We start from the raw sequence: 243,020 nt of genomic DNA on the forward strand, positions 1-243,020 counted from the left end.
ATGCTCTTTCAAACATCATCTTAGAGTTTGAAGTTCTGAAACTGTAGGTTAGCATGACTGAATATATTAAAGTTGTCATGCTTCTAATATTTGTAGTTTATGTGCGTTGTTGGTTATGATTGTAAATATATGTTTAAATATATTCTAAATGTGTTTTTTTTTTTTGTTTTTTTTTGTTTTGTTTTTTTTGTGCGTAGGAGGCCCAGCACGTCAGTGACTCCATTGAGGCTGATGACTGTTCAGATGAGGGCAGTTGGGAGAAAAGTAGTAAGAATGTGAAGCTCACAATTGACTGGACAAACTCAGTGAAGGACTGGGCTGGGGTCATGATCTGTGCCCAGAACTTGACTGGACGCATGATGGTGAGTCCCACATCTCCTGACTTACATCAACATTTTATCTCATGACTCCTAGATGACCCCTGCATTCTCTCTCTCGCTCTCTGTTTTGGCCTTTTTCTTTTGCTTTGACAATGTGTATACTTTCTGTGGATTTGCTGGAAAACAACAATAAAAACAATACTTTTTAAATGGACAGTGTGATACAATGAAATCTGAATCCAGTAGCTGAATCCTTTTTATGGTATTGTTTAAATGTTTTACATACATGAAATTGTTAAGAATTAGAAAGTGTACAATTAGTTTTCCTTGTGGTCCTTGTAATATTCTAAGTATGGGCTGTGTGAAGATCTACGCTTACCTGATGCCAGGCATTTGAACTGTCCTTTAATGAGCATTTTGAGACGGAATCAATTAGCTAAAATATGATGATGCTACACTTTGAATTTTTGGATACCAGCCCCATAATTTTATCACTAAGTCTAGAGTAATCCTTGGCAAAACTCAGAAACAGATACATGGATAATTATCTCTCTCTCTCTCTCTGTGAGTCTGTGTGTGTGTGTGTGTGTGTGTGTGTGTGTGTGTGTGTGTTGGGAGGGTGTGACAGAAAGGTCAGGTTAGGGCATCAGGAGCTCTGAGGATGCTGTGGGCGGTATATCAGGCTTGCTTACCTCTACTGAACACGTTGAGTAATGTCTGTAGTTCTGCTTAGCACAGATTATAGTGCCTGTAGCTCTACTAAGTTAATGTGGTAGCTGTACTGAGTTAATGTGTTATGTCGATAAAGTTAATGTGGTAGCTCTACTGAGTGCATGCATCATATCATTTGATCACACCCCCTTTTTTTGGTACAGGTATTAATCCTTGCATGCTGATGAATACGCCTGTCTGGCTCAGGCTGCGCATGTACTGCAGTATGCAGCCTCCTCTTCAGTTGTAATGAATGATCTCTCATTGGCTTTCCTTCTGCTCTAGCCTCCTCTTCTCTCACCTTAATTTTTAATTTTATTAAATAAGACCGCTGGTATTTATTACACGACAACACGGTAGTCTGTGGATAAGAGTGTGAGATGAGTCTCAAGTCCCCCTTAGAATTTGTAATTTTTTTTTACATTTTTTATTTTTGGTGGCTGTGTCATTATTTATCTGTACTATAGTCTCATTTATTTATGCGATTGCTAATGTCCATTCTTTATTGCAAAGTCAGGGAACAGTGCCTGAAACCTAATGTTAAATATACCCTGGTCTGCAAACTGATATTAACAAGAAAATGGCAATAGGACAATGGAGCATGTACAAAAGCTAGAAACTCGTTACTGCTTAAAATGATATGGAGTTTACTAGTAAAAATAGCTATCGATTTAGTTGGTTAGAACACTGTTTATCCCAACTTCAGACAAACAACTTGCTGTCAATACCAACCTTTCGATGTGTTTTTATAAAATTCGAGATCAACATGCTGCATGTAGCCCTTCCACTACGTCCATGTGACTCAAAGGAGAGGGGTACACTCAGCGGAAGAGCGAGTCAAAACTCACTTAAAGCGGGGGATACGCGACTTTGACTTCCATTCTCGGTCTGGCCGACTTTGTGTCGGCTCTAGTCTGCAGATTTTGGGTCATACTGCGTCAACTGTTAAACAGAGAATTGAGTAGTTCGTGAGGCACAGACTCAGACTTTTGACCCTCGTTTGCGTTTCAGTGCATTCGAAGCATAGGAAAGTTTTTTTTTTTTAGTTTTTTTTTAAAAATTATTATTATTTTTTTAACCGACTCTGAGCGTAATCTAATATATTGGTCATACTGTATAGTGGTCAGCGATTCAAACTGAACGGGTCAACAGCCAATGAAAATTGAGCAAGAGAAATAAACACAGGAGTTAGATAAAGAATATAAAAGCGTGTTTACGCATGACATGAAGTTAACTGAGTTGTGGAAGAAGCATAGGTGTCTGTACAATATCTGTACAGCCCATGCTGACTCTTCCCACCCACGAACTCAATTCAGAGGCGTCTTTCAAGTTTCTTTCATTTTGCGTTAGCACAAATGGTGGCGCAAAAAATGACAGCAGCAAGCTGTTGTACTGCCACGTTTCGTCTACGTCTACTGGGTAACGCGAGGCAGGCGGGTTTTGGTGCATGTTCAGTTCGCTTCAGCAACAGGTATATCGCTAGTCCATCAGCGTGCGATAGAGATTTTTTAAAGATCAGTCTAGAAGTGTGCGACACCCAGTCTTTTTATAATCTGTTATGATTTTAAAAGTCGTGCAGTGTATCCAACGCTTAAGCAAAAGTCGGAATCCATTGGTGAACCTGATAAGTAAAAGTCTGAGTCTAGAGTCTTTCAGAACATGTCAGAAGTGCGATTCGAGTTCCAGTCACTGACTCCAGTCGCCATCTCTGGTATATAGCCGATGATGAAAATGTAGGCGGGAAGAGTGCAGGTGTAATGGATTTACGCCTCGTTTATTATAATTTAACAGTGATGACGCTAACACATCATCTTAAATTGGAGGGAACTTTTTTTTTTTTTCCACATAAAGGGCACGCAAGGCAAATACACAGGCTTCATTGGGCTTTTTTGCTCTCTCTCAACTGCGCCTTCTCTCACAATGACTTTTTTTCAAAGAGTATCTAATTCATCAATTATCCATAAGAAAACAAAACGATGATTAAAATACATATCAATGTTTAAGCTCCCTATTTACTGAACAGTATGAAATATGCATTCACTGCATAATTTAACATACTTGCATAAAGAGCACACATGGCAAATACACAGGCTTCATCCGGCTTTTTATTGCTCTCAGATGCGCCTATTAGACACCCGGAACTCTAATTACACAAACCAATTATACTACAAAAGCGAATAACTAAACTATCATTCTGTCATCAGTGGTTTGCGCCAACAAAACGGCTCTAGTTCATTTCAAAATAAAAGCCCGGAATCACAAATCACACTGCTACAGAGATAGAGAGAGACCAACTGATCCAGTGAAGAAACAAAGTACTACTTTAAACCACAATAGCTAACGCAGAAGCCATGCTAGAGGAGCATCTAAACAGCCTAATGATCATATACTCACAGAAATGCAACCACAAGTGATTTTAACTCATGCATGCTGGGGAAAAAAAAACCCTGCATCACATAATTTCTTTCTGTGTGCTTGTGAGCATCTCTTCCATGTATAATTCATCACAATGATCCAACAAGCAACTTAATTCAGACTTTTATATATATATATATATAATATGTTAGAATAATTATACCGTATACCACCGTTGCACTGATATTGTCTATAGTCCCATTAGTCCTGCATGTTGTATACCTGCTGCTATTTCACATTGTCACCTTCATCATGCTCCCTAACACTAGAGAGTGTATATCACTAGGGGATGGGGTAGCACTTTGGCAATTGTGTATAATATAATAATTGTCCCCATAGTTTTAATTTAAAAAAGAAATTCTACCTATAACTCTATTTATTCTGTGCTGGAGCTGATGTATCACCCGAATTTAATAAAAGGCAAACTTATCCATAATATTACCATGTCGTATCAAGGGCACATCACTGTGTCTTTGTTGTATTGCAAAGCATGCTACAGATGCACATATCTTCCTATAGCATTTTCTCACATTTCTTATGTTACATTAACATGCATTAACATGATAATCTGATAATAACCTGACTGAATATCTTAATTGGAATAGACTCAGTTGAAAAACACCATATTGCTAAAAGTATTCGCTCGTCCGCCTTCGCACACATATGAAACTGAGTGACATCCCAATCTTAATCCATATGGTTTAATATGATGTTAGCCCACCCTTTGCAGCTATAACAACTTCAACTCTTCTGGGAAGGCTTTCTACAAGGTTTAGGGGTGTGTTTAAGGGAGGTTTTGACCATTCTTCCCAAAGTGCATTTGTGAGGTCAGATATTGAAGTTGAATGAGAAGGCCTGGCACCCAGTCTCTGCTCTAATTCATCCAAAATGTGTTCTATCTCTCATAATTTATAATTTATCTCACAATGTTTGACCGTGTGTGCGTGATTGGCTTCTATGTCTGGAGCTTGTTCCAGTGTGACCTCTGTGTGAAAACTGCCCATGCCCCTGCACCCCTGGCCTGTTACCCATTGTTGCAAGTCGCGTGGGCTAACATGCAACCAAACACTCCTACCTAGATACATCACATGCATGCCTGAACATGTGTGTACACACATATACACACATACACACTCTCTCTTGCTGTGTGCCTCTAACTCACTCTTAGGCACATGCAGCTGTTTTTAAGGACTGCTTTGGCTGTGTGTGTACAAACGTGTGTGAGTTTGAACTGCATATGCCTGCTTATCTAAAACAGACAGGGTTTGCTTCAATCATTATGCATACAGTGAGCTGTCTGGGGGAAGAGGCAGGGAGGCAGCCCTTTGTGTAATATAGAAACAGGTCCAGATAAGCCAGGCCTGCCCTGCTCCTTACACGTAAAAGACCAGTTTGCAGTGCCTGTGGTATAAACATTGTCTGATCTCTCTTGTCCTCTCTGGTCTGATGTGCTTTGCCCTCCTACACTGCTTTATCCAATCTTTTCTACACTTTTCTTCTTTTTTCTTTTTTTTTAAACTTTGTTTATTGGATTTTGATGAGATGTACAATTGTGCCCTGAAGGGACTCACACAACTGGAACTGAATATTGGACAGACACAGATTAAAAGTGAATAAATAAGTAATAATAGATATATATTAAAACCAAAAACAAAACAACAACAAAAAATATCAGTCAACTAACCATAAGTAGCATAAATAATCATTTATAATCAGAATGGTTGCTTGCCACTTATGCCAGAACTATCAGTCCTATAACATCTTTTTTTGAATGTGGAAAGGGAATGCAATGAGAGAATAACCCCAAACAATGCATTATAAGGATTTGACTGTATCTGTTCTCCAATTACCTCTGACCAGGCTTTACAAATTTCTGTGCAATAATCACAGAACTCAGTCAGTCAGTCAGGCTTTAGCAGAGTAAACATGGTTGTAATTGTTAATTAATGCTTTGTCAGTTTCATTCTGAAAAGTTCAAAATGTATGCAGTGATGTGAAGCTTCTGGTTTAAGTATACTTTCCACAATGACTGGTTCAGTGACTAAATGGGAAGTTTATTTATTCAAGAAAATGTATATATTGTAAGGCAGAGTAAATGTGACAAACAGATGTGGCTTAGATACATGTGTAAGGTGAGAGGTAAGGAGGCGAATGCATGTGCAGAGAAAAGCGAGATTTATTATGGGCAAATCCAAAATCTGAGTCAGTGTAGCAGTCCAGGGTCATAGAGCCAACACGAAGAGTACGGGGATACATTACAAACAAACACACAAGAAGGCAAACAGGAAGCAGGCTATAACAAAGACTAGGGAATACTTGGGGCTAAGAAACACGAAGGATAGGATACACTGAGTACAAACAAACATTCAATACAACCAAACACAATGAACCTAACACACGCATTCAAATAAACACATAAATGCAATGACGTAAACACAATGAACAGCCAAGACCAAGGGAACAAGGCAGGGTTTAAATACATGAACTAAATGAGGGACAGGTGTGGAAAATCAAACGAGGGGTGGAAAAAACTAAACTAAGGCATGTAACTAAAATACACAGACAGGGAAAACATGGAACATGGAAGCTGGGAGGGACTAATCATGACAACATGGAACTAACTAACCAATTTAAAAAACTTTAAGGAAAATTAAGGAAAATGCCTTGAGATGGGATGCCTAAACTGGTAATTCCTAATGGGAAAATGTGGACCTAGACTTAATGGCTTTATCCATAATACTTGAGCTTAAAGGGGTGATAGATCTAATTCTGTTTTGAGAACAATTATGGGGATAACAGAAAACTATATCTAATGACCAAATTAAACTGATTGATTGATTCTATACTAGGAATAATTATAGGAATAGCATTTGGCTTCAAATGTAGAACAGGTGAATGAAAGAAAGGCCTTACTTTGTGCTAGTAGTTGTTAGCTCAGTTAGCTGTCCACCCATGCCAAGAAGGAAGGGATGCTGACTGACTCCAGGTTTCAATGAACCATTCTTAATCTTAAAGCTCTCGCTGGCACCACGAAGACCCGGCTGTACACTGAACTGTTCGGAGATACTCACAGATTAAGTATTAAGCAGGTCTGGACTGCTCTGGACTACAAGGCCTCCGACACCATCCAAAAGGTTTGCAGGTGCTCAACTGCTAACGTACGCTAACCTGATGCTGATTTTACTGCTGAATAGTTGATATTAATTGCTGCCTAAAATTTAAAGTGATGGCGTGGTGACAAACAAATTAAACGATTTTAGACAAACTAATATTAAACTGGCGAGATGACGGACAGACAAATTAAATGCAATTCTAAGTACTTATTTTCTCTAAGTAGTTAGTTTCTCTAAGTTTCTACTTGTCAACACTGCACACATAGACTAACACAATGCCGGTGTGGTTACGACCAAAGATCCTCCCACTTCACGTGGTGGGCCAAATTACAGGACTTGCTGGAGACGAGCATTCCGTGACAGAACCCCCTCCCAAGGGCATGGCTCCCAATGTGTCCGTCCAATAAATGCAAACCTCCAGGCGCCATGTATACATAAACACAAACGCAGCACGGCCATGGCCGGTGCCCACCTAGTACCAGGCGGGCCAGCTGCCACCAGCAAGGGACACCTCACGGCAAGAGGGAGAAAGGCACAGTGATGTGGCGCCCACTGTCCGCGCAGGCGCCTTGACGTGAACGTGACCCCAACGGACATGCGGGTGTGCACGTCCACCCCGGTTCCAGATGTGCCACCCTCCCCAACAGTCCTCCTTTTGCCTGCCGCTCTAGGAGTGTACCAGAGGCGGCTTGCCTCCGGGGCTTTGGGCAGACCCCTCCAGTCTCGCTGGCAAGTCCACTGGAGGAAACGCCCTCTTTCTGGTTGGTGTGGTGCCCCTCGGTCCTCCTCGGCCCAGGCTCAACAGCCCTAGGCCCCTCCCAAAAAATGCCTGGGCGTGTTCCCCTCCGCTTCTGGAGAGGACACGGACACCAGTCGTGGTTCTCTCCCCAATGTCCTGGGATCTAGGCAGCAGTGCGGGGGGTGCCTATGCAGTTTTTTTTCCGAGGGAGCTGGCGTCCTGTGGTGGTTGGTCATTGTGTAAAGTGGTACTTATTCATGATTAATCACAATTCTAAGTTGTAATGCAACAATAAAGTGTTTATAATGAGGTAACGCACAGTTTACTTATTCAGGTTGAGAATCTCATTGCAGTCACTCAATGGCACAGTAGGTCCACAGTTGAAATTGGTCAGATGTGTAATTATTGGTCTCTCGATGGTAAATAGGCAACTGTGGTCTCATTCAAATCCTTCAGGGAGGATTATAATCTGAAAGATATCCAAGAAAATAGCGTTTTATAAAGCACTGTATAGTGAAGATAGACTACAAATTATTCCCATGATGAAACTTTGACCTGGTCAGGGTAGGCTTTTTCTCACCCCTGAGCCACAGAGAGGACCCAGGACCCCACTGGTGCCTTGATGCTGAACTACAAGGCCATATATGACCTATCTTATCACACTTGCCTGGCTTTCTGACCTTTCCTCCTCTACTTATGTGTCATAAAACCCACAGATTGGAAGCTCTTACTAGCCTGAATATACTTTAAGGAACTGTGACCATAAATTCCACCAGACTCAATCCCTTACCAGGACAACTTTTTTCATTCCACAGAATTATGTTCACAGATATATATGTGTCATGCCACTCATTTCCCCAGTACACTACAAGTCCCAACATTCTGTTCATCATCCAGAGGAAAACCCAACCAATCAAATACCTTCCATGTCCACATTATCTTTGTGAAGTATTGCCACTAATGTTTTCAGTGCATACCGAGCATTATTTTTCCTGATTGTCCATTTGTTATTCTGACCTTTTTCCTATTGCTCTCTCCTGTTTTTGCCTGCCCCTTTGTCTGCCTGGATTTTTTCCTTTCTGGATTTTGACCTGGACTGTTTTTTTTGGATCTGTTTGTAATATAGCTCTGCTGATTCTGTCTTACTGGTGTTGACCCTTGCCTATGCTTTGACTAACATTTTGGATTATCCTGTTCTGATTAAATTTGTACTTCATTTTATCAGCGAGCATCTGATGTGGCTCTGCAGCGCCACAGTATATTTCTCATTCCCAAAGATTCACAAATGAACAACTTGCCATTTAACCTAGTATGATGTCAAATGATAATCAGCCAGTAATGTGTGGCTATTTTTATTTTAATAACTACACATTATTACATTATTAAACGTCACTCCAAGTAGTGACGTTTGCTCCTATTATTTGATAAGTGGCTAGTGATTAATTATTCTGTTCCTTATCTGTGCCTTAATAATTTGCATTATTCACCCAAATCACTTCATGGGTATATTGCTTACCTCATGCTTACTGTAAACAAATTGTTAATCACTCCTAGTTGTGTATACTAGAAATCTTATATGAACATTTAGGCAATATATTAAATTAGTAATTTGTAACTTCCAGAAATTACGGAAGTAATTAAGTTGATTAATGTTAATTAAGACTGGAATCCCATTATGCTACAAGCAGAGAATCCAAGCTCCTGCTTCAGAAAGGCTTGCCCGCAAAGGCCCATGACTCTGTCCAAGCCAGCTCTGAAGAGCCAATCCCTCGGACTGGAAATCCAGTCTTTTCACCGTCATTGGCCTTCATCGCTCGTACACTTTTGAACCAGCAATGCTGGGAAAGGGCGTCCTTTTTTCAGTGCCAACCCTGTGGTTTGTTGAAAGACTAACCATCTCTCTTAGTATGACAACCTGACAGCCCAAAGTTAGATGGATGCTCTCTCTTACTCTCAGCACTATCCAGATAACTCCAATGGAACACATTCTTCCCCTGTACCCCCCCACCCAGTTTTACAGAGTCAAACACCAGGGAGTCTTAAGAAATTGAATATCCCTTTTGAAATTACCAGTTGGTATCAGTAGTAACTTTATTGTTTATAAATCAATTAGATCAGTCAATCTTTCCTCTAATCTGTGATGCAGCCTCCTCAGTTCTATAATTAACTTCCCCTCTGACTGTTTTGCCATGGATTTCCCTCTTACTCCTGATTCTTCTATTATACTTTGGGCATACTTTCATCAAGAATTTTGCTTGATTAATAAGTTTCCTTTGTTGATCTTGCAGAGTCAAAACTGGTGACAGGAAAACGTCCACAGCTGAATTGACAGGTACATTGGGAAATGTGGAAAATGTATTATGGACAAAACTGAGAACCTGTAAATATCTGAGAAAAAAAAAATGTTGCTTGGGAAGTGAAAACCTGAAAGTTGCTGAAAGAATGCAAAAACATTACAAAAATACACATCCTTAAAAGTATTAATACAAAGATTTACCCATCTTAGAAAAATACCATCTACTAGGGAAAGAGAAAAAGAATGATTAGTGGCCAGAGGAGCATGGATAGAGAATGACTGCAATCTTAAATTCTAGATCATAAGAGAGGTTTTAATATTCATGTTCTTTGTATAATGCAAACTAGAAGTATGAATAGGAAAGTGTACCCAGAGGTATAGGCTTGGGAGAATTTGCTTGACCAGCAGTAGTTCTGGGTGGGGGAAGATTTGGGGCAAAGATTACATAATAAAGCCAGTATTTACAGATCCTAATATTAGCAACCCAATAATCAAACCTGAAATCTAGTAATCCCATTCCTCAAAAAGGCCTAGGCCTTTGCAAATGCTGCTTATGCAACCTGGTTTTCTTATTCCAAATAAACTCAGACCAAGCTATCTGCTTTATGAAAAAAAGATCTGAGCGTGAAGGTATAGTATTTATTGAAATAAGCAGGAGAACAGAATTAATTCAGGCAACCAATGATAGATTGAGTGCAGACCAGTATTCACAGTCCTCCAAAATTTTGGTCAAGAGGCGCAAAATTAACTTTCTAAAAGTCCTTAAATTTACGTTTGACATGTACACCAAGATAGGTAAAACTATTTTTGGCAATTGTGAAGGGTACGATGTCTAAAGTGTCATTTTAGCAGCTATATTAATAGGACAATGATTCACTAAAGTTAAATTTATACTCTGAAATTAGACCAAAACATTGCAGTGGCCAGTGCAGCAGGGGCTGATACAGACAGCTTTGATACATACAAAAGAAGATTGTTCACATAGAGGGGAACCTTCAACACTATACTATTCCTGAATATGCCTGTGATACTAGAATTAGAACTAAGCACAATGGAAAGGTGTTCAATACTAGTTGCAAAGAACATAGGACTCAAAAGGTATCCTTGCTTCGTAGATCAACAGAGGTGAAAGTACACAGACTGAATGATTTCTCCTGATGGAGGCTTGCAGAGAAGAATAGAATAACTTAATCCAAGAAATGAAACCTTCCCAAAACTCAATTTCACCAATGTATAGAAAACGTAATTCCATTTTATTCTATCAAATGCTTTTTTAGCATCCAAAGACATCAAGGTCTCATAAGTAATTAGAAGAAAAGACATTTTTGGCTATCCTAAATAAATTGTCCTGTTTCCTGTGTGTGTGAATGATTGTGTGTCTGCATGCCTAGTGATAGATGGTGCTCTGTCCTGGGTGTTGTCCTTTCTCCCCTCCCATTTCACAAAGTTTTCTGCTTCGGTTTTTTTATATCCTTTTTTTCAGACGTTTACATGGTATAGTGAAGTACAATTATAAGCATTTCATACATTTTTAAAACTTTTTATTGAGAAATACATCCAGTTTAAGCAAAGACATAATATTTACAGTGCTGACCCTTCTTTTTTAAGACTTCTGCAATTCCCCTTGGCATGCTGTATATCATCTTCGAGTCAAAATCTTGACTGATGGCAACCCACTCTTGTCTAATCAGTGCTTGGAGTTGATCACAGTTTCTGTGTTTTAGTCCATCCTCTTTTTGAGGATTGACCACAGGTTTGCAATGGGATTGAGATCTGAGGAGTTTCTTGGCCATCGACCCAAAATTTCAATGTTTTGTTCACCAAGTCACTTGGTCATCAATTTTTCCTTGTGACATGGTGCCCCGTCATGCTGGAAAAAACATTGTTCATCACCAAAATTCCCCTAGATGGCTGGGAGAAGTGGCTCTTGGAGGATGTTTTGATACCATTCCTTATTCATGGCAGTGTTCTTAGGCAAAGCTTTGAGCAAACCCACTCCTGTGGATGCGAAACAACACACATGAATGGTCTCAGGATGCATCATTGTTGGCATGACACAGGACTCATGGTAGCGCTCACCTTTTCTTCTCCAGACAATCATTTGTCCATATGTCACAAATAGTCTGAAGGGTACTTCATCAGAGAAACTTTACCCCATTCCTATGCAGTTCAATCTGCAGAATGTCAATCTGTCCTTGATGTTTTTTCTGGGAGAGAAGTGGCTTATCTGCTGCTCTTCTTGACACCTAGCCCTCGTCCAAAAGCCTTCGCCTCACTGTGCGTGCAGATTCACTCACATCTGCCTTCTGCCATTCCCGAGCAAACTCTGCACTAGTGGTGACATGATTCCGTAGCTGCATCCTCTTTAGGTGACAGTTCTGGGCACTTTCTTGACTTTCTTGGGCACCCTGAAGCCTTCTTCACTGCAATTGAACCTCTCTACTTGAAGTTCTTGATGATTTGATAAATAGTTGATTTAGGTGCTATCTTACAAGCAGCAATGTCCTTGCCTGTGAATCCCTTTTGATGCACTGGAATGATTGCACTTGTTTTCTTGGAGGCAACCATGGTTAACAGAAGAAAACTTCAAGTACCACCATCCTTTTAAAGCAACCAGTCTGCTCTTCTAATCAGCATAATCAGGGTGATATCAGCTGCCTTGTCCTTGTTAACACTTTCCTGAGCTAATGAGAAGATAACTGAAATGATGTTAGCAGGCCATTTTATGGCAAGGCTGAAATGCAGTCGCTGGAATGCAGTAATTTTTGTGATTGTTAATTTTCATGGCAAGGAATGAGTTTGCAACTCATTGCAATTCATTTGATCACTCTTCACAATCTAGAGAATACAAATTGCCACCATAAAAACTGAAGCAGCAAACTTGTGCTAGTCTCAAAACTTTTGGCCATGACTTTAGAGAGTTCCAAGATTGAGATTGGTCTCTAAAATTCCACTGCAACAGATTGTTCAATAGTGGGACTATCAAGAATATCAAATAAATCATGAATATCAAATAAATCATGGTCAAGAGGAATAGAAATTTGATCAGAGGACTAAAGAGACAATAAAAATCTCACCGACCACCCCCCCCCCCCCCCCGGGAGTCCGCGACAACCAACGACAGGTGCAGAGGAAGCTGATCCAGACTGAGAAACCCCTGGAAGAGGGCGGCGAGGACGACCCCGAGGACGAGTAGCCAGCTTGTCAGGAAACCGAACGTGGAACTCTGAAAGGAGGCTGGGATCTAGAACATCATGACTAGGCACCCAGCTCTGTTCCTCAGGGCCAAACCCCTCCCAGTAGACCAGATATTGGATGGTGCCCCACGTCTCCTGGAATCCAGAATCCGGCACACTGCATATACCAGGGTACCGTAATAGTCAATGGGCTGAGGCGGGACGTTGTCCAGAGACACTTCATCCAGGGGACATGAAATGACAGGCTAGAGAAGAGACACATGGAAAGAACTGGAAATGCAGTAATGTGTAGGCAAATTGAGTTGGTAAGTAACATTGTTTACATGCTTGATGACGTCAAAGGGACCGATGTACTTGGGACCCAATTTGCAACAAGAGCTGGGTTTATGGAAATCTTGTGTAGATAGCCATACCCGGTCTCCAGGATGGTATACTGGTGTTTCTCCTCTATGTCTGTCCACCATTTCCTTATACTGTGCCAAAGCATATTCAATGCTCTGAAGAGTCTCTTCCCATACCTTCTCGCTACGTCGCATCCATTCATCCACGGCAGGGATGTCAGTAGTGACCGAAGTCCATGGGGCCATGGGGGGTTGGTAACCCAGGCAACACTCAAATGGCATAATGCCCGTGGAGGAACTCGTGAGAGAGTTCTGGGCCATCTCTGCCCAAGGAAGGAACTTGGACCAGTCAGTGAGGTTGTTCATACAAAAACAATGTAGAAACTTACTTAGTTCTTAGCACTTTCGCGTTGTCCGTTGGACTGAGGGTGATAACCTGATGTCAGACTGACAGCCACCTCTATATTTTCAAAAAAGGCTGTCCAAACACATGATGTGAACTGAGGTCCAAGGTCCAACAGAACGTCCTCAGGTACACTGAATACACGGAAAACTTGGTTGAATAAGACCTCAGCGGTTTGGAAGGTGGTGGGTCAGTCAGGAAAGACTATGAATCTTATACCATGGGAGAATCGGTCTACTACTGTCAGGATAGTGGTATTGCCATCAGAGCAAGCTAGGTCAGTGAGTCTATGTGGGACCTGGGTATTCAAGTTCAAGTTCAGGTTCAAGTTTGGTTTATTTGTCACATACATAGTCATACATGGTATAACTCACAGTGAAATGGTTTGAGAGTGCTCTGTCCAAACTGAGAAAAAAAAACAGGGGTGCATAAGGAAATATACATCTCTCTCTCTCTCTCTCTCTCTCTCTCTCTCTCTCTCTCTCTGTTTTATATATATATATATATATATATATATATATATATATATATATATATATATATATATATATATATATTTAGAATGTATGTACAATATATGTTTAATATGTATATATACACAATGTACAATGTATATATGGGGATATATGTGTATGTTCACAATGTATAATTCCATCTTACAGATTTACAGTCACATGGTGGTGGTGATGGTCCCCACAGTTTATCAGTTGCTCTGATTCAGGGCCCGAATGGCCTGTGGGAAGAAGCTCCTCTTCAGTCTCTCTGTCTTGGTCTTCAGGGAGCGAAAGCGCTTCCCTGACCTCAACGGACAGAAGAGCCTATTGTTGGGATGGGTGGAGTCCTTCACAATTCTCCTGGCCTTTGGTCTGGCACCGCTTGTAATAGATGGTCTGCAGATCAGGAAGTTCCGTATGAGTGATGCGCTCTGTTGAACACACCACCCTCTGGAGTGCTTTTCTGTCCTGCTTGGTGCTGTTCCCAAACCAGACTGTGATGTTCCCCATGAGGATGCTCTCGATAGTGCAGGTGTAGAATTTCTGCAGTACCTTGGAGGGCAGTCTGAAGTCTCTTAGGCGTCTGAAGTGGTAAAGAGGCTGACGAGCCTTCTTTGTCAGGGATTTGGTGTGGCGGGACCAGGACAGGTCCTGCGAGATGTGAACTCCAAGGTACCTGAAACTGTCTACTCTCTCCACTGTGGCTCCATTTATCCTCACAGGTTGGTAGTGCTGCTCCTGCTTCTTGCTGTAGTGCACAATCAGCTCCTTTGTCTTGCTGACGTTTAGGAGGAGATTATTTCCCTGGCACCAGTTTTCCAGGTGTTTAATCTCCTCCAGGTAGGCCCTCTCATTGTTGTCTGAGATCAGGCCCATGATAACGGTATCATCAGCAAACTTGACAATGATGGTGGAGCTGGAAGTGGCTGCGCAGTCGTAGGTGTACAGTGAGTAGAGCAGGGGGCTTAGGACACAACCCTGAGGAGCTCCAGTGCTGAGGGTGAGGGTGGATGAGACACAGTTGCCCACCCATACTGATTGTGGTCTGTCTGTTAGGAAGTTTGAGATCCAGTCGCACAGGGATGTATGCAGTCTTAGATCCTCCAACTTAGTAGTGAGTAGGGAGGGGATGATGGTGTTAAATGCTGAACTGTAGTCGACAAACAGCATTTTAACATAATTACCCCTCCCTTTGTCCAGGTGGGTCAGTGTGGTGTGGAGCAGATGTGCAATTGCATCATCAGTGGAGCAGTTGTGGCGGTATGCAAACTGCAGTGGGTCCGTGGAGGCTGGCAGTGAAGAGGCGATGAACTCTCTGACTAGCTTTTCAAAGCACTTCATCACGACTGATGTGAGGGCAACAGGGCAGTAGTCATTGAGGCTGGAGGGTCGAGGTTTCTTTGGGACAGGGACGATGGTGGATCGCTTGAAGCTGGATGGGATGGTATTGAGCGTCAGGGAGAGATTGAAGATGTCGGTGAATACCGGGGCTAGCTGGTCTGTGCAGGCTTTGAGGTCTGTCCCGCAGATACTGTCTGGTCCCGCCGCCTTCCTGGTAGTCACCCTTTTAAACACTCTCCTCACGTCACTCTCCATGATGACGAGAGGGTGCTGTTCTATGGTGGGCTCTGCGCATGCGCCGTTGGCTGCGCCGATAGCACCATTAGCGTTGTTAGCGCTAGTGTTGTTAGCGTTCGCCAGAGACTCTCGCACTCATCAGTCCGGAGGGTGATCATCTGTAGTCCGTGATCATCTGTAGTCCCTGCCACAGGGATCTGGAGCCACTCTGCTGGAACTGTGTCTCTAGTTTCCTCCCGTATCACCGCTTCGCCTCCCTCATCACCCTGCGCACTCCGTATGCCGCAGACTTGTACTTGTCCATGTTTCTGCTGATGATCCCCGCGTTGTAGGCAGCAGTGTGAGAGTTCAGAGCCTCGCGGATGGTATTGTCCACCCAGGGCTTCTTGGGAAGGTTGGGAAACTTCTTGATGGTGACTCTTGGAATTGTCGTCCACCAGTTTCCCAATAAATCCCACTACTGCCTCCGTAAACTCACTGACATCATCAGTGCTGTGCCAGAACATGTCCCAGTCTGCGTCATCCAGAGCGTCCTGCAGAGCAGCCACCGATCCAGCGCGCGACCTCCCTCTGAACTGGAGCTTCCCATTTCAGCCTTTGTTTATATTTTATTAGGAGGAAGATGGTGGCATGGTCCGACTTACCAAACGGTGGATGAGCTAGTGTCTTATAGCTGTCCTTGTATGGGGTGTAGCAGTGGTCGAGTGTCCTATTTCCCCTGGTGGGGAAGGTTACGTGCTGGAAAAGGTTGGGCACTGCACACTTGAGGTTAGCGCTGTTGAAATCCCCAACCCCGATAAGTGCAGCGTCCCGGTATTGTGCCTGAAAATGTGTGAAAGACTCATGAAGTTCACACAGTGCAGTGTCCGTGTTGGCCTGAGGTGGAATGTACACGGTGTTGACGATGACTGAAGTGAACTCCCGAGGAAGGTAGAAAGGACGAAACTTGAGGGCTAGCAGCTCCAGGTTGGGTGAGCAGGAGCGGGTGAGAGTAACAACATTAGCATTGTTGCACCAGCTGTTTTTTTACCATCACACACACTCCACTGCCTCTTGACTTTCCCGAATCTGCCATCCTGTCCATGCAATGAACCGAGAAGAACTCGGCCGGCTGGATAGCGTGGCTCGGTACTGCTGGGTTCAGCCACGACTTGGCGAAGCAGAGGAGGTTGCAGTCCCCAATGTCCCTCTGGAAACTTATCCTGGCCTAGAGGTTGTCAAGCTTGTTGTCCAGAGACTGGACATTGGCTAGCGGGATGCTAGGTAAGGGAGCTTGGTGTGCCCGAGCCCTCAGCCTGTTCCTGATGCCAGCTCGCTTCCTTCGAGGCCTTTTCCTCGCATCACGTCCTTTGTTCTCCCTCAGGATCTCCGTTGGCCATCTTGGGTCCTGGGTTAGAGATGGCTTGAGGTGAGTGCTGTGTAGATTAAGAGAAAAAAGAGCATCTCTGCTGTATGAGATGCGCGTCATGGTGTAGAGAGAAGGGCTGTGGAGATATTAGGGATAGCGGGAAGAGCGAAAAGAGCGAAGAAGATGGCGAAAAGAGCAAATAAAGTGCCAGGTGTGGATGGAGCAGTTGTGATGGCAGCCGACCTCGCTGGCGCCATCTTGAAATACTTGTGTATTTCGGGTATGGGGAGAGGCATGAGTTTACCAGCAGGCAATATTTTAGGGGTTTTACTTTGGCTGCACAAACAAGATGCAATATATGTATGTACGTCTTTAGCAAGGGTCTCCCACCAATAATGACTAGCGATAAGTTGTCAGGTACAGGTCTCACCGGGATCACCAGTCGTAAAGGACAAGTGAACCCAAGTTAACAATCGGAATGCTTTAGTAAAGGGGCAGTGGTAAAAGCCTCCTTTAACTGATTGAACGCTTGTTCAGCTTCTTGGCTCCAGCATAGCTTAGTTGAGGCTCCCTTGAGGGTTGTGAGAGAAGCTATATCACTGAAATGTCTAATAAAACGTCTGTAAAAGTTTGCGAAGCCAAGGAATCTCTGAAGTTTCCTAATAGTGGTGGGAATGGGCCAGTTGAGGATTGCCTCTATTTTCTAGTAGTCCATGGCGATCCCACCATGGCTGATGACTTAACCTACGAATGTTGTAGTAGAGAGATGAAACATACATTTTTCTCCTTTAACATATAAACCATTGTCTTGCATTTTCCGTAAAACAGAACGGATGTGTTGTACGTGGGTCTGGAGATTAGGTGAATAGATGAGGATGTCATCGATGTATGCTATAACATATTGTCCTATGTAATCCTGAAGAACATCCTTGATAAAATCTTGAAAAACAGAGGGTGCTATTTTGAGGCCATAAGGCATGACTCGATACTCATAATGACCCCTGGACCCCAGTTTTCCATTCATCCCTTTTTTTTTTTTTTAATACGTACCAAATTGTAAGCACTACGGAGGTCTAACTTGTTGAAAAATCTGGCGGTTCTGAGTTGTTCAAGGCCGACCAGGATAAGAGGTAATGGGTAGGCATATTTCTTGGTGATTTGGTTGAAGTTTCTATAGTCTATGCATGGGTGGAGACCTCCGTCCTTCTTCTTTACAAAGACGAATCCAGATGCAAGTGGGGAAGAGGATGGTTGGATGAAACCCTGATTCAGTGGTTCTTGCTAAGAGAGGAGATTTTGACAATGTGGCTCCTTCTAAGTGTTCTGTGGAGCAATCATATGTATGATGAGGTGGTAAAAAGTTGGCTTTTTGTTTGCTGAAAACCTCAGTGAGATCCTGATATTCAAAGGGAATGGAACAGGTGTGGGAATCAACAGGGCTTTCTATGGTAGTGGAACACAGGGTAACTGTGGGAAGGGTCAGGGTTCTTTTGGCATGCAGATGACCACCGAATGATCTCTTTCTGTGACCACGAGATACTAGGGTTATGTTGATCTAACCATGGGACTCCTAGTTTAATGGGGAAGGATGAGGCTTCTATAACCAAAAAGGATATGAACTCTGTGTTAAGTGCACTGGTGGACAGTTTGATGGGTGTGGTGCAGAAAGCGATGGAACCAACCCCTAACTGGGACCCGTCTAAAGCAGCCAGGCAAAGGGTTTTTGGTAGAGGCTCCACTGGAATGTTCAAGTCCTGAACTAGACTGTTATGAATGAAATTGCCCTCTGCTCCTGAATCTATTAAGGCTGTAAATAAAGAAGCTGGGGAGTGTGAGCCAACATAAACAGGTAAATGAAGGATTTAGCAACCAATCCTTAAACGGGAAAGACTACTACCTGGGCTAGTGGCTTGGTCTCCAGACTTCTCCTATGGGCTGAGGAAGCGAACTGGTTAGGTCTGAGACAGCACTCCCTCAGAACATGTCCTGCAGCACCACAGTAAAGGCACAGACCCTCCTGGAAGTGGCATCTTCTCTCTTCTATGGTCAAACTCCTGGAATGGGGTAATTGACGTGAATATTACTGGTTCTGCGCAGTCTCCATTCTTGAGTAAAATGATCCAGCTGAATGGCTAGTGCGATGCGTTGATCAAGATCCAGCTTGTCATCATGACAAGCCAGTTCGTGAAGTACTTCAGTGTTAAGACTGTTATGAAACGTGACAAGCAGAGCTGCTTAGTTCCATCCACTACCAGTGGCTATGGTGCGAAACTCGCGAGTATAGTCTGAAACTGGCAGATTGCCCTGGCAGAGTTTGGTGAGCCTTTCTCCGCATTCTCTCCCCTCATGCAGATGATCAAAAATGGCTTTAAACTGGGTGATGAAGTCATTATATGACATTGTCTGAGCAGTCTCCCAGATAGCTGTGGCCCAATCCAGCGCCTTTTCCGTTAGCCGTGCGGTAAGGGTGCACTGTAACAAGAAACCCCTACATTTGTCCAGAGAGCTGTCATATTTATCGTGTTTACTCACTGGAGTAACAGAATGAGTAACGTTGGGAGCAGTAGCGGTAGCAACAGCAGGAGGAGGGTAGATGTGCTGGGGAGACGTAGTCATGGACTGTAGTTGAGTAATAAGGTCTCTTAGACACAGTCCGAGTTCAGCCATTTGGGCCTGTTCGTCTGTTGGTTGTTTGGCAAGAGCATCCAGAGACAGTTTGACTCCTTTGAGGACATGTTGGTGTTGATTGACAAGCTGTCCTTGGTTGTTAACAGCCTCTGTCAGAGCCTCCGTCAAAGCCTCCGAATCCACTATCTGCATAATGGCGAAGTATTCTGTAACGCTGTAAGCAAAGTCAGATGCTTGCGGATAAAAGGCAGGAGTTTTATTGTAATCCATATCTGTAGGGGTTAAACCAGCCAGGGACAGAACCAGAGAGATGCAAGGTGATATATATTTCATATATATCAGGGGCTATGTAGACTGTCTTGTTTGATAGTTTGTGTACTGTTGTGTTTGATTTATCCTGCACTGATTTATCTTTGTCATTCCTTATCTGGTGTGGCTAATCTAATCTCTTCTGTTCTGCAATATGTAGGTTCCTTTGCCCTACACTGATCTCCATGTCTATTCTTTTCTGCCTTACAGTTTTCAAGTGCTCTCTTGTCAATCATTCCTGCCTTTCAATTTCCATTGTCCAGTATGAGTCATTGTCTCTTTTGTTTTGCATTGCCTGTTCTCTCCTTCCCTGTCTTGGCTGATTTCACCACCTGACTGTAGCCCTATCTCTGGATATATTTATTCAACTCCTTTTCTGAATCCTTTGGAGTATAATGAAGGGGTGTGAAAATATAGATAACCTGATTTTCAGTTTTCCATCAATTGGACTGCGACATTTATTAGTCACTGGGACTTTCTACCCACCCTGTACCACAGAGAGATAGAAAGAGAGAGAGAAGCATATAGAGAAAGAGTGAGTGAAATAAAGAGACAAACAGAATTACCATAAAGTAGGGGATTATTAAATTGGGGAGGGTAAAGAGAGTGATAGAGGGGAAGTCAGAGAGTTGGATTAGACATAAAGGTTTAGAGAGTGATAAAAGGAGGAGACAGGGAGATATGGGGTGGATATAGAGTGATAAAGGTGAGGAGATGGGGAGAGTTGGGGTGGGTATAGAGTGATAAAGGTGAGGAGACAGGGAGATTGGGTACATATAGAAAGTGATAAAAGGGATAAATGGAGGAGACGGGGAGATGAGGTGGATATGGAAAGTGATAAAGGGGAGAAGACAAGGATATGGTTAGGACAGTGATAAAGAGGAGGGAAGGGAGAGATGGGGTGGATAAAGCTATTTTTCATGTTTATATATATATATATATATATATATATATATATATATATATATATATATATGCAATTCTGAATGTCTTGTAAGACACTAGTATTAATAAAGTACTGACTATACTGCACATAGTTACTCTAATTGCATTTTTGACAGATTTTGATTTTTGGTTTATTATAATCAGCTTAACTGATTTGTAACACCAGTTACACAATGTTTATTACATTTAGGGAGCTTTCTGTTCTGCTGTCTAGAGTGGCAGACCCAATAAGTCTCTTCCTTGTAAGTCACAATAAAAAATTATTTCATTAAACCTTCTTGACGTGCCCATTGATCTCTGGGTCGTTTACCTTTCCCTTTGAACCACAGACCTTTTTTATAAATCTCAGCATAAATTTAGCAATTAAATGTACTGACTTTAATTGCAGGTCTTTCTCACCATGTTTATTAACCCCATCCTTGAACAACTGTAGAAAAACTGATTTACTTGATCACCATAACCCCATATCCCAAATGTGTCTTGTCTAGACATTACCAGATTTCTCATCTTTCCTTTATTAGTGTCAGATATGCTTTGGAGTGTCCAATACAATTTACATGTTGATGAAAGTGTCCTCAGCTCAATAGAAGTCCAGCTTAGCAGATGCAGCCCACACTGAAATATATTATATGAGAATTTCTGCCTGATATTTATCAGTATATTACCAATGCACTAATACCTGCAGCATCTGAAGCAGTGTATCTCAGGCCTGATGAATACTGTAGTGCTTTCCAAAAAGGCACTTGTTAATTATCTTATGAGATGAGCCTGGCGCTGTAGGCAACAGAGGCCACATTGAAATGTCCTGTGCAGAGGGACCTTCTGTGCCAGGCCTGGGAAACACTGCTTTGCAATGTGTGGTGTGTATGTTAGCCAGGTAGTGTTTGAACTGCTATCTGTTTGTTATCCTGCAGGTGGTGCTAGTGTTCATCCTCAGTTTCGTGGGACTGATCATTTACTTCATTGACTCCTCAGAGTGAGTACATCGGTTATTATGTTTTGGGTGAAAGGAGGGGTGGAAAGATGCGTGGAGAGGTGGCATAGTCCTATAAGTGCCCTTTCAAATACGTCTTTTTTCTATTTTTTTTCATACTCAGCAGTACCCTAAAATTTTGTGATCAACATAAATAAACATTACAATGCATTCTTTTTAAGTGTGTGTGTGTGAGAGAGAAGTGTGAGAGAGGAAGAGAGAGAGATAAATAGTTGTCTTTGCATCATATTTGTTTGCCTCTCCCCATTTCATTAGACACCTCAGTGACCTTTACTGGCTGTTACGTAAACATGCAACTAAAGACATTTAGCATCTCCCTATTCTTGTTAAATGCCCTTTACTGGGATCAGTAGGAGCACAGTTTTCTCGAGTTGCACATGACAGCATTCTCTCTGCACTGACTCATCTTACAGCAGCTAATTTACGGGCTCATAATGAGTTTAAATTGGAGCAAAATGCATGCTGCAGTGCTATTCCTGGAGCTGATCCTGCAACACTGGACTCTCAAGATTACACTGTAATTTGATATGGATGTTTTTGTATGATGCAACACCTTAATTAAAGAGAGCACTTAGTTTCAGCTCATCCTCCATCAAAACACCATGACATGCCTCTGCTCAGGCCTTGTGTAGTATAGTGAAGTGCTTGTCTTCAGCTGTACTGAAGCTCACCTGCTGGGGCTGTACCTACAACTACTGCACTATAGAGCTTTTCCAGCAGAGATCATCCAGTGGAGCTTGTGTATTCTGTACTCACTATTCACTGTTTGCTACAGTAGATTCACTGTAGTTTAATGCAAGTTCATTGTACCTATGGCTATATGTATAGTGATAATGTTACCCAAAGATAACTTCACTTGTCTTAATCTGTAAAGAAGGCTGAAAATTCATCATAACATACCAACATAATGTGACAATAAACAGAAGACAAAAACTATATATGGACATATAAATGTTAAACACAGGATAATTACCAAACAAAAATAAATACAAATGCTGTTATATTCAGCCCAAAACCTGTGTTCATATATATACAAGTTCAAGTTCGGTTTATTCGTCACATACATAGTCATACACAGTATAATTCGCAGTGAAATGGTGGAGAGTGCTCTGTCCAAACTGAGGAAAAGAAAACAGGGGTGCATAGAGGAATTTGCCAACCGCTGGCTAAAAAGCAAAAATTGACAAATACATGATTTGATATAAATTGGTCTAAATAGTGTTATGTTCTGACACTGAATTAATTCTTAATGGGCTTTCAGCTCTGAGACTAAACAAAAAAAACAAAAAACATTCCACTGCACAGCTGACAACATATAGTGGATAACACTGAAAGCTTCCATTTTTCTCTTTATTATTCTGTTTATTATTTACAAGCTATTACCAAGTTACAGAGACAAACCACAACATGGACCACACTTCAGGACCACACTTCAGATTTAGTCCTCTTTGAAAACTAAAAAATCTCTGGAGTGTTGTCACTGCAATGTGCCACACAAAACAAACCCTTGTTGCATGCTGTGCCTGAGTTCTTGTGTCTGGGAGACAGGTGCTGACTTTGGATGATGCTGCCTGGTATTTACCATGAGTTTTTTAAACCACAGTACTCAACAATGGTTTTAATGATAATAAAAAAAATTAAATGGTAATGTGAAGAATTTTACTATGAGCCTGGTAAATGTTTCATCTCTAGTCTTTCAACATCTTATTGCCCCACCCCTGGCCATCCACTTCATTTTAGTCAGAGGAATTACAAAACCACCTGCCTTTAATTCCTCTTCTTTAAAATTAGAAATCTAATGGAGTCAGAAAATCATTTAATTAAACCTCCCCGATTGAAATGCGTGGCAACAGAGCAGGCAGCCAGGCTGTATAGCTGGATCTTTCATGGCACTGAGTGTTTTGCCTCTTGCTTTCTATAATGACTGACCTTAGCATGCCTTTGCTGCCCAGAGGAGAACAACTGGCTTTGTTTAGAATACACAGATCCACAGAGCCTGATCTCAATACACATCAACTACCACTTAAGTGCAGACAATGTGTTTTTTATAATCTAAAGTGCTGGCGAGATTGAGCTGCTGTCTGAAACGACTTTGGCCATACTCCTTACCCCATGTTCATTTTTTATGAAGGTTGCCTTCTATGGTTGGAGCTCACTCACTTAGTTTCTGTTGGCATCATCAGTGTGTGCAGTAAGACAGGGTGTGCTCTACATTCACAGGAGACCTATCGGTCACCAGTCCAAAACCAAACACTGCACCAAATGTCCTGCTTTGGACACAAGTTATTCAAGTTTCAAGTTTGGTTTATTCGTCACATACATAGTCATACACAGTATAACTCGCAGTGAAATGGTGGAGAGTGCTCTCTCCAAACTGAGGAATAGAAAACAGGGGTGCATAGAGAAATATAGATATTCTCTATACGTGAAATATATATATGCAAGATAAATATATATATTCTATGTATGTACAATATATGTATATTATGATTATATACACAATGTACAATGTATATGGTTGTGTATATATGTACACAATCTACAGAATGTACAGATCCATTTCGTATAATAACATATCTACAGTTGTTGTGTAACAAGGTAATTGAATATAAATATATATATACAGATATACAGTTATGTTACAGATATACAGTTATGTTACAGATATACAGTTATGTTACATTGTGGTGGTGGTCCCCACAGTATTATTCTTTGACTGCAATGGAACTCAGTCACTTAACAAATCATTAGCTTTCTTTTTTAATGATATTTAAACATTTCAGGATATAATGATTATTGTTACTTACTGTACTTAAATATATATTCATTTGACAAATCCTATCCATTTTTTATGGTGATTTGGGATGTTCTTAAAAATGACTCATTAAGTTCTGTCTTTTGCTGTCTTCATCAGTATGAAGATTTAAATGTGATTTATAGTGTTTAATGATGATTTTTCTATTTTGTACATTTATGTACAGGTCATATGGCGTTTCCAGCTCTGTTGTTGATCTAATTTGGGAATTAAAAAAGTGAAGTTTGCCAATGCACCATTTTACAGTGTTTGTTTTTCTTGTTTTGTCATTTAAGGAACCTTTCTCAGAAACGCATAGAGCAAGCTTGCATCAAATGGCAGAAAGGGGGTGTGCTAATTTGGAATTCAGGTGTTTTAATATTTTGATCAGCAGAACATCAGTCTCCTTTTTTATCCTGCAAAAAGATTAGACCTAAAAGAGGGGCTCTATCATCTCTCTCCTGGTCCTTTCTTCACTAAGCACAACATGGACAGTTAACAGCAAACAGCTGAAAATTGCATTTCTTAATTTCATTAATCCAAATAAAAGTGGAATCTAAACTAATGTCTGATCAATGTGACCATGGTAATAGATTTGGTAATAGATTTGCTACAGTACTTTCAAGCAAGCTTGTGGAAGTGGTCATGAGGCTGAACAAGTCCCTCTTGTTAAACTACAGATGAAACTCAAATTCCTGGACTTTAGAGACAGGAGGCAGATTCCCAGTGCACCTGAATGATGTCATATTTTATCAACAAAGAACCAGCGTTACAAATTCCCTACTATTTCAAGAGTAATTCAGCGAGGACAACAAGCTGGGATAATCACCTAAATATCAACAACATGTGAGACTTTAACTTTTGGGAATAGTTTCATTAAAGGACTTATCTGAAACACTAGTATTTTCATGTATGTGTATTCTAAACAAAGCTATCTTTGTTTAAATCTTCTTAAAATCGGTACACACTGGAAGTTCTTTCACCTCTTTGCACACAATCTCGAGCTCTCTCTCTCTCTCTCATTACTAACATTACTAATTTTGCCCTAGGCTCAGGCACAATGACTTTATTGTTAGTTAATGCAACTATGGCCATTATAATTTGTTCTATGTTCACGTTAGAACAAGCAAGCTGAGCTCATTAACATACAACCATGTTGCTCTGTTGTTTAAATTCTATGCCATTTTATTTGATTTGTTCTCCATAGGAAAACCAAGAAAGAAAGTCCCGACTCTTTCTCATACATGCAAGCTTGCGTGAACGTGTGCACACTTCCACGCACGCATTTGTTCTCCTCCCCGTTTACTTACACACACACTCACGCATGTTTTAGCTTGTTTCACTGTAAATATACTGATTGTTGATGCTGTTGTTTGTGATTTTATAGTAATTGTGTTAATAAATGTATCATTTATTCTCACCAAGTTGTCTTGATATCATTCAGATTGTTGTTGTTGCCAGTATCATCAAAGAAATCAAGTTCAAGTTTGGTTTATCATGGTTATTCAAATCCTTCAGGGATCAAATCAATAATGTTACTTTCTTTAGTTAGAAATTAAAGATTGTGATTCTGATTTGAGTTGAATATATAAGACTGATAAATTGACATTTAATGAGAATCAGTTCATAATTGATGCATAGTAAATCTTATGTATTGTAAAGAATTAGTAGATGAAACCGCTACAATAGCTACACCATATTGTTGGCTAGTGATTGTACTGAAAAGTGAATATCTTCAGGTTCAATAATGTGTTCCTGTTTTCACAGTCCTATAGAATCCTGCCCGAACTTCCGCACTGACTTCACCTTGCAGGTCGACATGGTGCTCAACGTCTTCTTCCTGCTGTACTTCGGGCTGCGTGTAAGGAGCCATGACATAAACATATGCAAAAGCTCAGTAAAAGATCCTATGAGATTCATATGAATTTATGGTTATATGCTGGACACAGTAGATTTTATTTTTACATGATTATAGCCTGTTTTCATTATCTTTCATAGTATCATGTTATGTTAAGGAGCTGTTATAATTTTAATCTGAAATGTAATTGCCAGTTCTATACCATGTTTATTTTAACATAGCCTTTTTTATAGCCTTTCCTAGCAGAATATTACACATAGATATTTATATAGGGTGTATTACAGACTTTTGGAATGCAGGTGAATATTTAATATTTAACAGTGTTTTTATTTATATATATATATATATATATATATATATATATATATATATATATATATATATATATATATATATATATATATATATATATAAACAACACACAAATATGCTCTGTCTCTCTGTTCAGTTCATTGCAGCTAATGATAAGCTAAAGTTCTGGCTGGAGGTGAATTCAATTGTGGACTTCTTCACTGTGCCACCAGTATTTGTGTCTATGTACCTTAACAGGAGTTGGCTGGGTAAGTGCTGACCATGAGACTTTGAGTTCAGACCATCTTAACACTGGCCCAGGATCAGACTTGTTTGCCCCATAAATTTATTACAAAAGGCTAAACTGTTTATCATACATAACTGTTCCTGCCTCCTGTTTGAATATATGTGAATACATAAGTGGTATTCAGAGGAGCTCAGTATCCAGGAAGTGCTAGCCTCAATCACCACCTAGTGGCTGTGCCAGTTATGGCACATGAAATAAAGATTTTTGAACTTGTTCCTCCTCCTTTGGATGGTTTAGCACATAGAATTATGGTCTTATTTCCAATTGCAGGTTTTTAAAAAAGTTTTTTATATTTTATTTTCATATAGTCTATTGAGATTAATATGGTTAGGTATTATGGATAAGACTTCTTCTGTGACGCCTTCATGCTGTTATTGATGTATTTATATAAGTTGTTGTCATTTCCTTTAATAAGATGGTTTATCAGTTTATGTTGAACTTGGAGGAACCATCTCAGCCCTAGCTCACTTGAGTGTGTGTGGGTGTGGGTGTGGGTGTATGTGTGTATGTGGGTGAGAAAATCTGTTTATGTCTCTGTCAGTTGCTTATACATTTATTAAGTCACCATTACTGTAAATGGGCTTACTCTATAATGGGGGGATCTGCACTACTGCAGATGTTTCTGGAAGGGAATTTCAGAGAGACTCACTGGAAATGTTCCTTTCATTCCCTTAGTGCATGTCAGTCACCTCAAGTGTCTTTGCATGCTGTAGATCTCAAGATTTTCCTATATGTGTTATTCCTTAACATACAATTACCACCCTGATGGATGCGTGTGTGTGCGTGCGTGTGTGTGTGTGTGTGTGCGCGCATGTGGGCAATAATGGCAGGATGTTTTTGTCTATCTGGTGGTGTTGGTTTGTGTGTGTGTATGTACGTGTTTTATATCAGTCAGTTTTCATTGCATTGAGTGCTTCAGAATCCCTTCTGAGCGTCCAATGGGTCTAGTTAACTGTTTAAATGAAAGATAGACCATTTTCATGATGACTGATTAAACAGTGATTAATGTTTGTGTAGGCATTTCATGATTCTCTCAAATGAGTTTTTGTTTACATCTCATTGAGGTGAGCTTCTGTGTAAAGTAGAGGAGATTTGTAGTATATTCCCTGCCCTAGCTGATCAGTCAGACCTGATTATAGTCACAGAATGTGCCTGCCTTGCCCCTCCATGGGCATCATCGACTGCTGGTCATCACAGTGACATCTGTTATTTTTGTGCCCAGGCTTATTGGACCAGGGTTCTGTCAGGACAGCTGAATACAGGACATGACATAAAACTTTTAATATGGACCCTTCTTGAGAAATTTCATAGCCCATCAAAAGTTTAGTGGCAACTAGTTTTTCAAAGTGCTTTGTATAATTCAGCATGTCTGTCAGTTTGCAATATATTAATACACTGCCTGGCCAAAAAAAAGGTCACCACCTGAATTTAGCTAAGCAAATAGGTAAGAGCCGCCCATTGGATAATTACTGTATGGGTGATTGTTTTAACTGGAAACAAGTTATTTAACCCTAATTGCTGCAGTGAGTAGCTTCCCATTTATTAAACAACCATGTTGAAAGACACATCCTGTGGTTGTGGAAAAGATGTTAATCTGTTTCAGAAGGGTCAAATTATTGGCATGCATCAAGCAGAGAAAACATCTAAGGAGATTTCTGAAATTACTCAAATTGAACTGTCCAACGCATTATTAAAAAGTGGAAGGACAGTGGGGAAACATTGTCTTCGAGGAAGGAATGTGGTCAGAAAAAAATCTTGAATGATTGTGATCGGCGATCACTTAAACGTGTGGTGAAATCAGATTGTAGAAAAACAACAGTAGAACTGAGGGATATGTTTAATAGTGAAAGTAAGTGCATTTCCACATTCACAATGTGAAGGGAACTCAAGGGATTGGGACTAAACAGCCTTAAGAAAACCACTTGTCATGAGGCTAACCAGCAAAAATGGCTTCAATTTGCTAGGGAGCATAAAAATTGGACTCTGGAGCAATGGAAGAAGGTCATGTGGTCTGATGAGTCCAGATTTACCCTGTTCCAGAGTGATGGGCGCATCAGGGTAAGAAGAGAGGTGGCTGAAGTGATGCACCCATCATGCCTAGTGCCTACCATACAAGTCTGTGGGGGCAGTGCTATGAACTGGGGTTGCTGCAGTTGGTCAGGTCTAGGATCAGCGACATTATGTGCCCAAAGAATGAGGTCAGCTGACTACCTGAATATACTAAACGACCAGGTTATTCCATCAATGGATTTTTTCTTCCCTGATGGCACAGGCATATTCCAAGATGACAATGCCAGGATTCATCGGGCTCAAATTGTGAAAGAGTGTTTCAGGGAACATGAGACATCATTTTCACACATGGATTGGCCACCACAGAGTCCAGACCTGAACCCCATTGAGAATCTTTGGGATGTGCTGGAGAAGACTTTGCGCAGTTGTCCAAATTTCCCATCATCAATACAAGATCTTGGGGAAAAATTAATGCAACTCTGGACAGAAATAAATGTTGTGACATTGCAGAAGCTTGTGGAAATTATGCCGTGCTGTAATCAAAACTAAAGGCGGTTCAACAAAATATTAGAGTATGTGACCTTTTTTTTTGGCCAGGCACTGTATATTAAAGACTATATGGACCCTGACTATAAGCATACAAGTGTTTTTCGCTTGTACGTAGCCTTGTAGCTGGGGGCGATTTCTGAGTGTGTGCTTTCTCTGAGGGAGGAGCCTCACAGTTGTGGGTGAACTCTGATCTGGCACTTTCTCTGAGGGCAGAGCTTTGTAAAAGGGGAATGAGTTCTGAGTTATTGCTTTCTCTGATGGTGGAGCCTCATAGCTGTGGATGAGCTCTGAATCTGTACTTTCTCTGTGGGGAGAGCCTCAAAGCTGTGGCTGAGCTCTGACTCATCACTTACTTTGAGAGCAGACCCTCATAGCTGTTAGTGAGCTCCTTCATTTGGAATGCCCTGCAACATCACGCAGAAGGCATTATGTCTCTTGTGTTTTGATTTCTCTTGACAGCTGGGTAATTGGTTGATCCCTTTCTTTGTTAATGTGGTTAGAGTGAACTGTATTTATGTAACATTGACCCCATGTTTTGTAATGAAAATGAATATCTGGTAGATTGTTGGAGGAACATCTTGCTAAAGCCAATATTTACCTCAGGGTAACTAAAATTACTTAACTAAAGGTAAAGTTTAACAAGCTAAATTCATTTTCCTGTTGATTTGGTAACTTTTTTCAACAGGTTACTTTCACATCTTTGTTAGTTTTCATCACAAAACATTTATGAAGTATTAAAAGCTCTCACATGCCACTCTGTCAAAGAGCAGCAAATAAATGGCAATATGTCAATCAGGCAGCCAGCAGGCATAACTCACCAGAAGGTCTTGACAAGACACACAATGACTGATGGGTAAACATCTGTTTCAAATTCCTACATAGTTATTCACTACTCCACACACAGTTTGAAGTTCCCTTCAAACTGAATTTTTTCAAACCATACGGTTTGGAATGTCCTTTAAAAGGGCCTAATTCTTGGTGTAGTCCACTTCACAGGGAACTACCAGAACAAATAGAATGCACTGAGTTGAGCCTCATAGGTGTAAGTGAGCTCTGAGACTGCTCTTTCTCTGAGGGTGGAGCTGCTGAAGTTGATCTTTATTGTCATTGTTGTTGATGGCCTACTGCTGACACAGGCAAAAAATGCTTTACTTTGGAGTCCAGGGAAGCCAGCAAGAGCCACAGGCTCCTCCTCAAACAAGGTCGCCTCTCTGTGTGCCACACAGGATGGCTTGCTTGTTCCTGAGTGGCACCCCCTGGGCAGATCCTTGGGCAGTATTTTAGGTGCCAGAGGCTCGCCGCTCCTGGAGACTGCAGATTCCATGTCCTGGAGACTGCAGATTACATGTCACTGTCAGTGAGAGGCTCCCCATAGAGGACCTCCTCCATCTCCATTGGTGGATCCTCCACACAATCGAACCCCAAGTCCGACTGCAGACCAACGTCGTTGCATTTCCCTCTCCCTCCATAATCTGTATAACCCTCGTAGTAGTCCATGTAGGGGGTCGTAGGACCCAGTGGAGTCCACTTCCAAATACTAATCCCCATAGTCCAGCTGGGGTTCGTAGGACTCTGCAGAGTCCGACCCTGGATCATACCCAGGACCCCCACAAAATCCACTAGGGGCCTTCTCCTCCATTGTGGGAGTATGGAGTGAGGCCAGGATGACAGAGGGTCTCTGCGAGGCTTGTGGAAGGGCGTTTGCTTCCTTTTTTTCCTTTCCTTCTTTTGCTCCCCGTCCCAGGTATCCTTTGTCAGTCGGTGTTTCTGTAACGAGGAGGCTAAGCAGAATGCGGGAACGAGTGCGTAAAACAAAGACATAAGTTTATTAACACATAACACGGAAACATAGCATGCAGGCTATGAGGGTTAAACGGCGACAACTGCAATATGTAAATGATAGACTTTTATACATGCATACTAATGACCCACAATGAGAAGCAGGTGTGGAACACAGGGAGGCGGGCATGGCCACACAAACGAACATATTCACATAAACACACACGGGGAGACGTTTGGGAGGAGGGGCCATACCGTGACAAACCAAATCGAAATGGGAGTGTTTCTTCAGGGAGGTGGGGGCTTTACACCAATACAACAAACAAAAATGTATGAAAGCCAACTCAACCACTAACTTTCCTATTTAAGAAGCATTACAACTAACCACTTGAGGCCCTGTGCATAAAGCCTCTAAAGATCAAGTACACTCATAAGGCTCTATATAAAAACCTAGCTAGACAGCAAAGTACTCCTAAGGCCCTATTCAAAGAACCTGGGACAGAAAAAGGGGTACATTCAAACTCAACACCCTATCTCAAAGAGAGTCTACAACTGACAGTGATTTTACAAACTCAGAACCCTACAGATCTGCGTCTACCATGGCACTCATGGTTACTACTGACCAAGACACCACGGGGCACCAACACATTAGAGACACAGGTACTTAAAGAGTGGTTAATTGTCCCATTGGCCAATCAGGTCATCTGTGTTGTAACGATAAGTCATCTCTGCAGCTCACTGGTTTTGCTATGTGCATCACTGTTGTTGCAAATAACCTGTTGTTGTAAGGCTCTTTGTGCTGTCAGGTTCTAGTTAGTTTATTGTTGTTATCTTTGTGTTTCGCTTTGGGTGTTTTGTTTCATTTTTGTTCCTGTTTTCAGTATGTTTGCTTCATTGTGTCCTGGCTTGACCTTGGACTCTGTAATGGCTAAACAAAACACAGGGTTTAAATACGTGATCTAATGGACACTAAACAAAACACAGGTGCAAATCATGATGGGAGGAGAAAACAATACTAAGGAATGGAATCACAACAGGGAAGTAAAGGACATGAGAGAGAAACCATGGAAACATGGATGCCAGGAGGATGGCCAGTCAGGACAGTATCACACTAATATGTGTGTTTGTGTGTGAAGTCCTATTTAGGGCTGTAGTTTTCAATTGTGTAGTGGATTTAGTAGTTTAGGAAGTGGCACTCAGGGCATTTTACATAATCGTGTATGAACCCATTTGTCAGGCCACCTCCTGTTTTGGTTTACTCCAGATTTCATCCCTCTCCATTCTGCTCTCTCAATCTACAAATAAGAATTAATCTCTATATGGTCAATGCTGTGAGATGTATGTCCTATCTTCTCTTGTAGATGTTTTCTTTTTGTTGGGTAAGTGGTTTTGTTGTAGTTTTTATTATCCATGCGAGCAAAAAAAATCATCATTGCTCACTGTGACTTTTAAACTTGTGCACTGCATTTATGAGATACATCTGGTAGAAGCATCTAACTCCAGTTTGGAAGCTGATAGTGCTTTGTTACATGATGGCTGAGTTTGTTCTTCTTGTGTTTTTTCTTTCCATGCAGGGTTGCGTTTTTTAAGGGCCTTACGATTAATACAGATGGCAGAAATTTTACAGTTTTTAAATATTCTACAAACTAGGTAAGTGCATATTTTGCTTATCTGTGCATGTGCTAGATAAATGCATCTGGAATTAAGTGCCTATTCTGCATAGCATCTAAGCATGACAGTAGCAAAAATTATTTATAGCAAGCAGTTGCAGAGCATTTTGTTGTAAATTTATTGATGTGTTAAGTATTATAGGCTTTTACTATATAAGTAAATGTTTATTATATAATACCCATCTCTCTGCATAAAACAATCCACCATTAATCTCACTGAGGACCTTACAGATCTCTCAACCTTCTCTTTGTGTGTAACAGATTAATTTTAGGGTGCATTCACTGATCTAGCAGCATTTTGTTTTCTGCAGCAAATCCATAAAGTTGGTGAACTTGTGCTCAATCTTCCTAAGCACATGGCTAACTGCTGCAGGCTTTATACACTTGGTAAGTTCATGATCCCAAAATGTTAGTCAAAAGAAAATACTGTTGGCAGATATTCAAAATTTCCCCACAGCCCACTGATAAACTCATATATACATTCAAATGTGGTGGTGTGGAATTGACAAAGTATTTTTTCTTTCACTATAAAATAAACATGTAAATGTAGGTGAAATGAAAATAATTGTTTCAAATAACATTCATAGTGTTATTTTATGTTCCAGGTGGAAAATTCAGGGGATCCTTGGGAAAACTTTGAAAATTCCCAGGAAGTTTCCTACTGGGAATGTGTGTATATGCTCATGGTAACCATGTCCACAGTGGGATATGGCGATATCTTTGCTCAAACAGACCTTGGACGCATTTTCATGGTGTTCTTCATCCTTGGTGGTTTGGTAAAAGAACAAATCCCATAATTCTTTTTCTTTCTTGCTTTTAAGTCTCATGGTCACTGTAATCACATCCTCAGACATTGTGTGTTTGAATACCGGAGCTGGGTGCAGATTCTACTTCATGTGAATCCAGCACAAATCCAAACTCACCCTGCCTAGTGCATACCTCCTAAAACGTGCTTCCTGTGTTTTATACATTGTGTGTTATGGTGCTTAGTAACAGCTCCTCCAAAACAACATTTAATGTTTTATGTACCATCAGATTACTGTGCTTTTTTCCTTTTTGTGTATGTTAATTGGAACCATCAATATATAGATTGCCTTTTACTTCTAAATCAAGTATGCAGTTGTACATGTCCCATCCCTAGTTTTACTTTCCTAAACTCCAACAAAGTGTATCAAGCCTTGCTGCATCATAGCACAGTCCTGATTGTCATAGAAGGTAAAATAGAAAAACCACAACAGATCATAGGTTTACTTGTTAAATTGTTTATTTTTTGCATGCTTTGCTAAGACTTTAGAACTCTAATTTACTATCACCACTTATAATTGAGTTTTGGCCCAAACACATTTCTTATTTTTACCCCTACCCTTTATTTTCAAGTGTCATATTGCGACTTGGATCTGAGCTATGTTACAAGCTGCAGTGGTTGAAATCTTCCCTTTTGAAATGGGACAACCTTTCAATACATGTCAGTAGTCATAGTCAGTGGTTTTTATGTAAACAGACTGCACGGGTCTTTGCCAGATATATTCAATATGCTGTTCTCAGCTGTGTTGATTCCTATGGCCTCCTTTTGAGATTGTCTGAACATGTCATTCACAACTCCATTTTCACGCATCAGTTGGTCACCAAGTGCTCTGTAGGTATCCTTGTCAGTCTGCAATAGATAGAGGAGCAGTAAAGTTCAGCAACCTTGCTGATGGACTTCAGTTATATTTTGTATAAGCTTCAAAGGGGGGGAATGTGATATGAAAATGTCAAATTGTGAAAATATTTCAATATGTCAAAATGGAGGGGTAAGGTTAAGTGGTAGGGGCGAGGGAATTTGATGAACACATATGAATGCTTTTTTTCTTCTTGCTTTATCAAAATATTTCCTTCTACACAAAACCCACAATGTTAATGTAAATATGTTTTATCTCTTATATCCAAATTCTGCAATTAGAAAAATAACATTTTATTCTATTTTATACTTCTCTTTCTCCTGTTTTATAAATATCCTATGTGACCAAATATTTCTCAAACTTCTCTAATCTGTTTTTAGTTTCTTCCTCTCTTTTGTCCTTGTCTCAGGCCGTGTTTGCCATAAAGTTATGTTCCTGAAATAATTCAGGAGAAACTGAGAAATATGGTGGTTCTTATAGTGCAGTAAATGGGAGAAAGTAAGTATTGTGTGTGGCTGTTCTGCCCTTACTGCTACAAAACCTCACCTGCATGCCTCTGTGTCTCTCTGTGTCTTGTGCATGTAGGCCATGTTTGCTCGCTATGTGCCAGAAATCGCCTCTCTCATCTTTAATCGGCAGAAATATGGAGGGAATTATAACTTCAACCCAAGAAGAAAGTAAGTCATGCTAACTGGATAAAGTTTTTCTAGTACACTGATGCAAACAAAGCAAAGCAAAGTTTATTTAAATAGTGCTTTTTACAATAGCTGTTGTCACAAAGCAGCTTTACATATGTTCGGGTTCAAGCCCCAGTAGAGCTAGCCAAAGGGGACAGTGATGAGGAAAAGCTCCCGGACAGAAAGAAAGAAACCTCAAGAGAAACCAAGACTCAAAATGGGGAACCCCTCCTCCTCTGGATGACACTGGATAGCATGAGTACATAGATGAAATATGACGTGGAACAAAAACATGAACTAGGAATAATGATCACTGCAAGTGGGGATATTATATTTCTAATTCTGAATTGTGACATGGCAATAGTGTGTCAAGGGTCAGGTCTGGTGGAAGGCCATCTTGGGAAAGTCAAGGGTTTACTCCAGCATGCGTGCAGTAGCACCTCGTGGTAGAGGCTGGTTCAGAATTTGAGTAATATCCTCAAATTTTCTGTATTGAGTGAGAACTCTGACTGCTGCATTCTGAAACAATTGGAGCGTATTTAGTGATTTACTGGAACAGCCTTCTAGAAGAGCATTACAGTAGTCTAGCCTATAGTTTATAAAGGCATGGATGAGCATCTCAGCATCTATAAGATATAATATCTTTAAGGGAAAATATCTTTCGCAGTATGGCATTATTATGTAGGTGAAATACCTGTTCTGAGTACATTACATGTGTGTGCATCAAATGAGAGATTGAAATCAAAGATGACACGTAGTTTTTTTTTTTACATTTGTGGATGGATTAACTAAACAGCCATCCAGATTGAGTGTGGATGGAGATCTTGTATTTCCCAGATTTAGATCCAAGTAACTAGATCTCAGTCTTGTTTGGATTAAGTAGAAGTAAGTTGTTTGGTAATTTCAGAAAAAGAGTTCCCTCTGAATTCATAGATTCAGCTTCAGCTTTTGGGAGCACCATCACTCTGTGTCTGACGGTCTTGTTGAAATGACATGAGTCATTCCATTGCTTATTTTGTATTGTGTAAGCCACCATTGCTTGCAAAGGTGTATTTGACATAAAACTTGAGCTTTTGTGTGTATCTGTGGTTATTAGCAATATAAATGTGTACTTTAAAATGTTTTTTATTTGCTTTTGTAGTGTTCTATTAATGAAATTATGCACACTATTGGAATTATGCTTTATATTAAAATACAGCCATGTATAGAATTAGTGGCATCTTTGATAAGGATGAACAAGGTTATGGAGCCAAAAATGCAGCACAGAATATAAACTTTTATACAGAATACAGACTTTTATTTTATTAGCGTTATTGCAAATAAAAAAGGTAGTGATGGTGACATTTAACCTTAAGGTTATGCAACACATGAGTTTACACCAGTTTATTGCAAGCAAGAAGCTTAAGGTCATGCAACACATTAATTTACACGAGTTTATTGCAAGCAAGAAGCCTTGTGGTGGTGTGGTGTAGGATCATGATTGAAATTCAATCTTCTGAACCAGTTGCTGGTACATGTAACAGAATATGGTGGCACATAGAGACAAAATCAGTGTGCCATATTTGAATATTACATCCACCACAAGATATAGTGGTTGGCTTTTTTGTAGTTTAATGTGCTTGTTTTAGCCAATCAACGATTCTAGAAATTTGTGGTCTTGACTATACATTCCTCCCTGAAATCTTTTTCTTAGTTATATGACAATATTTGTTATCTGTTTGTGCTTGACATTTTGAGTATTATTTTTAAAATAAAACAAAGCAAACTTAAGTACTTATTGGCTACAGCAGTTAGTAATGATATATAGTAATTAGTTTTGATATGTTTTATTCATTAATTTTTATGATCTATGTGTGCATAATTATTGGGCAACTGTTAGTGTGCAGAATTATTATGCAACTAAATGAAAAATGAAAATTTTCCAATCGCACTTGTTTATTTTCATCTGATAAAGTGAGAATAATAAACAAACGAAATTTAAAAGTAAACATTTCTGACATGACATAAAAAATCAGTGACAAATATAACCTCCCTTCTTCTCAATAACAGTCATAATCCTTCAATTCATGGAGTCTGTCACTTTCTTAATCTGTTGACGATCAATTTTTGTGCAGCAGCAACCATAGCCTCCCAGACACTGTTCAGAGAGGTGTACTGTTTTACCTCACCGTAAACTTCCGATTTAAGAAGAGCCCACAAGTTCTCAATAGGGTTTAGGTCAGGTGAGGAAGGGGGCCATGTCATTATTCTTTCATCTTTAAGGCCTTTACTGGCTAGCCACACAGTGGAGTACTTCAGTGCATGCGATGGACCATTGTCCTACATAAAAATTATGGTGGTCTTGAAAGATGCAGACTTTTTCCTGTACCACTGCTTGAAGAAATTCTGTTCTTAAAACTGGCAGTAGGTTTGGGAGTTGATTTGGAGTCCATCTTCAACCCAAAAAAGGTCGAACTAACTCATCTTTAATAATACCAGCCCATAACAGCACCCCACCTCCACCCGTTACTGATCCAGCCATGGGCCTATCCATCTGCTCCTTCAAGAGTCACTCTCATTTCATCAGTTCATAAAACCTTTGAAAAATCTGTCTTCAGATGTTTCATGGCCCAATCTTGACCTTATGGGTCTTGTTCAGTGGTGGTCAGGTTTCAGTCTTCCTTACCCTGGCCATGTCTCTGAGTACTGAACACCTTGTACTTCTGGGCACTCCAGGTAGGTTGCAGTTCTGGAATATCACAGCACTGCAGGATAATGGGTTCCTGGTAACTTCATATTTGATTCTTCTCAAATTTTTGGTAGTTAATTTGCATCTTTTTTTCTCTCATTATGTTTATTGCAACCCTGTTGATGATTTGCAACAAAATGTTTAATGCTTCTGTGATCACGCCCCAATATCTTAGCAATTTTAAGAGTGCTCCCACTGAAAGATTTTTTTACAGTTTTTTCACTTTTCAGAGTCAGTTAAATCTCATTGGCCCATTTTACCTGAGGAAAAGAAGCTGCCTAATAATTATGCACACCTTGATATAGGATGTTGATCTGATATGCTTAAATCCAATAATCATTTAAGTTTATATAGCTTGGAGTTGGAAAATATGCATAAAATTATGATATAGTCAAAATACTAATACTAATAATGTACACACAGTGTAGGCCATGCATCCTTCAGAATCCTAACTTTACAATCATGTGATATTACAATCATGTGATATTTATTGTTCAAAATGGTATATAGATTAAATTTAAATGGATTGAAAATCTACAGAAACCAAGATTACCCAAATCCAAAAATGTTTAGGGCTGCATTCCACAGTTCTCCCCCTTTGCCAAACTGTGATGAGGATCTGATGTAATGTCCCACTTGTAACAATTTTGAAGTTTAAAATTAAAATGAATTCAAATTTAGGTTCAAAATGAATCCAGATTGAAATTTTATCTAAAATGCTTTCATATTATGCTAAATGAAACCTTTAATGGATGTTCATCTTTGCACATTGCATAATTTTGCAAAAGATTTGTGAGTGACTCAAAGTCAACCTAACCTATAACATACATGTGACATGTATGTTACAACATATATGCACCTTTTCCTTAATGTGACTACCTGTGAGAGTGAAAGAAAGAAATCCCTAGGCAGCTTATTCACACCATGTCATACTGTATATAGTGTAGTGGATAATGTCTCAGCTGATTTTACAGCCCCGTAAATGTTCAGAAACAATTGGTCATGTAGGCAGTTTTAAGGTTTAGAGTTTAATAACAGTCTGTTTGTTTAAAGGCAGATGGTGTTTCATTTATTTATGAATTAAAGGTGTTTTACGTATTGGAGTAATTGAACTTTAATGACTAATGTTGCTGTTTATTTTAATATATTTTTTGAAAGCAGTTTGGTGCTGTTTACAATGGTTTGTTACATGATTGTTCATTAATTTTGTCTTCCAGGCATATTGTGGTATGTGGTCATATTACTCTGGAAAGTGTTTCCAACTTCTTGAAAGACTTCCTACATGAGGACAGAGATCCTGCTAATGTAGAAATTGTTTTTCTCCATCAGTGAGTACGGTGCAGAAGTGTAAAATTACTGGAACTTCAAAACACAAAAAACTTAGCTACAGTTTTTCATGTTAGCTACAGCTAAAGTTACATTTGTTATATCCTGTAAATTGTAAAAGTTGTAAATACGAATCCTTTTCAACATAAAACCACAGCACACACAATATATACACACAATACTTTTTGTCATTCCTGTGACCACTGTGTTTAGACCTCGACTACATTACTGTAATCAGACACATATATATTCGTATCCCTATTTGCAATACTCTGTTGTTTGTGTGTTTATAGTATTGAACCCGATCTTGAGCTGGAAGCTTTATTCAAACGCCACTTCACTCAGGTGGTGTTCTTACAGGGTTCCATCCTAAATCCCTGGGATCTCACTCGAGTCAAGGTATGAAAGTTTGCTTCTTAAAGGATAGATTTTACTGTATTGTTAGTAATTATAAATGCTATATGATTCCACAGAAAATGTTATTTATTGCAAGCAAAATCCTATAACCCTAAGCTTCTAAAACAACGAAACCTGAATATAATTTTCTTCCAATTCACTCTCTCTGTTCCCAGTGCATCAGTAAGTCTCTGTCAATTTGCATGTCACTACAGCCAGAGTGTACCTACTCCCTTGTTTACAAAGCCAATGAATGTTCAGCTATACTCATCACTTACTGTAGATTTAATCAAGGCTTTCATATGATTAGGGCAGACCACTAAGCAGTCTGATTTTGACACTCATTTAGACACATGACAGGCTAAGGGAAATAGCAGCTCATTCAGCTCTTCCAGTAAGAACACCCACAGTTATGGGTATTTGGCCATAGGCATCATCTTGCACAGCTGGAAACAAACATCAAAAGCTACTTGACAAAAACTTAATCTCTCTTTGTTGTGTACTGTTGTAGATTGAACTATCAGATGCCTGTTTCATTATAGCTAATAAATACGCTTCAGACCCTGATACAGAGGATGCCTCCAATATCATGAGGTATGCGTCCAATATCGAGATGTTTACCAATTTTAAATAATGTAGATTTGAGTTGGTATTTTGGTGTCTCATATGTCTATTAGCAGAACAAAATCAACAAAAAGATGCTGGCCCACCTCTTGTGTGACTTTTACTACTGACTTATTCTCTAGAGTGATATCCATCAAGAACTACAATTCAAGGATACGTATCATCACCCAGATGCTACAGTCTCACAATAAGGTAAGGATGTCACATACCGTGGACTCACTCAGAACACTGTGAGTCTAATGGACTGTCCCAATATTCTATTATCTTAAAACATCATTTCAAACAACAGTAAACACTGACATTGATACATGTACCGGTGTGGAAGGGTTACTACTGTGGGTTTAAATCTAATTTCACTTAATAAAGGTTTATAAAGGTAAAATTGTCTTTATACTATCCAATAAAAGGCTTGATTTGTGTCTAGAAAGTTACATTTTGAGCCTATAACTCATCTGTTTGCCAGACAGAGTTTGCTTTAGCTTTCAATTATCTTCTGACTATAGTTTGCTTGGCATATTTAGGTGGTAGGCCATTCTTAACCCATCAGTGACTTGTGGTCAAAAACAGACTAGTGATGCGTGGGATATAGGATGGCTGACAATCTGTGCATTTCAACATCTGTAACTGTACACCACCAAAACACACCTGTAAGATAATGAAGTAATAGAGTGATAATAGGTAGGTGCTCACAATTAATGTTTAACTTAGCCAGGGTTTATAAATAAGTTTCAGTTTCACAAAACACAACCATAATTAACATATTTTATGATGTTTTTTTTGTCTTTTTTGTCATCAAAGTTTTAGATACTCAGACTATAATTAAACCCACTGCATATGCATGAAAAAGCGTAACTTCTAGGCGAGGAGCCAGTAAACCTGTAAATGGCTCCTGTTAAACCTTTCAGGTCAGGTCAGGCAGCTTATGTTTCAGTGTGTGTATGTGTGTGCGAAAATCATTCTCCTTTTTTGTGTGTATATGTGTGCACACATGGTGGGGAGCTGAAGTTTGAGTGTGAGCATGAGTGTGTCTAGGAACTGAGGGCTCCTCTGTGTGGACATGGAAATACATATTTGTGCGAATGTGTACACGTTTGAGTGTGTATGTGTGCCTGCATGTGTGTAGCCAGAGCTAAGTGCATCTCTGGTTCACCAGGCTCACCTGCTGAACATCGCCAGCTGGAACTGGCAGGAGGGTGATGATGCGATCTGCCTGGCTGAGCTGAAGCTGGGCTTTATTGCCCAGAGCTGCCTGGCTCAGGGCCTTTCTAGTATGCTGGCCAACCTCTTCTCCATGAGGTCCTCCATTCAGGTATCTCCTCCTAAATGGCAAAGTGTTGCCCATTTAGAGTGTTTTTATGCTCACAGGGTGTGCTGTGTGCTGAATTGGGTGTATGGCCATTTGCATAGTCTAGGTCAGAACCAGTTACAGTAAGTGATGTGTACAATGGCTCCATTCATAGGTTCATTACATAGCTAGCTTTGGATTTGGATCTTTCAAAACTTTTTTTCAAAGCTAATCTCATCGAAGGCATGATTGGCAAACATGTAAAACAGACCCATGTGGAGTTTTGTTGTGGTCATGTTGGTATGATAGATCTTATAGGTGTACTACTGATGAGGCTTAAATGTTTACAGTGTGGACTGTTTTACTTCCTGTTACGCAAGGTGGCCCAAGTGCCACAGGGCGAGGGGCAGGACGCACAAACTCCAACGTCTAGGACGTACATTTATTAACATTTAAACATACAACACTAACGGCACTCACAAGAATTAGACACGCTTAATTCAAACAAGAAACGGTTGACATTAAACACGGACAAGAAACACCAATACGTTTAACTTTGACAAAAAGAACAGTACATCAAACATTTACCACGTTACATCCACACGTTACGTCAGCAATGACCAACGATACTGCATACCCTGACGTGGGTTTAAATAAACATAGATGAAACGAGGCGCAGGTGTGTGCAGGCGTGGTCACAAATGAAAGTCCTCCCACTGCACGTAGCTGGCCAAACCACGTGCCTCGCGGGTGGCGAGCGTTCTGTGACAATTTAGGGAAATATAAATCAATTTGGACTGTGTATTATCACAAGCTCAATATTAAATGATGTGATATTGAAACTCAGTATCAAATGACTTGAATATAAAATTTTTGTCAGATTGAAGACGATATATGGCAGAAGTATTATCTGGAAGGAGTGTCCCAAGAAATGTACACAGATTACTTGTCTAATGACTTTGTGGGTTTATCATTCCCTGAGGTTTGTGAGTAAGTATTCTATTCTGTTCTGCTGTATTCTATTCTATTCTTTACAATGTCAATCCCAGACATCACCTTCTCTTTGGTCACTGTTGTTTTGTTGCAGGCTGTGCTTTGTGAAACTAAATCTGTTGCTGATAGCCATTCAGTTCAAGCAAATAGATCACAGAAACGTCAAGTGAGTGAATTTGATATTTTTTAATGTGTGTGTGTATATTCAGTGATTATTAGCCTAGTTGTTACGTGATCTATAGTGCATATTGGCTTTGAGCTTAACATGCTGTGAATATCAGATGCATTGTGTGTAACCTGCAAAATACTCTTGAAATGAAGTATGAAATCAAGAGGTCTAGAAAAGATCTCCCTACCCACTACGCTAATCCTATAAGATGATCCTCTAAGATGATCCTGGGGATGTTGTTGCTAATATTGGCAGTAGATCATAATGCAAAGTACTAACATGTTCATATGTCAGTCAAATTTACACACATGCCAGACAAAAAGTATTCCAAATTGTTATGCAGCCCTCCAGAACCACACTACAGTTCCCAGAATGCAACAGGGAGATCATCATCATCCCTGGAGTACTAATCTCGCACACCTGTGCTTCGCTTCATCGCCTATTCATATGCTCCTCTCACGCTTCCTCATTGCGAAATATTGCCTCTGTTTACTTGAACATACAGAGTGTTATATGTTAGCCTACTGTTTATCTGTGTATTGACCTGTTTACATTTCCAGTCTTTTTACAAGTATTGCCTTGCCATTGTTATACCTGTTTACCCCTGTCCTATTGCCTTGCTATCTTCTCGACTCTGATTTTGTATTTGCCCTTTGGACGCGTTTGTCTCTTGGACTGATTCTCTGGATTTCTATCTGGACTATTTGTGAAGTATATAAACTGCTCCCTTTTTGTTATCTGCAAGCATCTGACCTGTCTTGCTACATGACATGAATCTTGCAGACATGGATGGTTTCTCTAAACTAGTATTTGTGTGTATGTCTATGTGCGTGTTGCAGTATGATGATTAATCCAGGAAAACACGTGAAGTTGCAAGAGAAAACACTGGGAATCTTCATTGCCAGTGATTCCAAAGAAGTGAAGAGGTAAAGAGAGAAAGATGGTGAATTTACATTTACATTTTTGGCATTTAGCTGACACTTTTATCCAGAGCGACTTACAATTATGACTGAGAGCAACTTGAGCAACTGAGGGTTAAGGGCCTTTCTCAGGGGCCCAACAGTGGCAACCTGGCAGTGGTGGGGCTTGAACCAGCAACCCCATGTGAATAGTACCAATGGCATTTTAAAGGGGACATTCACCTTTTGATGCACATCTAAACATAAAGGCTATATCAATTGCTCGAATAATTTGGAATTAAAATAAAGACCCCCCTCCCCATTGGTCTCCATTCTTTTGCAACATCCATATTACACATATTTTATACACACGGCTGATACAGAAAGCTGATACAGACAAGTTCCTCATAATGACTTTGTTGACATTCTAACCTTTTGGATGATTTAGTTTTATTACTTTCACGTCAAAGGCAAGATTAGACATTGGCAACCTGTGAGACCACAGCCTCTTTGGCTAATTAAACTAATTAAAATGTTGGCAATGTACAGATTCACTGAACAGTTTGGCCATCAAAATTGGCTATCATAGGTAGTCCGGGTGCCCAGAGAGGACAAGCAGTGCTCCTACTGCCACCTGGAATTGGTGGAGACAGAGCTGCCTTTCCTAACCAAGTGTCCCAAATAAGAATTAGAAACCCATAAGAATATTTCTAGCATCTCGTCTGCATGTACAGATTGCAGTAATAAAGGAAAACTATCCTGTCATGGAGAGATGTGTGCGCTGATTATGTAAGCAGCAAGAGTAATTATTTTAAGTTGGTCAATATTTTTGATTAACAATTGTAAGTAATTATTTTGCAAGTAATTTACTTTCTTTTTTTCTATTCCTATTTATTTTCCCTTTTTGTTTATGATAATTTGATTTGTTGATAATGTAACTTTTAAGATCCTTGTAAATAAAGCAGCTGAACTGAGAAAGAAACAGAGATGAAGAGAGAAAAAATAGAGAGACTTGGAGAGAGAGATGCAGAGATACAGAATGAGGTTGCTCCTGAATCATACCTCCTAAAACACTACAACTCACCAAATATTCAGCATTCCAAAAGGCTCAGTATCTCTACCCATTACTATGCATCACTTAGACACATCACAATTTTAAAACACACCATGCACTTCAACATCCTAAAACCCACACTATAGAATGCTAAATGTGTGTGTGAATGTGTGAAAATGAAAAATTAATGTATGCTAGAGTGAGGGAGGGTTCATGGAACACTGCACTGCTTAGTGTGTAGTACCTTAAACAGATGGTTGGAAAATGAATTGCAGTGAGACAATTCAGAAAATGCTGATGTTATTTTTCTTTGTTCAGGGCCACAGTGTACTGTAAAGCTTGTCATGACAACATTTCCGACCCAAAACTGATCAAGAGCTGTGGATGCAAGGAAAGTAAGTTTTCAAAAGCAGCGTGTGTTATAACAAGAACACATATTTCCCCATAATTCATTGTAAAAACTGTGTATACTTTTAAATCCTCCTGCCCTGTGGAAGACAGGATGTACAGACTCAGAGATCTTGACATACTGCTGTTTGGTACTTATTTGGCCCTGTGTTGCCCTCCTAATGGCTTTCCACTGCACCCCTGGAACTTTTCCAAATGGAGATGAATCATTTAGAAAATGATTTCCTTACGCAGCTTGAAACCATGTAGGCTGTCTGTTCTATATTTACTGACATACTAGATGGAAAATATAATGACAGAGGTGATACAGTTCTCATTTTCCTTTAAGAAGTTTCTATAAGAGCTGTGCTTTTTTCATGGTAATGCATACTCGTGTAATTAATCTTGTCTTCTTTTTTTTGTTTTGTTTTTTTTGTGGGGATTTCCTTCTGTAAGGAGTAATTGGATTTAGTGAAATCTAATGATACCCAATGTGACATCTTTTTCTCTGTTTGAGACACACAAATACGCAATAAAAATGAATCCCATGTTTTTAAGTCAATAGCATTACTGCAATAGCATTACTACAATTTTTAATAAAGCCCTTGAAGTTCACTCTTACTCCAAGGGTTTCTCTAAACCAACCACTAGAGGGTGACCACATCCCATTTTTGGTGGTGGCCATACTCCTTGAACCTCACAAACCACCAGCAGATAAATCTTTTGGCACTGCTGTCATGCATGTTCTCTATTTTACATGTGCATGATGCATTAAGGCTTGCAAACCTGAGTAGGTTATCCCCACAAGAGAGAAAATGAGCTGAGAACACTTGATATTTGTTCTTGATTAAACACATTTATATGTATGGTATTTCTCTCATGCTTTTATCCAAAGTGCCTTACAATTATGACTGAACACAACTTGAGCAATTGAGGGTTAAGGGCCTTGCTCAGAGGCCCAAAAGTGTTAACTTGGCAGTGGTGGGGATTTTACTTGCAACCTTCCGATTACTAGTTAAATACCTTAACCACTCAGCTACCACTGCACACCAGACACATCCTTACATTTTTCTTCCTGTGTTCCACCACATGTTTCATGTTGCCCTACACCAAGATAAAGAATAAAACATTAATTTCCTCTCATTAATTTGTCATTAACTGTAAGCCAACTTCCATATTGTCAATCTAGGAAAATCTTCAGTCATTATGAAGGTGTGCCTCAGGGCCTAATACTAGAACCTTTTATAGATTGTCCTACTGTCCTGTTAACCTGCTATTCTCCTTTTCTCAACTCCAGCTAGCATTCTAGCATGCTAGCATTCGCCAGGTGCACCTGATGGGCTGTTTTAGATTGCAGCAAGGGGGAGCATGGCTGTTCATATGTCTCCCATAGTGTCTGTAGAACCTGCCACACCTGTGCACAGTGTACATGATGTTGTGACTGTTGCATCTGCCGTTCTGACACATTTGTACTTTTTGGTGTCCTGTAGCTGCCATGGGCTTTGGGTCACTTGCATGTTATAACTGTTCTCTGGCTCAGACAGTCATTATAGCAAATGAATGTCACTGACTAAGCCCATCCTTATTTGCATTTTAGGGGATTAACGCAAATAGTGTCATTCAAACGTTCTTTGAAATGAAATATGTTTTCGCTGTTACAAAGAAAAAAACTTTCTTATATTCTTATTATATATAGAACTTTGAATGAATGTCTTGGCCCAAGTGTCTACTGCAATTTGAGTCATGAATGATCATTGTGCTATAAGTACAATTTCAGACAACTAGTGCTAAAATTTAAAAGTACAAATTGTTTAAAATTGATCTTAAAATTTGGAGGTGTGCATAGAGGTTAAATGTTTCTTTGTTCTGGGGAGATGCAGCCCGTACAGTGTTTTAAAAACTTTGAGGGAATTTGCTTTATTGACTTCTGCAGGTTTAATTTTTATTCCACTGTGGTGACAGTGATTGTATGCATGAACTACATCCTGCACTGTCAGTATTTTGGACATGAATTATGGCCATGTTTTAATTTTCAAAGTTACACTGTTCACATACCAGTGCTTTTTGACCTGTATTTGTAGGCAATTGAACAATATTAGCTGATATATTTTTATTAATGACATAGAAGCTTTGTTAAAAAACTTGGTCTGTCTGTAGTTTTTTTCAGAACTCTGTCTTAATTTAAAATTTATTCATAAGCTTTGGTAACCTCTACTCTGGTCTTGTTTTTTAACACACAAAGCCAAGTATACTTTGATATTATATCTCTAGAGGTCCTAAATGAATCCACCCCTTCCGGCTTTAGCTATACTAATAACTCCTGACTCAATGGTTGTGAAGGTGATATTGCCACAATATATAAAAAAGAAATAGGTGTTTCTCAAAAAAAGGTTAGACCAAAGCTTATTTTTTGGTATTGTCATAAATAATTTAGCAGTCCTCCCTCAAAGTGAGGCGATATCTGACCACTTTCTTAAAATTTCTTATAATAGTGTTTGAACTACAATATTCATCTGCCACCCTGTTATCAAATTAAGGAAATTTACATCTGTAGTGGTGACTGAAAGTTTGTGAACCCTTACAAGTTACTATATTTCTGCATCCAACAAGATCATCAGTTGCCAATAATGAATCTTGATATAATCTAAATTTTTCTTTATTTTACATTCCTTTTAGGAGTGTTTGGACATTCAGCTTTTGTTACATGGAGGCTGAATGTCATTGAGATATATTTTATACATTTTGAGGGAGGAGCTTGATTGTTGACTATTGCCAGGTATTAGACATTTGTTGAGGGAGCCTGGTGCCCCCCATGTGATATGTAGTACCCACATCTTGGACCCATCAAGGACCTAAATGGATTCCCTGTAGTAATAGAGATGGGGGAAACATGCTTTCCTGTGTTTGTGGGTGCAAACATAAATACCCACATCAGTCTTAGCTTAGAAAAAAAGAACAACAAATATAATAGATTTTACATACCTACAACCTCCCAAAACTGGCATCTTTTATGTTTGTTAGTTGGCCAAGATCATTCATGTAAATGACCTTTCAGTCAGGACTTGTGAGCATCATGTAGCTGATTATTACCATTTGCGCAATCTGCAGCTGGACAGGAAGCATGGATATAATTATAATGTGACAAATTTCTGCAATGTGTCAAACACACAGGAATTGCTTTAATAAATAATAGGTCAGGTCATGAAAGGTCATAAAAGGCAGGTTACAAAAGCATAACTGTATATTATCTCTCTCTTTCCTAAGCAAATAGCAGAATGTTAGGTAGTGTTCTAATGTTCTGTCCTTGTCGTCTCCTTTTCATGGTTTTCTCACCATTTCATTTTGATTAACAGCTGCTGCCTGTCTTCTCATGAGTTCATCCATAACCATTAGGCACTTTTAAAGACAAGCCTTCTGTTGGAGTTTTTGAGGGGTCTCATCTTTCCTGTAGTCTGATTTCAGTCATGTCTGTGACTTGCCTTATTTGTTCCACTGTTCATCGATTCATTAGCAACACATTACACCTGATAACTTTTTTGTTTGTCTTTTTTTTGCAGCTAACTCTAATGGATATGCCAAATCCAGTAAGTTCGTTTCCCTCCATTTGTTTCTTATTATTTGTATGTCATTTCCCTTCAACCCAATAGCTTCCTCCTAGAGGAAGCTTGCCCCAATTTTCCAAATTTTCCATTGGCCTTTGACACTGTCTGAAGAAGCTATATTTTTCATAAACAAAAATATGCTTCATTGTATAAGTCCATTTCTCTTAATGTAATTCAACTGTGTATATATCCAAGAGTTAATCTTCAGTTTACTGGAAGTGAATCTAATTCATTTGAATAGTAATATATAGCATATTCCTAGTAATATAGTAATAGTAATATATAATTTATTTTTTTGCCTATTATGTTTCTTCTTTCTTTCTTTCTTTATTTATGTTTATTGTTAGTTTGTTTAGATTTATGTTGTGGTGTAGTAAAAAGTAAAAACAGTGAAAAAGAACAGCATTACAGATGGAGTATGTGGGGCAAAATGTGAATGCTCTGTTGGTGTCCAAAGAGTTTAATGCCTTATCGCATTGATTAAAAAAATGACATGAATTATATTGCCAAGTTTGACCCCAGCTTCCTCCTGCATGGATTTCTTCGTCTCTGAATTACTGAAAGACACAAAGACAGATAATACAATGACTGGCAATATCTTCCAGTGTGCTGAGTGGCAAGTTTCATTTTAAAAGCTTGCAGATGGAAGATTTGATAAAACTAAAGTTGTGTCCACATATTTCATTGATCTATCTGTGATCTATCTTTGAACTATCTATCTTTCCACCAAAGCATCAGTCATCTCTCAACTCAGGTTTAGTATATAGATATGTTTAAAGCAGAGCCCAGTGCCAGCATAGAGGCATGTCCACTACAATGGTGGTCAACATACAAAGGTGCCCATAGTAAGATGGTCCATATTGCACAAAGGTACATGGCTATACCTGCATCAACAGTACCATATTTGTTTTATCTCCCCTCAAAAATACTAGTATTTTAATATTGTATGAAAAATTTGAAACTTTGCAATTAATCATTTTTAATTACAGTCTATTATTGCGATTAACTCAATTAATTTAAATTTTTTTTCTACTCGATTGACACCACCACTCAGGACATATTTCCCCACTAATCAGGATGCTAATTTCCAATCTGGTGTCAATCTAAGCTTTGATTTTCAAAAGGTCTTAAATGAATGTCTGTGTTGGGTTTTACCTTTTCGAACAAGGCTATGTAATAACTGTAGGATTGAAACACAAGAATCAGAAAAGACAGAAGCTGATATGTCCTCACTCGTTCCTTTCCCCAACCCACAAGATTCACCCTAATGGTGTATAATGGAAATGAAGGGGCATGCGACAGGTAGATGCTCTCTCTAGGGCACTTCACACAGTCCTTTGTGAAAGATTTGGAGGCAAGCTCAGTTGACTTTGACATTGTATCTAGAATCTCTGTACATCCGATCTCAGCTTAGCATTAGTTTTTGTATTCTCTATTTTTATCTCCACCACAGTGTTCTTGATGGAGACTACCTTGGATGGTTACTTGTTCTAGCTGTTCTATTGAAGCATTTGTTGTTACGATGATGGTAGCATTTGTTGCCATCTTACTGACATATGCAATTGTCAGTAATCCTCCTTGGCCTCCTTACTGTATTGGGATGAGTGGTTCTGAGAGTTATTGGCAAAAAGGTGGTTAGCAGTAGGGATCTCAGGGCCTTCCAGCTCAAAGGGTGCATTTTCAGTAAGAAATGCAAGTACTTAAAGACTTTTATCCTTGTTATGAAAAAAAGTATAAAAATGTAATTGTATGATTAACACAGTTGATTATTGTGATTATTACATCACTGAATAGCAGCAGCTTTCTAAGGCATTCCACAAGTAATGCTGGAAAGGGATATAGAGTGTACATTCAATATGATCAAAAAACTTTAATCAACAATAGTCTACGGTGGAATGTAACACTCATTATAGATTAATTTAGAATAATAATGATTGCTTTGTTGTATTGTTATTTGCTTATTTTGTTTTTAAAATGTCAGTTGTTTACTGCCTATGAATTATTGTAGCTTTAACAACACACCATCAACAGGTTAACGCTTGCACTTGCTCTACCCATGTAGACACTGTTTTGGTACTTTATCGGTGGTGATATGAGAATTATTTTTAAGCCTTAAAACTGTAGTGTTGGTATGCCACAGATATAAAAGGAGCCAAGTAACTCTTCTTCCAACCTCTTTGGTTTGTGGACATGTTTGCACACTTGTGGCATTTTCATGAAGTAGCCACCTTTTCCAACAGTCTGGAACAGGTTCCCCCTTATGCTCAGTACTTACTAGCTGAGTGGCATATATATAAATAAAAGATACTTTTGATTTTTTTAAATGACATTTTATACATTTTTACATTTTATAGTTTTTAAAAAAAATATTTTAAACAGATTAACTTAGAAACTATGTATTTAGTTTAAAAAAGATTTTGAAAAACAAACCTGCACTTTGGTATGTCCAAACTTTTAATTGGTACTATCTGTCATTCATATATGATTGAATAAAGCTGCACTGTTATAAACACTATTTCATGTATAATGTAATTTCTCAGACACTCAGAATTTATGAAAAAATATAATTTTTAAAAATGTTCATGAAAGTGGATTCAAAACTGGACACTGGACAGTGGATGTCATGTGACCATATGGATTGTCGTGATTAGTTTGCTTAATGTGTAGCATACTGATCAGAACACATCAATTATAATTCAGTGCTACACATTTTAATTCATTAACAATTACTTAATACATTTACTTCAATTGCTTTTGAAGTTCTAGAATGTGAAAACAGTTTATATTAGAAAAAGCAGATATTTAAATAAAAACATTCATCCCATGGGGTTTTAAAGTTCCTTGTGTACTTCAATAAAGCAGTAAATTATGAGAGGCCATGCCTGTGTTGTTTTTATCATAGGTAAAAGCGTGAAAGTGGAGTGCCTCACTCATTCTTACTAATGCCTTAATGCAGAAATTGCCTACTATATTACTTACAAGAGATGCAATCATCTTTAAATTGAAAAACCCAGAGAAGGCTTCCTGATCAGTTTGGTGAACATCTTTGGACCATGGGAATTAAGGATTTGTCAGTTCCAGTGCCAAGGCATAGTAATGCTAATGGACATTGCATTAATGACATCTGTTTGTATTGCCAGTTGTTGCTATGGCAGAAATGAAATTGGGAACCTCAAAGAAAAAGAACTGAACTAAACTCTTTGAACTTTAGAACCACATAACATTAATATTATAATTTAAAAATCTACTTTTCAAATTTAAACTGGTTCTGCCTCTTTTCAAGTCTTATAGAGTCTGGCAATAAACAGCTTGAAAAATGTATCATTTGCCAGATATGCTGGTGTGTTCATACTATTTCTAACTCTAGTGAGTGATATTAGAATCAAAATTTTTCATCAGACTTGTTAGCTTCTGAAAATCAGTACTGTAATGGTGACAGCATTTTCATGTTGGTTGGGCTGTGCAGGTCAAATAAGCAGGTTAGTTTGGTAACTGATGCCTGTGTTGTTGCAGTTGATGAGTGGGAATCCCCTCTGTCATCTAAGAACAAACAACAGAATAAAGAAAATAAAGAAATGAGGATGTCAGTCAACTCTTCTCCACAAAATAGAAGGTAACACTGTGTGTGTGTGTATGTGGTAACACAGCTGTAGAAAATAGAACCTTCTCTGACAAAATCATTTTTGCTCTGCCTCATCACCTATTACTTGTGGGGTACTTCAGGGTTCTATTTTGGGTCCTGTATTGTTGTGTTATACATGCTTCCTCTTGGGTTGATTTTTTTAGAAGTGCAAAATTCCATATCACTGTTATGCAGGTGATGACACACAGCTCTTCCTTCTACTTAAGCCCTATGTGCACCTCCAGTTTTTGAATGATTTGTACTTGTTCACTTTAACACTAGTTATCTGAAATTGTACACCTAGCACAATAATCATTCAGGATTCAAACTGAGGTAGATATGTGGGGCAAGACATCCATTCACATCCAAGCTTATTTTTCCATCATTTAGGCTCCATTTGAGCTCAGCTAATACAGAGGAATTTGCCAAAAAACAAAGTGCTTTTTATTTGGAGGGTGTATAATGTGTACTTGGATGCTGGATATTCATTTTCAGTCAGGCTCTACATTTCCTGATCCATCAGGGTCTTGAACAATTTTGAGCATATACAAGAAATTACTCAGGAGCTACACAGTATTTTCCACTAGACATCTCTAAAGTGTACCAAAACCTCTCCAAATGCATACAGTCATCAGTCACTTATACATCAAGTGTGCAAGATTTTTTGCTAAAACATCACAATGTTCAATGTTCAAGAACCTACTAAAAGACAATATTAGCTTCATTATAGCTTCATTGCTAAAGGCTAAACAATATTATCTTAATTGCTATTAGCTTCATTGCTATTAGGCTAAAATATTATCCTGGGGAAAATACTGTAAATGCTGTAATACTGTAAAGAAATAGTATGCTTTCTCAATTATGCTTACAGTTTGTGGTAGGATTATGAATTTTTTCGTCAGAGAATGGAAACATCCACTTATTTGCGATGCAAGCAGCATAGCTATTCTATCATAGCTAGACACTGAACCGTCTCTCAGCTTCCAGCTTATAACTACACCCAAACAACTCCACATATACTGCAGCTAAAATAAGCCTCTTCATTTTCATAATGTCCAAAGGTATTGGCGATTAAATAATTGTTGTCTTTTAGTAACTTGTTTAACAGTGTTGTGATGTTTTACCAAAATAAAATCTTGCACACTCAACATATAATGACTGATGACTGTGTGCATTTGTGTGTACTTTGGAGATGTCTAGGACTGTGTAGCTTCCAAATAATTTCATGTCTCTTAGCTTCTAGCTCATAATTGCACCCAAACAACTGCAGATAAACTTCAACTAAAATAAGCCTCTTCCTTTATATGATGTCCAAAAGTATTGGCGATCAAACTATTCAATAAAAAAACAATATCCATGACTGCATCAGTTTCCCCAAACAGGATCACACTCATGCACTACACTTTATGTGATTAGAAAGCATAAGCAACGTTTTGCTGTGCGCAAGGATCTATCGCATGTAGTGGGTAACCATATAAGGCAAGTGAGATTTCTACATTTTTGTCTAAGCCTCCTCTATTTGTGGCAACAGCTGCCAATCATGGCAATTGGACCTGGAACACTTGTGAAGTAATTTGATACCCCCCCTCCCCTTCCCCCTTAAGAAGCATTACCCCCTAACTTACTCGAGTCCATGTGAGTAAAGCCTCTAAAGATCAAGTACACTCATAAGGCTCTATCTAAGAATCTAGCTAGACAAAAAGTACTAACTCCTAAGGCCCTATTCAAAGAACCTGGGACAGGATACATTCAAACTCAACACCCAATCTCAAAGAGAGCCTACAACTGTCAATGACTGTACAAACTCAGAGCCCTTCAGAGCTGTGTCTACCATGTCGCATGTGGTGACTACTGACCAGGACACCAGACGGCACAACACATAAATGACAGAGGTATTTAAAAAGAGGTTGATTGTCCCATTGGCCAATCGGGTCATCTGTGTTAAAATAATATCGCACATTATCACTACCTAACATGATTTCGCAAATAAGCTTATTCAACTCATTTGAAGCTAGTCCTCAAACAGGTAACAAGTATAATAATAAAGTTCATAAATGCATTTCTAAACATCGGGATCCAACATCCAGTCAGGAAGAGGGTTTAAGTCTGGTTCCTCGTCCGGGTCGAAGTCATCCTGCAGCTCTAGGGCATCTATCTTCCCGTTATTTTAGGGAAATGACAACAGTTCTGGAGCGACTAGTCAGGCTACAAGCCTGGAACAACAGGACAACACACACGGAGCAAAACACAAAAGCAATAACATCACACAGATGAAAATTTGAAGTAACATCTGGCCCAATGGGCCCCACTGCTGCTGAAGTTGTGATAACCAAGATTCTACTTCTAGAGAGGGAGGTAGACCATCTCTCATGGCCGTAATTAAATCAGTTAATTAATGATGACCATCTGGAATGTGTTGGGCAACAGTCATTGCCCAACACTTTGCACACTCCCCCTTCCTTTGCTAAAATTGTGTTGAGAACAAGCCTGTGTTGAAGCACAGCGGTGCGAATGGCAGACAATTCCCTGTCTATTGTTCCTAAACCCATTTCAGTTTCATTTGCTAAAAGTTGTGTCTGCCATGCCAGCCTTTTTAATTATTGCAAGGTAGCAGCAGTGCTGCCACCAGGTAGTAGGGCCCAACCCATTGTTGCTCCCGGGGTTGTCCAGGGGTCCCACAGATGATACCCATGCCACCAGTGAGTGGTCACTTCTCATTTTGTCCTGCTTGAGCTTTTGTCCTGAATTTTCTCCGATGGAATAAGGACTCTAACGGGGGGGGGGAGCAACACCCGTCCCAATCTGGTGGGATGATATGATGGGCATGCCATCTGCATGCCCAAGCAGCCCCGGGCAGAGTTCGAAAAGTAATGTTGCATGTCCATGAAATGTTATCTGAGGTGCATTGTGTGTCATTGTTTATTATCCTGGTGAGGCAGTTGCTAACCCCCACCCTCATCCAACCTACTCTACAGATGCAGGTTTCACCCCTTTTCTGTGGTATTTCAACCCTGATTGTGGGGGGGTTTGTACAGCCCTGTTCTTGCCCTGTCTTGATAGGTGTAGCTGCTTGGGGTGGTGCCATTTTGTACTAATGCTCCGGCATGAAGGAGTCGTCTCATGCCTTGTGGAAGGGAATTCTTTCCCAGAGCGCCATTTACCACGGGAACCCATTTAAATGGTTTGCTGGCCCATTTGTATGCCATTTGCTGACATATCCAGCAGGGACCACTGGTATTCAGCTGACTATGATGCAGGAGTGCCAATGCACAGGCTATGTTTCCGTTGCATCTGGCTAGCGCGTGCTGGGCTAGTCCTGGAGTGTGGGGATGTTCGCCATCGAGGTCAGACCCCTCTGCCCCTAGGTCATCCCCGTACTCTGGTTCTATTTCCTCAGTCATAGACAGTTGCAGACTCTCCTGTGGTGGAGGAAAACTGATCAGTATGGTGAACCTTTTAACCTATCTGTCTGCCCCTGCCGTTTCTACACCACACAAGTACACGTCTGCATCCGAGAGGAGGACCGGATCGAAGGTGTAGGTCATGGGTCCATATCTCCCCCGGTCTCTGCAGTGCCTTGGTTACCTTGCACCGAGGTTCCTGACAGTTGGCAGTTACTGCCTCTTTAGCATAACCGTTACCCAGCGCTACCATCACAACATCTTTCCAGTCACATGGGTCTCTACACAAATAATTTGGCTCCCCGTTTCCTAAGGGAGTGGCACAAGTGATGAGCCCTTTGGTGCCATTAATGAGGATATATTGGGAGGTGGATGTTCCCAATATCTCTGTGCCCAAACTTGTCAGTTTCAATAGCAAGAGGAGCAGCATCCTGTTGAGGGGTGAGGGTTAACAAATCTTGATTCCCTCAGGATGAGAGGGCAGCATGTGGCCTTTTCCTTCCTTTTCCTCCCTTTTCCTTCCTTACCTTATCACCCCTCAGGATCAGGAGCTCTTTTACAATGCAATGCGTGCATCCAAGTTTTCCTTCCTTGTGTCTTAACTGCGGTGTGAGTAGTTAGGAGAACCTGCGCTGGTCCCAGCCACCGTGGTTTGTTCCACCGGCTTCTTCTAAGGTCCTTAATCACCACCCAGTCCCCAGACTTCAGGTCATGGATTGGTCCGTCTGCTTCACCTGGAGCCGGACCTGAGAAAGAGATGCATGCAGTCTAATACAATAAGAAAGCATGATGTCAGATATGGCTCCTTCCAGCTGGTTATTTGCTCCCATTCCTGTGAATCCTGCATTTGGTGGGCGTCTGAACAGAATCTCATGCAGACTAAGACCATGCTTTGCCTTTGGTTCCATCCTCATGCTCATGAGCACCAGTGGGAGTTGCCTTAGTCCATGCCAGGCCTGTCTCCTGACATGTTTTTGCTAATTTGGATTTGAGTGTGCCATTTTCCCTTTCCACTGCTCCGCCACTAGCGGGGTGGTAGGCACAATGCTGGTGCATGTCTATGCCTTAGTATTTGCTTAGCATGTCTAATGCCTGATTCACGAATGGGGTACCGTTATCGCTGGAGATTCTGTTGGGAATTCCCCACCTGGGAATAATTTCGGTCAACAAAGCTTTTGCCACCACCTACATGTCTTGCTTCCCTATAGGAAACACTTCCACCAATTTAGAAAACATACATACGATAACAAGGCAGTATTTTTTCATGGTGTTAATTCTATGAAGTCCATTTGCAGGTGTTGGAATAGTTCTCGCGGAGGAGGGTGTGCCACCTGAGGCACTGATTGTCCTCGTCCTACATTGTTCTGTGCATATATAATGCAGTGGCTACAAACATTTTTAGAGTAAGTTGTAAACCCCTTTGTATACCAATGTTTCATTATTTGTTGTGTCATCCCCCCTTTGGTAGCCATAAGGAAACATGTAGCATGGTAGGCAAGGTTTGCCATCGGGTCCACACCATATGTTATCACTGAGAGTGCATCCAGCCCTTTTCCAGGTGGCCTTTTCTTCTGCTGCATTCGGGATATTTTGAGAGTGGGAGTAATGTGAACGGACATGGCTTGCAGTGTCACTGGAAGCCTGGTGGTTCTTTTTGCTGTCAAGTCAGCACAGTGATTCCCTTTTGACACTTTGTGCCTTTAAACACAGCTATAGCAGTTGGTAAAGTGATCGCATCTAGCAGGGCCGCAACAAGGTGATGGTGCTGAATATGTTGCCCTGAACTAGTGAGGAATTTTTGCTGTTTCCAAATCATGCCAAAATCATGCACTACACCAAAGGTGTAGCGACTGCCTGTATAAATGGTGACGGTTTTATCTTTAGCAATTTTACAGGCCCCTGTTAGTATGATCAGTTTATCTTCCTTGGCTGAATAATGTGAGGGCAGTGGTTCTCCCTTAACAGTACTATGTGCAGTGACTACTGCATACCCGACCTGCAGCTTCCCTGTCTCTGGGTCTGATGACCGAATCAGGATTCTCAAGGGGCTCGTCCTGGAGGTCAACCCTAGGGGAACAGAGATGATTTGTTAGTGTCACACAATCATGTGGCTCCCCGTCCTCCGGCGTAGGGAGGAGTGATGCTGGGTTCAGCGTTGTACATCGCTGAACCATTGCATTAGGCAATTCCAGCAACGCGGTTTGATATTTTAGCCATTGCTGTGCAGTGAGGTGTGATGTCTTGTGGTTGTTAACAAGTGCATGTACAGCATGTGGCACCAGCAGGGTTAGTGGGGTGTACCCCTCGATGACTCGTGACACGGCCAAGGCCTTTTTAGCTGCCGCTACTGCCCTTAGGCATGCTGGCAGGCTTGCAGCCACAGGGTCTAGTTTACAGGAATAGTAAGCAACTGGCCTATTTCTGTCTCCATGCTTCTGCAGGAGGACTAACGTCATACACCCATTTTGTTTGTCAACTGTCTGGGTAAACGGCTTGTCCGGATTTGGTATACCTAAGGTGGGTGTGGTTTGGAGGGACTGTTTTAACCCCACAAATGCTTCCTCTGCCTCTGGGGTCTATTCCACTTTGGTTTGAGATCCCCCTGTTGGGACTATAGCTCTCAATGGGGCTTCCAATTGTGCATAATTAGGAATGAAGGTGTGGCAGTATGAGCACGTTCCTAGGAATGAAAGCAGCTGGCATTTGGTGGTGGGCCTTGGAATGCGAGTGATCACTGATGAATGGTCAGTGGCTAATGCCTTCCCTTCTCAAGAAATCATTTGACCCAAGAATTTTACTACTGGCTGTACAAATTGTAACTTCGACCTACTGGCTCAGTGGCTAGTCTCGGCCAAATGCATGAGTAAGCACAAGGAATCTCTTTCACTCTGTTCCTGCGTGGGAGCAGCCAGAAGTAAATCATCAACATACTGCAATAGCACACTGCCCTCTGATAACAGGAGTGGCGCTAGGCTGTCTCTGAGGGCATCATTATAAATAGTGGGAGATTCACAATACCCCTGACACAAGCATGTGTACATATAAGGTTTTCCCTCACATTGAAAGGCAAACCAATACTGGCTATCTTTATGCACTGGAATACTGAAAAAGGCGTTAGCTAGGTCCATGATGGGTTTGGGACATTTGGGGTCTTTGTCTAACTGCTGCATTGACTGCTTGGAGGTCCTGTACAAACCTCCATTCGTTACGACCTGGTTTTTTAACAGGGAAAATTGGTGTTCATACAGGCGAATCCGGGCATGGCACTATCACTTCCTGCTTCTCTGAATACTGGTTTAATGGCTTCTGGTTTCAGGGCAAACTGACATTGCTTGGGCCTGTAATCTGATTTAGGTGTGATTTTTTTTTTACTGGTGCTACCCCTTTAATCAACCCTACATCATTCTTCCCTCATGCCCACAACACATTGGGAACCTTTTTTAGGAGGGGGGACTCAGGAAGAGGATTGGAAGCCTGTTCCTGCCATCCCCTGTGTTCTTCTTTCACCTCTACATGTTTTGTAACCTTGAGGGTAAATTGCACCTTGTGTCTTCTTGTTCCCATGCAGCTATTTACCTCCTCTCCCTGCTCATTAATTTCCCATGTACCTTCCTGTTCTGCTCTTACCCAAGGCCCCAAATTTTCCCGTTCGAAGCCTCTCGGTTTTGTGATTGACACATGAAAATGTGAGAGTGCCACGGCAAAACACTCCTTTTTGTAAGTAGGCGGGCCTTCAGCTAGTATCACTGAGGCTGCGCACTTCCCCTTTCCCCAGTACACGTAATCGAGGCAAATTACCTCTCCTGGGAGCTCCTTGCCGAACCACTCCCTTTCATACTCATGATCAGGCCCTGCGGACACATATGTGGTACAGTGCAGGTTTTCTAGTTTTATTACTTCTACCCCTTTTTGTTCGCTTTGTTTGAGGATATCTGACGTCTGCACATAGTCAGTTCTGGTGGGTTCCTGTGCAATCAGCCACCAGTATGAGTACAGTGGTTCAATTTGATCAGAGTACATCTGTTGCGCTGTTGGCTCAATTACCTTTATGCCCTCTGGTTTGGACTCGATTACGATGCATAGCTTGTGCATCAAATCTTACCTCAACAGATTTACTGGACACACTGTGGACATTAAGAATGCATGGGTGAAATTTTGACCCCCTTCACTTTGGCAAGGGAGAGGGTGTAAATAATGTTCTAGGGTAGTGTGTCCAGGGGCCCCTACCGTAGTCAATGTTTTCCCAGATAATGGGACATTTAATTCCCTAGCCTGAATTACAGATTTAGCAGCACCTGAATCCACCAGGAATGACATACGTATACCCTGCACTGTTAGGGATAGTTGCGGCAAGCAAGAGTAAGGAGGTGTGGTATACTTAAGATAGGAGGGAGAGAGAATGCAGTGTGTGTGCTGGGAGGGTGCGGTGTGCATGATGTGTGTGTGCTCTTATCTGTAGCTGTGGTTGACCCGTCCCCGACTCTGCCCCATCAGTCTGCTTCCTCGCCACAGCCCCGCTCCTTCCGTGTTTTACAGTCTCTTGTGAAGTGCCCTTTCTTTCAACACGTGTAGCACCGTCGTCCTTTCACCGTCGTCCTGCTCTGAGCCCCCTCTTCCTCTTCCTCTTCCTCTTCCACAGCCTCGTCCTCGACCACCGCCTCTGCCTCTCTGTCCTGCGACAGCTTGATACATTGTGAGGGCTGCTTGATGTGCCTCATTCTCTTTCCTCATTTGTTTTTTATCTGATACGGTTCTCAGCTGTTTTTCAGAGTGGATGGCATATTGCTCGTTAGTGCTCATGGGGGCCGTTTCCCACCTGACGCATAGCTTGCATACCTCTTTTCTGATTTGGTCTCGCAGATTGTTCATGAAGCTATTGCGGAGGTGGGCTTCCCGTGCTGAGACCTCAGCTGGTCCCACTGCCATCTTGTCCCGTCTTTCTATTCCACAGTGGGTAGTGTGGATTTCTATGAGTCTGCCACAGTATTCTGCCACATTCTCCTCTGGCCCTTGTCTGCAGCCAGCCAGCTATGATGGCAGTGTTAACTCGTATTGAGAATGCCATGGTTGCGCGTCCGTGGCTGACTATCGAGAGCAGCCGCGTGCATAGCTGCAATGGCGCTCATATAATACAGAAGAAAATGTCAAAAAACAAAAAAACACCTTTGAATTTTGGGGTTTATACATGTGTCTATTTATGCTGGAGATTCATTTTCAGTCATGCTCCACATTTCCTAATTCACTAGGATATTGTAAAACAACATGCATAATTTGAAGCAAATATTTTCCACTAATCTATTCAGGCGTCTCCAAAGTGCCCAAAACCTCTGCAAAGTGCCCAAATAAAAAAAAAAAAGTCCCTGGTCACTATGTGAGTGTGCATTTTTATTTTTATGATAAAAACAAGTAAATTTCTTCAAAGGAATCAGAAAAAATATAAAACATAGCAAGTATTAGCAAAAACTATTTACATAAATTTATCTCTATTGGGTCTCTATTAGGTCTTTGGGTCATACCACTCAGTAGATAGCTCACACACCGGAACAGGGAAGCACCCCTGGTCTCTGCTCTGGGACATGAGGGGGAGATGAAGAGGCACTTGGTGCTTCTGCCCGTGGGGATTCCTGTGATCGCCCAACACCAGCCAGCTGTGAACACAACACCTCCCTGAAAGCACTTTTGGTTGAGGGGCTTCTGCCAGTGCCATCTCTTTCTGAATGATGCTGTTCACCACCGCAATATCTATGAAATGTAAAAACAACTTCATATACCAGCGCCTGGTCTTCTATGTCACGAAGAAGTATTTTATGAGGACATCCGACAAGTCAACTCCTCCCATAAACTTGTTGTATGCCTTCACAGTGTCTGGTACAGGGATCTGTTGGGTGGACGAGGTGCAACTTTTAGTTTTGACCTGTCGCTGCAGTTTTCCCACTGTATGCTTTGTGGACAGTGGGGCACATTGTGACATCTTGTGTGTCCCTCCACTTCACAAACAGCAGCGGGCCATCCCTGATCCATCTCATATTGCCACGGGCAGCTTGTTTTGGCAGGGCATTGGCAGATGTTTTGGGAAAACCTCTTCTATTCTCCAGGATGGTTTCACAAGCCCCAAAACCAATTCCGCACAAGTGACAGAATAGCAGCGAACTAGTGTTAAAATTGTCCACATATACTGTGCAGGTATGCACTGATGGCCTCATACTGCTTCCCAGTCATCACAGAAGGAGGAATTGGGTGACAATGCAAATTATCCTTCCTCTACAAGTCCTGAATAGCCAAAGGCTTCATTAGTCCAAAATAAATTACAGTGCTGATAAAGTGAAGCAGTTCATCAGCATTAATGTCAGTTCACTGCCTCTTCATGCCCTACTTTGTTCTCCGTGCTGTGCTATATACTTTTTGGTGTTGTTGCATAGCGTCAGGAGCATTTCTTCTCTGAAGAACAGATGGAATATGTCACAAGGGCTGTCCCTCTGAAAATCCAGCTGAAGTCCTGGGGTCCTCCTGAGACAAAACTGCAATGGAGGAGGCTGCTCGTCTTCCTCCGAGGTGTCACCCAATCAAGATCCCAATGAACTAGAATGATGTTGAAATACAGGGATCAATGCTAATGCCTAGTGCAAAATAGTGCAAAATATACATAAGCTCTATCTCCGACAACGTATATTGTGATACGCATGGCCCTCCCCCACTCTGTAGTGTATCATTCAAAGCAAATGAGGTATCAATGTTTTCGTCTGACAGAATACTATTTGCTGAAAGTGGTTTCAATCATTTTGGTTTCGATGGCCCATTACTGCAAGCTCTTTCGATAGGCCAACCATGAACAGCAACGTAATACAGAATCTTGCCATAGGTAGAAAGACAAAGCAATCAAAGAAAATAGTTATTTGATGGACCAATAACAAACACAGAATCTAAGAAAGAATGGTCTAATACTCTACTCAGGAACAATTTTAGGTTAGTAACATGCATTTTGTGGTAACTAAAGGCTTGCATATTTTGTGTTAGGGTACGAAGGAAATGAACATGTTTTCATGCATGTGAAGTGAAGAAACTAATAAAGGGTTTTACTAGCATTCTATATACTTTCTAAACATGTCACACAGTTTATTTGATAGTAATTGGTAATTGAATTTTCTGTGACAAAATCTGAAGTTGTCATATCCTGGAAGCATGTTTTAAAAGGCCATTTAAAAGGACAGGCACAATTGTTGTGGAAATTTACTAGAAAACCGCAGTGTATTCAGCGTGAGATTTCTGGTGAATGGATGCATGTAGATGGCTGAAAATCCGTAAGCAGGTACTTGCATTAGTCCTAAGAAATGTTATGTTAATAAATGTACTGTACATTAAGAATATTCAATGGTATCAAGTGATTATTTTGAGTATGCCAGTTTGGGCCCGCTGGCGGACCCACTAGGGGGCGTTACTGCATTATAAATTTAACTCCCTTTCACAAAACAGAAATACAACAAAGGCAAAAAGAACACAGCACCCACCCCTACAACTCCAAACAAAAAAATGGAAAAGAATGATACTCGCAATATGTCTGACAAACTCATCACAAGGGAGTAACACCCCAGCATAATCTTTTAGCCTAATTGCAATGAAGCTAATAGCAATGAAGCTAATATTGTTTAGCTTTTAACAATGAAGCTATAATGAAGCTAATATTGTCTTTTACTAAGTTGAACATTGTTGTGATGTTTTAGCAAAAGCAAATCTTGCACAGTCAATGTATACTGACTGATGACTTTGCATGCATTTGGAAAGATTTTTGGACACTTTAGAGATATCTAGCACACTTAGTGGAAAATATTGTGTAGTTCCTGAATAATCTCATGTTTCTCAGTTTCTAGTTCATAACTGCACCCAAAGAATTCCACATAAATTTCAGCTAAAATAAGCCTCTTCCTTTCTATGATATCTGAAATTATAGGCAATCAAATTTTTCAATAAAAACAATATTTATGACTGCATCCGTTTCGCCAAACAGTGTCACACACATACGCTACACTTTATCTGATTACAATGCATAAGTGATGTTTTGCTGTGCACATGGCTCCCTTGATGTATACTATGTAGCTACTTAGTAATTTCATGTATATGCTCAAAATTGTTCACTTCATATTGACAAGACCCTGGCGAATGAGGAAATGTTAAGCATGACTGAAAATTAATCTACAGCATCCAAATACACATTATAAACCCCCAAAATAAAAGGCACTTTTTTTTTTTCTTTTTTTTTTGACATTTTCTTATGTATTGATGAAAATGATCTTAAATTGAACCTAAATGATGGAAAAATAAGCCTGGACGTGAATGGATTTCTTTGACCAAATGAAAATACAAATGAAGTAATCTGGATGAATAATGCAAATTAATAAAGAGCAAGTAATGAAAGAATAATGCAACAACAGATAACGGGAGCAAATGTCACAGAGATTATTAAAATAATCATATGTTACTGGTTGATTATCATTTGACATCATAGTAGATTAAATGGCAAGTTGTTACTTTGTTACTTTATGAATCTGTGGGGTCTATGGGAATCACTCAGCAAAGTGAAAATAAATGAAACAACAAAGGAGACACTGAAGGTGATATGGAGAGAGAGCTCAAAACAGGGAGAAAAATAGAGAAACTATGTGTATGCGCATGCTCACACATGTGTCTTTCCTAGCAGGATCCCTACAACTTAAACAAACTGGAAAGGAGGGAATACATTTGCACCTATTCCACTGGTGGTAGTGGAGTGGTGCTCCCACCATCACCACCATCACAATGGTTTAGACTGCCTTTTTCTCCCTTTCTTCCTGACATGAACCTCTAATGGTCCCCAGACACATGACGGAGGTAATGGATGGCCATGTGAAGAGGTTTGATTCCACAGGAATGTTCCACTGGTGCCCTAGCAAAGACATAGAGGAGGCCATACTGGTGAGTAATTCTGTTGTCGGATGCACAGTGCAGGAGTCATAGTGGTCAGTACTGGTGTCCAGTATTGCTCATAACCTATGACTTACTATGACTGGACTCACATGCTGCTTGTTGTCATTGTAACATGTAAACATAGTAATGAGTGATGCTCTACTCAAGCATGTAATTTTGGATTTCTTGTAATGTGCTTGTAAACAGATTTTCTTTGGATTGTTGAGCAGAGTGTTCATATAAACAGCTCAGACTTACTCAATAATAGAAATGAATTCAATTAGAAAATCTTTGTATGCAAATACATAGTCATCTCATATGAACCATTGCAGTATGTGGTGTCTGGATTCAAATCATGATATACATAGATGAATACTCATCGCCTTTCAGTGAAATTCACCATTTTAAATATTAGATATGCCACATGAATCAGCAGATTCTAAGATTTCTTTTATGCATTATGTGTGTTAGCTCATTACTGTGCAACAGCGGATGTGCAATGGTGAGCGGTAAGAAGGCAGACGCATGTGCGGAGAAGAGTGAGATTTATTAGGGGCCATTCCAAATTCGGAGTTGTCTGAGCAGTCCAGGATCATTGAGCCAATACGTAGAGTACAGGGATACATGATAAACAAGGGAAGCAGGTTATTAGGGAGGCTAGGAAACATGATGGCTAGGATAAACGTCAAAGCACGGAGTACAAACCTACAGATATGGGCTTTCAAATACATAAATACAGTTATGCAAACATACAAACAAACATTCAAACAGTGAATAGCCAAAACAAAGGGAAGAAGACAGGGTCTAAATTCATGATCTAATGAACACTAAACAAGGCACAGGTGCAAATCATAAACAGTGGAAAACGATACCACGGAATGGAATCAAAACAAAACAAGACAGGGAAACCATGGAACATGGACGATAGGAGGGACCAACTGTGACAAGATGGCATCGCATAAACAATCTGAACATCATAAGACAATCTATTGTAGCTAGCTAACAAGTTTAACATTCCAGATAAGGGATTGTAAATGCATTTTGACAAAGTTAAGTAAATTCTCTGAAGTCCGTTTGAAGCCTCGGGGCATTTTCTCTGTTTTTGCATATTTTTTAATCAATAAAAATGAATAATAAATGAACAAATAATTCTTTTTTGCTGTTATTCTGAATACTGCTTATCTGCACAAGCTTTTCTTTTGCCATCAGTGTTGACTTCACATGAAATGTAAATACATTTACTTCAGCTAGGTCCAGTGACCACTCAAAAACAAATTTAAAATGTATGTAATGTTTATATACATTTTTATTCAAATACTATTACTAAGAATAATTTAGAGGAAGACAACTATTCGCAGATGAGTTATTGAACTCTTAAGACATAAGCCATCATCTTGTAAATTATATCTAGCAGTTGATAATTAGCCTACTAGCTATTCAGAAGTTTATTGAATTTCACTGTCAAATGTGTTTGACCGTAATTGGAATAATGGCTCAGAAATCTATTAAATATAATTCACATTTAATTTAATTGAACAATAATAAAATATGGACAATATATTAGAATATAAAAAAGTAATCAAAAAGCATTATACATTCACTGAACGTCATGAACCCCTCTGGAACCCCTGCAAACTACATGCCCCAGAACCCTCCAGGAGATTTTCCTCGATTAACTTATTAATAAACCCTAAAATGTGCAGGGCAAGTGGTACTTCAGAAACAGTGTTGGGAACTTGTGAAGTATATACAGCTACATTTACACCCATTGCTTATTTTATCTGGCCCTCTTACCATATAGGTGCATTTTGAACATCTGCGCTTTAAGGTATCGTTTATATTCATGTACTTTATTCATTCTCTTAAAATGCTATTTAGTACTTTATTTCTTTAAAATATTACATACAGAAATGTATAAGTATTAGAATATGTCCCATACTTGTTGTTTTCTGTTAATTTTAGTCTTATGTGCACTGTCTAGCACGAGGAAAACAATGTAAAAGAGACTAAATACTAGCTATGCAACAAATTTTATCCAAAGTTTTATCCAGATTTGTCCAAAGAAACTGTTTGAGATGACTACTGTTTTGTTTCTTGAAGAGAGAATCTGCTGCCTGTTATGGACTGAGAAAGAGAGAATCTTGCCAATACAACAGCGACACCAGCAGATGCACCACAGTTTTGCGTTCCCTGGTTTCCTTTATACCATCAAACATAACTCAGAGCCTCACTAGAGATCCACTGAAAGAGAAAGGGTTACAATGATTCAAGTGGATCAGATATTAGTATACACTATGTACACTTACTGTCCTATTTAGTTAGAAACCACATCTTGTCTGTTGCACAGTTTGTCTTAATCACCATCTAGTCCCTCATCTGACCACAGGACCACTCACTGTTGGCTGGGTATTTTTGGTAGGTAGGCTATTCTCAGCCCAGCAGTGCTACTGTTGCTAAAAGCAGAAACTGTAGAAAATGCACATATATGCTAAGTGGACCTGATAAAATGGATGATAAGTGTATATACAAGGTATGTGTATCTAATAAAATAGCCGCTGTGTGTTTAGATTATTTACTGACTTTATTAATTGTGATACATTTAAAATTATAGATTTTGAACTTTATAAAATGTTTAGATTGAGCCCTTAAACCATTACTGCTGTATCACCAAAGATGTCCACACCTTCTCCTTGTACTGAGATGGAGTTAGTGACCTAAGACCAGACTACAGGCTTTCCAGTCAGACAATGACAGCTTTTCTACATCCTCTCATCAAGATCATGGATGTGGTCTTGAGCTGGACTTTCTTGTTTTTCTATTTTTGTTGGCAAGCAAACTTTGTAACAGGTAGTATCCAGAGCCTTTGACATAGCCTGCTCTTCAGTGCATAACATTGTTCACAGAGTTGTAAAAAAATGTATAAATATTAGAGCACAGGTTATCTATTTCCCATCAGTAGAGGAGCTGCATGACAGCTTGGTTACATCTTGTAGGCTCCACAACCTTTAATGAAGCCATGGGCATCACTGATGGCTGCCAAGTAAGAATAAAACCTTCGAGTACAGATGCTCAGCGCTACTTGAATCACAAACTCTTTTATTATTTTAGAAGTGGCAAATAGAGCTGTTTTACATGTGGCTAACACAACTATGTTAGTTATAGCTAATATTGCTGTTTGAGTTATAGCTAACAGTTTTTTAATGTTATAACTAAAATATATTTCAGTTATAGCTGCAACTGTTGTTTTTGTTATAGATAATAGAGCAGTTTTAGTTATGGCTAACAGGGCTGTTTTAGTTATAGCCAACAGAGCTCTGTTGTTTATAACTGTTTATTTCATGACTAACCCAGCTGTTTTAGTTATAGCTGACAGAGCTGCTTTATTCAATGATAACAGCGCTATTTGAGATGTGGGTAGCAGAGCAGTTTGACTCATAACCAACACAGTTGTTTTAGTTATAGCAAACACAGCAGTTTTACTTGTGGCTAACAGAGCTGCCTTTTCTTTCCCCCCAGTCCCGCAGCGAAGCGTCTATGACACTTCTGGGCGGCCATGTGGTGGTCTGCATCTTTGGTGATAAAAAGTCAGCTCTAGTGGGCCTGAGGAACCTGGTGTTGCCTCTCAGGGCCAGTAACCTCCACTATCATGAACTGAAGACTATCGTCTTCGTGGGCTCACTGGACTACCTAAAGAGGGAGTGGGATTCACTCAGCAACTTCCCCAAAGTCTCCATCTTACCCGTGAGTCTGCTCCAACGGAGAGCATTAGATTTTATCTGAAGTGCCTTATCTTTATTAATATTTAGGAGATACAAGCAGGCTAATATATCTGAATAAAGTCCTTTCTATGCCACATCAATCTATTACTTCAGTTAAAGAAATAGCTGTATTTAGACTGAACCTCACTGATATTATTACAAAGATCAGTACTATAATTTAATTATAAATGTTAACTGAACTGACTTGTGAGAAAATTATTTCAAAGGTCAGTAAAAGAAATGAATGTGTTTACCTTGCATCAATGTTTGACTATTTTTGTACTGTTGTATATGTGGTATTTATGTGTTTGTGAAGGGCTCTTCTCTAAGCAGAGCGAATCTCAGGGCTGTGAACATCAACCTATGTGAAATGTGTGTCATCATATCAGCCAATCAGAATATTGTAGAGGATGCATCAATGCAGGATAAGGAATGCATCCTGGCCTCACTTAACATCAAATCCATGCAGTTTGATGACACCATAGGCCTTCTGCAGGCGAACTCCCATGGTACTGACACCCACCCAATAACATACACATAACCCCGCCCCCCAACAAGCTCAGGCACAGACACACATATGCACAGTCACACATGCACACTTAAAAACAAATACATGCACTATATTTACAAACAAACATGTGTGCACAACCCCCCCCCCCCCCCACCCCCTTTTAATTTCACTCTCTGCAGGCTTCACTCCTCGAGGTATGGACCACTCTTCTGCTGAGAACAGCCCTGTGAACAGCCTGAAGAGACAAACAGTTATTATGGAAGGTAACATCATCATCACAGAGCTTGTTACAATGCACACACACAAACACACACACCACAACTCGCATACAAAAGGACGATATAGAATCTAAAAAGAAAGGAATAGAAAATGCATGAAGTACATAGCCAATACTACAGTACTTATAAATGTACCCTTAATTATTTTATCACACATCAGATCTCAATGAACAAAGGATCTGACCAGCTAAGAGCCAATGGGGTGAAACTGTGATCAGGACAGAATTCTAGCAAGCCAGTCAGACATTGGATAACATCAAACATAGTGAGAAGGTTCCCCTTCTGCAAAATGTTTTGGGTATTTAAGATTATTATAAACAATTAAATGTTAGCTTTTCCTATCAATAATGAACAGCTCCTTGTTGCAGAGAATGAATCCATGACACACTAGTCAATGGAAACCAATATCATCAACCCACTGAGGTCTGAATTCAAAATCACACTGAAAATCAAAGTAAAAAAAATTAAGCCTGATCTAATTTGAGTGGATTTCATCACTACCAACTCATCTGACTCAGTAGTGTGATTGGGGGATCTCTTCCCAGACCTGGATCAGGGAATCAGTAAGCTCCTGGACAGTCTATGACACTACTTGGCAGTGTTCGGTGCACTGATCTCAGAGGTTCTCTGTTAGATTCAGGTTTGGAGAAAATGAGGGCCAGTCAATGGCACCAAAGCCTTCATTATCCAGGAACTGCATACACACTCTGGTCACATGAGGCCAGGCATTGTTCTGCACAAGGAGAAACCCAGGCCCACTGCAACAATGTAAGGTCTGACAATGGCTGTGAGGATTTCATCCTGGTATCTAACATCAGTCAGAGTACTGTTGGCTATCACGTGGTGATTTATGTGACCCGCCAAGGATTTGCCTCTAAAGACCATCACTGACCCACTGCCAAACCTGTCATGCTAAATGATGCCCAGTATGAACTTGCTCAAACACAACAAACCTTCTTGTAATAGCACATATGGATGTGCCATCCTGGATGAGCTGGACTACCTGTGCAACCTGAATGGGCTACAGGTACTTCCTTATGCTACCAGTAGTGACCAGGACACTAGCAAAACACAAAACTATAGAGTACTGTAGAGTCAGGAAGGATAAGGAGAGAGTAATTGTCTTTAGCGCACACCTAGTATTTGGTTAAATGGCCTTTCTCAATTGAACCTGATGCACTTGTGCACTAAATTCTTGTTTTTATCTATGAAAGATGTATGTTGTACATTCATTCTGCCCCAGAAAAACACATAAAAACTGACATATACACACACATTGTAACATAATGACGAGCCGATATGTATAATGCAGGAGGGTATTAATGAAAATATGCATACAAACAAAACCAAAGAGTACAATTGAAAGGTGGGATGACACAAAACACGGGAGAGGTAAACTAGAAAACGTAAATGTATACCACTGCAAAATGAGTGAAAAACAAATTAAACCATGAATCGCAAATGGGAAGGTGTTGCCATGGGAACCGCAATGCTAGAGAGGGGGCAGTTGTGACATATATATTGTTCAAACACACATACAAACATATAAACATGCATATATTGTACATAAACACACAAAACATAAAATCACTCATATATATTGATATAATAGACACACTTATTTTATACAAATAAAACTGACAAATACACATAAATTGCACACAAACACACAGAAATTGACAAACACATTGTACACAAACACATACAAACTGACAAACACAGATATTGTATATGATTAACTGACAGAATACAGAAATATTGCACAGTCATACAAACCAGTGTATAAACTCACATATTGTACAAAGCACACCTACAGACTGACATATAAACATGCATATTGTATATTGTACACTCACAAAGAAACATATAAACACACATATTGTACACAAACATATTAAAAACTGACATATACACATTGTACACAAATACACAGAAACTGACTTAAAAACACGTGTGTATAAACATATTGTTTTTGCCTGCCAATTTCTGTTGAGCCCTTTTTTCCACTAGCTAAATTTAATAAATCGAGTTGCTGAACACTGAATTTGTGTATCTGTGTTTGTGTGTATATATTTTGTCACTAGCTAAAGCAGACAGTGTGAACTCATTGTGTATGATCAAGGGTAAGAGCAGTGGACTCTCAATTCCTATGATCACCGAGCTTGGTAAGACATACCTGTGTGTTTTTGGTGATATTGGTGTTTGAGTATATGCATATGGTGGTTTGTGGTATATGTGTGTATATGTAAGTGCACATGTGCACACGTTGTATGTGTTTGGGTAATATTGGTGTTGCTTTAAGTGGATGTATGTTTTGTAGTTGTTTTTGTGTTTGATTTGTTTTTATAGTATTATGTATAAATTAATGTATGTTTGTATGTGTTTGTCAGTAGTCCCTAGGTCTTTCTCCCTCCTTTCTGTTCTGGTGCCATATAGCCTGACTGATGTATCATTTGGCAGATAAAACTGTCTGATATTAAGGTTACACAGATTTATCAGCATCACTGTAAATCTCACAAAGAACTGAAAATTACTATAAATGTTAACTAATAGAACCATTTTCAAGAATGTAATGCTATTTTGAACAAGCAAATTTTGTGTGTTTGTGTGTGTTCTGTGTGTGTTTGTATTGTGTGTAATTCAATGTGTTTGTATGTGTTTGTGTTCATAGTGAATGATAGTAATGTGCAGTACCTGGACCAGGATGATGAAGATGACCCAGACACTGAGCTATACCTAACACAGCCTTTTGCCTGTGGGGCAGCATTCGCTGTCAGTGTGCTCGACTCTTTAATGAGTGCTGTGAGTGTTCACATACACACAAACACACACACACACACACAAACACACACACGTTATACACAAACACACACACACACACACACACACACACACACGTTATACACAGACACACACACATACACACACACACACACACACACACACACAAAAGCACACACATGCATGTATGTACACAAACAAGCACACACATACATTTGTGATGAAAGATCTTATTTTATCAAATGCTGTAAAAAGCTCATGTTCTGTTTGTTTCCCTTTCTGTTTCTCTCTCTAACAGACTTACTTCAATGATAACATTCTGACATTGATCCGGACGCTGGTCACAGGTGGATCCACCCCGGAGCTGGAGGGTTTGTTGGCAGAGGAGAACACCATGCGTGGGGGCTACAGCACCCCTGAATCACTAGCCAAGAGGGACCGGTGCCGTGTGACCCAGGTGGCCCTGTGTGAAGGGCCCTTTGCTGAACTCGGGGTGAGACAGAGAAATAGAGATGAGAAGTAAGGAGAGAGATAGAAAGTGAGAGTGTAAGAAAGAGAGAAACAGCTGGAACCAACTTACATAATAAACACCAATGAGGTTCAGTACAACTAAATACTCATCCAATCAGACCAAATAAAACTATAACCAAAGAAAAACAGAAATACATTACTTATTGCAATTAATCCCCAAAAGAAATACATTTCAGTGCTATTTGGCTATAAATTGAGACTATATATTAGCAAATTTTCTGACCACAATAAAAAACAAACAAAAAAAGAAAAGCAGTAACAATGTACAGACACAGCGAACACAGCCTGGTTATTGAACCTGGCCATCATTGGCAATGCTGGCTGTCCAGAGAGAACAGGCTGTGCTTCCACTGACACCTTGCTGTGATAGACACAGAGGTGCACTTCCTAACTTGAGTGTCTTAAATATGAATCAGTAAGAAACATTCTATAAAAACAGCATCTGCCCTGAGATTCTAGATTGCAGTAATAGAGAAAGACTGCCATGTATCTTGGGAGAGAAGAGTGGGCTTATTTTGCAACCAGCAAGGTTCACAGTATCTTGTCACAGCTTAAGAAACAACCAATAAATTGTTTTTATTCTACAGTTCATCAGTATTGTTGATTAATGATTTGTTCTATCACACTTTAATTTGCTTTGACAATAATGTAACTGTCATGGTTGGTCAGCCAGCTAGCAGGAAGGACACGCCCATTCCTGCTAGGGATCACACCCCTTACCTGCCCCGCTCACAATCTCCTGAGTACTGATTACGTTCACGTGTTCCTTAATTGCTTTCTACCCTTATTTAAACCCACAGATCCCAGGAGAGTAAAGAGCACAGTGCAGAATGTCCAGCCTCCTGGAAGCGAGGCGAGTAGCCCTGACTGGGCTATGGAGCAGCAGAAGCAGGAGATGGGGGAAATACATTCTCTGGTTCTGAATCTTGGGCAGTGTGTTAATCGCCTGGCCACAAGTCCGGAGCATCGAGCAGCCCCTCCCGTTACCCCACCTTTACCAGAAGAGATAAAATGCCTAATTGCTACCCCCGAGACGTATGGAGGAAACACAGAGCGGTATGAGGACTTCATCGTTCAGTGCAAACTTTTTTTGGATATCAACCCCAACTGCCCGACCATGCCAAGGTGTCTTTTGTAATCTCCAGGCTCACAGGGAAAACCCTTACCTGCGGAGCCACTCGCATGACTAATGCCTCCCTGCTAATGAATGATTATGCCGGTTTCATTCAGGAGCTTAAGGCGATATTTTTACATCCACGTCAGGGAAGACTATGCGGACAATCCGTGGTATATGGTATTATGCCATAGAGTTCCGGACTCTAGCTGCAGGAACCTGCTGGAATGAGCCTGCCTTAGTAGACGCTTTTATCCACGGACTGAAAGTGGATCTGCAGGCGGAATTGACATGTAACCAGGAAGCTTCTTCACTGAATGAGGTGGCACACCTAACAATCACGTATGACCATCTCCGGCAGCGATGCAGGAACGATGCCGGCAGTTCCACTGGGCTGTGGGCTGTGGGCTGCCACAGCGAGAGAATACCCCTGCGATTGGGCAGGTGAAAGCCCCAGTGGAGCCCATGCTCATGTGTGGCAGGGGTGCAAGGCAAACCAGAGAACTGAGGGAGTTGCCACAATTCAGTGAGTCGTTCCCCAACCCTTTCTATGTGTAGACTGCCAGTTAAGGTCATAAATCAGGGTCGTCGGTGCTAGTTGATTCAGGTGCAGCGGGCAACGTAATGGACTGTGGCTTCACAAGGCGGTTAGGGATAAGAGCCATCTCCCTCCCCACTCCGTTAAGTGTGCAGGCGCTTGACGGAGGACCTGTGGGGTCTGGTTTCATAACGCATGTTACTCCTCGTGTTTTCCTCGAGAATGGATGGGAGCATGTGGAGCATGTTGCCTTTTACCTCCTCCCCTCCCTTTCTCATCCGGTCGCACTAGGGCTCCCATGGCTAAGGGCACACAACCCCCAACTGCAATGGACAGAGAACTGTGTCCTCGAGTGGGCAGCCACCTACGAAGGAAAGTGCCTCCCTCTCTGGACAGTGTTTCTTCAGTCCATGTCCATGGAAAGCCCTGAAGCCGGAAACGACTTCACCATGCCCCAAAAGTATAGCGACCTGGCACAGGTATTTAGCCCCACGAAAGCCACACAGCTTCCTCCACATCGTGACCAGGACTGCTCCATTACTCTTAAGGAAGGCACTGTTCCACCCAGGTGTAGGGTTTACCCTCTCTCCCAGGAAGGGGAACGAATGATCAAGCTGTACATCAAGGAGGCACTCCAGCAAGGTTACATTCGACCCTCCACATCTCCGGCGTCCGCGAGTGTCTTTTTTGTAAAGAAAAAGGATGGAGGATTGAGACCTTGCATGGACTATAGAGGGCTCAACGAGTTGTTGGTGCAATATCCATACTCTCTCCCCCTAGTCCTGACAGCGCTCAAGCACTTAAGGGGAGCCCAGTTGTTCACGAAGTTAGACCTCCGCAGCGGGTATAACCTCATATGGATTAGGGAGGGTGATGAATGGAAAACCACTTTCAGTATATCCTCCGGACATTATGAATTTCTAGTCCTGCTGTATGGTCTAGCCACAGCCCCTTCTATTTTTCAGGCCTACATCAATGAGGTCCTATGGGAGTTCTTGGGTAGATCTGTCATCGCATATATCGACGACATCCTGATCTATTCATCCTCCTGAGGCCAACATGTGCATGACATACGGGCTGTCCTCTGCACCCTCCTGCAGAACCACCTCTGCTGCAAACTGGAAAAATGTGGGTTCCATCACAAAGAGGTGAGATTCTTGGGATATCTCATCCATGAGGGCAGCATACGCATGCAACCGTGCAAGGTGGAAGCAGTAATGGGCTGGCCTAGACTGCAGACTTGCGGGGAACTACACCGTTTACTGGGATTTGCAAATGTCTACTGTCGATTCATCAAATCCTTTAGTACTTTGGTTAGACCTCTCACCGACCTACTCTGTGGACAATCCAAGAGGATAAGATGTAGACCCGAGGTGGAGAGGTCCTTTTCGGAGCTAAAAGCTGCCTTCTCTACTGCTCTGGTACTGCAGCAACCAGACTCGGAGAAGCCGTTTGTGGTGGAGGTAGATGCGTATGTGGGGGTGTGCACGGTGTTCTCAAGACAAGGGAAAAGCAGGACAGCTAAAGCCCTTTGTCTACTTAAAAAATAACTAAACCCTGCTGAGAGGAATTGTGGCGTGGGGGATCGTGAACTCCTCGCAATGAAACTAGCGTTCGAGGAGTGGAGACACTGGTTGGAGGGAGTGCGACACCCCTTTTTGGTCATTGGAATACCTCCAAACCGCCAAGAGGCTAAATTCCAGACAAGCCCGGTGGTCGCTCTTCTTTATGAGATTCAATTTCTGTGTCACCTATAGAACAAGAGAGAAAAACGTGAGGGCAGTCGCACTCTCCTGGCAACACCACGCAGAAGCCCAGTCAACCAGCATGGAGCCAGTTCATTCACCTACCTGTTTCCTGGCAACGCTAAGATGGAACCTAGACTGAAAGATAGAGGCAGCGAATCCACACCTATATTCCCCACCAAACCGTCTCTTTGTACCACTCTGCCACCGTCGAGCCCTTATAATGTGAGCACACACCTCCGTGGGGACAGGCCATCCAGGAACAACAGCTACTGAGTGCTTGCTATTGGTGGCCTGCTGTGAACAAAGAGATTGTCAGGTATGTGGTGTCTTGCTCAGTGTGTGCCCGCAGCAAAACGCCTCGCACACCACCTGCAGGTAAGCTGCTTTCAGTACCCACACCTCTACAACCGTGCTCTCACTTGCCAATTGAATTCATCACTGACCTTCCTGTTTCTGAGGGCAACATGGTGATCTTAGTCATAGTGGATCGGTTTTCTAAGATGGTGCGATTCCTTCTACTTAAAGGTCTACCTACTGCTTGGGAGACGGCGGACCAGCTCTTCCGGCAATTTGGGCTACCAGAGGACATAGTCTCAGATAGGGGGCCACAATTTACATCCAGAGTGTGGAAGGATTTGCTTGGAAAGCTGTACATCACAGTCAGTCTGACGTCTGGGTACAACCCTCAAGCCAGCGGTCAGGTAGAGAGGGTCAACCAAGATCTAGGCAACTTTCTACAGTTGTACAGTCAAAAGCATACCGAGACCTGGAGTGCCTACCTCCCCTGGGCAGAATATGCCCAGAACTCAGTGCATCATGCAGCGGCAGGACTAACGCCATTTTAATGTGTCCTAGGATCCCAATCCCCACTTTATCTGTGGAATCCATGCTTGTCCGACCAGCCGGCAGTGGAGGTGTGGTGTCGGTGCAGTGATGAGGTGTGGGAGGAGGCCCATCAGAGATTGCACATAGCCATCACCGAATACAAGAGAAAAGCAGCTAGGAGGCGTGGGGAAACCCCCCCATTACGAACCTGGACAGAAAGTGTGGATGTCGATGAAAGACAGCCATGTAGGCTCCAACAGGAAATTAGCTGCGAGATATAAGGGTTTATACACCATCACTGGGTGAATTAATGAGGTCACCTACCATGTTGGCTTGCCTGGACACAGCTGTGCTTCTCGGGCCTTCCATGTGTCGGCCCTGAAGCCGGTTGTGGAGGGTCCCCTCTCAGAGGAGGATAGCCCCTTGAATGCTTCGCCTCCTCCTCTAGAGATAGAGGGAGGACCAGCATACAAGGTAAGGGCTGGACACCGGCTTCCCAAATGTTGGACCCCAACCTCACCGCCTCCTATCACAGGGAGCATCCTCAGAAGTTTGCTCCGCTACGGCCGGGCCGGCCACGCACCAGGAGGCTTGCAGGGTATTCGGGGGGGGGGGGAATTCTGTCACGGTTGGTTGGCCAGGTAGCAGGAAGAAGGACACACCCACTCCTGCTAGGGATCACACCCCTTACCTGCCCTGCTCACAATCTCCTGAGTACTGATTACATTCACAGATCCCAGGAGACGGGGCTGCACATTAGTGGACCTTCGACATTAATTCAAGTCTAGTAACTGCATTCACACTATGAAGAAGATTACTTCTATTTTGTGTTTTGTCAAGTGCTTCCCATCGTTGACCGTCTGATGGATAATAAAAAGCACTTTTTCGCAACCCCGCCTCTCACTTCCTCTGTGCCGCCAACATCACAGTAATTTGTTACATTCATGCCAATGTAATGGGTTCCTTGAAATGCTGGCTGTCCACCCTAAGAGGGAGGTCACGAGCTAGGAATTAATCACTGCTCATTAGTCTGATCTCCCACAGGTGGCCTCAGCCACCTCAGTGTGCAACATGTACCCTGAGCCTGCTGGTAATTGGTGGTTTCAAATACAAGATTGTTCTGTCATCTTGTTCTACAAGATTGTTCTGACAGTCTTCCCTCATGTCTGTCTCTTTCTTTCATCCCTGGACTGGGGAAGTCTAGTGGACTTCACTCCTTTTGTTTTTGTTTGTAAGTGTCTGGGGGTTTTCTCACCCATAACCCAACCCATCTGTTTGGGTGAGCCCCCAGGTCTCTTCTTCCCTTTATTTTGCCAGCAAGCACTCCCCTCACCTTTGACCTAAGTAATTTACTCCCAAGCTGCGGAAATGGTAGCATTTGGTCTTATACCATTTACAGAATAAGTATTATAAGCATTTATATTACATTAGTATATACAATTATATGTGTGTGTTATTTTATTTACAGGAAGGAGGTTTATATGGTGACTTATTCTGCAAGGCAATGAAAACGTACAACATGCTGTGTTTTGGAATATATCGACTGCTTGACGTTTCCCGGACCAGTGAGAATGCAATCCGGAGATGCAGACCGAATATACATGAAACACCCCGAGACCATGTTAAGCGGTGAGTCACCTGCAGCTGCAAATGGATGTCACATATTCATGTTAAATGTTGGTAAAGATCTTTGTCACATTTGCGTATGTACTGCTTATGCAAGAGCACTGTGTGCCATTTCTTAAAAACATCAGTGTTCAAATAAATCACACTGTTCACATCACTGTTAGCATCTTAGTGAACAGATCATACTTTTCACAACAGTGTTATCATCGCACCATAGACAATTCATTTAAATAGAAAAGATATAAGAAAAGATATAAAAGTTGAATTTACTTTAAATAAAAGTTAAACACAAAGTGCACAACATGAAGTAAAGGCTAGGAGATCAAAGTTAATGATAAAAGACTACAGTGTAGTATTATTCCTGAGAGGTTCAAGCCCCACCACTGTCAAGTTGCCAGTGTTGGGCCACTGAGCAAGGCGCTTAACCCTCAATTGCTCAAGTGGTACTCAGTCATAATTTTAAGTCACATCAGCTAAATTCCACAAATGTAAATGTAAGCAAGACTGTAGTCACAATACATACTGGGACACATCCCCCCTCCCATATTCAGAATTTCTCAAAATACATCAATAAGAGATGGGAACACGGAGGGATCTTAACATTGCACAAAGCTAGTGAGTATTTTTAATATTTTTAATTTTTTACCAAAATATATTGCCCCCCCCCCCCCCCCCCCCCCCCAAAAAAAAATACAATTATTGTGGTAAAAAATTAAAAATATTAAAAATACTCACTAGCTTTGTGCAATGTTAAGATCCCTTTGTGCAATGTTAAGATCCCTGAGTACCACTTGAGCAATTGATGGTTAAGGGCCTTGCTCAGTGGCCCAACACTGGCAACTTGGTGCTGGGGATTGAACTGGTAACCTTCTATTTGCTAGTCAAGTATCTTAACCACTGTGCCAGCATTGCACAAATAAAATTCAAATTTTAGTATTCTTTTCATATAAACACATACACACTACCTCACTCACTCAATCACTCACACTCTTTCTCTCTCTCTTTCGCTCCCTCCCTCTTTTATAACCATTATTTTTTAATCATTTAAATTTTGCTACATTTTTAACAAGAATGTAATAGTCATCAATAAACAAATAAACAAACAACCACATTGGTATACAAGCAGGCAACATCAAGTGTCACATAAAAAGGCAGCTGTTTAGTCACATTCATATACTGGGCACATCCTCTATTACCCTTATGCCTGATCATCAATGTCCTTACGTAGTTGGATTCTTCACTCCAGATATATCCATAGTCTTAATCTTTCATTATCATTCTCTTGCTTTCTTCGCTGCCACAGGTTTATAATTACCAACCCTCCATATGACTTGGAGCTGAAACCTACTGACATGGTGTTCTGCATGATGCAGTTTGACCCTACTGGGGGTCATTCGGGCAACACGCTCTCACACTCCTCCCCGTCCTACAGTTCAAGCAAAAAGAACTCAGCAAGCGCAGGCCCATGCAATGGTCAGCCAAAGAGCCGTTAACCATGGAACAGGCAGAAGTATGTGCAATAAGAGCTCATTATCTGCTAACTGCACCCTCTCTTTTTGACTCTCTCTCTCTGTCACTCTCACAAGCACACACACTCATCCTTCCTTTCTTTCTCACACACACTCTTATCATCTCTGTCCCTCTCTCATTGTTTGTTTTTCTTTCACTTTCCTTTTCTCTATCCTCACTTTTTCTTTCCCTCTGTGTGTCTGGCATTGTGCTTTCAGTGATTGAATGGATCATGATCACATGACCATAAGTGTCCTCTTGAAAGTGTAACCTTACCTATTTTTTTTAACCTCAATGCAAGTTTGTATATAACCACAGTTTACATTACATTTAAATGTGGTACAATTTTAAAGCATCAAGAAACCATTTTGCACTGACACTGCACTTTAATCATGTCATCTCATAACATCACTATGAAATTACTATTTGGATTCTGTCTGTCTATTTCTTGTTGAAATCAATTTATTGTATGTTCCTTTTCTGGGTAGTAGCCCTGTGTTCCTGATGTAAATCTTTTTCTCTGGTATAGGAAAATCACATTTTATATCAAAACCTCCACTCACTCCACTGTTTACCAGCCTACTGTGTAGATCTTAGGAATAATCCCTGCACATACAATCTAGTTCATGGTCATCTTGACTGAAGAACAGGACTTGGTATTAATTTCAGTTTCCATAATTAGTTCCACTCCTCTGTTGCCATCATTATCACCGTGTACACAATTGCAGTGTTACTGAGGCCATGTGTTCTGGACTACCCATGTGTTGAACAGTGCTTTTTCTGCTCTTTAACACCTGACCCATCTATTAATTCCCAAGGCCCTTGTTAGTGGCAAGTCAGGTCTGCTGGAGCAGGGAACATCACTGGTGTGTGCACTGCTGAGAGACACCGAGGACAAACCCTGAGTATCGGAATCTTAGAAGACACAATGTGTTGTGCAATGTGAATAATTGTGTAATGTGAATATTAGGCCATAAGGTGAACTAAGAAAAGTGCATAGAATGTGATTTCTGTTCCCATGTCTGGGCACTACTTTTTAAATGCATTTTTTTGCATATTATTATTATTATTATTAGTAGTAGTAGTAGTAGTAGTAGTTGCATTTATATAGTGTCTTTCTCGAACTCAAGGGCACTTTACAGACAGATATCAGCTTTTACACACTGTAACGTTGAGCGGTAAGTAGGCGGATGCATGTGCGGAGAGAAGTGAGATTCATTAGGGGCAAATCCAAAATCAGAGTTGTTTTTGTAGTCCAGGGTCATAGAGCCCACACGGAGAGTATGGGGAAACATGATTAAACAAAATAAACACACGAAAGCACATGGGAAAGCAGGCTATAACTAAGGCAAGGGATACACGAAGGCTAGGATAAACACAAAGGCACAGAGTACGAAGAAATAACAAAATGTGTTTGTTTCTATACTCACCTGCTGAACATGTTTCTGCCTGTGACCGATGGTGCTTTAGGCATTAGCCTGTAACAATAATGTACTTGTCCGTTTTCTTGCATATTATGTACAAAGCTGGAAGCACAGGTTCAACACAAGCTACTAGCGGGCCTGTCCTGGACCCAAGTTTCTTGGATGGGAAATCATACGTTGCAGGACTCTTTTTCCACCTGTATCTTGAGCTTCAGGACACCTTATGACCTGTTGATTATAAAATGCCTATAGCAAGTGTGATGAAACCCAGCCTCAAACTTGACTTCTATATGTTTCTGCTATCCTTTTACTCTCGTCCTTTAAGCCGATCCACCAGTTGATGCTGTCTCTGAATGTATCCCTTTGTATCTGTGTAAAATCCTTTGCCTCTTCTTTCTTTATGGACATGAGATGCATACAACATTGTTTAAAACCCTTTTTATACACTTTTGAAAGGCTTTTACCTCATTTCACTACTTGATGTTGACAAGCGTGCAAACATTTTTGACAATTTGACAATTTTTGACAATTTGACAGTTTGACAATGGCTGTTTCCATTATAACCAGTAGTTGAGAGAGCTTAGCATTTGGTTGGCAGTTTGAATACACCCCATAGTTAGAAAATGCACCAAATAAGGCTAAAACACACACTGCCTTTGGGCCTCTTTTTTTCTCTCCATAGTGCATCACTTTGCAGAAAAGGCTTGGTACACAGATGAAGCAGAGAATTGCCTCTCCAGAAAAACACCAGTCAGACCCAGCAAACCAACACACTGCTCACACAAACACAGTCTGGCCATGCAGTACAAACCTACAACCACTCATATCCCTCCAATCTGAGAGACAGAAGAGAACTGATGGCAAAATCATGTGCCTTGCTGGCACAATCCAGATGCATCAATCAAGCAACTTTGACTATGATATGCCAAACTTAAGTGGATCATAGCAGTCAACAATATTGGCAAACATATTTATATGTTTTATGTTAGCTACATTTTGCTCATGCAGTAAATAACATGGTGGTATTTGAACATGGTTAGTATATGAATATAGTCAAATTTATTATTTATCATATATTTATGGTCACACTGTAGATAAGAGCAGACAATCATAGCACTTCACTTCACTAGACCAGTTTGAGTTTTATGTGTAAACTATGGCTAAGGGGCCAGAATGTCTTAATTTAAGAGAACAGAGATAAATGCAAAAACAGGTGAGAGCTGGGAGATCTCAGAATGGGGGAAAAGGTAATCAGAGAACTTCGCCTTAAATGTAATAGAATAGAATAAAGTATAAAATAAACATAATTCCATTCAGGGGAACTAAAGTCAGTAACCATAAATGCTACCTTAAATTTGTGATATACTTCTTAATAGCATATGAACCACTTGTTTTTTAGACAAATGAACAACAATAATCACAATTTATAATTTTTAATATATTTATTTAAAATGTTAGCTTTCAAATCATTAAGTGCTTTACATAAAAATAATTTAAATTCAAGTTCCGTTTTAAAAGCCACAAGCCCTATCATGATTGAGCTGTCTGGATCAGACTGTTGTGAATTTGATGCGACATATTACAGAGTGGGCAATTGCAGGTCCTTGTTTGGTCAGAGCCTCCAGGTTGGAATGATGGCGAGATGAGCTTGGATGTTCTTCATGCCTAACCTGAGTGAACTATTTGAAAATAATCTCATCTGTCCAGGAGTTACTGACCATTATCACAGCTCAACCATTGATGTCATAAATGTGGCTTGGGTTCTTTTACAGAGATAATAATAGCTTCATCTGAAATCTGTTTTCTTACATCTTATAGCTGTATTTGATGTTGTTTTTTGTAATTTGCTTACAGTCATCAAAATTTAAATAAATACTGTGTACAGCTAAAGAAAAGTGCAGTTAAGTAATCAAATTAGTTGTTTAAAAAGCTAAACATTTCATATCCTATTAATTCACAGACATGTGTTTTGTCTAGCTTTAATTATAGGTCTCATTAAATTTGTCATGATTCTGTGCATTCCCTTGCCACTGCTGAAAGCAATATACTGCATCACTTAGTTTACTTCACAGTCAGTGTCATTATAGGCTGTTCTGAGATCAGCTGTCTGTGCTTGGCATTTCTTTGGTTTCGTGGATTACTCAGTCTCGTACCGAACACATCAATGCAGAGACAAAACGAGGATCCCCTATGCCAACTCCAGTCAGAAGTGACATCCACTAAACACTCAGTTAATAGGTCAGCTGTTGTGATTCCATACAGCTACAGCATAAGTGCAAAGTGAACAACAATCTGGCTGAGAAAATCAATTTTCTTATGTAATTCTGACAGTTTCCTGATTTTTCTTTCCATGTGTACATTATTTTAGGTTCACTAAAAACTTGAAAAAAGAAAACAAAAATTAATCAATTGACCACCAGTCAAATACATAGTTTCATGAATGCATAAATAACCTTTTTTAAAAGCTGGATAAAAAATTTATTCCACCCAGGAATTCGTTTGTTGTGTGAAATGATTGTATATTAAAACATTGTGCAATAGAGAGGTTTTACGCACAATTACAGTTTTTCATGTACAAACATTTTGCAAATATCATGTACATGATTTTAGTTTGTGTATTCTGAGAATAAAACCAGGGTGTTTTGTGTTGTAAAGTGTGTTGGTGTAATGTTTGTTAGTAATGCCTTCAAATTGCATATGGATGCCACAGCAGTAAAGCTAGTGTATATTAAAATGGACTGACAATCTAGCAACTGCAGACATTTAATATTTAATAACATTTTATATTGGAAGTGTTTTTCAAAAATTGAAAAAAAAAAACACCTAAGAAAAGCAGGCATTAAAAAGTACAAGGAAGGGGAATACACAGAACCAGGCTACTTAGCTTAGACAAATGATAACCAAGACAAAAAGAGGAAATGCAGGTAACAGGAAAACAGAGCTAAACAGAAGACTAGACAGTTACAGACAAACAAAGAAGCTAAAGAGAAAAGACAAGACAATACTTGTGTATAGGAACTGGGGAAGTGTAACCTACATGGAAGCAAAGTGACAGGAGAACACCTGAAGAAATGAAAGAACAGAACAATACTTGGAAAAAAAGGAAGAGAGTAACTTAGACGAGAGCAAAGGGAGACAGTACAACAGACAAGGCAAGAATGACCAGCAAACAAGAGACACGGGAACAAGTTTTAAATAGGACAACTAATGCCAGACAAACAAGGAACAGCTGGAGACAATGAGATAAGGAGACAGGGAACCATGGAAACAGATGAGAGCAGGAAAACAAGAAAGTGATTCAGATGGCTATGGAAATATGGGACACTCCTGTAGTTAAGTGTGACAGTAGTTCTTAACTGGAACTGGTTTCATCACACACAATACTGTTCCAGTTAGCAGTAAGCAGTAGTGCTCTTCATGTAGAAAATATTTCCTTTTTTTGTAATATCAAAAGCTAAGCAAACTTCACAACCCTGTGATTTATTGAAGGGAGCCAGACATTGCTTCATGGGACATTGCTTCATTACAAAACTCTGCTTTCCAGAGTTTTGTAATGAGAACTGTTTAAAGAAACCTAGTTTAGTCATTGCACTGATGTGGAGGCAGAGTCCTGAAAGTGCTGAAAGTTTTTCTGTCCCTGAGGAATACGAGGATCTAGCTGAAGTTTTCAATAAGGAGAAAGTAGCCTGTCTACCTCCTCATCACCCCTATGATTGTGCTATAGATCTGGTAGACGGAGGCATACCTCTTTGTCTTCATCCATATCCCCTATCTGTTGCAGACAACCAAGCAATTGAGGACTACATATCTGAGACATTGGAACAAGAGTATATATGACCTTGCAAATCTCCAGCAGCTGCAGGATTCCTTTTCATTTTAAAAAAGGATAGAGGAATACATCCATTCATCGATTATAGAGGTCTCAATGATGTTACAATCAAGTAGCTGTACCCATTGCCACTGGTACCTTCTGCCTTGGAAAAGATGAGAGGGGCCTGCTTCTTCACTAAGCTGAATTTGAGGAGTGCAATGTAAGTTAAAATGCTATAGATACCAAAACGTGCTTTATTCACAGTTTAAAGTACTTTGGGAACAAAAAGAATTGATGAAAAGATCAATAAATATTAACTAAGAGGTATAGTAATATGTTACTATAAACAGTAACAAAATTGCTATTACTTGATCAGTGAGATTTGATCCCTGATGTTTGAATTTGATGCATTCTAGATATTAATTGTATCTCAGTTATTAAGGAATCATCTACAGCTCTGATTATAATTAATCATTTCATAGTTGTAGCTTTTTTGCATGTTCTATCCAACACTGGAAATTTTGATTGGATATGCTAGAAGAATCAATCAGAAAATAAACAAATACATAAAAATTCTTTCACCTGTTACATTGTGATACTACAGGTTTTGCCACTACAATGCATCATATTCCAAACAATACCAAGCAATGTGTCATACTCATTGCATTTATTGCATTTTTGGAGGAAAGAAATCTCTTGCTATGAGCTCATAATGTGTGGTATCAGTTAATGGCATTTTGTGGTCATTTTCTACATTCATCCAGGTTCCAGTTCCATTCCATGATTACAACATGCATGTCTATTTCTCATGTACCTAGGATGGTTTAGGTTTTCACTGCCACCTCACAATAGAATAATCTATAACCCTATATATTAATGTTTGTACCATCAATCCATAGTTAATACATAGTTACATTTCAGCAAGAAGTACCAATGAATCCAACTGCTTTGGGAAACCTACCCAATTACCTATATCACATAAAACACTTTATCTTGCTATTTTGTGCCACATATCTGCAGTATTACTGAACTATAACAAAGACTAAATAGTAATTAATACCTGGTAGCAGACATCCAAAGAAATTACACTCATTTCCACAAATGCAGGAATTAATGGGAAAATATGTTATCAATGAGAACACTCATTGTAGCATAAATTAATGTGAACACTGGTTTATTATCCTTATTATCAGCAGTTGTTCTTGTCTAACCTTGCTAATGATTGGATGGACATATTTCAAATGCATTGGTTTTCCATAACCAAAATGGAGCTCATTACCTTATGGAGCTCATAAGGTGCTCAATGCTTATATAATATACTCATATAATATTACTCATGAGCTCATAAAATGGAGCTCATTACTCATATAAAATCGCTCTTTTAATGGGGCATAAAAGCACAGTTTTTTTCCATTTAAAATGTTTTATGAGGTTTTAAGCTAATATTTATATGCTGTGCAATACAGAATTTTGATGGCATTTATAGCATATTTTATGACGTAGGGAAATATGGCATATTTTTTGGTGTAAGAACTTCCAAAATGCTATAATTCACGCAGTAAAAGAAATATAATGCGCTTCATTTGAGTCGAATATTTATTTGCTTGGCTTTCCATAGCATTGTGACCCATTTGCAAATACAGAAACAACTATACATGGTGTCTTATAAAAGGCTTGAAACAAAAATGTCAATAAAGACGTTTGTAGCGTTCAGTAGTCCTTTGTTTAATCGAAATGTATCATTTTGAATATATGACAATAAGGATAGCAAAATACTTGTGCGGCATTTTTTAAATCTTATTTTTATGCTTTCTTGTATTCAACAACAACGGGGCGATCAGAAATATTTGCGATTTTATGGTTTTATTCACGGCTACAGACTCAGCCTTTCCATTGGTATAGGGCATTGCAAGTCTCTCAAGCAAAAATGCTAGCTGGCCCCAGCCAACACCGCCAGAGAGCGAGAGTACCCGTCAACCCGTTGCTCTCGTGTTTTGCTCTATTTAAGCAAACGCCGCGTACTCAAATGATAAGAGCGGATGACCGGTGACAGAGAACGACGAGTACATCAGCGTATAGGTTACGGAGTAGGGTCAGCCAGGTCAAACACTCCTGTGTCGCTGCTTGACAACCATTAATTAAGTCTGACAAGTTGATTTATCTGTGCTGATGAAGAATATATAACGCTTAAAATAGGCTAGCGCTCTAGCTCAAGTGTTTGGAGAGAAATCAAGTCGTTTTCGAAGATTTACTGCTTAGCGAAAGTCATCAGTACAGGTTATAGATTACAATCTATTCATTTATCGCGAAGGGATTCGGGAAAGCGGTTCAGCACGCGACCGGAGAAGAGGCAACATAAACGGATAACCGTTTTGGGTGGGCTGGTGTGTCGCCTGAAAGATCCGACATGAAACCATCCGAGGATGGCAACTTTTGGCACGATACCGGTGAATTCTTGCCGAGACGGTTCTCAAAAGAAAATACAAAAAAGGGTCGGACATTAAGCAAAATGGAAATGCTCATACTCTACTCGCCAGATATTCCGTGCGATGAGAGCGGACAGCGGATGTGGTGGGCGTTCCTTATCGCATCCTTGGTCACTTTCTTTGGAGGTCTCTTCATCATACTGTTAGGGAGAACTCTCAGATATATATGGTCCGTTTGCTGCGAATGCGTCATGGAGCAGGTAAGATAACTAACACGTGTTTATAACCAGTGAAACATTTATTCTATGGAGCCAATAAATTATCAACTACTTATTTAGACGTTCCATTGCCTCTGGCACCCATTGGCTCTGGATGCAGTCCTCTTAGTATCTTATTTAGTATCTTACCAAGTCACTGTCCCTAAAATGTATATCACCAGAACAGAGAGACTTAATATGAACCCTCCATATACCAGTCTCCAACCCTCATCAAACACCTCCAGCCAGGAAGACTCACCAAGGTGTTCTGTTTATAAGAGTAAAATGTGTTAGCTTAGGGTTGTAGTTAAACCCTGTGGGATAACAGAAATTTTGCATTTGCCTGTTTGAAGTAGGTGTATCCTTGATGTCCAGGTGGTTTTATCTGGATTTATACAATCAGGCACCCTTACTGATGTTGGTCTTTTTTTCTAGTGAATCATAGTGAGCATTCCAATCACCCTAATAGTTCCCTGCAGAGTGAACAACACATGGGAGTCTGCTAATTTAAGTGGGATTCCTAACATTAGGGTGTGAAATTGTTCAGTTTGCAGGGAATTTCCCATTTTGTATATGTACAAAAGAATTAAGGTTTGGGTGCATAAAGCTAGCTGTTGGCAGTGCATCAGTGGAGTGATAAGTTTTTTTTCACATCAAAACTGTAAAATGAATAACATAAATATTCAACCAATCATACTGTAAGGTCGGAACTAACTGTTGTATAATTGATATTAGCCAATGCTACCCATAATTCTTATACTTCAATATGATAACACTTATTTTTGTGTTTTTTGTGTATTTTTATTACTTCTGATTATTAATGAATTTTGCTTCATTTAAAACTCTTCTGTATCTCTCTGTTCATTGATGAGTTTTGCTACTTGTCCTGCTTAAAGGTTCAGGCTGGGTCAGTTAATTGGTCCAGCTCTGACTCCAGTGACTTTCATTTATACATATCCTGCCTGTTATCTGTAACACCACCCCAGATTTTGTTAGTATTCCTAAGGTAAAGTAAACGTTATGTTATATAAATAAAGCTTACTGTGTTGGCTTGACAAAGGCTTGACCTACTTTATAAAAGTTCAGGGACCACCTAGAATACCTTTATAAAAAGTGTAGGAACTATTATATTACCAAAGCCATGAACCAGTACCATAGCTACCACCTGGGAATCACTTAATCACTTGTGTAATCAATTGCATTTGCTTCAAGAAATGTACTTTTCTAGTTCTGCTTGTAAATTTTAACAGACCACTGTAACAAACCACATGTGAAGCATATTAAGGAATAGTATGCATATTTATTTATAGACAACACCAGACTTCTGGTTTTCATGTGGCGGGCCAACAAAGTTGATAGTTTTCCATAAGGAATGAATTGCAGAATGTTCATAAAGGTAAGATTCCATGATGTCACAGTAGGCCAGAGCACACACACACTGGCCCTCTTCTCTCCCTTACTCCCTCAACCAGAGCTACATGGACAGCTAAACATCCCCACGGCCAATACCACTCCTCAGCCCAAATGACCTGACACAGTGCCTCAACCACAACCACCACAACAGCTAAATAAACCCTCAACCACAAATACTCCACAGCCAGTTACCCTTCATCCACAACTACCCCAGCAGATAAATAATCCCTCAAATATAACTACCCCATATCCCACTATTTCTCAACCAAAGATATCCGCTCAGTCTAATCCAACCACAACTGGCCCAAGACGATTTAACATCACTTAACAGTATTTATAGTGTGGTCAATGTTAAAACCAATGGCCAATGTCCAAATAGCCATTTATTCATTTTGAACTGCGTTGTCTTTCTGTTTATTATTATTATCTTTAACACTGTCTCATTTTTCCTGTCTGTCTTCTTACCACTATATAAATTATGCTGAGAGAAACAATCTCTTCCTGTTTTCTCTCACAAATACATGGTTCCAGTGTACAAAATCAGTGTAATTTTCCTATGCAATACACGAGGGTGGCGTTTTTTGCTGTAAAAAAGTTAACTATTGTTGGGTGGGTTGTTATATTGGTGGTAAATGCACAGTGAAAAGCAAAGTATTCAAGTTGCAGTAAATAAGAAATATGTTTGTTTTGATCTCCAGTCTTTGTTTCTTTGAATTGTTAAATTTATGTGAGTGTAATGTTTTAAGAATACAGGTGGCCAGGTGTGTGTGTGTGTGTGTTTTGACTTAATTAGTTATTTGGGTGTCTTGGGCCCAACATGCACAAAGGCAGAGTAACTCGGATTACTCCAGGCAATCTGTACCTTTGAAGATATCAGTATCCTGTCAAATACTTGACCTTATGCTTAGGTGTCATTACAGAAATTAGATCATGTTAAATGCGCTGCACTTTTATTGCCTGCGGCCACAGACACTGGATATAATAGGTCATGTCCTTAAAAACAGTTCAGTAAACTCAACGCTCTGTTTTACAGGGATAATGTCATCTGACAGCAGAACTATGTGCTTCTTGTTGGGCCAGTTCTGTATTATTTATTGATATTAGAAAGTAGGGCTGGGTCCATAGACATCATTATGTTGAGCCAGCATTAGGAATTGATAAATTAATGAATTAATGTAATTAATAGCATAGTCACTGAAAAAAGTGTGTAAGTATATTAAAAAATGTAGTACCTTTATATGACTACCGCAAACACCCCCACACACAAATTTTAAATGGCAAATAACTCATCTGTTTTTAAGTTTACAGCTCTTCTGGTTCAGTGAAGATTGAGGACTTAGAGATTGGAGATATGTCCCAAATATGTTTGCAGCAGATTACAATATTCAATATGTAACAATATTTTTCACTAATTATACCTAATTTACTCAAACAATACTCAAAGAGGTCATATCTTTAAACTGTCTATTAAACTGAGTTTAATTACCCATTTCAGTGTAATGACTTTAAATGAGATAAACATAACAAACATAAATACATCTTACCGATTGCAAGATGCTGCTGGTAACCAAAACACTAGTTTCCTCCACTTGTTAAATTTAGTGGCTTTAGTTACATTAGCAGCTTTGTCTGTGGTAATACAAACTTGTGCTTTTTCAAGATTCCACACTTTAAGTGCATCTCCAAGAGCCAGTGCAGTTGTTTCTGTTGTATGATATCTGGAGCATAGCTTATTTAAAGACAGGCACTCATTTACATTTATCTGACACTTTTTATCCAAAGCAACTTACAATTATGACTGAGTACAACTCAAACAATTGAGGGTTAAGAGCTTTGCTCAGGGGCGCAACAGTGGTGGAGCTTGAACCAACAACCTTTCAATTACAAATCACATACCTTGACCACTAAGATACCACTGCCCTGCATCTTCCAGTTATCAACAGAATGAACTATTAGGTTCATGTACAGTTGCATAGTACAACTAATCCATACATAGGACATGGTTGAAAAATAGCTTATATTTTTAAATTGATTCAGAAATTTCTGTCTCACCTTGTACAAAGTTGGGCAGCACTTCTTCTACAAAATATTTGACTGGGCAGGTCATAATTCAGATCCATTATTTTTGTTTTCTCCACAGAGGCAATGGGGACCAAATCCTTTACTAAACTGTACATTACAGCATCTGTTATTTCCTGTTATTTAACACTTGTGAGTACATTGATACATGGACAGCTCTAAATGTACCATGAACCGGACGATGGCCTGATTGTAAAGTTAAGAATTGGTTGACTGAAGCTTTCCTGCTAATTCTACTTGACTAAGAAACTTAAGATACTGCTGATAACAAGATACAGTGGATCTCACTTATCTTTCTTTGCAAGCCATGTTAGTTTCAAAATTAAATGACTGCCTCTCATTCACTAATCAGTTTGCACTGCGTCTCATGTTGACTGTTTACGAAAGTAATGCATCATTTAAAAAAAAAGAAAAAAATCATTTATTCCACAGGCAATGAGACAGGCAATATCCAGGGTGGCAGTGCAAACAGAAGAAAATCTTTAACACCATTAAAAGTATTACAGCACATTTGTACAGAACAACAACTGAACTACTCTGATGCCATATTTTTTATCCCTGTTACTGTCCCTTAGAGAAGAGCTAAGCGCCAATCTTCAGAAGTATTTGGGAAATATACCACTGTTTCTTTAATGGCTTTAATGTCACACATCACATTTTCTTGGCTTCTACATAGGATTGAATTATTTTGACATTTAATGGTAACATGAGTAGATTGTGAGGTGAAAAAGTCTTACTCAAATATCCAACAAACGTTAATGTGACTTTCAAGGTAAAATCAAGAACATGTCCATCAGTGACATGGTTTACAGTGCTACATCAAATTTAATATCCAAAGGTTGGAATACTTGTATTTTATAAGAAGGAAGGAAAATTGCACCAAAGTCTGGCCATTTGTAAAATTATTACTAGCATGACCAATATTACTATCTGAATAGGTTTGCATTGCTAGTCTTTGTTTGTGCTGCCCTTTTGCAAACTGTGTAGATAAGAGTTTTTTGTTATATACCACTTTCTATTTTGGGCATCAAATAATCTGACAGCACTGTACATTTCTCCCTCCTTCTCAGCCATTGTTGTTATTTGTAACGTTGTTACATGTCACTAGGTGGTTCAAGTTACAAAGGGGAGTCAGTGATGTGCAGTAAATGCACAGACAGAACAATGCATAAAAAGTGATATGATTCATTCATATTCATATTGCATGTCTGTGATATGGTTTTTAGGCCAGCATGTTTGTCCTGTTTACATCCAACTTCACTTTGTGACATGAACAAACTAGTGCCTCAGTGGTTACTCTATCATGAGTGATTGTGTGTGTGACAACTTCCCATTTACGGTTGTTTATTCACACTTCTCTCACTCTTACAAGTGCTGACCCATTACAATCACTAAACAGCTAGATATTGAAGACTAAAGACAGAAGTTTCATGCACTGCAAGCCCCCAATGGTTTGATTATTATTTCCTAATTAATGTGAAGGAAAACTTGAAAGACATGCTTATGTTAAAATAAATATATCTATACAAGTAGCTAGTCATGTCTCTCGCTGTATTGGTTTACACTCTTATGGATGCAAGAAAGAAACATATTCGAATGGTTCGAACCTAGGTGCTTTTTAAAAGAAGGAATAATTAAACATTATTTTTGGCCAAATTTTGACAGCATCATTAAAAATATTGCAAAGGCAAGTGTTACCACTACTGCTTTTACTGCTATTTTATAATTTCAGAACTAAATTGATGTTGCTTCAACTGATAAAACCATGACTGGTACCACATAATTTTACTGCTGCTGTTTCTATTACTGTTTGTACACTTATTTGCCTTTTCAGCTCTTCTTCTGCTCATTCCAGGATTTATGTTTTTTGAATGAGAAAAAAAACACTTAGTACTTCATTAAATGTCCTTCAGTCCTAAGTTGTATATTTATAGCATACATTACTGCAATTGCTTATTACGGGTATTTTACAGTCTCTTCCCAGCATTGTACAAACTGTAAATCCCAAAAATTCTATTGCAGAATTATACTCCAGAATGACCAATGGCTACAGGTTTCCAGATACCAGCAAGTGCATTTCAGTATGAAGTTGATTATCTGGCTGTCCTGGAAGGCCATTTGTTGGACATTTTTCTCTCAACACGCTTGAGAGACTAAAGGACCAGGAATCAATACCTGGCAACAGTTATGCATGGTTAAGAACCCATTTCACATCTGTGCAATTAAATGGCTGGCTCAGCTTGGACTTTTGGACATCACTGTAATGCCCTAATTTCCCCCTTCCAATGGCAATATATCCAAAACTCCAAAATTCCAAAATTGACAAAAGGGTATCAAAGAGTTATCCAGTTATTAGTTAAACCATTAAGACAAACCAGTTATTAGACAAACCATCTTTTTGCCTTTTGCAGTGGCCTTGAAATGAAACATCTGTTCTGTCAGCAGCTATAAACAAAGCAGCATATTTGTTGGATCACCATGAAATTGTATGACAGCATTCATATTGGCATGAGAGTTTGGTGACCACATGACCAGAAGGCCAACAGGGTATCCTCTCTGCTCTTGTCATTGATTAATTTTCTTCATTCTTGCTCCAGTCCTTGCTTTGGTTTTCACCTCATTTGTATGAACTGTACATTGTACACCTCATTTTCCTGTGTATGTAAACCCTGCCTTGTTGCCTGTGTGTTGGCTGGTCATTGTAATCCATGCCTTGTTCGCTATAGCATATGTTTATCCTAGCTACTGTGATTACTAGCCTCCATGTGTTATTCATAGTTCCTGTTTGTCATTGTGTGCTTATTATATATTCCTCGACTCTACGTGTTGGCTCACTAACCCTGGACAAATGACTTTGATTGTGGATTTGCACTTAATAAATCTCACTCTTCTCACCGTATGTGTCCACCTCATGATCACTCCACATTACCCCTTTAATCTGGTTGCTTTCAGGATCTGGAGCACTGAAAATTAATACTAAAATTAATACTACAAAGATCACTAGTTGTTCTGCAGGTGTTCTTTGATATATATATATATATATATATATATATATATATATATATATATATATATATATATATATATAATTATAAAAATTTTTTTTTTTTTGGGGGGGGGTGTTCTGGGAAATACAAAAAGAAAAAAAAACATCAATGCATGTATATGCATTTTCCTGTGTATAAATGAGGCAGTTTGTGGTTTTGTTTATAGCTCAGTTGGTCTGATTTATAAGGTCACTTTTTTTGTTTAAGAACATGCTTCTTTGCAATTTTTTGTTTTAAAATAAAATTTTAAGACAGACCTGTAGTATAAAATCTTATATCTCTATAGAATCACTTAAATTTCTAAAAAATAAGATGTGTAAAATTGTGAAAGATCTAGGAGATCCATGAATATGGAGCTTATATGAATCTTCTTCATCTTATATTACTGGTACTGTAATCTTATATTACTGGTACCTCTTCAGGGCTGTGAGTAAGGTCACAACCAAAGCGAGCAGCTACATATAGATGTGCATATCTTAATCCAAACACAGTCAAGATTATTTGTCACTGAGCAATTCATTTGTCTGATTTGCCACTGCATCCTTATACCCAACACGCAGGGTTGAAAACAGCCTTCTAGGAATAAGCACTGCGTTACTTTGTCCTGTACCACTCTCCATGGAGTGTGGGATGGCCCAGGTGAGTGTGGAAATAGAGGCTCTTTGCCGAATCCTCCCTGAGACGGGACACTCCTAGGCTTTGGGCTACAGAGACCAGACACAGCTTGGACCTCATGACTGAGATGGACAAACTTTTCAGCCTCTCGGTTTTGGGCTGCTTCCACCCAGAACAAGGCAACACAGTGTTCTGTGAAAGTCCTCTCTTCCTAAGGGCACCTATCGCCCTCAACAAGCTTCTAATGCTACTACCAGTTTTGGATTTAGTAGCAATATGAAATGAATGCCATGAATTATATGCGTGCATCTTGTATTGAATGACAGTATGAATTTAATTCCAATTTTATATTGAATGCAAGTAAGAAGTGAATTTCAGCCTTTACTGAATGCCAATGCAGAGTTAATTCCAGTTTCCTATTCCACTTTTTTCAATTTTCAATTTTTCAAAAAATCTTTCATTTTTTTTTAAATGTAAATGTTAAATAGGGGCTGGCTTAAGCAGCAGCCCCTGTCTCACTGCATTCCTGAGAGAAGACATCTGTTCTATAATTTCCTATTTTTATGCCACATTGTTTGAAGTAAGTTATATGTTTTGTCCCTCACACAACTTTCAAGACATTTATAGAACAATCCTTTGTGTCAAATAGAATAAACAGCCTTTAATGCAAATATATTGTATATGATCTTGTTAGGGTCTAAGGACACAGTGATTAAAGCAGTTGTGGCAGTCATAAAAATTGAGAAAATAAAATCTGCAGTGCCATTAGTTAACAGAGCATTGGAACATAGAGATGTGGTAAGGCAGGAGCAAATCAGAAGAGCAGGGCTTGGGATAGGTGATTTGTGGAAAGTGTTTACTAAGGCCACATCATCAGAGAGAAGATTAATGATTACTAATTTTATTTGTGAGCAGGAAGAGGAAACAAGACACATAGCAGGAGCTTCACAGGGAAAATGTATGTAGACATAGATAGAAAACTACAGGGAACACAGTGTATTGCCTTAACTACATGGGGCCAGATATGGTGGTGTACTCTGGAAGTAAACAGATCCACCAAAGTGGATTGACGATTAAAGAGGTTTTGTATGTGGTTAGCTTAAACATTAGCTTGGACTGGCATGGGACCTCACTGATTAGCCTTCTTGAGGTGTCGTAGACTTAATTCAGTGAAATACAGATGAAAGAAGGTGCCTACCCAATGGCCCGTGTGAAGAGCTTGTGAGGTAGTGGTGTCTTAAAGGCTTATCATACTTTTCAGTTGGAGTGTGTAGGGTGTAAATAGGATTAGTGGTGAGGTAGTTCAGAACAAATCCTGTCTGACTTTAACTCAAGACATTGTGCTTTAAAAGGAAGGTATCATCAATGGTTATCAATGTCTTCCATCCAGTGGGCATGACTTTGCTTTGAAAAATGCCAATTCAGATGCACTTCAAATTTGTGCTCCCTTTATGAAATCCACAAAAATGTGCATTAACTGAAACGAATTCACTCAGACTGAAAGGAGGAGGATCATGAGTGGTTTTATGACCTTGTTGGTCAAACCTGTTCATGTGAACAATTCAAGTATCTGCTCTATGTTTAAAATATATTTGTAGTACAATTATGTTCTGTTTATTTTGTTAGGACCGTAATAATTTTTTTTTTTAACTTATACAAGCATATTAGTGCTTATAGCATATAATACAAGTATTATTTTTAATAAATGAAGCAAGGACAGTTTGTAGAAGAAACACTAATATTTTCAGAGCCATTTCAGAAAATGGTGGGTACATGTCCCCACTCTGCCCAGTGTAAATTATGCCTATGTTCCATTCTATGTTTCAAAGGCTTCAGAAGAGTCAAAGGTGAAGGGCCAGTATTATATATACACGCACAATACAAAGACATAAAAAACATAAACAGTTGAAGTTAAATTTTATTGTTAGTGCTTATAACAAATTCACCTACTCACTGGACTGCTAAAATGAAGTGTCATGCTCTGTGGGTTTATTTCTCAGCGTTTATGTTTCTTCTCAGGAAAACCAACATATTTGTCTAGTTTAAGGAAAGATCTGACACAAGTCCACACTCTGAAGGAGTGTTTGTAACACATAGTTAATTAAGGATCGTTAATTTTTGGTTTTGATTGTCGAGTAAAAAATCAAAGCACTCAGCAGGAAATGACAGCCAGCATCCAGGGTGGCAGAGAAAATCAGATGGTCTTTATTGACACTAAAAAGATATGCAATAAAGGAGTCATCTCAAAAATAACTAAAAACCTTAAGTCCGGGGTCTTGGAGTTTGTGTCAGAATGACTGAAAATATTAACTTTTAATGCTTTTAATATTTGAAGTTTTATGTATTTTCTTGATTACAGGTTTATATATATATTCTAAATATATGTATGTTTTTGTGTGTGTATGTGTAGGAACCCCAGCATGTCAGTGACCCCACTGAGGCCACTGACTGTCCAGGCGAGGGAAAGGGGGAGGAGAATGTGGAGCTCACAGTTGACTGGACGACCTCAGTGAAAGATTGGGCTGGGGTCATGATCTGCGCACAGAACACGACCGGGCGCATGCTTGTGAGTCCCACCTCTCCTGACCTCTACAGAGCCTACATAATTAATGTTTTACATAAATGACCCCTGCATACTCTCTCTATCTCTTTCTTTCTCTGTATATTTTGGCATTTTTCTTTTGCTTTGACAATGTACACAATTTCTGTAGATTTGCTGGAAAACATCAATACAAACAATACTTTTTTAAATGGACAATGTAATACAATGAAATCTGAATCCTGAAGCTCAGTCTTTTTAATGGCACTGGATAAATAATTTATATACATAAAAATGTTAAGAATGTACAATTAGATTTCCTTGTGATTCTTGTAACATCATAAGTGTGGGCTGTGTGAAGCTCCAAGCTAACCTGATGCCTGCAATGTGGCAAATCAGGCATTTGAACTGTCCTTTCAAGACCTGGCTAGGAAGACTTGCCTGACTTCAGCATTTTGAGACAGAATCAATTAGCTAAAATGTGCCACTTCGTGTTTTTGGACACCAGTCTCAAAATTTCTGTCGTGGTTGGTTCTTCCCTGGCGTCTCTGTCTGCTTAACTACCCTGTGCTGTGGTTCTGCTTGACTTCCATACTGTTTCTTTCCAGGCAAATCTTTGTTTTGTCTTTTTGTTCAGCCCCCTCGTTTGTTTTTTTCTGTCATGTATTAGTTTCAGCTGTTCCTAGTTTCATTCTCGTTTTTCTGTGTATATATAGCTTACATTTTCCTCAGTGTTTTGTTGGTCATTGTACTAAGCATCTAGGTTCTAGCCTCTGTCATGTTTCATTGGTTTGTGTTTCTGTTTGTTTATTTCTCAGGGTTTTTTGCTGTTATGTATTCTGGATTTGTTCACAGACCTTTGACTCTGGACTTACTGACCCTAATTTTGCATTTCTCCCTAATAAATCTCACTCTTCTCAGCCTTTACATCCACCTGGCTATCACTCTACACTACAATTTCAACAGTTATATGCCATTACCTGTTCCAGGATGGCTTCCTCACTTGAACCAACCACACCCCATGATTAAAGTCTGTGAGAGGTTTAGTGATGATTTAGGACCGGCAAATGCATTTGGAATCTGGAGGAAGCCATCATGGAGCATTGACATCACAGATTCATGCAAAGGGCCAGTGGCATACAGGACAGTATCATCAGCATATAATTGAATGAAGGCATTGCAGTAAGGGGAATATCATTAATACACTGAAGATCAAAGTTAGAGAACAACACACAATTTCCTAAATGTCAAGGACACTGCGTAGTCCTATGTGAATTTATCCTAACAGGAGTAAAAGAGCAGTATTTTAAGCTTATTTCATGAGTTGTATATATTCTAAAGCATAGTATAAAAAACTTAAATGAGATAATTGAAAAATAACATTAATCAAACTTTCAGATACCTGCAAGTTATTGGTGTTAATTTGGCACCTGGTGCTAATTTCCTTAATTATAATTACTTATAGTCACTTTGGAACGGCTCACCATCTGACAAACCCTATTTGACTGGCAGCCTAACTTTCCAGTTTTCACTGACTTTGCAAGATGGTGAGCCGTTCCAAAGTGACTGAAACCCTCTGGCAGCAGGTTGTCCAGATGAAGGCCAATGGGGTGACCCTATCAGCCATAGCAAGAGAAGTCGGTCGTTTCAAGTCTGTGATTTCTAGAATATTGAATCTTTACAACATCACAAACTCAGTCAAGTCCCCCAAGAAGGCTGGCCGCCCATGAAAGACAGATGCAAGAGAGGACAGGATAATGTGGAGAATCTCCATGGGTAATCAGTTCAACAATGCAGCTGGAATTGCTCGCCGGTTTAGCACTGTATAGGGTAAGGATCTGTCTCGTCACACAGTGTCTCGACGTTTAATTGCATTTGGACTGAAAGCCCACTCTGCAGACCAAACCGCTCATTAGCAGAAAGAATCAAAAGGCTTGACTAACCTTTGCTGTGGAGCATGTTGTGTGGACAGAGAAGTGGTTCAGAGTTCACTTTAGTGATGAAAACAACTTTAATTTATTTGACTCTGATGGGAAACAATATGTTTATTGACAAACGGGAAAGACTGAACCCAAAGTGTGTAAAGAAGTCAGTGAAAGGTGGAGGAGGAAGTGTCATGGTTTGGGGAATGTTTTCGGCAACAGGAGTTGGACCTCTCATACAGCTACATGGCAGAGTGAATGTAAGTGTGTATCAGAACCTTCTTCAACAACACATGGTTCCTTCCTTGTATTCATCACTCAATCAGCCAGCAATTTGCATGCAGGACAATGCCCCCTGTCACACAGCAAAACAGGTAAAGCAGTTCCTGGAAACTGAAAACATTGAACAAATGAAATGGCCAGCCCAGAGTCCTGATCTAACCCCAAGGGAAAACCTCTGGAAAATCCTTGGTGACAAAGTTATGGCCAAGAAACCCACAACAGTCACCGAACTGTGGAAGAGACTGCAAGAAGAGTGGACCAAAAACACACCAGAGCAGTGTGAGAGACTAGTGATGTCCTGTGGCCACAGATGTGCTGAAGTCATTCAAAGCAATGGCCTGTACACTTCCTACTGATTGGTAAATGTTGTAACCTTCAGAAAATTTAGTTGTAATCTTTCTCTGTAGTACATTGTTGTACTCTAATTTTGATCATTGTGTTTTATGTTGAAATACCTTGGTTATTTTGTAAAGCACTGTTCTAGTGGCATGGTATACCCCTAACAAAAATCCTTCAAATGTTGACCAATGAAGATCACTTGATTTTTTCAGAAATAATGTATTCATAAATTGTTCTCTAATTTTGATCTCCAGAGTATAAATCGAGAACAAACTGGGACCCAATATTGATGCTTGTAACCAGATGGGCATGAGAGACAATTTTTCCTAGCTTGACATTTTGTGAGCGTAATGAATGGTAATTTGTGAACCATGCTAAAAGAATGATCGAGGAATCCTGTGCTGCTCAGTCTATTAATTAAAATGACATGATCCACAGAATAAAAACTTTGGCCAGACCAGTAAATATTGCAGCACAATATGAATGATTGGTAGAGAACATCAACCTTCTTAAGGGCACCTTTACAAGACAGTCTATAAACTGCATCACCATAATCAGTCACTTGAACCAGAGTAATTGTGGTGGAATGAGTAAAAGAACATTTTCTGTATAAAAAGCATATCTTTGCAAAGTAATCTAAAATGACTAATATAAATCTAAAATTAGCAATCTAAAAGTACTTTAGATTGTAATTTGTCAGTATGGTTAGAGAAAAATAAAGAACTATCTAACCATATGTCTAGATGTGTATTATATTGGTATCTGTTCCGGGTTGGCTCCCTCACTTTTATTGAATTTAAGATTAGACACAGTTGAGACACTGTTCCAACAGAACCCTATGCTTTTGAGATGTTTAGTGACAGAAAACATAAAGTTTTATTTAAACAATAGGTTAAAATCTTGTTTTTCCTCCACCCACACTTAAGTTGCACATCTTAAGTCACGAGTTGTGCATGTCTGCTGACTCACACTGTGAATTTTTGAAGCCACCAAAATGGCTGAAATGGGAGCTGCCATCTTGTGTGTAAATTCAGCCTTGTGTGTGTTGGAAGGGAGTGACAGAAAGGTCAAGTTAGGGCATCAGGAGCTCTGAGGATGCTCTGTGCGGTAATTCAGGCTTGCTTACCTCTACTGAGTATGTGGAGTATTGTCTGTAGTCCTATTGAGCACATTTGGTAGTGCCTGTAGCTCTACTGAATGGATGCAGAAATATTGTACCTGTAGCTCTACTGATGTCTGTAGCTCTGTCAATCTACTGAATATGTAGCTTTATAGCTCTATTTAGTGTATGTGGTATTGTCTGTAGTGCATGCAGTAAGGTCAGCCCCTGGCTAAAGTGATCATTGCTATGGCTGCTGACGAGGGGATGTGGGAATCATATGGTGCATTACTTCTTTAGAAAGGAAGTTCATGTTTAAATAGGTCAGAACTCAGAATGATTTTCCTTCTATCATTTGTCAGTATAAGAAGGAGTAGTATTCCACAGCAGGGTGTGATGGTGTGAAATAAGAGGTCAGAGGTCCAGAACGAGCTGTTACAGAACTTTACATATGTACAGGGATGCAAAGTGTATCGTTTGTTATTCAATATCATGATACTGGCCTCTGTGATACTGATATATAACACATCACACTGCTCCAACCAAACTTTTCCATTGATCACACTGGTGATACCAACTCAGTTGGCTGCATCAACACATGATTTGTTTACACTCCCTTTTTTTTTGGTACAGAAATTGCCCCCTTGCCTACTGATGAATAGCTTCTTTTGGCTCAGTGTGGCACCCTGCCTGTACCCTGCTTCATTTGTAGTTGGAATATGGTAACAGTCTCTGGATAGGAATCTGAGTTGAGTCCCTCTTAGAAATGTTTAGTTGTTTTGTTATTTATAATTGATTTTCTAACATGAAGTCTTGATTGCAAAGATATGGAACAGTGCTTGAAACCTAATTTTAAATTTACCCTGGTCAAGAATAAGAAAATGCTGGTTGGACAATGCAGCATGTACAAAAAGCTAAAAACTTGTTAATGCTTAAAATATTGAGCTTACAAAAAAATATATTAGCTATTGATATAGTTGACTACAGGCTGTCAAGTTGTTGTCTACACCAACCTTTTTGTGTGTGGTGTAGTTTTGCCAGATTACAACATTGCGAAAGCAACTGTTCTCCAAGCTTATGAACAAGTGCTGAAAGCAGACAGAATTTCAGACACTTAAAGGAAAACCCCAGACATTCATGGAATTTGCCAGGGAAAAAAGCTATCTTATTAGAAAAGTGGTGTGTTGCTTGTAAAATTACCACATGTGACCAATTTACAGAGCTCATTCTGGTTGAAGAATTCCTGTGCACCTCCAGTTTTAAGATAATTTTTTAACAATTTGTACTTGTTCACTTTAACTATAGTTGTCTGAAATTGTATACATAGCACAATGATCATTCAGGACACTTGGGACAAGACATCCATTCACACCCAGGCTTATTTTTCCATCATTTAGGTTCCATTTAAGCTCATCTAATACAGAAGAAAATGTAAAAAAAACCCCAAAAAAAACAAAAACCAAATTTTTTTTTTTTAAGGTTTATAATGTGTATTTTGATGCTGGAGATTGATTTTCAGTCATGCTCTACATTTACTGATTCAACAGTCTTGTCTAATAAGGTGAACACCTTTGAGCACATATATGAAATTATTTAGGAGCTACGCAGCATTTTCCACTGGTGCCCAAAAACCTCTCCAAATGCACACACAGTCATCAGTCCCTATACATCTAGTTTGCAAGATTTCTTTGCCAAAACATCACAACAATGTTCAACAACTTACTTTTTAGTAATTACAATATTAGCTTCATTATTGCTTCATTGTTAAAAGCTAAACAATATTAGCTTCATTTATATTAGGCTAAAAGGTTATGCTCTGGAAAATACTGTAATACTGTAAATGCTGTAGTATACTTTCTCATTTATATTTATAATTTGTTGCAGGATTCCAAATTTTTCCAGCATTGAATTGAAACATCCAGTGATTTGCAATACAAACATAGCAGTCCATGCTAGAAGCCAAGAAGTTGGAGAGAGAATTGAGTAGCTTTGTGTAGTGTATGATCCATACTCATTTAACTTGTGATGGAAATGTTTTCATTTACCACAAAAAATCAGCAAATATCAATTGGGGAGTGAGAGATATCCAGTATTTTTAATAATCTGCTATGACTTTAAAAGTTTTGTAGTGCACCCAAGGCTTTAGCAAAAAGTCAGTTAAGAAAAGTCTGAGTCGAGAGTCTTTCAAAATAAATCATATTTGTGACTGGAGATCAATTCACTGACTCGAGTCACCATATCTGGTATATATCTGATGATGAGAGTGCAGGTGGGATGAGAGCAGGTAGGGAGAAAATGACTGAACCAGTGAAGAAAAATGTCCTACTTTAAACCACAAAGTCTAACAGAGAACCCATGCTGGAGGGGCATTTACACAGCCTAATGATGATTATGTACTAGCATCATTTCTTCCTGTATGATTGTGAGCATCCTACCCATTAACACGCACTGTAGGTGAATATCTCTGTCTGGTTTAAATCAGTACTCTTGGTTTAATTCACAATGCTCACATGATCCAACAAGTGTAAGACATTTTAATAGAAATAATCATATTTAATATCCATATTTAATGTATTTTTATTAATAATACAAATGAGTAAATATGGATATTATAATACGTATAATATGTCATATATTTATATTTAATATCCAGAATATTTAACTATGGCACATCAAAGGCACATCAATGTGCAGATGCACATCTTTAGTGTCTTCATTTAGCCCTCTCTCACATCACATGGGCTACATTTATACATAGCCTGATAGACTGCTCCAATTGAGGCCATTCCAAATACAGTATCTATCCTATTGAACAAGGTGGGTAATCCTGTAAATAATCTGTTAAATGGATGAATAGTCATGTAAATGCCTGTAAGTGATTACATTCCAAATCTAAAACTATGAATACATTCTGCACATGTGCATGAAGTTTATGTTCAACATTGTGAGTTCTGGGAACTGGTTTACAGAAGAGGCACAATTTATGCTTCAAACTTTAAAAGATTTAAAAAAAAACAGCAAGACAGCCATGCATTTTGCAATAATGAGCTGTTTAGACAAGCAAATGAAAGACATTGGGTTTACAGAAGCTATAGTTCAAATAAAAATATATGTTGCAGAATGTTGCAGGACATGACATCAATCTCTGTGACATCAAGTACATGTACATTTTCCTTAGTCTTCAATAATTTTAAGGTAAAAACACAAGCGTGCCACCCGAAAACTCAAGTAACAATGTTTTTTTCCTTCTTCTGATTGATATGACGGCCATCTTACTATGATTGCTGAGTAGAGTGCATAGAAATGGCTCAGTCTTAATTTATAATCAGAATGAATTCAATCAGGTTAGCAAAAATCTTTGCCTGTAAACCTAGCCAATGATCTTGTATGAACTGGTCAGAGTCAAAAGTTGCAGAGTGGCTCTAAGCTGTTGCAGTGTTTGTTGTCTAGAGGTAAAATCATGATATATATACATGAAAACTTGTAGCATCTTTAAAAGTCATCTATCTTTAGAATAAAACATATCTAACTACTTCAACAACATAAATGGGACAGGAAAATTCAGGATTTTTGTTGCTATTTTCCTGAGATCAGATTATCATAGCAGCATGTGTTTCTTGATTACATTTCAACTCAGGGTATGATGAACAGAAGGTGAGCATGTTGTTCAGAGTTCAGTTTTGACTGCTGAGATGGCAGAATGTGTCTCCTAGTCCACACTGGTTGTGGTATAAATACAGAGATACATCTAGGCACTTTGCCATGTATTTGTTCAGCATACAAGCAGCTATACAATTAGCATCACTGAATGTTTGCAATTATTTGTTTGCATATCGTTTTTTCTGCATGTTAATGTCTGTATATATGTGTATGCACATGCATGTGAGCAGTATACTGCAAGATAATAGGGGAGAGTCTCTAATCTGTTGTCGCAGCCCATATCACTGACCTCTGCAATACACATGCACACACACTCCATGAATACTCACACGTGCACCTATCCTCCCATCTACCCAGTCACACACACAAACACGCATGCCAAAAGTAGGCACCACCTATAAATGTGCATGCTGAGGGGCACTTCTCTGCATATTTAATTAGTATATTCGAATAGTGTACTAAAGCTGAAAGTCACTGCAGAGCAGAAATGAATGGCTGAGGACTATTGATGTCTGCCCTGTCATTTTGTGTTATTTTGGTGTTTTGCATCTTTGAGGCATTTCTGAACACTGAAATTGAACTTGGGGATGAAGTATTAATATTAATTTCAATATTAAGTTTACCAAAACAGAACTTGCAACTGTACAAGCTGTAAATGAATTAATTACACATTATTAATAGCATTATCAAAATACTTAACAAGATTCTAATTTACAAGATTTTGTAAAAATCTAATAATAGTTTGTAATTTTATGTAATAGTATAATAGCATGTGCTGGTGGTAGGGAGAGAGGGAGACAAGTGCGAGCTAGGAATGTCTTTAATGTCCATCGCAATAAAGAGAAACATAAACAGCATGGCGGCTAACTAAAAAAAAAACAAAGGCGAAACAAACATGCTGGCAGTAACACTCAAAGCGCTTGATACAGAAAAGTTGTTTCCTCTTAGTGCTGGTGGTGCAACTGCTTCCACCTCCTGCCTCATTTTCTTCCCTTTCTGCTTGTTCTCTGCATTGGTCTGTTTCAGGATTCAAAGCTTCTACTATATATGCTTCAACTGTATCACCCAGGTTTTTACAGAAGTTTCCCTTATATTGAACATCCATGAAGCAGATGTGCAGCATTTGTTCCACTCACTGTTTGTATCTCACTTCTACCAAGTCCTTTATCATTACTTGCTTCATCTGTCTGGTGTGTATGTGGTTTTATGATTGCAAAGTGGGGATTTCACTTTTGATGTGCTTCAGTACTGGTGTGAGTGAGGACAGTGTGACGGGGTTCATCTGAGGCCAGGGCATCGGTGAGGTCAGAGAGTGGTTGAATGAGCTTGTTGACATTTTCAACATAACTGTTTTTTGTCACAAGATAACATGTACTACTGTCACTAGCCAGTAATGCACAGACAGCCTGTTGCTTCTTCAGGAACATGGAGATCATCTGGTTCATCTGATCATCTCAACCTGGTTGATCTCCACCTTATTTTCATATCATGGATTATGACATGATCAGGTAGTTCCAAGTCTGCCTGTTTTTTAGGCCTCTTTGTAGAGCTGGATTGATTCTAAGGAAATTACAAAAATATTATAATAAACAGAATTATTAACTTGATAAAAAATAGCATGTAACATAGTTTTACATAATTAAATGATGTTAGTTTCCATGTTAGCACCATTGGTGGAGCAAGTGTTCACATCCGTTTTTTTTTTTTTTGCTGCACTATAAAAATAGTCTGTTACAATTAAAAGCCTTGTATTGAAAATGTTAAGCAAAATCTATATAAGTATTATTACAAAAATGTACATAAAGTAATAAAGTTGTCACAGAACACTCCACTTCCCAATTATCATGTGGTATGGCCCGCCACGTGCATGTGGAGTCATCTTTGTTGACTGTTTCATTAGGACTGTTAGTTTCGCATTTCCTGTTCTATGCTTCTCTGTCTTGGCTGATCTCTTCACCTGAATGTATCTCTGGATATTTTGACTCAACTCCCTCTCCGAGGCCTTTGGTGTATAATTAATGGATGTGAAAAATACTGATGAACTGATTTTCAGTTTTCCAACAATTGGAATGGGAAATCGATTAGCCACTGGGGCTTTCTACTCACGCTGTCCCACAGAGATAGAAGGGGAGAAAGAGACAAGTATAGAGAAAGAGAGTGAGTAAAATAAAGAGACAAATACTAGTATAGGCTGTCTGCCCATTGTTTGTTGCCACACCCCATTGTTAGCACACATCTGCACCTTGTTATTTGTTCGATCTATGTATATATATAAACCCTTGTGTTTTGTAACTCATTGGTCATTGTATTGTGTCACAGTCAATGGTTGTGATGCAAGTGTTTAAGTTCATGGTTGCCTGTGCAAACTGTTTGTCGACTTCTTGTGTTTTTGTATCACGGAGCACAGTTTGTTTTATGTGAGTTCCATAAGTTGTAGTGTTTCACTGTGTTTAAATAGAAGTCTGTCTTCATCGAGAGAGATCTGTGTGTCCAGCTCCTTGCTCTGCGGCACTTGGGCCATCACAAAAGTAAAGTGATCAATCCAGAAATATGTTCTATTTCTACTGTACCATTATAATTCATTAGATTATTTATCCTCTGTCGCAATAAAGACAACTGAAAACCGCACTACGGCAAGTTCAAAAAGCAAAAGTAAAACAAACATCCAGGTGGTAACACTCAAAGCGCTTGATGCAAAACATTTTGCGATATAAAACCATTCTTTAAGTCCTTCAGTCTTTTCCCACAATAGGTGCTACTGACTCTTTAATTTGTACATGGCCAACAGGAAAGGAGAGGGCTACTATAATTATTTATAAGATGGATGGGTTGTGTTCTGAACGCACTTTATGCATTGCTGTTATTTAAAGTCTACTATGTTCCCTGTTTTATACAAAATGTGTAATAGAGGAGTGTGGTGAAGTGTTTGGTACCTAACAGAGCCTGCCGATGTCTTGGAGCTTCATGAAAGCTGAGGCACAAGTTTACATCTTTAGACCGGTTTTGGCTGTGTACGCGCGTGCGTGTGTGTGTGTGTCTGTGTTAAAAATTGCCCATGGGCCTGCTTCCATGCCCTGCTACCCATTGTTACAAGGTCATGATCTCGTGGGGTAACATGTAACCAAAGAATCCTGCCTAGATACACCACATGCATGCATGCACATGTGTATACACAGACATACAATCTCTCTTGCTGTGTGCCTCTTACTCACTCACACACATGCAGCTTTTCTTAAGGAGTACTTTGGCTGTGTGTGTGTGTGTGTGTGCGCGCGCGGTCTGCGTCATCCATTATGCAGGCAGTGAGCTGCCTGGGTGAAGAGGCAGGGAGGCAGCCCTTTGTGTAATAAAGAAACAAGTTCAGACAGGCCAGGCCTGCAACTGCTCCTTACATAAATTATGTATTATGGTAAAAAGACCAGCTTGCAGTGGCTGTGGTATAAACTTTGTCTGATCTCTCTTGCCTGCACTGGTTGGATCTGCTTTGCCCTCCTACACTCCTTTATCTGATCTTTCCTATATTGCCTTATCTGATCTTTCTTTCTTGTTTGATCCATCCAGCACTGTGTGTGTGTGTGTCTGTATATTTATTTATCTCTCTCTCTCGCCAAAAAAAAAGGTCACCACCTGGATTTAACTAAGCAAATAGGTAAGAGCCTCCCATTAGATAATTACTGCATGGGTGATTATGTTTCAGCTGGCAACAAGTTATTTAACCCTAACTGATGCACTGAGTAGCTTCTCATTTCTTAAACAACCATGTAGAAAGACACATCCTGTGGTCGTGGAAAAGATGTTAATCTGTTTCAGAAGGGTCAAATTATTGGCATGCATCAAGCAGAGAAAACATCTAAGGAGATTGCTGAAACTACTAAAATCGAACTGTCCAACGCATTATTAAAAAGTGGAAGGACAGTGGGGAAACATCATCTTTGAGGAAGGAATGTTGTTTGGAAAAAAATCTTGAATGATCTTGATCGGCAATCACTTAAACGTGTAGTGAAATCAAATCGTAGAAAAACAACAGTAGAACTCAAGGATATGTTTAATAGTGAAAGTAATAATATTTCCACATGCACAATGCAAAGGGAACTCAAGGGATTGGGACTAAAAAGCTGTGTAGCCTTAAGAAAACCACTCGTCAGTGAGGCTAACCGGCAAAAACGGCTTAAATTTGCTAGGGAGCATAAAGATTGGACTCCGGAGCAATGGAAGAAGGTCATGTGGTCTGATGAGTCCAGATTTACCCTGTTCCAGAGTGATGGGTGCATCAGGGTAAGAAGAGAGGCAGCTGAAATGATGCACCCATCATGCCTAGTGCTTACCGTACAAGCCTGTGGGGGCAGTGCTATGATCAAAGGTTGCTGCAGTTGATCAGGTCTAGATTCAGCAACATTATGTGCACAAAGAATGAGGTCAGCTGACTACCTGAATATACTGAACGACCAGATTATTCCATCAATGGGTTTTTTCTTCCCTGATGGCATGGGCATATTCCAAGATGACAACGCTAGGTTTCATCGGGCTCAAATTGTGAAAGCGTGGTTCAGGGAGCATGAGACATCATTTTCACACATGGATTGGCAACCACAGAGTCTAGACCTGAACCCCATTGAGAATCTTTGGGATGTGCTGGAAAAGACTTGTGTAGTGGTCCAAATTTCCTATCATCAATATAAGATCTTGTGGAGAAATGAATGCAACTCTAGACAGAAATAAATGTGACATTGCAGAAGCTTGTGGAAACGATGCCACCGCAAATGTGTGCCGTAATCAAAGATAAAGGCGGTCCAGCAAAATATTAAATATTGCCTTGGCTAGGCAGTGTGTGTATGTGTGTGTGTGTATATATATGTATATATATATACGAGAGCGATATAAGTGTTTGAACTGCTCTGTTTGTTTTCCTGTAGGTGGTACTAGTGTTCATCCTCAGCATCGGAGGACTGATCATTTACTTCATCAACTCCTCAGAGTGAGTACATCTGTTAGTATGGCATAGTACTTGCAAGTGCCCTTGAGAATTATCTTTTTTCTCTTTTTTCTCATTCTCAGCAGTCCTGTAAAACATTCAGAATTTCTGTGCTCCTGTGCATACATTCCCAGACCTCTTAAAGGTGATCAACATAAATAAACATAACAATGCAGTGTGTGTGTGTGAGTGGGTGAGTGAGAGACAGTGAGCGAGAGAGAGATTAAGTACCATGTAAATACAACATTTTTTTTTCTTGCCCCATTTCAACACACACCTCTGTGACCTTTGCTGACATACATTATTAACAAATAAAGACGATGGTCTGTTATCTTAGAAAACCTTTACTCATCCAATTTTCATCTTGAACATGTATGTCTGCCATGGACCTCTCTAGGTAAAGATGACCCCAGCTCTTTTACTGGCCCTCACCAAAAAGTAAAAGTTCAAATACAAACCCACATTCGACATAAGAAAATATAAAAACTAAAGACATTTAGCATCCCCCTATTCCTGTTTAATGGCCTGCTCTGGGATCAGTATGAGCACCGTTTCCTTGACTTACTCCTACCACTGCTCTGCACATTACTGCACTCTCCCTGCAGGGACTCATCTTACTGCAGCTAATTTACAAGCTCTTAATAAGCTTAAAGTTTATGTGTTGGAGCAAAATCATTGTCCCCTGTGGGGAAAGAATGATTTCTGTTCTGTTCCACAGCAGAGAGATGTGAGAGGCCTCACGTAGAGGTCTGAGTGTAGTGCACACTGAACACGCATGCTATCTCTCTCTCTCTTCCTGGAATTACAGTTACCTGCTCTCCCTTCCATCTTTAGTCTGGACATAATGGCCTCAGAGTGGTGTAAGGTAAAGGGAAAACAGGCCACCAAAGTTCACCCAGGCCTGCTCTATGGATCTTGCTCCGAGCAGAGAGAGATGGGGTAGATAAGGGCATGATACTGACTCCACCTCTGTTGAACTGAGGATGAAAAACACAGGATGAGCAAAATATGTTGGTTGGGTGATTAAACTACATAATGTGTTATCGTGTGCAGTAGACGAAGTGTGCGGAAACACGATACAGAAAAGATGTCGCAGAAAACAGGGTCAAAGTCATTATTATTATTACTGTTAGTAATGATAATGCTAAAGAGGGCAAATTTAATAGCAGTGATTTCCAATGTTCAGTTCCCCATGACAGCAGAGCTCATCTATTTACTGAACTTCAGACAAATACAAATAATGCTGTCACAAGGTAGTTATGCTGGAATACATACAGAATTAGGATATAAAATTGGTCTAAACAGTGGTCTGTTTCATACATAGAATTCATACTTTAATGAACTAGCTCTCAGGATGAGGCAAAAAAGTGACCACTGTCAACATGTAATGTTTTTACAAGAGTAGGTAACTTTCATTAACATCATTGACAAGCACGTTACACAGACAAACCATGACATTTTCCTCCATTTCCTCCTCTCAGAACCACACTTCAGACGTAGTCCTCTTAGAAAGCTGAAAAAACTCTGAGCGCCGTCACTGCTTTCACTGACACAGCCATGATTTCACTGACACAGAACAAAAAAATGCTGTGCCTACACTTGTGTCTGTTGGACTGCTGCTGACTTAAGTTAATGCTGCATGTTTAATGTGAGTTTTTTAAACCACGGCAATAAACAATTATTTTAATTGTAATATACACTGCCTAGCCAAAAAAAAGGTCACTCTAATGTTTTGTTGGACCACCTTTAGCTTTGATTACAGCACACATTCACTGAGGATGAACACTAGTACCACCTACAGGAAAACAAACAGAGCAGTTCAAACACTTATATCGCTATCGTATATATATATATATATATATATACACACACACACACACACACACACACACACACTGTCTAGCCAAAAAAAGGTAATATTTAATATTTCGCTGGACCGCCTTTAGCTTTGATTACGGCACGTATTCGCAGTGGCATCGTTTCCATAAGCTTCTGCAATGTCACAACATTTATTTCTGTCCAGAGTTGCATTCATTTTCCCCCCAAGATCTTATATTGATGATGGGAAATTTGGACAACTGCGCAAAGTCTTCTTCAGCACATCCCAAAGATTCTCAATGGGATTCAGGTCTGGACACCGTGGTGGTCAAACCATGTGTGAAAATGATGTCTCATGCTCCCTGAACCACTCTTTCACAATTTGAACCCGATGAATCTTGGCATTGTCATCTTGGAATATACCCGTGCCATCAGGGAAGAAAAAATCCATTGATGGAATAACCTGGTCATTCAGTATATTCAGGTAGTCAGCTGAACTCATTCTTTGGGCACATGATGTTGCTGAACCTAGACCTGACCAATGGCAGTGAGGTTACCCTCACTGACAAGTGGTTTTCTTAAGGCTACACAGCTGTTTGGTCCCAATCTCTTGAGTTCCCTTCGCATTGTGCATGTGGAAATGCTCTTACTTTCACTATTAAACATATCCCTGAGTTCTACTGTTGTTTTTCTACGATTTGATTTCACTACACGTTTAAGTGATTGCCGATCACGATTATTCAAGATTTTTTTCTGACCACATTCCTTCCTCGAAGATGATGTTTCCCCACTATCCTTCCACTTTTTAATAATGCATTGGACAGTTCGATTTTACTAGTTTCAGCAATCTCCTTAGATGTTTTCTCTGCTTGATGCATTCCAATAATTTGATCCTTCTGAAACAGATTAACATCTTTTCCATGACCACAGAATGTGTCTTTCTACATGGTTGTTTAAGAAATGAGAAGCTACTCAGTGCATCAGTTAGGGTTAAATAACTTGTTTCCAGCTGAAACATAATCACCCATGCAGTAATTATCTAATGGGAGGCTCTTACCTATTTGCTTAGTTAAATCCAGGTGGTGCCCTTTTTTTTTGGCGAGAGAGAGAGATAAATAAATATACACACACACACACACACACACACACACACACACACACACACACACACACACATAGTGCTGGATGGATTTTTGGCCAGGCAGTGTAAATGGTAACACAAAGCATGGGGATTTTATGGAGAACTCGGTAACCATTTCAGAAGTGTGATAAAACCACCTGCATTTACTTTCGCATCATTAAAACTAGAAATGTAATTGAGTCAGAATACCTGATAATTAAACCTCCCTGATTGAACTGTGTGGTAATAGATCAGGCAGCCAGACTGTATCACTGGGTCTTTAATGTCACTGGGTGTTTTGCATCTTCCTTTCTGTAATGATTGACCTTAGCTGCTGAGGGGAGGACACCTGTCTTTGTTTACAACAGCCAGATCCACAGAGCCTGATCTTAATACACGTCAACTGCCACTCAAGTGCAGACAATGTGTTGCTGGCAAGGTTGAGATGCTGTCTGAAATGACTTTGGCCATACTCCTTAGCCCATGTTTATTTTTCATGAAGGTTGCCTTCTATGGCTGAAGCTCGCTTACAAAGTTTGTTATCATCACCAGTGTGTGCAGTAAGACAGGGTGTGCTCTCTATTCAAAGGAGACCTATCAATCCGAAACCAAGCACTGCACCAAATCTCTTGCTCTAGACACAAGTTATTATTTGAGTGCAATGGAATTCATTCACTTAACTATTTTGTATTTGTATTTCTAATATGTTCCACAGTTCCTTGGTAAACCCAACATATGTATTATATTTCTCTTGGCAAAGCAGGTAATATGATGGTTGTTACTGTCTGTGAATTTAAAATAATCTGCTTAAAGGTGCACTAAGCAATGTGTGTAGGATTCTACTGGTTTATTGCTGGTCAAATGATTAGTTTGTAAATGGGAGTAGCTTCCTGTCATTGTGGCACTTGTAGAAATTTAACCACTCTGAACCTTAACAAATAATTATTGTTTATTTTTATTGATATTTAATTTTCAGGTTTTTATGATTCATTTTACTAGAGTACTTAAGTGTATATTCATTTGACAACTCCGATCTACAAATTTTCTTTAGTACTTAATGATTTTTGTAGTGATTTGGGATGTCACCAATAAATTAGTCATGAAGAGTTTTGTCTTTGCTGTCTTGGTCAGATTGAAGATTTAAGTTGTTTGCCCTGCTGTTTTAGTGGCTGCCAGGGACCATGGAGGAGTATTACTCTTGTGACTATGCTCATAACTTTTTGATCCTTGACCTAATGTTTGCACATCCCTCTGACCATCCACCATCACTTTAACATCACTGACCTTAATACAAAAATTGTCCTTTTATCACTAATTAGCAACCTTCTCTGTAAACTGCTTTTTCAGGATTTAATATGATGAGGCTTTTAATAATTACTTTTCTCTTTTTTTTGCATATGTATGTTCATCTTATATGGCATTTCCTACTTTGTTGTTGATCTAATACATATGTGTTTTGGAATAAAAAAGGTGATGTTTGCCAATATACCATTTACGGTATTTGTTTTTCTTGTTTTTTTCATATAAGGATTAACCTTTAAAAAAATCTGTATATGAGTGCTTCTGAAATTATTGCCTTGTTAAAATGCATGCTTTCCCATTTTCCAAATAATGAATGGATTCTTTCTCTTTTCTAGTTTTCATAGTGTAATCTTCTATTTAAAGTATCATGTATTATGCCTCAGAGTTTAATAGGTATACAATATTCTTAGCTGGCGACAACAGAATATTGTTGGCTGGTATTTCTAATGAAATGTGAATATCTGCAGTTTGAATAATATGTTCCTGTTTCACAGTCCTATAGAATCCTGCCCAAACTTCAGCACTGACTACACCTTGCAGGTCGACATGGTGTTCAACATCTTCTTCCTGCTGTACTTCGGCCTGCGTGTAATGAGCCATCACATAAACATACAAAAGCTCAGTAAAAGATCATATGAGATTTGTATGAATTTATATGTTTATGTTTATATTTTGGACACAGTAATAGATGATTTACATGATTCTAGCCCCTTTTCAGTATTTTTCATTTATGCCCTTTCACATACAACTTTGTATTTGACACATATAGATTTTTAATATCAAGTATCGTGTTAGGTTAAGGAGCTGTTATAATTTTAGTAAGAAATATTCTTGCTAGTTCTATACCATGTTTATTTTTGTATATGGTACAATTATTCACATAGGGTGTGAGTGTGTATGTGTGTTTTGGCTGTGCAAACTCTCTCTCTGTGTCTTTCTGTTCAGTTCATCGCAGCTAATGATAAGCTAAAGTTCTGGCTGGAGGTGAATTCAATTGTGGACTTCTTTACTGTGCCACCAATATTTGTGTCTATGTACCTTAACAGGAGTTGGCTGGGTAAGTGCTGATCATGAGAATTCATGAGCTCAGAGCGTCCTAACGCTGGCCATAAAATTGCATTATACATAACTGTTCCTGTTTCAGCATTCTTGCTCTTAGTAGTTGAATATATGTGAATATGTAAGTGGTGTTCAATCAGACCTGGTCAGTCAGACCTGATGATAAAGCCACAGAATATGCCCACCTTTTCCCTCCATGGGCATCATCCAGTGCTGATGTCATCAGTGGCATCTGTGCTCTCTATTCAAGGGCTTATCAAACCAGAGTTTTGTCAGGACAGCTGAGTACAGGATATGACATATGCCATCTAAACCTTTTGATATGGACCTTGCTTGAGAAATTTCACAGCCCATCAAAAGTTTATTTTTTTTTACTTTAACTGGTTTGCTGAGGTAGTTTATTAAATGGTCCTTGTCTTTTGTTTTCCAGCTGGACCTGCAATATATGAAGCAGGGTTTGTTTGACCAGGAGGAAATTAGCCTACATTAGCTCTGGCAGTTTAGTTACTAGCTAATTCACATGCTTACTGCTCAATTAATCTGTGTGTCCCTTGGTTGCAGATATAATAGAAAACTTTATTGCTGTTCTTTAGAAGACAGATGTAGTGGAGATTTGGCTAGTGTTCGCCTCTTTGTCCTGTAAGTTAGTGTTCTGTGCACCTTTGATTTTTGTTTTAAAATCTAATATTGAAAAACAGGAAAATGGGTTAGTTCTCATTTTAGTTCTGTTAATGTCCATCAGGGTGAGTTCTGAGTGTGGGGCTGCTGAAGTTGATCTGTGAAGCCCTTGTTGATGGACTTCAACAAGCATCTTTACTTTTCATATCTTCTTTTCAATAAAAATACTTTCTTGTTATTGTTGCTCATTAGTATTTTGTAGAATTGTACTATTATTATTATTATTGTTATTATTATTGTTACCGACCCTTGCCAGAGCAAAGACTTCAGAATACATTTATCTGTTTCAAATGAATAGCGTGCAGTGTGGTTGGTGGAACAGGCTTTCTATGGTCCAGGTGCCTGAGACTGCAGCTCCTACAGAAACATATGTAATATCCTGTTTGGGTGCATTAGGGTGTAGAAATTCCTAATTGCTGTTGTTTTTAATTGTGCATTAGTTTTAGTAGTTTAAGAAGTAGCCCTACTGGTAGTTTACATCATTGGGTACTAACCCATTTGACAGGCCACTTCCTCTTGTTTTTGTTTAATCCAAATTTCATTCCTCTGGATTCTTCTCTCTCAGTCTTCCAATATAAATAAATCTCTGTATTGTCAGTGCTGCAACATTCATATTCCATCTTCTCTTATAGATATATTATTTCTGTTTGGTGAATGATTTAATTAAAGTTTTTTTTCATCTATGAAAGCAGAATGAACAGCATTGTTTACTGATTGTTTAGGGATTTAAACTTGTGCACCGAGTTTGTCAGATATATCTGGAATAAGCATCTACATATACACAGTAAACTGATAGTGCTTTGTTACATGATGGCTGAGTTTGTTCTTCCTGTGTTTTCTTTTTTTTGCCTTTTTATGCAGGAATGCGTTTTTTAAGGGCATTAAGATTGATACAGATCTCGGAAATCTTACAGTTTTTAAATGTTGTAAAAACTAGGTAAGGGGGTGTTTTGCTTTTCTCTGCATGTTCTAGATTAATAAGTCTTAAGTGCCCGTTTCTCATAGTATCTCAACATGACTCACTATTTGTATTAGTTAAAACTGTAAATTTATCTCTAGCAAGCGGTTACAGAGCATGTTGTAAGGTTATTGATCAACTAATTTTTTATTTTTTTTTTACTAGAAATGCCTTTACAGTTGTGGGATCAGTATTTATTTCATTCTAAATATGTAATAAACTTGAAGTTTTGCTAAGGACAGTTAGAGTATTTCATGAAACAAAGAAGCAGATGACCTTGTGTTCAGTCAGTTTTGTGTGAACACATTTGTTGTGATGACAAGTTCAAAATTTTTATTCTGTTTGATACATTTGAAATCAAATTATAATGGAACATAATCGCAATTTTTCTGGCACTTCATGTCAGGATCACAAGTTAGAAATAATACAGTTGTTGCAAAATTACTAGTTTTAATTTCACATTCATTGCATGAGTCTTAAGATCTACATGATTCTTTTTTGCTTGTTTTCATTTTTTCTCTATTTTTGCAGTTATTGTAATACTTCTGTAATTGTGCTGTTACATAAGTAGCAACTACATAATTTCCTCTAATTTCTTCAGTCTTATAGATCTGTTATTATGCTTTGTAGGTGTTTGGCACTATGTGGGCCAGGAACATACACAGAAAAATAAAGCGAATTATTATTTAATCAAGATGAATAGAGAACACTTGATATTTAAATGTAGATTTTATATATACATATTTAAATATATTTTATACAGATGCGGCTATAAAAACTTTCATGAACCTCTTCCTGTCACTCCCAGTGCTGATTTCTTTTCAGTAAATGCACATGCCCGAGGATGTAATTTCTTAAAGGGAACACATATTTGAGGGGCAGCTAAATTACAAGCAACATTCTTACATTAACATTTACATTTATCGCATTTGGCAGATGTTCTTATCAGAGCAAATTACAAAGTTCTTGTAAGTCTTGTAAGTTCTTGTCCCAACAACCTTTCAAAGCAAAGTTGGACCCATGAAAAGTACTAATTCAGTTACACTGGAATAGTGCCACTGTGAACTGTATATGGGAACAGTTATCTTATGTTAAATTTGATTTGATTATAGACAACTTTGCCATTTGGTAACTGTAAATGAACACATTGCTTTTATATTGTATTGTTGAACAGAGCACATTAATTTCTTTAATAAAATATGCTTTAATGAAGAAAGTGACAATTATTAGAAGTTCTGTTGTAGGCATATGTTGCTTTTAAAAATTGTTTGCTTGAGTCAGTTGAAAGCATTCATACAGTCAAGATGCCACCTCCTCTGTCTCATGTAAAGCCAGGAAGAACCCTTTCATGGTGATTTATTTTCAATAATAATTTGATTACAAATACATCAAACAGAATAAGAATTTGGTGCTTGCCATCACAATGTGTTGAAACAAAACTGACTGAACACTAGGTCATCTATATCTTTGTTTCAGTATACATACAAAATACAATAAAATGCACTTTTCACTGACTTCAAATGTTACTGTATAGCTTAATGTTTGATGTCTTGATGGTTTGCTTCAGTTTTGCACTGATGTTTTGAGGCTAATGTAGCTATCAAGTAATGAGAGCTTATGTATATGATTTAATATCATTCAAACTAATTATCATATTCTTATCTTTCTGACACTGTCTCAAACCTCAAAATCTGTATATGTATTGAAATGCACAATTGCTGAAAATACAAGCTTCAGACGGCTGCTAACTGCTTTTGCGGAGCCTAGTCTTGAAAATGAATGCATTTTCCATTAATGTAAACCATGCTTTCATTATGTTAGTAACCCTACACATTAGTTTAAAATATGTGCAGTAGAAGTGAAGACTTGTAACAAAATGATTAACTTCAAAATGACAAACTCCTTTACCAACAACCTCAAGTGGATGGTTTGGCCATAGTACGTTTATTTTGTTTTTTTTAAATATATTTTGATAATGCAGTTTTTTGCAATTATTATAAGTATATACATTTAATTTATTATATTTGTCTAATTAAGTGTTCCATAAATTGATGTATCAGTATTTATGGGCACACAGGTATACTATAATATTATAGTGGAATTAAACTAAAGAAAAGTAAAACATTAATTGTAATTATTTGTATTCTCATGGAGAAATACAACATTTCCAACAACATTCAATCAAGTGTATAGAAAAGATTTTTTTTTTTAAATTGCCATGAATGCTTACCAAATGTTTTTTGAGGTTTAGCTCTGGAATATTCTTTAATATCCCTAATATATTGCAATTATCAGAAAAAAATCCCAAATTCTTCATCCTGGTCATTAATACATTTAGAACATATGTTCATAGTTTTTGTAGACCCCCCACAACCAATATAAATGAAATAAATTATTAATATATATGAAGAAGATTCCAAGGACTAACTGCACTAAAGAGTGAGACAGTAGACGCAATGTGTCAAAATGTGATTGATCTATTGAGGGGGTGGGTGGGGCCATCAAAGGTCAACCCCACCCCCTCACCTCTCTTTCCCATTGGTTGATTCCAAACCTTTTAACAAAATTGATGATTATAACAGGAGTCCTCACTCCTCCCCTTTGTTAGATTCTACATTGTCTGACAAAATTGTATTAATAAACAATAGGTTTTAATTACTTTAAAGATCAAAGCTAACCCTGCCTTTTTTCCCAACCAACCAGACCCGAGCATTCGAACAAGGGGTCTTCATCCCTGCCATTTTCTCTCACTGACCAGTCCTGTGCTGGTATTTGAACTCCTCCGAAAGATCCAGGCCCTTGCACCCAATCATTTAAGTCTCAGTTGCTTCTAACGGGCCTGTGGGAAGGCCCAATCTGGCATAATCAAATGAACATCTTGATGGCATCAAATATACTTGAAATCCAATACATCTGCTTCTGGTATAAGATAACTTCAGATTTTGTCATAGAAAATTCAATTACCATCAAAGCAACTCCATGACATTTAAAAAAATCTATAGAATGTTAGTAAAGTTCTTTATTTTCTTGCTCACCTCTTTGTACAAAAACATGTGATCGTTTCCTTCATAACCTAACACAAAATATGCAAGCCTTTAAGTACCACAACTTGCACATTACTCACATAGCATTGTACTGAATAGACAGCTACACCCTTCCCTTTTAGATTCTGTGGTTGCTGTTGGGCCATAAAGAGTTATCTTTTTTGAGTGAAGATTGTTCACACATACTGAGTACAAAGGTGTTAGGGGGAAAGGGGGAGGGCTATGTCGGCATGATTGGCAACTGTTCCAACAAATAGAGGACTCGCAGACAAAAAACGTAGAGGCCTTACTTGCCATATTTGGATATCCATTGTGTGAATTAGAGCCATGTGCACAGCAAAACATTGCTTGCGCATTCTAATAAGATAAAGTGTTGCATATGCGTGTTACACTGTTTGGCAAAAATGATATCAGTCATGGATATTGTTTTTGTGAATACTTAGATTGTCAATACTTTTGGACATCATGGAAAGGAAGAGGCTTATTTTAGCTGAAGTTTATGTGGAGTTGTTTGGGTGCAGTTATGAGTTATGGAATCTGAGAAAGGGTTCAGTGGCCTCTAGCATGAACTATCTAAAATGTTGGTATCTCAAATCACTTGATGTTTCCATTCACTACTGGAAAATTTGTAATCCTGCTACAAATTGTAAGAATAAATGAGAAGGCATAATATTTCTTTACAGAACAACAGCATTTGCAGTATTACAGTATTTTCCCCAGCATAACCTTTTAGCCTAATAGCAATGAAGCTAACAGCAATGAAGCTAATATTGTTTAGCCTTTAACAACGAAGCTACAATGAAGCTAATATCTACTTTTAGTAAGTTGTTGAAAATTGTTCTGATGTTATAGCAACAACAACAAAAAACACCTGTGATTGATGTGTTCATTTAGGTTTTTGGACACTTTGGTGATGTCTAGGACTCCTGATTAATTTCTTTACAATTTCAGATAGCTAGTGCTAAAGTGAACAAGTACAAATTGTTCAAAAATGATCTTAAAACCAGAGGTGCACATAGGGTTTAAATATATTGAATTTTTTTTGGCCATAAATCAGTCTTTTACCATACATTAGACATATTTTGGAACAGTATACGCTGTAGGAAAGCATTCAACATATTGTCACACAGCCAACCTTCGCTAACCACATACCGGACCACAACTTCCATGCATCGATTCACAATATCTTCATCATTGGACTATTGAATGCAACTGTTGCTACCTGTAGTTTTGTCTGCCTGTCCTTTGTGCCTTTCTGGTTTTGACCTGGACTGCCTTTGTATTGGTACTACAGATGTCAGTGGGATTTCTTGTTTTGTATTCTATGGTTCTGACCCTCTTTCTTTTTCTCTCTATGACTATGGATTACCCTGCTAAGAATAAAGAGGCTTCAAAGGTCCGCAAGGGACTGTATTGTTCTGTCATGTCACACATAGATGTTTCTTCATGATGGCAATTTGTCTACAAAATAAAATAAGAGTTATTAGATAAGTCAATCAAGTAAAATAAAAATTTATTTATATAGCGCTTTTTACAACAGATGTCACAAAGCAGCTTTACAAATGTTCAAGTCCAAACCCCAGTCAGCAAGCCAAGGGTGACAGTGGTAAGGAAAAAACTCCCTATAGTTGGAGGAAGAAACCTTGACAGGAACCAAGACTCAAGGGGGGGGGGGGGGGGGGGGGGCAGCTTCCTCTGGCCAACAATGGTCACCACAATAATAAAATGAAAAAAATAAGCAATTGATGTCTAGTACAATTTTCTAGAAGTCCTAGTCTTATCTTGATAGTGTGCATGTATAAGTAAATTACATAACTTAAAATGTATAAGAAATTACCTTGGTTGATGATAGTTATCACAGATTAAATAAATTCCTCAAAGTTGGAGCCTGAGAAAATATAAGGATCTGTAGCCTGTTTGTCCAGTGAGCAGAAAGAACACAGTGACAATATCCCTTCTACATAAAACACTTGCTGTTATGTAAACCAGCTGACATTCTATTGGTTCGGCCTATTTAAAGTAAAATACATTAATCTACTTTGAAATTATAGGTTTCTCAAGTGTTAGTTGATTACAATTTGCCTTGTTCTGTAATAGAAGATATAAACATTTATTTAATAACTAATCGAAAGTACTGCTAGATGGCTTAGTTAGGAAGAAATCAAATCAACACTGCTGCTCATGATCAATAGATTGGGTAAGATACTAAGAAATAAATTAACACCACTCTTCCTGACCATCTTCATTACTTTTCTGAAGAACCCCCCCCCAATTAATTTTGTACTTTGATGAGAAAAGAGACCTTGTAAATTTGTTGTTCAGCAAATATCATTTTAGTTAGCTAGCAAAGAGAGTAGGTATAGACAGATAATTAGCAAAATCAGAAATAGACTTAATGTACAGACATAACACACTGAATACAGACACATAATTATAGTTGCATCACTATGACAAAATGGTCAACACTAAACTGACAGCAACTTTTGCTTGTTCATCAGAATAGCTTCAGACTGTTAGCCAGCTTCTGTACTCACAATCATAGCTAGCTAAATACAAAATCGACTTTTCATGAAAGATCATGAAGAACAAATACATCAACTTGTAATGGCACCTAAATACAGACTATCTATTGATAGATTTATCACTGTATTTTATCTATTGATAATAGACTATCTACTGATAAAATACAGATAGTAAGAATAAAGAGCCTATAACTGGTTAGATACAGAGCTTAGATTATAGGTTAAGATAATCAGTCTCCCACCGTGTGATTTGTATATTCATCTGTCACTCAGGTCTTATTCATATTGCCATGTGTAATTGATTAATTTCTGTGTCAATCTGTGTGACCCATCACCCTTCACATTGGAAACATTTCTTTCCTCATTCAATTGACATCTATCTAGCCAGCTAGCTAAAATATTGTGCAACAAGTGTACAGCTGCTGAAGTTGCAGCAATTTTGGAAAGTAGTGATGAAGGTAACAGATTTAGAGTCTGAGACGTTTGATTCCTTTGAAGAAGAATCCAAAAATAAAAGAGATTGATGGATAATTGAATGTTAGTTTACAAATATCACTACAATAATGAACTTAGATAGCTAGCAAGCGTATTTTGGGTGCATTGCTAAATGCTACTTCTGTGCAAAAGTTGTGAAATTGATTGCCAATACACATTTTGTTTGACAAAATTGACTATATTAGGAAAAGATTACTTTGTTAAAGTTTTTTTGTGTGAAAGTATGCTAGTATAGTGTGTGTGTGTGTGTGTGTGTGTGTGTGTGTGTGTGTGTGTTTGTTTGTGTATGTATATACTTACATACTATACATACTACAAACTAGACACTTGACAAGACATTCATTCACATCCAGGCCTCCCCCCCCCATAATTTAGGTTCCATTTGAGCTCATCTAGTTGTCAATCATGGTACATGAAGTGTGTGCAAGAGTTTGTTTTCCTAAAACATCACAACAATGTTTGACAACTTACTAAAATACAATATTAGCTTCATTGTTAATGGTTTAATTGATAAAAGGCCATAAGATAGTAGCTTCATTGCTGTTAGCTTAATTGGTAAAAGGCTAAAATGCTAATAGGCTAAAGGCTGAAAAATACTGTAATACTCTAAATGCTGTAATACTGTGCACATATAGTATACATTCTTATATGCACAAACATTCATTTAATATTACAAAATGTTCATTTTGTAAACATTTTTACCTTGTTACAATCACAAAAGCTCAAATGCTTCCTCTTGTGGGTCATGCTAGAAGCCACTGAACTGTCACTATCAGCTTCTAGCTCATAACTGCACCTAAACAACTCCACAAACTTTAGGTAAAATAAGCCACTTCTTTTCATGATGTCCAAAAGTATTGATGATCAAATTATTCAATAAAAACAATATCCATGACTGCATCAGTTTCACCAAGCAGCGCCACATGTATACATCTTACCTAGCTGAAGCGCACAAGCAATGTATTTTTGAGCACACTGCCCTCCATCATTGGGTGAGCATACAAGACAAATGTGGTGTATATGTTTTCATCTAAGGAAGCTTCATTTTTTAAACAGCTGCCGATCATTTGGGGTGTGTCTAGTAAACAGTTGTGACGTAATTTTATAGTCCCCCCCACTTCCCCCTTAACACCTTGGTACTCATAGGTTTGAATGAGTATCACTCAAAAGAAAATGGCCCAACAGCAACCACGGAATCTAAGAGAGGAGGGTTTTAGCTTTCTAAACAGGAATATTGCTGCATGACTAATATGCATTTTGTGGTAACTAAAGGCTTGTATATTTTGTGTTAGTTTATGAAGGAAATAAATGCATGTTTTTGTACAGAGATGTGAGTTAGCAAATAAATTTACTAAGATTCTATATATTATTTAAGCATGTCATGCAGTTGCTTTGATGGTGTTTCAGTTTTCTACGACAAAATCTGAAGTTATTTTATATCAGAAGCATTTTAAAGGCCATTTAAAAAGGACAGACCTGAACACTGTGAAAATAAACAAAATAAGCATGGTGTATTCAGCGTGCGATTTTGGTCAATTGTTGCATGTAGCTGAAAATCAGTAAGCAGGTACTTATATTAGTTCTAAGAAATTTTACATGAATGGATGGACTGTATTTTAAGAATATCGGAGGGTTAATATTGTGTGAATATTAATTCTTTTTTTTTCAGAATTTGTAGAATTCCAAAGGGGAAGGGTGCGGGAAGTGTGTGTGTGTATATCTTTCAGAAAGAATCTACTGGAGGGATGATGACCCCATGATAGAATGCTCTGGTTGGTTGGGAGAAAAGGGTGAAATAGGTAGCTTTGAACTTTAGTCATTAAAACTTGTTATTAATACAGCTTTTGCAGCAGGTATAATATTTAACAAAGGGGAGGGGTGGGACTCTTCACTAATCAGTACTTGGTTGGGGGGTAGTCAATTCAATTGACACATTGTTTCTATCTCTTTTGCAGTGTATTGTAAAAGATGTAGAGATCAAATTATATAGAGTCAAAATGTTTTTTTCAGTGCTTGTACAGCTGACTAAGGACCACTGACACATTACTCTGGATACCTTGTGTACTTCACTGAATGAAGTGTAATATTTATGTTTATTAAGCCTGGTAAAAGCCCTCAAAACCGCTTGACATAGCTGTGTTGAATTAAATGGAGTTGTTCATCTAACTTTATAAGCATTTAGGAATGTACCTGTCCCTCTGCATAAAATACAATCCACAATTAATGTCCATGGAGACCTTACATGCCAAAACACAAAACATGCTGTAAACACATCTCTCAGCCTTCTCTCTGTGAGATGAGACATGGATTTTTATGGAGAATTCACTGATCTAGCTGAATTTTGCTTTCTGCAGGGATTCCATAAAGTTGGTGAACTTGTGCTCAATCTTCATAAGCACATGGCTAACAGGGGCAGGCTTTATACACTTGGTAAGTTTATAATCCCAACATGTTAGTAAAGTGAAAATAGTGCAGCTAGTAAGTTTTTGCCAGTTATTCAAATTTTACATATTGTCCCACTGAGAAGCTCAAGTTTACACTGTTTTCACATGTATATGGTGTAAAATTGGCCAAGTATTTTTCTTGTACTATGAAACAAACATGTAACTGTAGGTGAAATGAAAATAACTTAGTGTTTCAAATAATGTTCAAAGTGTTTATGTTCCAGGTGGAAAACTCGGGGGATCCTTGGAAAAACTTCGAAAATTCCCAGTCACTTAGCTATGGGGAATGTCTGTATCTGCTCATGGTAACCATGTCCATGGTGGGATATGGCGATATTTATGCTAAAACGGACCTTGGACGCATATTCATGGTGTTTTTCATCCTCGGTGGTTTGGTAAAACAACAAATCCCATAATTCTTTTGTCTTCCTTGCTTTCAAGTATTATGGTCACAGTAATCAGATCCTCATGATTGAACACTGTTGATTGAACACTGTTGCTGGATGCAGAATTTACTTCATGTGATTCCAGCACCAATCCAAACTCACCCTGGCCAGTGCATCCCTCTGAGAGTTGCTTCCTGTGCTTTTTGCTTTGTGTGTTATGGTTTTCAGTAACAGCTCCTCCAAAACAATATTTAATATTTCATGTACCATCAGATTATTATGCTTATTTTTTGTATATGCTAATTGGAACTGTCAATTTATAGATTTGCTTTTTACTTCAAACTCAGATATACAGTTATGTAGGTATACACACCTAGTTTTTCTTTGCAAAACTCCAACAAGCTTTATCAAAGGTTGATGCATGATATGGTCCTGATTGTCATGGTGTGCACACCACAGCATGTTCAAAACCAGAAAATTTAAATAGATTGTTTACTTTTGTCTTAAAATGTTTATTTGTGAAATTGTTTTTTTTTGGTATGATTTGCTAAATCTTTAGAACTATAATTAACCATCTCTCCTTATAACTGGCCCAATCCCATTTCCTTTTTTTTAACCCCTACCCCATGTTTTTGAGTGTCAACTTGCCCATTTGAACAAGGGTTACAAGGGTTAGTGGATGAACTCCTACCCTACAAAATGGCACAACCCTTCAAGAACACTGAAGTTGTAATCGATGGCTTTTATGTAAACACACTGGACAGGTTTTTGACAGACATTTTCAATATGCTGTCCTAAGTCACTGATGGACTTCATTTATTTTGGACATACAGTGCATCCAGAAAGTATTCACAATGCTTCACTTTTTCCACATTTTGTTATGTTACAGCCTTATCCAAAATTGATTAAATTAATTTTCCCCCCTCAAAATTCTACACGCAATACCCCATAATTACAAAGTGAAAAAAAAAGTTTGTTTGGAATTTTTGCAAATTTATTAAAAATACCCCCCCCCCAAAAAAAACAAACAAACAAAAAAACAACAACAAAAAAAACCCACACCACATGAACATAAGTATTCACAGCCTTTGCTCAATACTTTGTTGAAGCACCCTTGGCAACAATTACAGGCTTAAGTATTTTTGAGTATGATACTACAAGCTTGGCACACCTATTTTTGGGCAGTTTCCCCCCTTCTTTGCAGAACCTCTCAAGCTCCATCAGGTTGGATGGGGAGCGTCAGGGCACAGCCATTTTCAGACCTCTGCAGAGATGTTCAATCAGGTTCAAGTCTGGGCTCTGGCTGGGCAACTCAAGAACATTCACAGAGTTGTCCCGAAGCCACTCCTTTGTTATCCTAGCTGTGTGCTTTGGGTCGTTGTCCTGTTGGAAGATGAACATTCGCCCCATTCTGAGGTCCAGAGCGCTCTGGAGCAGGTTTTCTTCAAGGATGTCTCTGTACATTGCTGTGTTCATCTTTCCCTTAACCCTGACTGGTTTCCCAGTTACTGCTGACGAAAAACCCCATAGCATGATGCTGCCGCTACCATGGTTCACTGTAGGGATGGTATTGACAGGCTGATGAGCAGTGCCTGGTTTCTTCCAGATGTGACTCTTGGCATTCAGGCCAAAGAGTTCAATCTTTGTTTCATCAGACCAGAAAATTTTGTTTCTCATAGTCTGAGAGTCCTTCAGGTGCCTTTTGGTAAACTCCAAGCGAGCTGTCTTGTGCCTTTTACTGAGGAGTGGTTTCCATCTGGCAACTCTACCATACAGGCCTAATTAGTGGAGTGCTGCAGAAATGGTTGTCCTTCTGGAAGGTTTTTCTTTTTCCACAGAGAAATGCTGAAGCTCTGTCAGAGTGACCCTTGGGTCCTTGATCACCTCCCTGATTTCTAGGCCCTTCTACCCCAATCAGTCAGATTGGCCAGGCAGCCAGCTCTAGGAAGAGTCCTGATGGTTCCAAACTTCTTCCATTTATGGATGATGGAGGCCACTGTGCTCATTGGGACCTTCAATGCTGCAGAAATTTTTATGTACCCTTCCCCCAATCTGTGCCTCGATAAAATTCTGTCTTTTGAGATCTACAGACAATTCCTTGGACTTCATGTCTTGGTTTGTGCTCTGACATGTACTGTCAACTATGGGACCTTATATAGACAGGTGTGTGCCTTTCCAAATCATGTCCAATCAACTGGATTTACCACAGGTGGACTCCAATCAAGTCAAAACAACTGATGGATGATCAGTGGAAACAGGATGCACCAGAGCTCAATTTTGAGTTTCATGGCAAAGGCTGTGAATACTTATGTACATGTGGTTTTTTGGGTTTTTTATTTTTAATAAATTTGCAAAAATTCCAAACAAACTTTTTTCACTCTGTCATTATGGGGTATTGTGTGTAGAATTTTGAGGGAAAAAAATGGATTTAATAAATTTTGGAATAAGGCTGAAACATAACAAAATGTGGAAAAAGTGAAGCACTGTGAATACTTCCCGGATGCACTGTATAAGCCTTCAACAAGGCAAAATCTGACATGAAAATATGTCAAAATGTAGGATTGTCATGCAAAAATCAGCAACCACAGATCAGTTAATGTTAGCTAGCTACTGAGATATCAGAATAGCCTACTAATGTTTTATGTTTGTTATGAAGAAAAGAACCATAATCTATTGAAACCATAAAACTAATATAGCCGTTTTAACATTTTTAATATATTGTCAATTACAGTTGATAAGGTTAATTGATAAAAAGAGAAAGAAAACTGTTTAAGTAACCTATAGGGATGACCATCCATTCATCACAAATTAACTTTGTGATGAAAGCATGACTAAATAATCAGAAGAAAAAGGGAAAACCATTGTGAAAAAGGCAGAGGGATAAGTAAACTGCCAAGTTGCCACTATTGGGCCCCTGAGCAAGGCCCTTAACCCTCAATTGCTCAAGTTGTACTCAGTTATAATTGTAAGTCGCTTTGGATAAAAGTGTCAGCTAAATGCTGTAAATGTAAATGTAATTATAGAACTGAGGTAGTTAGAAAAAGTTAACTGATCTAATGTGATGTGTAAACAATAAAGTTACTATTGTTACCAACTGGTAACGTAAAAAGGGAAATGCTGATTCTTACAACTCACTGGCACTCAACCATGTAGAACCATCCGGGGGGTATAGAGGGAGAATGCCCATGTTCCATTAAAGCCGTCTAGATGGCACAGAGAGAGAGAGCGTCCATCTTCCTTCGCGCTGCCAGGGTGTCACACTAAGAGAGAATGTCAGTCTTTCACCAAATAGGAGAGATGTGTGAGACTGAGAGAGATACAAAAATAGAAATATAATAAAATAGAATAGACAAATGGAAATATAAGATTTAAGTCTATTTTACTTTATACATTCTCCTGTTTTATAAATAACCTCTGTGCCTGCTTCTTTTAGTGCAGTAAATGGGAGAAAGTAAGTATTGTGTGTGGCTGTTCTTCCCTGCTACAAAACCCCACCTGCATACCTCTGTGTCTCTCTGTGTCTTGTGCATGTAGGCCATGTTTGCTCGCTACGTGCCAGAAATCGCTGCTATCCTCCTAAATCGGCAGAAATATGGAGGGACTTATAACATGACCCCAGGCAGAAAGTAAGTCATTCTAACTGGACAAAATATTTCTAGTACACTGACACAAGAAACATCTATATCTCTTTGGCAAAGGTTGATTCTGAGATGCTGGATAGGGAATTTCTTTTCAAAAGAAGAAGACAGCCTCCTCCTTCTGAACTCAGACATCCCACTTTGGCTTTTGGGAGCAGCATCACTCTGTGTTTGAGGATCTTGGTGAAATGAAACAAGTCATTCCACTGCTTATTGTGTATTGTGTAAGCCACCATAAATTGCAAAGTTGGATTTTATATGAAACTTGAGCTCTTTTTATCTTTGGCTATTAGTGCTATAAAATATATCTGCTTTAAACTGTTTTTATTTGTTTTTGTAATTTTGTATTGATAAAATTATGTTGTATGCTGTATAAGATACAACCAGGTTTACAATTAGTGGCACTCTTGATAGAGATGAAAAAGGATATGGGAGAAATTCAGGACAGAATACAATGCAAATACACTTTTCAATTAATAGAGTTATTGTAAATATAGGAGGAGGAATATGGTGATGGAAACCTGCATAAACATGTAGCATTCAGTTGCATGGTTGTTTAAGCAATAATAAGTAATAAGTAATAATGATATATATTAGTTAGTAGTGATATGGTTCATTCATTAATTTTTGTCAAACTAATTGTTAATTAAAGCCAGTAATTTTTGCTGTGTTTAAAACTGCAGAATGTATTCAATTTTTCAGTTTTTTGTATATATAAAATGACTGTGATATGACGGCATATAATTTTATTTAAATATGTGTGTGTGTGTGTGTGTGTGTGTGTGTGTGTGTGTGTGTATATATATATATATATATATATATATATATATATATATATAAAATTTATTTACTTTTTTTAAAAAGCAGGATGGTGCTGTTGACAACAATTTTTCACGACTGTTCACATGACATGAATCTCACATGACATGAATTTTGTCTCGCAGACATATTGTTGTGTGTGGTAATATAAATCTGGAAAGTGTTTCCAACTTCCTGAAAGACTTCCTTCATGAGGACAGGGATGATGTTAATGTAGAAATTGTTTTTCTCCATCAGTAAGTACTGATTACACATTCTATTGCAGGATAAGAGCTGTTGCATTTGGTATAAATTGTAAGAGTTGTAAATACTAACCATTTGCACATAAAACCACAGTAAACACAATTTAAATTCTGAAACATAACACTTTAGAGATTTGTTTTTGATACGTTACTACGGAGGTTAGAAGAAAGTAACTAGTCTTTGTCAATGTTGCTTTGACTGTGATTAGATCCCCTTTGTGTCCCTATTCACAGTACTCTGTTGTTTTGTGTGTTACAGTATTGAACCTAATCTTGAGCTGGAAGCTTTACTCAAACGCCACTTCACTCAAGTGGTATTCTTCCAGGGTTCCGTTCTAAATCCCTACGATCTCACTCGAGTCAAGGTACAGATGTCTGCTTCTTACAGAGTAGATTTTACTCTTGTTCATGTGTTATACATTGGGAATATTTAAATATTCAACAGAAACCTTTGATTTATTGCATTTTTAAGGTTTATTTTTCCAAGCAAAATCCTATAACCTGAAGTTTCTAAAAGAAAGACACTTGGCAAATATATTTTCTCCCAATTCATTGTCTCAGTTCTTAGTCCATTAGTATGTCTCTGTCTGACAATACGGCCAGTCTGTGCCTCCTCCCATGTTTATAAAGCCAACAAATGTTCCCTTAGCTCATCACTTACTGTAGATTTCTTTAAGGCTGTTTTGTGATTAGGGCAGATGTCTTTGCTCTTTCACAACCATTTAGACACATAACAGGCTAAGGGAAAGAACAAATCATTCAGCTCTTGCCATAAGAACACCCACAGTTATGAGTATTGGCCATAGCATGTGGCGCAGATGGGATGAAACACTAAACGCTGCTTGACAAAACCTTCATGTCTCTTTGTTGTGTACTGTTGTAGATTGAACTAGCAGATGCCTGTTTCATTATAGCTAATAAATACTCTTCAGACCCTGATGCAGAGGATGCGTGCAATATCATGAGGTAAGAGATGCTTACCAATTTTAAATAATGTAGATTTGAGTTGTTATTTGGGTGTCTTATATGTCTGTTAGCAGAATGAAATAAACAGATGCCGGCCAGCTTCTTGTGACTTTTATTAGTGACTTTCCATGTGTATTGCTCTAGAGTGATATCCATTAAGAACTACAATTCAAACATACGTATCATCACCCAGATGCTACAGTATCACAATAAGGTGAGGATGTCACATTACAAGTCTGTTGGATTATCCCAAGACTATCTTATCTTAAAACATGGTTTCAGACAGCACTGAACACTGACATATTGATAGATATAATGGTGTTGAAGGTTTAGTTATGTGGGTATACATCATTTCACGATAAAGGGTTAAATTGGTCTCTACATTATCCAAATTTCTAGATTTGTCTAGAAAACACATCTAGTGTATAACTTTCTGATTAACCTCCTACTTTAACCACGCCCTTTAGCTGACCTGCGGTTGGGCGCAATCAGGCATAATCAAATAAATCACTTGGTATCACTTGATAAATCACTAAAATGTTCTTAAAATACAGACCGTGTATCCACAAAACTTTTTTTAGGACTAATATAAGTACCAGCTTACAGATATTCAGCCATCTATGTGCAATTGTTCGCCAGAAATCCCACACACCGAATACACCATTTTTTAAAAACAGGCTTCCAGTATAGATCACTTCAGATTTTGTCATAGAAAAATCAATTACCACCAAAGCAACTGTGTGACATGTTTAAATAGTATATAGAATGTTAGAGTTCTTTATTTGCTTGCTCATGTCTTTATACAAAAACACACATTCCTTTCCTTCGTAACCTAACACAAAATATGCAAGCCTTTAGTTACCACAAAATGCACATTACTCACATAGCAGTGTTCCTGAATATACAGCTAACACCCTCCTATTTTAGATTCAGTGGCTGCTGTTGGGCCATAAACAGCTATTTTCTTTTAATGACGCACGTTCACACCTATGAGTACCAAGGTGTTAGGAGGGAAGGGGAAGTTGGGGGAGCTATCAAATTACTTCACAAGTGTTTTCGAGATGCAATTGGTGTGATTGGCTGTTGTTTCCAAGGATGCTTAGACGAAAACATAGACATCTCAATTGCCTTATATGGTTACCCACTGTATGAGCTAAAGCCATGCACCCAGCAAAACATCGCTTGAGCGTTTTAATCAGACGCTGTAGTGCATGCCTGTGACACTGTTTAGCTAAACTGATGCAGTCATATATATATATATATATATATATATATATATATATATATATATATATATATATATATATATATATATATATATAGTTTTTAGTGAATAATTTGATTACCAATACTTTTGGACATTTTATTTTAGCTGAAGTTTATAATGGAGATGTTTTGGTGCAATTATGAACTGGAAGCTGTGAGACGGTTCAATGGGTTCTAGCATGGAATATGATGTTTGTATAGCCAATCAGTGGATGTTTCCATTCACTGTTGTAAAATTTTCAATCCTCCTACAAATTGTAAGTATAAATGAAAAAGCATTTGGAGAGATTTTTGGGCACTTTGGAGACACCTAGTGGAAAATACTATGTAGCTCCTAATTAATTTCATGTATATGCTCAGAATTGTTCACTTTGTTTGACAAGACCCTGGTGAATCGGGAAATGTAGAGCATGACTGAAAATGAATCTCCAGCATCCGAATACACATTATAAACCCCCAAAATAAAATGCAATTTTTTTTTACATTTTCTTCTGAATAGATGAGCTCAAGTGGAACTTAAATGACGGAAAAACAATCCTGGGTGTGAATGAATGGTTTGGCCCAAGTGTCTACTTCAATTTGCATCCTAAATGATCATTGTACTATGTATACAATTTCAGATAAATAGTGTTAAAGTGAAAAAATACAAATAATTCAAAAGTGATCTTAAAACTGGAGGTGCACTTAGGTTACAGCTAGAGCCTATAGCTAATCTGTTTGCAAGGCATAGTTTGTTTTAGTTGTTTTTAATTACCTTCTATGCTCTGGACTGTGGTTGGCTGGGTGTTTTAGGTAGCAAGCTAATCTCAACCCATCAATGACCTTTTCGTGTATAAAACTGCTATGGTCAGAAACTGACTAGTGATGAGTGGGATAGAGGATGGCTGACAAATTTTGCATGGCAACAGTCTGTAACTGGAGACCAGTACCCGTAAAATATGAAGTGATAGTAAATTGATAATAGGTTTAAGGTAAATTAATGTTTACCTTAACTAGGTTTTCTGACTAAGTTTCAGTTTTACAAAAAACTGTAGTTAACATATTTTATGACTGGAGCTGACAATTGGTTTAGATACTCAGGATGTAATTAAATCCAGTGTACATGCAAGTAAAAGTGTGACTTTTATGTGAGAAGCCAATAACAGCATGAATCCTTTCAGTTCAAGCAATTTACATTTCATCAGAGAGAGAGAGAGAGAGAGAGAGAGAGAGAGAGAGAGGATAGGAGCTGATCTTTTGTGTGTGTGTGTGTGTGTGAGAGAGAGAGAATGTGTATGTGAGTATGTGTATGTCTAGGAACTGAGGGATCCTGAATGGTCATACATGTTTTTTCATGTGTGCACATGTGTGCACTTGTGTGCGCGCGCGCGTGTGTGTGTAGCCGGTGCTAAGTGCATCTCTGGTCCCAGGCTCACCTGCTGAACATCCCCAGCTGGAACTGGAGGGAGGGTGATGATGCGATCTGCCTGGCTGAGCTGAAGCTGGGCTTTATTGCCCAGAGCTGCCTGGCCCAAGGCCTCTCTACCATGCTGGCCAACCTCTTCTCCATGAGGTCCTCCATTCAGGTATCTCCTCCTGAGGTCTGGCAAAGTGTGGCTCATTAGGAATGTTTTTATGCTTAGAAGGTGTACTGTGTACATAGTCTATGTCAGAACCAATGGGTCCATTTATAGGTTCATCACATTGCTATCTTAGGATCTCTTGAAAGCTTTTTTTTTCTCATGTAAGGTATGATTGAAAAAAGCCTGGCCAGTCGATTCAATCACATTTTAAATTACCAATTGAAGCAGGCATGTAAAATAGACCTATGTGCAGTTTTTAAAGATCCAGTATTCGTTTTTATATAATGGATTTTATATATCTACCCCTGATGAGGCTTAAAGGTTTATAGTGTGGTCTGTTTTACTACCTTTAATACACTTGAAAAATGCACTATGCAGCAGGATTATCAGGGGGTTCTGATTTAGGGAAATAAAAATAAATGGTGACTTTATCATCACAAACTCAATATTAAATTATAGAAATTGAAGCTCACTATTAAATGTAAATTACCTGTGCTTTTTATCAGATTGAAGAGGAGATATGGCAGAAGTATTACTTGGAAGGAGTATCTCAAGAAATGTACACAGATTACTTGTCTAGTTCTTTCATGGGTTTATCATTCCCCGAGGTTTGTGAGTAAGTATTCTATTCTATTCTGTTATACAAAACATCTAGACATCATCTTCCCTTTAGAAATGCTTACTATTGTTTCCTTGCAGGCTGTGCTTTGTGAAATTAAATCTCTTGCTGATAGCCATTGAGTTCAAGTGTGATCAGAGAAATGCCAAGTGAGTGAACTTGCTTTTTAATGTGTGTGTGTGTATTCAGTTTATGTGTGTATTCAATTTTTAATGTGTGTGTATTCAGTTTAGTGTGTGTATTATTTATCTTAGTCATGTGATGTATAATGCATGTTTGCTTTCAGCTTTATCATGCCATACTGTGAATATCAGCTGCAATGTGTGTGACCTGCTAAATTCCCTTAAAATATTTACTGTGAAATGAAGGGATCTAGAAAAGCTCTCCCTACCCACTACGCTGATCCTCTAAGATGATCCTGGGGATGTAATTGCTAATATTGACAGTGGATGAATATGCAAAGTGCTAAAATGCACATATGGCAGTCAAATTTACACACATGCAAGACAAAAATTAATCCAGATCTTGCAGTGTGTGTGTGTGTGTGTGTGTGTGTGTGTGTGTGTGTGTGTGTGTGTGTGTGTGTGTGTCTGTGTTGCAGTATGATGGTCAATCCAGGGAAAAATGTTAAGTTGCAAGACAAAACATTGGGGATCTTCATTGCTGGTGATGCCAAAGAAGTGAAGAGGTACACAGACAAAGGGGAGTGGGGAGACCAAAATGGTCAGTGGTATAGATAGCATTGCAAATAAAATATTTAAAAGAACAAAACACTCACCCTAAATTAACTATAATTAACTATCCAAAACATTTTTGTTGGTTTCAAATATAGGCAATTTCCACAGTATAGAGTGAAAGGCTCATATACAGGGACATCTGGAATAAATGGGCTAGTGGAGCTAAGTCCTCGCTGTTTTCAATTAATAAAAACATCAAAAATAATGTCATATTTTTGCCATCCACAGTGTCTTATTTGCTGTAAAGAAAATAAGACTGAAGCAGCCTTGTTTAGACTTCTGTGGACCTAAGAACAAACCACCTAAAAGGTCATAAGAAAAATACAAATTGGCTAAGATGAGCTGAATTGATCTAGCCCCAATCTATAGAATCACACAGCCTATCTGTCAAATGTGTGTTGATGTCTTACACACAGTGGAATGCCCCTTGCATTAGATATCCATTTGGGTTTATTTCTCTCTTTGATTGTTTCTTTTGTTTAGCTGAATTTTAAAAACATGGTGAAATATTCATATTTATGGAAGAGAGCTGAAAGAATATAAGTGTTTAAAAAATGCAAGAGACTTAACGTGAACATTCCAATATGTTAAAATTGCATCTTTTCTGTCAGAAAAAAAACTTACTTCATGTTAATAGACCATATAAAAATTATCAGCTTTCTAATGTAAAATAATTCTCTATGCAAAAGTCAGATTTGCATCCTTCCAAATAAATCAATATCAAGATGCCATTTTCACTCCCCACACCTTCATTCACACTAAGAAAGATGTAAACAAAAAAAATGCAGAATGTTTTGTGGATTTTCAAAAAGCTTTTGACTCGAAAGAGTAGGAACAAGTTGCTCCCTAGGTTTTATGCTGTTTCACATGTACATAAACTGGATAAATGAATTATAAATCTAATGAAACATTATATGATCAAGAGCACATATATAAGCAGGAGCATGTCTATGCTCTGTGGAAATATACAGAGCGTTTCAAAGTAAGTCTTTTCCCTTAAAATCAGGTTTTAGATTCAGCCTCAGTTTCTAGATTACAGTGATAAATAAACTGCTCTGTCCTGGAGAGAAGAGTGGGGTTATTATGCAAGATTCACAGCATCTTATCTAAGGGACAAGTGCATTTTTGAAGAATAATTGATATTATTTTGTCAATATTGTACATGCTTTGGTTCCTATTTACTTTCTGTTTTTGTTCATTGTAATTTGCTTTGGCAATAATATAACTTGTAAGATACCTACCAACAAAGCATCATTATATTGAACTGAGACAAAGAGAGAGAGGGGCTGGGAGAGAGAGATGCACAGATACATAATGAGGCTACTCCTGAATCATACCTCCTAAAAGTCTACAACTCAAAATATTCAGTATTCCAAAAGGCTTAGTATTTTACACATTATTATACATCCCTTAGACACATTAAAACACACCATGCACTACAATATGACACATCCTGAAACCCACACTATAGAATTCTAAATGTCTGTGTGCATGTGTCCATGTGTGAAAGTTATTATAAACTAACGGGCCATAGAGTGAAGAAGTTTTCATGGAACACTGCACTGCTTTGTGTGTGCTACCTTAAACAGATGATCAGAAAATGAAGTGCAGTGAGACGTTTCAGCAAAATGCTGATGTTATTTCCCTCTCCTTAGGGCCTCAGTGTACTGTAAGGCTTGCCATGACAATATCCAAGACCCCAAACTGATCAAGAAGTGTGGATGCAAGAGAAGTAAGTTTCAAAAGCAGTGTCTGCTATAACAAGAGCACATATCTCATCATAATCATCATAATTTGTGGTAAAGGCTCTACATGAGATGTGATTTTAAATCTCCCCTGCCCTGTCTTGATATGCTGCTGTCTCTGGTTTAGTTTTTACTTTGTTGCCCTCCTCATGGCTTTCCACTCCACCACTGGAAATTTTACAAACACAGATGAAACGCTTAGGAAATTACTTCCTGAAGCAGCTTGAAACAATATGGACTGTCTGTTCTGTATTCACTCACAGGTGATACCAGAGGTGTTACAATTTTCATATCTCTTTATGGAATTTGTGTAAGAGCTGTCTTTTCTTCATGGTAATGCAAATTAGCATAACCGTCTTGTTTTGTGGGTGGGTTTTCTGTGATGGGTGATTGAGTTTCGTGAAATCTATTGATACCCAACGCGACATCTTCATGTTTGTTTGAGGCTTTTTTTTTTTTCTTTTAATAAATGACATTTTAAGGAATTATTGAAAAAAAAAATTATTAACACTTTTGACATGTTCCTCCTTTTCTGCTACCACGGAATCCAATGTTTTCATGTCTGAGTCTCCTGCATTACTGCGATTTTTATAAATATCATGAAGTTCCTTCTTACTCCAAGGGTTTCTTCAAAAATAGAGGGCAGCCAATTTCTTTTATTGGTGGTGACCATACAATGATGCCATGCATATGACCTTTACTTTACATGTGCATATCACATTAATGCCTTGAACAACTGTGCACCCCTGTGTAGGTTATCACCATACATGTTTGTTCTTGAGTGCAAACACATGTCCCTACATTTCACTTCCCACATTCCACCACAACTTTCACGTTGCCCTACACTAAACTGAAGAATAAAATATGAATTTACGTTCACTACTGTGTCACTGTTCAAGTAGTAACAGTAAACTGAAGTCGTGTTGTGTCAGTCTAGAAAACTCTTCAATCATTATTAAGGTGTGCCTCAGGGGCTAATACTAGACCCCTCTATATATTGTCCTGCTGTGGCATTTGGAGAAGTGAAGAAGATCCCACCCATTAACCTGCTCCTCTCCCTCTCCACTCCTTGACTCCAGCTAAGAAGGCTGGCATTCGCCCGGTGCAGCTGAAGGGCTGTTTAGATTACAGCAAAGGGGAGCATGGCTGTTCATGTGTCTCCCGCAGTGTTCGTAGAAGCGTGGAAACACCACCACAAGCATTTCCCTTCTCTCCCACCTCTCTTTCTGTAAGTCATCCTTTGTGTCCTGCTTCACCTGCTGCTCTTGTGCAGAGTATACATGATGTGGTGGCTGTGCCTCTGCTTTTTGACGCAGTTGTACTTGTCAGCATCCAGTAGCTACCATAGGCTATGGGTCTTTCCTGCATGTTTTAATTGTGCTGTGGGTTAGACAGTCATTCAGACTATGATGTATTTGTCAACTTTTTCATTTTAGGAGATTAATGCAAATATTGTCTTTCAAATTAAATGCAATAAACAGTTCACACTTGCAGTTAAAAATGATTCACATTGTACAAATAAAATACAGGACTTTTTTGTAACTAGTTAAAATTTTGATCTTTTGTGATCTTTCATGATTTGACCCATGTCATTTTATTTTATTTATCACCAGACCTCTTATGAGTTTGAAGCGGTCAAAGTCTTGGGTGGTCACCCCCCTCTCTGACATGCACAAACTCGGGAAAGCATGTTTTTTTTCAGGGAAATCTAAAATGGGAATCCACTTTTTCTGACATCCAGGACATGAGATTCCCCTTCCCCCAAACAGTATTGAATCACATGCTATTTTGCAAAAGTCAGTCTTCTCTCTGACATCCCTCTTATTGCTTCAGAGGTGGGTACCTAACACGGATTTGTCATTGATCATTATCTGACTAATAATCCATGTTCTGTGGAAATATACAGAGGGTTTCACATCTTTCCAAAATAAGTATTTTCCCTTAAAATCAGTTTTTAGATTCAGCCTGAATGATACTTCATAGAACAAATTTTAAGTAGACTGACTGCTCAGCTTTTTTATTTGAATGAAAGATGATAGATTTTTTGGAAAGTAAGGAGGGTGATTTATTGCATAGTTCAAGAACTTTTTGTAAATCATAGGAATATCAGATTTTGCAGTCATATTAATGTGTTTTATGAGAAAACATGTTTCTTATGATGGTATTTTCGTTTTGATTTGTAGAGTCCTCAAAGAAGAAGAGTTGGAAGAAATTTCTGCTTGTGAACACCACTCACACAGAAACAATTGGAATAGAAATTGGATCAAACAGGGGAAATAGGGGTGAGGATAACTAAAACATATAGCAATAAGACAGTAATAAATCTAAAACACGCTAACTCACAGTCCGGAGGACACAACTAACTGAACTGCCTGCACAACCTGGATTGTTCTTTTGAAATCAGTAGATATTGACTCAGCAAATGTGTCCTGCTCTGCTGCACTCACAGTCACAGACATGTACTTTCTGGGTCCTTAATACTATACACCATAAAAGAGGAGTTTATCTTATGACTACACAACCCCCAGAGTAAGCCAGCTTCAAAGTATGTTTATATCACAGGTCTTTATTATATGGTGTACATTGTGCCTAGAGAACACAATCATTTACTAAGGAAAGAAAGTTTTTATTGGGGGCAATAAAATTGTCATAAAAGTTCCAAAAATCTGAGTGCAATAAAACATCACTGGACAAATATTTATGACCAGGAAGTTTTTATTGGAGGCAACTGTCAAAATAGTTTGATGTGAAATCTCACCCCTACCTTCTCTCTTTCAGTGTAGTTCTGAGAATCCTGTCTGTAGTTCAGACATCCTGTCTGTCTTTCCTTTTTGAGGTAGAAATAAATGCATTGCATATCTAAAGTTAATTTTAGCAATACATTTTCCATATCAATAATATATGTGCACATTCTTATCTAATTTTCCCTCAACAACAATGTTGCTTATGAGGTACTTGCTAACAGGTACATAGCATGGTTTGCCATAAGTTATTGTGATGTTGTTAATGTATGCATATCAGATGGGAAATAAAATTATGCCCTATCTTCTGATAATCTATGATATTTCTATATAAATACAAGTAGAATCCACTGTGCATATCAATATAGCACATCAGACTCATGTAGTTCCTATAGTTTTTTGATCTCCCTGTAGTCTTTTGATCTCCCCTTGAGTATATGCTATTGTTTTGTTTTTGTTTTTTTGTTTTTTTGTGACTCGGGATTCCATAAAATATGTGGCCGAGGTGTCGTTTATAGTACTCTTATATAGTACTTGTTTTTAAGACTTCAATATTCCACAAAATGAAGTTTTCATGCTATCTTATCAATGACGATATATGAGGGTATTGAACCTCGACCAGATCTACTTCGCAGTCACTTTTCAATTTGAGGGGTATACTGAATTTTGTGTCACAGATACAAGTAAGACTCAAGTATAGGTCTAATTCAGAGATATCCATGTAGCATTATTAACACCTTTATAAATTGTTAGTCAACACTGATAAGACTAATTGGGGCACTACCCTGATTAACAGGGAAAATTCATTAGTTTTAATTATTTTTATTTTAATGATTTTATTTTAATGATTTTAACTGATAAAAGCCACAAGTTTGACAATATGATCATTTCTCATCTAACTGAAATTAGGAATACCACTCTTGAATCACAAGCCTTGAAGCTAAGGGTTTGTTTATTGAGTAATCAGAGATAAATGAAAAATGCATAAAGAAAATTGAAGAATATGTTAATAATGACCAAACGTATTTAATTCACTAAAATAAAGCAATATTAAAACCAACTTAACCAAACAAAATTAACCAGACAAGATTTGTGGTGAACCAAGTGTGGCTAAAATAAATAAAGAGGTAGGGGGAAAAGGAAATAAAAAGAGTATTATTAAAGCAACTTATGAGGAGAACTAAACAGGACAGAATAATTCTTAGCAAATGGGAAAAAATAGTTACCTAATCCAGTTCTGATGCATAGACATTACATTAACTTTACCATTACCAACTGATAACATGAAAGATGCAGGCCTTACCCTTTGATGGATTCAGAACAGGCTATTCAAGTAGTGGAGGGTCCCCTTTCTATCGCATTGTTGGATTACAAGCTTGCGCATGTGACTTTGGGCCAATGGACAAGGAAACGACCCACCTGTTCCAGTGTAGCGATTTATACTTTTAATGAATTGTCAGTTACAGTGGATACATTTAATTGGGGCACCACCCTGATTAACAAGTAAAATTGACTAATTTTAATTGGGATTCAAGCACTTTAGTGCTTAGAATCTTTTTATTTTTGTTAAGATTTTTCTTATTATTATTCTTTTGCTGCCTTAAAACTAAATTGTGCAGACCAAACTGTAAGTCCTATAGACATAAATCTTAGTCAATAAGTAGTAGTCCCTCCCGCCACTCGGGCACACGACACCAGGCCAGTTGGAGTATAGGTTGCACTGTGGCACACCCAAATGCGTTGTAGTCCATAACTTTCACAAATAAAAAGAAACAAATTTCTAGGTTCAGTGAATTCCTTGTCTCAAGTGAAACAAACAAACAAACAAAAAAAACCCCTCAAGAATTCCTTAGCTCCACCCACTTAGTTTGTTTTTGTTTGCTAATTTTCATAATATGTAAAACCTACTTTTGAGAACTAGTCCTATGTTTTTCACCCGATCACCACAATCTTGATGTCAAAACAATCAGTACAATCCCACCCTCAATAATTATCAAAAACTTTTGAAATTGATAAACAATATGGCTGCCATATGCAAATTAACCATTCTGGTTAAGTGCATATTTTGAGCCTAGTCCGTCACTGGGTGGCAGCAAATGATGGCGGCTGGATGGCGGCAAACTTCAGGCAAATGATAGCCATAACACTGGTTGGGCCTGGATGTGTCACTGCAGTGTACTATTAGTTTTTAAACCTTTTAAAATCATGCAGTTTTAAGTGTTTGAAATGTGTATTCAAATAAGAGCTAAATAAACCAAACTATCTCATAGGTTTAATAATTAAAAGCCCAAACTACTGTCATATGTCATTTAAAAAAAGAATTCATCTTATATAATTAAAAAGCATTTAACACTAAGGTTTGTAGGCCTTGTGAGCCCTTTGTGTCTCATGAGCCTATACGTGCTTGAACCCAGAATTTGAAACTAACTACTATGTATATAATCACACTCCTCATGTTTAAATCTATAGATGGACAAAAGTCAGGATAAGTAGTTCACATCTAAACAGAAATGTACAGTGCACAATTACCTACTTCCCATTTTAATGACAGGCTTTTGGATGAAATACCTAAGTGGCATTGTAAACATTTTAAAACCTTTAATGATTGGATAGTTGGCAGGGGATATCCCAATTTATATGTCTACATGTCTGTCTATACATTGTTATTAACTTTGCATGCACCTCATTCAAATTTGCACTTTCTATCAGAACACTTTATTTCATTATCACATTACTGCAACCACCTTTTTTCTTCAGGAAAAAAGGAAATTCATCTTCAGGAAAATACAAACAAAGTCATAATATCATGTATCCATGGAGGGTGGTTTCTGAGTCCATGATACTTGTCACACTTGCGAGACTGGTGCTTGACCAGGAGTTGCTGCTTGCGGCTATATTTAATTTATTAATGGCTAATAATTCAGTCTCAATTCATGAAAGTTGCCATTTCGATATGTGATTATTTCTCATCTATCAAACATAATAATATCACTCTTGGCTCACAGACGTAATTACCAAGGTATGATTATTGAATAAGAAGAGATAAGAAAAACATGCACAACAATTATTGACTAAGATTCTATTAATGACCAGGTGTGTCTAGTTCACTAGGATCATTATAATAACATATAACAATAAAGAAAAGAGTAAAGAAATAAAAAGTAAATACATTGTTTTAAGCAACCTATGGAAGTAACCAAGCGGGTAAGCTAAGCTACTTATCGATCAAAACCAAAAAGAAAACAATCAACAAATTAATATTTAAAGTTTGCCTACAGTCTTAATAGGAGGATCTGGAGAGAAACTCATTGTGAACAGTAAAGTGGGGAACTAATTAGGAGTGATGGTGATGTCATAGGTGACGGGGAAGAGTTAACTCATCTAATTTGATTAATAAACAGTTACTAAAGTTACTGTTGATACCAACTGGTAACATAGGAGGGAAATATCAGCTCTTACGACTCTCTGATGAACACAAACAAAAGATAATAAAGAAGTATATAAAATAAGACTGATTTTTGTAATTTGCTAAGTAAGAGACTATTGACTTGTTTTCTTAAGAAAAATTAGTTTCTTCTTACATAAGCTTTGTTCTTCCAAACCCAAAAACTATCAAAACCCTTTTTTATCAGGTACGTGTAAAGGGAGGGGTTGCACCTATTCAGGCTTCATGCATATCAATATCCTTGGTTTTAACAATGGGACGAAATTTCTTTAATTCAATCTAAGAGGGTTCAACACTAACAAAGTTAAAACAAAATAACCAAACACTTCTTGAACAATTCCATACCTCATTGTCTTTGAATGACATTTGCAACCAGTGAAGTAACTTTAACACATATGTAAAGCAATTAAAAAGTCACTCTCATTCCTTTCCTATTATAAGTTGAAAGGTACAAACTCCTAAGTTTGGCTAAAATATTTTGTGTAGTGGGTTGATTCCTTGAAGTAATTCGGTGAATCTGTTGCTGTGGTAATGTTGATCAAACATTAGTGTAGATTCCACTTTTACTTGAGTTAATTAAATTAAGAAGTACAGTTTTCATCTGTTTGCTGTTAACTGTCCACATGGTGATTTGTGAAGAAAGAACCTGAGAGAGAGGTGCTGGAGTCCATCTTTTAGGTCTAACTTCATAGCAAGAAAAACCAGAGAGAGAATGAAGTTCTGCTGATCAAGGTATTTAAAAATACCTGAATTCCTCATGCTTTAGACACACCCTGTTTCTTCTGTTGATGCAAGCTTCCTCTATGCGTTGCTGATGGTGCTGACAATTGCTGGATTGGCATGGTACATACACTAATAAACACAATTAGAAGTAGTTAACAATTTTGTTTATAATGAACATGAGTTAAGCAACATATAATGAATATTGGTGAATAATGAACAATTATGAACAGACAATAAAGAAAGTAAGAAAACAATGGACAAATTACCAAAATAATAGAAGCAAACACCACAATTTAAAGATGATAACCAGATTTTACTTTAGCTAATTACACCATTTGAAGTCATTATGAACACCACATTAAACTTTTATTACTTTGTAGAACTTGTACCTGTGTGAAAAGAAATATATAATCAACATTTATCCTGCCACCCTGGATCCCAGCATTCTGTTTACAACACAGAGGAACACTCAGCTAATCATTGACAATTCACAAGATCCTCATCACTGGACTATTAATTCCAGCTAATTTCCTGTCTGTTTGTACCTGCTGGTTTTCATTTCTCTATGCAAGATATTGCCACTGAATTCCATAGTGCATAAAGAACATTCCTTTCTATTGACTATACTTAATGCAGACTCTCTTCTGTTTATTTACCTTTGGTTTTGCCTTGGTACATTATGCACCAATTAGATCTGCTGCCTCATTACAGCATATCTCACGCCTTTCATGTTTCTCTGCTTAAGACAGAGGTTTCAGGCCCCCTGGATGAGGTCTTACCCCAACTCCACAGATTAAGTATGACGGTACCCTGGTAAATGCAGTGCAAAGCATTGTGGACTCCAGGAGGATGAGTGGGTCTCTTCAGTACCTGGTTGGCTGGGAGGGGTATGGCCATATGTGGAGCAGAGTTAGTTGCCCCTCACTGACATCCTGGATCCCCATCTCCTGTCCAATTTTCATGCATGTTTTCTTGACAAGCTTATTCCCCATCCTAGGAGTCGCACTTACCAGACATGTTCTGAGAGGTCCTGGAGCAGCTCAGCAGTCTACAAGGGTTGTGGTTGTCTCGTTCTTCGGCTATTCCGGACTCCTTGGGGGGAGCGCTGTCACGCCACCCATTTTCCCGGATCACTATAACTCCCAGCATTCTGATTACAACCCAGATGAACACTCAGCCAGTCATTGACAATCGTCAACAAATCTGTAGCTAATTTCCTCTGACTATACCTACCAGTTCTCATGAGTCTTTGTATTGCCACTGAATTTCATGGGGCATACCAAGCAGTCTATCTTATCATCTGTATTTAATGCTGACTCTCTTCTGTTTACTTACCTTTGGTTTTGCCATACCCCTTTTGGAATTGTCTGTCTGGATGTATGATTTTCTGGGTTTTGACCTGGACTGTTCTTTGACTCTGTTTTCCCTGGTTCTGATAATCTCAAAGAGCTGGTTCTGACCCTTGACTGTTTTTTGACTACTGCATTGGCTTGTGTTTCATAAAATAAATCTGCAACTTTTTCAATCTGCAAATGTCTGGTTGTGTCTGAAACATGACATCTCCTCACCATGTTGTACTATGAACCTATGAAAGATGAATAGATGTTTTATGCATATTGATAGCTCATGTGGAAGTGCCTTTGTCCTTGGGATGAGTATCGAAAAATTTGGTTGTCCTGATAAATTGAACTCTGATGGAATTTAGAGTCATAGTTCAAGCAATATGACGAGCTGGTAGAAGGTTCCTGCATTCCAATCTGTGAACTTATGACACGTAGGATGTCCTGGTAAAGGGAGCAGAAAGTCAAAGGGTCAGGCAGCGGTGATAAGCCCTGAGCTAGTGCTGTTTTATGGTTGTTGTTGTTGCTAGGCATCTTCAGCAACAGGGGCCTTTTCATGGGCAGGGGGAGAGACATCTCAACCTTACAAAACCAATTTTTTTATCAATTGGATAAGAAGTCATCTTTGCTACACCAAATTTGTAGTCAGACACAAGCAGGATAAAACACCAGGGAAATACATCCATACAAGCAAACAAAACAAACAGCAGGCTACAGGGGTAAATGAAATGACCGGCAGGAATAACCTCAGGAATAAAAATACCAGAGAGCCAGAGAAGCCAACAATAAGAAAAAAGAAAATCAGCCAAAACCACAAGTACAGATACAAAGAAACTCTTGGGATTGCAGTGCTAGGGCTTACAAAACTTTGCACAGATACTTAGGTGAGACAGGTTTAAAACAGTGACCTGTAATAAGGAGCTGGTGTATAACAATATTCCAGAAATGGCATCCTCAGCAGGTAAGAGGAGGACTCGCTATGGACAGACATGACAGCGTATCTTGCTTTTGGTGTTAATATCTGACGAGGCACTGCCCAGGAAATTCAAAATAATGTGATCTTTTCCATGGTCAAATCAAAATAAATAGAAAATCAGTGTGATGGCTTTTTTTTTTTAGGTAGATGTGATTTCAATTACATTTCTGGCAGGGAAACAGCAATTACATTTTTCAGGCTGCTCTACCTATTTCACTAAACACATCTTTTTCCTGTTTTGCATATTTTCAGCCAAGATTTTTTTTTTTTAACGCGCCAACGCCCCCTAGCGGGCCCGAAGGCGGGACCAAACGGGTATACTCAAATAAATTACTTGATTAAATCGATTATTCTTAAAGTACAGTACATTTATCAACATAACATTTCTTAGGACTAATATAAGTACCTGCTTACCGATTTTCAGCCGTTTACATGTATCCGTTCGCCAGAAATTGTACGCTGAAGTCATCGTGTTTTTCTGGTAAAATTTCCACAAAAACGTGCCTGCCCTTTTAAGTTGCCTTTTAAAACATTCTTCCGGTATAAGATAAGTTCAGATTTTGTCATAGAAAATTCAATTACCATCAAAACAACTGTGTGACATGTTTAAACGGTATACGGAGTGTTAGTAAAGTTCTTTAAAGGCTTTATCCATTTCTGATGCAGCTACTGTTAAAAAAAATCCTGTTTTCTCACCATTGTAATCTTGTAAATCTGTAACCTGGCAGAACTCTCAGCAGTTCTGAAATGGTAAAAAAAATGATCCATAGTTTTGCTCATAGCCTTTCTTAAACTTTTTAAATGTGAATTTGTAACAGTTTCACTGACTTTAAACTTAAAGCAAAGTTTCTTTGTTTTGGGAAGGAAGTAACCTGTACAGCGCTTTAAATACTTTGAAGGAATTTGCTTCATAGACTTTTGCATTTCCCCTTTGATTTGGTCTCTCTGCCATCTTTTATTGTCTCATGTTTCACTCCCTTCTCAACTCTCCCCCACTACTTCTGACACCTTCTGACATCATGTCTATTGATTTACAATTTTTATAATGTGGCTTTTAAATTATTGGCTCTCTGCATGCAACTGAGGATATATTATTACTTTCTGTTCTTGGCTCCTTTCCCTTGACCTCTCTTGCTGTTCTGTTAAATGCCTTTAATATTATCAGCCTCACTTATTCTTTGTTTCTCTTTTTGTTAATCTTTTCATGTTTTTCTGCTTCAGCTTTTTCATATACCTGCATATTACTTGACTACCTCTTATAATTTTAGTCTACTTGATCTACTTAATTTCCTCTTGTTTTCAAAATGGGGTATTACTGGCCTTCGAGCCCAATATACAGTGAAGACCCATCTATTTGCAGAATATTTAAAGGACAACTGACACTGCTCCCTTATTGACTGACTAATTTAGTACCTACTGTAGGGCATTGTTTATGTTGTTTAACAAACTCTAGCACTTATTGTTTATAGCACTTATCACTGTTTAAGACCTTATGTATTTTGCACTTCTAGGTATCAGCATTCATCCCTGTATTTCTACAGTCTTCTAGTTCATTGGTATGTTTAATTCTAACCTACTGTACTGTACTTGGATATATTCTACGTGTAAATGACAAAGCACTTTTGTAAGTCACTCTGGATAAGAGCGTCTGCTAAATGCCATAAATGTAAATGTAAAAATGTAAATACAGTGGGAGATCTTTGGAATGGCCCAATGCAGTATGGAATGAATGAGGAGAGATCACCAGAAATTATTATCTGTTCACAACATAATTCGAAGAGGTATTTGATCACCCTTTAGCGGTGAGTAGTAGGTGGAATGAGGTGGCTTTAACCATTGTATATTGAGAAGCACTTAAGACTGAGCTACTCACAGAATTGGCCAGCCAGGATGAGGCTAAATCTCTGGAGGAAATTATTGCACTTTCCATTCATCTTGATCACCTCTTGAAGGAGAGAGGAAGGGGTAAAAGACTAAGACAACCTGATCTCACTCCTCCACAATACAGAGCAGAGGAGAAGCAGATTGACAACTTGCATCTCAGCACCCAAGAGAGGACATGGAGATACCACCTCATATGTTTATAATCTGGGGAGTCAGGAAACATTGTATGAATAGAAACAGAGGGGACACTCAGAAGACGTGCTGTATCTCACATGATAAAACGGTGAGTAACTCAGCTCTTTCATTTGATCATATCCAAGACTATTCATGCAATAGTATTGAGCCACCCTGGCTTAAGGTTCTCAATCTGATGATTTCTTGGAGGAAGCCAGACATTGCAGCTTGATCAGAAATTGTCTTAAGAAACCTTGTTTAGTCATTGCCTCCACTTCAGTTGAAAGCCTGGAACCAAGTGAAGGAATTTTCCATGCCTGAGGAATATAGGGACCTCACAGAGATATTCAGTCAAGGTAAAGCAGCCAACCTACTCCTACTTCATGTTTGTGCTTTTGACCTGATAGAGGGAGGCATTCCTTCTCGACTACGTCCTTACCCCTTGTCCATAGCAGATAACCAAGCCATGGAGGATTATATAACAGAGGCTTTTAGCGCAAGGATACATAAGACCTTCCAGATCTCCTTAAGCAGCCAGATTTTTTATCTCTAAGAAAGATGGCAGTTTATGTCCTTGTATAGATTATAGAGGGCTCAGTGATGTCACAATAAAATACCCTTACCCTTTGCCACTAGTACCATCTGCATCAGAACAAATGAAAGGGGCACATTTTTTCACAAAGCTGGATTTGAGAAGTACCTATAACCTAGTGTGAATAAAGGAAGAGGATGAATGAAATACAATCCTTTGTAACCTCCTCCAGGCACTGTGAGTTATGCCTTCAGGCTTTGCTAATGCACCTTCAGTTTTCCAGGCTTTCACCATCACTTTCTGAGCATGTTGCTCATGTGAGGAGGGTGCTAAAGAATCTACTGGAGAATAACCTTTATACCAAGGGAGAGAAATACACATTACATTTACAGAAAACCTCCTTTGGTTATATTATTAGTGATACTGGGGTTACCATGGAAGATTAAAAAGTGTAAGCTGTAGTCAGTTGGCTCCTAAGGACCTTTAAAAGCTCTTAGGTTTTTCTAACATTTATAAGCAATTCATACTGAATTTCAGTTGTACTGTGGTGCCACTTACTTCCTTGTTAAAAGGAAAGCATCAAATCGACATCTAGCCAGCTAGCTAGCTAAAATGTTGTGCAACTGTCACGCTTGCAGACCGGAGCATCCCCCGTTTCACTGGCTACCTAACCACTTCCTTGTTTTCCCACTATCGTCTGTTTCTATGGTTTCCTCCCCCTGAGCTCCAGCTGTTCCTTTTTGGTCCTTCGATAGTACTTCTATTTAAACCTTGTTCCTGTTCCGTGATCGCTGGTCATTGTATAGGTATATCTCTCTCGATCTCTCTTCTCATTCCTATGCACTTTCTTTCTGTGCTCCAGGTTAAGTTACTTTCAACGTTGCTTTCGCTGTTCGTATTCGCTAGTGTTATTCTGTTCTCTATCCTCATCAGGTGTTCTCTTGTCTGTTGCACTTTCTTTCTGTGCTCTCGTCTACGTTGCTTTCCCTGTTCGCATTTGTCTTATTATTTGTGATAATCTGTTCACATTCCTTGTCAGGTGTTGCTCCGTCGCTATGGTTCAGTTTAGGTTTGTCTGGTTTTTGCTTTTAGTTCTTTTATCTGTGATTTTTTCTTGGTTATTGTTTGTCTATCTTAAGTAGCCCGTTTCAGTGTCCAGTTGTCCCAGTTTTACACCTCATTGTTGTTCTCCATTAGTCTTTCCTTTGTTTTTATTTCCTTTGTTGTAGTTCATGTAGTTCTTGCCCTCACCCTGTTAGCCTGTTATTCTTCTGTTTGTTCCATCATTCTATTCTGTATTGTGTCTCTCTGGTTAGTCTGTTTCTGTTATTAAACTTATTGTTCATTTATTCTATCCTGTCTGTCTGTTGTTCACATTATGGCTTCCCTAGTTTGTGATTCAGTTCCTTCTCACATCTGAGGCGTTGTCACTTCACAAGTGTGTTCGCTCTCTAACTCCCAAATGTTACAGCAACAAATATACAGCTGCTGAAGTTGCAGTGATTTTGAAAAGTAGTGAGGAAGGTAACTGAGATTTAGAATCTGAGGGGTTTGATTCCTTTGGTGAAGAAGAATACAAAAATAATTGACTATGTTAGTAAAAGTTTACTTTTTAAATTTTTTTTTTGTGTGAAAGTATGCTAGTATAGTGTGTGCATTATAAACACACATACTATATATACTACAAACTAGTGTGTGTGTGTGTGTGTGTGTGTGTGTGTGTGTGTGTGTGTGTGTGTGTGTGTGTGTGTAAATAAATACATTTAAATGTATTCATGCTACTTTATTCATATATTTCACTGCTTTGTAAAACAAACACTTTGGTAAACTTATTTCAAACACCAAAACAGTTGGTTCACATGAGTAAAGGTATGTTTTCATACGAAATATGATACATTCTAAAATTGGACCTCATATCTTCATCTTTATGGCCATATGTATTGCTCTAGTTCAAATGGTACCTCTTTACGAAGACAGCTGAGATTTGTCTGAACATTTTGATATGAAACATGGGTATCATCCTATGAGTAAGAACCTTTAAATTGAATTTAAGAAAATATTCAAAAACAGAGACAATGCCCTTAGAGTTCAGAGGGTTAAACTAGCACTAGAAGAATAGAGACAATGGCTAGAAGGGGACAAACACCCTTTTGTTGTATTGACTGATCTCTCGAGTACATTAAACACACCAAACATCTTTCCCCCCACCAGGCTAGATGGTCACTATTCTTTAACCAGTACAATTTTCAGATCACATCCAGTTGGGTTCACTCTTCACTTACCACCAGCCATCCTGGAGAGGATAAGCGAATTGCTGATTGCATGCCGATACTTGTGGGAGCCAATGAACAGGGACATACATGAGTTCATCTCTTCTTGTTTGAATTGTGCCCAGTCCAAAACACCAAGGACGTTACTTGCTTGTAAGCTGATGCCTCTTCCCATACCAGAGAGACCTTGGTCAAATATAGCTATAGACTTTGTAAGTGACCTGCCTAAATCAGAAGATAACACTACTTGTGTCCTTACTGTAGTAGACCATTTTTATAAGGCAGTGAGATTTGTGCCTTTACCTGGTCTGCCATCTGCCTTCAAGACCGTAGAGTTGTTGTACCTGCATGTATTTAGTGTTTTTGAGATATCAGAGGATATTGTATCTGAAAGAGTGAACCAAGAATTAGGACAATTGTATTGTATTGTATTGTGTTGTTGTGACCAGCAAAATGAGTGGTCAATGTACTTGGTGTGGGCAGAGATGGCCCAAAACTCTATTGTTCATTCTGCAATGGGTTTTACTCCCTTCCATTGCATCTTAGGTTATCATCCCCCATTTGTGCTTTGGAATGTTGAGCCTTCTGTTGATAAGTGGATGCAAAGGAGTGAACATGTCTGGGAAATCACTCATCAATGTATCGGACATGCCATATAGAGATTTCGATGCCATATAAACTGTCGAAGGGTATCCGTTCCTGATTTTAAGCCTGGGTGTAGAGTGTGGTTATCTATCAGGTATTTGCACATCAAAAGGAGTAGTAATTTCAAGCCATGTTACTTGGGTCCCTTCCTAATTCTAAGGAAAATCAATGATATTACGTACTGATTAACATTACCCAATACTTACTGCATATCTCTGTCATTTCATGTTTTGCTCCTCAAGCCTTATGTTTCAGGATCACTGTCTACCCATATACAAGAGGACACCACCCCTCCCTTGGAAGTGGAGGGCTAAGAAATACTGGACTCCAGAAGGAGAGGCAATTGTATCCAATCTCTGATAGATTGGGAGGGGTTTGATCCTGAGGAGAAATGTAGGGTGCCGCAGAGGGATGTGCGGGATCCCTCCCTGCTCCTTGAGTTCCACAGATCACACCCTGATAGACCTGCTCCTCATCCTAGAGGTCGTCCTAATTACTTCTCTATTTTCTCCTTATATAAGGCCATCTTACTTTGTTTAACATTGCAAAGTAATGTCTGCACATGTTTCTGAGCATTTGTATTTACTTCTGTAGTTATTTCTGGTTATGAACTTGTTATGAACTTGTTATGAACTTGTCCAAACTTCTTGTATTCTTTCTCATCTTTCATTATATGCAAAAATAAATTCAGGTACCTCTAATCTTGCCCACCTTGTCAAAGGCCACACTTTTCAGTTTGTGGCTGCTTGTTTGCCAGTGTGTAATCTCATCCAAGCCTGTATATATTCTGTTTTTCCAAAGTTGTGTATGGATACCTTGTGTATGGTGTCTTAACCTTCTCTTCATTTGCCTCTATTTACCACACCATTTTTCTAACTCTTTGGTTTCTTTGTTAGGGTTATAAAAAATACAAGTATGACCACAACCATGGAAAAGTAAGCCCAACAAAAGTGGCCAATCTGCTGTACTGGTATTACTGGTATGCCCAAAACTGATATATTTTACATTGTTTCTTATGGGGAGGGAGGTGGGCTTTGAGATACTGTGAAGCTTTTCTGTGCAAATCTTTCCAGGGATGTAGCAAAAACATTCCCTAGGTGTTTGTTCAATCAGGAAACTATGACATTTTAAAACTTGTATGTTTTTGCTCATTTACAGAATTGGGTAATAAAACCCACTGTCCCATATCCACCCATTGTCACGGCATGGCCCCTCCTCCTAGACTCCTCCCTATGTTTGTGTGATGTTTTGTGTGTATATGTGTGTGTGTGTCTTCATCTTTGTTGCTACATCCCTCCCATGTGTTACACCCGTTCCTTGTTCTCCATTGTTAACATGTATATTTAAGGTCCTGTACAGACATCAGTCTTTATCGGTGTTTAACCCATGTATGCTGTGCTTCAGCTGCCCTAGTGTATTTTTGTTATCGTTTCTAAACCAGTTTATTGCTTGTATTGTTTTGTGTTGCTCAGGTTCCATATTATTCCTTGCATTTTAGTTTCATATTGTTTGTCTTGTTTAATAAATGTTTGTTTTGTTATGGCTTGTCTTTGCATCCTGCCTCCTATGCTACAGAAACACCAATCGCCGAGGGATGCTGTGAGTCAAATTGAAGGGGAGAAAAGGAAAGAAGCAGTGTAGCCACCCAAACCAACCCATGTGGAGGAACCCTCCTTCCTGTTGGGCATATCCCTGTCATTACAATAGGGGAGAGCTCCCTTGGTAGATTTTCAGGAAGCCCTGGTGGTGGTCCAGGGTCGAACTCTATGGAGTCCTACCTTCCTTCCCTGCACTTCCAGAATGATGACCCTGCAGGGTCTTACTTTTCATGAGTGATGCATTCATGTCATCACACTTTATTCAGTACGTGATCATCCAGAGATATGTAAGGATGTTATTTAACTCATTTAATGAATATTATTTTTTTGTATTATCATGCCATTATAACTCATACACAACTATATACCAGAACACATAACAATAAACACTCTGTGGCCTTCATATGTTTGTCCTAATTTCATTCTATTTTGCCATAATTGTGTCTCACTTATCCACTTTGTCACCATTAAAATATAAACCATTACAGTTGAGAGTCTCCATAGTTACATCAACAATAAAATATGAACAATATGAAACATCAGATACAATCACACAAGAACATGTAAGTCAATTTAGACAACACTGACATGAACAGGGATCCCTTAGCTCACACACAGAAACTACCATCCTTCTCTATAAGTGTAAATACACACACATCCCAATCTAAACATAAGGTGTGTGTTGCGCATAGAGCCACTTTTTTTCAGGCAATGCCCACTCATCTTTCCAAAAACAGTGTTTGTCTGGGTTTTAAGGGTAGTTCTTGGTCAGGCCAATCTTGACAGATGTCACATGTCACTCTGAAGGCTGTCATCCCATACTCCATAGAAATGCAATGGAATACCGCTCTCCACCTTAAACCTAGAACTCACATGTTTCTACTGCCCCTAACCAGCTTGCTCTTCTGGGGTGTTGAAGTACCGCTTATATGTCAAGGGTGCTGATCCCAAATTGTTTATTTGGCATGTAGTGACTGAATGATTTTAACAATGTCTGACTGTGCTGGCACAGTGAATCATCTGTGATAAGGGACATAGATGAGATAAAAACAAGAATAAAACAGCAAGAAACACCTGCAGTAGCACAAACATGTAACACTTGGCCTTCCATCTAACTTGCAGAATTTGACAGGTTTCTGCTTACCTTTATTATGGTACTGCTTTGTCCTGGCTGAGACATTTTTAAAGTATTATTCTTATCTCTAAGAAAAGTCCTGTCCACCATACTTCAATATGCTCCTTGAATTTATTACCACTCGCTTCTTTTGGACTGTCCTGGCAGAAACACCATTGTTTATCCTTTTTCACTGAACCAAATCCAATGCCAGGCCTGGATCCTTGAGTGCATAATTTCTCTTGCAGTCTAATAGGTGTTAATTAAAAAAAAAATATATATATATATAGCCTTGCATATCTCAAACAGGGTTACATAGCTATTATTTCAGCCTTATTATTTTTCTTTCATATGAAAATAGAATCATCATACAAATGGGTATGTCAGATCTTTTTCCCCCTACATTTGTTTTTTAACCTGCAGTTATTTTCCTTCAGCCTACTAGCTTCCTCCAAGTGGAAGCTTGGTCCAATGTTTCATTGGCCTTTGACAACTACAGTTCTTTTATAAACAAAAATAAACTTCATAGTATACTTGCATTTCTTTTAATGTGATTTTTTTTATTGTCCGATATTTCTTAAATTGTAGTGTATCGAAGTAAATCTAATTAATTTCTAATTCTAAAATATTTTTTGGTAATTTATTCCTTGCCTGTTTTTTTCTTTTGTTGTTGTTGTTGTTTTCTTCATTTTAGTTCTGTTAGATTAAAAACAAGTCCATATTTTTAAAAATAGTTTGCCAACAAAGTTAGTTTAACCTTGGCAAGAAACAACTTTACTTTTGATCAAATTGTGTTTTGTGTTTACCTTTATGTTTTAGTGTAGTAAAAAAGTATAAAACAAACATTACAACAGATTGAGTATATGGGGCCAGGGCTGAATGCTCTGTTGCTGATGAGTCTGATGAGTTCTAGCAGAAGGCAGCAGAGAGCAACTCTTTCATAGTTACTCAGTTTGGTGATAATAATAGTAATATTAATAGAATGGTGATGATAATTATGATATCTCCATGTTACCTGATAGGACCGTTCCTTCAGATAATACTGAAACCATTTTTATGCAGAGCCAGTCACACCAAGGCTGGAGAGAACAGAGAGGATATTGTTGTGGTTTACTGTATCAAAGGCTGCTGAAAGTCCCAGAAGAATGAAGACAGATGACAGTTTGGCAGCTTTAGCCGCATAAAGTTTCTCCATCACTGCTATGAGAGCTGTTTCTGTTGAATGTGCCAGTTTGTAGCCAGACTGATAAGGATCATGTAGCTGGTTCTGTGTGAGGAAAAGATAATTGATTGTATATTGCTTATTCAAGGGCATTTGAGAGGAAAGAAAGAAGTGATACTGGTATGTATTTGGTTATGTTGGAGCTGTCGAGTGTGGCCTTCTTGAGGATTTGTATAACCTCGGTGGTTTTGAACACAGTTGGTACATGTCCAGAGGATAAGGAGTTGTTGATGATGACAGAGATGAAAGGAAGCCAATCTCCAGATTGTCTGGAACAGATTGGAAGGAATGGGATCCAGCGGACATGTAGTTGGATTGCTGGACATCAGGAGTTGAAGAATTTCATCTGAGGAGAGAAAAGAAAAAGAAGCCTGAGACTGAGACTGAGGACAGAAGAAAAAAATACTGAAAAGCTTGCATGGATCAGATACTGATGATTCATTTAAATTTTCCTCTGTAGTAGGATAACTTTGCCCATGTTACTTCCAGTGAGAACTTGGAAAGGAGAGACTGGTGTGAGCTGAGGTCTGAATCTAGGCAAAGTGATGGAGCGAAGATTGTGGTGGAAGGAGGAGGAACACATTGGGGAAGTATGGATGGAAAGAGAATGGAGGGAGAGAGAAGGATAGAAATTCAAAAAAGAAGGAAATAAAAAACACCTTTTATTTTGGGTGTTTATAATGTGTATTTGGATGCTGGAGATTCATTTTTAGTCATTCTCTACATTTCCTCATTCACCAGGGTCTTATCTAATAAACTGAACAATTTTGAGCATATACATGAAATCACTAAGTACCAACACAATATTTTCTACTAGATGTGCTAGACATCGCCATAGTGCCCGAAAACCTCTCTAAATGCACACAAAGTTATATCACTGTACATCGAGGGTGCAATATTATTATTTTTTTTGCTAAAACCTCAGAAAAATGTACTAAAAGACAATATTAGCTTCATTATAGCTTCATTGTTAAAGGCTGAAAATATTATGATTATGAAATATGATTATGAATTTTTCCAGCAATGAATGGAAACATCCAATGACTTGTGATGCAAAAATTGTAGCTAGTCTATGCTAGAAGCCACTAAACCATCTCTCAGATTCCAGTTCATAACTGCACCCAAACAACTTCACATAAACTTCAGCTAAAACAAGCCTTTTCCTTTCCTTGATGTCCAAATGCATTGACGATCAAAATATTCACTAAAAACAATGTCATTTTCACCAAACAGCATCACACACATGAGCTACACTTTATCTGATTCCAGTGCTCAATCGATGTATAAATCGCTTAAACAAATAAGGCAAGTGAGGCGTCTATACAATAATACTTCTACGTGAGTAATGTGGTAACTAAAGGCTTGCATATTTTGTGTTAGGTTACGAAGGAAAGGAACACATTTGTACATAAGCAAGCAAATAAAGAACTTTACTAACATACTATATACTTTTTAAACATGTCACACAGTTGATTTGATGGTAATAGAATTTTATATGACAAAATCTAAAGTTATCTCATACCAGAAGCATATTTTAAAAGGCCATTTAAACAGGGTGCCAAAAACAGGATGCATTCAGTTTGGGAGTTCTGACATACAGTTGCAGGTAGATGGCTGCAAATCCGTAAACAGATACTTATATTAGTCCTAAGAAATTTTATTATTTATTTTTATTTTGTTATTTATTATTATTTATTTTTATTATTATTTTTATTTTAAGAATATTCAATGCTATCAAGTGATTTAATTGAGTATGCCAGATCTGCTAGAGGGTACAGGTGCAGTAACTAGTTAATACCAATTTCTAATTGGAAATAATAATGAGTCAAGCATGTTCTGAAGGTTAAGAGCTTAATAATAGTATTTTGGCTCCAATCAACATCCAAGTGATAAGACAAACAGGGTTAAATAAATTGACTTTTATTATACAGAGTAGTGAACAAAGAATCAATGAACCAGCCAGATAGCATGATGCCTATATAGACTAATCTCATTTTAGGAATTGAAGTGAAACCAGAGCATGTGTTTGCATTTGTATGCATGAGTCTGTGTGTGTATATCATATATGACCAGGGGTTATGGGGAACTTGTCTGCAACATGTGTTGAGATAGAAACACAGCATGGTTAGCACATGGATAGAGTTATGGTGAAAACAAATATGTAATTTCACCAGTAGGATCTGAAATTAAAACATAGAACAATGGGTTAACTTCTAGGACATAGAGAAGTGGATATCAGCAGAAACATTTTCCTTAGACTTAGGTTTACCAGATAGAAATGAGGATCAAGAAAGTGATCTCATGCAAGAGAGATAAGACCAGAGACAACGTGGCATGCTGAAATTCTTTTGTCTGCCCAGCTGATCTAATCAGCTGAAGTAGCTGAAAGAGCCGTGGATAAGGAGAGCTGTGAATAAGAGTTGGGGTAATGCACCATAAAGGTGGCTGAGGTTTTCATGTGTTACATGATCCCTTTCATAATGTACAAACAACAATAAAGACAATACAAACACATCAATGGTGAAAGAAAAAAAGTACCATATGATTTAACAAATATAGCTTTAGGTGACCAACAAGCACAGTTCTGGAAAGTGCCAAAGGAATGAAAAGAATAAAATGCCTTACCTGCCTATCTTTCCTGGCAAACAATACAAAAGTGGCACCACCCCTAACCTACCACATCTATAGATTAAATTACCTATAGGAACTTAACCTTACCTGCCCACAGCTACAGATATGGGAGACATGACATAAAGCAAGGAGCTAAACAGTGACAAGTCTAAAACCACACCACAGGAAACATATGGAGAAGTAACCTTTTATTAGGAACATATCAGTGCTTATAACTATAACGACTACTCATATCATAACATATCAATACCATAATGACAGTAGAGTTCTAACATGATCTAAATTCTCCAAATATGCCTTAAGTGTGTGTCATGAGAACCTTTCCGATGTTCAGGAGTCATCATAAAAAATATAACAAGAACATTACTACATTACTATGGGGTATATGGGGCCAGGCCCCATCTCATTCAACTTTTTTTCAACAACATATGGTCCAGAAACCTGAGCTGCAAGAGACAAACCAGAGACAAACCAGAAACAGGCAGCAAACCCAACACACAGTCTCCTGGGTTAAAACTATGAGACACTGCCATTGAAAGTCTCCTGCATTTTTGCCTGTGCCAACTTCAGAGTTTCCTGAGCAACATCCCACACTTTATAAAACCTCTTACAAATTGCATTGATATAGCCTAAAACATTTGTGCTATATCACTACTCTTTCAAATGCTTCAAAGGTCCAAAAACCAATTCACAAGGACTTACAGAAAGGGATTCTTGAATGTCTTCTTGGGCCAAAGTTCCGCTCATGTCAAGTATTGTAAATGTTTCAGAACCATAATGAGAGCCATGATTCCTACATCCCCCTTTGGTCTAAGCGTGGAGCTGATTGTAACATTTAGAGCACAAATTTCACCTGTTCACAGTAAGTGCTGTTGTACAGAAATCCATGCCTGGTTAATGATTTACAGTTAATTATAAGATGCTGTTATTCCTTGCATCCGCAACAGGAATCTGAATGTTTTTGTCATCTTGGGCAATTTCTAATAGACTGTAAACATCTAGACAGTTTTTATTCAATATCTCAAAATGAACTCTACAATACAAAGGCTCACTTCTAATAACAATATAAAATAAAACTGAGGCGAGAAGGAGGTCATTTTATTAACTAGGAGTGGACTTTGGTGAAGAGAAAGACTTTTAAAGATCTAGAATGCTACTGAGTCTTTTCTAGTGTGTACCTGAGTAGCATCAAGCAAACATCTAAAGTAATACCCAGCCAATGAGCGGACCAAGAACAATCATGAATCAAGTGATTTTCTTACTCTGGGAATCAGTAATGTGGACTGAAGACGAGATTGGTGTAGCTTAAATTGCACGCTTTTTATAGCTTCAAGCAGTAGTTGCTGGTAGGTGTCCTCTACCTGCTGTGCAGACTAGCTGCAGACTGTGTTGCAGTCCTGTCTCATATTGTTGCACATGGCTAAAATAAGAATCAGATAGGCTATTGGTTATCTTGATGATAGGTTAACATGGATGGAGTCACAATGTATATGTGGATGTCATCTTTTCAAAATTCTGTGCTAAGGACAGACTTTAACTAAGATTAAATAAGTATATTACCATATATTACCACCACTGTGTCTTGTCCCTGGGGGAGCTGACTTCTCTGAGAATTTCCTGCAAGAATAGCTTAGCCATGTTAGGTTTTACAAGTTAAAATTCACCTGATTTTGACAATTTGCCAAAGGCATGAATATTGCAGCACTATTCATGCCACTGGCAATGCATGTCGCGCTGTCTACATATATTTGGCCAGACATATGTTGATTGCTTTTGACTCTATATCAGGACACATATCATTGAGTATAATTGTAAATTGTATATTAAGTCCATTAAGTTCATGCAAAACATCTGAACTGGAAAATTGTCCAACACAACATGTACAACACAACAAGCAATTTCACTTTACTGTCCATATATGTCCATTTCCATTTCAACAAGATATTTCGGACATAGGTCCATCATCAGATGTGCAACCTATATTTATTTATATTTATATACACTGTAACGAAGGCAAACACACACAAAGGCGAGATTCTAATTGCAAGAGGGTTTGTAAATAAATGTAAATGTAAACTACAAGAGTTTTTATTTAGTTTATGGTGTATGGGGGAACTGAAGGGAGAGGTTTTAGGGCCTTGAGCAAGTCTGGTAAGAGGTCAGGCAGGTTCAAGGTCAAAAACAAGATGCAGAGTCCGGAAGGAGTCCAGGGGTCAGGCAGGAGATGAGGTCTGTAAAATAGGCAGAGTTTGGAAACCAGGAAGACATACACATACACAGAAGGCTTGGTATGCAACATGAGAGCTGCAATACTTTGCAAAGAGAGTGCAAGGGAGGAGAGCTTAAATAGAAGGGTAGTAAGGGAGAAAATAGTCAACAGGTGCATCTAATTAATATCTAGGTGAACCAAAATAGACATCAGTGGGAAGAGGTGGGCATGGCAGTGCTGGGATGAGCATAGTTCATGGAATCCGTGACACACACACACATCCGTCTCTTTCTCTTTTTGTCTCCTCCTGTTTATCTCTGTGTGTACAGGTTTGTGTAAGACTTCCTTCATCTTCTTTCACCTTCTCTTCTACCCAGTGACTGTTGCTAGTCCTGTTTCTGTTCTGGTGCCAAACAGCATAGCAATAAACAGCATGATTGATTTATCATTTGGCAGATATTGCTGGAGTCTCTATTCAGTTGGAGACTATAAGACTTTATCAAATTTTAGTGAAGGATATTATTGGTCACCAGAATTTTTGGCTTCTGAAAACTGAGCACTAGTTGTTCTGGCTGTGCATGTCAAATAATCAGGTTAGTGTGCTGATTTTAGGTCAAACAAGTGGCTTAGTGTGGTGACATTAGGTCAAATAAGTAGGTTATTGTCGTGACTTTAGGTCAAATTGATGTCTGTGTCTTTGCAGGTGAAGCAGAGTCAGAATCTATTTTGTCATCTATGAAAAAACAGCAGAATGAAGGAATGAGGGATTCAACCTACCCTTTTCCACAAATCTCAAGGTAAAACTCTGGCCTAATAACATATGATTTCTTCCTTATCCCTACAACTGAGCGTAAACCAATGAAAAGGTGGGTCAAGTTTTGCACTTTTCCTTTTTTGGGTGGTGGAGTCATGCTCCCCCCACTACTGCCACAATGGTTTAGCCTGGTAAGTTAAGACTGCTAAGTCTTTTTCTCCATTTTGTCCTGACATAAACCTTTGCTGGCCCCCAGAACACCAATGAACATGATGGATGACAATATGAAGAAGTTTGACTTCACAGGAATGTTCCACTGGTGCCCCCCCAGAGACATTGAGAAGGCCGTACTGGTAAGTACTGCTGTAGTCTAATACACAGTGAAGAAGCCATACTGGTCAGTTCTGGTGTAGTCTAACACACTAAGAATGTCATATTGGTAAGTACTGATGCATTTCAACATACACAGTGATGAACACACTGACGGTGACTCTACTATTAGTTTAACTGGGAGGTTCAGTTTTCAAAGTTCCCCAGTCAGTCCAATAGTCTAAAAATGTAGTCTGGCTAAGGGACCCAGATTATTGGACTTGCATCCTCTGGTTGAACAGTGATAGAGAATGTAGTCCTGGTCTGCTGTGGTTAAATGTCTTATCATTCTTTATAATGTCTCTCCTTGTGAGACCATGCCAACATCCCACTAACGATGAAACAATCATTGTGTAAAAAATTACTCATAGCTAAACTGGCTGAAAGCTAGTTAAAGGTGGGAAGACAGCTCACTTTCACACAGTCGAGTGAAACTAATAATACTGATGAGATGAAGAAGAAACAAATATTAAAACGATCCGACCCTTAGCTTAGACACTTCAGCCTTTCCATATTTTCACTAGTGAGGAAATTTTTGCTCCAGTTCTCAGCGACTTCTAGAGGATGCATACTGTTATTTGGTTTCAAAACCCAGAGTAATCAGGACTACAGCACTCACTTATCTTTCTTGGTGTGTTTGGAGCTGGAACAGAATGAAAATGTGGACTGGCTGGGGGACCCTAAGGAATGGTATTGTTTTATTGACAACTTTTTCTTGGATATCGTATGAATTTGTGATTTATTTGAATTTATTTTCCATTGTATGTCTTCAATTGTGTCTGTAACCTTGTCAGTGCTGCTGCTGTAATGATGAGCAGTAAGGAGGCGGATGCATGTATGGAGTGAGATTTATTATGGGCAAATCCAAAATCAGAGTCGTTGTAGCAGTCCAGTGTCATATTACCAACACGGAGTGTACAGGGATACATGATTACAAAACAAGGGCTAGGATAAATGAAGGCAAACAGGAGTATCAGGCTATAACAAAACGCTACGAAAACTTGGGGCTAAGAAACACGAAGGCTAGGAAACACAAAGGCATGGAGTACAAACTTAATACAATGATTCAAAATTATATATACGCACAGAGTCAAGAAACATGCACAATGAACAGCAACCACACAGGGATCAAGACAGGGTTTAAATGCATGAACTAAATGAGGGACAGGTGTTGAAAATTAAACGAGGGTCGGAGAAAACGAAACTACGGAATTGAACTAAGGTACACAGACAGGAAAAAACACGGAACACAGAATCTTGAATGGATTAATCATGACAGCTGCCTAACTTGGCCATTGACATTGAGATTTTTAATCTCAATGAGAACATATCTTGGTTAAATAAAGACATAAATAATAGATAAAATGAACTGAAAACACCTGTATAACAGCTGCATTATTCTCAGCAAATGGTGCTAGAATCTGCTTAATTTTGGCAAATAGTGCTACAAAAAGTTGTATATTTACAGCTAACAGAGCCCTTTTAGAGTGGCTAACATAACTGTTTTAATCATGGCTAACAGAGCCGCTTTCTCTTTCTGCTCAGACCCGAAGTGAAGCATTGATGACGGTTGTGAGCGGCCATGTGGTGGTGTGCATCTTTGGTGATGTGAATTCGGCTGTGATGGGCCTGAGAAACTTGGTGATGCCTCTCAGAGCCAGTAACTTCCACTATCATGAGCTGAAGCCTATCATCTTCGTGGGTTCACTGGACTACATAAGGAAGGAGTGGGACACACTCAGCAACTTCCCCAAAGTCTCCATCTTACCCGTGAGTTTGCTCCAGCCGATAGTATAGGATTGGTTCTGAAGTGCCTTGGCTGTATTAACATTTGAGAGTTATGGGCAAGCTAATATATCTGTGAATAAAGTCCTTCCTGTGCCATATTAGTCTACTGCTTCAGTAAAAAAGGTTAGCTGTATTTAGGTCAAACCACTGATATTATTACAAGGGTCAATAGTAAAATTGATTTATTACAAATGTTTATAACTGAACTTATAGCAAGTCAACTGAGTAAAATTGTTTCAAATAGAATTCTGAAAGGGCTTACCTTGTGTTTGACTAATGTGTTTGACTAATTTTGTATTGTTTATTTGTTGTTTATGTGTTCGTAAAGGGCTCTCCTCTGAGCAGAGCGAATCTGAGGGCTGTGAACATCAACCTGTGTGATATGTGCGTCATCATCTCAGGCAATCAGAATCTTGAAGATGATGTGTCAATGCAGGATAAGGAAAGCATCTTGGCCTCACTCAACATCCAATCTATGCAATTTGAAGACACCATAGGCCTTTTCACCAACTCACATGGTACCAATAATCACCAACAGTACACACACACACACGGCTGTACACACTACTGAAGCCACAGAGGTCCAATCCTCAGTACATTTTCAGAAATGTACATAATAAGTGAAATAAATGGCCAGCAGATCTTGTGCTGCAAATGTATTGTATAATGCCAAGATAATCAACTGCTCTGATCACTGGCATCATGGCTTTCCTGTGGGTGGAGTGAATGATCTTGTTACTACAAATTCTTTATTCAGCATGGTAGTTCTTTGATGCTGCTCCAGAAAAAGCACAAATACAAACTGACATATACATATGAACATATTGTTGGAAGACAGAAACACTTACAAACTGGCGTATAACCATGCATATAATAAACATAAACCCACAAAAACCTTTTGTACAAAAACATAAAAACTGACATACAAACATATATTGCACATACACAAACTGACATAAGAACACATATTGTACACACATGCAAACTTATAAACATGGCTGTATTATACACAAACACATAAACAGGCACACATTTATTTATTATACAAATAAAACTGATAAACACATATATATTGTACACAAGCACATATAAACTGACATATAAACAAGGCTGTAGTGCACACAAACACATAATACACATTTATTGTACACAAACACACACACAAACTGACATATGAGACACATTTATTGTATATAAATAGAAACTGATAAACATGCATATACTGTACACAAACACAAACACATTGTACACATACACACTGACATGCACATTGTATATGATCACTCATACATGATCACTCAAGTGACAAAACACACATATATTGCACAAACCCTAGCTAAATCTAGGTTGCTGAACACTGAGTTTGTGCATCTGTGTGTGTGTGTGTGTTCTGTCCCTAGGTAAAGCAGACAGACTGCAGAACTCAATGTGTGTGATACAGGACAGGAGATGTGGAAGCTCAATCCCTATGATTACTGAGCTTGGTAAGAAACACGTGTGATTGTTTGGGTAATATTGAATATTATTTGAGTGTATGCATATGCTGGTGTGTTGTATATGTGTTTATATTGTGTATGTATGTTTTATACTGTGTTTGTATTGTGTGTAAAGGAATTTGTGTGTGCATTAGATTTCCCTCACCTTCTTTCTCCTTTTTGTTCAAGTGCCATATAGCCATTCTGGTGTGTTATTTGGCAGATAAAACTGGCTGATAGCACCAGTTTAAAACCCACAAAGAACTCATAATGTCTCTATATGTTATATGTTAGCTAATAACCACTTTCAAGAATGTACTGCTATTTTTAACAAACAAATTAGTTTTGTGTGTGTGTCTTATATGTATGTTTGGGTGATATTATGTGGCTATGCATATGTTGCGTTGTATCTGTGTTTATATTGTGTGTAATTGAATGTGTGTTTATGTTCATAGTGAATGATGGTAATGTACAGTACCTGGACCAAGATGATGAAGACGACCCAGAAAATGAGCTGTACCTCACACAGCCCTTTGCATGTGGGACAGCATTTGCTGTTAGTGTACTCGACTCTTTAATGAGTGCTGTGAGTGTGTTCACACACACACACACACACACACACACACACACACTCCATACATAAGCACACTGTAACTTTGGAGTTAGTCCAATTTAACACATGAAGCATGTGGAGGAGATGCAAGTCAGACTCAACTTAGTTTGGCAGTGTTCTTGCTGGTTTATTCACTACATGACACAGGCCTGTTCTCAAAATCTTGATGACCGTTCATACATGAACTGTAGAAAACATCTTAAGATCTTAGACACCTTACTTAGAGAAATGAAAACAAGGACAAACGAAGCGCTAGGTCCAGTAGTCTCTGTTGTGTACAGCACAAAATAAAATCAAAACCCTCTTTGCGTGGCATACCTGCACACGCATTCCACACAGACACAACTTAAAGGTACAGTACATAAATGACTGACCATTACAACACACCCATAAACAAGAACACACACAGCCATGGGTGATGAAAGATCTTATTTTATCAGATTCTGTAAAAGCTTATGTTCTGTCTCTTTCCCTTTCTGTTTCTCTCTCTAACAGACATACTTCAATGATAACATTCTGACATTGATCCGGACGCTGGTCACAGGTGGATCCACTCCGGAACTGGAGAGTTTGTTGGCGGAGGAGAACATCCTGCGGGGGGGCTACAGCACCCCTGAAACATTGGTCAAGAGGGACAGGTGCCGTGTGACCCAGATGACCCTGTGTGAAGGACCGTTTGCTGAACTCGGGGTGAGACAGAGAAATAGAGATGAAAAATAAGGAGAGAGATAAAAACTGAGTGTGAAAGAGAGAAACAGCTTAAATCCACTTACATAAACACCAAAGAACCTTATGACAACTAAATACTCTTTCAAACATTAGAAACAAAGTTATAAACAAAGAACCTGAAAAAACCCAGAATAACAGCACAAATTTCGATGCTGTTTGGCCATAAATTGACACTACAAATTGGCAGCTTATATGACCCTAATAAAACAAACAAAGTAAAAGCATTATCAATATACAGACACAGTGAGCACAGCCTGGTTATTCAACCAGGCCTTAATAGACAGAGCTGGCTTCCCAGAGAGAACAGGCTGTACTCCCTTTGTCACCTTGCAGTGATGGACACAGAGGTGCACATCCTAATTCAAGCTCTCAAAGTGTCTTATATTTGAGTATCTCAAATATGAATAAAATAGAAAGGTATTCTATAAAAACAAAATAAAGAAAAAACTGCCCTGTATATTTGGAGAGAAGACTGGCTGATTATAGATGCAGCAAGGATCATAGTATCTTGTCACAGCCTAACCAGTATTTTTTTTCTACAGTCAGTATTTTTGATTAATGGCTGTTAAATATTTAGTTTGTAGCTAATGTACTTGTTCTTTTGACACCTATTTTCCCTTTTTTATATTAATTTGTTTTGGCAATAATGTAACTTGTTGCATTCATGTCAATAAAGCAATGTTGAAATGACAATTGAATTTAGAGACAGGGAGAGAGACCAACAGAGGGAGGCAGAGAGGGCCTCAGCACAAATCTTCCTATTTAACCATCACACACTACCACGTAATAATTTCCCATCGGTGTAAATGTTCTTTGATATTTCCTGCTGTAATTCCATTAGGACATTTGCTAAAAGAAATAGGCTTTGGAACAATGACCCTACAGTCACGGTCATGGCCTGCATCCACACACCTGTAACTGTGGTTAAGTGACTCATAAGCACTATACTGAAGTACTGCTTTTGACAGAATACTTTGGTTACCAGTACTAATTACTGTCTTAAAATGGATGGCAAACAGACCTCACTGACAGATATTCCTAACAGACTTCATCTGTGCTCCAAGAGAGTGGATGCTAATTCATGCCTACAGCATGATTGTGCAAGGATTGTTGAAGAACAGTTATATTTCTCTGGTGTCATTGCTGAGACAACATTTGATGCAACAGGAACGCGATGGAGGCCTGCACAGAGGAGGGATTGATGGTCAAATTACTAGTGCATGTCAAAATGTTTTCATATGCCTCTGAGCTCTCATGCGTTGTGTAGCAGATGCATTTAATGGCTAGTATGTAGTGTCAAATTGTGCAAAAATGTCTGTATCAAAATAGCAGCTGCAGCCACAGCGTATTTCCAAGGAGCTGATAGTGTGGCATTACTGTGGTTCTGCCGTTGAATACTATTGAGTGGAACCCTAATTTTATTTTTCATGCCTATACAAATGCTACTTTTTTTGATGCCCTTTCTTATTACAGTAATGACATTCGCTCCCATCACATTATTCTGAGTTTGCTTTTTGTTATTTGACAGGCCTGAGTCCTTACTAGGGGTTGCGGGCACTGCTGTTCTATCCTTTTTCCTAAGGAAGGCATCCAAGTCATGAATAGTTTATATTTATGGCATTTAGCTGATGCTTTTATCCAAAGCAACTTAAAATTATAACTAAATACAACTTGAGCAATTGAGAGTTAAGGGCCTTGCTCAGGGGCACAACAGTAGCAACTTGGTGGTGGTGGGGTTTGAACTAGCAACCTTCCAAAATTACAGTTCAATTACCTTAGCCCCTGAACTACCAGTGCACACTTGAAGAACCACCAAGTCCAAATTCCAAGTCCAAGTGTCTTTTAACGAGCCTTCACATAGTTTGGCGACATGACATTTAACGACAGCAACCTGTTTGGGGAGCTTGTTCACGGTGGTCATAAAGAGTTTAATTATTTTTTTGTCCCCTACGTAGATGTGTGTGTTTAACATGGCGACATTGATCTAGTCACTGCGTTATGGTTTTTCTGTTATTTAATTTCTTTGGTTTTGTGAACTTGTCTTATTCTATATTAATTTTAGTCCAAATTGCTAATGCTGATTGCATATACTTCACCTTGTCCGTCCAAAGTACAAGGAGCGGCCAGCAGCATAACGCTCTGCCAAAAAAAATTACATTTCCTTCAGTACAGCCTACTATATAGTTTACATATGGCGTAGTATAAAACCCATGTTGTGACATAATAGCCATAACTGCATATGTCCATCCATGACCCGGAAGTTTCCAGAGGGTTAGGTTTTGGAATAGTTCCACCCGTAATGACAACGCAAAGAGGACACTAGTCCACGATTTAATTTTGGTCATCCAATCAAAAATATTTTAAAAGAGACTGGCCGTCGATCGCTAGGTCTCGTTTCTAAAACAAAAAGGGCATTTGGGATTGTGTCCCAAAAGCTGACAGTGGATGCGTACACACGTCCAGTGTACGTCAAATAACAAAACACAATTCGGACTCTGTCCAAAAAGCCGGCAGAGGATGCGCATACGCGCAGAAAGTACGTCAAATAACAAAACAGAGCATGCGCGTACACGCCGAACGTACGTCAAATACCGGTACAAAAGACACGGGAATAGAATTCCAACAAATACCTATACGACTGGGATTACCAGAATAGAGGTTACAGCAAAAACGAAGTAAGGAAAGACTACCCACGTCTATCTGATCATATAAGCCCAGCACCCCAGAGTTGTTAAGGTTATTGTTAGATGCGTCCAGTTTGTGCACCTGAAGAGAGCCTCTGAGCAGCAATGAGACGCATCTTGAGTATGTATGTGACAATAAAGAGGAAGAACAGGGGTCCATATAGCAATAATAGGCAGCAACTGTGATACATACTCTTGGAATCAACATTAAAGAAAATAGCTCTTCTACCCAAAACAGAATGGCATTTGTTATTATAAAGGTCAGAGATAGTTTGTGGCAGGCAGAACAGGCTTGCTGTAGATTCTAAATGAGGAAGTTACACAGTAGCAGTATGTGTGTACAGGAGACAGTATTAGTTCTCACACTTACAAAGTTGCATATAAAGAAAACAGATACAGATACATTTTTATTCTTAGTAACATGTTCAGTGTTTTATTTACAGGAAGGAGGTTTATATGGTGACTTATTCTGCAAGGCAATAAAAATGTACAACATGCTGTGTTTTGGAATATACCGACTACTGGACATGCCCCGGACCACTGAGACTGAGTGTACGAAGCGGTGAGTCACCTGCAGCTGCACATGCATGTCACATGTTTACACATTATGCACATGTTGGTTAAGATCTTTGTAACATTTGCACACATACTGCTCATGCAAGAGCACTGGGTGCCATTTCTTAAAAACATTACAGTGTTCAAATACATCACAACACACTGTTTGCATCATTGTTTGCATTAGCGTTTTCACACCATAGTGGTCGTATCACACTGTTCCCACTACAGTTTGCATTACAGTGTTCACACCATAGTGATTGTATCACACTGTTCACATCACTGTTTTGGCAACAGTGTTGGCATTACCCTGTTCACATCACCCCAAAGATACTTAATTTAAATAGAAAAGCAAAAGGTAATTAAAAATATAAAGTTCAATTGAAGTTAAATAAACAAAAAAACAAAAAACAAACAAACAAAAAAAGTGCATAACATTAAGTAAAAGCTAGGCGATCAAAGATAAAGATTACAGTGCTGTGTTGGCCCAGAGAGCTAAAACCAGAGTCTTAAGCTTGCTTAAAATCTAGATCAAATAGATTGGTTTTCAGTCTCAATATAAAAATGTCTTAAGGTCTGAGCACTTTTGATCATGGTTCCATGTAAGAGCAGCACAGAAGGTAAATGGTTCTTCTCTGAGCTGTTTCCAATACAATGTTCAACATATGACTCTTATATGAATAATGATTTTCACATCTTTTATCATAACCTTTTGTCATAATGATGATTCTTATTTCCTCATTTTCCTATAATGCTCAGGAAGTGTAAGAGTATGTGCTACTGAACTATAAGATGAGTTCTAAGGTGTCTGATGTGTGTTCTTTACAGATTAACACACACACACACACACACACACACACACACACACACACACACAAACATACACACGCACACACGCGCACACACACACACAGTCTGCCTCATTCTCTCTGTCTTTCTCCTGTGTCATAGGTTTGTAATCACCAACCCTCCTTATGAATTAGAGCTGATACCTACAGACAAGGTCTTCTGCCTGATGCAGTTTGACTCTACTGGGGGCCAGTCGTACACCACGCTGTCCCACTCCTCGAACAAAAAGAACTCGTAGGACATGCAGAAGTATGTGCTCACTGCACCCATTCTCCTTGGCTCTCTCTGTCTTACAAACACACATACACACACAAACACACACAGACACACACACACTCGCACATACACACATGCTTTTTTCCTCACTCACACTCTTTTTTCTGTTCCTCTCTCATTCTGCTTTTCTTTCACTTTCCTTCTCTCTCTCTGTCTCTGTGTGTGTGATGCCTCTTATGTGGTGCTGAATGGTTATCTGTGTGAGGTGTGCACGTGCATGTGTGTATGCACACACACATGTGTTCTGCTACAGCTATTTTGCATGTGCCATTTGCAGGTGAAGTCAAAATGTTATAGAATCTCCTTCAAGAACATGATTGGATGTGAAACTTGGTCTGTACAGGGCCATCCACACCGTACATGTCCTTTTGAAAGTGTCATCTTACCTATTCTTTTAGCCTCAATGCAATTTTATCTATGACAACAGGTTATATTAAATTTAAAAGTGGTATCTTTTTTCCTTCATTGACATTTTATCTGAACTAACACAATTTAAAATAGAAATTACTGTGATTCCAGTTTTTTTTCCCCCAAATTTTCCTTTTATTTTTTTCTTAAGTTTTGTCATTGCATTTCAGTGTTTCATACTAGAAAATAATATATAATCAGTGTATAAATAGCATATTGAATAGTGGGGTTGCTAAAGAACTATGATTCTTTAAAAAGTGACTAATGATCTTTAATCATTATATTCTGGTATCTTCTTTATTACAATATTTAAAGACCTCCTTTTGAAACATTTACATCTCCTTTAATTAATGCATTAAACCAGGATCCCATGACTGTGACTTAATAATTTAATCCTTTGTGATCTAACTAGGATAATTAAGTAATTAGTATAAAATATATATATATATATATATATATATATATATATATATATATATATATATATATATATATATATATATACTATAAACATAACGTTATAATGATTAAAACAGCAAAAAAAAACAACAACAACAAAAAACCCTCTAGGCCCCAGATGGCTAATGCTTTCTTGTTCAATAGATATGCATGAGTGTTGTTCCAGCCCTTGTCCTGGAATACCCATGTGTTCTGTAATACCCATATGTTGTACATATCAGTGTTTTCTCTGCTGTTTAACACCTGACCAATCTGCTTAGCTAATTTCCAACACCCTGGGAATAATGGAAAGAAGTTTCAAATTAGCGTGAAGCTGTTTGTATGAGTGAAGACACTGTACATAAGATTACAATAACAATTTGCCTTTTTTCTAAAGTGCAACCAGGATAAGCAGAGTGGAAACAGGTATGATCACTCCCACGCATGAAAGTCCTGCCCTGCCCCAGTGTCTCCTAACACCAGTGGTTAGGAGTGGAAAACTGATAACCACAGCATGCAGTGCCAGCCAAATGTCATGATTCTGTTAACCCTTCGCTTTCTGCCCAAAAGCTGTTGCTTTTTGGTGTTAGTGGTTGCATCAAAAATACACTAGTGAATGTGAGTTTGAGTGCTTTTCCTACTTTTGGCTTTGCCCTTGTATTAGGGACACACCGGGTTAGAGTTTGAAAACTTTTATTTCTACTGTAACAAGCAGCTGAGATGCATTGTTTTCTCTTTAGCTTACAAGTATGATGAGAGGCTTTTATTTATAGTCTTGTTTAAACAATGGGCTGACTTCAGGTGAGATTGTGTGCTGGCGAGAGGAGTTGCTTACAGAAATGCACTGGGTGTTTTGTTTTTGTTGTTTTCTTCTCTTGTTATCTAAAATGTCTTGACAAGAAACCTATGCAAAATAACTATACTGGAAAATTTTCAAAGACCCAGAAAAAGAGTATGTGGCAGAAATAATAGCAAAAATAAGCATTTGAATGTTCTGTTGTGATTCTGCAGTAAAGTTTATTTGCAAACCAAAGTTCAAAAAGGAGCTACATAAGGCTAATACACACTGCTCTTGGGGGTTCTTTTTTCTCTCCATTGTGCATCACTTTGCAGAAAAGACTCGGTACACAGATGAAGCAGAGAATTGTCTCTCAAGAAAAACACCAATCAGACCCACCAAACCAACACACCGCTCACACAAACAGTCTGGCCATGCAGTGCAAACCTACAACCACTCCTATCCCTCCAATCAGAGAGAAAGAAGAAGGGAGCTGGGGGTAAATCATGTGCCTTGCTGGCACAGTCCAGATGCATCTATCAGGCAACTTTGACTATGATATGCCAAATGTAAGTGGATCATAGCAGTCAACAAACATATTTACATGTTTTATTTTAGCTACATTTTGCCCACGCAGTAAATAACATAGTGGTATTTGAACAGGGTTAGTATATGAATATATTAAAAATGTTTAATTTATCATATATTTGTAGTCACACTGTAGATGAGAGCAGACAATCATAGCACTTCACTTCACTAGACCAGTTTGAGTTTTATGTGTAAACTATGGCTAAGGGGCCAGAATGTCTTAATTTAAGAGAACAGAGATAAATGCAAAAACAGGTGAGAGCTGGGAGATCTCAGAATGGGGGAAAAGGTAATCAGAGAACTTGGCCTTAAATGTAATAGAATAGAATAAAATATAAAATAAACATAATTCTACTCGGAGGAACTAAAGTCAGTAACCATGAATGCTGACTTGCATCTGTGATGTACTTCTTAACAGAATATAAACCACTTGTTTTTTAGACTTATTATCAACAGCAAAAATAATCCTAATTTATCATTTTCAATATATTTTTATTTAAAACTTTAGTTTCTAAATCATAAAATGCTTTACATAAAATTATTTATATTCATTACCCTTAATGATTGAGCTCTCTGGGCTGACTGGCATGAATTTGATGCCACGTATTGCAGAGTGGGCATGTATAGGTCTTTGTTTGGTCAGAACCTCCAGGTAGACATGAGTTGAGATGAGTGAGATGAGTGAGATGAGTTTGGATGTTCTTCATGAGTGAACTATATGAAAATCATCTCATCTGTCCAGGAATTAGTGACCACAATTACAGCTCAATCATTGATGACATAAATGTGGTTTGGCAGAGTTCTTTTACAGCTTCAGGATCTTCCATGATATGTCTGATTTCATTCATTTTAAATTACATCTTTAATCTGTATTTCTTGATAAATGTCGTTTCTTTTGGTAATTTGCTTACACTCAAATGTTCAAAGCAGCTTGAATAAATATTGTTTAAAGATCAATTAATTATCCATAACCACTGTATTTAAATGATTGCTTATTGATTAAAAAGCTAACATTTTATGTCCTGTTAAGTAGCATATGTGAAGCTTTAATCATAGACCTCATATAGTTTATTGTCTGTGCCTTCCACATTATATTTGAAACATTAATTTCACTTTTAATAAAGCTGTTGACTATGCAGTATACTGCACCACTTTGTTTAATTTCCAGTGTCAGTATAGGCTGTTCTGAAATCAGCTGTCTTTGCCTAACATTTTATCTTGGAAGTGGCACCCACTAAACACTCAGTTAACAGGTCAGCCGTTGCGATCATTCCATACAGCTACAGCATACGTTTTCGAAAATAAAAGAAGTGCAAAGTGATCAACAACCTGGCTGAGAAAATCCGTATGGTTAAGTATAATTTTACCTGGCAATACATGTCATTTTGACTGCTTCATCGTGTTTTTTCCCCCCATGTGTACATTACATTAGGTTCACCCACCAGTCAAATAAATTAGTTTTACGAGTATATAAATAAATAAATACATTTTAACAGCTGGATTAAAAATGTAGTCCACCCCCCAAAAAACTATTTTGTTTGTTGTGTGAAAAGACTATATTAAAACTGCAATAGAGAGGTTGCTTAGTTGTTTTTAATCATTAGATACAATTATAATTTTTCATGTACAATTTGTTTGCAAATATTATGTACATGATTGAAGTTTGGGTTTTCTGAGAATAAACCAGGGTGTTTTGTGTTTTAAAGTGAGTCTGTGTCTTTTTCCTTAAAAGTGTCTTCAAACTGCAAATAGTTGCAACAGCAGTGAACTTCTTGGTAGTATTCAGTTGTTCATTAGCAGATCTGCTGCAGTGATATGATCCACTCTTCACCATGACCATTCAAGGTTCATTTACATTGTTTCCAATTTACACAGAAACTGCAGAAATTTTAGTTATATGTATGAGGACAAAGACTTAGACTAAGGCAGCTAAAAATAAGAACAAACACAAAAACTTTAATGAAAAATGCCATTCATATAAGAAATTCCAGAGGGTTTGTGCTCCTCCTCCTCTTTTGGTGTGTCTGACAGCTCTTGTCGAGGTCCTCTCCCCAACATCCAGGGATCTGGGCAACAGCATGGGGCGACAGGAACAGGGAGCCCTCCAGGCTATTCATGGCTACGGGAACATCCTCTGGCACCTGAGTAACATGTGTCCTCTTGACGCAAGCCTGCTCCATGCCATCTGGAACCATGATTGCACCCCCATGTGCAGTCCTTGAATTGAAAGTATCAACATCCTGTGGTGGTCGGTCATTCTGTGATGGCCCAAGTGCTGCAGGGTGCAGCGGCCACAGGATGCAGCAGAACAGAATGCAGAAGCCATTCTCATTGACGAACATTTATTAACATGAGATGTTACATGGATAAACAATAAATGTTGATGGTAATCAAACAATTTACTAGTGAAACATGAAGTGAACAATAAACAACTAACAACTACAGAAACATAAACACGAGCAAGCTCAGGAACAAGGAGCACAAGTGGTGAACCATGAGCACCAACACCAACCTGAACATGAACAATGACCGACCACTCACTCTAATAACACAGGGGTTTAAATACATACATAATTGATATGTGAAACAAGGTGCAGATATGATGAATCATAATGACAACAAGGGCCAAGGTTATATACAAGGAGGCTGTCATAGTAAGCACAGTCAACAAAGATGACTCCACCAGCACGTGTCATGCCGTACCATGTGATGTGTGGGAAGGGGAGCATACTGTTACAGTACTGGATTTATTTGTTGGTTTTATATTTAATGCATACAGGTTTATATAAATACATACAGTAACAGTCAAATGTTTGGACACTCTTGTTGTATTAACAATTGTGATTGAGTAATAACTAATACAATGTAAACTGAAATGCTATAGACACTAAATGTGGTTTATTCACAATGTAAAGTATTTTGGCAACAAAAATAATTGATTAATCATTGATCATTAAATAATACCTTACATGCTTCTGTTTATAGTAATATCTTATTATATGCAATAACAAAATTAATAACTATTTGATCAGTGAGATTTGGTCCATGCTGTTCAAATTTGAGGCATCCTGTATATTAATCATATTACAAAATAATTCACTATGCTGTGCAGCTTTCTGAGTTGTTAAGGAGTCATCTACAGCACTGTTTATCATTGAATGTTTCCTACTTTTTATAGCTTCCTAAATGATTAGAAACCTATGGAATATTGCCATCACATTAGAATGATTGTTCATTTTTGCATCTTAACTGGCCTCTATCCAATGGTAAAATTTGATTGGATATGATAACAGAATCAGAAACAATCACAAAATAAAACAAATACATATATCTTCCATATCCATTGAAATTGTGACACTGTATGTTTTACCACTACATAATCAAGCATTACATCATACTCATTACATTTACTGCATCTTTTTTTTGGAAAGTGCTAACAAAAATAATCACTTAGCCACTCTATCAGCAATATAAAAATGATCTCTATGTAGAACGTGACTGGATGTTTACTGTATTACAGTAACAGGCCTACCTAATATCGGTAATAATCTGCACTACCATTAGTTACTAACTTGAACACACCTGCTGGTTGATACTAGCTATCTAGCCTGACATTCTTAATAAAAGTCACCAATCCTTTTGCTATCACACATTATGAACTAATATCAGTTAATTTCATGTTATTGTCATTTTCCACATTCATCCAGCTTCCAGTTCCAGTCCCAGTCCATGATTACCCTGTGCATGTTAATTTGTCATGGACAACAGATGGTCTAACTTTACATTCCCACCTAATAGTAGAATAATCAATAACCTTATAATCATTGACATTTTTACCATTAGTCCATAGTTAAGACAGTTACATTCCAGCAAGTAGCATCAGTGAAACCTTTGGAATCTTTGGAAACCTAGCCAAATACCTATACCACATAAAACACTTGGTCTTTCTATTTTGGAGTACATATCTGCAGTATTCACTAACGCTTAACAAAAACTAAATAGTAATGCATAAATGTGTCATTTATTTTGCAAACACCCAAAGAAATGACACACATTTCACCAAACGTGTGAATTTAAGGGATACACATCAATGACCACACTCGTCACATAAATTAATGTGATCCCTGGTTTTTCAGCCTATAGGGTCTCTAATGAATTGGTCTATCTGGCCTTGTTTGTCAGTGATTGGCTGAATACATTTCAAACGTCACTAACCAGCAAATGGAGCTTATTACCTCATTATAAAACGGTGGTTTTAATGTCCTTGGACGGACGTTACACAGTTTCATGCCATTTAAATGATTTATGCCGTTTTAAGATAATATTTAAATCCTGAAAAATACAGCGTGTTTGATGGCAATTACAGGGTAAATCATACGCTATGCATAGCGTAAGCATAGTCAAATATGGCGTAAAAACTTGCAAAATCCTATATTTCATGCCGTAAATGAAATGAAATGCCTTTGATTTGAGCCAATTATTTACTTGTTTGGCTTTCAGTAATACTGTGACTCCTTTTTCCATATTAGTCTTGACATGCCAGTTTAGATAAAAGTATTAATGGCGTGCCTCATAAAAAGCCTGGAACCAAATGTCACATCAGATCATCACATCATTGCAGTAGTCTTTCGTTTTATGTTTTATCAAACTGTTTCCTTTTGAATAGAGGACAATTATCATAACGAGAGAGAGAGAGAGAGAGAGAGAGAGAGAGAGAGAGAGAGAGAGAGAGAGAGAGAGAGAGAACCCGTCAACCTGTCACTCTCATGCTTTGGTCTATTTAAACAAACGCCACGTAATCGAATAAAAAGAGCAGATGACCGTGGAGAATCAGTCTGTCAGAGAACGGAGACTACATCAGCTCATCGGTTAAAAACAAGGAATAGCCAGGAAAAACACTGCTGGGTCGCTACTTGACAACCAATAATGAGAGCTAACATCAATTCTCTATGCTAAAAAAAAAATCAAAGTTTATTTTACGATGAAGAATATGAAACGCTTTGAATAAGTTATCGATCTAGTACAAGTGTTTGGAGAGAAATCTAATCGCTTTCGAGGATTTCCTTCTTAGGCATAGTCATCATTACAGATTACAGGTTACAGTCTATTCATTTATCGCAAAGGTATTCGGGTCGGCACGCGTCCGGAGGAGAGTGGTGGCCGAGGCAACAAAACTGGATAACCGCTTTGGGCGCGCTAGTATGTCATCTAAAAGATCCAGCGTGTTGCCTTCCGAGGAAGGCAACTTGTGGCCCGACACCGGTGACCTCTTGCCGAGAAAGATGGGAAAAGGAAGTATAAAAAGCGGTCATAAACCAAAAAGCGAAATGGAAATCCTCATACTCTACTCGCCAGATATTCTGTGCGACGAAAGCGGGCAGCGCATGTGGTGGGCGTTTCTCGCCGCATCTTTGATCACTTTCTTTGGAGGTCTCTTCATCATACTGTTGTGGAGAAGTCTCAAATATGTGTGGACCGTTTTCTGCCAATTTGGCAACAAGGAGGTAAGATAATTAACGCGTATTTATAAGCGTTTAGGCTACAGTTCTTCTACTACTTATTTATACATTCCTTTGCCTCTGGCACCTATTGGCTCTGCAAGCAATTATCTTAGTATCATACTTAATAAATAATCAGTCGCTGTTCATAAATCTACCCTGTTAACTTTGACCTATTTACATAATATTACTTATTCTACATCCTGGTATTTGTTTATATGAAAAACACAGGGTCGATGTTATATACATCCAGTTCAGAAGTTTGCTAACTACATTAGGATCTGATTACCAAGCTGTCTAGAGCAACAAACAAACAAAATCACACACACATTGTGGTCTGTGTAATGACTTGCAGGTCAGTGAAGGAACTTTAATCAACTGCAGTGCCCTTGACCCACAACATGTGATCAGTATGTAGGGAATAAAAGGTCACTGCTTGGGGACCCTGTGGAATGGCTAAAACTACAAACTATATAGGGTGTGGTTGGCCAGTAAGGCGGGGATTCAAACAGATTTATGTCAAACGTCCAACAGTGTTGTAGAAAAACAACAGTTCTTGTAATACTAATCAGGCTTTCACTGTGATTTGGTGGTAAACAGTTGTTTCAAAATCATCAGGCTGTTTGTGTGTGCATGCGTGTTTGTATGTTTGAGAGTATATGTGATTGATTTATGTCTGCCTTGGGCAGTATTTTAAGAGCATAGTATACTTTAGATTGTTCAGTATTATACATTGCATTGTAGTTGCTGTCGCAAATAAAGATTTACTTTTTTTCTTTCTTAGTTCTTAACTACAATAAAATGTGATCTCCACTGCTGCCAGGCTATTTATAAGTTATATCATGAGTTATCTCACTGTTTATTACTAAAATAATACTTGGGCAACTGTGCAGTTCTTTTTCATGTATCAAGATTGATATTGTTCAATTGTAACTTTGGACCATGTGTAGACAGGTGTGTTCATTTTCCCACAAGGGGCCACAAGAGAAACTGGGACTGTTTACCAATATTATCACTTTATAAAATGCATTAAGAATGCAGTGTAAAAATGTTATAATAAGGCTATGAAAATGTGGAGTATGTCAAATATAGAAGTAAAAATAGTAAAAACACCAATCATTCTATCAGTATTTCATTTTATTGTTATTATAACACACTTTTACCTTCACAAAACAATACTGAAAATGTATATGTTGTGTGACATATTAAAGACCAGCAATTAATTCACTTTATACAAGAAACAATAAGTGCTTTTGATGCACTTATTCTGTGGTGGATATGCAAAGGACAGCTGACATATGTAGGTAGAGCCAAAGAGAACTAACATCTGGTTTGATTTTGGTTACGGTGGAGCCACTTGAGAGTTAACTACCCTTTTTACCTGAGTGACCGCAATCTGATGCATGACAGGAGAGACCTTATCAGTGATCGTGTATAGGAAATAAACTTTCAAGTCAGTTTCCCTGTGCATTGCTGGGATCTCCCAGTGGGTTGGACAAACATGTAATGCAACACATTATCCCCCACTTAGAGCTCGTCATGGAACACCTTTTGGTCATAAAAGGCCTTTCATCCTTCAGCATTCTTTTCCATGTGGTGTTGAGCAAAGGCAAATGTGGCTATGAGGTGTTTGTGTAGGTCAATCATATACTGATCTGTGGTGTATGCCATTGCTATGCTACCCTCACCTGGCAGGTAGAGTAGGTGCAAAGGGAGGGTAATTTGTCTATCTCACAAAATATGGAGAAAGGCAGAGTGTCTGCCTCTCTTGGGTCAGTCTGTTGCTTACTCCATGCAGTGAAGCGCCAAAAGACAAAAAAGTGCACACATACACAAACAAAAGCGCCTTCACACAAATACTTTTGGCACAGTGCTGCAGTGCCTGCAGTCAGTGCAGGTGCTGTAAACGTGTCCCCAGCCTCAACGGACACGCGGGGGTACACATCCAGTTCCAGATGTGTTCCTCCCCTGAACAATCCTCCTTATTCTTGCCGCTTTAGGAGCATCCCATTGGTGATTTGCCTCTGAGGCTTTGGGCAGACCCCTCCAGTCTTGCTGGCGAGTCCACTGACAGGAAGGGACTCTGGCTACAGCTCTGCCCTCCGGGGATCCCGCTGGCTCCACACAACCGCCCTCTTTCAGGTTGATATGGGGCACATCGGTCCCAGGCTCGATGGCTGTAGGCTTCCCCCAAGAAATTCCTGGGGGTGTTCCCCTCCACCTCCGGAGTGGACCTGGATACCAGTCGCGGTCCTCTGCTCAATCTCCTGGGATCCAGGCGGCAGTGCAGGGGGTGCCCACGCACCTCCCGCTAGGAAGTCCGTTCTTTGCCGCGGGAGCTGGCGTCCTGTGGTGGTTGGTTATTCTGTAACGAATCTGCTGGCCCGATTGCCAATGGGCGTGGAGCAGGATGCACAGACTCCCTCAATAAAATGAAACATTTATTAACAAAAGCCGCGAACAACACTGGTGGCACTTATACACAACATTAACAAAAGACATGACTTCCATAGTTAACAAAACACACTACACAATAACACTTAACAATAACTACATACATGTTTAACATATAACAGCAGACTAACAAAGACCAACACCATACACACTCTAGCGGAGATTTAAATAGCCACGACATGAAACCCCATGCAGGTGCACCCAATCACAAAAAGCGTGGCCACAAACAAGGTGAACCCCCCTGCATGCGGTAGGCCGTACCACATGACTCGTGGGCGGGAGTGTCCCATGACAAGAATAAACTGGACATGCAAGAATATGTTGTAGTTCAGCACAGTTGAGACAGGAGATCAGTAGTGTCACTAAATGACTTTTCAGTCATGTGGTGTCACTTGGAGGGTCATGAGTACGAGGCAAATTGATGTCCCAGGCTTGGTAGCTAGAAGCTACATACTTCTTCAGTATACTGATTATCACTCAATTGGCCTCCTCTCCTTTTTATCATGTGTACACTATATACAAATGTACAACAGCTGTCGTAGTTATAGGGGCAAAGTAGGCTCAGAGTCAAAAACGGAAAGCAAAGTTGTTAACTGAATCAAATGTCAAAACTAATACAAGTCATAAACAGGTCTCCTAATCTCTCTTTTACCTCCAAAACACTTTCTTATATCCATCCTGGACAGCAAACATGAAGATCTGTAGCAGAGCACCTCAACAGGGCACTTTTACACCTTTCTTTAGCACCTCAACAGGGCACTTCTACACCCTTCTTGTGGTTCAAGTTCAAGTTCAAAGTTCAAAGTTCAAAGAGGTTTTATTGTCATTTTAGCTATATACAAGTACACAACAAAAACGAGACAATGTTCCTCCAGGACCATAGTGCAACACAAAAACAACAGTGCAATAGACAACATGCTACACAAGTGCAAACACTCCAATATAGTGCAAAAATGTCATTAAATAAACATTAAATAAACAATAATAAATACAGGATGGGACAAATAGAAAATGAGTAGACAGTGCAATTATTTAGTACAGTACACAGTACTGGGCATATGTAAAGCGAGTTGTGCATAGCAATCAGTGACATGCTACCCTGAACATAGCAGTCACTGGTAGCAGCCAGAACAGTTCAGAGTACAGTGCTGGTTTAGTACAGTACTCTAGCAACAAGTAGGATAATGTGCAAGACTGCAACAGGAGTGCATAGTTTATTTGTGTGAGGTTTGACTTCAGCACTAGTCTAATGCAAAACAATGTGTGAGTGTGTGTATAGATATGTATGTATGTCCGTATGTATGTATGTGTGTGTGTGTGTGTGTGTGTGTGACTGTGTATAAGCATGTGCCATGGGTGGTTGGTATTGGGGCAGGTTACCGTAGTTTTTATAGTTTTGTAATGAGAATGCTGACTGTTTTAGCATATTTGGAGTATTGTGTTCCCAGCTGAAACTTGAGGTTTGAGGGGTGTGTTGTTAACCCAGGTGGTAGTAAAAGCAGCCATCCTCTTATGCTGTAACCAGGTATTTGCAGTCTTTTGGATCAAAGTATTGGTGATTGGTGCACACAGGTGGTGTTTCTGACTGGGACTTCAGTCTTGCACTCCAACAATCGTAATTTGTGTTTGGCCAGTTAAGATATACCCACTCATAATGTGAGGGTAGGACCTCTCCTTGATAAGCAACATTGCAATGCCCCTGAAGAGAACTTTATAGTTTATACTTTAACTATAAAGTTCTTGCATGACTTAATTTTGGCTTAGGATTCTGGTTTTGGATAGTGGTTTTCATCTTTTCAGCTGTGTAAATAGCCATGTATTTGATAGATTTTTCACTAGGTTGTCTGCTTGAATTGAGAGCAGGATAGTGTTTGCTCCAACATCATACATCACATAGGTTGCACGTACTGATTAGACACATTAGGTAAGTGGGTGGGTGCAATCCTCTATATTTTTAGACTAGCATAGTTCATTATTTAGCTTTTGTGTTTGTTAGGATTTGTCTTATTCTTCTTATTCTTTTTGTCCCTTAAAATGAATTGTGCAGACCAAACCATAACTCCTACAGACATTAAAATTTGTCAGTAGGTAGTAGTCCCTCCCGCTACTCAGGCACAAGATGCAAGCCCGAACTATAGGTGGTGCTACAGTGCACTCAAACACATTCCAGTCCATAACTCCTACACTGTATGTCACACAAACAAAATTATTTTTTCCAGTCATTACTAGTCTTCCAGTCTACAAAAATGCCTCAAGAACCCATAAGCTGCACCCACTCAGATTTTGAGATCATTTGCATAATATGCAAAATCCCACACAATTATGAGCGCAAACTAGTTCTATGGCTATGTACTGGAAAATCCTACATATCTCCTACATATCCACACAAATTTGGACTCAAATGAAGGAGTCCAAACAACTATGCAATTGCAAGTACTTTTCAAAAATGTTTAGTTTTGTCACATTCGTTAATAGTATGTGCACATTTCGAACTGGTCCTAATATTTTCATTTAATCACATTAAATCATGTCTTGCAATAATCAAACTAAATAATTATCAAAATTTTAAAAACCTTTTGACTGTATGTGGCTGCAACACTGATCAAAGAAGTACCAGTATCCCTTTTCTCAGTCAAATCACTGAAACCCTATCATACACCTGTTCTGGACTTGCTTGAGGGATGGGCTCATTATTGCTGGTTTACACAGAATTCTATATAAACCATTGATCAATTGTGCAATTTCATATGACATTTTTTAGGCACTATATTAATAAATTTACTGCTTTTTACATTGAAGTGGCAAAGAACGACGCTTTTTGGATACATGGCAGTTTGCCATGCAGGAGCACATGATAACAAGTCACTGTTCTCGTATCAGAAGGTTTTGAGTGATCCATGTCAGCATGATTCAGGATACATTTACAGTGCTCTCAGTACACTCACTCGCTTCACAAAGTTGAGTTTACTATTAGGGCTGTAGTACTCTCGTCTGGTACTACCCGAGATGCTTTTTCAAATGTCTTGAACTCAATAATAGGTATACCCAAGCTTGTGTTGAACTTGTGATTGGTGTGATTGGACCAAATTTCATTTCTGGTCCTGATCAAGACCAGATTTTTTTTAATTATAATTTTTTTTTAATTATCTCTGTTTACATAAATGTATTCAATAGAGTTTAGTGGAGATAACAGAAAACAAATTCAGCATCTTTTTATTCTATGAATGCGAGATGCATACCAGACGCATTTGTAAATGTCTTGATTTAATATGTGCATAAGCAATATGTGAATTGCTTAGCTAGCTAGTTTTGAAGTCCCTATATGTGTTTTTGCTTGTTTTGCGAACATGTTGCAAAAACGTTTACATAAACAGAAATAAGTATAAAGAGCTACAACTGCATTGAAATTTATAAGGGGATAAGCAGTAGAGATATTGTAAATGGGGAACATGAAATCATAACACAAACTCGAAGCTTTTCCTTCTCTCTTTCTTGATGCTTTCCTCTTCCTCCTTCATTCTGCAAAGGGGTTTATATGGACGGGTGGACTGGTACGAAAGTCCGGCGAGGACCATGCATCACGCAAATCGCGTGCAGAAAAAAACCTGGCACGGGACACCTATAACACAGGTGTTCTTCCTCTAGTTTGTAACAACTAAGAGTAAAAAAATAAGCAGAAAAGAAACTCAGTACTACTTACTACTTACTACTCAACTGCATCCCAGGTATTCTCCCATTCCTACACACTTTAAAAATAAATACAGAGAGAATATCTCACAAATTAACAATATAACACAAAACAAGTTTCCAAATGAATAAACAAATAAAGAAATACATAAATATTAAATTAAAAATATGTTAAAAAATGTTTTAAAATAGCATATTTATTATATTTATTTTTATAGATAAGCAATCATAGTCTTTAATATAAAAATGTATTTAGAAATATGTAGAGCCTGAATTTTTTTGTCATATTGCTGAGGTGATCTAAAAGTATTTAACTGACTAATGTTACACAAGGCGCCCCATACTGGAGGCAGGGCTTAGGTCATTTACTAGGTAGAGACGGCACTGAATGTCATACAGTATTTTATTTGTGTGTGTAAGTGTACATACATGTGTCTGTGTGTATTTTTTGTGTGCCTTTCCTGCTATGCCATCAGCATGTTCCATCTGTGTTTTGGAAGAGAACCTGTTTGATAGCTCCAAGCTGAGGAGGAGGACAGAGATATGTGTTGTAGAGCTAGAACTCCAAGTTCCTCAGTGTCCATCCCCTCCAGCACATCCCACTCACTGTCCCCCAGACTCAGGCAGCAGAAATGCTGCTCTCCCTCACCTGCACAGCTTAGCTATTCACTTTTTAGACATTATTTTAATATCTAAATATTTATGTGTTTTGTTGTTTAATAGTTTAAATATATATATTTATTTATATTGTGTGTGTGTGTGTGTGTGTGTGTGTGTGTGTGTGGAAGGCCCAGAGCATTGACAAACATACTGAGGGTGTCAGCAGTCTAGAAGATGAAGATGAAGTCCAGGATGTGGAGGTCCAATCTGACTTCATGACCTTGGTAAAGGACTGGGCTGAGGTCATGATCTGTGCACAGAACACGACAGGACGCATGCTGGTAAGTCCCACCTTCCATGAACTCAGACCTCTACAAAGCCTACATAATTAATGTTTTACCTCCTAGATAAGGATCTCTGAGGATGCTATGTGCAGTAATTCAGGCTCGCTTACCTCTAAAGAGTGTGTGAAGTAATGTCTATAACTTTACTGAGTGCATGCAGTAAACCACATTAATCTCAGGCCATGGTTAAAGCTTTTGCTGTTGAAGAGGTAATGTCTGTTAATGGGTTGTTTCTGTGCAGTAGTAGTAATAGAACCAGGAGACAGAATGGCCTGACCTGCACTTCCTTAGTGCTGTCAAAGAAGGCCGTCATTTCTCCTGTTACGCGTTTATACTCCTGAACGCTTAGTTAATGGAACTGACAACTCTGCTCACCATAGCCTTCATGTTTATATCTGCTGTTTGAGATGAATGATGTTCATATACATCAAAATTGCCTTTTCTTAAAGTGTCAAGTGTCCTGTGACATTTTATTATTTATTATTTTATTATTGGTAATAAAGTACCAATGCAAAACTGTATTTCCCAGCCACATTAAGTTGAATAATGCTATACACCCAAAATGAAAGAAATGCCCTGTTTTTGACTCGTCGCCTATTATAGGATATTCTCCCAGTTGTCCAAAAGCTTATATTTTGCTTCAAAATTGTATTTTCTAGAGCCATATATCCTGACTATGACAGTATCAATAAAGTGCTAGCACAAAACTGTATTTCCCAGCCACACTATTTTGAGGTTTTAGTTTACACAATTTTTTCCTACTGTTTGAAAATGGATGGTCAATATACAATTTTTTAATAACATTTGAAATGAATCATTGGAAATAAAATTTTATTTCTTCATTTGTTTTGTTTTTAATCTGTATTTTGTTTTTAAAAAAAGAACTAAAAAAAGTTTACTGGGACTTTTATTTTGACAGAATTTGATTCATTATTGTGGCCAAGTGTTGCCAGAATGCTTTCCCCCCAGTATTTTTAGACATTGGTCTGGGCTGTAAACCTGTTACAGACAGATACAATAATATTGTAAATAATTATCAGTAAAAATATCTGCTAGATTGTAATCACTGGGTGTGGACCAGAGGTGGGTAGTAACGCACTACATTTAGTCTGTTACATTTCCTTAAGTAATTTTTTCAACAAATTGTAGTTTTAAGAGTTGATGTAAAAGAGGGTACTTTATACCTTTAATCAAGTACATTTATAACGTCATAAATGTACTGGAATAAGGGTACTAGGTCTTTTTGATCATCAAATTTTTTTCTTAGTTACATTTTGACTTGTATTGTTCTCCATTAAATTATTTCTGTTTTATCTAACTCATGCTTTGCTCCTTCATCAAAATGTCACAGAATGCTAAGCTGGACTCTAGAAGCAAAGTGAGTGAGAAAACCCTGGTTGAAGCAGTTAGCCTCCAAGGCACTGATATTGGGAGGCAAATGCAAATACTCTCTTACCAGGGACAAGATCTTGGGAAATTCCATGCGAGTGTTGACAGGCTGGTCAGCTGCATGGAGGGTCTATGTGAGTCCAGCCAGTGCCACTTGTAGTGCTGCAAAGTGCATGCAAAGGTGGCTCATTGGGGGGCTAAGGTTTGGGATACCACATTCATCACCAGCCTTTTCTGCTGCTGTACACATACCACAGGTTCATCCACCAGCTTAGGGTAATGTTTCATTATTGTAAGCGGGGTAAAACATGCAGTAATACTCTCTCAAGTTCTGCGTGTTCACTACTGCCTGTTGCTGGAATGAAGTGATGTGGACGTATTTGTGGAAGGTTTGTAAGGTGTCAAAGCTGAACTCACCTGCAGGGAGAATGCCCAGACTCTCAATGAGGGGGTCGAAACCTGAAAAGTCTCCTGTAAGAGAAGCACCTCATTCTTGGTCATCATTCCTCTCAACGGTGGCAAATACTTGTGTGGAACCAGCTACCCCAAACCAAGCCCATGCAGGTAGGGGGAGCCAGCCTGTCTCCAGAGGAGAGGAACAGGTTGTCTCTACTGTGGAGGTGTGGACCACAGTCTCTCTGCCTGTCCATGTTGCACCTCTGTTTAGATAATAGACCAAGGGCTGGTGGAGGAGGTAGAGTTCTAGATGCTGCCATTTCCATTTCACCTGGATGTGTAAATGTAAGACTGAGACCCTGTGGGGACAGGCTACATCTCACAAACATCCATATTATTATTCCAGATTATCGAAATGAACAACCCTCCTTTTTTACTTTTGGATTCCCCCACACACCATATCACATTAGGTCTTCACTGGCACACACAGCCCCCTTATTTCATGGGCTGAGGAGCAAATCATCCAACGGTCCCCTTATTGCTTTTCCCAGTGCCTACAGTGCTCGGTCCTGCCCCTCAAGTCCAGTAGCATCGAGTCTCCCAACGCCGGTATAATGACAGCGACCTGCCTGAAATTTTCAACATCATTAATACTACTCAGCTTCCCCTCACACACCCATGGACTGCTCCATTCACTGGTTGGTTGAGGCTTGGTCTAAATGGTGTAAGATGTATACCCTTTCACAGGTGGAGACTACTATCATGGAGCAATACATTAGTAAGGCCCTTGCCCTGGGTTGCATATGTCTCTCCACCTTCATGGCCTCATCCAGTGTCTTTTTGTGAAGAAAAAGGATGGATGGCTGAGGCCTTGCATAGACTATTGGGGCCTAAATGCCCTTTTCAGTAGTTCCACCCAATGCCTCTAGAATAGCTCTGGGGTGCTCAGTACTTCACCAGGTTAGATCTACTCAGCATCTACAATCTCGTTAGAATTAAATAAGGTAATGATAGGAAGACTGCACTCAGCACCACGTCTGGCCACTGTGAGTACCTAGTTCTGCTGTTTGGCCTAGCAATGATGCCTTCAATCTTTCAGGTGTTCATTAATGAGGTCCTCTGTGAACCTTTTGGTAGATCTGTCATCACTTACATAGACATCTTGACCAATGCCCTCCACCAACACTTCCGTGACATACACAGAGTCTTGTGCATGCTTCTCCAGGACTAGCTGTACAACAAACTAAAGACGTATGAATTCCAGTTGCAAAAGGTTATCTTTCTGGCTACCTCATAATGGACTCCTGCATATGTATGCAGCATATTAAGGTGGAGGCCATTATCCAGTGGCCCAGACCAAGCGCACCATTGTGCGCTTATTTGGGGTAATAACAGACCAAAAGTACCTTCAGACTGCCAAGTGTCTCAACAATAGGCAGTATCACTGGTCAGTGTTCTTCTCCAGGTTAACTTTCACCATCATTGACTGACCCAGGTCCAAGAATGTTAAGGCAGACATCTTCTCGCACAAGATTGACCCCGAGGTGACAGGTACTAGCCAGGAGGCCATTCTGCCTCCTTATTGCTTTTTGGGAGCCATCAGATGGGACATTGACTGGGTAATATGGTGGGCTAACCCTCATTCAGGTTGTCCTCCTAACCGACTATTTAGGAGGAGAGACCCTAATCTACCATCTGGAAGATTGAATAACTGGGTGTCCACTGCCTTCCATGTTTGTTCAATAAAGCTCTTCACCACAGGTCCCTTGGATGAGGCTGACACAGGTTTGGCTGCTCCTCCTCTTGACATTGAAGTCAAACTGTCTTATACAGTGAGAGCACTATTGGATTCCAGAACATGTAGGGGAAGGATCCAGTACTTGGTGGACTGGGAAGGGAACAAAGAGCACAGCTAGGTTCTGGCTGCCAGATCCTAGACCTGGGCCTGGTCTGGTGGTGCCTTTCCATTGCACCGATCTGTCCAGGCCCAGAAGGGAAAGAGATATAGAAAGCCAGAAGAGAAAGAGTGAGTGAGAGAAAGTGAGAAACAATACTACATAACACAAGAGGGTTATGATCTATAAAACCTCAACAGGCACAGTGGTAGAGCCCCCATACATTAAAATACTGAAGGGCCATTAGTAAAGCCAGTGCTTCTTTCTCAAGAATCAGAAGAGCTATTACAACAGAACAGCTCCCACACAAACATTACTAGCATTGATCTTTAAAGGCTTAGTAAAATCAGACGTTTGAAAAATAGGAAAAGTACAAAACAGAGTTTTCAAAGTATTAAAAGCCTGTTGACTGACTGACAGATGAACACAGCATATTAGAAAATGGCTTGGTTATATTGACAAAATTCCTATAAATCATCTGTAATTAAAATTATTGATTAAATAATCATGAAAATGATGCAGTTCGCATTCACATATGGGTGCAGGGCATCAGATTACAGCAGCAACTTTCTCATCTAAATGTCTTACCTGTTCTTGTCCAATCTGTTTACCTAAGCAGGTAACAATGGCATATGCAAATTTGCATTTAGCCAAGTTTAGTCAAATATGCTTGTCAGTCAGGTTTAAAACAGTCCTCAAAATTTTCAAATGTTCTGTCGATTCTTTGAAGTAAACTGCATTGTCATTCAATTAATTAGTATGCTTGTGAATGTCTCCAAAAACATTAGCATTACATTTACATTATTTAGCTAATATATTTTCCAAAGCAACTTACAACTGACTACATCTTGAGCAACTGAGGGTTAAGGACATTGCTCAGGGGCCAAACAGTGTTAACTTGGCAGTTGTGGGGCTTGAAGCTTCTGATTATTCGTCAAGTACGTTTAGCACTGAGTTACCACTGCCCCATTAATATACCAATGAGCATACCTTAAATTGCATTTTTAAAATCCTTGGATAGTTGGTTTATTAGAATCAGTTTAGCTTAATTGGTCTAATGTTAAACTGCTATATTAGTTATTGCATCAATTACATGATGTTTATGTTTATTAAGGAGCAATTCTGCTTTCTAGAGTGACAGACCCAATAAATCTCTTCCTTTTACATCACATTACAAAATAGCAGATATGCATCACTGAATGTGGAAAAACTGATTTACTTGGTCTTCAACAAAACCACCTCCCATATGTCTCGTGATTTGCCTATATTAAATTAGATTCCTCAGATTTTCTTAGTCACAGTAATGTCAGAAATGTTTTGGAGGGTCCAGTATGAATTATAACATTGTCCTTGGCTTACTGGGAATCCAGCTTTGCAGATGTGGCCCAGAGTGGACTGAAATGGACTAATGATAATCAGTAGTTTTTTACCAAGTATTATAACACCTGCAGAAATGGAAGCAGTGTGTTTCAGGCCTGATGAATATTTTAGTGCCTTCCCACTTCCTAACATATTGCTATTAAACTCCTTAAGGCACTTGTTAATTAGAATATGAGATAAGCCTGGTGTTGTTGGAAGCAGGGGCCACACTGAAGTTTCCTGTGCAGGGGTAACTTCAGTACCAGGGCTGAGAAACACTTTGTATTGTAGCATATCACTGGCAGCATTAGTCACGTAAAGCATTTGTTCTGCTGTCTGTTTGTTCTTCTGCAGGTGGTGTTAGTGTTCATCCTCAGTATCGGAGGACTGGTGATTTACTTCATCGACTCCTCAGAGTGAGTACATCTTTTGGTATGATGTGGGTGGAGGGAGGGATGGGGAGATGGGGGAGGGTGATATACCGCTGACAAGTGCCCTTTTGAACAGTTCTACTTCTTATCATCAGCAGTCTTGTAAAACAGTCCTAATTTCTGTGCTGATGTGCACATGTTCCTAGAGCTCTTAAAAGTGATCAGAATAAAAAAAACAACAACATCACAATGCTGTGTGTGTGTGTGTGTGTGTGTGTGTGTGTGTGTGTGTGTCTGTGTGTGTGTGTGTGCGCGTGTGTGCATGTGCATGCGTGCATGTGTTTGTATGACAGAGAAAAGGAGATAAATAGTTGCTTTCACATCACACTTATTTGTCTCTATCCATTTCATCACACGCAGCAGTGACCTTTGCTGGTTGTTACATAAACATGCCACATCCCAGGCATCCTTAGTCTGGGCGCAATAGCCTCAGAGTGGTGTACAGAAAGGGGAAGCAGGCCATCAGAGTTCGCCCAGGCCTGCTTTCTGGAAGGGGCAGATAAGGACTATTATTAGGACTATTACTGTTATTGTTACTAAATGCCCATATCTTATGTAGGCGATTAGCTAGCCTACATCAATTCTGTCTATTGAAATTAATCAGTCCACTTTTTAGATGACAATACTTTCTCAAGCTACAAAAATACTCTAAAATGAAGTCCAGATACCTTGTCCAACATTGCCTGGCATGGCTCCAGTTGATTATAATGATGTGAATTTCCAAGTGTGGACGCTAAGGATGCATTATTAATCACAAATCAAGTGCAAAGGGAAGAGTTGAGTCTGATTGTGCGTGTTGTTTTCTTAAAGTCTTGGTATAAATAAGCTAATTTGAAAGTAATTTAAGAATATAATGATAATGCTAAAGAGGGTAAATTAAATTGTGTTTTCCAATTTTCAGTTCCTCCTGACAAGGTACAATAATTAACTTGCTCAGCTAATTACTGAACTTCAGACAATACAAATAATGCTGTCGCACCATAGTTACACTGAAATTCATACAGAAGAAGGATATAAATAGGTGTAATCAGTGTTCTGTTTCTTATATGGAATTAATTCTTAATTATCTCAGAGAATGAGGGAAAACGTGCCAGCTTCACTACACCACTGACAACATGTATTGTTTTTACAAGATTGGGTAACACTGAAAGCTTCTGTTTACATTGACAAGCTATTAGAAATTTAAAACAAAGCCATGTTGCATGCTGTGGCTGAATCTGTGTATCTGAGAGACTGGTGCTGACATTGGTTGATGGACAGTATTTTACAGTTTTTCAAACCATGGTAATCAACACTGGTTTATTGATAATAAACATTTAAACTGCCCCATCCCTTGGCCAACCTCCTCGTTTACTTCCTCTTCATTAAAATGAGAAATCTCATTAAGTCAGAATATCAGATAATTAAACCTCCCTGATTGAACTGTGTGGTAATAGAGCAGGCAGCAAAGCTGTATCTCTGGGTCTTTCATGTCACTGAGTATTTTGCATCTTCTTCTCTGTAATGATTGACCTTAGCGTGCCTCTGCTGCCCAGAGGAGCACACCTGGCTTTGTTTAGAATCCACAGAGCCCAATCTCAATATACGTCAACTGCCACTCAAGTGCAGACAATGTGTTTTTTATAGTCTAAACTGCTGGTAAGATGGATGCGGTGTCTGAAATTCCACTGGTCATACTTTTTAGCCTGCATTCATTATTTAAGGGTGTCTTATATGACTGGAGCTCACTACAATGTTACTGTTGGCATCAGCAGGGTGCAGTAGACATTTTGTGATCTCTATTCATAGGAGACCTATCAGTCATCAGCCTGAAACCAAACACTGCACCAAATCTGCCCCAGACACGAGTTATTCTTTGAATGCAATGGAAATCAGGCACTTAACTGGTTTTCTGGTTTTGTATTTGCTGTATTTATAATATGTTCTAGAAAGTCTTGGTAATACCAACATGGGTATTATATTTCTCTTGGCAAAACAGGTGATATGATGGATGTTACTTCCTGTGAATTTAAAATTAAAATCTACTTAAAAGTACACTAAGTAATGTGTGTAGGATTCTACTGCTTTACTTCTGGCCAAATGACTAGCGGTGTAAATAGGGAGTAGCTTCCTGTCATCACAGCACCTGTAGAAAGGAAATGTGAAAATAAACCACTATGAACATTAACAAACCATTATTGTTCATTTTTGATATGTAATTTTTCAGGTTTTTGTTATTCATTTTATTTAGCGTACTTAAGGTTATATTATTTTAACTCTACAAATTACAATTTTTTTTTTTTACAAATGTAACAAATCTACAAATAATTTTTTTTTAGTACTTAATGATTTTTTATGGTGATTTGGGAACTCATCAAAAATGACTCATGAATAGTTTTGTCTGTGCTGTCTTGGTTAGTATGAAGAATTAATTTGTTTGCCCTACTGTTTCAGTGGCTTCCAGGGACCATGGAGGACTATGACTTCTTTGACTATGCTCTTGACCCATACCCTTGAATAATGTGGTTCTGTTTGAACAGTCCTATAGAATCCTGCCCGGACTTCAGCACTGATTTCACCTTGCAGGTCGACATGGTGTTCAACATCTTCTTCCTGCTGTACTTCGGCCTGCGTGTAAGGAGCGATCATGTTACATACGCAAAAGCTCAGTTAAAGATCGATTTATATGACTTCATATATGTTGGATACAAAGTCATAGATGTTTTTTCTACATGATTATAACCAATTTTCAGTATTTTCATTTATGCCCTTTCACATACAAATTTGTTTTTGACACATATAGATATTATACATATAAATATATTTTAATATCATGGATCATGTTAGGTTAAGGAGCTGTTATAATTGTAGAATGAAATGAACTTGCCAGGTCTATAATATATTTATTTTTTTAAGTATTGTATAAAGCATACATATATACATATAGGTTGTACTAAAGACCTTGAGGATGAACATTTAAGTTTTCACAACCAAACATCAGTGTGTGTGTGTGTGTGTATATATATATATATATATATATATATATATATATATATATATATATATATATATATATATTCTTTTTTTTCACAAACATCAGTGTGTATATATATATATATATATATATATATATATATATATATATATATATATATATATATATATATATATATATATATATATATAATCTTTGAGTGGTGTGTGTAGGTTGTCTGTATGTTAACACTCATGTTTGGTTGTGAAAACGTAAATTTATTCAAATTTATTGCTCTCTCTCTCTCTCTCTCTCTCTCTCTCTCTCTTTCTCTGTTCAGTTCATTGCAGCTAATGATAAGCTAATGTTCTGGCTGGAGGTGAATTCAATTGTGGACTTCTTCACTGTTCCACCAGTATTTGTGTCTATCTACTTGAACAGGAGTTGGCTGGGTAAGTGCTGAGCATGAGAATTTGTGAGCTTAGAACATCTTAACACTGGCCAAGGGTCAGACTTGTTAGCCCCATAAACTTGCATTCATTACAACATCAAAATTGTTTATCATACATAACTGTTCCTGGCTCAGCATTTTTGAATATATACACGATATTGCCAAAGTATTCATTCACCTATCCAAATAATTGAATTCAGGTGTTCCAATCACTTTCATGGCCACAGGTTTATAAAACCAAGCACCTAAAAACATTTCTGAAAGAATGGGTAGCTCTCAGGAGCTCAGTGAATTCCAGTGTGGTACTGTGATAGGATGCCACCTGTGCAACAAGTCCAGTTGTGAAATTTCCTCGCTACTAAATATTCCACTGTCAATAGTCAAATGATATTATAACAAAGTTATAATTCAAGTCTCATGGAAGACAAGCATCGAGATTATTTTCTGTCCTTCCTCCTAGAAGGTGGAATGAACTTCCGCTTGCTGTCCATACAGCAGAGTCTCTTGCAGTCTTCAAATGCAGACTGAAGTCCCATCTATTCATGGAATATTTAAATGACCTGCTCCTATATTGACTGACTAAATTAATACTTATTGTAGGGTATTGTTTATTACACTGATGTTGTCTAACAAACTCTAGCACTTATTGTTTATTACTTATCATTGGTAAAGTATACCTTACATATTTTGTACTTCTAGGTATCAGCAGTGATCACTGTATTTCTCCAGTATTGTAGATCATTGTTATACTGGACTCTAACCTACTATACAAGCTAGGATGTATTATATGAGTAAATGACAAAGCACTTTTGTTAGACACTCTGGATAAGAATGTCTGCTAAATGCCATAAATGTAAATGTAAAGCGGAAGCAATTGGGGACGACAGCAACTCAGCCATGAAGTGGTAGGCCATGTAAAATGACAGCTGATATTGAGGTGCATAGTGTGCAGAAGTCGCGGACTTTCTGAAGAGTCAATCGCTACAGACCTCCAAACTTCATGTGGCCTTCAGATTAGCTCAAGAACAGTGCATAGAGAGCTTCATGGAATGGTTTTCCATGGCCGAGCATCTGCATTCAAGCTTTACATCACCAAGCGCAATGCAAAGCCTCGGATGCAGTGGTGTAAAGCACGCCGCCACTGAACTCTAAAGCAGTGGAGACATGTTCTCTGGAGTGATGAATTACACTTTTCCATCTGGCAATCCATTGGATGAGTCTGGGTTTGCCGGTTGCCAGGAGAACGGTACTTGTCTGACTGCATTGTTCCAAGTGTAAAGTTTGGTGGAGGGGGGATCATGGGGTGAGGTTGTTTTTCAGGAGTTGGGCTCGGCCCCTTAGTTCCAGTGAAAGGAACTGTGAATACTTCAGCATACTAAGAGATTTTGAACAATTTCATGCTCCCAACCTTGTGGGAACAGTTTGGGGATGGCCCCTTCCTGTTCGAACATGACTGCACACCAGTGCACAAAGCAAGGTCCATAAAGACATGGATGAGAGAGTTTGGTGAGGAAGAACTTGCCTGGCCTGCACAGAGTCCTGACCTCAAACTGAAAGAACACCTTTTGATTGAATTAGTGTAGAGACTGCGAGCCAGGCCTTCTTGTCCAACATTTGTGTCTGACCTCCTCACAAATGTGCTTCTGGAAGAATGGTAAAAGACTGCCATAAACACACTCCTAAACCTTGTGGAAAGCCTTCCCAGAAGAGTTCAAGCTGTTATTGCTGCAAAGTGTGGGCCAACATCATATTAAACCCTAGGGATTAAGATAGGGATGTCACTCAAATTCATAAGTGTGCAAAGGCAAACGACTGAATACTTTGGGCAATATAGTGTAAGTGGTTTTCAGAGGTGCTCAGTATACAGGAAACCCTAGCCCCAATCACCACCTAGTGGATGTGCCAGTTATAGCACATGAAATAAAGATCTTTGAACTTGATCCTCCTACTTTGGATATCTTAATACATGGATTTATAGTCTTATTTGTAAAATTACTTTTTTATATTTTATTTTGATACAGTGTGTTGAGATTCATATGTTTCATATTTGTTTACCCCTGTAACAAGTTGGTTTATCAGTTTATGTTGAACTTACAAAATAATTGTAACAAATATCTTTGCCTTTCCTCACTTCAGTGTGTGTGTCTGTGAGTGAGAAAATCTGTTTTTGTTTCTGTCAGTTGCTCATACTTTGTGTGCATGTGTGCTGGCAATGTGTGCTGGCTGGAAATTTCTATTACCCTTCTTTGATTTAATAAATCATTTCTGGTGAGATGCACCATTAGTTCAGACTGTTGGAAAGACAGAAACACTAAAATCATAAGCCAACTCCAGGCTCCCTCCCACTCTCTCTCTCCAGTTGGTAAGGAGAAGTCTATCTGGTGGTGTTTTCTGTGTGTGGGTGTGCACACACTCACATGTGTTTTATGTTGGACAGCCCTCAGTCTATGTGCTTCAGTATTCTTTTTCAACATCCAAGGGTGTCTAGTTAGCAGTTTAACTAAAAGACAGAGCAGTCTCACGATAACTAAGATTAATGTTTTTGTTGGTGTATCATGAGGCTCTTCAGGTAAGAGTCTTCAAATGGAAACCCATCCACTAAATGAGTTTTTTGTTTCTGTTCAAGGTGAGCTTCTGTGTAATGTGGAGGAGATTTTCAGTAAATTCCCTGCCCTCACTGGTCAGTTAGACCTGTTGATACAGTCACAGAATTTGCTCACCTCGTCCCTCCATGGGCATCAGCCAGTGCTGATGTCATTACAGAACTTTAGTCCAGTAAACCTGAGAACAGAAATCACAGATGCCAAATCTGTGCTATCAAACAAGTTCAAACAATTTACCTTTTTTTTGCTATTACCCCCTTCTTCTGTAGAGGACTATTACGATTTTATTTGCAATTATGTATCGTTCATGATACACGTAACCATTAGCAAGTAAACCGATAGACTAAATAACAAGAAAGAAAGAAAAAAATAGAAGAAAAAGGAAAAGAAAGGAAAAAGGATGACTATTAATAATAATGAGAAGAACAAGAAGGATAAATTAGTAATACTAAAATTATGTATGTTAGATGTTGAATAAAAAAAAATTATACTGGAATAAAATTCAGTGTGTGTGTGTGAGGGAGAGTTTGTGAAAATGTAAGGAAGTGTCTTCTTGTGGTTTTGTATATGGTAGTATGGATTTGGGTATTGGATTTCAGTACACCTGTTTCTTTAGAGTGGTGTTAATTTGTTGGGGTGATGTTGTAGAAAGGTAATAACCAGGATCCAGACTGAGTTGAATTGAGTCGTTCTGTTTTTGATGAAAGCAGAGATCTTTTCCATTGATATATGAAACAATTGCTCACATTGTTTACTGTACAATGTGGGAAGATTTTGGAGATGTATAACATTATATAACATCTTGTGACACTGGAGAGTGTCAAGGGAGAGGGATGAGACACAGCCATGAGTCAAGGAACGAAATTGAAGTTTAATTCAAAAATCAAAGTGAATAAGACATGAATATACACAAGGCGATAGGCACAGCAGTACAGAGCATGAATAGCACAGTCAAGACAATGACTGACAATCAGGACAACTAGACATGGCGTTTATATACATATATTCAAGTTTCATGCTACATTCTGCATTCCGCATCTTGCATAAGCTATGACCCTCTTGGTGTTGCTGTAAGGAAAAATTCCCTATTTGAGGGTCACTATTTGAGCAATCAACAAAAAATTAATAGCCAAATTCAGAAAAATCTTTTCCTCTATCAAATGAGATTGACAAATTTAATTTTGCCATAATATCATGACCAAGTACAATAAACAGCGATTCAGTAATAATTACAAATCTTTGTAAAAAAAAAAAAAAAAAGCAATATCTGGGTCATTTGGGCAGGTTACAGGCAGCTGATGTATTGTTGAACACAAAATTGGCACCCCACTTATTCCCAGAGAATCAATAATAGCACCTGATATGGGAACATCATATTGATTACCACTAATGTATAAAAAGGTTGCTCCTGTATAAACCAGAAAACTATATTTACGACCACCTATGCATAAGTCTAAGAGAGGAAGATTTCCTGCAACTAATGTCATTGTTTCTGACTGCATATTTGGTGCATCTTGAGGTCCATTCAGTGGGCAGCCCTAGTCGCTATCTTAGCTCCAAACAACAGGCTGACCAGTATGTGTTTTTGGTACCTCATGTTTTACACTACTGTTTTACTTTACTTGTTCATTTGGCTGTTGTGACTTATCAGACCTATTTTTCGACACTCTCTAATCCAATTTCCTTCTATTCTAGGTATCAGCAGTAATGGCATGTACCTTTTCTAACTTAAATCCCCTATGACCACATGTCTCCAAGTTTTATGACACTAAAAGTGGGATCAAAGTGAGGCCTCAAAAATGTACCCTGTATTCTTTGTTGTGTAACATTGAAACCATATTATGTACATAGAATGAATATCTGGTTGATATTTGGCAACCTTTCTGAACTTTCACATCATTCATAGTTTTCAGCACACACAAAGAATTTAAATATTAAAAGAATTCACATGCAGCTCTGACATATTGCCATTTATTTGCTGCTCATTGACAGTCAGGCTCAACTTGCCAGAAGAACTTGACAAGACATGCAATGATTGATAGGTAAACCATTTCAACTTTCTGCATAGTTATTTGCTACTCTTTGCACAGTTTGAAGTTCACTTCCAAATGAACATTTTCATACCCAACATTTTGGGATCTCCCTTAAAGTGGCCTAATTTCTTGCGTAGTCTACTTCACAGGGAACTACTAGAACGAATGGAATGCACACTGAGACTATGCTTTCTCTGAGAGTGGAGCCTTGTAAGTGTGGGTGAGCTCTGAGACTCCATTTCTCTGTGGAGATGCTGAAGTTGACCTTTAATGCCCTTGTTTATAGCTAGCTGCTGAAACAGGAAAAAGCATGCTTTACTTTGGATATTTTCTTTTCAATAAAACATTATTTCTTATTTGTGTTAATCTGCTTTTCATTATTTTAGGATCTGATTATTATTATTATTATTATTATTATTATTATTATTATTATTATTATTATTATTAACAGGCTTTCCATGGTCACTGTGCCTCAGATTGCAAATCCTACAGAAACATATGTTGTAATACACTGATTGGGTGCATGTGGGTGTGGAAAGTCTAATTTGCTGGTATGTAGTTTTCAGTTGTGCAGCATTTTTAGTACTTTAAAAAGTGGTACTGATGGTATTTCATATCATTGGGTATTGACCCATGTGACAGGGCACCTCCTGTTTTTGTATAATCCAAATTATATCCGTCTGCATTCTACTCTCTCAGTCTACCAATAAAAATCATTCTCTGTATGGTCAGCACTGAGACTTATATCCCAGCTTCTCTTATAGATATAGTCTTTCTGTATGGTAAGTGGTTTTGTTTGGGATTTGATCATCTGTGAGAGCAGAAAAAGTCAACATGATTGTTCACCATGGCTGAAGGATTTAAGATTGTGAACTGAATTTGGGAGATATATCTGGAATAAGGATCCTCATATATGCAGTGTGGGAGCGCACAGTGCTTTGTTATATGTTGGCTGAGTTTGTTCTTCCTGTGTTTTTAAATTTTTTTTTTCCTTTCCTTGCAGGATTGCGTTTTTTAAGAGCTTTACGATTAATACAGATGTCGGACATCTTACAGTTTTTAAATATTTTACACACTGGGTAAGTGCTTGTTTTGCTTTTCTGTGCATGTGCTAGATAAAAAAGTCTTGAATTAAGTGCTTTTCTCATAGTACCTGAGCATGACATTCACAATTTTTTTATATCAGTTAAAACTGTAAATGCATTTCTAGCAAGCAGTTACACAGCATGCTGTAAATTTTATTGATCAACTTATTATTTTTTATATTTTTACTAGAAATGCCTTTACTAATTTATAATTGTTGGTTCAGTCTTTAGTTCATTCTATATATGTAATAAACTTGGAAGTCTTGACTAATGGCAGTTAGAGCATTTCATGAAGCGACGACAAGCACCAAATTCTTATTCTATTTGATTCATTTGAAATCAAAATATAATTGAAAATAATTACAATTTCCCTGGCACTTTATGTTAAGTGTGAAAGAACTTAAATTTTTGCAAGACTGGTAGTTTTAATTACACATTTTTTTGTCAAGAGTAATAGCATGGGTCTTAAGAGTTACAAGAATAATTTTATTGCTTCTATCTTTTATTTTTTATTGCACTTATCGTAAAACTTCTATAATTCTACTGTTAAAATAAACAAGAACGAACTGCATTTTCTCTGATTTCTTTCATAACATAGGTCTGTAATTATGCTTAGTATGTGTTTGGCATTATGTGGGCTCTGAATACACACAGCCCAATAAAGCAAATGATTTTTAATTAAGATAAATAGAAAACAAAAAGGAAGGAAGAGGTTCGGGAAATTTATGAAAATATTTTATACAAATAGGCTTGATAGACACGGCAAGCCAAACTTTCCTGAACCTTTCCTTTCAGTCCCAGTGGTTTCTTTCTTGGTTTCTTTTCAGTTAATGCATGTGTCCGAATACTTAATTTCTTAAAGGGAACACACATTTGAGGGGCAGCTGAATTAAAAACAACACCCAGTCTACATTCTTACATTTACATTTATGCCATTTGACAGACACTCTTATCCAGCGCAAATTACAAAGTTATTGTAAGTCTTATAAGTTCTTGTCACATGAACCTTTCAAAGCAAAATTGCACCCATGAAAAGTAATAATTCAACTTTACTGGAAGAGGGCACTGATGAACTGTAAATGGGAACAGTATCTTAGGTTAAATTTGATTTGATTATAGACAACTTTGTCATTTGGTAACTGTAAATGAACACATTGCTTTGTATTGTATTGTTGAACAGGGCACTTTAATTTCTTAAATAAAATAGGCTTTAATGTGTTCATTGTAACTTTCTTTAATTATATCATTAATACAAGTCCTTTTGTAGACCTGTGTTTGCTTGAGTCACTTGGCAGCATGGTACCATCAAGATGGTTCCACCTCTGTCTCTTTTAAAGCCAGGAAGAGCCCTAGATATTTTCCATAATAATTTGATTTCTCATGCATCAAACAGAATAAGAATTTAGTGCTTGTCATCAAAATAAGTGTGTTGAGACAAAACTGACTGAACAGGTCATCTGCTTCTTTGTATACATAAAGGAACCTTGTCATGTTAAGTAGTCTCAAAGAGCTTGCTTATGTGGTTTATGACCTTGTATATGTATGTAAATGCACAAAAGTAGAAGCAAAATCCAGGCTTCAGATAGCTGCTGTTATTGGCAAGTCTTGAAAAGAAATTAAATTCATTTTCCATTAACATAAACCATGTTTTCATTATGTTAGGTAACCCTACGCATTAGTTTAGAGGCTGTTTAAAATATGTGAAGCAGAAGTGAAGCCGTGCAGCAAAATGTGCGGTAAAACCGATTGCTCACGATTGCTTCTGATTGTGAGCAAAAACTTCAATATCCTTAGCCAAAAAATGTTAGTGGATGTTTTGGCCATAATATGTTTGTGACTTTCTTCATCATAAGAATTGTTATAGTATTTATGAGTGTAGAGGTGTACTATTACAGTGAAATTGTATGACCTATGCTCATGAAGAAATACATTTCCCACAATGTTCAATCAAATATATAAATAAGAAAAATGTTTAAATTGCCATAAATGCTTAACAAATGTTTTTTTGAGGTTTAGCTCTGGAATATTTCTTAATATCTTTATTCAATTGTAATCACAATAATCATAATTATCAGTACACACATTTTTTCAGCACTTGAACAGTTGATGACTGAACTCTGATCTGTTTCTCTGGACATGTGTACTGCAGTTTTCACTATTTATATGTACAGAACAAAGTGTTCTGCTTGACATAGATATGTTGAACTAAATGGAATGCCATGGAGACATTATTTGCCATGACACAAAATATGCTGTAAACATCTCTCTCTGTGAGATGAGACACATTAATCTTTAGGGAGCATTCACTTATCTAGCTGAATTTTGTTTTATGCAGCAGTTCCATAAAGTTGGTGAACTTGTGCTCAATCTTCATAAGCACATGGCTAACTGGTGCAGGCTTTATACACTTGGTAAGTTCATAATCCTGACATCTTAGTTAAGAGAAAATAGTGCAGCTAGTCAGCTTTTGTGAGTTATTCAAAAATTTCACATTGTCCCACTGTGAAACTCAAATATACATTTTATCTGCATATGATGGTATATAATTGACCAATTATTTTTATTGCACTATGAAGTTTAAGATGTAAATGTAGCTGAAATTAAAATAACTCAAAGTGTTTTAAATAATGTTCAAAGTGTTTATTTTATGTTCCAGGTAGAAAACTCAGGGGATCCTTGGGAAAACTTTGAAAATTCCCAGTCGCTTAGCTACTGGGAATGTGTATATCTGCTCATGGTAACCATGTCCACAGTGGGATATGGCGATATCTTTGCTCAAACGGACCTTGGACGCATTTTCATGGTGTTTTTCATCCTCAGTGGCTTGGTAAAACAACAAATCCTATAATTCTTTTGTAATTTTTCATCCACAGTGGCTTGATAAAACATGAAACCCCATAATTATTTTGTCCATGCTTTTAAGTCCCATTGTCACTGTAATCACATCCTCCATCATTGTGTTCTCAAATACCAGAGCTAAATGCAGATTCTACTTCATGTGATTCCAGCACCAATTCAAACTCACCCTGTCTAGTATATATCTCTAAGAGCTGCTTTTCTTTGACCTATTCTACACTCATTTTGCAATTAGAAAAATAACATTTTAACCTATTTTACTTTATACTTTTTTCTCTTGTTTTATAAATAACCTCTGTGGCTGTATCCTTCTCAAACTTCTCTCATCTGTTTTTAGTTTCTTCCCCAGTCTCCTGTCCTCTTATCAGGCTATCTTTGCCCTCTACATCCATGAAATAATTCACAGGAAACCACAAGAAATATGGTGGTTCCTATAGTGCAGTAAATGGGAGAAAGTAAGTATTGTGTGTGGCTGTTCTGCCTTGACTGCTACAAAACCCCACCTACATGCCTCTGTGTCTCTCTTTGTCTTGTGCATGTAGGCCATGTTTGCTCGCTATGTGCCAGAAATCGCTGATATCATGCTTAATCGGCAGAAATATGGAGGGAGTTATGACTTAACCCCAGGCAAAAAGTAAGTCATGCTAACTGGACAAATATTTTCTAGTACACTGACGCAAGAAGTTGCTCAATTTCTTTGGCAAAGGTTGATTGTGAGATGCTGGATAGGGAACTCTGATTTCAGAAGAAGAAGACAGCCTCCTCTCTCTGAACACAGAAATTCCCCTTTAACTTTTGGCAGCAGCATCACCCTGTTGCTTATTGTGTATTGTGTAAGCCACCATCACTTGCAATGGTGTATTAGACATGAAACTTTAGATATGAGCTTTTGTGTTTATCTGTGGCTACTAGTGCTATAAAATAAATCTACTTTAAAAGTTTTGTACTGATAAAATTATGTTGCATGATTTCCATGACGATACAGCGAGGTCTAGAATTAGCAGTATCCTCGATAATGATGAACAAGGATATGGTGCCAAAAATTCAGTGCAGAATACAATACAAACTTTTATTGGAAATCTGTTAGTGAGAATTACTGTAAATATAGAATGAGGAAGATGATGATGGAAGCATGCATAACTGTCACTTTATTTATTTTATTCTTATAATGGGTTCCAGAAATTCATGGACTTAACTACACATTTCTTCCCAAAAACTCATACTTTTTCTTAGTTCTATGACAACGTTTGTTGTAAATGTAAGACAAAGCAAACTTAAATATTTATTGGTGACAGCAGTTAGTAATGATATATAGTAGAAGTGATATGTTTTATTCCTTTTTTAAATTAAATTTTTATATGATAAAGTTAAATAAAAATCAAAGCCAATATTTTCACAGATTTTTAAAACTCTGGAAAGTGTTAATAGCTTTCATGTTTTCACATATAAAACTACCGTGATGTGGTTTGGTGTGTGGAAACAAAACAAACAAAAAAAAAAAAATCTGGATTCCAGCGAATCTGAAAAATACACACACACACACGGTGTGTTGGTACAGCAGGGAAAATTATTATTTGATCCCCTGCTGATTTTGTAAGTTTACCCCCTTACAAAGGCATGAACAGATTATAATTTTCATGATAGGTTTATTTTAACAGAGAGAGACAGAATATCAACAAAGAAATCTAAAATAAAAACTTTAAATGAAGGCTATAAATTAATTTGTTTTGATTAAGTGAAATAAGTATTTGATCCTCAAGCAAAACGTGACTTAGTACTTGGTGGAGAAACTCTTGTTGGCAAGCACAGAGGTCAGACATTTATTGTAGTTGGTCACCAGATTTGTGCATGTCTCAGGGGGTATTTTGGCCCACTCCTCTTTACAGACACTCTCCAAATCCTGAAGGTTTTGAGGATGTCACTTGGCAACTCGAAGTTTGAGCTCCCTTCACAGATTTTCTATGGAATTAAGATCTGGGGATTGGCTAGGCCACTCCAGGATCTTAAATGTGCTTCTTCTTAAGCCACTGCTTTGTTGCCTTGGCCGTATGTTTTGGGTCATTGTCATGCTGGAAGACACATCCATGACCCATCTTCAGTGTTCTGGCTGAGGCCAGGAGGTTCTCATTCAAGATTCTATGATACATGACCCCGTTCATCAACCCCTCCATGTGGTGAAGTCTTCCTGTACCCTTAGCAGAGAAACAGCCCCAAAACAGAATGTTTCCATGTTTGACAGTGGGGATGGTGTTCTTGGGGTCATATCCAGCATTTCTATGCTTCCAAACACGGTGAGTCAAGTTGACGCCAAAGAGCTCAATTTTGGTCTCATCTACATGACATTCTCTGAATCATTCAGGTGTTCACTGGCAAACTTTAGACAGGCCTGTACATGAGCAGAGGGGCACTGCAGGATCTAAATCCATTACAGCAAAGTGTGTTACTAATGGTTTTCCTGGTGAAAGTGCTCCCAGCTCCCTTGAGATCATTAACAAGCTCCTCCCGTGTAATTCTGGGTGGACACCTCACCTTTCTCAGAATCATCCTTACCCCACAAGGTGAGATCTTGCATGGAGCTCCAGAGCAAGGGTGATTGATTGTTATCTTGTATTTCTTACATTTTCGCATTATCGTGCCAACAGTGGTCTCTTTCTCATCACGCTTCATGCTGATGTTCTTGTAGCCCATTCCAGCCTGCAGGTCTACAATCCTAACCCTAACCCAGGACTCGGGTGAGAGTACGTTTGGTGCATTTGTTGCTGCGGCTTCTCGTCAAATCTTTTACTCTTTTCTGTTTTCTTTCACGGTGTAACGATTCCAGCAGGAACGAGGCAAAAGGCAGAATGCAAATACAGGAGGCAGTTTATTAAACGAGGGAAAACCAAACATGAAGGGCAAACTAAACAGAGGCAAAAGGGTAACACTGAGGGTAAAATAATACACAACTGGAATAAACAGAAAATAAATGGCAGTGACAGTACTAGGAGCATAATATAAGCATAACTGAAGGCACATGACTTACCAAACTAACCAACAAACTAGAAGATAAAACCCAGGGTTTAAATAACCAGAACAATCAAGAATTAATCAGACACAGGTGAACATAACAGGGACAACCAAAACACGGACTGGAACTGAGGGACAGATGAGGGGTGGGGAAAACTAAACCCAGGAATGGAATAAGGAAAAAAGGAAAACAAAGACACGACAGGGAAATCAAGGAAACAGTGATGCCAGGAGGGTGGCCATTCGTGACACACGGATCATAATTTCATTACATTTATTTTGTTTTTTGTTCTGTGTGGGTGTATCTCGACCTAACCTGCCTTCATGCTGTGAGCCCTCTCCCTACTAAGCTTCACCTTGGCTGCTTCTTTACTGGGTGAGTTTTTAACCCCTCTTTAAAGTTGTTGGCTGCCAGCACTTGGATATGTTTGGTTGCAATGTGTGTCCTTGGTGTTCTTGGGCTGGTTGTTGATTGGTATAGCAGGATGGCTAACATAGCATCGTAAATAGGTCTGCGTCGCAGTGGCCACGGCTTTTTCTACCGATGCGAACTGGTTCTCTGTCAATAAAGATCTGCCATGATCTTTTCTGGTTGTATGCAGCATCTTTTTTTTTTTTCTATTTTTTGCCTTGGAGTGTTTGTGGCTGGCCTACCTACCTGTCAATACTGAGCTATGCTTCTAGAATACATGCTATTACAACTCCGCAGGTTCTGTTTCCACTATCGCCTGGACTCTTCCACTTACACGCTATGCCAGTCACTTGGCATTGTTCGCCACCCGTTATATTCATCACTCCTACAGACCTCTGTTCTCTACTTACCACTCATCTGACTCTGCTATTTCTGTTTTCTTGACAAATGGACAACACCAACGAACCCCCCCCCCCCCCCCCCGCCCGAAGAATGAACCTTGAAGTTTTTCGCCCTAACCCTCACGCCATCTCCCAGCCCGCTTGGGAAAACTCTATGACAAATAAACTTAACTTTGCTTTGATAAACTGTCGCTCCCTCACGGATAAAGCCTCCACATGCCATGATCTCATTCTGCAAAACAAATTTGACTTATTCTTTCTTACTGAGACTTGGCAGCAACCTGAGGACTACTTGCATCTCAATTTACTAACACCCAGTGACCATAATTATTTGGCTAAGACCAGAACCCAGGTGAAAGGTAGTGGTCTGGCTGCTGCCTATAGTAACACTCTTAATGTCTCTGCCTGTACCTTTCATGAGGTATCCTCATGTGGTGTTGAAGCTAACTGTTTCCTTATCAGTACTGTCTTTGTTAATCTACCGAGTACCCAGAAAATCTTCAGACTTTCTGTCAGAATTCAGTGAACTTCTGACTCTGGCCAGTGCAATGTGTTCAGCCATGGTTGTGTTAGGGGACTTTAATATCCATGTTGACACGGATTGTTCATTTTCAGTTGAATTCCTATCTCTACTCGAATATTTTCTCTGACTCAACATGTTGATTTTCCTACCCACTCTCATGGTCACACATTAGATTTAATCTGCTCTTCTTTTTTATATATTACTTCTGTTACTGGATTGCTAGTTGGTATCTGTAATCTTGAGCGGTAAGGAGGTGGATGCATGTGCGGAGAAGAGCGAGATTTATTCAGGGCAAATCCAAAATCAGATTTATTGTCATAGTCCAGGGTCAAAGAGCCAACACGGAGAGCATGGGGATACATGAGTAAACAAAATAACCACACATGAAGGCAAACGGGGAAGCAGGCTATAACTAAGGCTAGGGAAACTCAGGGCTAGGAAACACGGAATACAAACCAGCACAACCATACAAAATAAACATACAACCATTCAACATTACCACAACGAAGCCTAACACATTCAAATGAACAGACAAAACAAAGGGAACAAGGCAGGGTTTAAATACAATCAACTAAACGAGGGACAAGTGTTGAAAATCAAATGAGGGGCGGAGAAAATGAAACTATGGAACAGAGCTAAAAGACACGGAACCCAGGAGGGACTGATTGTGACCAGATGTACAGCATCTTCTCCAAAGACCTGTAGGTTTAAATAGCACAGACACTTATTAACAGGTGTAATCGATTAAAATTCCGGTCATAGGGAACGAGGTAGGGGTGTAGGACGGCCCCTATCTAAAGTAGGTGTGTCCTCTCTGGCGGATGACCGGCCAACCGTGACACTTTGGTCTTGCCCATGGTCATCACGAGGTTTGAATGGGAGAGACTGATTCTGCCTGATGACAGGTGTCTTTTATACACATAAGGAGGTGAGATTAAGAGTACTTTCATAAAGGGACAGGGCTAATTTGTATGCCTCATGGGCACATGACCAGTCTGTGGGGGTCAGATTTCTTGCTGGTTGGTAGGGGATCAAATACTTATTTCACTTAATCAAATACAAATTAATTTATAATCTTTATTTAATGTTTTTATTTTGGATTTCTTTGTTGATATCTTGTCTCTCTGTTAAAATAAACCTACCATGAAAATTATAGTTCATGTCTTTGTTAGGGAGTAAACTTACAAAATCAGCAGGGGATCAAATAATTATTTTCCCCACTGTATTTCTTAAGGTTTTTGTGTTCATGCTATCACTGTTTACAATGGTTTATTACATAACTGTTGATGAATTTTGTCCCCCAGGCATATTGTGGTGTGTGGTAACATTAATCTGGAAAGTGTTTCCAACTTCCTGAAAGACTTCCTACATGAGGACAGAGATGATATTAATGTAGAAATTGTTTTTCTCCATCAGTAAGTACTGTGTATAAGTGCAAAGTAAAATCACGGGAAATTAAATTTTAAAAAACCTAGCTACAGTGGCTACAGTTTAACTCTTTATACTAATGACAGTATAAGAGCTGTTGCATTTGTTATAAACTCATTGGCGGTTGGGCAATAGAGGGTGCTATTTTGCCACCCTCACTGATGGAAACTGTTATTCTAATTTTTAAAATGAACATTTAAAAAAATAATCAGTAACTACTTATTTTGGCCCTTGGCTATTAACTGTATGAAAAGATTCCACTGCACCATTTTTTAATAAATCTATACTGAAGTTGTTGTATTTGTAATTAATTTAAATCACAGAGGGTATGATTACCTCTTTCTTTGAATTTTCCCATAATGGTAAAACAATTATTACCACGCAATAGTGGTGTCCTTTGCCTATCACCACTGCAAATTTGGAAAGATTCTATCTTTTTTTTCCCCTTCAAATATCCATATTAAAGTCTTAATATTTTTAATGGGGCTTGTATGGTTATCAATTTCTCAGAAACTTCCCACATTGCCAAAACAATTCCACTACCACACAAGGTGCCCTTGGCTATCACCAGTGAAAGTTGTTAAGATGAGCTCATTTTAAAACTGTGAAGTTTAGGCAGTTGTATTGTATTAATAGAAGCTTGCCTTTTGATACCTAATTTATAACTAACTTATAGCTAGATGATTTAAGGCCACTGCATTAACTTTTAAAATGCAAGCTTTATATTTATTTAAAAAGGTTTTCCTTTAGTTAGCAAAGTATATAATTTTTTTTAACTAATCATTAATAAAAAAAAAGCTTCACATCTCAAAATAAAAAGATGGATAAGGTAAAATTCTTAACTTTTTTGTGTTAATAGTGTGTTTGCTTAATGTATATATTTCAGATCAAGAGTCTAATCTGATTATGCATACTGTCCCTTCTATCTTAGTTCATTAGAGCAGCTCATGATAATTGCCATTTATTATTATTCTGTTGATTTTTAATGCCAATTAAATAATTACTAGCTATTTCACAGAGCCTTAGTCATTTGTGTTAAGTTGTATTGGGATGGTTGCTGAAACTGTCACAAACATTCGCACCTAGAATATTTTTCACCAGCCACCACTGTGTCAACTGCAAATTGGAAGACTTGTGAATTCTAAGCCTTTGCAGCATAAAAATCACAGCACACACAATTTAAATAATTCCTGCCAGCACATATTTGTTCTTGATGCTTGTTGTTACTACCAAGGTTAGAAGAGGAGAATAACTACTCTGTGGTTAGACTTTGACTTCATAACTAATTAGACACATTTGTATTCTTTTGAGTCCCCATTTTCAACACTGTTGTTTTTGTGTTACAGTATTGAACCTAATCTTGAGCTGGAAGCCTTATTCAAACGACACTTCACTAAGGTGGTATTCTTTCAGGGTTCCGTCCTAGAGCCTTTTGATCTTGCTCGAGTCAAGGTACGGTCTGCTTCTTACAGAATAGGTTTTACTCTTGTTGAGGTGTTAAAAATTGGAAATGCTTTAATATTGAACAGAAAATTTTGGTTAATTGCATGTTTTAAGGTATAAGGTTGCTCTGTAAGCAAAATCCTATAGTCTAACCCGAAGCTTCTTAATAAAGAAAACCTGTCAAATATATTTTTCTCCCAAATTCACTCTCTCTGTTCTCAGTCCATTAGAAATGATCTTGCTATGTTTGAAATAGCCTACCACATACCGTATGCTGCATCAGTATATACTGTATACTGCATCCTGGTCCTATACAGTATAGTCTAACATATCCGACAAAAGCAAACCATACTACAGGGTCACATGAAGGTATGAAGGTTCCATACACTTTTGAAAGATTTTCCACCACCAGAGTTTAGTGCTTGTTTTGAAGTCCCAAAATGTCGGAATATTCAGCAGTTTTGAAAATAGACAAGGATAGAAGGCTAACAAGAAGAGCTAACATTATAGCTTTCATTAGGAGGAACATGAGTTTAATGTGAGTACAAAACTGGCTTCCTAATATCTACTTCTTTTTGTACTAATCAGACTAAGGTAGGAGTCTTGCCACTGTTGCCCTTGGGTTGCTGACTGTGGTCTTGTAAAGCTTCTTTGTGACAACATCTGTTGTAAAAAGTGCTTTATAAATAAATTAGTTAGAGGTTTGTTAGTCTATAAGTGCCTCTGTGTCATGGTCGGTCTATCAACAAACAATATTCAATAGCATAATTTTAATTAATATGTTTACAGTGTAATGCTGTTGATGTTTACAATATAATATGCTGATAATTATCCTGACAATAATATCTGGTAGGAAATTTAGCTAACAGGCTTAAAAACTATAGTTAGAGGCTGCTAAGCTAACACTAACACTAACTAAATAATGGTTCACAACTAGCTATTGCTTAGTGGATTTTCTCTTTTTATACTGAGCAGTGCATAATTTATATGGTTGCTAGCAGACTTAAATAAAATGATCTTTGCATCTATAATCTCAGTTACATTGATGTCCACTATGTATTTTTTATTTTTTAATGGATTGGAATACAAGAACTGTCTGCATTGCATGATAGGATACAGTACACCAGTAAGATAACTCAGGTGGTATTACTGGAATATCTGGATGGAGTAGGACATCATTCAGATATCTTCTGCATACTGGAAAAAAATCTATTTGGTTGCATACTGCATGCGTCATATTGATTTGGGGCACCATCAGTACGTGAGTAGTATATAGTAGGCTATTTCTAACACAGCCTCTGTCTATTTGTATGACAATGCAGCCAGTCTGTGCCTCTTAGCTCTCTGATTCTTATCTCTTCCAGTAAGAACACCCATTGTTATGAGTGTTTGGCCATAGGTAGCATGTGGCACAGCTGGGACCAAAACACTAAAAGCTACCTGACAATGTCTCTTGTGTACTGTTGTAGATTGAACTAGCAGATGCCTGCTTCATTATAGCTAATAAATACTCTCCAGACCCTGATGCAGAGGATGCATCCAATATCATGAGGTAAGAGATGGTTACCAATTTAAAATAATGTGGATTTGAATTGGTATTTCGGTGTCTCATATGTCTATTAGCAGAACAAAATCTCTAACAAAGAGATGCTGGCCAACCTCTTGTGTGACTTTTACTACTGAGTTTCTATGTGTATTTCTCTAGAGTGATATCCATCAAGAACTACCATTCACAGATACGTATCATTGCCCAGATGCTGCAGTATCATAATAAGGTGAGAATGTCGCATTATATGGGCACTCATACAGAAAAAAAACCTAAATTGTCTTTTTAGGCAGCACTAAATACTGACATATTTATACATATACTGGTGTAGAAGGGTTAGTTCTATGGGTTGAAATATAATTTCACTTAATAAATGTTTATCATTGCAAACATGTGTCTACAGAACAATTCCAAACTTCTAGTTACAGCTCTGGAATGCAGTTGGCTATTTTTTAGGACAGCTGAGCCATATTCATCCCATAAGTGACCTTTTCATGTATAAAAATGCTGTGATCAAAAACTGATCAGTGACGAGTGGGATAGAGGATCGCTGGTAAACTGTACAAGACCACAGTCTGTAACTCTAGACCAACAAAATACACCTGTAAGATCTAAGGTCTACCTAATGAAGTAGAGTAATAGGTTTAAGGTAGGTGCTCTCAGTGAATGTTTAACTTAACAAGGGATTCTGTTTCAGTGTTAACATATTTTGTCTGGAGCTGACTGTTTTTTTGTTGTTGGTTTTTTTTGGCTATAAGTAAAACCCATTGCATGTGCATGTAAAAGTGTGACTTCTATGGAAGGAGCCAGTTACACCGTGAAACCTTTCAGGACATGCAGCTTACATCATCAAAGTGTGTTTGTGTATGTATGCATGTGTATGTGAGCAAATGCACAGACAGCAGATTGTGCATGAAACAAATGTGATCTTCTTCATTCTAGACTAATAGAAAATAATTTTATGTTTACTATGTGTATGCATGTAGCTAAGTGCATCTCTGGTCCCAGGCTCACCTGCTAAACATCCCCAGCTGGAACTGGAGGGAGGGTGATGATGCAATCTGCCTGGCTGAGCTGAAGCTGGGCTTCATTGCCCAGAGCTGCATGGCTCAGGGACTCTCTACCATGCTGGCCAACCTCTTCTCCATGAGGTCCTCCATTCAGGTATCTCCTCCTGAGGTCTGGCAAATGTTGCCCATTGGGAGTGTTTTTATGTTCACAGGGTGTGCTGAATTGGGTGTATGGCCATTGACAATGTCAGAACCAGTGATTGTAAGTGATGAATACACAGGCTTCATTTGTAGTTTCTTGACATAGTTAACTTTGGATCTGCTTTCAAAACTTTTTTTCTAAACTAATCGCATCTGATTTAGAGAAAATATAAATCAGTTGAGACTCTGTATCGTCACAAGCTCAATAGTAAATGATTTGATATTGAAACTCAATTTTAAATGAATATAAACTCTGCTCTTTTTCAGATTGAAGAGGAGATATGGCAGAAGTATTATCTGGAAGGAGTATCCCAAGAAATGTACACAGATTACTTGTCTAATGCTTTTGTGGGTTTATCATTCCCTGAGGTTTGTGAGTAAGTATTCTATTCTATTCTATGACAAAGAACATCACTTCCGGACATCACATTCCCTTTAGAAATGCTCACTGTTTTTCCTTGCAGGCTGTGCTTTGTAAAACTAAATCTCTTGCTGATAGCCATTGAATTCAAGTCTGATCAGATAAATGTCAAGTGAGTGAACTTGCTCTTTTTTAATGTGTGTGATGTGTGTGTGTGTGAGTGTGTGTGTGTGTGTGTGTGTGTGTGTGTGTGTGTGTAACGTATGTTATACGTTATGCTGCAGCTATGCTATGTTCCATTTGCATGTGTGTGTGTGTGTGTGTGTGTGTGTGTGTGTGTGTGTATTCATTGATTTTAGCCTAATTATGTGATGTATAGTATGGTTGCTTACAGCTTGATCATGCCATGCTGTAAATATTACCTGTAGACTGTGTGACCTGCTAAATTCCCTTGAAATTTTTACTGTGAAATGAAGTGTGAAATAAATGGATCTAGAAAAGCTCTCCCTACCCACTGCACAGATTCTCTAAGCTGATCCTGGGGATGATTTTGCTAATATTAGCAGTGTATGAAAATGCAAAGTACTGAAATGTTCATGTGTCAGTCAAATTTACACACATGCAAGACAAAATGTTATCCAAATCTTGCAGTCATGGTTAAGTTCTCTAAATTAGCACTTTGTGTGTATGTATCTGTGTGTGTGTGTGTGTGTGTGTGTTGTGTGTGTGTGTGTTGTGTGTGTGTGTGTTGTGTGTGTGTGTGTGTTGCAGTATGATGCTTAATCCTGGGAAAAATGTGAAGTTGCAAGAGAAGACACTGGGTATCTTCTTTGCCAGTGATGCCAAAGAAGTGAAGAGGTACACACACACACACACACACACACACACACACACACACACACACACACACACACACACACACACACACACACACAGAAAGAGAGAGAAAATGGGGAAAGAGAGAGAGAGCAATGGTCAGTGGTACAGATGTACAGATGGTATTTTAAATGTAAAAAAACACTCACCATTTTGACTTCAAGGCATAAGACAAGACTGCTGGCTAAATCCTATACCATTTAACATGGACATTAATAGACTAGTGACAGTACCACTAAATGCCTACTTTAGGTGGATGATCTAATCATCTTTACTTCTAAAATAAGGTTATACATTGGCAAACCTATCTAACCACAAAGATAAACTGGCTGCCCAGAGAAGAGAAGCTGCGCTCCCACTGTCACCTGGAAATGGTGGAGACAGAGCTGCACTTCCTAACCAAGTGTCCCAAATATGAATTAGAAACCCATTCTATAAGAACATTTGCACCATCTTCCCTCAGTTTCTAGATTGCAGTGATAAAGAAACTGACCTGTCCTGGAGAGAAGAGTGGGGTTATTATGCAAGCAGCAAGATTCATGGTATCTGTTTTTTTAAGTTAGTAATTTTGATGAATAATAGTTATTATTTTGTAAATAATGTACTCTTGCTCTATTCCTATTTATTTTCCCTTTTTGTTCATGGTAATATGTTTTAATGTAACATGTAAGATTCTTGCCAATAAATTGAATGTAGACAGAGATTGGGAGAGAAAGATTGTGAGAGAGGGAGATGCAGAGATACAGAATGAGGCTATCTGGAAAAGATACCTCCTAAAACACAAACAATTCATCAAATATTTAGCACTCCAGAAGCCTCAGTATCTCTACACATTACTGTCCATCACTTAGATACATCACTTTTTAAGAACACACTATGCACTGAAATATGACAAATTCTGAAACCCACAATATAGAATGCTAAATGTCTGTCTGCATGTGTCCATATGTGAAAGTTATTATAAACTAAGGAGCCATAGAGTGAGGGTGTGTTCATGGAACACTGCACTGCTTTGTGTGCTACCTTAAACAGATGATTGGAAAATGAAGTGCAGTGAGACAAAATGCTGATGTTATTTTCTCCTCCTCCTCAGGGCCTCAGTTTTCTGTAAGGCATGCCATGGTGATATCTCAGACCCCACACTGATCAAGAAGTGTGGATGCAAGCAAAGTAAGTTTTCAAAAGCAGCACCTGTTATAACGAGCGTATGTGTAACCATAAATTGTATTAAAAGCCCTGCATGAGATTTTAATGATTTTAATTCCCCCCTCACTATGGATGACAGGCTGTACAGTCTCAGGGATCTTGGAATGCTGCTGTCTATGGTTTATTTTATACTTTGTGCCCTGTGTTGTCCTCTTCATGGCTTTCCACTGCACCAATGGAACTTTTACAAATGCAGATGAATCACTTAAGAAAATATTTCCTCATCCATCTTGAAACCATGTGGGCTGCCTATTCTGTATTTACTCACATAATACATAAAAAGATAATGCGTCCTGATGTCAGACGTGTTACAGTTCTCATATCTCTTTAGGGAGTTTGTATAAGAGCTATGCTTTCTTCATGGTATTGCATGCTAGCATAATTAATTTTGTCTTAGTTTTTGTTGTTTTTTCTGTGAGGAGTAATTAGGTTTACTGAAATCTAATGATACCCATATATTCATGTCTGAGATTTTTTTCTTTTAACAAATGACATTTTAAGGAATTCTTAAATAGAATAAATTTATTAAAACTTTTGTCATGTTCCTCCTTTTTATTACCGTGGATTTCCATGTTTTGATGTCTGAGTCACCTGCATTAATACAGTTTTAATAAACACCATGAAGTTCATTCTTACTTCAAGGATTTCTCCAATACTAACCTCTAGAGAGCAACAAAGTTCCCTTAATGATGGAGACAACACTCCTTGAACCTCACAAACCTACAGCAGATGAATCTGTTGCACTGGTGTAATACATGTCCTCTGTGTATAATGCATTAAAGCCTTGAAAACCCCTGAGTAGGTTATCCACATAATACAGAAAGTCAGATAACTCCTGATATTTGTGCTTGACTATTAAACACACTCTTCCCACGTTCCACCACAACTTCCATATTGCCCTATACTAAACTAAAGAATAAAATATGAATTTACTCTCACTAAAGTCTCATTGTTCTAGTAGTGAGAGTAAACTGAACTCAGATAGTTTCTCTTTAGGAAACTCTTCAGTCATTATTATGGTGTGCCTCAAAGCCTAATACTAGACCCGTTTTATAAATTGTCCTGCTGTGGCATTTGGAGAAGTGAAGAATATCCCCCCATTAACCTTCTACTTTCTCTCCACTCCTCAAAGCCATATTTATTTATATGTTTGTTTAGTTATTTATTTACCTTTTGGGGCAGCTAAAACACAAAACAAAGTGACATCTGTAGTCTAACTAAAAACTAACTTTTTTTTTAGTTTTTATTAGCAATTGTATATTTGTTTTTTAATTAGTAAATTAGTTTTTAGATTCAGCCCCAGCAATATTTTCTCGAACAAATTTTAAATTAACTTCTCAGGTATAACATTTGAATGTACGCTGATAGAGTCTTTGCAAAGCTGGGACTGAGAATTATTCCATTGTTCAAAGTTTATTATCTTTTGCCATCATGATAATATGTTTCATGAACAAATTGTTTCTTATGGTGGCTTTTTCTTGCAGAGGAAGGGTCCCTGCAGAGGAAGAGTCAGAAGACATTTCTGCCTATCAACACGGCTCGCATAGAAACAGGTGGAATAGAAAGTGGATCCAATGGTGAAAATGGTGTTGGTGGTGGTGGTGGTGGTGGTGGTGGTGGTGGGGGTGGGGGGGGGGGGACTAAAACACAATATTGTGTTATTCATAAAGTATTGTTTTTTCAAATTTAAACTAAAGGACATTTGTGCGGAGGTGAATGGCTTTATGAGAGTTCCAGCTGTGCTCTTTCCCATCTTCCCTGTTATTAGTAATAGTACTAGTAGTAGTAGTAGTAGTAGTAGTAGTAGTAGTAGTAGTAGTAACAGTATCTGCCGTTATATGGCATAATATTTTATTGGTTGTAAATTATAATCTAAACTAAACGTTACTGATGTTTATCACTCTTTGCTAAACAACATTTTAGCAAAATTAATAATATACTACAATACTGTCCATGCTGTCATCTATTAGCATATTTGTTATACTAAAGAATGCTCACTCTGTAACTCACCTTCCAGATATACAGGCGTCCAAAAAGATTTTTTAAAAGTTCACATTTCTAACTCTACCAGCTTCCTACTAGCTTTCAAGGTCTTTTTTTCATGGACCATTACGTAAGAAAACATTTTTTTTTAAATGGTTTTGAAAATACAACTTATAAACCCAAATGCATCAGTTAAAACAACAAATTAACCTATTGAAGTCATTTAACCACTTGCTTGAGAATCTATAAAAGTAGGTGTGCGTATTGAATGTTCACAGCATTTGTGAAGAAGAATGGAAGAAGACAAGTAATTCTGGTCAAACTTCATTATGAACTCCACCTGAGTTAAGTAATGCATTTGTAACAATGTTTAATACATCTCCTAGTTAGTTATAACTAAGTCCTGCTATTGGATAAATAAATTATGTGTGAAGGGGAATGGAAACCTTGCAAAAACTCCCTTAAGTTATGTACTGAACATATTTTTGTTGCCTATATATCTATGAATGCCAAAATACAGAACGTTTCCTGCATGTTTTTAATTAATCTATTTTTTGTTATAATAACAATAATACTAAATCTCAAAACTGGCCTTGAAGACATGGTATCATTTAAGCCAAAACTGGCTTCAGTAAGGCATTTCAAGTGTTGGGGCTGGGGTGTTTCTAAAGATGGAGAGAGAAATGGGAACAAGGACTTAAAGGGAGTGGTTGTTATGTTTGCAGAACAGAGACCAAGGCTGGAGCAAGGTGTTACAGACTGCATGTTTGTGTGAGCAACACAGACAGCAGCAGCAATGTCTTTGGTCAATTTCCTTGCAAAAAGTTTATAAATTGTGGTATACGCGATTTAGAGAAAGAGTAGGTTCTACTGGTATTTTCGAATAAAATTTGGCTGATATTTAAGGTAAAAGTAAATAAAATAGACTATTAAACATAAGTTTTACAATAAATCTCAATCTAGAAGAAACCATAAAGATGGCCATGCTGAAGTTACAAGTAGACCCATGTTTTGTAATTAACGTTTGGCAACTTCTGAATCCTGAATGTAATTGAAAATAAAAATAATTGTTTAGCATACATTTACATTTTAGTTTGGCAGATGTTCTTATTCAAGGCTATTTAAAACAAAAATACAAGCATATCACTGATAAAACATCTAATTGTGATATTATTTCTAACAGATCAGGTTTACAATATAATTGATTGGACAGCCTACAAGCACATGTAAGATAAACAGACTCTGCTGCTAAGGTTCAAAAACAGTGCTAGCAGTTATTAAAATGCTACAGAGATAGTCAAATCAAAAGGCTAAGCAACTTGTATGAATGATCATTGAACCTGAATGTCATTAGCTAACAGTTTTGGGGAAAATTAATTTCTGGTCAGATTGGTTAATGTTCTAATGTCAGGAAGCTCAATCTAGTTGGAACCCAAATGCTTGCAGATAAAATCAGGCAGGGTAGGTTTATTTAGAGAAAGAGTATCCAGAGTTGTGGTCAATAAACAGAATCAGGTCAACTGCCAGATAAAAACAGTACAAACAGGGCAGGCAATAGAGTAAATGAAAGAACAGTCCAAAACAAAAAACCCGTCAAGAGACCAATTAGCTAAACAAACCAGAGTGAGATCAGACCAAGGTGATCACCAGGAGATAAAACAGATAAAATACCAATGAGACAACCACAGGGACCCCATGGTCTGCATGATACTTCATAACAAGTGTGTGTAGACAGGTTAAATAGACAGGATGAACTAGGAACAGGTGGAAACAACTAGTAATCAATAGAGGTGGAATGCATGACCTAGTTGTGGTTGGTATAGTTGGTTGGAGTGACAGGCCAGCTGATAGTAGGTGGCTGATGGGAGCTGTAGTCTTGGCAAAAAGCATGACACTAGTAACCTAAAGATGGAACAGTCCCTTAAGTCATGATGAAAAGTTCAAACAAACATTCTTTTGCAGGTAATAACACTGAAATACTTCAAAAAGCAAGTGCTGTAATGTATGGTTGCATTTATGGAATTCTTTGTCTTCAAAACTATATTACCAGTTTTAAATATAACTGGTGTGATAATCTTAAAATAACTTAGTTATTATAACTCAACAATAAATTATAATCAAAGAACTTGATGTTTATCTTTTTATAACTCCAAAATAAATTACATTTAAATAATGCATTTAAAACGTCATAACACCATTGTTGCCATCAAAAAAAAAAACCAGCCACATGCCCATCCAGCAGATTCCAGGAATGAATCTTAATCAACACAGAAGTGTTTTTATTCTTTAACAAAGTTTTCACAGCCTTGCAGAGCTACCAGTCGTCAATGAAAATAGTGTAAGTCGTGAGCACAAGGATAGACATTCGTTATGTTGGATACTGCATCCAATTTACTTTTTAGTATTCAATTTAGAGTGTCAGCTATTTTGTAGTGCTGTCTGAATTCTAAGTGGATAATTCAGATTGCCTATATGGTTCACTATACTATTACCCATAGTGCACCATAAATGTAGTGAACAACTGATGTATAGCAGTTGTAGCTCAGTGATTAAGGTACTTGATTAGTAATCAGAAGGTTCAAGACCTGCTGCTGCCATGTTGCTACTGTTGGGCCCTGAGCCCTTTACCCTCAATTGCTCAAATTGCACTCAGTCATAATTTTAGGTTGCTTTGGATAAAATCATCAGATAAATGTACCTTTCTTATGGGAAAAAGTACCACAATGCATAGTGGTTTCCTATGGCACATCTTATTTCTGTATTTAGTAGGACTGCCAGTATAACAGATATGTTGATAGGATTGTCACCACTCTTTCAGGTGAGCCCAAAAGTAACTGTCACAGAATGTTAATATAACACAAGCCAGAATAAGTGAAGTTTGTGCTCAAGAAATAAACAGAATTTCACTTGGTAGTTTTTATTGGTAAAATAGTGTTACGACCTGGTCTAGGCTCCGGACCATAACAGAAAATAGGAGGGGCAGGGGAAAGGATATAATGAAGTAAAAGTAGTATTTATTTGTAGAGGGGTGTACTTCGGGAGATGACAATGCCAAAATAACAAACAAACAAGTCTGGAACAAAAACAGATGAAACAACTGGCCTAACAAGAATAAGAACACACATAAAGGATCAACAGAAATGTGCCCTAACTCCAAAAACTGAAACCAAAACAGAAGATAAAGAAAGTACCCAAAATAAATGGCGTCATCTCCCTATATCTCTATGACCAACATACTCTGTACAGACATAACCGAACTAAACACAAAACTCTCGCATACTCACAACCCCCCTAAAAAGTTCAGTAACAAAGGTACAAAATAGACACAATGCCAATTATGCGAAGGTAGAGATCCCGGCTCTTCTCCTTGACCAGCTAAATATTGGGTGGGGTTAGGTAGGGTAACCAATCAGGCCACACATTTCAATCACTGTCAATCATGAGCACTTGATGCGGCGATGGAAACGAGGACGACAAGACAACCTGCAACAAAATACATAGAAACAGACAAATAAAATGACCCAGCAAGGGTTGTAACACCTCCACCCATAAGAGTAAACTAAGACTGTGACAATCCATCTGCCACCACATTGTCTTTTCCCCTTCTATGTACAATTTTAAGGTTAAAATTCTGGCAAATTAAAGACCAATGCATGAGACTGCGATTGGAGTTGGACATACAATGTAAAAACATTTGAACTAATGTAAACCTTGAAATACTGAATGGCTAGCAACAGGGCGAGAGCTTCTTTCTCTATTGTGCTATAATGTAGTTGATGTCGATTAAATTTTGCAGAGAAATAAGATACAGGATGATCTATGCCAACAGCATCCTCCTGTACTAACACCGCTTCACAACCAGTGTCGCTTGCATCAACTTCACAGACCTTTGAACTTATGACAACACAGAGGACAATTTTGTGCAATATGACAACATTTCTGCCTCACATTCTCCAGTTAATTGCCTGGGAACACCATCCCTGTGTTTGGAGGTCTGCCAAAAAGGATCTTGTATAGGCTTAGTCCTGCTCTTCCCCTAACTCTGGTTCTCAAATGTAAGAGCCTTTGCGCATGAGAGTCATATGTAAACCTGCCTTTACCCATGAGAGTCCTGTCTCAGCACAGCATTTGGCCAGATTGTGTTTGAGTGTTCCATTTTCCCTCTTGACTGTTCCTCCATTAGCTGGGTGGTAGGCAAAGTGTTAGTTTAGATCAAACCCCAAATACTCTCCTACCTCTCTCAAAGCCTTATTATAAAGGGTGTGACGTTTTCACTGCCAATTAATTCTGGGATGAGCCACCTGGAAATGATCTGCTTTAGGATTGTTTTTGTTACTGCATTGGCATCTTGCTTCGCTGTTGGGAATGCCTCAACCCATTTAGAGAACGTGTCTACGATTACCAGACAATACTGCTTCTCACAGCTAGGGTTCAATTCAGTAAAATCCATCTGCAGGTGTTGGAACGGTCAGTCTGTCGGTGGATGTACGTTCTGGGGCTTCACTATTCCCTGGCCTACATTGTTTGTGGCACAAATTATGCAGTGTTCGCAATATCTTTAGGAGACTGTAGTGAATCCCCTTGAGTCCCTTTCCAGTCCACTGTGTGTGTCATGTGCATTGGTAAGACATGCTAAATACTGTGAGACAGTTTCCCCCTCCTGTTGTTTGCACATGGCTATTCTAGCCATGTTCATTCGTACAGGAAATGATATTTTAATCATGTTGCATAAACGTTGTATGAATGCTGTGTATTCATTGTCCTCATCATTAGCCCAATTTGGTTTCTTTGTATGGACATTTGCTTGAGGCCAGGCAGACTGGACCTTGTCCATGTCCACACTCAGTTTCTTGCCTAGAATTCATCTCAGTTTGTGTGATGTGGGTTAGAACTCTTCGCACAACTGTTTCAGTTTGACTGCAAATTTCTCACTGCCCACTTCTCTGGGTTCTGATATTTGTTTCATGATGTCTTCTATGTCTGATGCGGTCCAGGGATGGTGAGCGAGGATTGAGTCTCACTTTGGCAAACTGTTTGAATGTGCTGTGGCCACCCAGTTGAAAGAACGTCTTTCTTCCAATAAATTTTATTTTTTGTTTTCCAATAATAATAAGAATAATTTGGATTTAGGGTTAACCATAGTGCTAAAGCTGCCTTGGTCAAAGTTATAAACGATTTATTGGTAGCAGCTGACTCTGAATTGTTGGACATACTTGTTCTTCTGGATCTTACAGCTGCCTTGGACACAATGTCATAACAGCTGCTTTTTCAATATATGTGGGCAAGCAAGAAAGCCTAGATACAGCCTACAAAAAAAATGCATAAAGGCTACACAAACCAAATACATTAACTTGTATTTTAACCCAATAAAAACAGTAAATATCTGAGTAGTCACACAGTCAACATTGTTGCTACTTTGTAAAAAGCAGCAATGAAGGTATATCAAGCTCAAAGTGTTCACTTCATGTTGTTTATAAGCCAAAAATGTCTTTAATGTGATAACAAGTAGTTGGATGTGTTTAATATAAGATGTATTCTGATTAACTCTTGAAAATGTGCTGCATGATTCCATGGAAACATTTAGCAAAATATAGAAATGAAAATGACCAGAAATTGTGTGTAAAATTAATTATAAAAAGTATACATTTAAATACATGTAAAAAGTAACCACAGCATACATCATACATTGAAGCTCCAATATACCTGTCAACTTAATGTAAAATGAGTGACATCAGTGTTTTTTGTTTTTTTTAATCTATCTAGCGCATCACCACCATTCACTAGGGTGATTGCCATAAGATAATCCAAAACCAAACCATGAAGGCCTGCAGTGTTGTTATTTTCATTCTTGTTATACTCAATAACACAATTGATGACATTAATTTATTTTCTGGAAACAATGTTACTTGAGAAAAAAATGTTCTTGAATGTGTGGGTGCAGCGTGGTGGAGGAGTTGTATCCTCAATAAGTAATTAAAATTTTTCCACACAACCCTACAACTCGGTTTAAACGCACTCTGCAAACAACTTGTTTATCAGTATGTTTTGTTTTTTTGGTAAAGTGTTTAGTTTTTAGTGCCACAGCCTGAAGCCACTCCCACGCCAATATGAATAGATTTTATTACACTAAAATAGTAATATATATATATATATGTATATATACACACACAAACACACAATCACATCCCCCCATCATGCTCTTTTCGTCTCCTCTTATTTGTGTGTGTGTGTGTGTGTGTGTGTGTGTGTGTGTAAGATGCCTGTGTCTTTGCAGGTGAAGCAGAGTCAGAATCTATTTTGTCATCTATGAAAAAACAGCAGAATGAAGGAATTAGGGATTCAACCTACCCTTTTCCACAAATCTCAAGGTAACACTGTGTGTGGGGGGTGGGGGGTGGGGGCACACAGCTGTGGTGATTACTCTTCCTCCTAGGTAGTACACCTAGGTTTATGGACTCTGACCAGTGAAAGAGCTGCTGCTGAATTATGCAATGTGTTAATAGCGAAGGACTGAGAATAATGAACAAATTAATGCTTTTTTAGAGAAGCTGAATCGGAAAGATTTGTGTCCTTCTCACAGAGGTAGATGAACTGTGAGGAGGATTTGACTTAGCAAAGTAGAAATAAATAACACAACAAAAGAGACACTACAGGTGATATGGAGAGATAGAGAGATCACAACAGAGAGAAGGAAAGAGAGCAACTGTATGTGTGCATGTGGCCTATTAACTTAAAATATAATCTCTTACTTAACAGAATAATACAGCTGGGGTTAAACCATCTGAAAAGGATGGAAAACATTTTCACCTCTTCCTTTAGGGGTGGTGGAGTCATGCTCCACACACAACCACAATGATTTAGCCTGTCTTTTTCTTCCCTTCTTCCTGATGTGAACCTCTGCTGGTCCCCAGACAACCAACGGAGGTGATGGATGCCAATGTGAAGAGGTATGACTCCACAGGAATGTTCCACTGGTGCCCCCAGAGAGACATTGAGAAGGCCGTACTGGTGAGTACTGCTGTAGTCTAATACACAGAAAGGAAGCAAAACTGGTCAGTCCTGGTGTAGTCTAACATGCAGAGAATGTCATACTGGTGAATAACACACAACAAGAAGGGCATTCTGGTGGAGACACTACTATAATTTAAATGGAAGGTTCAGTTCTCAAAGTTCCCCAGGCAATCAAGTAGCGTAAATATGTAGTCTGCCTAGGGGCCTGGATGATTGGATTTGCATCCTCTAGTTGTACAGAGATAGTGAATGTGGACCTGGTCTTATGTGGTTAAATGTGGCTTTACAGGCAGTGTTGTCATTCTCTATAATGTCTCTCGTAATGAAACCATACCAGCATCCCTCTAATGATAAAAGAACCATTGTGTAATGAACTAAAGGAGCTAGTTAATGGAGGGAAGATAACTCATTTTCACTCTTTCACTGACCCTTAGCTTAGACACTTAAGTTTTCATTAGTGGATAAATTTTTGGTCCAGTCTTAGTGGAAAAAACAACAGTTTTTGTTAAAGCAAGCAGAAGTAGTTTAGACTAACAAAGCTGCTTTCTCTTTCCCCTCAGACCCACAGTGAAGCATCGATGACGGTTGTAAGCGGCCACGTGGTGGTATGCATCTTTGGTGATTTGAATTCAGCTGTGATGGGCCTAAGGAACCTGGTGATGCCTCTCAGGGCCAGTAACTTGCACTATCACGAGCTGAAGCCTATCGTCTTTGTGGGCTCACTGGACTACCTAAAGAAGGAGTGGGACACACTCAGCAACTTTCCCAAAGTCTCCATATTACCCGTGAGTCTGCTCCAGCTGAGCACATTGGCTTAGTTCTGAAGTGCCTTAGCTGTATTAACATAAGGGAGTTATGAGCAGGCTAGTATCTCTGTAAATAAAGCCCATCCTGTGCCATGTCAGTTTTAAAAAAGGTTATCTAGTTAGAAAATATCTTATTGAATACTATAATTGAGTTATTCTGAATGTTAATAACTAAACTGACCTATGACAGAAGTCAGTAACTGAATTAAGTTATTTCAAAGATCAAAAATAGAATTATGAAAATGCTTACCTTGCCTCAGTGTTTGAATAATGTTTGTTCTGTTGTTTATGTGTTCGTGAAGGGCTCTCCTCTGAGCAGAGCGAATCTCAGGGCTGTGAACCTCAACCTGTGTGACATGTGCGTCATCCTCTCATCCAGTGTTAATACCAATAATGATGCATCAATGCAGGATAAGGAGAGCATCCTGGCCTCACTCAACATCCAATCCATGCGCTTTGAAGACACCATAGGCTTTCTGAAAGCGAACTCACATGGTACTGATACCCGCCCAATAGCATACACATACACACGTCCCTCAACACATGTCGTCCCAACAGGCATAGGCACACACACACACACACACACACACACACACACACACACACACATACAAACAAATGCATACATTCATGCACAATATGTAAAATCTATGCTCCGCATCCCCCCTTTTATTATGTCCTGGAGTCTTGACAGTTCTGTGTACTATTGTAATTTGTGTGTGTGTGTGTTTGTGTGTGTGTGTGTGTGTGTGTGTGTGTGTGTGTGTGTGTTCACATGTACTCAGCAGGCTTCACTCCTCCAGGTATGGACCACTCTTCTGCTGAGAACAGATCTGTTCATGGCCTGATGAGACAGCGTGTTACCATGGCAAGCAACAGCAGCATCATCACAGAGATTGGTACAATGTACATGCATACATACACGCACACACACACACACACACACACAAAGACAACAAGAAGAAGAAGAAGGAAGGCACACAAACACATACAAAATCAAATTATATATATGCATTTATTGTACACATTCACACATACAGTTAAGGTCACAAATGCGCTTACATTCATATTAGACATGAATGCAATATTGGCAATATTGGGCTTTCAATGATTTTTTTAAAAACTTTTTTTTGGTGGGGGGGTGGGCAAAGTTAATGTACAACGCATATCTTTAATAAATAAAAAAGAACCTTGTGCACACAATTTACAGTTGGTGTCTCAAATAAAAACAGGGTCAAAATTATACATGTAGTGTGAAGAAAATACATACAACACACCTAATATTTGGTTAAATGTCCTTTCTCAAGTTGCAGATTAACCTGATGTACTTGTGCACCAAATTCTTGTGTACACTCATTTTGCCCCAGAAAAGCACACATACAAAATGACTTGTACACATGCATGTATTGTTCAAAGACACATACAAACTGGCATGTAAACATAAATATAACGCTCTCATATATTGTTCAGAAATATAAAAACTGACATATAAACACATATATTGTACATACACAAACTGATATAAGCACACATATTGTACACAAATACACATGCAAACTGACATTAACATGGCTGTATTGTATACAAACACATAAACAGATACACATGTATTGTATATAAATAAAACTGATAAACACACATATATTGTATACAAGCACATACAAACTGGCACACACACATTGTACAAAATCACTCACACAAAGAGACATAACACACATATTTTGCACAATCTCATACAAACCGACACTAGCTAAATCTGCCAGGTTGCTGAACACTGAGTTTGTTTATCTGTGTGTGTTTTGTCAATAGCTAAAGCAGAAAAATTGCAGAACTCAGTGTGTGTGATACAAGATAGGAGCTGTGGAACCTCAATCCCTATGATCACTGAACTTGGTATGTCACACCTGTCCTGTGTGTGGGTAGGTGATATTGGTGATCATTTCAGTGTATGTATTTGGCGGTGTGTTATATATGTGTTTAAACTGTGTAAATTTATGTGTGTACGTGGTGTTGCTTTGAGTGTATGTATGTTGGGTAGTGTGTTTGTATTATATATACATTAATTTGTGTGTGTGTGTGTGTGTGTGTGTGTGTGTGTGTGTGTGTGTTTGTACATGTGTGGGTAGGTGTGTTTCAGACTTCCCTCACTATCTTTCTTCCTCCTTTCTGTTCTGGTGTCACATAACCTGCCTGATGTATCATTTTGCAGATAAAACTGTTTGATATTAAGGTTGCACAAATTTTACAGAATCAGAGTAAATTCCATAAAGAACCCATAATGCCTCTAAAATGTCAGCTAATAGGACCACTTTCATGCATGTAATGCTAATTTGAACAACATGTGTTTTATGTGTGTGTGTGTGTGTGTGTGTGTTGTATGTATGTTTGGGTGATACTGAGTGGTTATGAGTATATGTATGTTGTGTTGTATGTGTGTTTGCATTGTGTTTAAATTAATGTGTGTGTGTGTGTGTGTGCGTGTGTGTGTGTGTGTGTGTATGTGTGTGTGTTCATAGTGAATGATGATAATGTGCAGTACCTGGACCAGGATGATGATGATGACCCCGACAGTGAGCTGTACCTCACACAGCCCTTCGCATGTGGGGCAGCATTCACTGTCAGTTTGCTCGACTCTTTAATGAGTGCTGTGAGTGTTCACACACACACACACACACACACACACACACACACACACACACACACAAACAAGCGCACGAGCATGTTATGAGCATGTCTAGGCAGTGAGGCCGTAACAGGGAAAAGAGTGATTAAAACGGCGATCAAATGGATAATGGAATGAGAAATGGCAACAACAAAAAAACCACACAGTGAAACACAGGAGTGATACAAATGGAACAGTGGTGAGATTAGTTTCAACAGTGGCACAGTCCAAAATAATAAACAAAACCCACAGTGAAAAGAAAAGACCCACTAACTAATCCTGCACAAAAGAAAAATACACAATGCCTTCCTAACACATACACAGAACAAAACCCACACCCAACAAAAATGGCAGGCACTCCCTTGCTTCACCATGATCCACACCAACATACACTGTACACCATTTACACTAACAATATTTACAATAGCAGACGAAATAAAGATGGAAATGCAATCTCAAAGTCTTAACAGTAAATACAAGGTCAAACACAAGTTCTCAAAGTAATTACACATGAACCAAACACAAATGCAACACAAACTATTGCTAACAACAACCATATATCTCAGCCGCAGCATCTCCTATCCCCCTGTCCTCCCAATCTCCCAGTCTCTATGTAGAGCAGGGATCTGGTCCAGAATAGAGCAGAATCAGAGCCTTGATTAATCTTGAAGTTAATCTTTACTGGCCAATGCATGAATGGAAACCTGGCACTGGATCTGAAATCAGATGAACAGCTCCACACACACACACACACACACACACATATTTGGACACATATATGGACACCAATAGGGACATAACAGAAATGAAAGGTCTTATTTTATTAGATGCTATAAAAAGCTCATGTTCTGTCATTCTCCCTTCTCCCTCTCTCTCTCTCTCTAACAGACTTACTTCAATGATAACATTTTGACATTGATCCGGACGCTGGTCACAGGTGGATTCACCCCAGAACTGGAGAGTTTGTTGGCAGAGGAGAACACCCTACGTGGGGGCAACAACACCCCTGAAACATTGGCCAAGAGGGACAGGTGCCGTGTGACCCAGGTGGCCCTGTGTGAAGGGCCCTTTGCTGAACTCGGGGTGAGACAGAGAAATACAGAAATAAGGACAGACAGAGAAAGAAAGAGACAGAGAGACAGTTGAAACAAACAACAAAGAGCCTCTAGAGCCTCAAAATTATAACCAAGGAAAAATAAAAATACATCACCTATGGGAAAGATTCCACAAAATAACAGTAATTTTCAGTACTATTTGGCCATAAATAGCCTAAACGTGTCTATACATTGGTAGGTTGAGATTATACCAAGACTAAAAAAGGAAGTCATTATGAATGTACAAACAAAGTGAGCACAGCCTGGTTATTGAAACTGGCCATCACAGGCAGAGCTAGCTGTCCAGAGAGAACAGGGTGTACTCTTACTGCCACCTGCGAGTGGTGAACACAGAGTTGCACTTCATAACTAAGTTTTTGCCCTGAGTTTCTAAATTGCAATAATAAAGAAAAACTGCCCTGTATCTTGGGAGAGAAAAATAGTTTGATTATACAGTACAAGCATTAAGGTTAATAGTATTTTGTCACAGCCTAAGGGACTGTTAATTATTTATTTTGTAGATAATGTACTTTCTTTTGTTCTTTTCCTACCCATTTCCCCTTTTCCTTTAATTTGCTTTGGTAATAATGTAACTTGTTACATTCATGCCAATAAAATTAAAATATTGAAATGAAAATGTAATTGAGAATCAGAAAGAGAGAGAGAGAGAGAGAGAGAGAGAGAGAGAGAGAGAGAGAGAGAGAGAGAGAGAGAGAGAGAGAGAGAGAGAGAGAGAGGAGAGCAGGAGAGAGGAGACAGTGACAGGGAGAGAGAGAAACAGAGACAGACAGAGAGTCAGGCCAACAGAGGGAGGCAGAGAGGACCTCAGCACAAAGCATCCTGTCTAACCATCACACACTACTCTGCAATAATTTCCCATGGGAAATTATTGCTGTAATTCCATTAGAACATGGTCTGTGGAACACAAAACCCAGGTCACAGGGTCATCTTCAGACTGATCTCCCATTGCACAAATGTTTATACTACAGTTTAAGTCATGGCCTGCACCAAGTGATTTATAAGTACTGTAACAAAGTACTGCTTTTGATAGAATACCTTTGTCAGTATTACTAGTTTTGCTGCTGCCTAACAAATAAAAGTGTGGATGGCAAACTGACCTCAGTGACAGATATCGCTAACAGACCTTGCTAACAACCTGGCATACCTCCCTATCAGACCAGTCTAACAGATGTCACTAGTTCAAGACACAGCAAACAGCTCCACACAGGTCAGTGTAAGAATACTAGAACATGGATAGACAGGACAGCAGAGACACCTGCTGAGTGACAAGACTTCACTCAGCTTCTTGACAACTCCTGTATAATGCACAGACACAGCCAACGCCTGAACCCTGTTTGTTTGCTGTATTTCGGCTGGTTTGCATATAAGCAGCTCTAAAAAGTTTCCTTTGTATTTTGAAGTGTTTTAAAAAAAGACAGCACTGTAATATTATATTGATCAAATTGATAACTCCATGGCAACAGCTACTTGAGTGTGTACATGGAGATTCTGGAGACCAGCGCCTGATGTTTGGAGTGTGCTGAATGCTAGAGCAGATTATATGTGTTGCTTTATTTACAGGAAGGAGGTTTATATGGTGACTTATTCTGCAGAGCAATGAAAACTTACAACATGCTGTGTTTTGGAATATACCGACTACTGGACATGCCTCGGACCACTGAGACTGAATGCACAAAGCGGTGCGTGACCTGAAGCTGCACATGCATGTCAAATGTTTACTGTAATGAGTTAGCCCAAGTGTCACAGGGCGTGGAGCAGGATGCACAGACTCTCTCGACGGAGTGAAACATTTAATGACATAAAACATTTAGGACAATAGTGGCACTCACACATAATGGTGACATCGAACATACACACACCTAACGCTAACATAGACATACTCTATACAAACACCAACAAGGGCTACACGAACATGGACATTAACATTATATGCAGACGCTAACAAGCATATTCACTAATGTTACATTTATACATTAACTCACTAAGAACACGCTACATCAACAATGACCAACAACACTGCACAAATTGACATGGGTTTAAATACACAAAGACAAACAAGGTGCATGTGTATGCAGGCATGGTTACAAACAAAGATCCTCCCAATACACTTTTCACATCACAGTGTTCATATCACAGCTTTGACCGCATATTGTTCACATCACTGTTGCATTACACCATAGCGATCATATCACACTGTTCACATCATAGTTTGCATTAGTGCTCAGACCATAGTGATTGTATCATACAGTTCACATCAGTTTGCATTACAGTGATAACACAGTAGTGATTGTACTGTTCACTTCATAGTTTTGGCATCAGTGTTGTCATCAAACTGTTCACATCACACCAAACATTCATTTAAATTTCATTTCATAGACTTTCATTTAATAGAAAAGATAAAGGCAATTAAAAAATATAATGTTACATTGAAATTAAATAAACACAAAGTGCATAACATTAAATTTACATAATAAATACAATAATACAATAAAGGCTAGGAGATCAATGATAAAGGTAAAAGACTATAGTGCAGTATTGTCCCTGAGAGCTAAAACTACTGTCTTAAGCTTGCTTAAAAGTAAGTTCAAATAGATCAGTTTTCAGTACTGATTTTAAAATGTCTAAGGTCTGGGTACCTCTGAGGTTCTGTGATGATGGTTCCATTTAAGAGCCGCATAGTAGCTAAATGGTGTGTCTCTGTGTTGTTTACACCACAATACTGACACTGCACTGTTCACATTCCAGAGTTTAGTATTTGCATCACACTGCATAACAATTGTCATTGTAATTATTCCTATTTGAATGATATTTGAAACATCTTATTCCAGTAATTGATTTATCTTTAATAATGATTATTATTGAATATTTTCTAAACATGATTTTTATTTGACTAATGATTTTTACATCTTAATGATTCATATTTGAATGATTCTTAATTCCACATTTTCCTATAAAGCCCAGCAAGTATGTGTATTTGTGGTATTGAATTATATGACAAGGGCTTAGGTATCTGGTGTATGTTCTTTACACAGACAGACACACACACACATACACACACACACTTTCTCATTCTCTGTGCCTTTCTCTTGTGTCACAGGTTTGTAATCACCAACCCTCCATATGATTTGGAGCTTATACCTACAGACATGGTCTTCTGCCTGATGCACTTTGACCCTGCTGGGAGTCAGCCGTGCACCACACTGTCCCACTCCTCGAACAAAAAGAACTCGGCTAACACAGGCACATGTAACAGCCATCCAAAGAGCCACAAGTTGTAGGACGAGCAGAAGTATGTGCTCACTGCATCCTCTCACATTGACTTTCTGTCTGTCACACACACATACAGACACATACACTCTCATGCTCTCTTTCTCATTCATGCTCTCTTACTATCTTTTTCCTCTGTCCCTGTTATTCTGTCTCTTTCTTTCACTTTCCGTCTCTCTCTCTTTTGTGTGTCGTGTGTCTGACCTTGTACTGCTAAATGGTGATCTGTGAACATGTGTGTGTGTGTGTGTGTGTGTGTGTGTGTGTGTAACGTATGTTACACGTTATGCTGCAGCTATGCTATGTTCCATTTGCATGTGATGTCAAAATGTTATTTTATTCTTTTAGCCTATGACAGCAGTTTACATTCAATTTAAAAAGTGGTATCTTTTCATTGATGTTGTCTTATCAGAACTAGCACAATCTGCTTGTGACAATCTGCTTGAGACCCACATTCCTCCTGATGTAAATCCTTTTTTTTTTCTCCTGGCATGGCAAAATCATGTGTTAAAAGGCCTGTATAATAGAAAATTGAATTTCCCTTGCTTTCTAGAGATAACAATTTTGGAGTAATATATAAATATTGTTTCAAAACACAGCATTCAATCCCCTAGTCCATACAGTCAATATATAGAATCAAATCTGACAAAACAGCCTGCTTTCAATTCAGCCTACAGCACTGTAGCCCTGCCCACTTCCATTGCGGTTTTCAATTGTTTCAGCTCTAAGTGCTTTTGAAAGAAGCACAATACAGGGCAACTAGTCTGAAAAGAGCTAATTTAGCTTATATTCATATTAAAGGCACAGTAACAGAAAAAAAGCCTGTTGAATTCTAATGGATAAAGAGAGGTTTGAAAATTGTTGTGTAAAAATGAATTGGAACATAAAACCACACAAACATTGAAAGTGGACATCACAGGGAAATATCAAAGAAAAAAGTACAATATGGACCCTTAATTGAACACCTCCACTCACTCCACTGTTTACCAGCCTACTGTGTAGATCTCCATTCAGCACTGAGGGCTTTGCTGTGGCAGAGGGCTCTAGCATCTCCCACACATGAAGAACATTTATGATGTTTCAGTACTTCTGTACACATCACTGCCTTTTCAGCGTGTGAGAACCTTAAGAATAATCCAAGCACAGACAACCTAGTTCATGGTCACCTTGATTAACTAAATTTTACCAGCCACTCACCATATTGTCTTAATCTAACTCTATCTTAGTGTCATACATTTGTTCCTTTATTTCCTTTGCATACTTGATTCTGATCATATGATTGAAAACACACATTTATTTTTATTTTTTCCTAATTCTTCTCGATGTTCAAATATGATTTCAATATTTTGAAGGCTATTAGCCATCTTTCTTGGGTGGTACTGTCAAATATTGGAGTTCAAAAAGTCACTTAAAAGCATCTTGACTTAAATATACACAAGAACATCTGACAGAGTAAACTGTTCTGTGACGGCTAAGCAAGAAACATTTGCATTAAGTGAATTATTTGCATTATATTCATGTGTGTATCAGAATTCTTGGACCAAAGTTTCTAATTTTCCAGGTGTAAAAGAAATAATGTACAGAAAACCTTCCAGATATTACACTGAAACAGTTATACTCTATCATAATAAAAATCTCTTTTTTTCTGGAATAAAGAAATGTTTTTTTTTTCCAGCCTTTCCTACTTGTTGCAGACCACACATGATTATTGTGGTTCCTGTTCTGCTATTTACAATCACGTGAACACATGCAATTTATCAACTTTAAAATGAGCTTTGCTGACAGATTTGGCATAATGTCCAAGTTTGAACATGTGTGGAATTTCTTATCTATATCATGTTTAGTAATATTTTTGCTTGTTTGTTTGTTTTTGTTTTGCTGTTTTATGTCCTTAAACTATAACACTGAAAGATTTTACATGAATTTTCTTCCTTTAGAGTTCATTTTATTTCAGCTTTTTACATTCAAAATTATAAATAATCAGTGTATGAATGGAACAGTGAACAGTGTTTTTTTTTTTTGGTGGGGGGGAGGGGTTGCTTAAACTTGCTGAAGAGCAAGTGATCTTTAATCATAATGTTCAAATATCACCTTGATTACATTATTTAAAGACTTTCTTCTGAAACATTCAACCAATAGCAAAACATTTAGCACATTAAGCCAAACAAGAGCTCTGCAAATTGAATACTGGAAAGAAACTATTTCCAATTAGCATGCAGTTATTTGTATGAGCAAACACGTTGTTCAAAAATCACATTGACACTCTGCCTTTCTCCCCAAAGTGCAACCAGGATGAGCCGAGAGGAAACAGGTATGAACATTCACATGCGTGAAAGCCCTGTTCCAGTTTGTCTTAACACCTGTGGTTAAGGGTGGAAAAGTGGCAGTGCATTCAGTGCTAGCCAAATACCATGTTTCTATTAACCCTTAGCTTTTTGCCCAAAAGGAGTCGCTTTTTGGTATTAGTGGTTACATTAAAAACATCACAGTAATGCATGTGGGTTTGAATGATTTTCCTGCTTTTGACCTTGCACATGCATTAGGAAAAATTGTTTCCACTATAACCAGCAGTTGAGATACTTTAGCGTTTGGTTGGTAGTTTATAAATTCATAGTCTGCATGGTTTTCTGTTTAGCTTAGGAGCATGATGAGATGCTTTAATTTACACTCTTGCACTGGGCAGGCTTCAGGTGAGCTTGTTGTAATATCTCCAGCAGTATCCAGGCAAGAGGCAAATGCAGGAGGAAGTTTATTGAGTGAGGACAACAAAACACAGAAGGCTAGTAAACAGAGACATGGGAAAACATGGAGGAAAATAAACGCATGAACTAGACTAACAGCAGAACAAAGACGATGATGGAGGTAGCGACAATAACTCTGAACATGACCAAACATACCAAACTTACCAAAATAACCACTAAGCAAGGAAAACAGAAACGTCAGGGAAACCATGGAAACATGGATACCATGTGGATACCAAGCGCTAACCTCAAGCGTGCGGTGCCCAACCTTTACCAGCACGTAACCTTCCCCACCAGGGGAAATAACCACCATTTCACTGCGTGTTATACTGTGTATGACTATGTATGTGACGAATAAACCGAACTTGAACTTGAACTTGAACCAGGAGGGTGGCCAATTGTGCCACTTGTGTGCTGGTGATAGATGTTGCTTGCAGAAATACACTGCTTGCAGAAATACACTGGGCTTTTTTTCTGGGAAATTTCTGGAAAATTTAGAAAGATTTTTGGAAATTTTCTGAAGACCTATAAGGAGAGACTATCTAATTTGAATATGGCACACAGATTCTCAAAATAAGCCTTAGAATGTTCTGTTGTGATTCTGCAGTGAAATTTATTTGCAAAGTTCAAAAACACACTTCATAAGGCTAATACACAGCCCCCCCTTGCAGGGTCTTTTCTTCTCTTCATTGTGCTTCACTTTGCAGAAAGGACTTGGTACACAGAGGTAGCAGAGATTTACTTCCTCAGAAAAACACCAATCAAACCCACCAAACCAACACAATCCTGCAACCATTTCTATCCCTCCAAGCAGAGAGACAGAAGATGAGAACTGAGGGCATATCATGTGCTGACATGCTCCAGATGCATCAATCTGGCTACTTTGACTGTGATATCCCTAATTGAAAAAGGATCAGCCAACAATATTACCAAACTACAAGCATTTTACCTGCACATTAAATAATATGGTGGTATTTGAACATGGTTAGTATATGAATATATGTATTGTCAAATGTATTGTATATACTATAGAAGATCATAGTACTGCAGTTAGCTGGACTAATGTGAGTTTTATGTGTAAACTATGGCTAAGAGACCAGAATGTTCTGATTTAAGAGAACAGAGAGATATGCAAAAACAGTTGAGAGCTGGGTCATCTCAGCATGTGCAGATTTTGCTTCTTCTCAGCAAACTACCCAGGTAGCAAATGTGGGACAAGGTATTCAGAGACCTTTGCCTTAAATGCAATAAAGTATATTAAAATAGAAATAAACATAATTCCATAAAATCAGTAACCATGCATGCTGTCTTAAAACTTTCTGAAGTATTCTTTAACACTGTATTATTATTATTATTATTATTAGTATTTTAATGTTAGAATCTAAGTCTTTACATAATTTATATAAGACAGTTTCAACATTAAAATTATTAAAATAATTTAAATTCAAGTTCCCACTGAAAAGCCACAATTTTTATGATTGACCTGTCTGCGTCTGACTGCCATAAATTTGATGCAGCATATTGCAGAGTGGGCACTTGCAAGTCCTCGTTTGGTCAGAGCCTCCAGGTTGACATAAAGTCAAGATGAGCTTGGATGTTCTTCATGCCTAACCTGAGTGAGCTATATGCAATTCATATTACCTATCCAGGAATTACTGACCACAATCACAACTCAATCACTGATGACAAATGTTAACATCTTAAATTTATATTTATTGATAAATGTTACTTTTGGTAATTTGCTTACACTCAACTATTCAAAGCAGCTTAAATAAATATTGTGGACAAGTAAAGAAAATAATAATTAAGTACATAAACCACAGTATTAAAATTATTTTTTATTGTTTAAAAACATTTCATTTCCTATTAGCGTACAGTCATGGCCAAGAGTTTTGAGACTAGCACAGATTTTGGTTTTCACAAAGTTTGCTGCTTCAGTTTTTATGGTGGCAATTTGCATTAACTCTAGATTGTGAAGAGTGATGAGATGAATTGCAACTGATTGCAAAGTCATTCCTTGCCATGAAAATGTAACTAATCACAAAAATTACTGCATTCCAGCCATTGCATTTCAGCCCTGCCACAAAATGGCCTGCTAACATCATTTTAGTGACCTTTAGATCAGGAGGCAGCTGATATCATGGGTTGCCATCAGTCAAGGTTTTGTCCAGAAGCGGATATCCAGCATGCCAAGCTAAATTGCAGAAGTATTATTATTTACTGTGTTGACCCTTCTGTTTAAGTATTTGCATAAACTGGATGTATTTGTCAATAAAATTGCTTATAATTGTATGCCTATAAATGCTTATAATTGTACTTACTATGGTTCACTATACCATATAAACATCTGATAAAAGGATGAGGAGTCAGTAAACCTTGTGAAAACCAAAATTTGCATCAGTTTCAAACCTTTTGGCCACAACTGTACATGTGCTTTGTGTAGCTTTAATCACAGGCCTCATTAAATTTATGAGTCTGTGGCTTCCAAGTTCTATAAAATGAATTCATTTCACTTTCAAAAATACATTTTCTGTTCACAATGCCACTGCTGACTGTGCAGTATACTGCACCATTTTGTTTACTTTCCAGTCAGTTCATATTGGATTCTTAGCTACCCTCTTCCTTAACAGAAGTGCATCCCCATCAATACAGAGATCAAACGAGGGCCCCCACAGCCCATTCCAGTGAGAAGTGGTACCCACTAAAACACTAAACATTCAGTTAACAGGTCAGCCGCTGCGATTCCATACATTCCATACAGCTACAGCATGAGTTTTGGAAAATGGAAACAATGCAGTGATCAACAACCTGGCTGAGAAAATCAGTATGGTTAAATATAATTTTACCTTGGCAATACTTGTAATTCTGACTGCTTCCTCATGTTTTTTTTCCATGTGTACATTATTTTAGGTGCACCCACCAGTCAAATAATTAATTAGTTTCATGAGTACATAAAGAAAATATTTTAACAGCTGCATTCAAATTTTATTCCACCCAGAAATCTTTTTTCCTTTTGTTTGTTGTGTGAAAAGATTTCTGTTGTGTATATTAAAACACTGTGTAATAGAGAGGCTTCTCAGTTGTTTTTGATCATTACGCACAATTTTAATTTTTCATGATCAAATATTATGCAAATATCATGTATATGATTTCAGTTTGTGTTTTCTGAGAATAAACCAGAATGTTTTGTGTTGTAAAATGTGTTTGTATTTTGTTAGTACTCCCTTCAAACAGCACATGGTTGTCACAGCAGCAAAAATCAATGATATTGCAACTCCTAACATTATATATTTCATATTTAATAAGGGTTAATATTGGAAGTGCTTTTTCCACAATTGAAAGAATGCTTAAATGCAAAGGGGATGAAGTTGGATGCAGAAAAAAAATGAAATCAATGGCCTAAATGTACACTGGTCAAAATCATTTGCTCCTGTTACAATTAAGAGCAGCATAATCTGAAATGTAATCACCTGGTTGTATCGTTGAGTCCAGTATAATCCTCACCTACACCAGCACTGATTGAGGGGTATTGAAGTTAAAAATCATATGACATAATCATGATAATAATTATTAATAGTTCTTTATGTAGGATCTTTCCATTTCACTTGAGATACTGGGGCCTTCACCCCCTTATTACTGAGCAGTACATTTTAGTTTAATGGGTTTTTTTTTTCTGATTGTACGTAAACATGTCCAGCAGAGGCACTACTGTGAACAGTGAAAGCTGCAGAAAATATTTAGTGCATGGACAAGATGGGGCCAGTGAAAATCTTGGTGTGGCTAACTAATAAGGCTAGACATCAGAGAGGAGTTTCAGGGCATGCAAGTTAATACAAAGGTAAAGACATTACATTAGAGTGTAATACAGTACATTTCATACAATTTAATTCCTTGACTGATCTTATATGACTATCAAGATTATGCCGTTCACATAAAATCAGCCAAGGAATCATTAATTAGGCTATGGAATTCGAATTTGGATGCATCGTCACCAAAAACCAAGGGTGTAGGTTGCTTAAACATAAATATTAATTATCATCCAATAACAATGGTGCAATGCCGTATGTCTTTAAAGTTTCTTGTTCTGTCCCCTTGTAGAGTCTGTGGGAAGAACTTTAGGCGTGGCTGCTTTGGGCTTGTGCCTTTGATCTGGAAATGAAAAAGAGTGAACAATAGGCAATTATCAGTAATTTTCCACACTAAGATCTTAAAAAGATATTGGGCAGAGAAGAAAGGTGAGATAGCCAGGTGCAGTAGATCAGGTAGGTTGGAAGAGTAATAATGACAATTTGAAAGGCATTGGCCGGTTTCTCTGCTGAAGGGATCAGTGGAGAATAAATTGAACAGTTTAGGTAGTTATTTATGAATATGTAATGGCAAGTTTTGGTAGGTTGCAGGAGAAGGTATAGGGACAAGGTATTGCGAAGTTTTTGAAAGCAGTGGAGGTGTGTAGAAGGGAAAGAAAGAAAGAGGATATTAATGCAATGTAACAGTAGGCTCCCCTTCCCACTTATCACATGGTACAGCCCGCCTTGTGGAGTCGACATTGTTGACGGTTTTCACTGTGACTGCCTTCATGTTTGTAACAATGCCCCCCTTGTCGTCATCGTAATTTAACACACCTGCCTCTTGTTACGCGTATCATTTGTGTACGTGTTTAAACCCCTGTGTCAGTAGAGTAGGTTGTCGGTTATTGTAGTGTTCACGGATCATTATTCTGTAAGCTATTTATCATTTTTTTTCACGGTTCACAAGTCTGTATTGTCTGTAAGGATTCCATGCATATAGAACAGTTTCAGCTTATAAGTCTTTTTTTTTTTTTTTAGAATATTTTGTTATGTGTGCTAGCACAGAGCCTGGCAGCATACTTGAAGGCAAATAAACTAGTTGATACATCAATAAAAAAGGCAGACATTTCTGGATGTGTAGGTTGTTTGGAGCATGGTAGTATGGTGGCCAGGAAGACCCATTATGCTGCAAGTTACTGATCATGATACACATGAAAAAAACAAAACAAAATATATTCATCAAAATGAAAATGCATACAACTTCAGAAATGCTGCAAATTCAGTCACAACACAATGGAAGTATTGTTTCTAGGGGATATGGAAAGTGGATGGACAACCAGACAGCTAGTGAAAAGTAATTTATATTTGTGATCACCATGGTTTTGTCATTGGTATGTTGTACAGAATGGACAATTGGCCTATGTGTGTTTTGCATTCTTGTGTATGTTGCTACTACTAGGTTGTAAAGAACGCAGCCTTAAAGAATGCTGATAAAACAAAATCCCATTTAACACACATATAAACCTGACCCTGCCAGTAAATAATTAGCTAGCTAGCTAGCTACATTGAGAGATAAAACTCAGTTTCCGACTATATACCTATATTTAGAATGTTATTCATTTCAAACCATTTAAGACAGTATGAATAACACAATTGAGCTGGTCATTGTAGCAGATCAGCTAAACTATCAAACTTGAACAGAAACATAGCCTATGCTGCAAATTTGTAAAATACTCTGAATGTAGCTAGCTAATTGGGTATTAAGATAGAAACTGTTAAATGGGAATTTTATAAGTGTTCTTTAAGGGTGCATTCTGTACAACCTAGCAAAATAAACCAACATAATGATATAACAGTAGTAATCGCAAATATAATTATTTTTCATCAGCTACTCTGATACTGCTGGTCTCGTAGGAGTCGAGCCCCTCTGTGTGTCCTCTAGAAACACTTCCATTGTGTTGTGGCTGGATTTGCACGGTTTCTGAAGTTGCATGTGTTTTTCGATTTTGCACTGCATTTCAGAAATGTAGCGCACATGTTTTCATTTTGATGAATCTTTGTGTAACTGCAGCACTTTTAAAACATTTGCAGCACAATGGGTTCTCGCAGTCACCAGAAAGTAGTGTGATTTGGCATCAAATTCAGGCAACATAGAAAGCGGGTATGGACCTACATGTGGTTTTCATAGATTTAGCTAATGTATTTTGTGCCACATAACCTCTTATGGAAAGGATTTGGATTCATCCAGGTACTAGGTAAGGTTACAAAAAGCATATTTTGAGGATATTCTGTTCTGTTTTAATACAAGATAATTTGTTATATTCTGGTAGAGATTGAAAATGGGTATAATGGCTGGTTGCACTATATCACCATTAGTGTTTAGAATAGCAATGGAGGAAATAATTAGAGCCTCAAAATTTATTGTATGTGGGGAGAGGCTACTGGACAGCTTCTGGTATTCATAGATGATGCGACAATGCTGACAACTACTCTGCCATGTACCGGGCAGTTGCTAAGGACGATAAATAAACCTAGCAAGTGTAGAAATCTGTTAACTGTTAAAGGAAAACTTGTGCAGGAAAATTTCATACTGGAAGGAGATGTGATGCCATCTATTGGAGAAACCATTTAAGAGTTTAGGTAGATGGTATAGTGCAGCACTAAAGAGCAAGTTGTGGGGCCAAAGATAATAGCCTTCCGCAGTTCTATTAGTATTGAGAAATTGCAGTGAATTGAAATTGTGGTGTCTTTGACCTACCCCCTTGTATGGCCAATGATACTAAGCACCCAGAGGTTAACTTATTGCTGAGTGGTATTAGAATAAAGTGATTAAGTTTGGGCAAGAAGGGCAGCATGTTGGAGACCATATACACTGGCAGATTGGGTGAGGCATAAGTTTAAAAATTCTTGTGGACATAGATAAAAAAAACTACAGGACCCACAGTGTATTGTGTTAAGTGCACTGAGGCCAGACATGGTGTTGTACTATGAATGTAAATTTATAGCTTATTTTACAGCGCTAACAATTCCATTTGAGGATGCAGTGGATGAAGCTTTTGAAAGGAAAAAGCTGAAGTACGCCGATTTGGTGGCTGAGGTGAGAGAACGTGGGTGGCAGGTGTATATATTCTTACATAAATAGGGTCTGAATTGGTCTAGTCTTACCTTCTTTGTCCGTGATTGGGTGAAGAAAGCTCAAATGTGTGGGTTGTCAATAACGAGCAAATGGAGCTCATTACCTTATGCTTTAAACGTCATTGGAAGGACACAAAAACAGCATAATAATTGAGACTATATTTACCTGTTTGACTTTCCATAGTATTGTGGCCCATTAGGTTTTCCATATTCGTCTGCATATACCTGTAGTATAAAAGTAAAAAATGTCGTTCCTTATAAAAAGGCTATGAACAAAATGACACTTTCGTTTTCAGCGTTCAGTAGTTCGTTTTAGGTTTTATTAACCTGTTGCACGTTTATCAACCTGTTTAGAATATAACACAATTAGGATAAAATACTTGTATACCGATTTTTTTTGGTAATCTTTATTTATTTATTTCCCCCCTGTATTCGATAACAAACAGGGCGATCAAAAACATGTGTGATTTGAAACGGTTTGATGATTTTATTCCGGGCTACAGAACCCGCGCTCACACCTGTACAGCACCTTGGTAGTCTCTCGAGTACAACTGCTAGTCTGTAACAGCTGGCCTCTGCCAACAACGTCAGAGAGATGGAATACCCGCCAACCTGTTACGCTTGTGCTTTGGGTCTTTTTAACCAAACGCCAAGTAATCGAATGACAAGAGCGAGTCACAGCGTTCGGTGTCTCATATCGGTTAGAGACGATAGTCATCCAGGTCCAACAGTGCTGGGTTGCTACTTGACAAGAATTAATGAGGGCTAACGTGGGGTTGATTTATCTATGCTGAGAAATATAAAAATTAATTTTACCATGAAGAATTTGAAACACTTCGAATAGGCTTTCGCTGTAGCACACGTGTTTGGTTAGAAAACTAGT

The 243,020-nt window shown here is 38.5% G+C and overlaps 3 protein-coding genes across 5 annotated transcripts; all 3 read left to right on the plus strand.

Moving 5' to 3' along the window:
• Positions 1-303: 303 nt before the first annotated feature.
• Positions 304-86,886, plus strand: LOC113582898 (calcium-activated potassium channel subunit alpha-1-like). 3 transcript variants are annotated; one of them, XM_035533367.1, is made up of 29 exons: positions 304-362; positions 21,752-21,813; positions 26,393-26,486; positions 26,932-27,043; positions 32,994-33,069; positions 33,401-33,476; positions 33,695-33,865; positions 35,336-35,427; positions 39,373-39,483; positions 39,775-39,880; positions 40,389-40,471; positions 40,624-40,693; positions 41,655-41,810; positions 42,667-42,776; positions 42,874-42,945; positions 43,788-43,874; positions 45,220-45,296; positions 48,846-48,872; positions 52,404-52,503; positions 64,763-64,859; positions 68,367-68,591; positions 68,925-69,117; positions 69,299-69,382; positions 71,482-71,562; positions 72,069-72,199; positions 72,477-72,671; positions 78,403-78,563; positions 79,864-80,070; positions 85,275-86,886. In XM_035533367.1, exons 1-28 carry the CDS (start codon positions 327-329, stop codon positions 80,051-80,053), a joined length of 3,075 nt encoding a protein of 1,024 aa, XP_035389260.1. In that variant the 5' UTR covers positions 304-326; the 3' UTR covers positions 80,054-80,070; positions 85,275-86,886. The 3 variants fall into 3 exon arrangements, with proteins under 3 accessions (XP_035389260.1, XP_035389261.1, XP_035389262.1); XM_035533368.1 differs by lacking the exon at positions 85,275-86,886 and adding an exon at positions 82,176-84,147; XM_035533369.1 differs by lacking the exons at positions 78,403-78,563; positions 79,864-80,070; positions 85,275-86,886 and adding an exon at positions 73,510-73,566.
• A 927-nt stretch (positions 86,887-87,813) lies between these two features.
• LOC113576346 (calcium-activated potassium channel subunit alpha-1-like) lies at positions 87,814-174,865 on the plus strand. Its single transcript, XM_035533370.1, has 32 exons — positions 87,814-87,978; positions 91,935-91,941; positions 96,981-96,988; positions 97,552-97,707; positions 109,896-109,957; positions 114,689-114,782; positions 115,140-115,251; positions 116,793-116,868; positions 125,305-125,380; positions 125,619-125,789; positions 129,315-129,406; positions 130,363-130,473; positions 130,739-130,844; positions 131,363-131,445; positions 131,590-131,659; positions 134,121-134,276; positions 134,780-134,889; positions 134,973-135,041; positions 135,494-135,580; positions 137,285-137,361; positions 159,944-159,967; positions 161,597-161,674; positions 161,864-161,985; positions 163,547-163,771; positions 164,118-164,307; positions 165,190-165,273; positions 165,720-165,850; positions 166,373-166,567; positions 169,734-169,852; positions 170,797-170,943; positions 172,214-172,242; positions 172,930-174,865. The coding sequence occupies exons 1-30, from the start codon at positions 87,814-87,816 to the stop codon at positions 170,930-170,932; spliced, it is 3,192 nt and encodes a 1,063-aa protein (XP_035389263.1). The 3' UTR covers positions 170,933-170,943; positions 172,214-172,242; positions 172,930-174,865.
• Positions 174,866-178,497: 3,632 nt separating this feature from the next.
• On the plus strand, positions 178,498-232,484 carry LOC113576347 (calcium-activated potassium channel subunit alpha-1-like). The gene is made up of 28 exons (XM_035533553.1): positions 178,498-178,686; positions 185,610-185,762; positions 191,159-191,220; positions 193,755-193,848; positions 194,529-194,640; positions 200,279-200,354; positions 202,696-202,771; positions 203,017-203,187; positions 203,759-203,850; positions 208,863-208,973; positions 210,333-210,438; positions 211,899-211,981; positions 212,135-212,204; positions 212,984-213,139; positions 213,454-213,563; positions 213,651-213,719; positions 214,319-214,405; positions 215,517-215,593; positions 223,887-223,983; positions 224,503-224,620; positions 225,184-225,408; positions 225,732-225,924; positions 226,218-226,328; positions 227,239-227,322; positions 227,946-228,076; positions 228,980-229,174; positions 230,767-230,885; positions 232,304-232,484. The coding sequence occupies exons 1-28, from the start codon at positions 178,510-178,512 to the stop codon at positions 232,482-232,484; spliced, it is 3,336 nt and encodes a 1,111-aa protein (XP_035389446.1). The 5' UTR covers positions 178,498-178,509.
• Positions 232,485-243,020: the final 10,536 nt, after the last annotated feature.

Source organism: Electrophorus electricus, chromosome 14 (genome assembly GCF_013358815.1).
Source record: "Electrophorus electricus isolate fEleEle1 chromosome 14, fEleEle1.pri, whole genome shotgun sequence".
Lineage (NCBI taxonomy): Eukaryota > Metazoa > Chordata > Actinopteri > Gymnotiformes > Gymnotidae > Electrophorus > Electrophorus electricus.

Excerpts from the sequence above, each read along its gene's own strand:
- LOC113582898 (XM_035533367.1), top strand. The coding sequence starts at position 327 with ATGATCTGTGCCCAGAACTTGACTGGACGCATGATG. Across the intron at positions 21,814-26,392 it reads TACTTCATTGACTCCTCAGA|TCCTATAGAATCCTGCCCGA; the intron begins GTGAGTACATCG and ends CTGTTTTCACAG. Across the intron at positions 39,484-39,774 it reads GAAATTGTTTTTCTCCATCA|TATTGAACCCGATCTTGAGC; the intron begins GTGAGTACGGTG and ends GTGTGTTTATAG.
- LOC113576346 (XM_035533370.1), top strand. The coding sequence starts at position 87,814 with ATGGAAATGCTCATACTCTACTCGCCAGATATTCCGTGCGATGAGAGC. Across the intron at positions 129,407-130,362 it reads AACATGACCCCAGGCAGAAA|ACATATTGTTGTGTGTGGTA; the intron begins GTAAGTCATTCT and ends TTTGTCTCGCAG. Across the intron at positions 161,675-161,863 it reads CCCTTTTCCACAAATCTCAA|GACATAAACCTTTGCTGGCC; the intron begins GGTAAAACTCTG and ends CCATTTTGTCCT.
- LOC113576347 (XM_035533553.1), top strand. The coding sequence starts at position 178,510 with ATGGAAATCCTCATACTCTACTCGCCAGATATTCTGTGCGACGAAAGC. Across the intron at positions 191,221-193,754 it reads TACTTCATCGACTCCTCAGA|TCCTATAGAATCCTGCCCGG; the intron begins GTGAGTACATCT and ends CTGTTTGAACAG. Across the intron at positions 213,140-213,453 it reads CCATGAGGTCCTCCATTCAG|ATTGAAGAGGAGATATGGCA; the intron begins GTATCTCCTCCT and ends GCTCTTTTTCAG.